This window comes from Adiantum capillus-veneris, chromosome 18 (assembly GCF_014529385.1).
Source record: "Adiantum capillus-veneris isolate H3 chromosome 18, ASM1452938v2, whole genome shotgun sequence".
Taxonomy (NCBI): domain Eukaryota; kingdom Viridiplantae; phylum Streptophyta; class Polypodiopsida; order Polypodiales; family Pteridaceae; genus Adiantum; species Adiantum capillus-veneris.
The window spans coordinates 127,818,119-128,106,476 of NC_140948.1; the positions used below are offsets into that span (position 1 = coordinate 127,818,119).

At 41.1% G+C, this 288,358-nt stretch overlaps 2 protein-coding genes across 2 annotated transcripts; one reads left to right on the forward strand and one right to left on the reverse strand.

Annotated features, from left to right (window-relative positions):
• Window positions 1–81,621: 81,621 nt before the first annotated feature.
• Window positions 81,622–84,298, reverse strand: LOC147436384 (uncharacterized). The gene is made up of 3 exons (XM_086488154.1): window positions 84,079–84,298; window positions 82,411–82,486; window positions 81,622–82,251 (listed from the first exon to the last, which is right to left on the reverse strand). Exons 1-3 carry the CDS (start codon window positions 84,092–84,094, stop codon window positions 82,092–82,094), a joined length of 252 nt encoding a protein of 83 aa, XP_086344280.1. The 5' UTR covers window positions 84,095–84,298; the 3' UTR covers window positions 81,622–82,091.
• Window positions 84,299–233,698: 149,400 nt separating this feature from the next.
• On the forward strand, window positions 233,699–234,870 carry LOC147436385 (uncharacterized). The gene is made up of 2 exons (XM_086488156.1): window positions 233,699–233,932; window positions 234,433–234,870. The coding sequence occupies exons 1-2, from the start codon at window positions 233,756–233,758 to the stop codon at window positions 234,727–234,729; spliced, it is 474 nt and encodes a 157-aa protein (XP_086344282.1). The 5' UTR covers window positions 233,699–233,755; the 3' UTR covers window positions 234,730–234,870.
• Window positions 234,871–288,358: the final 53,488 nt, after the last annotated feature.

Genomic DNA, 288,358 nt, shown 5'->3' on the forward strand with positions numbered 1-288,358 from the left:
ACCGTCGCAGCGGTTACAACATACAGTGGGAAATTTGTGGATGTATGACTTTGTGGGAAGTCTATGTACTATCAGATTTACTGCAGCCTTTGTTGAGGGTCGAGTGAGGTTTTATTGAGCTGGAGGATTCTCGAATGTTGAGATCCTTTCAGTGATACAGGTCTTGGAGCAATCCCTCGAGCACCATTAGATAGGCAGCTAGGATGTATTGACTGTGAGTTAGATAGTTGGGATTGCATCTTTGCTTTACTGCCGTTGAGGCATTGTCGCAGTCTATGCTTACAGGACAGTGACAGGACAGTCAGAGACAGTACAGGTGCAGGACAGGTTTACCCGCAGCTTACAATGTTAGAGAGACAATGTTTTTTGAGCTGTTTTTTGGTCTGATTTTGCGTACACCAGAGCCATTTTACAAAGGAGACTCTGTCGAAATTTATGCAGAATCTGAAGCTTTTTTGGTTCATTTGACAGGTTGATATTGGTTCAGAGGTCAGTTTACAGGGGAAACTCTGACGAATTTTTCCCAGGAAGGTAAACCACTGTGAAGCGTAGCTATGGCTGGATCACAGGACACTGCTCTTTACAATATCAAGAAGCTGGATGGAACCAATTTCCCATTGTGGAAGAAGCAGATTTGGCACGTGTTGGTACAAAAGAAGCAGATAAAACCTATAAAGCTCAAAGGGATAAAACCAGAAGATATCGACGAAGATGAATGGAGTGAAATGGATGAATTGGCACTGTCTACCATTATGCTGACTTTGGCAGAAAGCGTTTACTTCAATGTAGCAGACGAGATGTTGGCTTATCAAGCATGGTTAAAACTGAGTGAGCTTTATGAGAAGCAGAGTGCAGCTTCACAGGTATATTGGCTTAAGAAGCTTGTTGACTTGAAGATGAAAGAAGAGACACCTATGTCCAATCATATGAATGAATTCAACACAATCTATAGTCAGTTGTCAGCTCAAGGTGTCAAGTTTGATGAACCTGTTAGAGCTATGTTCCTATTGATCACATTGCCGGAAAGTTGGGACACTTTTCGCACAGCTTTGAGTAATTCTGCACCTCCAGATGGTTTGAGCATACTGAAGAAACCAATAGAAAGACAATGGACAAAGGCAAAGGAACAACCTTACTTGTCAGGGGAAGGACCAAAGAAAAGTACAAAGGTGGAAAGAGGAATCAGTCTCGTAGCAAGTCCCGCAGTGCTAAAGGCAAGAGTGACATAGAATGCTACCATTGTGGCAAGAAGGGTCACATGAAAAGAGACTGCAGAGAATGGAAAGCAGAAAAAGGCAAAGAGAAAGCTGAAGACCATGGTGAGAAGAACAAGTCCTCAGTGAAGATTCAAGAAATAAATGTGACAAACACTGTTGCAGAGGATGACAGTCTAGTGTCAGGAGACATCTACTTCTTGAAGAATACAATGGACTCAGCTCTTCCTACAGCATCTGATGGAAATGCACTGAGTGACTAGATTATAGACTCAGGGGCATCACTTCATGTGTCTCCAAACAAGGAGTGGTTTACCTCTTATGTGACCACTAAAGATCATGTTCGGCTAGGCAATGGGCAGACATGTGAGATCTTAGGTGTTGGAGATGTTCAATTGAAGTTTTAGAATGGCTCTTCTTTCACGTTGAAGAATGTGAGACATGTTCCCGCAATTACAAAGAGCTTGATCAGCACAGGTTTACTTGATGATGCTAGATACGTTACCACTTTTGGAGAGAACATGTGGAAGATATCCAAGGGTTCTATGACAGTAGCACATGGAGTAAAGTCTCGAGGACTTTACATGATTTATGTATCAAATGTCTCGAAAAATGTAATCAATGTAACCGAGCAGCTGAACGTTTCTTTGTGGCATAGCAGGTTAGGACATATGTCCAAGAAGGGAATGGAAATCTTGTCTCGTTCTGGTTATTTGCCTGGCTTTTCATTTAATGATTTTGAATTCTGTGAACCTTGTCTGTATGGTAAGCAAACACAATAGCCACATAAGCATAGAAGCAGTAGAAGAGATACACAGTTGGCACTTGTTCATAGTGATTTGTGTGGACGCCTAACCTATCTATAGGGGGAGCTTCTTACTTTATGACATTTATAGATGATTACTCAAGGAAATTATGGGTTTACTTTCTCAAGCACAATGATGAAGCGTTTAGTGTTTTCAAAACGTTTGTGACACTTGTGGAGAATCAGAGTGGCAAGAAGCTTAAATGCTTACGCACTGACAATGGTGGAGAGTATGTTTCAAAGGCCTTTCAGGACTTTTGTGAGTCAAAAGGTATAAAACGTGAACTTACTGCTCCTTACAATCCTCCTCAAAATGGTGTTGCTGAGAGGATGAATAGGACCATAGAAGAGAAGGTCAGAAGTATGTTGTCTAATGCACAGCTGCCAAATGGGTTTTGGGTTGAAGCTGTATCAATAGCTGTTCATCTTGTAAATAGATCTCCTAGCAAGGTTTTGCAGAAGGATTCAGTGCCAGAGATGGTATGGTCAGGCAAGGTGCCCTCATACAAGCATCTCAAAGTCTTTGGCTGTGAGTTATATACTCACGTTCCAAAGGAATTTAGGAACAAACTTGAGCCAAAGAGTAGAAAGTGCATCTTTCTAGGCTATGGTAATTCTGGTGAGATGGGGTACAGACTTTGGGATCCCGAATCCAGAAAGGTTGTCCGCAGCAATGATGTTCACTTTAATGAATCCAAATATCATTCTAAACCAGAGAGGGTTGAGGAGATTAGAAGAGTTGTCTTCCAAGAAGATGGACCTGCACGTGCAAGACAAAATGTCAGGGCTCAAGAGGAGCAAGGACAGGATAGAGTGGAACCACAGGTTGTGGCTGAGCCTGAGCCACCTATTGTGCGTAGATCTGGACGTATCACGCGACCTCCTGATAGGTTTTTTCCAGCCATGAACTATGTCATGTTAACTGATTGCAATGAGCCTTCATGTTACAAGGAAGCAATGCAAATGAAGGACTCCGGGAATTGGCAATTGGCCATGCAGTCAGAGATGACAGCTCTACATAAAAACAAGACATGGAAGCTAGTTAAATTACCACAGGGCAAAAAGACTCTACCTTGTAAATGGGTTTACAGGTATAAGATCACCGCTCATGATAGTCAGCCAAAGTACAAAGCAAGGCTTGTTGCCAAGGGCTTTAAGCAAGAACAAGGAATTGACTTTGATGAAGTCTTCTCTCCGGTGGTCAAGATGACTACATTGAGATGCTTTCTTGCATTGGTTGCCATATTAGATTTGGTGTTGCACCAAATGGATGTCAAGACAGCATTCTTGCATGGTGATTTAGATGTGGAAATTTACATGCAGCAGCCAGAAGGGTTTGTTGAGAAAGGCAAGGAAGATTGGGTATGCCAGTTGTTAAAGAGTCTTTATGGCTTAAAACAATCACCGAGGGCATGGTACCATAAATTCCACAAGTTTATGCTTTCTCAAGGCTACAAACGTAGTGAGTTCGATCACTGTTTATATACAAAGAAGGCTAAGGATGGCAGTTGGTTGATCCTTATTTTGTATGTGGATGACATGTTGATTGCTGGCAATCACTTGAAGAAATTTCAGCTTTGAAGTCAAAGATGGCAAAATCATTTGACATGAAAGACATGGGTGAGGCAAGTCATATACTTGGTATGCGCATTAAGAGAGACAGATCAAGGAAGTTGATTTGGTTATCTCAAACAGTGTATATTGACAAGGTTTTGCAACGTTTCAATATGGAGAAGGGAAAGGCATTGAGTGTTCCATTGCCACCATATGTGAAACTTAGAAAACAAGATTGTCCTGTGTCTGAGGAAGAACAGGCTGAAATGTATAAGATTCCATATGCGTCTGCAGTGGGTAGTTTGATGTATGCAATGATTGTTACTCGCCCAGACATTGCCTTTGCAGTGGAAGTAGTAAGTCGATACATGTCAAACCCAGGCAAGAAACATTGGGAGGCAGTGAAAGTAATATTGAGATACCTGAAAGCTACAAAGAGTATGCATATATGCTATGGGAGTCAGGAGCTAAGTGTAAAGGGTTTTAGAGACTCAGATTATGCAGGTGACTTAGACAACCGAAGGTCTACGTCAGGGTATGTCTTTACATTGGCTGGTGGAGCAGTATCATGGCGTTCTAGATTACAAGATTGTGTTACTCAATCTACTACAGAGGCTGAATATGTTGCAGCATCAGAGGCATGCAAAGAATCAATTTGGCTTAATCGACTAGTAACAGATTTGGGAATCAAAGAAGAGATGCCTGTGTTATATTGTGATATTCAAAGTGCTATACAATTGGCTCGCAATCCAGTTTATCACTCAAAGACAAAGCATGTGGATGTGAAGTATCATTTCATCAGGGAAATGCTCAAGGATAAGCAACTTCAGCTTGTCAAAGTTCACACCACAGAAAATCCTGCTGATCTACTTACAAAAGGACTTCCCTCAGAGAGCTTTGCGCATTTTCGCAAGCAGATAGGTGTAGGGTAGTACATCACTTCTCTACATCTCTTGTATATTAGCTTGTATAGTAGCTTCTCTCACACTTAAAGTACCACATTGGACTTTAAGTGGGAGGTTGTTGGGGTATAAAGCCCAATGTGGTCGCCCAGGTAAGTGGGCGGGCCGCCAGGTATGTACACATATTCTTTTGTAAAAACCTAATAAGAACTCACTATGCTCTACACATTACAGTAGAGCGAGTTCACCATATCGTCGTGCTCTTCTTCTCGCACTCTCTCTCGCGTCGCACTTCCGCTCGTACTCCTTCATAAACCCGGCTTAGTATTCTGCAACTTGACACTTTCAATTATGTATGGGACATCTAATGTCATTCCTGCAAGACTACAGTGTCAACTTGAGGCTACTCCTATTGAAAATATCTTTCTTTAGATGATCAAGATTGATATCCTTCATATGACCATATCGACAACCCCCAAACTTAAATGTGCCATTGATTATCTATTGCTCATATGTCTGATGAAACTCTGCAAGGAAATGTGATGCAGAAGCCAAAAACTCTTGGAATGAGAAGGCAAGGTTGAAAATAGGCTTGAATTCTTGCTCCTACTGATGAAGCCTAATTCTATAGAGAAATGGTACAACTTGTCTTTGGGTGCCTCGTTAGAGCAAGGTAGCTCCTCCTCTATCTCGATCTGAAAGGGATCCAGTTGTGGAGAGAGATAAGAAAACTTGGATTGCTGGTTAGGGTGAAGGTAGGAAGGCACTAGCTAACACTAGAAAGTACGAAGGAGGGACTGACGGGCCTCCTACATAGACTCCTAGGAACTCTACCAGGTCATTTTAGCCACCCTTATGATTGCATTAGTAACCGTGCAATGAATGAAGCACAAAGACCGGGGCAAGCTCAACCATCCCTACGACACACGTCCTCATTGGGTGAGTGTCGTGGCTATATAAAGCACCTGACTTCACACTCTAGAACTTGCTCACATCTACACAACACATGTATGGAGGACAAGAAGGGAGGAAAGGTGAAGATTTTCCAAAAGATGATGGCGGAAATTCTGGAGGTCGAGAAAACGCTAACTGAGGGAAAAGATCTTCGAAAGGAGCTTAAGAAGAAAAATAAAGGAAACCAAAAGGCAAAGGCTGACGAAAATAGCACTGCAAACATTGAGGAAAAGAAACCACCAACAATAAAGGAGGAAGAAGAATAATAAAAATGGATAGACAAGGTAGTGCATCGATCACCTCTTAGCCTTGTTTAATGGAGTCCTTGAAGATAATGCAAATGTCTTCATATCTTGTTCCTTTTTCTCTGCCTCTTTGTTTATTTTTTTGGTTACTAATTAGGAAGGAAGATCTTTTATCAAAATGTGTCGCACCACAATGCGAGTGGGAGGTTTAAGTCACACAGCTTTTGACATGCTCGCACTGTGCAACGATTTAAAAATGTTGCACCATACTGCGATCGGAAGCTCTCTGCACAATATGGGTGGTCTCTATCATGTTGTGATGCAAAATCCAAATGTCTTGCCACAACACGATAGGGAGGCACGTCCACGATATAAGTGGTCTCTATCGCATTGTAATGCAACATCCAAATGTCGTGCCACAACACCATAGGGAGACATGTCCATGATATGGGTGGTCCCTATGGTCTTGTGGTGCAACATTCAAATATCGTACCACAATGCAAAAGGGAGTATTTGCACAATATGGCGCGACACTCTTTATCACGTTGTGGTGTGCCATCAAGAGTGTCGCACCACAACGGGATAAGGTGGTCTGGTTGCAGTACACTCCCCCTTCTCACTTTGTGCCGTGACATTTTTCCTTGTTGTGACACAACATGAGGAGGGGGTTTGTTTGATCAACGCCCATCCCATATTGCATTGTGTCGCGACAACCACATAGTCAACTTGGTACCCCAGTCAACATGTAGTATACCATGTGTCCTTCATGCGGTGATGCACTCTTCCCAATGATGATGAGCGACTCAATTAATTCTAAGTTGAAGACTACTTTTATCTTGCCATGGGAATGTTTTTCCTACCACAGGATGCCATTCGGGTTGGTGATTGCCTAAGCTACCTTTCAAGATTGGATGAATAGGGTGTTCGAGCCATATTTTGGCAGATTCAATAGGGTTTCTCTGAATGATATATATAGGTTACTATAGATCTATGTTGGAGCACTTGCCAAAGCTACAGCTATGTGGCTTGATAAAGAAGGTGGTCAATTAAACCCCAAGAAATGCAAGCTAGCACAATCTCGAGCATGGTAGTTATTGTGACATGTGGTGTCGCAAAATGTAGTAGAATCTGATCCAAAGAAGGTCAAGGATCTAGTTTTGATGGATCCTCCATCAAGTGATCAAGATTTGGCCTCTTTTGTGCATAAGCTAAAGTATTTTTTAGGGATTTTTTTGATGTTGTCATAGTATGTGTACAAAAGTGGGCTCAACGGGTTCATGGATTTCAATGGGATGAGGAAGCACAGAAAGATTTTGATAGGGTGAAAGAAATCTTGTGTCAATTGTCGATGGTGTGTTGTCCTCTCAATCAAGAGGATGGATTTTACATTGCCGCGATAGTGGATACTATGGCTATTGGAACAATGTTTCTGTAGAAGGTAGAAAGAAGCTATAAGCCTATCTACTGCAAGAGCAATGTGATAGTTCTTGGGGAGGTGACCTACACCAAAGTGGAGCATTAGGTGATGTCATTAGTTTCTGCATGCAAGAATTTCTAGGTCAAAACTAGCTCTAAGTACTAGGGGGGTGAGGTGCGGTCATAGTGCATCACTTATGCATGGTTATACATTGTCAAGATTTCCTTTTGATATCATGATTAGTTGTTGGTTGGACTTATTTTATGCAAAAAAAGTTCATGTCTTAAGGGCCATGTGTGTGGGCTCAGTTTGATTTAGTGGTTGGATACCTCGAACTCCAAGTGTGGGACTCGGTTCAGTATGTAATATGGTTTATGGTCAAGGGATGATATCCCTCATGGATTATGGTTATGATATTGATTGTGGAAGCCAATCTGGCTCTTGGATCCTTTTTTGGGTTATGGTCGTGCTGCCAAAAATTTTGCAGCCATGTTATGTGTTGAAGTGGTTTTGAAAAGATTGGATGTACATCACCGTTAGTTGGGTGGAGTTCTCACCCATGTGATGTGACTGGGTTATGGTTTATGGTTTGGATTGGAACGTGAAGTGGTTTTGTTGGTTTATAGTGTACATGTAAGGGGAGAGATCCTTTACAATCTGACTGCTTGGAAAAGATTGTCTGTGCATATGGAAGATGCTATTGTGATTAGACTCATGTGCTATGTTTCTCATGGGAGTGTCACTACAAAACTAGGATTACCTACATCACTTAGCCTTAGAAAAAAGGGTCAATGACCTGGGTAATTGCTGGATCGAGGGTATTTTCTACATCTTCTTGTTTTTGTTAGGCTCATCTACACGATTGATGCGTTGGGAGTTGAGAGACCTACATGACTAATGCATTGGGGATCTTGCCATGGATTTGTCTAAACACCTAATGTTGGGCATCAAAGAGGTGTTGCGCCTAAATTGGTATGGTTTGTGTTGATATCCTACCACCTAATAGTATTTGACATCCTTTCAGAGCCCGGGTTCATGGAGGGAGGAAAAACGGCCTCAACCTTTGTCTGGTTTAGGTAGGCTAGAGGTATTTTGGCTCTCTCTTGAAAAAGTGAAATTATCTCTATTCATAGTAGAGAGAAAGTGGCTGGGTAGACCGATCGATCCTCACTCAAGGTTTGGTGCTCTACTAGTCATTTTATATTTTTGATGTTATGGTATACCCGGATTTTTTTGTTGCATTAATACATGATGGTTGATTTTTTCATTTCAATTCGGCATTCAAAGATTCTCTTTTGTCATTCCTTTGTGTCTCTATGCAGTCTATTTCACCGTCCACTATTTCCTTTCTCTTTAATCCCAGAATGCAATGTACATATATATTCACCCTCCACAATTTTTATTTATTTTTTGAGTATGCTTTCATTCATATCAACCATTCAAATGTAGCACTAGTTGCCAGGTACCTCTAGATGCAATCCAATCATGGTCTAAACTCCATGCTAGGTTGGGCGTTGAGAACTCCTCCCCTATGCAAACACTTCTGCAACTCTGTTGTATATTGAAATCATGTATTGAAATTTGTATAAGAGCATAAATAGTATAGTTTGTACAGAGACCCCTGGGGAGGGGTACCTCTCACTATACCATTGAACTAGTTTCCCCTTATGTTTTATTATCTCTTTTATGTAGTGTAGTCTTCTTAGCTTGTATCTAGTGAAGAAGAAGGTGAAACCTCCATCTCTATATATGTGAGTGTGTTTGCAAGAGTTCAAGTTGTCTCCTTCTCTATCTTTTCAGAATATTTGAAAGCAAGAATCTTGATTTAGCAAAACAGAATTACTTTGCTAATGAACACAAACTCTATGAAATAGTGTCTGCCTTGAAGACATAGCGTCATTATTTGTATGGAGATCAATTTGAGATTGTGTTTGACCATGAAAGCATAAAATGGTTTACACAAGAAACTAACTTGAAGGGTCGAAAGGCTAGGTGGGTTGAGATTCTTTAGGAGTATGATGATCGTAAAGGACAATATTGTAAAGGACGATACAAAATGGTGGTTGATGCTCTTGGTCGTATGCTTGAGAGAAACTCTCTTTTGTTCACAAAACTTTGCAATCAGTTTTTGGATTCTTTGAAGGGAAAGTATGAGCATGAAGCTGCATACTCCAAAGTGTGGAGCCATGTAAAAATGAGAGATTCTTCTCACTCCAATGCTGATAGTGTATCGTTAACCTCCACACCCAATACACCTCTGTTGAGTGATCAACTGCAAAGATGGAAGAAATTTCATCGACAATGGGTACCTACTCCACAAGGGGAGAGTTTGTGTACAAACGCAGACAGTTGGTGCCAGGTTCTATATGAATGTCACGATAGTCCAAGTGCCGGGAACCCAGGCATTAAAAATGCTTATGCTCTTGTACAATGACAATTTTACTGGCCAAGTTTACACGGCTATGTCCAAGACTATGTCTTACATTGCTAGAAATGTCAAGTTATTAAAGTAGAGTGGATGAAGGCAGAAGGTCTCTTACATCCATTAGAGATTCCTAATGGTAAATGGAAAAGTATCTCTATGGATTTTATTGTGGGTTTACCAACCACTGTACGAGGTCATGACTTGGTATGGGTGATCGTAACCGGTTGACTAAACTATGCAAGTTTATTCCAACCAAGCCAACAATTAAGACTCTAAAGTAAGCTAAATAATTAGTAGACAATCTCTACAGACTGTATGGATTTCTAAGTAGCATTGTGAGTGATCAAAATCGCAAGTTGAAATCTCATTTTTGGAGGATTGTATTTAAACGATTGGATACACAAATCAAACTAAGTAAAACAAATCATCTTGAAATGGATGGTCAGACTGAAAGTATCTATCAAGTGCTAGAGGATATGCTACAAGCATATGTTAGCAAGAAGCTATCATATTGGTAAGAGTATATCCCTATTATTGAGTTTGTTTATAACAATGCTAAGCATATAACAATTAGATTTAATCCTTTCATGTTAATGTACGATTTTCAACCTAGATCACGATGGGGTTGGCAACTGAAAAACTCCACCAGATCAATGATTTCATCCAAGACCATATAGACATGTTGAAACTCGCTTGTCAAAATGTCTGACAAGTGTAGGATTGGTATAAGAAGTACGTTGATGATAAATGTCAGCAAGTTACCTTCATGGAAGGGGAAGAGGTATTTTTGTGTGTGCCAAAGCATTCAAAAATTATGAAGATTGGGCCAACAGCTAAATTATCTTTGAGATATTGTGTGCCTTTCAAAATACTCAAGAGAGTTGATGATCAAACCTACAAACTCTCGCTACTTCTAGACTCTCGTATTCATCCAGTGTTTCATGTATGTCATTTACATAAACGCTTATATGGGGATATCAATGCCATTGATCAATAGATTTTGGTTGATTTCTTCAAACCTCCTACCCAGCCACATGAGCTTGAAAACATCTTAGATTATCATCATGTCACCATGTACATAAACAAGAATTAGTCAAATGGAAAGATCGACCTAAAGAAGGTGCCACTTGGAAAAACATTAGTGTTCTCACGAAGAAGTTTCCCACTTTTATTTTTGAGGACAAAAACGCTTCTCGGGGGGGGACTAATGTAATGCCAAGGGCAAACCCAGGGAGTCACGGACTCAAGCCAAGGGCCAGCTATTACTACTACATATAGGGGTTCTAAATATGGTAGGCCAAGGGCCTATATAATGGGTGGTAGGGTGGTGAATCCATGGGTCTTTATACACACAACCAAGTCTCTCACTACCAAAAAACTACTAAACCATTGATGACATGGTGTGTGACATAGAAAGCAGTATCACCATTTGTAATCACTGTGGAGAAAGTGTGCTATTCATAGACATATCTACAAGAGGTATACTCAAGGCAAGTGTGACATCACCGTCATTGGCATATGCTGCTCGGGATACTACCTCTATAATATGTGTCAAAGCCACATCTGTATTTCTCATACATCTATGCCGCTACTACATGCATCTAAAGCAAGAACGTTGAACGTACTCTGTGTTACCACAATGCCAACAACTCAAGTGTCGACATGAATGAGACCATTGTCTCATATGAGTCATTGTTGTAGACCCAAAACTATCACACATATCAACTATCATAAGTAAATGTCAAAGTGGGAGATCAACTCAATCACTACACAATATTCATAACTATGATCAATGTATAATGTGAAACATGTAGCTCAAAATAGCTCTATCAAAGAAACATGTAGAACCAATAATGTGTGACTACTTGTAATGTGTAAGCAATAGACTCAAGAATATATATGTCGATAAAAAGTGTATAGCCTGTAATCTATAGTCATAATGAGTATACTCTAAAACTAGGCCACTATCACCAAAATGGAATACACAAGAGCTATGGATGTACAACATGTACAAGGGCAGTGTGCATAAATCAGTGCCAAAGAGAATTGCACCAAACCTAAACTAAAAGGAGCTCCCTACTACATGTATAGATTGCTCTCAAAATAGCTCACTAACATCGTAGTGCTCAAGCGCATCAATTTGTAAAATCTCTCATAGTAGTGTAACCACACTATGCTCTACAATCGTCACACTGATGCAAGTCACAACTACTAAAAGTACATGAAACCTGTAGAACAAGTGGGAGAACAACTCAACCATTGCCAAAGCTCAAATCTACCTACCTAACTTGTAGCCACTACGAGCTAAACACTCTCACAAGGAGATGCCAAAAGAACTATGTCAAAGCAACCTCTGAGTGCCAATATGCAGTCAAAGCGTGACTGCAAACCATGCGCTGTCGTGCTATGACACGTACATAGTGGGAACGAATGCTACAAGGTCTATCTTACAAATTTTTAGATACATAAGTATATTTTCTATAATGTACATATGCATATCTAAATATAATAATAAGATTTCTATCTTATCCTATTATTTATCTCAAAGTTAACATATTCGTACTTTACCATCAAAAAGTACTAAGGGAAAAGAGTCAATAGCTTTGCCTCTTTAACTTGGGACATAAAATTTGGTTCTTTCTTTCTACTATCTCATTATTATCTCATACCTTAGCTAGATCCTATATCTAGGGTAGCTTTCAATATATATATATATTCTCTTTATATTTCTTTTTATTATAGGAAAAAATCAAATCCTAGTGGGACACTAGCTTGCATGATCATTTTCAAAGATAACCCTATTTTAATGCATTATTGAAAGCATAATTACAAAACTTTGTCAAGGAGCAATGTCATGCTTTCATATTGCATGAGGTGTCCATTCGAATCAAATGAAAGTGTACGCTAAGGCGACCACAAGAAGACTTTTTCTGCCAAAATTGTACCCTATTTTTATGATTTGTTTACACAAGGTTCCAATCCAAATTGGAACAATTATATAAAATGGGAGTCATAGATTATGAGTGAATGTTTTGCTCCTATTTTAACTTTTTTTTTTTGGAGCCATGGTTGAGGTGATATGATAAAAATACTAGACCCCAGTCTGTCCACCTCATGCAAGGACAACTCATTTCAAATTTTTCCACTTTCTGTTCACATTGGCCTTTCTCTTTTTGTGTAAATCCTTGGGGTTTCCCTTCACCTATAAAAAGGGGACCTCTTCTTTCTTGTAAACTATTCAATCCAATCATGAGATGAATTCATGAGGGAGTGAGAGTAGTAATGCCTAGTTGTACTTATCCATAAACATAAGTCTAAGCCTACACTTAGTCCTAGAGGAAGACTAGCCAAAGTTGTGATCTATCTTTGGAAGATAAGCTCTAATCAAAGAAATACTTGAACTTGGTGAATCAATCAAGGCTTGAAGTCTTCCCTCTTCTTTTCTCTCCATAAAAAATGGTGAATAACTTCTGAATGGTTTGTCAAGTAAGATGTGTTCTACTTTGATATTTTGTTGATTTCTTGTTGTTTTCCTTTTCATCTCTAATCCAACATATATCTCTAATTGCATCTCCCTCTCTAACCAAACCTATCTCTCTCACTTTTAGAAATTCATTCTCTCTACAAATTCTAGGTTCTCCTTGCTACAGATACATCTCTCCCCGAAGTATCCTTATTGTCTACTACGGACAAGAATAGGGCTTGGGAGGGAAACTTATATTCTCTTGACTTCTCTCATATCTACAAATATTACATACTATCCTAAATGAATAATCCAAATGATGTAAATTTTTATCGCTTTCACTCTGTGCGATATATTGGAATTAACGTATGGATTAGCCATAAAATACACTTTCAACAACACATAGTGTTTCTTTTTGGCCCAGAAAGTCTCAATGAAATACTTCTCATCATACTACCCCTTATAGACTATAAAATTTCTTTTGACGTAAGTGTAGTTATCGTGCTATGAGCCAAGAGGATTTGTACACACAATTAATCCCAATCACTAGAAAAAAAAATTATGGTAAGCACAAAACTATAATTCTAAAGAACAATTCATAGCCAGTTTGGTCGACAAAGATTGAACGCCATTTACTCATCTATTAACCCTTTCATATCACCCATGATACGATATGACCATAGCCTTGATGTTTTCATCTTTGTGTTGTTTTGATATTCTCTTTTATGTTCTTTCTTTGTGTGTGTGAGTGCAAGAGAGGAAAAGTGGGGCTTCTTTGATTGTTGCAATTCTTTCAAGACCCCAGACATCATGGCATCTATGTTTTAACTCCTTCATATAGTTTTTGGAGTTCTCTCACAAACTCTCACAGTCAAAAACTCGGTGCTTTCCTAGAAAGACCGCAAATTTCTCAACATATTTTTGGTGAACCCGACGCGAATCTGCCAAGGTGAGAGTTTTTGGGTATCCATGGGTGATCATGTTGAGCAAGAGTGTATGCATTTTGACCCAGCAACAATTGAAATGTTTCAAGCATTTGCAATGTTCATGCAACAACAACATGCCATTGAAAGAAGGGAGATTTCAGCAACCAAAGCTATACAAATGATCGTCAATAGAATGGATCAGTTCAATGGAAAAGATGTAACCAAGTATGTGCACGAGTATGTGAAGGAGATGGAGTTGCATCGCGTATCAGAAGGTGAGATGATTTAATTTTTTGAGCTAGTTGTTGCTCCAGAAATTAGGAAACATGTTAGGGGAATAAAAGATAGGCATGGGAGAAATTGGGAAGACCTCAAAGTAGCTTTAAAAGAGGAATATTTCATGGAGGACTCTGAGAGAGTGACCAAAGGACATTCTTAGAATGGGTAGTCAAGCCAAAGCAAGGACTATCATAACAGAGCTACTTAGGGAATTTGAGCGGCGTTATGCACAACTCATCGGGACAGAAAGAACCACACTAGATGTAGAGAAGACAGATCTTTTCTTACAAGCTACAGGTAAAGAGTTTCAAGAAAATTTGGAGCTTCTTCTTGAAGATAAAGATGTTGAGCAAGGACTAAAGACCGCCGACTAGAATGAAGTTGAAGGTGTTGTTGTCTCATTGTTTGCCAAATGACAAAGAAGAAGGGACAAGATGGTGGTAAACACTACAAGTTCTTCCACCTCAACTTCTGACAAAATGGTAAAGCCTACTTTTATAGCTCCTAAGTTCGATAAGTCCATGCTAAATGAGCTTGTGAAGGGAATGCGTGACTTGAAGGTGAAGCTTGCAAAGATTGAATAAAAAGGCCAAGCATTAGGGCCAATTTCTAGGCAAAGACAAAAACCCTAAGAAGGTTTTGTTAATAGATATATTTGGTGTGATAGTACAGACCATGTAAGAAGGGATTGTGATGATTTTAGTGATGCTTTGACAAAAGATGTTGTCCTTTTTAAGGATGGTAAAATACACTTAAGAGAGACAGGTGTCCCCTTGATGACTAACTTTGGGAGGGGGGAATGCAAAGCAACTAACCATGCCACCTCTTCTGTTGAGGCAGCTGCTTATGGAGTAAAAATTGAGCATCTTAGTGATGAAGAGGTGAATGACCATCATGGTCAACTTTGGCCAAATGTCATGTAGTTAGCTAAAAATAAAAAGCTTACAAAAGAGATTCTACATGAAGTAGGTGATTGCATACGTCTAGAAACAGGATGGAATGATCCAGTGGACTCATTGCCAATGCATGCCTACATTACAAAATACCAACAAAATGAGGCTATTGTAGAAGAGAAGCACAGACGTGAGAATGCTGATGAAGTACCATCAAAAAGAGCTTCTATAAGTGAGGAAGAAGCGACTCAATGCCTTTCCAAACACCCGCGACACAAGGAGCATCTCCACCTGAAGTACTCATGGAGGAGTCTACAACAGGAAAGAAGAAAGAGCCAACAAAAGGTAAGACAAAAGGCCTAACTTACAAACTACAATCTGATATTGAGGTTGCTACAAATTTAAAGAAAGTCTTGGAGGAAAGGATTTTGAATAGCAAGATTGGTTTTACTCTTGGAGAAGTTCATGGCATTGCAAAGTGTTAATTCCATGAGGAGATCATTGACATCATCAAGAGAAAGAGGAAAACTCTTGCTGAAATTTCTCGTCCACAGGTTGAAGCGAAAACCTTGAAGACACAAGGGATGCAATTTTGAGAAATAAGGAGGATGATGGAGGTGTGGTAGGATGCTACCAATCTAGTGAGAGAGTGAAGCAAGTGCATTTCTCAAATGATGATGAAGAAGTTGAAGCTATTCCTAGGAGCTACTATTCACGAGGTCACTGGGCAAGGGCTACTACAAAAACTTTGGTCAAGGTAGGTGTTCTTGAGGAGCCATTTTTTGACTTGATTGACCATGGTTCAGAAATAAACATAATGTCAAAGAGTATCTACAATAAGCTCAAATGGCTGATGGACACAGATCATGGTTGGATGGTAAAAGTGGCAAACAATTCATCCGGTGAATTGTATGCAGCATGTCCAGGTGTGAAGGTGACAATAGGTGATGTAAAGATTTTCAAAACTTCTTTGTGCAACATACATCTTTATATCATCTCCCCTTGGACAACCCTACATTGTGGGAGTTCGAATGGAAACAAAGGTAATGGATGATGGTTCAGCATATGCTAAGATACACAACAAAGATGGTAAATGAGTTGTCCAATTTCTCACACTTTGTGTAAACCATGAAAGAAATCGTGACAGCCTCAGAGAACATCCTCTACCATTGGTGAGCAAAGAGTTTCATGATCATAGGGAAATGATGGGCTTTGGCCAAGTACCATTGAAAAGCGGGATTGCAGTAGTACAGAAAGAAAAAGGGTCTTGCACGATCCAAAAATAGGTGAAACTTTCTCAACAGGCTCCTTGGTAATAAGGAATGGATCATTATGTTTTACAAAACTTGAAGATTTTAAGAGATGTGAGAGGAAATATGTACATAATATACAAATAGGCATGAAAAAGAGTGGGTTGCTAGAGCCTACTAAAAATGTTTTGGGTTTGTGTGAACAAGTTTCTTTTGTATATACTATGGGTGAGCTTGATGCTATATTGGATTCTAGTTTGCATTTTGAAAATGAAGTTGTGGAAGTTTGCTCTATGGAAATGTTCTAGTAATAGAAGACTTTAAAGAAAACCAAACAGTTGGCCGAGAAGTCCATGTTGAAACTAAATATAAGAGTGTATCAAAGAAGGTGAAACTAGTAGCTTCACCCTTACCACCCAACAACAGGGAAAATATTGAGCAAGCTTCTTTGCAACCAAGTTTAAGGAATCTGAAAAAGATCGGGCATACCTTCACAAAGGAGTGTTTTCAAGAGTTGCAGATTGGTTGCGAGGAGTTTCTAACACACAAGGAGACAAAGTGCTTCAAAAAATTGATTTCAAAGTATGGTAAGGCTTTTGCATTTGAGCCACATAAAATAGGATGTGTTGATCCTTCTATTGTAGCTCCCATGGTAATTTTCACAATACCTCATGTGCCTTGGAATCTGTGGCCTATACCGGTTCCAAAGGCTCATTTGCCAAAGTTAGTAGAGCTACTAAATGAAAAAATCAAAATGGGAATCTTGGAGCCTTCTTCTGCTCCATACTCAAACAAGTGGTTCACAGTTTCAAAGAAGCATGGTGCTCTGCGCTTCATCCAAGATATGCAACCAGTGAACAAGGTGACAATTAGAAATGTAGATACAAGATCAATCGTGGATGACTTTGTAGAGGTGTTTGCAGGGAGGCCAATCTAATAAATGGGGAATCTCTACTCAGGGTATGATCAATTTCAGCTTGCAATTGAAAGCATAGACTTGACAACCATGAGGATACCCTTGGGTTTGGTAAATATGTGTACCTTGCCACAAGGAGCAACCAACTCGGTTGCACATATGATGAATGGAATGAATAAGGTTTTATGTGACTTTATTCCTAAAATCAAAATGCGTTTCATTGATGATTTTCCTATCAAAGGATGTGAATAAAGTGAGAAAGATGAAGCTTTGGATCTCAAGGGATGTCATAGGTTTGTGGTAAATCACATAAATGATTGTGATAAAATTTTGTCTAGGTTGGAAGATCTTACATTGTCAGGGAAAAATTCTATGTTTGGTGTCAATGAAGTGCTCATTGTGGGGCACATGAGCGGGCCATATGGTAGGAAACCTTGTCTAAAAAAGGTAGATGCCATCCAAAGAATGGAAGAAAAATGCATTAGCATCACTAAGGTTAGAAGGTTTCTGGGAGCATGTCTCTTTTGTGTTATTTGGATTTCACATTATGCACATGTATATGATCCTCTTTATCAACTGCTTAGAAAGAATCAGAAGTTTAAATGGACAAAAGCACATGTAAAAGCCATGAAAAAACTAAATGGGTTGCTCCAGTCAGCACCAACTTTGAGAAAGGTCGACTATGAGTGTCAAAGTTCAGTAATTGTGACAGTAAACACGAGTCCTACACAAATTGGATGGGCAATAGGGCAAGATGATGAAGAAGGACACAGGTACGTGGTGAGTTTGGAGCAAAGGTACTAAGTGCTTGCCAAAGAAACTATCAACAGATAAAGAGAGAATTATGGGATATGGTTACAACCTTGAAAAAAAGGAAAGAATACCTAATTGGTGCATGTGTGGTGGTAGAAACAGATTATCTACCACTTCTTGGGATGATTACAAGCTGCTCAACGCTAGACATTGCTATGTTGCGGTGGATTACCCACATTAAGTCCTTAAATCCGGAGTTTAAGCACATTGCAGGTAAATACAATACAATGGAAGATATGCTATCAAGGGTAAGGTATGAAGATGAGTCACAGATGATTGATGAGGGAGATGATGTGGGCACAAAGTTCTATTCTATCTCTCATGTCTAAGGTAACAATGTATGCATGACTAATCCACTTGAATTGTACTTGAAAGAGCTTTTTGAAGGTGATTGGCGTCTTATTGAAAGCTACTTGAGTACTCTAGAAAAACAGGACGATTGGTCTGAACAAGAATTCAAGAGGATACGCAGGAAATCATATGGGTACTTTCTAAGAGATGGTTACTTATGGAAGCATCCTAAACAAAAGGGTGCTACACCATAAAGGGATAAATTATATGTAAAAAAGAGACTCAAGTAAAGCTCATGCAAGAGTTTCATGAGAGTCTATGGGCTGGACACAGAGGTGTGTGGGCAACCTTCTCAAAGTTGAAAGAAAAAATACTGGTCGAAGGGTATTTATAAAGATGTATCTCAATTTGTAAAGTCATGTGTAATTTGTCAAATGTATTCAAATGTTTGGCATCATGATGGATTGTACCCTACATATCCACTAGCCATGCACTATAAATGGATTGTGGATCTAGTCATAATGCCTTTAGGACTCTGGAAGTTGAGATACTTGGTTCTTTCACGAGAGGACCTAACTAACCAGGTTGAAGGAAGAGAATTAAGAGCTAAAACCACAGAAGCTGTGTGCAAATTCCTTCTTGATGAGGTGATTTGTTGCTATGGTTGTGTGGGAAAGATCACTGCAGATGGAGGTGAGTTGGATGCTGAGGAAGCAAGGGAGTTGTTTTTCAGATTAGGAATCAATCTTTCTCTTACTACAACTTACAACCCTGAAGGCAATGGAAAGAGTGAAAGAGGGCATCCTCCTATCATCAAATCTTTGGCCAAGGCTTGCGAAGGAAGAGTTGGTGAGTGGCCAAAATTGTTACGATACTCTTTATAGGTTGATCATACACCACATAGCTTAGTAACAGGCTAAATTCCTGTGGAGCTAATGTATGGTCAAAAGCCAGTAATGCCGATTGAAGGTACAATTCCCACATGGAATTTACTGCCTTGGCAAGAGGGGCTTAGCAGGGACGGTCTCCTTGCATTGCGTATAAGGCAACTAGACAAAAGACCTAGAGACATTGAGGCTGCAAAAGAACAACTCAAAAATGCAAGGTTGAAAAACAAAGACTACTTTGATAAGCGACATTAGCTCAGGAGCAAAGCAATTGACAAAGGTGACTGGGTTTTACTCTATGATAGTAGCCTTGATAACCAGCACACAGTCATGCGTAAGTTTTCAAAAGATGGTTTGGACCATATGTTGTAAAGCATGTGCATGAAAATGCTACTTATAGCTTGTCTGAACTAGATGGTATAGAAGTAAAGATTCCCATTGCAGGAAAAAAGATCAAAATGTTTAAGAGAAGAGGTGACAATGATCCAGAAGATGTTGATGAGGAGGAAGAGCAAAACACAGGTGAAGATGAAGCTTTGGAATCATCTAGCAAAGAAGAAAGCAAGGAAGATGTACAAGAGGGCTGATCTTACAACAAAGAGAAAATGTGGCACAAAACGGAGGATGTGCAAATTTAGAGCGGTGGATGTCGTGTTGTGACATGTACATAGTGGAAATGAATGCTACAAGGTCTATCTTGCAAATTTTTAGATACATAAGTATATTTCCTATAACTTACATATGCATATCTAAGTATAGTAAAAAGCTTTCTATCTCATCCTATTATTTATCTCCAGGATAACATATTCTTACTTTACCATCAAAAAGTACTAAGGGAAAATCGTCAATAGCTCCGCCTCTTTAAGTTGGGGCAAAAAGCATTGGTTCTTTCTTTTTACTATCTCATTATTATCTCACATCCTATCTAGATCCTATATGTAGGTTAGCTTTCAATATGTATATATTCTATATATTTTTCTTATATTTATTTTTAATAGCTACTACTAGGAAGGAATCAAATCCTAGTGGGACACTAGCTTGCATGATTCTCAAAGATAACCCTATTTTAATGCATTATTGTAAGCATCATTACAAAACTTTGTCAAAGATAAATATCATGCTTTCATATTGCATGAGGTGTCCATTGGAATCAAATGAAAGTCTAGGCTAAGAGGACCACAAGAAGACTTTTGCTACCAAAATTGTACCCTATTTTGATTATTTTTTTACACAAGGTTTCAATTCTAATTGGAAAAAGTAAATAAAGTGGGAGTCATAGCTTATGAGCTGAATTTTCTACGTCTATTTTTACTTTTTTATTTGGCCACGGTTGAGGAGATATGATCAAAATACTCGACCCCATTCTGCCCACATCATGCAGGGACAACTCATTTCAAACTTTTCTAGTTTCTGTTCACACTGGCTCTTCTCTTCTTATGTAAACCCTTGGGGGTTCCCTTCACCTATAAAAGGGGACCTATTCTTCCTTGAAAACTATTCAATCCATTCATGAAATAAATTTTATGAGGGAGTGAGAGTAGTAATGTCTAATTGTACTTATCCATAAACATAAACCTAAGCCTGCACTTACTCCTAGAGGAAGACTAGTCAAACTTGTAAGCTACCCTTGGAAGATAAACTCTAATCAAAGAAGGACTTGAACTTGGTGAATCAATCAAGGCTTGAAGTCTTCCCTCTTCTTCTCTCTCCATAAAAAATGGTAAATAACTCCCAAATGGTTTGTCAAGTAAGATGTGTTCTACTTTGATATTTTGTTGATTTCTTGTTGTTTTCTTTTTCATCTCTAATCCAATATATATCTCTAATTTTATCTCCCTGTCTAACCAAAACTCTATCTCTCACTCTTAGAAATTCATTCTCTCTATAAATTCTAGGTTCTCCTTGCTATAGGTACATCTCTCCCCGAAGTATCCTTATTGCGTATACGAACAAGAATAGGGCTTGGGAGGGAAACTTATCTTCTCTTCACTTATGCCATATTTACATTTTTCACATACTATCCTGGATGAATAATCCAAATGATGTCAATTTCTATCGTTTTCACTCTGTGCGATCTATTAGAATTAACGTATGGATTACCCATAAAATACACTTTCAACAACGTATAGTGTTTCTCTTTGGTTCAGAAAGGCTCAAGGAAATACTTCTTTCACCGAATCCCATCATACTACCCCTTATAGACTATAACTTTTCTGACGTAAGTGTAGTTATCTTGCTTTGAACCAAGAGGATTTGTACACACAATTAATCCCAATCACTAGACAAAACATATATATTATGGTAAGCATAAAACTACAATTTTAAAGAACAATTCGTAGCCTGTTTGGTCGGCAAAGATTAAACGTCATTAACTCATTTGATAACCCTTTCATATTACCCATGATACGATATGACCATAGCCTTGATGTTTCCATCTTTGTCTCGGGGGGTTCACTATGTGTAAAACTACCATATCACGTGCGTTCAAGACATGTTTGTAAAACCCCTTATCTGTGAATTTTGTTAGGAATATAATGTACCCTTTTCTTTTGAAATCTGTAAGTTTTTTTCAAATTTGAAAAAATAATGCCCTGTTGTATATTAATTCTGTAAGTTTCAAGAACTTTAATTACCCTTCTGTTCAACTCACGTGATAGGTTACATTTTTATTAGGTGACCGCCCCCGGATCTTTGTGTTGTTTTGATATTCTCTTTTGTGTTCTTTCTTTGTGTATGTGAGTGCAAGAGACAAAGAGTGGGGCTTCTTTGATTGCAATTCCTTCAAGACTCTAGACTTCTTGGCATCTATGGTTTAACTCTGTCATATAGTTTTTGGAGTTCTCTCACAAACTCTCAAAGCCAAAAGCCCTATGCTTTCCTGGCAAGACCGCAAATTTCTTGAAGTGTGTGAACACACAAAATTATGAAAAAAAATTGTTAGAGTTTTGCTAGTATTTTGTCTATCTGACCATAGTAACCATACATGCCATAAACATGCTTAAAAACATGAGGAAATCTTGCACAAAACCTGCACTCAAGCATACATGAGCTTTAGCAAAGTCTCAACTCTTTGGACCTAGAAAACAGTCCTGCAATCAAAAGAAAAAAGTGCATCATCCACACTTTAAAAACAAGGAATTTTTTAGCAAGAACTTGGACGAAAACCAGTCAAAATATGACACAAATTGATGCACATACATAGCTGAACATCAGCCCACATATGTCCCTACAAAACAAAAAATATTATCTCCAAAAAGTAGGCATCATGTGCATCCACATGGCAATACAAAAGAGCATCAAATCATGCACCAAATGAGCACCAAATGAACATCAAATGAGCATCCCCAAAATAGCTGAAGAATCAGCTCATAATTGAGCCAAATTGCCTACAAAACTCTTTGAAAACTTTCACACTACTCTCTCCTAAATTGACTCAATGACACGAGTCAATGCACATAACCTGTGAGGTAGCCAATCAGCCAATGTTCTCAATGTATGCACAAGACAGAAACCCAGCTGAATCTTAGCTCTCTAGAGGTAGCCAATCAGTCTTAAAAGCACTATAAATCACCACAATATGCATATATGGTATGCATATTAACTTGCAACTTCTCGAACATCCTACAAGTCGATCAGCCAATATCTTTCAAATTGTCAAGAATTTGCAAAAACTTTCTGATGGAAAGTTATAGATCACCAAAAAACGGCTAGAAAGTAATGGGAATGGGCATGAAACAAGCTATTTTTATAGATCAAAACAGATCTATGAAAATTTGTAGCTATATCCCCTAGATGTGCAACCGATCTGCCAAACGTACAACAACATCAGCACAGCATTTGACAAAACTTTCAACTAGAAAGTTGTACAACAAGACGTTTCTAGTAAGGACCATGAGAACCAAGCTGAAAAATGTCTTTCTACTTCTTAGTCGAATCTCTTGCTACAAAATAGTGCTAAAAATTTTACAGCTTCGTCGCATTCTCTACCACAGTGTCGTCGTGCTCTCCTCTATCACCATGCCCTTTGATACCAAATATGAGTGCACAAATGCGGTGTGTGTGAGGGGGGGGGGGGGGGAGAGAGAGAGAGAGAGAGAGAGAGAGAGAGAGAGAGAGAGAGAGAGAGAGAGAACACATGATGTGGCATCTCACCACAATGTTTGTGTGAGAGCCCGTTATTCTTCTATCTAGTAAAGAATATGGTGTGTACAAGTAATGGGCAGTCAGATGCCTCTGATGTGTCCAACCAGAGTAAGAGGCACATCGCCTTTATCCCAACAATTATAATGGATAGTCATCATTGGTGCACCTTGTTGGATACACATATCTTTGATAGTGATACTACAAGTAGAAAACACTGACTTGGTTCTACCTATTGAAGTGATGGCACATTTATCCAAGCAACTCACTCACTATTGGTTTATATTATACCATTGTACTAGTTTCCCCTTATATTGTATAAAAAAAACCTCTTTCATGATGTGTATTCTTTTAAGCTTGTATTTAGTGAAGAAGAACGTGAAGAAGGTTTTGCCTCCAACTCATACATGTGTGTGTGTTTGCAAGAATTCAATTTCTCTCCTTCTTTATCTTTTAACACTACATATGTCATCATGAGCTACATGGAGGGTCTTAAAGCTACATCTCAAGTGAATGCCCAAATTAATCCCCTTATTTTATTTTTAGTAGATAGTTGACATGATTATGGACAATAGGATAATTTGCTAAGGGGGTACATAAGACTCCTAAGTTAGCATATAAGAGGCACCTATGCCCCCATTTATAACAATCTAATTCATTGGCACGTTGGTAGGTTCATCAAACTCTCTCTCTCTCTCTCTCTCTCTCTCTCTCTCTCTCTCTCTCTATATATATATATATATATATATATATATATATATATGTGTGTGTGTGTGTGTGTGTGTGTGTGTGTGTGTGTGTGTGAGTGTGATTCATTATCTCCCTGGCTCTATGCTTTTGCAGCATCGTGTTTGGCAACCTATTGCATGCTATACATACCCATACAAAGTGATGCGCACGAGAGAACGTGTTGGGAGAAGAGGGGGAGATCGACCGCTTAAACTATTCAACACAAGCTTCCAAGCAATCACCATCAACCTGTCCACCTCTTCTTCCAATTTCCAAGCACACACACTCACACCTAGACTATGAGACACACACACACAGTAAACATAAAATTGACATAGACATGATTGTAAGAGAGTGTAAGAGATGTGTAAGAGATGGAGACTAGATTAGAGAGTACACAGCAAATAACCATAGCATAAGAGAGTAGAGAAGAGAATCTGCAAGAGAAAGGCCTAAATCTAGCCCCAAACTCCACGGCACCTCTCTTGTGGAGTTGGTATTTAATATATTACTTTGAGTTTAAGGTGCCAAAAATTGAGGGCCCTCTTTTACAACCACTTTGCTTTTGCAAATGAGTGAAGCTCATTAGTTCTTGCATGACCCATAAGGGGAGTTCCCACTACAACTATTTACAGAGCCATAGTGGCTTATTGAAATGATGTTCTAAGATACTGTGCAAATATAAAATGGCCAAGAGTAATTGCCGTCGCCTCTTCATCAACTCCCCGCATTCCACTCTACAAAATCATCATCAACTCAATTAGTAAAATAAATAGACATCACATAATTAACCAGTACGCCCAGCTATCCCAATTGCAGCTAACCACTACAACAGGAGGGTGCCCAGTCTCGTAACATCCCTCCCACCAGGGATAGCAACTGTCCTCAGTTGCTCAATAGAGAAATCAACTGGACCGTGAGTGGTGGAAAGTGTGGAGAAGATCGGGAAAGTTGCGAAAAAACTTTTCAGGCATCCATTTGGCATCCTCTCTAGGGTGTCCTTTGAAAGTCAAAAGGTAACGGTTATAAACCATTCCAGTGCGTGTAGTGGTGGTTTCATGGTCAACTTTTTTATCAGGGATGAGTTGCTCTTCTTGGTCTACAAGTGAAGGTGGGTCTTCATAAATGTGGTGTGTAGGTAGGGGTCCTCGGAATGGGCGTAAAAGACTAATGTGAAAGGCATTGTGAATGTGCCAATGTACAGGTAGTTCTAAACGAAAAGAAACATCATTAATGACAGCTGAAATTTTGAAGGGTCCATAAAAACGAGGAGCAAGCTTAACAAAGACATTAGTATCGACACTTTTGATCCTTCTCTTTTCGATGCGAAGTAATACATGATCACCTTCTTTGAATTGGTGTGCCTTGCGGTGCTTGTTAGCATGCTTGGTGTAAAGTTCTTGTGAGTGTTTAATGGCAGAATGCACACTTGCATAAATAGCATGAAAGTCAGTAGTGAAATCATCAGCGGCAGGCACAACATTAGAAAGGCGTGAGGCAGGAGTAGGAAGTGAGTGACCATAGACAATTTCAAATGGAGACTTACCCATGGCAGTGTGAGTGGTGTTGTTGTAGGCAAATTGCAAAATATGAAGGTAATCATCCCATTTCTTAGGTTGAGAAGAAACATAAGCCTTTAACAAGTCAATAATAGTGCGGTTGGTGACTTCGGTTTGACCATTAGATTCAGAATGAAATGCAGAAGTGAAGTCAAGTGTAGTGCCAAGATTTTCAAACACAGTAGTCCAAAAAGCACTACAAAATTTTGAATCTTGATAAGAAATAATCATTTTAGGCAAACCATGATGTTGGAAAACAGTCTTAAGAAACAAAAGTGCAGCTTGATGTGCTATGAGTGTTTTCTTACACGGAACAAAGTACGCTTGTTTAGAGAAACGATCAATAATAGTCCATATCATGTCATGTTTGTGCGTTGTGAGTGGGAAACCAGTAACAAAATCCATTGAAATATGTTCCCAAGGTCTTTCAGGAATGAGGAGAGGGTGTAAAAGTCCCAATTTCTTACCTGTAGCTGCTTTGATATTTTGACAAATCAAACAAGTTGAAACATACTGTTTAACATCCATTCTCATAGTAGGCCAATAGAAATCACGACATAAATTTTGAAAAGTTGCAGAAAATCCTCTATGTCCAGCATAAGGTGGTTTGTGCAATTCTTCAATAATTAATGTACGGAAAGGTTTAGTCACACACAATTTTTGTTTGAAATAAAGTCATCATCATGTGCATAAGTGTCAGGCATAGTGTCAAATGAAGTTCCCGTAATGGTTGATAGATGATTAAGTGAGGGTCTTCTACTCAAAGCATCAGCTACAACGTTTTCTTTACCAGGTTGGTATTGAATGTTGGGCTGAAAGCTTTGAATAAAAGCGGCCCACTTAATATGTCTATCATCTATTAAGGGCTGAGAAAGTAAATATTTGATACTTTGTTGATCAGTTTTAATGATCAAGTCAGTACCCATTACATAGTGTTTCCAAATTTTCAATGCATGTACCACAGCAGTTAACTCTTTATCATAAGTACTGAACTTTGTTTCAGACAGTTTGAATTTATGACTTTCGAAAGCAATGGGATGGTTATCTTGCATAAGGACTGCATCGATACCTTTACCACTAGCATCAGTGACTACCACAAAGAACGGTCGTTCAAAATCAGGCAATTGCAATACAGGTGCATTAGTCAAAGCATGTTTAAGTGCATTAAATGAGCTTTCTTGCAAATCAGTCCATTCATAAGGCGTGTTTTTCTTCAACAAGAGAGTCAAATAATGTGCTTTGTAAGCAAAATTACGAACAAATTTCCTGTAATAGCTGCAAAGACCAATAAAAGATCGTAGCTCATGCAAGTTTTTGGGTCTAGGCCAGGATTGAATGGCTTCAATTTTCTTTGGATCGACATGAATTCCTTTACCCGATACAATATGTCCCAAGTATTCAATTTCAGATTGGAAAAATGAACTCTTTTCAGGATTCAAATACAAGTGATTTTGTGCAAGCAAATCAAATACACGTGTTAAATGTTGCTTATTGTCTTCTTCAGATTTACTGAATACCAAAATGTCATCAAAAAATACAATCACAAAATCTTGATGGTCAATGAAAATTCGATTCATCATGCGTGTGAAAGTAGCTGGTGCATTTGTCAAACCAAATGGCATGACAAGAAATTCATAGTGTCCAGTTTGTGTTCTGAAAGCAGTTTTGTAGACATCATGTTCAAACATTTTGACTTGGTGATATCCTGATTTAAGGTCAATTTTGCTAAAGATGTTTGCCCCTTTCAGTTTGTCTAGTAGATCATCCACTCTAGGAATAGGAAACCTATTCTTAATGGTGATCTTGTTTAAAGCCCTGTAGTCGATACACATACGAAAGGTTCCATTTTTCTTCTTGACAAGAAGTACTGGAGCTCCGTATGGTGAACTACTAGGTCGGATTAGGCCTCGGTCAAGTAAATCAATTATTTGAGTTTGTATTTCCCTGTGTGCGGTAGGATTTACACGATAAGGTGCTCTACAAGGAGGTTCACTACCCGGTATGATGTCAATTTTGTGGTCTTCTGGGCGTGATGGTGGAATTCCAGGTGGTAGATCATGCATGAAACGGTCTTTAAATTGTGAGAGAAATTCATCGTGTGTGGAATTATGTGAAGTTTTAGTTTCAGCAGAAATTTGATTTACCAATACTAGATATGTTTTTCCCAGTTTTCGAATTGCTCGTTTGGCTTGAGTGTGAGAGAGAAGTGGAAATTTTTGTTGTGCTAGTGTTGCTTGGATGGAGAAAGTTTTATTATTATGAGTGAGAGACATTGTACGTGTTTTATAATTAATCAAAGGGTCAAATTCGTGACGAAATGGCATTCCCAAAATCATATCAAGTCCATGCAATGGTGCTACCAAAAATGTATGTGCTTGTGTGAATTCACCAATGCAAACTTCAACAGTGACTTGAGTTTTACAATTAAAACGTTGATTATTAAAAACAGTTTTGACCTTATGAGGTGATGAAATTTCAGAGAGTGATAGTTGCTGTGCCAATCGTGTGGAAATGAAATCATGGCTACTACCATCATCTAGCAGAATGGTGACATTTTCGCCCTTAACAATGCCTTGCACTTTAAACAAAGTGCGAGGAGATATAGGAGTACCTGAGGATGGGTTGTCATCGTTATCATAACCAGGATCATATCCCTCACCGTAGTTAACTTCCACTTCATTGTCATCGGGTGTAGCATCTTCGATGAGGTTAAGAGTAGCTCCGTTGGGGCGGTTGTTGTTGAAGGGTTTCTGATTTGAATTCCTGTTGACTCCATTTGAATGGCCATTGGATTGACCATTGCCCTTAGCATGACCATTTGGGCACTTATCTACATAGTGACCAAACTGAAAGCATTTAAAACACTTCACCTTTTTGTTACCATTAGAAGTTGGAGGAGAACGCTGGTTGAAAGGATGTTGGTTGCCTCGTTGCTGAGTGTTGTTGTGGTTGTTGCTCGTATGAAGTTGAGCAGTGGTAGGAGGATTGTCAAATCTTCGTCTTTTGAAAAAAGTACGGCTTTGGTGTTTACTTCTGTCAAAGTTAGGTGAAAAAGGAGGTCTCTTGTTGCGGTTAGTGTTAGCAGGTTGATCAGTGTGAGAGGAATGTCCACCTTTCTTCTTTTCTGCGTTGAGAGCCAAGTTAATGGCCTTTGACAGAGAATCTGGTTCGAACATATCTACCTCAGCACAAATTTGTAGTGCCAAGCCTGATATGTACTTTCGCTTCAATTTCCTGCGACTGACATGTTCAATAGCTTGCAATTGAATTAGACAATTCCAAAAACGGTCAGTGTAACCCTGTACATCTTCATTTCTACCCTGTCGAATTAAATCCCATTGACGTCGTGCTTTAGCTTTGTACTGTGTGGGCAAAAATTGGGGTAAAAACACTTTTTTAAATGCATTCCATGTGCGTGGTCTTCTTCCATGTTGTTTGGTGGCGTTCCACCACAATGTAGCGCTGCTAGTGAGATGGTTTGATGCACATTTTACCATTTCACGCTCGGGAAAGTCTTCATCATGAAAATAGTCATCTAGTTGACTAACCCACGCTAGAATCGTGCTAGCATCTTTAGTGCCATCAAAATCCTTGAAAGTGAAGGCTTTTCTGCTAATTTTGTTTTTCTTAGGTGCCGGTGCAGATTCGGTGCGTGCAGAATGAAATAATTTATCTTCAAGTTCTTGCCTTCGCATTCGTTCATATATGAGTGATTGTTGCAGATTTTGAAGTTGCTCCGTAATCGTGGGTGCCTGAGGAAGGTGTGCCATGATTGCGTGGTTTTTTTTTTCCTTTTTTTTTAAAAAAAAAAATTTATATAAATGGTAATGCTTAAAAAGACTATTTGGTGATATTCATAGATGCAATATGCGTAATAAAGAGTAAAATAAATAACAAAAATGTAATGTACTTAGCTGAGAAATAGCGGTGGCGTCCAGTCTAGAATGGCGATGCGCCAGGAAATTGCTAGAGAAGTGGACGGTCCGACGGTGCGTCACCGAGCCAGTTGAATTTTGTAGCGCCCGATCTCCCTTACCCCAAAATGATAATATAACTGACAATTTTACGGTATGGTTACCGCTCGATCCATGCCCTGTGTTGTAGCGAAGAATTGCTAATGATGCACGGCCTTTGTGGCTTCCAATTTATCACGGCCTGCTTCAATCTCTCGATGTGAGTCCTGGGAGACGGTGAAATGAAAGCGACCAAAAATCGGCCGTAGGTTGTGACGAGTGGGTCATATCACGTGCGGTTGGTATTCCAAGCGAAAAATAATTTGTAAATGAAAATCTTCAGCTTCTGCTGGCTTCTTTGACTATTCGGCGGCCGATCGGTGGGGGGGGGGGGGGGGTATGACCACCCTCCTTAAGCTATATAGGAGTTTAAGTTATAAGGAAAGAAGGGCTTAATGGCCTGCCGGTTAAATCAAAAAGGAAACTTGGGGTTGTCACTACTTTTTAAAAAGTAGTGTGAAGTTGAATGCATGGGAAATTGAAGAGGCAGTGAGCTCACAGAGAGGGAGGTTGCGCTTAGAGAAAGAAATGGTGATGGTGACCTAAGAGGGCATTTTCGGCCCGAGTGCAAGAAAGCAAAAATACTCAGACGACTAGGGCGCTCAGTTTGATGGTAATCCCGAGTATTTTCGAGGTGGTCGACAAAGAAGCTCTTCGACGGCAAAGGTTGCTTCCCGTGCAGACTCGAATAAAGGCAGATTTCAAGAGTGGTGTTAAGAGCAAGTTTTTGGGCTAAACTCTTTTGTCTATTCTCTTGCGTGCTTGTCGACTTGCTTCTTCTTCCGCTTTCCCTTCTTTGAAATCCTCACAATTTCGTCGTAGCTTACGAATTCGATGACGTTGAAAAAGACATATCCGACCTTGATCGCCAAATTCTTTTTTTGAAACCAAGACTCTTCCGAATCTTCAAGCTCTTCGATTTTCTTCAACTCTTGCTCCCTTTCTTGCCTTAACCATCCGCACGATTTGTTGCCGATTCACCGCTGATTAGCGACCGAGCAAATTTGAACGATTAAGCTTTGAATTTCCACGAATCCTTGAGTCTTTGTATTGCAGATTTGATCAATTGCAATTCGAAGATTGTCAATTTGAGGGATTCCGTCTTGAGATTGAAATCGGGTACCAATTTTTCCTCGAACTTGATGCTCTGATACCACTGTTGGGAGAAGAGGGGGAGATCGACCGCTTAAACTATTCAACACAAGCTTCCAAGCAATCACCATCAACCTGTCCACCTCTTCTTCCAATTTCCAAGCACACACACTCACACCTAGACTATGAGACACACACACACACACTAAACATAAAATTGACATAGACATGATTGTAAGAGAGTGTAAGAGATGGAGACTAGATTAAAGAGTACACAGCAAATAACCATAGCATAAGAGAGTAGAGAAGAGAATCTGCAAGAGAAAGACCTAAATCTAGCCCCAAACTCCATGGCACCTCTCTTGTGGAGTTGGTATTTAATATATTACTTTGAGTTTAAGGTGCCAAAAATTGAGGCCCCTCTTTTACAACCACTTTACTTTTGCAAATGAGTGAAGCTCATTAGTTCTTGCATGACCCATAAGGGGAGTTCCCACTACAACTATTTACAGAGCCATAGTGGCTTATTGAAATGATGTTCTAAGATACTGTGCAAATATAAAATGGCCAAGAGTAATTGCCGTCGCCTCTTCATCAACTCCCCGCATTCCACTCTACAAAATCATCATCAACTCAATTAGTAAAATAAATAGATAGCACATAATTAACCATTATGCCCAGCTATCCCAATTGCAGCTAACCACTACAACAGGAGGGTGCCCAGTCTCGTAACAGAACGAGAGAGAGAGAGAGAGAGAGAGAGAGAGAGAGAGAGAGAGAGATGGGGGGGGGTGTGAAGCCATCACTCCCAATTATGCAGGCACTCGTCCAGTTTTGATGTTTCGAAACCAAGTTTTTTTCAAAGACCTTTTGAATTTAAATATACCAACATTCCAAAGTCTAGACAACTGAAGATATAAATTTTTGTTTTTGGAAATACTACTTGATATCTTCCCTTCATCAATATTCAAAAGTAATTGTCAATCCTCCTCACTATCTCACACGGGCATGGGCAATGGCCCACACCCATTTCGACGATCGGGTGCGATTTCAGTCGATTTAAATATTTGGGACGCGTCCCGGAGATGTCACCTAAGAAAAATGTAACCTATCACGTGAGTTCAACAAAAGGGTATTTAAAGTTCTTGAAACTTACAGAAATATATATACAAAGAGCATTATTTATTCAAATTTGAAAAAAACTTACAGATTTTAAAAGAAAATGGTACATTATATCCCTAACAAAATTCACAGATAAGGGGTTTTACAAACATGTCTTGAACGCACGTGACATGGTGGTTTTACACATAGTGAACTCCCCTGAAGGGCGCGTCGCAACATCGGATGGCCCACGAAGCCCCCGCTCCGAGAAATAAGCGTGGACAATTGATTCCCTCTTGTACATGCCCATGCGAGATAGTGATGAGGAGTGTCCATGGACACCAGCTATTGATCCACCATTCAGTGTTTTCACCTTGGTGGTCTTGATGTAGCTGGCAAACATAGAATTCAATAAGATGTATACCTAAGAAGATGTATTTCTTGATTGATCTCTATGAGATTATATAAGTACAAAACATTGTGATTAAAGAAGAGTTGGGCCTAGGTCTCAGTGTCTTGGTTGAGCTTCAAAAGTTTTAGAAACTTCATGTAACTTTGATGTTGCATGCAATCACTCTCCCCCATAACAACTTTACCCACCATATTTGTTGGTTACTTCTCTTCACGATGGTTGTAACTTGTTGTGTAGCAAGTCGTTTTGGCCTGTTTGTTTGCAGGCGTTAATAGTATATTTTATCTCACTCAGTTTATTGCATCTCTCTCTCTCTCTCCCTACAAAAACGTAATGATTAGTGCTCGGGAAGGAACCTGTGCTTAGTGTAATCTCGCCTCCTCTGAATATACCTTTGAAATTTCCATGTGTAGGGTTTTTGAGTGCCTTCACTGCCTTGGCGGCGTGGGAGTCCCTAGGGAAGCCTCAACTCTCAAGGACCGAGGTTCACGACTCGACCCACCCACGAGTCACAAGTCACGCTCTGGGGCCCTCAAGCGAGGGGAGGCAGCCTGCAGGTGCATGTGTAGAGCTGGCGAGCCTAGCAAGAAGTGCAAAACCGTTGCGCACTGAGCTGCCAGGCTAGCGGCCTGCTACTGTTGCTGGAGCGTGCTTTGGTCACTTTTTGTACGAGAGAGAGGACAGGCAGTGCCAGCTTCCACATCAACGCGCCGCGAGGCAATGCTCTCTTCGAGTCTGCGGGCCTCAGGTCCAGCTGCGCAGATGGCCCTGCGCCGACATGCACGCGCCGCATCAGGCCACACAAGTACGCGCTTTTGTTCTCGAGGGGACACACACTGAAAACGGCGGCAGTGCGGCACGCTGAGGCAAGGACCCCCTTTGCCCCCATGTCCCCAACTCCAACATCTTGGGCATGGCCAGTGCCAAGTGGCCACGCAAAAGACCACTCATCACTCTAGAGTCTAGAATCTACCTATAGTGTATATACCTTTACAAAAAATAATTAAAATCATTGTCAGTGGTCACCCACTATTTAATTATATAATAGTAACTTGAATTTTGGTTATTCATCTCCATCACCGCTTGGCCTCCCCAAATTCCACGGATATGTTGTGCGAAAAGTCTTGTAAATTATCGTCCCTCCCTTGCTGTTGTGTAATCACAATGCCATTATCACATGACTCCATTGCGAAAGTCTTAACCTTACTAATCACTAGTACAGCCGGCCGCCTTTGGCGGTCTCTCTCCCTCTTTATCGTGTGCAAAGGGGCTTGTTTTTGTTTTGGACTTTAGGCTTCAGGTTGCAGATTGCGACACGTGTAAAGGGCTCCCCCTTCGGCCATATTATGTTAGTAGATTGTAGCTATGTACCATTTTGTTCAATGTGGCCCTTTGTGGAGTGTCGGATTTGAGATTTTAGAGTAAGTTTGGGGCAAACTCGGGTCAGTCAGGATTGTCTTGCACCTTGCACATCAAATCCACATCCTGCCCGTGCAATGCACTCGCTCTAACCACCATGCTTGCATGCATTCATTGAAAAAAATGCTATTTTAATGCATTACATTGTAAGTGCAGAGCGATTTGTAAATTCGGGACCCGATCGCACGGATGTGCCAAAAAGTGCAGAGGCTTTGTACGTGGGTGAGAAAAAAACGTGCATAAGTTTCATCAAGGGTCACTAAAAAATATGCAAGACAGAATGTGAGTTCAATCACATAAAGGTGACATAAAGGTTAATTGTTTCTTGTAAACTTATAGGAATATACATACATAAAGAGATTTTTATTTGAAGTAGTGAAAAACTTTAACATAAGGGATACTTTTATTTTAAAAAACATTACATTGAAGGAGTTTTTAAAATTGAAAAATCTAAAGTTAAAGGGCTTTTTAAAATATCTCGTGAGCATACATGATATAAAGGGTTTACATGTAGTGATCCCCCTAAGGCATGTCGCTTCATATGCTATGTGCTGACATGGCTCATGAACGTCGTCTATCTCAGTGCTCTCCTACATATGAAAGAGCACATTCACACAAGTGGAGGATAAGTCTTGCCTCATGACATAAGAAAACACTACTAAGTCGGGTATATCTCTAGCCATTCCAATAGAGTCCCAAAATGCTCTAGCCAGCAAACAAAACTACTCTTGTAAGCTCAACAATATTGGCAAGCATGTGAAACCCTTTCAATGAAGTGGCTATGACCGTGGTCGTGTAAGAGCAAGGCTTGACTACTCTTACGCCAAATAAAGTAATGGTCACATGAGCACGGTCATCCGGCTTCCCCTCACTTCGAACCAAACAATTATAGGCTTTCCCTAAGTCCGCCATGGTTACTCGCAACAATGTTTAGTCAATTATCAACAGGTGTGCAAGTGAATTGTTGTGGGGGTAGACAAATACCTGTGGAGAAAGTGTGGGCCCGGAGCTTGATGGGAATGGTGGGGCCCAACATATGTTCAAGAGAGAGAAGAAATTGTACGCTTTGGATGAGCCAAATGCTCACAACAATAGCTCACATAACTGTGCCAGCAAATGTCGACATCATTAGAGGTTATTGTATTGATAGCATTGAATAACCATATCTAAATTGGCATAGTTGCAAACCCTCATAGTGCAACTATGCCTAATGAGCCATTGAGTCACATGATTACAATAGAAGCATAGTAATTAGAGAGAGGAATTGATATCCAGGCCTTGTGTGATCGTTCCCTATCTAAACCTACAACCTTGGAACTAAACCTATTGTGGCATAATTGCAAAGCTACTCACAGGACTAAAGGATTGGCCAATGCTTCAAGAGATGCTAACTTCCTCATATATCCTTGCTACTAAGAACTCCAAACCAACTTGAGAAGTGGTTTGTGTAGTAGTGAAAACACTATACATGCCCTACAATACAACTTTGCCATACTTTGTCGTTGTACAAGCCAACAGGTTGTCGATGTTAGAAATACTCTCGAACATCATATCATAATTTTTTGGTTGACTAATTTTCAAGAAAATTGTTCCCAAACTCATATACTAACCATTAAAAAAAAAAATCTTTTAAAGTACTCATTTGAGCTTGAATTGCACTAATCATAGAAGGTTACAAACAACCCTGGCATATCCTTTGCACAGGGTTCTCCAAAAAAAAAACATCATAGGAGACACATCTTCACGAATACTCTTTCTTGAGTAGCTTGCAATTCTTATTCCTTCTACAAAGAAGTTTCAACCACCACGTTTCCAAAACAAAGCTTGTGTCCAAAGACTAACACTTCTTTTGAAAGAGAAGCACATTTTTGGATTGCCAAATTGCTCTCAATAGTGTAGCTCTTACTATGCATATGTTAGCCAAAAGATCCTTATTGTCAATGCGTCTAAAGCCCATAGCAAGGTTGTGTCTAAAGAAGGGAGTTTCCAAATGTGTGTACGCCCACCTGCAGATTAATGTTCCCGTAAAGACTTTGATTTCAAGACATCCCTAGAACAGGTGTGTGAGGGTGTCATTCCAGTGCTTTTTTGGATAGATTGAGCAACCTTCTTTCATTCCGTTGCTTGATGAATCTTGTCTAGCATGTCTACAGCTAGCAGTAAATGATATCTCTTTAATCTATAACCATTGATCCATTTAGGCATTTCCTCTCCCTTTAATGTTGCAAGTTTTATGGCTCCATTAGATGATATGTTGCTGATCACAAATGGGCCATTACCTTGCCTTTTCAATTTCTTGGAGTACTGCTTCATGTTTTTGGCTACTCATAGTGTGGGATACAAGAATTATATCGGCAATATGGCATTAATCCAAAACACCAAATTGCAAGGTGTTGTCCCCAATTTTGTTTTGTATGCTACACGATATGACCAAAGAGTTGAATGTAGCTTTTGATCCCAGTCTGCTCTTGCGACTCATCTACAATTTTGGTGAGCATTATGCAAAGAACTTTGTTTGTGCTCTCTGCTTGTCCATTTGCTTGAGTGTGATAGGGTGTTGATTTTGAATAAAGCACCATGAATTATCTCAACAGGAATTCAATCATGTTGTTTATGGAGTGAGTCCCTCGATTGCTCACTATCTCAGTCGGTAGCTTGTATCTAGTAAGATGTTTCCATATAAAAATTGTGTTGTCGTTCGTGCATCATTTCGTTGTGTTGCTTCGGCTTCAATCCACTTCCTTAGAGAATCTGTGGCCACTATGATATATTAAGCATGTGGTCTATAGGCAAGTGGTGAGATAGGCTCGACAAAGTCTATTCCCCACTTGGAAAAAGCCCTTGCTCCCATGATAGGTCATAATGCATTTCATCATGTTTTATAGGTACTTTGGTGCGTTGGCAATCATCATATCATTTTACATATTGTTTTGCATCCATCAACATGGTAGGCCACCAAACTTTTGCAAAGAAGTATTGCTTTCACCGTTTTGCCTGTAGAAAAATGTTTGCATCCATGTGTGCTTGCTCAAGTATTGGTATGTACTCACTTTTAGGGTTATGACTTCCCCTCTTGTAAAGGTGGTATTCAATCATGTATAAGTTTTGGCCTTTGTTTGAATTGATTTTCGTTTGGATCTACTCAGTCTTCTCCGGCAAGACTCTCTTTTCCAGGTATTCTACAATGTACTTACTCCACTTGAGTGCAATTATTTTTTTGAATAGTGTTGCATGTTCTACAAGTGCCTTATATTGCACAAGAGTTGCACAAACTAACATTGTCACGAACACTCTGCTGCATATGAGACCAGTACACACCACGTCTCATCAATCTTTGAAATATTTGCATTTTTCCATTGTGAATTTTTGTCATTTGTACAAGATCTTGTTTCAAGCACACAATTTTCTTCATTGGCTCTATACAAAGCCTAATTATATCATCATTTTCTTGCTTTAATAGCCTTCTTGCTACTAGCACAAGTGATCTCATTTTCTCAATGACCAATGGTTGTCTTTCAATATGCAAAGAACCAATGGTGAGCAAAGGTATTACATGTTCTCTACACCTCGGCACAATCTCGATATTGAATAGATATGAGTCAAGAAGATCATCATCAACTCCTTGAGGTGCTTCTCCATGAGTCGGTCTAGAAAAAGTGATCCATTTTCTAATGTGTAGTCCCCTTTTTGTACTACTACGGTGAAATCAAACTCAAGAAATATGATAAACCATCAAACAATTTGTCCTATATTGCATGGTTCTCTCACCAAGTATAGTAGTGATTGATGATCCACAGAGAATACAAATTTATTTACGACAAGGTAGTATCTAAAATTTTTCATCCCTCTCTTCTTGTGGTCGTGTAATTTATCTCCGCATTATTAAGTTGTTTGCTAGAGTAACATATGGGAATATCCATATTGTTCTCTTCAGGCTGTGCTTGGATGCATCCAATTGTGTATGCCAATGCATCAATGTGAACATAAAATATCTTATCCCAATCAGACACTTTCAAAATTGGAGAAAAAAATAATATGTGCTTCAATTGTTGAAATGATTTCTTGCACTCTTTAGTCCATTCAAATTTAGTGATAAGAGCATAGAGAGGTTTTTCAATGGCTGCATACATATAGATAAAATTTCTATAGTTTCCACAATGGCCCATAAACACTGACTTGTATCTTTTCAAAATCTATGGAGATGCCATTTTTGGACACGATATATCCTAAAATCTTTACTTGTCGTCTTACATGAAGCGACATTTCACTGTATTCAAGAAAGTACGATAAGTTTTGCACTTCTCAAATATCTTTTTCAGATGCCCTTTATGTTTCTTGCTCAAGAGAGAATGCACACATTTTCTACAACCAAAGTTACGTAAGGGATAGACCATATGGACCTCTAGGGGTGCAACCTTTTCCACCACCATTGAGTTACTAGATAGGACCAAACAATGCAGCACAAGGGGGAGATAGGCCGCAACCTACGTTGGGTCAACAAATGCATCTTTGCCTCAAGAAAATAGAGCTTTTGCTTAATATACATGGCCGGTAGAAGCACTTACGAGCCAAAATATGTTGCCACCAACTTCTTACTATGAAGATCCAGTGGAATCATATGGGGGGGAACTAGAAGGAACTGCATATGCCAATGAGAGTTGCCCTTCTTGGGTAAGCTTAGATGAGGCTCTAGAACGCTCTTACATTTCTCATCCAATAAAAAATCATTATACTATGGATGAAAACATGCTCATGTTTGTAGCAAATCAAAACTAAAAACCTAGAGGATTTTTTCCTAGAAGTGGGCAACCAATGGGGGCACCACCAGCTGCTCAATCAGAAGGTCCTTGTTATGGATGTGGAGGTAGCCATTGGGTACGAGTTTTTCAACACAAGGGAAAGTGAACAAAGATATTTGGATTTTGTGAGGTTTTTAGAGTAAATCGTTTACTTCCTAATTGTCCCAAGAATCCAAAAAACAAGGGAGAAAGAGATGATGCTTGTGATTGGAGTTTTACCATGTCCTAGTGGATCTAAAACCAAACCAATAGTTCCTGTCAATGTGGTGACCAGTGCTCGAGCTCAGGAAGATACAAGAAACATGCCGATGGAGGACAAGCCAAAAGTTAAAGACAAAACTAAATTTGAGGGTTTAACAATCAGGACTTCAAGAAAATCTTGGAAAGAAAAAAGAGACAAAATGAGAGTGAAAAGCTAAGGGAAAAGTCAGCCTTGGAGACAACTACATCAAACAATGAATCAACTCAAGCGAGAACAAGAAAACAAGGAAAAAGTTGAGGGAGCTGAGGCATCAAATACTTTATCATGTGGTTCAATCTTGGTAGATAAAGTACTAGAGTCATTGGACGCCATGTTACATGCCTACAAGGCAAGGCTGAAAAAAACCCAGGTAGAATAGCAAAAATGGTTGACATATCCACATCTAGAAATCGTGACAAAAAGATTGAAAATGTGTAGACGGCTCATAGAGGCAGCTCAAGCCCTATGCAGCCTGAAATACTAAACATTCTCAAATAAGAGGTACCTCAAAAGGAAGACGAAACTAAACACAAGGAAAACAAAACAAGTGAACCAATGAGACCTAAAATTGAAACACCTGTAAGGACTTCCTCCTAGCCCTTACTCTTGATTGACGTATCTAAGCCATTGAATTTTATAAAACAAAAAAAAAGTTTGAGTAAATTTGGGTTAAATCCAAGCACCCCAGTCTACTCACGAGACGCTTTCGATTTACACCATGGGAACATGGAAATAACCAATGCGTGAGAAGTTAGCTTTTCATCTCAACAAAAATAGCCAAAAGAAAAAGATAACAAAAAGAAAAGTAAAGAGAAGATAAGAAATAAAGTAAATAAGTAGCTTGTTGAGTAAGTTTTGAAAAGGAAGATAAGTGATCAAGATAAGTAAAAAGAACTTATCGATAAAAAAGATAACCTATCAAGATAAGTGAAGGCACTTATTTAAAATGTGCATAAAAAGAGGGCTTCTCTTCTCATTTTTTGGAAGTTCAAGTTTGGGAAAGCCATAGCTAAATCTTTTTCATATACACACCTCCTACACACACATCCTATCCAAGAGAAGCCATGGCCAAAACCCTAATCAAGTTTGTCAAAACTTGATCTTCTCCTTCACATTATCCTCTCCCTTTTCTCTCCCCTAATCCTCAAGCTTTCCATAGCTTGAATCCCCTTTGCATCTTGCCATCTCATTCCAAGTAGCCAAATTGGTGATCTTCAAGTAAGGTGAAGAGGGAAAGAGCCGACTACATCAACACTCTTCTTCAATACTCTCCTAAATCGAGGAGAAGACTCTACCCTATACACACTAAGGTAATATTTTCTTGTTCTCTTTATTCTATTGCACTTTCTAGAAAGTGATTTAATTTCATGCTTACTTAAATTTGTGCTTAAGGTCTCACATTTCCATAAACAAGACTTTTGAATTAAGAAGAAGACATAACTTCTTAAGTTGACTTCTTAAGTTTTTCTATTTCAATTCCTTCTAATTATGGCTCATTACTAATCATAATTAATCATGTTGTCAACATCTAACCACGATGTTATTTCAAGTTTCTTAGACAACTAGACTAATATGGCATAGAGAGAGAGTAGAAAGCACTCTCTTTATTTACATAGATAGTATGCAAGAAGAATGGTGATTAATGTCTTTAAATATCCCTTAATCTCTTTCATAAACATTTTATCAATTGCTAACTTACTTTTATTCTCTTACCTGAATTACTCTTATAAAGGTAAATGTCATAAATCAAAGGCAACTAAGTAATGGGATTGTTTTTGGCATTTTCCAAAAGAGGAACTTTAATGCTCTCATGAAAGGCCCACAAGTTTTTCTTGATTTTGCATAAATTATGTGTGTAAAAGTTTTAGTGACACACTTAAGTTAATATCTAATTCTCTCAAGAGGGAGTTGAGTTTTTTGAACAGAAAATCTATCATAACTAAAAGAGTTTTCTTTGAAAGAGGCCTCCATTAGGAAAAATATGGACTCTCCTTGGACCTTTTTGATTAGTGAAGGCTTAAGGGAGAACCAATGAGAAGGCTCTTGGGATATCACCTAGAGGGGGAGGAATGGTAGAGGTGCAGCCTAATTGTCTCCCTCTTCAATGCTTGGTTCTTATAGAGAGGTGGGAGGTAGGTGGGGGGGGGGGGGGGGGGGGGGGGTAAATAGGAGGAGAGAGGTGTCATAAAAGAGGGAGGGACCCCCAAAAAAAAAAACGCGCATGCTTAAAAACCCAAAAAAATGAAAATTTTTCAAAAGTTCCAAAGTTGACCCATTTGCGTCCAAAACTGCCCCAGAATATAAACTAACTTAAAAAAGTCAATTTTCCCCCCCAAAATCCACTTTTCTCTCTCTCCCTCATTACTTTTCTCTCCCACACTCTCCCTCTTCTCCCTCCTCCCATTCTCTCTCTACAGTCAAGGCAGCCATAGCCAAAAGCTTTCCACCACTCTCTTCCTCTCTCTCCATAGCTCCCCCTTCTCTCACACCTCCATCAACCCTCTACAGTCCCACACTCCATAGCCCACAGCTCCACTCACTACAAGAGGCTATTCATATTAGCGACGCTCACACAACGACGCTCAAAAAAATAAATTCTCGGCGTCGCTATGAGCGTCGCAAATTTACAAGTAAATTTGCGACGCTCATAGCGACGCCGGCTAGGCTAAAAAAAATAACAGAGAGCGCCCAAAAACTCAGATCTCAGATCTGAGTTTTTCGGCGCCCTCAAGCAAGGAGCAGGTAACGCTCTCTCTCTCTCTTTCTCTCTCTCTCTATCTCTCTTTCTTCTCCACACACACACACACACACGGGGAGAGGAAGGAGAGCCAGGTATGCTCCTTCCCTCTCCTCACTCTCATGTTCCCTTCCCCTCTTTCTCTCTCCCTCTCTCTCTCTCACACACACACACACACACACACACATAGTGTTTTTGAGAGAGAGAGAGAGAGAGAGAGAGAAAGAGTATAAACATAAACAAAAACGCACACACACATACATAAACAAAGAATGCACACTCACATTGAGAGAGGAAAAGAGAGAGAGAGCATGCATAAACAAAAAACGCACACATTGAGAGAGGAAAAGAGAGAGAGAACATGCATAAACAAAAAACGCACACATTGAGAGAGGAAAAGAGAGAGAAAACATGCATAAACAAAAAAACGCACACACATTGAGAGAGAAAGAGAGAGAAACTAATTTAACGTCGTAGGAAACTAATTAAAATTAAAAGACCTAAAGATCTAGCCGACGAGGAGTTGAACTCAAGACCTATTATTCAAGAGGGAAATGGCATAACCAATCTATCATACTTGGCATGGGTGATAGAAAGGTTATACCATTTATCTCTTTTTATTGGCACACACATCCACACACGTGCACACACACAAGAAGAAGAGAGTTATAATGTCGTAGGAAACTATCTTAAAAGACGTTAAAGATTAGGTTAGATGTAGACTTACGTTAAATTAGATTTAGGTTTATTTAAATTAAACTAGATTAGATTTAGGTTTATTTTTAGTTAGATTTACGTTTATTTACGCTAGATTTAGATTTACGTTATATTAGATTAGATTTAGGTCTCCATAGACTGCGATGCATGCATGAAGCGGGTGAAGAAAGCCCTCAATGGAATATAGGGTATTGTTGCCTTCACTCATGGTGGGCTCCGTCGATCCAAAAATACTGGTGAAATGTCTTCAGAAGATAGGGAAGAAGGTGGATCTTCAGGGCGGCAAGAGTCACTACATCCCCGACAATGACCATCTAGACAACCTCTAGTCATTCAACAGCAACTTCAAAGTTAGTAACAAGAGCAAGAACGGTCCAAAGGGCCAATTGCTGTCGTCAGATGTGGATGGAGATGAGGCAGCGTCACCGCCGGAAGTTAACTCTCAATCTTTAGTGATGAGAATGCCAACTCTTGCCGAGTTATGTGAAAAATTATGTGTTAAATCAGTTTTAAGGTTCTTATAATCCCTGTTAGTTTAGTTCTTTGTTTTTAATATAACATAATTTACGTTAGATTTAGATTTATGTTATATTAGATTAGACTTAGGTTTATTTAGGTTTACCCACACACACAAACACACACACACACACACACAAGAAGAAGAGAGTTTTAACGTCGTAGGAAACTATCCCAAAAGACGTTAAAGATTAGGTTAGATGTAGACTTACGTTAAATTAGATTTAGGTTTATTTCTAGTTAGATTTACGTTTATTTAGATTTACGCTTATTTACGTTAGATCGAGTCCACGCAAGAATTACTTACAGTTTAGGGTTTAGAGTTAGACGAACAATGAAAAGATCTACTGTGAAAAGATGTTAAGATGATGTGAAGTGCTACAGCGAGAGAAGAGGCAAAGGGGTTTTGTCCACTACATACAACATCATGTAGACGTGGGTCTGTAGATTTCTTGTACCCACAAATATAGGTATTGACCAATAAAGACGAGATTATAACCCGGTGGTTCTAATCTCCGTGCACCTCTAGACCGAGGTGTGCGGGGATTGGACATGACTAGAGAATGTGTGTGAGAGAGAGAGAGAGAGAGAGAGAGAGAGAGAGAGAGAGAGAGAGAGAGATAAGACGAAGAATGCCAATAGAATATTAAATTTGTTGTCCAGGTTATAAGATTTTTATCCTCATTATGAGTAGTGACGAGGATGTAGGACCGTCCAACCGAAACATCTATCTCTCAACGAGGGTCTTATGTCCTTGTAATCAATGCAAGCATGCTGTACGACGGACAAGACATGTTTCTTTGCAGCACGTTCGCGAATTTGGCGAGTTCGATCCATCTATTATAGATCGAGTTGTTGCCAATTATAACTCGTCGGACTCTGACGCTGGCCAACAAGCAGCAATCTTGCAACCCAATAGACATGTTCGCAGGCGCTTTGGTCAAGCAGCATATGTGAGGCCACAAGATGTAGCCTCTGACAGCTCGGGGAATGATCATGCAGAGCACACTCCCAACGAGGCAATGTTTGAGCCCGAGATTGATGAAATGACCGAGACGATCATGGATTCAGAAAGGCTTATCTATGATGATATGAAAAGTGAAGCCGATACGCCATTGTATAATGGAGCACGTATGTCTAGATTGAAAGCACTCCTGGTTCTTCTCAACATGCAGGCAAAGTTTGGATGGAGTGACACTAGCGTCACAGCGCTTTTCAGGTGATCTATTACAATTAGTTTACTTTAATAAAACTCTAAATGTATAATGATCTGATAGATTTTTACACGACTGTATCGTATTTTTATGTTGGTAGATTGTTTAAAGAGAACATACTACCAGCTGACAATGTGATGCCAGATTCCCGAGATGAAGCAAGAAAGATTTTGCGAAACTTGGGGATGGATTACAATTCTATCCACGCTTGTCCTAATGACTGCATTCTTTTCAGAGGGGAATATATAGACATGGAGAAGTGTCCGAAATGTGATTCCGAAAGATATCGAGTAGATCTCCACGGGACAAAAATTCCACAAAAGGTTTTGCGACATTTTCCTCTGCTTCCTCGCATCAAGCATTTCTTCGAATGTAAGTCCATGGCCGCCCTAGCATCATGGCATGAGGAGAATAAATCTTTGGATGGTGTGCTACGAATTCCTGCAGATTGCGCAGCCTGGAAACATATAGATGGAACATGGTCGGATTTTTCCAGGGAAGCTCAAAATTTGCGCTTAGGCCTGGCTATGGATGGCGTAAATCCATTTGGTCAAAGATCAACATCTTACAGTGTATGGCCCGTTGTCATCGTCAACTACAACATTCCCCCATGGTTGACTACGAAGAAGGGGCACCTATGGCTAAGCTTGATTGTGCCAGGGCGATATAAAGTGGAGAATATGGATGTGTATCTTCGTCCACTATTGGAAGAGCTACAACAATTGTGGATTGGCATAGAGGTGGTGGATATGAGCCGACACACAGGACGATGGAATGCTTTGATCAGAGGCATTCTAATGTGGACCATGCATGACTATCCCGGGCTAATAGAATGCTCAGGTGATCTATTGACACTCCTCACTCAGACATGTATCAGAGTCCCTAGTGTACATTGGAGAGTGGCTAGACGGATTTGATAAAGCCCGGGACACGCTATGGCAAACCATAGATGATGAGCGCATATCTGGGATTGTCATGTGCAATCTTGGTGTTGAGAAGAAGATGACGGAAGATCTAGAGGCTAAAATCAACCGATTTTGCATGCTTCACAATCCAGTGATGCAAAGGTGGATTTCCCAATATGAGGATGCAAAGCAAGAGCGACAAAGGGCACGAATCGAGTGGAGACGGGGAAGACGACCACCGATGCACTATCCAACGGGTCTGGAGAGCCTACCAACATTCATGAGCTTAAGATGGTTGCACAACCAATTGAAAATCGCACAACAATGCGGTGACGAAGTGACTGAGGAAGAGTGGGAGTAATCTCGGGGTTGCGCGACCAAGGTAAGTTTGCAATGTACGACTAGCTAGTGACTTTATTTCTAAACGTTTGAACGGCCACTCATAATCTTTGTTCGTTGTAGTATAAGTCATACACAGTAGCATGGTGTAAAGGTCGAAATTTTAGGGTGGAACGGATCGACAAAAAGTGTTTTACTCAAGATTGTGCAATCATGGCAAAATTTGAACAGTCTAGTCGACGACGTTCACTTGATGCAGATCCTGTGGTGGCGGAACTCACTTACTTCAGCACGCTACAAGAGATTTTGAGGATCGATTACAGAGGATTTTTTGTCGACTTGTTCGACGTGCAATGGTTCAAGATAATCATGGAGGGTCGCAACGCTACTGTGCGTAGAGGAGAGTCTGGTTTTCTTGAGGTGGATTCTACTAAGAAATGGACTGACCTAAGAGACACTTTCGTACTACCCGAGCATTGTGAACAAGTAAGTAAAATAGTTAACATCCCCCTTTTACAAGTTATGTGCTTGAAAGCTCTCATGTAGGTTATGTGGCTCTGGCAGGTAATATTTCATCCTTCAAAGTCTACATCAAACTGGTGGTACGTCATAGAAGTAGCCACTCGTAGTGCAAGGACGTATGAAGGCTACCATGTGCCGTCCATGCCGACTACTCTCCCAATGGTCGCTACAACATTTTTACTCTCCGTTCACTCTCCAAGGCGTTGTGTTTAATAACACTTGCCCAAACGGCCAACCTTGTAGTGCTTGTAAAGAAAGATTTTGCAATATCCACTTTCGGTGTAAACTTTCGCGGGCGCCTTAGTGCTCATGTCGGCATGAACCAAGTTGTAGGGGTTAATGACACCCAAGAAATCACAACCACTTTACTTAACAGGGAGCCACCCCAAAAGGCCAAGCGCCAGAAAATTGTAATTAGAAAGATCCTAAAGCAAAAGCCGGATATCATGTAAAGCATTGATTTCTTTAATGAAACTACTTTTTGCTATCTATGACTCTCTTTCTTGCAAGGTTTTGAATTTCTTATATGTTGGGATTCCATTGTGTATGAGAAGCACCATAATTTTTGCTATGACTACTAAAGGGTTTGGCAGGCATTAAAATTTTAAAAATGTATACTTTGTTATTTCTAGGCTTCCAAAGTTATGTATGTGCCTAGTAAAGGGCTTGGAAGTGCCTAAACAATGCTGCCACAAGGGCGCGCATTAGGACTTTCCATCAGCAGATGAAGTGTGCAAATGCGCGCCCTTGTGGCAGATGAATTTGGACACATCTAAGAGCATACCCAAGTACAAAACAGAGTTTCAAGGCATTAATACCCAGTTGCAAAAGAGAAACACATGGATACCCAGGTAACCTAAAGCCCATCTTGCCCCAGATACCTAAAGATGTATTAACAAACCACAAAACTGTGGCAATATCTAAACCCTTCTTGGAGAATAGGAGCATATCCAGTTACAAAATAGAGTGAGAAGACAATAATACCCAGCTGCAAAACAAGAAGACATGGATACCCAGGTAACCTTAAGCCCATCTTGCCGCAGATACCTAAAGTTGTATTAACAAACCACAAGAGTAAACTTTGTGGCAATATCTAAGCCCTTTCTGGAGTTTAGGACTGACATGGACTAAGGGGGGATGAATTCCAGCAGCATCTATGCTAATTGAAGCATTGAAGCAAACAAAACATACTTATTGCTTCTCAAAATTTTATGGAAACCACTGGAGAGTGTCAGCAAAGCACTAGGAGAGGCTGCCACAAGGGCGCGCATTATGTCCATCCATAGGCCTCTGGAAGCCCCAAATGCGCGCCCTTGTGGCAGCCAACTTGGGGGCATTCCAAGTCATTTTGAACACTTTGTAGATGTTTTTTCCATGCAATAGTGAGTCACATAGCATGGATACATCAGGAAGTGCATGCCCCACTTAGCCAAGGTGCTAAATGTAGGCAATTTTTCACAATAACAAGCTAATGGCTACATACATACAATAGAAGGTAGACAAAACTTGAACCACTGCTACATTGCATGGTGCAGAATTAAAACAATACATTGCGCACTGGGGTATACAATAAAAGACGCTTATATTCAAATTCTTCCCAATACAATGCACAGAGTGGGATATAGAATCAAAAGACGCTTGTATTCAAATTCTTCCCAATCTTGGAGTTTCGTAAATACAAAAAGGTTGATGCCTAATTACAAGCTACTCCTCATGGCGCAAACGGCGAGCAAGCTGCATATCCTTGGGCATAATGGTTACACGCTTTGCATGGATGGCACAGAGGTTAAAATCCTCGAATATGCCAGTTAAATATTGCTCTGTTGCCTCTTGGACTGCCTCTACGGCCACGGCGCCCATCCGAAACTGAGTGTTGTACAATTGCAAAACCTCCCTGCATAGCCTTGCAAAAGGGGCCCTCCGAATCAAGAGCTCGGTGCTCTTTTGATAGTGTCGAATCTCCGCAAAAGCACGGCTGCGCTTTCGTACCTTCTGAGGTCGACGTGGAGGTGCATTTTTGGCATGAGTCGGGGCAGCTTGCTTCCTCTTCTCGTAGATAATGCTCTTTCTCTTTTTTTTCTGCACAGGCACTTCCAACACATCATAATCGGATTCCACCCACTCTCCATTTGATTCGTGCTCTTCACTATCGACCGGATGTGATGGTGTAGGTCCACTTACTTTAGGAAGTGTCTTACCCCCAATAGACATGTGAGCCTGATAAGTTTGTATTTGGACGCCAACCCATGGGGAATCTTCATCCATTTGTGTCTCTTCGGAGCCTTCTGACGGCTGCTTTTGGTTGTTTGTTTCTTTGCCCTGGTTGCTCTCATCCTCCCTGTTGCCATCAGAATCGTTGGAGTCCGATGAATAGACAACAAGACGATGCTTCCGTCTCTCTTTTGTTGCTGTAGAGGACTGGCCATGCTGATTTGAAGCTCCAGCTTCTTCTATGTGGATTTCACCTTGAGCTTGTGAAGTTCCAGCTTCTGTTGCTGTACCTTTGAGTCGTTGACCATCCGGCCCCTCTGGATATGCAATCCTAGCCGTTTGTTTTGTTCGTGCCATGGTTGCACCTAGTAGGAAAGATGACAAAATGAGCCCCTTCAACCTTTAAATAGGTTTTTTTGAGATTTGGGCCCTTTCACACTATGCGGCCAATTGAGTGAAACTCAAATAAAGCAATTGAATTGAACAACTAAACCAGGATCATGTGAACGGCTGACGCGACGCACAAACACTGCCTTTTCGATATTTAGTTGCACGCCAAGCTTCATGGCCGAGAGACGCTCGCGAGCGTTTCCACTTCTCGGATGCTGCAGTACGGGAAGCGTTGCGTAACTGCTTTGCTAACATCGATTCTCTTGCTTTCTCAATAGTACGAGTTCTCCCAAAGGTGTGCCTAAAAAACCAATTAAACATCTCTTGGAGGTAGTTGGAGTGTGAACTACCACCAGCATGCCGAGTATTCTTGAAGTAGACTCCTTTTGCTTGATAGTGGGACTTCTCCATGCCTTGTGTACTCCATATATCAAGCGAACCATAGCGGTCCATGAAGTATGCACCATGCGCATAGAGAATGTGCTAAAACAACGAAAAAGGAGATAAGCGAATGGAAAAGTTACATTTTCAAACATTGCATATGTATTAAGTCCGTTAAAACAAACCATGTAGTGTGTAATCTTGCTTTCAGACCATCCGTCCTTAGCGGCCTTTGTGAATTCATAAAGCACCTTCTTGAACTCCTCTCGCTGCTCAACGGTGGTGCTTGAAAGATTCATCAATTGCACAACCTTTTGAAAGGATGACCATACTAGCTTGCGTTGGTTAGCAACCTCCACATTGGGATCTTTGTCCGTCGTGCATGAACACAAATCTTTCCACAATTCCCACCGCTTCTCACTTGCTAGATCGACACTTGCCTTGGATACCTGCATTGGAGACTTTGACATCTTCTTGAAAAATCGACGTGCTTTGGCTCCATTCATGGAAACCTTCTGTGCCACCTCATATGTCTTCTCCCTACAAGTCTCTGCTACAATGTTCACCCTTGATCGGTGACATCCAATCTCATTAAGGAGCGTCTCCACCCCCTGCATGGAGTCTTTTGACCGTTGAAGGGGCTTCATTGTGAAAGCATAATCAATGTGATGCTTTAAGATCCTATCAAATATTCGCATAAACGCATGCAATGTGCAAAAGTGAACATTGTTGAGGGAGAAGGGAATTATGGGGTTCCACCCAGGATCTTTGCTATCCCTATTGGGCACCTGCAGCATATCACATGAAAGAACCCAACTTTGCCACTCCCTATTTATATGGTCATCATTATCATCGTCCTGACCTTCCACTTGAGTTGCTCGACTTGTCTTGTGCCCTTTCGTACAGAATGGACAGGGAAGTAAAGAATTTGCACCTTGTTTGCATCCAAGCATGCACTTTATGGTCTTTAGATCACCACCTAAATGCCATTCAACATCAAACTCCCCACGTCCTGGAACCATGAGCTTCTCACCGTTTGTTTGAGCTTTAATGACCTCTGTGACCCATGGGATTCTACTGAAAATCCATGCAAGGACTTCATGTGTCTCTTTCGGAACTTCAATTGCACCAAGCCACCATATATCCTTCTCTGATTGCACACTAAAAGAGGGCTTTGTCGCTTCACTCGAACTGCAAGATTGCTTGGCATAAGCTAGGGCTTCATTCATAAGCGTGATGCTCATTCTCTCCAACTTTCTCCCTTTAACAATTACACACTCATCCAACTTCAGCACGAACACAAGCTTGCCTTCAAGAATTGCCAACAACATAAAGCCTCAGAATGCATGTTATGACACATCATAGAGCATGTAGGCAACTCTAAACTAACCTGCATCACTCAAATTGTAGAAAACAGCCATGGACTGCTGCAATCGTATCAAGTCCACAAAGATATTGTTGAATTTGGTGTAAACAAACCCTTAGGTCCACAACACACTGTTAGAAACAGCACCGCTTCCCTTCCCGCGGCCCTTCCTTCCTTGTGATTTGCTACGGAGCGGCTGAAGAGGCATCGTGTCTTCAATATACAAGTAGTCCCCTAATCGGTGAACAACATCTTCATTTGACACCTTCTTGGAAATCTTCACTCTGTGAGGAAGTGGGAATAGGTTTTCCGTGACTCCTCGACTTCTTAATGCATCTTTTAACACTTGATGTATTGCTTGATAGCCCTTGGTACTAATCCCAACAGCATCACAAATATCCTGAACATCTAGATCAGTGACAATATTAGAAAAATCTCTAAGAACTCTCTTAGTGATTGCATCTTTCAAGTGTTTTGCCTCTGGAGCATCAAGCATCCCAATAAAATCCTCTTTGTTGAAACAAGAACGAAGTAAAGTAGCCCTAGCTGACGCATTCTCGCCGCCGCACGTTTCTTGGACGAAGTTCCTATTGCCCAAAACAACAATGATGAGCCGTATTAAACTTAAACAACATGAGGGATAGAACATGTTACCTCATAGCTGTCACCCTTCGTTTTCTTGCACCTCCACGTGGTGCAAGATTCTGAATTTCGGACAACTCTCGTTTCCTCACCCTACCTCCCATGGCAGTACTCTTCATGTGTGAAAGAGTATCCTCAAGCTTTTTAATTACATTTTCCTTGGTTGTGATGGTGCTCTTTGCCTCCTCAAGCGCACTAGTAGCTGTTTGCATCTGAGCTTAAAGATTGTGGAAACTCCCATTGAGCAACTGCCAATGACGCAAGTAGATCTCGGACCGCGCAATCTCGTGTTTGTTGAGTCTCTTGCAGTAGCCCAACAAACCTTGCTCTCCATTTCCAACGTATTGCAACAGTGATGGAATGTTTGTAAAAGACGGATGAAAATTGAGAGAAGGATCCTTTGGATACAAGCATCCGTCTGTCCAGATATCCACATTCTTCTCCCCTTGAGCGCGGCGTTCGTTGGCTGAAGGTAATGTACCCAAGCATGTTTTCTTTGTCGGAACACACTCTTGAGGTAGACGTAGGAAAAGCCCTGGAGACCTACCGCATGAAGAGCTTGCTGGGACATTGGTCACGTCTCAAGAGGCATTGTAGGATGGAGAGATGGAGCTTGAAGGATGGAGAGATAGAGCTTGTAGGATGGAGAGATGGAGCTTGAAGGATGGAGAGATAGAGCTTGTAGGATGGAGGAGCTTGAAGGATGGAGAGATGGGTGCGTAGGTGCAGCAGCAGGTGCAGGTGCAAGGGGGATGGGTGTAGGAGAGGAGCTTAGATTACGAGAGAGAGTTTTCAATTTTGGGGGGAATTTTCTAAAAGTTTGGAGGGAGTCAAAAAATATTGAATTTTGAGTAATTTAACTTAAAAAACTTTTTTTTATTATGTGTATATGTTGGGGGTACTTTTTAGGGGGGAATAGAGTTTTTTTGAAAGTTTTTGAAAAAAGTCATTTTTTTGACCTCTTTGACCCACGGATTTGCTTAGGTGGCATGGGAGAGTTAAGAGGCCACTTACAAGTTGGCCAAAAAGGTAGAGAGAGAAGACCCCCTACTTTTCAAATGGTTTACCCCCACCTTCCCTACTTTTTAAATGGTTACCCCCCCCTTCCCCCTACCTTTTTAGGGGTCAAAGGTGGAGGAGACCCTACCAAAATAGCCCCATTCAAAGCCTTTGTCTCCCTTAATCTTGGCAGGCTTCCTTTAAATTAGGGATTCTTACAAGGCCCATGGAGAGTCCATTTTTTCCTAATGCTCTTGTTATTGGAAGACCCAAGTCTTTAACCCTCTCCTAGATACAAGATTAATCCTCTCTATGGTAACAAGGTATGCCCAAATCCCATCTCAAAGAAGGATTTGTTAACCATTCATACTCAATTGCATGAGCATTTTCACTACACTAGCATATCCACTCTTAGCAACTTTGAATTTTATTATACTATCCTTCATTGAATGGTTTTACTCTTACACAATCAAGCATTGACTCTTGCATAATCACTCAAAATAATAAAAGTTTATGATTCCAAGTTGGTGCACTTTAAAGTTCTATGTTTGCAATTCATGGCCCACACTAAACCAAAGATCATCATAACTTGAGCATATGCATTGTTCTTTTCAAGTTTTTAATCATTCAAATTTGTTTTGAAATTGCGATTGGGGGGGGGGGGTAAAGTGGATAGCTTCACGGAAGTGATGATCGTGTTGCTTGAACATAAAACTCCGATCGCTTCCATGGAGATGCCCCATGGATGGCAAGTGATGCAATGGAAAAAAATGGGAATCGTCCAAAATGGGGTTAACTTGAAACTTACGTTGGAGACAAAACCTTAACTCCCAAGAGACTCGTTGTTTTCTTAAGGTCTTGCTTTGAGTAGACATTAAAAGAAAATCAAAACTAAGGGATTATAACTCAAGGAACTCACTCTAACTTTTAACTAGGATTAAAATTTTTATTGAGAAGATTTGACGTGGATAGCCCTAGTATAACATAGAAGTTTTAAGTGTGAAACTTGTCTTACATGTTTGCAAAAAGATTGGTTCAGCTGTTTACCTGTGGGATGCAATGGGGGATGGGTCTTTCTGGATAGGACTGATAATTGTCGGTCTATATTTTGAGCTCGGACTCATTCAACGCCCTGGAGCTGGGATTGGATGGGAGTGTGTCCCGATTGGGTGGTGAGACCCGGGAATGCGTCTAAAAATCGGCATAATCAGGGTAGGCCTGATGCCAATGGAAAAAGGAGGAAGTAAAAAGGGATTCCAAGAAGAAATGAGATAAGGGAGAAAGATGTGATTTAATTAAGGAATTCTTTCAATTGTTTAGTAAAAGTGAACCTTGGAAAGGCTAGGAACCTAAATGGGCTATCCCGCAATTGTCCTCATCAGACAAATCTTTGCTCTGCTTCTCAGAATATTTATTTGAAAGCAACTCAAGATATATTAATTGTAAGCCTTTCCCAAATAATTTAAAGAAAAATAAGAATTATAAGCTGTGTAAAGGAGCAGCCTCCACACATGGCGGAGGAGACATGATACCCAAGTCGTGGGATGAGGATAGGGATATGCCTGGAGAAGTATATATGATTTCTTGAAAGATAACTAGATATGTCATAAAAACTAATATCTAATACTCCCAAATGATTTTCTCATGTTAAATTGATCATTTAATATGGGGAAGTACCAGGGGAGTAAAAGTAGAATATTGCTAAGGCTGCCAGACCAGTCTCTATCAGGGATCCAAAGGGGGACAATCTACAAAAGAGAAATGTGCTTCAATGGGGCTTAAAAGACCTAAGGTTCAACCCCATTAAGACTTCCATGGGCTAAAGTTCCTTAAGTTTAATTGTATTCTCCAAAGGCCAAAGTAGGGGAAATATTGGATGGTCATGGGAAGACTCAAAAGTCTTCCGACATCCCTAGGAAGGAGGGGGTAAGCCCTTATTGTAGGGGATGAGAGAGAAGCACACACACACACACACACACACACACACACTCCAAGGCTCCCCCTTTACACAAAAGGAATACTAGACACATGTCAGGCTCCTAGGCCAGTTTCTCCCAATCTCCCCTCAAATCCTATTGGATGGCCATAACAGTGGACCAATGAGAATTAGGATAGAGTAAATTTAGTCTAATCACCAATAGAATTTAAGCTCCCTAGAAGACTATTGGACAGTCTACCAAGGGGTCCAATGAGCATTCAACAGCCCAATGGCTTGCCTGATTCCTATTGGCTAGAAGACTAAGAGGTCCATGAGAGTTTAGTTGAATTATTTAATTATCTAAAGCTCTCACGATAAGGGAAATGGGGACACTTGTCAAAAGTCTATCAACTATGCGTCATGATTTGTGATTGGCTAAGCTTCACAGGAACCAATGGGAGGCTAGCATCAGCATTTAGCAAGAGGGGCCGACCAAGATGAGAGAGAGGGCTCCATTTTAGTCGAACACATTTCCACACACACACACACATACACATTTACACTATCCTATCTTATTGTAGTATTAGCGAGAACCACAATTAAATTGTCAATCCATGGGACGAAGCTGCCTTGACTAGTGCAGAGAGGCTACAAGAGGGTATCAATCTCTCGGAAAACAACTAACAACTCGCATCGAACTCAAGCTACACTTAAGTGACTGAAATAAAAAAAAGCCAATCGCTCATCGGCAAACAAATCACATCCGTTGCAGCATCAAATGACATCCAAACGTAACAAAACTTCTAGGACATGTTTATAAGACCTATGCACACATGCTTATGGTCTCAGACCCTACTTTAGGTCAAGTGTCAAAATCGCGATTATTAATAGCAGTGGATTTTTGACCTAGTCGTTTTCGACCCAGAATGTATCTAAATGCTTAGCAATGATGCCCCAATACCCCACCTATGCTTAGTTTTTATTTTGAAGTACAATTTCTAGTTATGATGAAATTAGGCCACGGGTCGGCGACGCCAAAAGCTACAAATTACTGTGATGTACTTACGTCAATGCATAGAGCTCTTACTTATGGTTTCAATGCCACAAACGCGACTGCAATGTGACAACCGGGGAGGGAGTAGGAAGCGTGAGAAGGAGAGGAGTGAGCGTCGTTAGCTCCCACTGTCTATTTTATTATCCAAAACTTAAAAATAACTTATAAAAAATTGGCTTTTATACCTTAGCCAAGGTTTTTGGTGGTCAAAACTAATAATCCGGGAGTTCTGCCAAAGATGGGTAATGATAGGTTGATACAATCTGGAAGCTTGTAGCCCCGGCTCATCAATTACAAGGTTTATCCAAAAAAATAGGAGTTAGAGTATTCAAATTATGAAAATAATAAGTGCTTTTACAATGAGAACTCCAAAAAATGGTATTCGTGGTATCTATGTTAGCTTGCTGCTAACATCCCCCCCCCTCCTCGCCTGTGTCATTCCTTGACACAACTTTATGGCCTGAAGTACTCTTCGGGTTGACGGCTGGCGAGACGGTCTTTAAGCACATTGAGTGCCTTTTGGTATCTGATTTTTCACTCTTTATTAGGCACTTGCAAAAATTGCATGGTTACTTTGTTCTTCAGCTCTACTGTTGAGTAGCCTACAAACCTTGATGTCAGGTTGCTGATCACTGGCCCAAATATTCTCATTCGCCAAGTGAAGAAACGTGTTTAAAATGCTTTCTTGAACGCCATCATATTGTGAGAAGGTAGAAACATACACCTAGAGTAGACGCCATAGAGGACTTTTTCGGAAGGTTGGCCACTGGAATCATAGCACAACCCTTTGTTACCCTCAAGGAATGACATCCAAGGGGCACTTGCTTGCTTTGGCTCATTGAACCCTTCGGTGCATGTGAGCAGCATTCGGTAGATTTTGTATAGCATAGCACATGACAAATCTGGTAGACTTTTAAAGAATGACTGGCACTCTTATGGGTTTTCACCCTGTATTCTTCAGTCGGCTGTCCCTTTTTTGGAGTAGGAAATCTGGGATAATTCAGCCAAGTTGGATGCTTCTTTAGTAGTGCCTCATGTGCTATCGAGGTCCTTACTCTTGGTACAGGATAGAAGGTAGGATCCTTTTGCAAGACCGTAGGTGCTCTTGTGAATAGAATCAAGGACCTTGGATTCTTGTTCAGCCAGCTCAACCTCCACTTTGGGTGGTCTTGATCTGCGCCCTCAACTTTCATGTCAATGTAAAGCCTTTCTTTTACTTGCAGCAACTCCACTTTAATCAGAGGATAGGGCAGGGATTGTTGGTGCCATTGCGCATTTATTTGATTGGGAGTGAGTTTTGTGACATTGACGGAATGAAGTACTCTCAACTCCTAATCGATTGTTGCCTTCCACTTCTCATCTACCTCTTGTGTAATTTTTTCCTTTAGTGCATCTTCTTTAGCCTTTGACAGCTGGACCATTGTCACTATGTCTTCTTCGGTAATTAGTATTTGAAACTCCTCCTCGCCACTTAGCTCTACTGCTGGTTGGGTCTCCATGTCAACAAATGAGACTGAGGGGATTTTTTATTTGAGGTTTCTATGAGGTGCCTGCCTCTTCTTGCATTTCCGGTCTTCCCTCTCTCAATAGCTGGTTGACTCTTTTGAGTTCATCTATTTCCGTTAGTAGCTCGTCTTCTCTTTGGACCCACATCAAGGCTAGGTCTCTGCACTGAGACTGCTCTAATTTCAGCTCCGGCTCAAGGTATTTATTTTTCTTTTCTAACGCCTTGTAGACCTCGTTTGTTTCCTTGATCGAGGCGATGGCTGGATTTTCTTGTATTTGCCGCAAGAATTTTGCTTGATTATTGATTCTTTGTTCTAAGTACTGTAAGGAAGCATTGGCTACATATAACTGTACCTTGATCTTTTGAGCTGATAGGGTTGTAGTTAGAAGTTCATTTGTAACTTTCATCAGCTGATCATCCTTTTCTTTGCATGCATCTGAAATTTTTGTGAGCAACTCACCCAGTTCCTCCATTTCTTTCTGTTACTTATCTCTTGCGAGCTGAAGTTGTTCAGCTTCCGCTCTCAACTCCTGCACTTGCCTCTGTAGATCGGTGATGACATTGAGTCTGTCGTCTAGCTCCCCTTGGAGTGTGTCAATCACCATCTCTAACTCTTTGGCCCGTGTGCTATGGCCAAGTGCTGCTAAGCGAAGTCGTTCTGCCATCTCCTGCATTTGCTTAGCATACTCATTTACTTGGAGGATGACTTCATCATTCGATTGTCAATCTTCACGTTGTGTTAGTTGTCTTGATGTTTCTACAGATTCTTTTACCTCTGGCTACGTCATGGCTGCTGGTTGTTGTTGTTGCCCTTGTGGTTGCTGATCTTTTTTCGTTGAGGTAGAGGGTGGTGCCTCGGCCTTCTCTTTTGTTTTGAGTTAGAGGGTGTTTCCTTGGCCTCTTGTTCTCTTTTTGTACTCAAACTTTGCGGTGTCCTCTTCTGGTGCAGGACTAGCTGCTTTTTCTATCTCTGGATCTTTCTCTATTTTTTGCTCTTGAGTAGATATATGTCATAATAATCAATATCTAATTCTCCTAAATGATTTTCTCATATTAAACTGATCATTTAATGTGGGGAAGTGCCAAGGGAGAAAAAGCTAGAATATTGGTTAAGTTAGCAGACCGGCCACAGTAGGGATCCAAAGGGGGGGCCATCTGCAAAAGAGCCATGTGAAACAACGGGCTAAAAAGACCCTAAGGTTCAGCCCATTAAGACTTCCAAAATGCTAAGGTTCCAAAATTCAAAGGTTGTGTCCAAAGGTCAACCTTAGGGAAAATTGGATGCTTAGTGTGTGTGCCCAAAAAGTCTTTCTGCATCCCTACATGGGAGGGGGCGAGCCCCAAAGCTAGGGGATGAGAGAGAAAACCACACACACACACACACAGGCTCCCTTTACACAAAGGGAATGAGGGACACATGTCAGCTCCCTAGGCCAGATGCCCACAAGGTGTGCCCAATTCCTATTGGAAGACCCTTGAAGTGGACCAATGAGAATTAAGCTAGAGTAAATCTAGTTTAATGAATTTAAAAACATTTAATAAAAGAAACCAATAAGAATTAAGTGTCCTAGAAGACTATTGGGCAGTCTCCCAAGGGGTCCAATGAGCATTCAGAAGCCCCATGGCTTGCCTGATTCCTATTGGCCAGGAGGCAAAGGGGTCCAATGAGAGTTTAGTTTAATTATTTAATTATCTAAAGCTCTCACAAAAGGGGAAAGGGGGACACATGTCAGAAGGCTATCACTTATGCTGCTTAATTCCTATTGGCTTGACCTGGGGAGGTCCAATGAGGAAAAAGCCAGCCTAACTTAGCAGCTAGGGCTCGCCCAAGAGAGAGGGGGGCTGATTTTTGCTTGGCATTCACTCTCACACTCTCACACTTGACCATGTGTGAAGGAAAAACACTCTATCTCCTCCCAAGCTTTAATGGAGAGCTCATCACCTACTCCAAGCTTGTGAGATAGAAGCCTACATCAACACTCTCTTGGCATGTGGATGCAAATCCAACCAAGAGCCAAGCTTCAATGCATGCTCATCTTCTCTACCAAGCTAATTACTAAGCTAAGCTATGCTAATATGAGTGATTATGTGAGGAGATGTACTTCTTTCTCGTAAGATACTTCTTTTTCCTCTCAATCTACTCTCATACCCTGCTAGCTCTCACCATCTTCGAAGGTGTGTGAGGTCTTGGGTCTGAGAACGGGGATAATTCAAGTTGTGTTTGATTAAGTGTTTTGCTTGGTGTATGAAGCTTCCATCTTCATTGCACTAGCTAGTCTTGAAGGAACACAAAGAATTGTATTGTACAATGTCTCTCTTGATGGGAGAAACCATAATACAAAGCCTTTTGGAGGGGGGACCGGCTCCATGCAAATCCGGTCCTCAACTGTTGTCAATAGTTTAATTGCTCTCTCTTTTGAAAGTATTGTCGATGCTATCTAACTAGGTGTTATGCTTTTTGTTGCTCTCTCCACCCAAGCACTCTTGTAATTCTCATTAGGAATCTATTCTAATGAAATGCCCACTATGTTCATGCTAATTTCCGCTACAAATAAGATTTTAGGCCATTAAATGTTACATTGGTATCAGAGCTCAAGGTTTCTCTTTTCTTGCTCAAGAAGGGAGGTCCTCAAGCTAGCTACAAATGGTTGGTATTATTAATTGCCTGTGAGTAAGTAGAATAGGGATTTTTCAGCCTTGCAGTGCGCCTGCCTTTGTGCAGTTAACGGGGCATCACCGTCGAGAGCTATGGTCTTAATAGTGGAGTCCTACGGGGCTTGCCTACGGCTTAACCACTATTGAGCTATTAGAAGCTTGACAGGAGCCGGTGCTGTTTTGGTGTCGAAAGACCCTCTCTTCTATTCCTTGCAATTAATGGTATTCGAGCCGCGGGTACAGTAGCTTGAGTGCTTTTTCTAAAGGGGTAAAGAGGAGTAGCAACTAGGGCTTGAAGTGCCAAAGTACACCTAAAAAGTTTACACCTAAAAATTGTTAGAATGGCTGACAATATTAAAGAGAGTGAAATTAATGTTGATAACTTTGATTTTGCTCATGAGCAAGCTACTAATGATGCTTCAATGCTTGTTAATTATCTTGTTTCTAGGCTTCAACAAGCCATGGGCAATCCATCTCTCCAAAGTGAAGTGCAACGGCAGCTCCGTGCTCACGGGATTCTCCAAGCTCATCACCATGACGAGAGAACACCTAGGAAGCCTCCTTGTGAGACTACCAAAAGAGGTCTCTCTCCGATTCGGGAAGAAGAAGAGAATCCATATGAAGGGCTCAAGAACTTACTTCTTGATGATGCATCTCCTTCCCAAAGGAGAACTCAAGAGCCTCCACCGAAGGAACGAGAAAGAAGCGAGTCTCCCGCCACCTCGGCGGAGATGGCTCCACGAAGACGGCGGGCTAAACGCTCTCCATCACCACCAAAGCGGAGAAGACCATCACACTCTTCTCCACGCCATAATTCAAAGAGGGATGATAAAAAGCAAGAGAAGAAAAAGGCGAGAAAGAGGACACCCTCTTCTCCATCTTCTTTATCCTCTTCCTCTTATGAAAGCTATGGTGAAGACGACAAAGATCAAGACAAGAAAAAGGCGAGAAAGAGGTCACCCTCTTCTCCACCTTCTTCAAATTCTTCATCTTCTGAAGAAAGTGATGGTGCAACTTTTGAACCATCAAAAAGAAGAGGCCATAGGAAATCCTATGCCGCATGGAAGAGGTCGTCCAAGCTGAAGAAATTCAAAGAGGGAGGGAAGAGCATCTCTTTCCTTACCTATGATGGCACCTTCGGTGCTACAGACAAAGTTTTGGCCTTTATCCAGCAACTCGATGCGGCGTTTGGAGATGAGGGCTTCACGGAGTCCTCTAAGCTACGCCATGTAGCTATGCACTTTCAAAAGTCCGCCAGACAATGGTGGTCTAGCCTACGAGCCAACGGTGAAGCTCCACGAACATGGAAGGCTTTAAGAGCTTCCATTATGAAGCAGTTTTTGGCCACCGATGCCAAAGACAAAGTACTCACCGAATGGCGAAGCTTAAAGCTCTCTCCCAATGAATCCATCCACAAATATGTAGACAAGTTTTGGGACCTACAACTCAAAGCCACTGTCTTCAAAAAGTTGGATTTTGGAGAGCAAAAGCAACAATTTTGTGCGGGCTTAACCGAAGAAATGGCGGAGTATGTCAACTCCCAAAGGCCACGTACCATATCGGCGGTAATACACCATACTATGGTGGCCTCGCGAATCAATTTCCAAACGGGGGGTAAAAGAAATAATAAGCCCCCGGAAAACAAAGGTTCCAATGAGCCTAAGGGGAAGGACAATGTCCAAAAGTCTCCTAAGGGCAATTCCAACAAAGCTAAAGAGAAGGGAGTTTACAAAGGAAAGAATAAACTCTCTCCTGAAGAGCTTGAGCGTTATCGTAAAGATAACCGGTGTTTCAAGTGCGGCGAACAAGGGCATGCGTACCGCGCTTGTCCCCAAAAGAACAACCGCCAAGATCCTCCTAGAGCTTCTTTGGTTGAAATCCAAGAGGAGGAGATTCACCAAACTCACCACAAAGGATCTCCTCTATGCCATGCTTGGGGAAAGGTAAGAGAACATGATGCTTTTATTCTCTTTGACCCTGGTTCTACTCACAATTTCATATCTATGGAGTTAGCCACCAAGCTAGGCATACAATCCTACGAGATGGGAGATATCCTACCCGCAGACAGTGCCTTCAAGGGGCAAGAAGCTTCAGTCACTCCCTTAATCGGGAAATTGAGGCTTCATGTCCAAGGCTATGTGGACAAAGAGGATTTCTTTATCTCTCCTCTCAAGCATGAGGATGTAATCCTAGGGGCACCATGGTTTGACCGTTTGGCTGCCCATGTTAAATTTCCTGAAAGGAGAATCTCCTTTAAGTTCAGGGAAAAGGACATGTATATAGATGCTAGGGAGATGGGTAACACCATCCCCATTGTACATACACCAGCTTTCAACAAGTCAATAAAGAGCTCTATTTCCGTGTACATGATTTTTGTTAAAGATTCTCAAAATGAACCTAATGCTTTAGCAAAAGAAAATAAAAGCAACCAAAAGGAATTAGAGTTATCCAATTTTCTCAAGGGGTTTCAAGATGTCTTTATTGACGACATCCCTTGTGAGCTACCTCCTAAACGAGGTAATGACGACCATGCAATTGAACTTCTTCCAGGAAGTTCACCGCCTAACAAACCTCCTTATAGAGTTTCTCAAGCTCAACAAGAGGAGATTATGCGGCAAGTGCATGAGTTAATTGAGAAGGGCATGGTTAGGCCTAGCTCATCTCCATTTTGCTCACCTGTGCTATTAGTGCAAAAGAAAGACGGCACATATCGTATGTGTGTCGACTATAGAGCACTAAATAGGATCACTATCAAGAATAGGTTTCCCGTTCCACGGGTAGAAGACCTATTTGATAAGCTACAAGGATCGACCTACTTCAGTAGGATTGACCTAAAAAGTGGCTATCATCAAATAAGGATAGTTGATCAAGACATTGTAAAGACCGCATTTCGTACTACATTTGGTCTTTACAAATATATTGTCATGCCTTTTGGCTTGACTAATGCACCAGCCACATTTAACCGCTTGATGGAGAAGCTGTTCAGACCTCATCGAACCTTCACTGGAGTGTTCTTTGATGATATTATCATCTACTCTAATTCATTAGAGGAACATAAGCAACACCTCCAGGTAATATTTCAAGTTTTAAGAGAGAATAAACTTTATGTTAATCGAAAGAAAAGTGAATTTTTCTTGCAAGAGATTCAATATTTAGGTCATATTATCTCTCAAGATGGAATCCAAATGGATCCATCCAAGTTAGAGGTAATAAAAGGATGGCCTAAACCAAGGAATCTTCATGAACTAAGAAGCTTTATAGGTATGTGTGCATACTATAGACGCTTCATAGAAAAGTTCTCACAAATTGCGGTACCATTACATGACCTAACAAAGAAAAATGTTAGGTATACGTGGTCTGCTAAGGAGAACAATGCTTTCGAAAAGCTTAAAGAAAAGCTTATCTCTCAACCTGTGCTTACACTACCGGATCTCTCAAAACCATTTGAGGTCCAATGTGATGCTTGTGGTGATTGCCTTGGGGCTGTTTTGCTCCAAGAAGGGCACGCCATAGGCTATGAGAGTCGAAGACTCGACCCTGTTGAGCAAGCTCTAGGCATATACGAAAAAGAACTCCTTGCAGTTCTACATGCCTTAGACTCATGGAAGCACTATTTATTGGGGACTCCTTTTATTCTGCGAACGGATCACCAAAGTCTTAAGTACTTCATGACGCAGACCAAGCTCTCCGACAAACAAATGAGGTGGGAAAATTTCCTTTCGCAATTTCATTTTCATATTGCTCACATTGCTGGCAAGCATAATCAAGTAGCCGATGCACTCTCAAGACGACCGAGAGTGAATGCGGTTTCCATAGCAACTCACAATGATCTATCTTTAATGATAGATGAGTATGCTATTGATCCCGATTTTAGAGATGTGATTTCAGCCCTTGCCTTAGGGAAGAAAGAAGAACCATTTACTTTACAAGATGGCTATCTTCTCTATGGCAATAGACTCTGCGTTACTAACTCACTACGTGAGAAAGTAATGTATGAATCTCATGCTCCCCCATATGCGGGGCATAGAGGGATTCAGTCTACCCTAAAGGGAATTGAAACATATTTCTATTGGCCTACCATGAAAGTGAACATACATGAGTATGTTTCCAAATGTGTGGTATGTCAAAAGACAAAATTTGATAGAGGGAAGCAACTTGGATTTACAGCTGAGTGATTTTTTCAACTTTATGCAAATATGGCATTGGAGGCTTGAAGTATATACCAAACATACTCTGAGTCAAATATGGGCTCATTTGGATGCATAGGGTGAAAATGGTACCAGATTTTGGCTTTAGGTCTCTAAAACAGTAGATATAAAGGAAATTTGAGATTTTGAGCTCCAAATTGGTTCAAAATTGGCTACTGGGTTTAACACATCATGTACTTTGGATGTGTGATGGCAAAATAGCAAAATTCTCCCATTTTAGCATGAAAGTAAGTAATCGCAATTATTAATTTTCTACCAAAATGAATATTTTTTTGTACAACTTGGTTCTAGGCATTGTATAGACCTTGTGTATGTGATATGAGGTGATTTGGATTAAAAAAAAGTGGTCCATAAGTCAGAATTTGGCTTGCAAAGACTTCCTTGCATTTTTTTGGTAATTTTTCAAGTTATATGCGATCATTTTGGCTCATACTTGATTTTTGGTATGTAATAGGTGTGTACAAATGATAGGTGAGGTGATGATACAATTTCCAAGAAAAAATAGTGCAAAAGTAAATAATCACGATTATTTACAATAGTTACATTTTTGTTGCGAAACTTAAAAATTTTGACCTAACACCTTCTATACACCTAAACCAAGTCCTAAATTGAATTTGGTAAAGTTTAGTCTTGTCGGCACCCCTTTGTGCTTTGTCGAATCTGAAATCTCTGATTTCTGTGACTACACTGCCTATTGAGTTGGTTAGTCACTTGTTAGGCTTTGGACTTGTCCGCAACATAGTTGTGAAGCAACTCATCCAATTTTGGCTCATTTGGAGTCAGTTTGACCTCGTATGTCGAATTTGATGCTTTGTAGCCTTCGAGCTGTTTTCTACTTTTCGAGGGCTTTGCTTGATTGATTTCACAAAACCAATCATATACATCATTTTATATAAACCTCGTAGGCAAGTTGTCTATGGAGTCAGAACCAGATTCTGGCATCTGCCAAAAACCTAGCTTTTCTACTGGGAGCCCCCTCGACCCCTGTCGAATGGTCAACTGACGATATAGAAAAGTTTTATTATGTTAGGGCATGCTATAGTTCAAATCTCATCCGATTTGGTTGAGCTGATAGGCCCCGCTATGGTTAATTTTTGGTCGCAGGTCTTCGTGCACTGCTCGGATTCTAGGGTTTTTTCTAGGGGTTTAGACTAGCTACCGGCTGCACAAAATGGATTATTAATGAGTAAATAACTTATCCCTCATGTCTCTGTGAGATGGCGCTAAAAATGGGCAACTGCAGACTCCAGAAAGTATGCACAAAAGAGGTCGAAAAGCTCTCTCTGCAAAGGTGACAAGTGGAAATAAGGTGGTTTTAGCCTACCTGGGATATCTATACCCGGACTTCCCGAATCATTTTTCCCCAGATTCCCCCGCTAGTCCTACTAGGCCATAAAATCTATGTTAGAATCAAAAATTTCCCAGATCGAATTCATGTAGCTCATTCTGCAAGAATTTTGCAAAAGTAGGTCTGGCCGCCTAATTTAGGCTTCCCGCTTCCATCTTCCAAGTTCATTGAAATTTTTTGTGCTTGTCCGCCTTGTCATTTTGATCACCACCGTGTCTTCCGTTTTTCCATCTGAGCTCTTTTGCTATTTATTATTAATTTTTTACCTGTTTATTGAAAAAATCAAAGAAAATAACAAAATGCACTAAAAAAGCAAAGTGAAAATCCAATAATTAAGAAAATACATTGAAAACATAGCTTTATTGTTTTTTGTTAGATTTCTCCATTTTTAAGTCTCATTATCAAGAAAAATTATGAAAAATAACCAAAAAGGACTATTTTTTGATGACTTTCTGATAATATATATATTATTTACACTCATCGGGAATATATTATCAGTCAATTTTCCCTTGATGATTAATTATAAGGGCATTATTAGGTAATTTGGCAAGAAATCACACATTAATATCGAACTTTTCCCTCCCTCTTCAAACATTGCCCTTAATTACTTAGTGCCCTTCCACCTCTCCTAGATGGCATACTCCAAGACAACTGTGTGCATGGGTTGAACAATCGTGTCTTATGCATATCCATGGTTGTCTCTACCATGCTTTGAAGATCAACGCAGTCTAAACCAATATGTTGTTCAAGAGCTGGGTCTTGAGTAATCAACTCAAGGGTTTCTGATGTCGAGGCTTTCTGATGCTGTCTTCCGAAGAGAAAATCTTGTAGCCTGTGTCCTCTCTGTTTGATTGTACCATCAGCATTCTTCAGCATGCTAATTGCCTGAGCTGTTGATAGCACTTTTGACTGTTGTCAAGCTTTTTCTCGCCATTGGTAGGTTGGTGTGCTTGGTGTGGAATGGTGTGGTGGAGTCTTCTGAGACGTAACTCTCCATTGCTTGGTTGGTTTTATTGTCTGTGGAGAAGATATGTGCTCCTTTTTCTGCCAAATCCATTTCAAGTTAGGTTCCTTGCTCGGAGAAGCTCGTCTCTATGTTTTGACCCTTGGAACCTTCTTTGGTTTTTTCGGTGATGTTTTGGGCACTTTTGGTACCCAAATTTGTCTCGACTCCTTGCATGCTATTTGTAGCATTTTCTTGTCGAGAGGATGGAGAAGATTGATTGCTTTGTGGTTTGTTCTGATGATTACTCCCTTTCCATTCCTCCTTGCTTGGTGCAATTGGAACAATGAGTTGCCCGCCTTTAGGTGATAGCCTGAGCTGATTTGTATCCCAATCTGGTACTGCCTTGTATGTCTGCACCCAGGCAATTCCAAGAATCATCCTCTCATTCATGTGTTCATTTGGTAAGCATACAAACTGATGAGGACATGAACATCCATGTACTATCACGTTCAAGTTAACCACCCCCAATGTTGGTGTTGGGTTCTTGTTGCATCCTTCTATTGTCGCTATTCCTACTATCAATGCTTGACTTGTTGCTTTCTTGTACGTGGAATAACTGACTGCATTTACTCTAGCTCTTGTGTCCACCAAAGCATTTGTGTTATGATTTTTGAGCTGTACTTTGATGCGCAGATCCATTCCGTCTAACCATTCATCATCTTTTGAAACTGCATCTTTAGGCAATTACCATTGTCGGTCATCTATTTTCAGAGTGTTGATGGGAATCCGTATGTGTTGATTCTTGAGAGCAGCTTTCCGTTTGAGTACCCAAAGCCGAGCTTCCTCTTGGGCTTCATCAATGACCTGTTGTCGTTTAATCCTCCTTTGCTTGGCTGCATGCATTCTTTTTAGCAATTCATTGGTTAGCGGCAAATCGTATTTTTTTATACGGCATCCACTAATCCAATTAGCCATTGGTTCACCATCTAGGGTGGATAGCTTAACTGGTCCTCTTGAAGATACATCTTCAATGATAAACGGTCCGTTTTCCTTTTTCTTAAACTTGGGAATGTGTTGCTTAAGGGAATAGACTAAAACTAAGTCCCCTTTCTTGAAGATTTTTGTCATTAGGTGGGGATCAAAAACTATTTTTGTTTCCGCTTTTGTGCATAGATGTGAGCGGCGACAGTTAGCCTTTGCTCATCTAGCTTTCCTAAGTCTTCTAGTCTTTCTGACAATTCATGTCCAATCAACTCAAGATCCTTAGCTACCCGATTGAGCAGGTAACGGATTTCCATACTCAGTATGAAGGATTTGGATTGACCCTAGAAGGACCACCTTGATCTGGTTCCAACCATTAAACAACCGGGATTTTTCCAACATAGAACAACTTCTACGAGAATTTGCAGAGGAATTCTCAAAGAGAGGGATTAAGCATAATGGGTCTCCCAAATCTATGCAATTAAACAAAAGGGGAAAGAAAAAGTGAAGGAAGCCTCGCTTTGGTTCATGCAGCACATTGAAAGATATCCTAATGCTCCATGAAGGCTTAAACCCCCTTGACTGTTCTTGGTCTAGGCAAATCAGCAATGATATTAATTTCTTCAATATCAGTAGCTATGCCCTTTTTAGACACTATATGTCCAAGAATTTTTCATTGTCTACCCATGAATGTGCACTTTTCAGATTTAGGTAAATCCTATAAAGTCTACATTTTGCAAATACCTTTTTGAGGTGTTCAAAATGATCAGCTCGGATTGATAAATGTACGTATAGATCATCCATATACACTTCCAAGAATTTCCTCAGATATTCTTTAAAATCATGGCTCATCAATCTTTGAAAGGTGGCTGGAGCATTAGTTAACACAAAGGGCATAACCCGATAGGCAAAAATACCCCATTCCGTTACAAAAAAAGTTTTGTGTTGATCTTTTGGGTCAACCAAAAGCTGATTGTATCCCAAAAAGCCATCAAAGAAACTGTAACATTAGGCAAAATTTGGACTCACAAAGGGGCCCTTTAAGGAGTTTGACTTTATCTCTCTACCAAAACAGATGCATGGATAAATTTTTGCAAACAAACTCCAAATTTGGTGGAGGTTTGACAGTTAGAATGTCCTCTTCAAGCTCTATCTACTGACATATAGCACGCCATGAGATTCCTCATATTTTAGAAGATTCTTTTTTTTATTCACTTAGATTCTTAAAATATGAGGAATCTCATGGCGTGCTATATATTAGTAGATAGAGCTTGAAGAGGACATTCTAACTATCAAACCTCCGCCAACTTTGGAGTTTGTTTGCAAAAATTTATCCATGCGTCCGTTTTGGTAGAGAGAGGTGAAGTCAAACTCCTTAAAGGGCCCCTTTGTGAGTCCAAATTTTGCCTAATTCTTCTTTTCCTACAACTCGTTCTAACATGCTTAGTGATTGGAAGAGGAAAGTTGTCTCTAATGGTAGTTGCATTCATTTTTTTGAGATTGACACACACTAGTAATTTTCCATTCTTCTTGGGTACTACCACAATTTGAGACACCCATTCTGTGTGTTCAATTTCATAAATGAATTCAACTTTCTTTAGTTTCTCAATCTCTTCTTTGATTTTCTTGGCAAAGGTTTTATTATATGTGTATGGCCTTTGTCTACTTGGTTTCGCATCATCTCTCATGGGTATAGTATGTTCACAAATTTCTGGATCAACACCCTTTAGATCCTTGTAAGACCAAGCAAAGATATCTCGATATTATTTTACAAAGCTTAGCAGAAGCTCATCTTCTTCCTCTGTTAGGTCATTTGCAATGTAGACAAGTTCTTCCCCTGGTTCAACGAAGTCTATCTTTTTCCCGTTCTCGGGCCCTTCGTAGGACTCTCCCTGTTTTTGCAATCCCTGTTCGACTATGATTTTTCGATCTTGGAGAGTATAATTTTTGTAATGGGATGGAACACTCATTACATCCTTACCATCCTCTTTCGTGGTTTCCTTTTCGGTCGTATATGGATGAAAGCATGTTAACCTGTCGCGCTTTTTGTGCTAGTTAGCAGTTTCAAGTTAGCACATCTTCAAAAAGTTGGGCGTCCAGTAAATTTTTTACAAATAATATCAAAATTTGTCGGAGGTTGTACATTTGGATTCCTTGTTTCAAGTGCTTTCTATTGATATATCGTATGTCATAGATCTTGGAGATGTAGCTCAAGTTATTGTACTAGTTAGCATATGTCAAAATTGTGCTAGTTAGCTTGTCCGGGACATGAAAAAGCATGACAGGTTAACATGCTTTCACCCATATATCTCCTTTAGAGCTTTTTTCAACTCTTTATATTTCTTTTTCCGCTCAACTCGTGTCATGGTTGGCTCCTTGTCCTGTTCTTTTGGCTTTGTTTGAGTATCCTTCCTTGTTTTTCTTGATGTTTTTGACATTTTTGGATTTTTTGTTTGAAGGATATCTGCTAGTGATTTTGTCCTTGACAAAATCATGTGCATCTATCTGCATCAGGAATTGTGTTCTACTAGAGACTGATGACATAGGTCTTGTTTTCACGTTTCTGGTGTTTCTTTTTCATCTATACCATTTTTTTCTTCTAGGTTTCTAGTTAGGAAAGTCAAAAAAGTTTTTCTCCTCTCCTTTCAAGAGCATATTAGCTCTCATATGTTCTTTTTCCGACCCTGAATCTTCTGAGGTAGTTGAGTGTTCATCTAACTCATTTTTTGCATCGTAGTAGAGGTATGAAAAGACTTGTTGAGCTTTCATCAAGTCCTTGGGTTCCTCACTTTCATCTTCAATGTTGAGGGTTGAAATCATTTGGATGGGAATTATATCATAGCCGTCCTCATTGCAAAATTGAGTAGGCATTGACGCACTCACACATACATCCATTGTCGCTAAAATTTGAGTCCACTCAAAGGGCTCAAACAAATGCTCTGGAAAGGATTCAGGTAGATAGGTTTCATCCGTGCAATCCCTTTCTAAGATACATTCTTCGCGTTTTAAGCTCCTGTTTTTTGAAGCTCCTTGCATCCAAATAGGAGTGTCTTTTTTTAACCAAGATGGAAGCTCAGTGTCAGCCGAAGAGATTGAATCAAACTCTTGTATGGGTGATTTCATGACATCTCTATAAGTGTGATCTTTTAGATTTACCCTTGTTATAGATCCCACTTGCTTCAAGTACAGATAATTGTTTCCCCAATCTTGGATAAGCTTTACCTGTCGCATGAAAGGTCTTCCCAATATGATTTCAAAATTGAGTTTTTTCTCGAAGTCTACTATGGCAAAAGTGTGTTGATATTCAATCCCACAGAAATTGACTATCACTTTTTCAAGCAACCCTAATGGTCTTTCAATGTGCCCGTTAGCCAATTTCAATTTCATTCGAGTTTGTTTAATGGCTGGTTGTCCCCAGGATTCCCATACTGCTTTTGTGGCTATGGCTATGCCTGCCCCACTATCCAGTATTGCCATGGTTTCAATGTCATTATATTTCACTGGAAGGGTGGTGCTTCCTTCTTCCCCTTCGTAGTATTCTCCGACTTTATTCATTGGAATGGATCGAATCTCTTTGTTGTCCATTTCATTTTTTAATTTTTCCAATTTTTTTGAGATTAGCCCAGTTATCCCCACCTTCTCTAGGATTTTCTGTAGATCATTCCATAAACATGGTCTAAGTTTTAACAGTTCTCCCAAAGTAAGAATGCATTGGATGGGTGTAGACATGATTGAATGAATGTTGTCTACTTCTAGGGTCTGTTCAGCTCTTTTTACTTGAGTGGTCTTACACACTATGGATTCATCTTCGTTATCTCCCAAGTAAGAGGGTAATGCTTTTAAGGTCAATGGTTTTGACATTCCTAAAGCTTCAGTTCTGCAATCCCCATACAAGAATTATACATCCATGTCCATATCAGGAGGTAGGTTGTCTAACCAAACTTCCTCTATAGGAGCTGACTTTAGAGTTAGGCTCCCATCATTGATCTCTCTAACTTATTCCCATAAGTGTCCTGGCTAGTCTTCCTCCACAAATGGAATTTCTTCTAAGGCATCTTCGTTGTCCGGCACAATAAGTTCTGGTTCTTTCGTTTCAAGGTGGGGTTCTACCACCACTTCGGATTTTTCTTTAGTCTCTCTTACCACAAGCTCTTCAGGTTTTGCGATACTTTCAAGCTTGGGTCTTTGTTTTTCCAGCATTTCTTGCGTGATTCTTACCAAATTTTGATAAGCTTCAAGCTGAGCTGCTTCCATGTCTAGAGAAGGATAGTTTTTCCATTTGTTTTCCATGTTTTGGCCTGCTTTAAGTCCCTCTTGATAAGCTTCCAAGGCTGCATTAATAGGCTCAAAAATTTTATCAACCAAAATTGATCCTCTAGATTCCACGGTTGTTTCTTTGATTTTGCTTCCAGTTTCTTTCACCTTTTCCTGAAATAGCTTTTTTGCTTTCTCCTTGATTTCAGCCCGTTGATTTTGTTTTCTCAATTCATACCTTTTGCTTCTAGTTCTTTTGATCCTTTGAGAGGAAATTTTTGTATTTTCCGAATCATCAGAGGAGTTGTGTTTCTTTTTATTAGCTTGGGCTCTAGTGATTACCTTGATTGGAACAATCGGTTCACTCTCATATGAGCTACTAGATATCGTTTGGACTACGTTTACTACTGTTTTACCCTTGTTTAAAGGATTTTTAGGACAATCTTCCGGAAAGTGTCCTCCCTTTTTGCAACATTGTATGCAATAAGCTTCAACTGGCTTGAGGTTTTTGTCAAGCTCTGGGCATCCATTTTTCTAATGATCATCTGCACCATAGTTATGACAGTTTCATATTCTTGGCTTAATCATGGGTATTACCATGGGAGGTCTGACACCTTGATTAGCCACATAATACATTGGTGCGAGCTCTGGTGGAGCATAAGTCACAGGCTCCTCCATTGGTGGTGGATGTGAATTATTACCAATCTCACTCTACCATTACTGTAGATGGACTAGGCTAAGCATAGGGTGTAACCGGCATAAGTGTTTGTTCCTCTATGACTCCTTCGAATGCATGTACTTTATAGGCACTGCATTGTCCTGGATATGGAGGTTATTGACCCAACATGAGTTGAGGTCTTTCGATACCCATTGGTGGTCTTTGAGCTTGGACCATATTAGGCTGATATCTGTACATGGGTTGTCCTTGTGGCCTCATAGGCACGTACTGAACATTCCCATCATACTTTGGTCGCAAGAAGCACTCGTGGGTCTCATGGTTGGTCCATTTATCCTCGATTGCACACCATTTTGTGGCCTAATTGGTTGTCCCTGTTGAGGTATCCCTTATCCTGGTTCCTCATAGATGCTTTTTGCATGTTTTTCATCCTTTTGAGCATATCTTCTATGGCTAAAAGCAGTGTTGCAGCAGTCGTTCCCACTTGTGCTGGTTTAGTGGATGTTGTTTTCTCACTTTGGTTATCCTTAGGGACATCTTCTTTGTGGAAATATCACAATTGTCTCCTAAGTCAATAGCATCTAACACACACTCTTCTAGGGTTGTATGCTTCTTGCTATAGAGTATAGCATGAATTTCTTTGTTTAGCAGTCCCTTTAGAAACAAATATACGAGTCGTTCTTCTATAGGTATCTCTAGCCCTGGGCATCTGGCAATGTATTATTTCATTCGAGTTGCACAATCCCTAACAGACTCACCATGTTTCTGTTTAAAGCTGTAGATTTGAGCTATCGTATTATGTTTGATCTCCGTTTTGAGAACAAGCAGCTACAAATCCTTAAGCTAATGTGTTCAAGTCCATGATTGACCTTGGTGAAATGTTTTGGAACCATGTCAATGCTTTTCCTTCTAATGTCATTCCAAACCCCTCGAATTGAGTATGGAAATCTAATATACGCTCTGCTCTTAGCACTTGCTTAAAGCTTGCTAAGTGGTTGTATGGATCCCCTGATCCACTGTATTTCTGACCCATTTCTGAAAATCAGCTAGTTTGACGTGTCTATTTGGTTAACCTCCCGGTCTTCTGGCAGTTGGTCCTGTTCCGAGTCCTTCAAACTAGTCTGTTGGAAATAGTGACTCATATAGCTCTGGACTGGCCTTAGTGTCACCCGGTTTTCTTCGTGATGAGGTGGTTTCTGGTTTCTTAACATTACTCTCAGATAATCCCTCACAGTGTTCATCTCTTAGAATTGTTTATGGTCCTTGTCCCAATATCCAATCCTTATGAAATACCCTTGGTATTTGGTTTGTTCTACCTCCTCAAGAGTCATCATAACAAAGTTGTTGTTAAAATAATCCCTAAACAGGTAGGTTAGTAGGTCTGTTGATCCCTTATCTATGATCTTGAAGATATGGATGATCTTCATGGCTGTTAGTTGTCGTGGTTTGGCATGCAAATTCCACAGAAGATCTTTTACGTTTCTATCCTTCCAACAAGACTTTGAACCTAGGATTATGTGTACTAAGTCGTTTCAAAGGCTTCAAATCTACTTGATCGTATCCCTCAAATTCTAAAGTTGGTGGTCCTTATTTTTTTGACATATCTGGGATTATGGTGTTTACTTCTAACCCCCATTTGTCTATCACGTCAGGGTTTTCAACTTGTAAATAGTGAGTTCTGTTTTTGTCCATGTACATTTTTTCTTGATTGTTTTCCCTAATCTCTTCTTCAAACTCAATACCATGGTCATCAATGTGAATAGCATACTCTTCGTTAGGATCCAAGTAAACCTGAGCTCCATGGTGATTAGTTTTATAAAATGAGATTATATGCTTATAGCGCATTGTCATTCCGGTTTTTGAGTGAGTCGAGTAAGAAGACATTTCAGATGTTGAATCTGAGAAAGTGTCTCAGACTTCTTCAAGAATAGTGTGCAAGCAATTGCCTTGATTCACGCTTTCTTTGGTAGATACTCTATTGAAGGTTTCTCCGAGTATGCCCTGATTTCCTAGTACACTACTAGATCTAAGGTTCATATAGACTCATGAAGCCCTGGATAGGGTACTTACCTTTGGATTGACCCGTTGTCAATTTCCACTTGATTTGATTGCAACTTTTTGTCAAGCTACCGATTCCTTTTTTGCAACTTGATTCCTGTATAAATTTGATAAAGTTAGCTATTCTTTCACAAAGACTGTATAATTTTTGCTAACTATTGTGATTGGTCTATGTGTATCACTTCAAATCAAGCTATGGGAGTTAGCAAATGACTTTCAGATTCGACTTTGGCAAAAAAACAAAGGATTAACTTGCAACTTGGAAACTGAGTGAACATGTACCAATTTGGATCTGATTGAACCCAAAATTGCATGGTGGCTTTGTATTATGCTGGTTTAACACTATACAAGTTCAAAAGTCAAAACTGGTTTCCTTGTGTAGCAGTATTAAATAATCGCAATTATTAATTTTTGCCAGTTATTTGCACTTTTTGGCTTGGTTTGCCAAGTATACAACCTGTTAAAGTCCCTGGACAAGTTTCAACAAGTTTGGACAAAATCTGTTTAAGTTTATTAACTATTTTGTGTTCGGAGACTTTGATTTCAAAAATATGGCTTAACTCCTCTCACTTTTATGATCCAAATTTCACCAAAATTGATCTGTGGGGTCTACTTGATATACTTGACCTTGTGGTATACTCAAATTTGCAAGATTTCCAAGTTTTGAAGCAGATGTAAATAATCGTGATTATTTACTCTAGCTATATTTTTGCAAATTTTTGTCCCAACTTTGACACAGATCTGTTAAGCACTTCAACTTAAGGTCCCTAGCCAAGTTTGAACAAATTTGAACAAGTTTTGGTCAAATGGTCATCAATTTTTTATCCGCATACTAACTTTGCAAATTTGGTCACAATTTTCAATCCAATGATCCAAATCTTACCAAATTTGGTTTGTGGGCTCATTACAACATGGTAAAGCTAGTGGTACGCCAACTTGGTCAAAAACGTTAAAAAAATGGCGCAGATGTAAATAATCACGATTATTTACTTCTAGCAACTTTTTGCATCTTTTTGGTCAACTGAGCATGTACACATGTTTATCACATCAATATAGGCCTATGAATCAAATTTCAACAAGTTTGGACAAATTTTTTCGCAATTTACACTCAAGATTCAGAAAGTCAGTACAAACTTTATTTTTGACCCAGTTTTTGCAAGTTTGGTGATCCAAATCTTTTATGCCTTTACAAAAGTTGTTTGTACACATGCAATGAGTCAATGTATAAATTTTGGTCAAATCTGAGCTGAAAGTTAATAATCACGATTATTAACTTCAAGCTTGAAATGAACCAATTTTTGCACTTTCTTCAAGGACAGTCCTTTTATGAGTTATTTCAAGCCTATTTAAAACTTAATTTGGCCTAAAATATCAAGAAAAAGTAAATAATCTGAGTTTTGGCCAACACTTGAAATTTTTATTTCAAAGTGTCCTTGAGCTTATCCACTAGTTCAGACAACTTCAAGCTTACTCTACAATCGGATTGAGAGGTTTGGAGTCTTTTCGTGCTATTTCTAGCCATAGACCTGAAATTTTGCAGCTTCCAATAACAACTCACATTGATTCTTTCAGAGAGAGCAATGTTCTAAACTCCACCTCGGATCCTACTTACCCTACACCTAGGTTCTCATGCAATGGGGTTGTGGAAAGTATCCACAAACACTCATTTTGTTGTCTTTTACGATTTTTTGAACATTGATCTTAAGACTTTTCTTGTCTATCAATCATCCTCAAAATCTTAATCTATTTTTACAATCCTACAATCCTAAAGGCACTCAGCAAGTGCGTTTACCTCCAAGCTACCTCTACATAGCAAAAGAAGACAATCTTAGGCTATGCGGTTTCTTAAAGAAAGTTTTTAACTCTAGGTAATCCTAGAGAAAGTTAAAGGATAACTTCACAAGACGCTCGTGTTTTTCCATAGTTTAGGTCTCTTCGATCCCCCGCAGCGACGCCAAATGTGGCACGCATGTCTAACCTCACTATCCTATCTTATTGCAGTATTAGCGAGAACCACGATTAAATAGTCAATCCATGGGACGAAGCTGACTCGACTAGTGCATAGAGGCTACAAGAGGGTGTCAATATCTCGAAAAACAACTAACAACTTGCATCTACCTCAAGCTACACTCAAGTGACTGAAATCATTAAAAGCCAATCGATCATCGGCAAACAAATCACATCCGTTGCAGCATCAAATGACATCCAAACATAATGAAACTTCTTGGACATTTTCAAAAGACCTAAGCACACATGCTTATGGTCTCAAACCCCACTTTAGGTCAAGTGCCAAAATCGCGAAACAGTGGATTTTTTACCTAGTCGTTTTCGACCCAGAATGCATCTAAATGCTTAGCAATGATGCCCCAATACCCGTCTATGCTTAGTTTTTTATTTTGACTCGTTAATGAGTAGAGCTCTTACCTGCGGTTGCAATGCAACAAACATGACTGCAATGTGACAATTGGGGAGGGAGTAGGAAGCGCAAGAAGGAGAGGAGTGAGCCCCTTTAGCTCACGCTGTGTATTTCATTATCCAAAACTTAATAATAACTTACAAAAATTGGCTTTTATACCTTAGCCAAGGTTTCTGGTGGTCAAAACTAATAATCTGGGAGTTCTACCAAAGATGAGTAATAACAGGTTGATACAATCTAGAAGCTTGTAGCCCCGGCTCATCAATTACAAGGTTTATCTGAAAAATAAGAGTTACAATATTTCCAATTTATCAAAATAATAAGTGTTTTTACAATGCGAACTCCACAAAATGGTATTCGTGGTATTTGTATTAGCTTATTGCTAACACACACACAACTCATGTGTGCAAGAAGAACTCCATCGCCTTCTCCAAGCATTGAGAAGTAGAGGCCTACACCAACAACTCTTGGCTATGGAATGCAAATCGAACCAAGATCCAAGCTTCAGTGGCATGCTCATCTCCTCTACCATGCTAATTACTAAGCTAAGCTATGATATTAGAGTGATTATGTAAGGAGAATACTTCTTTCTTGTAAGATACATCTTCTTCCTCTCAATCTATTCTCATTCCCTGCTAGCTCTCACCATTTTTTGAAGGTGTGTGAGGTCTTGGGACTGAGGCTAGGGACACTAGGTGTGTTTTTCAAGCATAATTTGTGTATGAAGCTTCCATCTTCATTACACCAACTAGTTTTATGAACACAAAGATTGTATTATACAAAAGTCTCCTTTGATGGGAAGAAGCTATAATACAAATCCTTTATGGAGGGGGGACCCGCTCCATGTAAATCTGGTCCTCAACTGTTTTCAATTGTTCTATTTCTCTCTCTTTTCAAGTATTGTCAATGCCAAATTAGCTAGGTGTAAATTGCTATGTTGCTTTCTCAAATTAAGTACTCTCTCTATGCTCATTTGGAACTTGTTCTTAATGAAATGCTCACTATGTTATCAATTTCTTCTACACACAAGTTACTAGTGCAGTAAATATTACATTGGTATCAAAGCTACTGGTTTCTCTTTTCTTGCTGCAGAAGATAGGTCCTCAAGCTTTCTACAAATGGTTGGTATTATTAATTGCAAACGAGTAAGTAGAATAGGGACTTTTCATCCTTGAAGCATGCCTGCTTTATGCACTTAATGGGGATATCGTTAAGAGCTATGGTCTTAATAATGGAGTCCTACGGGGCTTGCCTATGGCTTAACCATTATTGATCTTGGAAGCTTGACAGGAACCAATGTTGTCTTGGCTTTGTTGAACCCTCTCTTCTATTCCTTGCAATTAATAATATTCGAGCCACGGGTATAGATGCTTGAGTGCTTATCTTTGAAGGTAAAGAGGAGTAGAAACTAGGGCTTGAAGTGTCAACGTACAAGTAGAAATTTACACCTAAAATTTGCTAGTATGGCTGACAAGGAAAAGAAGATTGAAATGAATGTTGATAGCTTTAATTTTGCTAATGAAAGAACAACTAATGATGCCCCTATGCTTGTAAACTATTTTGTTTCTAGGCTTCAACAACCTCTGGGAATCCATCTCTCCAAGGTGAAGTGCTATAGCAATTGCACACCCATGGTATTCTCCAAACATCCCACCAAGCAGAGAGAGTACCTAGGAAGCATCCTTGTGAGACTTCCAAAAGAGGACTCTCTCCGATAAGGGAAGAAGAGGAGGATCTATACAAAGGGCTCAAAAATTTACTACTTGATGACGCATCTCCCTCTCAAAGGAGACCCCAAGTTTCAACGGTAAATCCCCCACCAAGAAAATGACAAAGAAGTGAGTATACTTCCACCTTGGTGGAGATGGCTCCACGAAGACGATGGGAAAACACTCTCCAACACCCCCTAAACGGAGAAGACCATTGCATACTTCTCTATACGATAATTCAAAGAGGGAAGAGAGCAAACAAGAGAAGAAAAAGGTAAGAAAGAGGTCACCCTCTTCTCCATCTTCCTCTTCTAAAGAAAGTGATGGTGCAGACAAGGAGGAACAAGGGAAGAAAAAGGCAAGAAAGAGGTCACCCTCTTCTCCATCCTCCTCATACTCTTCCTCTTCTGAAGAAAGTGATGGTGCAGCTCTCAAACCACCTAAAAGAAGAGGCCATATGAAATCCTATACCACCTAGAAGAGATCGTCCAAGCTCAAAAAGTTCAAAGAGGGAGGAAATAACATCTCTTTCCTTACCTACGATGGCACCTTTGGTGCTGCTAACAAAGTATTGGCTCTTATCCAGTAGTTCAATGTTGTGTTTGGAGATGAGGGCTTCACAGAGTCCTCTAAGCTATGTCATGTAGCTATGCATTTTCAAAATTCCTCCAGGCAATGGTGGTCTAGCCTACGAGAAAACGGTGAAGCTCCAGGGACATGGAAAGTTTTAAGAGCTTCCATCATGAAGCAGTTTTTGGCTACCGATGCCAAAGACAAAGTACTCACCAAATGGTGAAGCTTGAAGCTCTCTCCCTACAAATCCATTCACAAATACTTAGATAATTTTTGGTATTTACATCTCAAAGCCACTATCTTCAACAAGATGGATTTTGGAGAGAAAAAACAACAATGTTGTGTAGGTTTAACCGAGGATATGGCAAAGTACGTTAACTCCCAATGGCCACGCACCATATCTGCGGTCATACACCATACCATGGAGGATTCATGAATCAACTTCCAACAAGGGGCTAAGATAAATCTTAAGCCCATGGAAAACAAGGCATGTAACAAGCCTAACGGGAAGGACAATGTCCAACAGTCTCCCAAACAAAATGCTAAGGAGAAGGGTGTTTATAAAGGCAAAAATAAACTCTCTCCTGAAGAGCTAGAGTGTTATTGGAAAGATAACCGTTGTTTCAAGTGCAAGGATCAAGGGCATGCCTATCATACTTTCCCTCACAAGAATACACGTAATGAGCCTCCCAGAGCTACCTTGGTCGAAATTCAAGAAGAGAATGCTCATCACAAAGGATCTCCTCTATGCCATGCTTGGGGAAAGGTAAGAGAACATGATGCTTTAATTCTCTTTGACCCTAGTAGTTCTACTCACAATTTCATATCCACAGAATTGGCCACCAAGCTAGGCATCCAAGCCTATGATATGGGAGATGTCATACCTGCCGATGATTCTTTCAAGGGGCAAGAAACCTTAGTCACTCTCTTAATTGGGAAATTGAGGCTCCATTTCCAAAGCTATGTGGAAAAGGAGGATTTCTTCATCCCTCCTCTCAAGAATGAGCATGTAATCCTAGGGGCACCATGGTTTGATCGCATGGTTGAAAATGTTAAATTCCCTAAAAGGAAAATCCATTTTAGGTTCAGGGAAAAAGATATGTACATAGAGGCTAAGGAGTTGGGTAGTACCATACCCCTTGTACATAAGCAAGCTTTCAATAAGTCAATAAAGAGCTCTGTTTTTGTGTACATGATTTTTGTTAAAATGAACCTAATGCTTTAGCAAAAGAAAATATAACATTAAAGAGGAAGTAGAGTTATCCAACTTCCTCAAGGGGTTACAAGATGTTTTTATTGATGACATCCCTTGTGAACTACCTCCCAAACAAGGCAATGACACGACCATGCAATTGAACTTCTTCCAAGAAGTTCACTGCCTAATAAACCTCCTTATCGAGTTTCTCAAGCTCAACAAGAGGAGTTTATGAGGCAAGTGCATGAGTTAGTTGAGAAAGGCATGGTTAGCCCTAGCTCATCTCCATTTTGTTCACAATGTTATTAGTGATCCACACTTCCCTGCATATGCTATGACACTTTCTTTGTCTTTTCCATAATTGTACCTTCTAATTACCCTTCTGAAGATGAAGATGCACCTGTAGTGGTGGAGAAAGTGAAGCAAGAAAGGAGTGTCGGTTTGGAGCAAAATGGTGTAGCAGTGGAGGGTGAAGATGGTGAAGGTGTGGAGCTTGTTGTGTGTTGTGTAGGCAATGAAGATGTAGAAGGTTCTACAAAAGTGATAAGTCACACAATAGCTTGAGGTAGAGGTGCAAGATTTTAGACCTTTTGCATAGCTATCTTTAAACGCACCACCAATGCTCCATGCTTTTGCTCTCTTGGTTTTAAGACTGTTGTAATTAGCCATGTTTTATTCATGCGTTGGTCTGGACACCCACTCATTACCTGAAAGATTTTGAACTTGATTGATAACTACCCATAGCCGTTAAGGCTATCAAACTTTATTGGTTCTAGTTGTGTTTAGAAGTCACTTAACTTCTCAATTGGTTTAGCTAGTTGCTTGCACACCTCCTAAATTGGCATGATGCGAAACAAGTTGGATGGTTCACTTTCTGATTCAGAATGGTTTTCTGGTTTCAAGGCCATTGACATTTCTCCGAGCTGGCATAGTAGAGTTTGATCTTGGCAACATTGTAAATTCCGGTAACAGTAATCTAGATAAGTCCCTTAATCTTACTGTTCCATTAGAGAATACCCAGTCAACTTCATAAGGTCCATACCAAGATATCTTCAAATTAGGTTTCTTTGGTCCCAATTTTGACTAATATAATAGTATCATATTCCATTTCTAGAACTCCATGACCTTGATTTTATTGTCATGCCAATGTTACCTTCTTTGTTGAACAACCTCCTATTCCAACATGGCTTGTTGTCTGAGTTCATCCAGCTGTAACAACTCATCCAACCTCTATTTCATATTTTGATTGAAATCCATGTCATGTTCTACTGCCACTGGAGTTTGGCATACCATTGATGTGGCTCTTTCTAAACGATCTTTGTGAGAATGGTCTTAATGATCTTGTTGCTACTTTTTGCCTGACCATTGTACCTTGGATAGTACGGCGTTGATTTTTTGTGCTTAATCAGAAGATCTCACTCGGTATCTGAATTGTTTCATTTATGAAATGTGTTCCTTGATTTGACAAAATCTCAATGGGACATCCATATTTGTAATGATTTTCTCATACAAGAAAACAGTTGTTGATATGGCAGTATTATTTGATAAGTCTTTAGCTTTGACACACTTGTTGACATAACAGGGTGGCCCTAATGAGGTATCTGTTGATCTTTCTGGGAACGACCTTCTTAAATGGCCCCATAAAGTCTAACCCCCATTTCATAAATACTCCAAGTGGTTGAACTAGAGTGAGAGGTGTCATGTTAGTTGTTTTTGGGCTTCCCATCATAGTTTTCCACTTAGAGGCCTGCCTGCAATTTTTCCTTATAAGTGATATCAGTAGAAAAATGTCCACCTACATCTCCATTATGAGACTCATTAATGACTTGCATCCGTCCGTGCATAAGCACACACCTTCAAAGTACACCATCACCCATTGAGACAGATATTCATGATCTATCTCAATGGTACACCCATTTACATGAATTGTTTTTGGGACCATCTCTCTCTCTCTCTCTCTCTCTCTCTCTCTCTCTCTCTCTCTCTCTCTCTCTCTCTCTCTCTCTCTCTCTCTCAATTGTGTAAACAAGGCTCATACTAGGTGCCACTATAGATGGAGGCATTTACATTTAGGTGATCAGAGTCTATATGAAGCATCATAGATCCTAGTCTCTAAGCTTGTGCAAGTAACACATGGTGCTTTCAACGACGAATTTGCAATGACTGCACGGTAGCTTTGTCTCTGGCACCACAAACCTTGATTTCAAATTCTTTTGCACTAGTTCGGTACTTTGACACTCTAATGTCTTGAGGACATTATTATGTCTTGTGGCAAGAGAAAATCATCGGATGTTTTTTGCATACATAGTCAACCTTGTACAAGTAAGTGTTGTATCCAAGAAATTGGATAGCAATGAAAACCATCAAATATAATTTTTTTCAGTTAAGAAAGGTAGTTTTCTGAGTTCTCAGAATAGAATTGACCAAAAAATTCCCTTTTTTGAATGCTATACTATGTAGATACAAAAAAATTCATGTAATATAATACAACAAGATTTTAACCCTTTATGGAGACATGTATCCATTCTTCAACATGCATTCAATTGTAGATTCAATTTATGTAGGGATGTCCTTTCTTTGGAAAACTAATGACCCTATGGCGAGCGACGGGGATGTCGAGAGCCATGGTAGGAGCCGATTTTTGAGGGAAAGGACATCAAATGTCCTTTCTCGACCTTCAAGAGTCGGGAGGAGAGGGGCCATCAGAAGCGAGAATCTGCAGGAGTTGCAGTGTGCATTGGCGAGCATCTGCAGGAGTTTAGCAAACAGGTCCACAATCTTATGATTGGTGAGGTGTCAGCACCTCGAGCCATTTCTGACTATTGACTTGCAAGTATCTCATTGGAGCTGCAAGCTGTGGATTGTACGTGCTGACGACTTGTTGCAAATTTGACAATAACATCATTGAATTCTTCTCAGGAAAGTGGTGTTGATGGACGATGGAGACTACATGTCCCACGAATCTCGACCTTTAGCAAAATAACTCCATGGTATGTTTGGCATATCACAAAAAAATAATTCCTAGGGTAGCAAAGATTGTTCATGACTTTCCTACAATCAAGCTCTGAGAATAACCTAAAAAAGGACACCGAAATGTCCAATTATGAAACCAAACTAGTGTTAGTTTGCCAAAATCTTGTTACAATTTTGCAAAACTTGTACGATCAAATTCTTTTTCGCTCCATCAAGCAAGGTATCTTGTAAGATGCTAGGTAATGAAAACGTTGTGACTACCTTGAATCCTTTTGAGAATCTCTCTCACCCCACCGACAAGGCTTCGATCCGTTTGGCATGCTTTCAAATGCGAATTCTAGCCAAAATTAAACAACCAATATTAGTGTAACACCCAATGTCAAGGAAAGTTCCTCTTTCAAGAAAAGTTTGTCTAGATATATTCGAGACGGAATGGAGCCTTTTTGAAGTTGTTCTTTATCGAAAAGGTGCACACTAGAAAGTGTAAATAGCACTTCTTGTGAATGAGTGCTAAAGGCATGTATGGTCTTGCTGTCCTTGTCCTAGGGCCCTCATGTCTCGCCATAAGCCTTAATTTTTTTATTTAAAAAAATTGCAAATCTCACTCACAATATGCGAGAGTTTATAATTTTAAAAAAAAACCATGACATCAACACCCTATTGAAAGCCTTAAGACTAGTTTATGTGCAATAATTAGGCATTATTCTTGGTCCACATCAAGAAAATTCTTCGTGCTCATTGGTATCAAAATATAAAAATATATTCTCTTTTTCACTAGCTTTTGAATAAATTGGTAGAATTCTTCAAAATAGAAAACTCCACGTTGCTTACTTGAGTAGTTTGTTTAAAACACCCACTTGTTTAAAACAAATCATCATAGTAGGTGTGGCTAATCTTTTTTTGAGATGTTTCATTAAGTGAAATATGGAGAGATGCCTTACATAGCTTTGAAGGCGTAAAAGGGTGAGATGGCATATGGAGGAGAGAGATGAAGAGAGAGGGAAAGATCTTTTTTCGATGTGGAAAGGGTGGGCGATCTTTGTCACTATATCATACGGGGACTAGCGCAGCAAAGATGTGGGACCCAAATTTGGGGGCTTGAAGCGGCTTTAATCTCAACCGTCTGATCGCTCAATAAACTAGGGTGAACTAAGGGTGGATAAACTGAGGGTAAACTAGCGGTGGGTAAACTAGGGTCTCATCGTTTGTTGTGCCAACATGGGCAATCACGTGCGCTAGAATGACAATAGATCTTTTGTGTGGCAATTGGGAGGTCTCGAGTTCGACCCATGCCTCGCGAGGTCAATGAACTAGGGGTGATTTAGAGGCACCATTTTTCCCCTAGTCCAACCTAGTTCACCCTGACGATAGGACAACGGAGATCAAAGCCACGTGTCCCACCTCAACTTGGACCCCCAAATCCCCTCTGGCAAGCCTCGTGTAAGACAGTGACGACGGTGGGTAACAGATTGAGGAGAGAGATAAAGAGAGAGAGAGAGAGAGAGAGAGAGAGAGAGAGAGAGAGAGAGAGAGAGGTTGAGTTGTGCGTCAAGACAGGCGTAGTACGAGGCTATAGGGTGGGCATCGTGCAGTGCTCTACAAGTTACAGTTGCAGTTGTGTGCCCGACCAAATGAGCAAGGGGAGGATCAAAGCAGGGGAATGAGCAACATGCACGACAGGGAGGCTGAGAACAATTGGTTTGTGAATGGCCCCTGCATGATGAGAGAATGGGGCTCTAGAGGGGCATTCTCTCTCTATGTGTGTACACATACACACTCTCTTCTTCTTCTCCTCCTCCTTCTCTCTCTATTCGCTTGTGGTCTTGTTGGAGTCGCACCATCTCTTTCTCTATGCATTTCGCTTGTTTATAGGGGAGGCTTGGGTTGGAGCTACATCACCTTCCTCTCTCTCCCTCTTTGTAGACGTACCTTGCGATGGTCTCATGTTGATGCACTATCGTTGCCCCTCGCAATGCCATTACCTTGTAGTGACTCTACCAAGGGTTCCATGCACGGCTTCTACGTGCAACATTTACCTCTCTCATTATGTGTCTTGTGTGCTGCTTGCCAACCTCCACGACCTTAGGACTTGTCATTAAAGTTAAAACAGCAAGGAATCTATAAAACAATTTAATTAGTTTCTTTACAACGTTCCCATGTATACGATGGAATAGAGACCTTTTCTGGGTTTGGGACTTAAAGGTAAACATTAAGAACCATATAAAATACTTTGGCAAACAAGGTATGGCGTACATTCGCCATATGAGAATAACTTGATAATAAAAGGATTCTTTGTGAGAGAAGATTCTTTCTGAGAGAAAACAAGAAAGTGGCACTAATTAATTTAAACATTTTTTATCACAATAAAATATTATGTTTTTTGAAAAAAATGTAACAGTAAACTATTTAAATTATAATATATTTCAGAAACATAAAAAAGTAAATTTTTTGTTTTAGCGAAAGAAAGTTAATTAAATGAAGGGAAAGAAGATCACCAAGATCCCGGACACCTTGTAAACAACAAGGTGAAGACTTCACGATGGCCTCAAGAAGGCAATAATTTTTGGTGTAATAAGTTGAGCGATTATTAGAACACATTTGACATGTTAATGTGGAGAGAGAGAGAGAGAGAGAGAGAGATGCACCTGATTGTCAACACATTTGTAAGGTTCTTTCTTTTGTGTGTGTGTGTCAAATAGCATGTAACATTCCATTATTCTTTATAGTTTATTAAGCAAGCCGTGATGTGAACCATCATCTTTTAAAATTATATGGTGTGAATTTTGTTTAGCTTGTTAAAGGCCTTAGTATCCATATAGGTGAAGGTAATTGATTGACATATGTCCCTTTAAAAGTTGAAGAGAAAGAAAAAAAGTTGAAGAGAAAGAAAGCATTTCCTTTCAAATGCTATTCCCATGAACTGCTTTCATTTTTTTTTTGGCATGCTGAAAAAGACTTTAGAGAACACACACAGCTATGTTTTTTTTGCATTCTATTATTTTAGAATGCTAAAGTAAAGCTTCGCTTTGCATAATTCTAATAAATTATATACACACACATAAATATTAATTAGTTCTTTTTATTTCACCTTTCATTTCACAACTTCACATGGCTTTACATTTCGTGCATTTTATAGCTTGATTCCAGTGAGTGTTAACGTTCAAGAAAGTCTCTTTTATTAAGCTGCTGCTGATCGAGTTTCTTTCTCACAAAGAAGAAAATAAAAAATACTAGCACAAATTTTGATATTTGCAAAATTTTTGGACGACTTTCTGACATATTTTATCGGTTTTTCTTCCGTTTACCATGGTTTGCAGTTAGCTAGTCTCGATTTTCAATCGGCTCAAGACTAAGCTAAGGCAATCCTTTCCCAAACACTGATACCTGTTTGATTCAACCTAACAATTTTATCACTTTCTTATTGTTTTTGAAAGCCGTCGTGACCCTTTCACTTTTTTCTTTTAATTCTCATATGTAAAAAGTCATTTTATTTAAGAACTTCACAAAGGTTCATTTTATTGAATTTGCTAATTTTATTATTATTCTCTGAGCTTACTAAATTTAACTTTTTCTAAAGGTATTAATATATTCTTTTGTTTTAGTTTTTTAATGTATCTTTTTGTTTTATTGTCTTTATTTTATTTCCTTTTCAATTTATTTTGTTTTTTAATGATAACTACTATATGACATGCACATTGCCGCGATCGAAAAGAAGGTGTGCTTCAATTGTACCTATCTTTGATCTCCTTCTCTCCACAATGGGAGTAAATGACTATGATTCTCATTTATCTTTTTTTTTTTTCAAAACTCACAACAATGAGTGGTAATGTATTAAGAAAAACCCAAAAGCATATCCTGCTCACAAACTGAGCCAGGGCACCAAGAAAAGCTTCAAGAAACCATAAAATAGTTCTAAAGAGAGCAAGGCGGTCTTAGAATACTAAAACCTAGTACTCCTGGGATTAGTATTCCGTTCCTCTCTTCAAAACTTAAATGTTGCACTTTCAAGCAAGCTTGTCAGTTAAGCCCACAAGCTTCATGTTAAACCACCAAGGGGCAAGCAACTTGTCATGAATATCTTGCCCTTTTCACTAGCCACCTTGGAGCATAGTTTGGCATTTTCCATCATGGCCTTTGTCATAACAACCCAAGCTTGATTGTGGATGGGTTTCCTAACCTCACTCTTATCTTATTGCAGACATAGCGAGAACCACCAACATAATTGTCAATCCAAGGGATGAAGTTGACTCGACTAGTGCATAGAGGCTACAAGAGAGTGCCAATCCCTTGGAAAACAACAGACAACTTGCATCTAACACAAGCTACACTCAAATGACCTAAGCCATCCAAAGCTAGTCACTTATCGGCAAACAAAACATGACTGTTACAGCATCGAATGACATCCGAATACTACATCTTCTTGGACAAGTACATAAGACCTAAGCACATGCGCTTGCGGTCTGAAGTGCAAAAAATGCGATAATTAACAGCATAGAGATTTTAACCTACTCTTTTCTGACCCTGAATGCATCTAAATGCTTAGCAATGATGCCCCAATACCCCGCCTATGCTTACTTTTTGATTTCATAGCTTAAATTTCTACTTATGATAGACTAGGCCGTGGGTTGGCGATGCCAAAAGCTATGATTTACCATGATATGTTTATGGCAATGCGTAGAGCTCTTACCTGTGCTTGCAACTGGGGTTGCAACAGAGCAGACAGCACTGCAATGTGACAATTGACAAGGGAGATGGAAGCATGAGAAGAAGAGAAGTGAGTGTCGTTAGCTCACGTTGTGTATTTCTTATCCAAAAACTTAGAATGAACTTTATGAAATTGGCTTTTATACCTTAGCCAAGGTTTCTTTGGTCAAAAACTAACCTTTTGGGAGCTGTAACTAAGGATAAATTGATACAATCTAAAAGCTTATAGCTTTGTTTCATAGATTACAATATCCACTTGGCAAATAAGAGTTACAATATTTCCGGTTTATCAAGGAATAAGTGTTTTTACAATAAAGCTCCCAAAAAATGTTACATAGGTTAGCTTGTTGCTAACATTCCCCCCTCCTTGACTGTGTGGTTCCTTGACATAGTTTCATGGACTGAAAGAGTCTTCCGGTTGACGGCTGGTGAGACGGTCTTTAAGTGCTTGAAGCGCTTTTTGATATTTGATGTGTCGTTCTTTATCAAGGACTTGCAAAAACTAAATAATGACTTTATTTTTTAGTTCTATGGCTGAATATCCAACAAACCTTGCTATTAGATTGCTAATTACATGTTCAAAAATCTTTGAACGCCATGTGAAGAATCCTGTGTAAAAAGCGTCTTAGAATGCCAACATATTGCTTGATGGCAAGAACATACATCTGACATAGAAGCCATGAAAGACTTCTTCTGAAGGTTTCCCACTCAAATCATAGCACAAGCATTTGTTACCTTCTAAGGACATCCATGGGGCCCCTGCTTGTTCAGGCTCATGAAAGACTTGGATACATGTGAGCAGCATTCTGCAAATTTTTAAATAGCAGTGCACATGGGAGGTCGGGAAGGCTCTTGAAGAAGTTCATGGCACCCGTTAGGGTTTTCACTATGTATTCCTCAATTGCCGGTCCTTGCTTTGGAGAAGGCAGTTTTGGGTAGTTGAGCCAAGTCGGCCTTTTCTTCTTTAATGTTTTGTGTGCTTTCCATGTCCTTACCCTTGGTACACGACAGAATGTTGAGTCTTTCTGGATCGATGTAGGTGCTCTTGTAAATAAGATGAGATAACTTGAGTTTTTGTTGAGCCAATTTTTTTTTCATTTTGGGGTAGAGAGCATCTAACTCCTCTTCTTGCATATCCTTGTAAAGTCTTTCTTTTACTTGCAATAGCTCCACTTTTGCCAAAGGGTAAGGCAACGACTGTTGATGCCACTGAGAATTGAGTTGATTGGGAGTGGACTGTGTTACATTGACAGAGTGAAGAACCCTCAACTCCCAATCCATAGCCGCTTTCCATTCATCATCCACTTCATAAAGAATTTGCTCTTTAATTGCATCTTCCTCAGCTTTAGAGAGTTGGACCATTGGTATTTGCTCCTCTTCGGTGATTGGTACTTGGACTTCAAAACTCTTTGTCTACCCTTTTGTTGGATGTGTTTCCATTTCTGCAAAGAAGACTGATGGTATCTCTAAGTTTGTCTATTCAAATGTACTTGCCTCCTCCTGCGCTTCTACATTCCCTTCTCTCAGCAACTTATTGTCTCTCTTTAGGTCCTCTATCTCTTTAAGAAACTGATGTTCTCTTTGTACCCGCATTAGGGCAAGATCCCTTCTTTTTGCCTATTCCAACTTCAACTCAAGTTCCAGGTCTTTGTTTCTCTTTTCCAATGTCTTGTAAACTTCATATGTCCCCTTGAGTGAAGCTACGACTGGGTTTTCCTTGATTTTCTTTAGAAAAGCCGTTGGTCATTGATTCTCTACTCTGAGTATTGCAAAGAGACATTTGCTACATTTAATTGTACTTGGAGCTTTTGTACTCACTGAGTAGTGCTCAAAAGTTCAATTGTTACTACAGTCAACTGTTGGTCCTTGCTTTTACATGCATCTGGTAGCTTTGTGGGAAGCTCCCCTAATTCTTCCATCTCTTTTTATTGCTTTTCCTTAACGCTTTGGTGTTGCTTTGCTTCGTTCTTGAGATCTTTGATTTGGACTTGGATATTTTCAATGATTTTCATCGTATCTTCAAGCTCGCCTTGGGAGGCATCAATCACTTGTTCCAACTCTCGAGCTTTAGCAGTGCGGCTAAGAGCTATTGTTCGCATCTTTTACGTCATCATCTGCATTTGCTTTGCATATTCATTAACCTGGATGATAACTTCATCCGTTGTCTCCCATTCTTCACATTCTACCTGAGGCTGTTTATATTTTTCTTGAGATTTTGTAGATGGTTCAACCTCATCTTTGTCTTTTTCCTTGGGCTATTCATGACTGGCTTTCTCCTCTTATTTCTCTTCTCCTTTTGTTTCCTTGCCTTCATTGGATTTTCCAGTTGGTGAAGGACTTGGACTAGGACATGGTTGATCTTCTTGTTTGGTAGCGGGTGAAGGTGGTCTTGGGAACATCTCTCCTTGTTCATGTTGTGGTCTAGTCGGTTGTGTAGCTTTTTTTTGTTGTGTTTGTTGCGCAGTCAACTCCTCTCTCGTTTTTTTGGTGGTGTTGTCAAATTATGTACTTTGGTCCCATAAGGTCAAAGGTGAAATTTGGGCTCATTCTCAAATTGGACATTTTTTGTTGCAAATGGGTTCTAGACATTCTATAGACCCTCTGTGTGAGATATGGGATGCTTTGGATCAAAAAATGTGATAATTAACTCAAAATTTGGACAGAATAGCCTTTAGTGCGTTTTTTGACAAAATCTGAGGTTTTCTTGATCTTTTGGGCTCATATTTGACATGTGACATGAGATAGATGTGTACAAGTGATATGTGAAGCAAAATGATGATTTCCAAGACAATTGTGCACAAAAGTAAATAATTGCAATTATTAACAACAATTGCATTTTTTGCTTGAAAAGATAATTTTTATGACCTACACATCTTCATTACATCTAAAACAAGTCCTAAATTGAGTAAGATTTGGTCGTGTCGGCATCACTTCATGCTCTTGTCAACTCTAAAATCACCAATTTTTGTTACTACTTGGTGTGTAGAGCTGTTTGGTCACCTTTGAAGCCATGGACTTGTCCGCTACATAGTCCTGATGCTGCTCCGTCAGTTTGGTCTCATCTGGAGTCAATTTGACTCCATATATCAAAATTGACGCTTTGTAATCTTTGAGATGTTTCCTGTTGTTAGAGAGCTTGCCTTGAGTTTTCCTTGAAACCATCTAGGTACATTGTGTATAGACCTTGTCTATAAGCTGCCCGTGGAGTCAGAATTCCACTCTGGTGTGTGGCAAAAACCTAGATTATTTACCTGGGGACCCCCTCAACCCCTGCCACATAGTCATCTAATGATATGGAAGTGTTCTACTATCTAGGGACATGCTACAGTTCAAGTCTGTCCAATTCGGTTGAGTTGACATGCTGCTAGGGTTGTTTTTGTGTCGTAGAAATCCATACACAGCTAGGATTCTAGGGTTTTTTCCTGGGCCTAGACTTGCTACCCGATTGTATAGAAACGTTCTTTGATGAGTTTATAACTTACCCTTCATGTCTTGTGTGAAACGGCGCTAATTATGGGCGACTGTGGACTCCAAAAATCGCGAGTGAAGAAGGTAGAGAGCTCTCTTCTCCAAGAGTAACTAGTGGAAATGAGGTGATTTTGGGCTACCTAAGATATCTATACTCGGACTTCCCAAACTACTTTTCCCAGATTCCCTTGTTAGTCCTACTAGGCCGTGAAACCTACGTTAGACTCAAAAATTTTCCTCGATCGGACTCCATTAGCTCATTCTGCAAGAATTTACAAAAATAGGCCGTACTGGCGGTCAAGTTTAGGCCTCTCGCTTCTGTTTGTCGTTTGGATTGAAAATTTTTGTGTCTTTCCATCTTGTTCTTTTGATCATCAGCATATCTTCCATTTCTCCATTTGAGCTCATTTGCTATTTATTATTAATTTTTGACTTGTTTATTGAAAAAATCAAAGAAAATAAAAAATGTATTAAGAAAGCAAATTGAAAAATCAACAATTAAGAAAATCCATTGAAAAATACTATTTTATTACTTTTCAATGGATTACTTTGTTTTTAAGCTCCAATACTAAGAAAAATTAATGAAAATAAGCAAAAAGGCTAATTTTGATGCATTTTTTGATAGTATATACACTATTTACACTCATCGAGGAGATGTTATCAGCTGAAAAAATCCCTTGTTGATGATTTTTAAGAGCATTATTAGGGAATTTTGCAAAAAGCCACACGTTGACATCCAACTTTTTCCTCCCTCTTCAAACATTTCCCTTAATCAATGAAGTTTTCTTCCACCCCTCCTAGATAGAGTACTCCGGAACGACTGTGTGCATGGGTTGAACAATTGTATCTATGCATAGTTGTGGTTAGCTCTATCATGCTTGAAGTTTAATAAAATTCAAACTAGTATGTGGTGCAAGCATTGGGTCTTAAGTAGTTAACTCAAGGGTTTCCGTAGTCAAGGTTTCTTGTTGTCGTTTTCTAAATAACAGATTTTGTAGTTTATGTGCTCTTTGCTTGATTGTACCATCTGGATGCTTTGGCACACTGATTTACTGAGCTGTAGGTATCAATGATGACGGTTGTTGAGATTCAACTCTCCATTGGTATTTTGGTTTTCCGTTGATGAACTGTTGTGGTTGAGTGTTTTGAGATTTAACTTTCCATTGATTCATCGGCTTTATAGTTTGTGGAGAAGATAAATGCTTTCTTGGTTTTCAAACCCATCTAGTGCTAGTTTCTCTACAGAAATATGTTTTTCTCTTATTTGTTAGATGTGAAACTTTTTTAAGTATGGTAGATGAGTTTTTGGGCACCCAAATTTAAGACGGATTGTTTGTCCTTGAGTTTTTCTTTTGGTACCCAAATCTGCTTGACTCCTTGCATGTTGCTTGTAGCATTTGCTTGTCTAGAGGATGACGGAGATTGATTTTTCCCTGGTTCCTTTTGTGGGCGACCTCTTTTTCATTACTCTTTGCTCAATGCAATTGGAACTAAGAGTTGTCCTCCTTTAAGTGATAGCTTGAGTTGATCGGTGTCCCCATCTGGTACTGCCTTGTATGTCCACATCCATGAGATTCCAAGAATCATCGTTTCATTCATATGTTCATCTGGTATGCATACAAATTGATGAGGGCATGAAAATCCATTTACTATCACATTCAAGTTAACCACTACCAATGTTGGTGTTGGGTTTTTGTTGCATCCTTTGATAGCAGATATTCCCGATGCTAAGGACTGATTCATAGCTTTCTTGTAAGTGGAATAAATGACTGCATTCATTCGAGCTCTGGTATCTTCTAATGCATTTGTGCTATGATTGTTCATTTTTATTGTGATGCGAAGGTCAATTCCATCCAACCATTCATCATACTCCATCATTCTGTGATTCCCATAGTCTTTCATCTGGTTCCAAAGTGTTGATGGGAATAGGTGTTTGTTAATTCCTTAAAGCAGCTTTCCTCTTGAGTACTTAAAGTCGAGCTTCCTCTTGAGATTCATCAATAACCTTCTTTCGTTTAATCTCTCTGCTTTGCTGCATGCATTTTCTCTAGTAAATCATTGGTTAGTGGCAAATGGTACTTCTTTAAGCGACATCCACTAATCCAGTTAGCCATTGGTTCACCATCTCTAGTGGACAACTTAACTGCTCCACTTGGAGATACCTCTTCAATGATAAAAGGTCCAGTTCTCTTTTTCTTGAATTTGGGAATGTGTTGCTTAAGGGAACAAACTAAAACTAGGTCCCCTTTTTTGAAGATTTTTGTGACTAGATGTGAATCAAAAAATTATTTTTGCCTCCATTTTTATGCATAGATGTGATCTACAACTGTTAACCTTTGTTCATCAAGCTTTTCTAAATTTTCAAGCCTATCTGACAATTCATGTCCAGTCCACTAGTCAAGATCTTTATCTACCCTTAGTGTCGGCAATAGAAATTCTATCAGTAGATGACATCAAGATCATAAACAAGATTAAAGGGTGTAGCATTTAAAGATGTCTTGAATGAAACTCTATAAGCCCATAGAGAGGCATGTAAATTCATTTCCCAATCAGTTCATTATGAACTAACCACTTTAGTCAATACCGAGCTAAGAATTTTATTTGTGTGCTCAGCTTGTCCTTTCGCTTGAGGATGATATGGAGCGAATTTATTATGGAAGACCATAAATTCATTCAACAGATGTTCAATTTCCTCATTGAGAAAATGAGTTCCCCTATCACTGACAATTTCTATTGGTAGTCCATATCTTGTGAATACATTCTCACACAAGAATGTGGCTGTGGTTTTAGCATCATTCTTCTTGGTTACCTTAGCCTCTGCCCACTTGGTCAAATAGTTCATAGCGAAAATGATATATTGAGCTTGAGTTCTATAAGCAGGTGGTTGTATTGGTCTGACAAAATCTATGCCCCATTTTGAAAAAGCTCTTACCTCCATCATTGGTCTTAAAGACATGCTATCTACCATAGTTGGAATTTTTGCTCACTAGCATGCATCACACCTTCAAACATATGCTTTGGCATCTGCAAAAAGTGTTGGCCACCATATGCCTGCCATTAAAATTTCTCTAGTGGTGGTTTCACTAGGAAAGTGACCTCCCGCTAATCTAGCATGTGCTTGTTCTAGAGTGGGAATATATTCATCTTCATTTTCACAGAGACGCAAATGTTGATCCTTACCTCTCCAATAAAATTGGTTTTCAATAAGAGCAGTCTCTTGCTTTAGTTTCAATAGCTCTTTGGCGTCTATACTCATATCCTCCAAAAATGTTCTGCTTGATAAGTAAGTACCTATATAGTTACCCCACTTAGGACCTAGTGAGATTTGAAATAATGTCACATGAAGTATGGTTGTTGTTTTTTGGCAAGACAATTTAAAAAATTTCTGCTTGATAAGTAAGTAACTATATAGTTACTCCACTTAGGACCTAGTGAAATTTGAAATAATGTCACATGAGGTATGGTTGTTTTTTTTTTACAAGAAAGTTTTTAAAAATGAGTGAATATCACTTCTCATGGTTGGCCAAAATACTCCAAGTATCAAGATCCATTGCATAGTTTGGTCTTCTACAAAGTGAAGTCCTACTATGGTAATGTGTGCTTGATTTAGGTATTGGGTTTTCTCCTTGGGATTAATACACAAAAGAAATACTCCATCTCGATTTCTTTCGTATAGCCTTTCAGCTCGTAATTGATACATAGCCGATTATCCAATCAATCCTGGTGTAATAGGAAGTGGTATTTGAGAACCAACTTGAGTTATGGTCATCAATGAAACCATATTTTCTGACCAACAGGGTATCATTTCCACGGAGAATAGATATGCATCTGGTAGATCATCGTCTATCCCTTTTGGTGGTTCCCCTAAAATAATCCTTGATAAATGATATGCTCTTTGGTGTGTGGTGCCCTTTTTTACAACTAAGTAAAATCAAATTCCAAAAGAATGATGAACCATCTCACTATTCTCCCTGTGTTGCATGGCTTGTTGACCAGATACAATAAAACTAGAACACAAATTTGTTGGCTAATAGGTAATTCCTATACTTTTTTACGGCATAGATCATCCCTAGTCCTTCTCTTTTGGTGGTTGTATAATTCGTCTCTACCACATTCAGCTATCTACTAGCATAAGAAATGGGAAAATCAATTTTTCCGTCTCCTAGTTGAGCTAATATACACCCAATGGCAAAATTGGAAGCATCAACATGTATATGAAATATCTTATTTCAATCCAGTGCTTTCAATATTGTGACTAAAGTGAGAGCTTGTTTAGCTTCATAAAGGATTCTTCACACTCATCAGTCCATACAAAGAGTGTAATCAGACCATCCATGGGTTTTGCGATATAGCATACATATAAACGAATCATTTGTAATATCCACAATGTCTCATGAAGGCCTGAACCCCTTTTACTACTGTCGGTCTAGGAAATTCAGAAATAACATGAATTTTATCCATATCGATCGCTATGCCATTTTTAGACACTATATGTCCAAGAATTTTTACTTGTCTGCCCATAAATATGCACTTTTTAGGATTTAACCAAATCCTATAAAGTCTACAACTTTCGAGTACCTTTTTAAGATGTTCAAAATGATCAGCCCGGATTGATGAATGTACACATAATCATCCGCATATACTTCTAAGAAATTCCTAAGATATTCTTTGAAAGCATGGCTCATCAATCTTTGAAAGGTGGCAGGAGCATTAGTTAGCCCAAAAGGCATAACCCTATAGGCAAACATACCCCATTCAATTGCAAAGGCAATTTTATGATGATCTTTGGGATCAATCGAAAGTTGATTGTACCTTGAAAAGCCGTTTAAAAAGCTGTAAGCTTTTTTTCTTGCAACTCATTCTAAAACATGCTCGGTGATTGAAAGAGGGTAGTTATCTCTAGTGGTGGCTGCATTCACTTTTTTGAGATTGACACACACTCTTAATTTTCCATTTCTCTTGGGTACCACCACAATTGGAGGCACCCAATCTGTGTATTCAATTTCATAAATGAATTTGGCTTCCTTGAGCTTCTCTATCTCTTCTTTGATCTTTTTGGAAAATGTTTCATTATAAGTATATGGCCTTTGTCTACTTGGTTTTGCATCATCTCTCATGGGTATGGTATGTTGACAAATTTTTGGATCAACACCCTTGACATATTTATAAGACCAAGCAAAGATATCTTGGTATAAGTTTCAGTAAGCTTAGAAAAAGCTCTTCTTCTTCTTCAGTCAAGTCGTTTGCAATGTAGGCAGGTATAGGCTCTTCCCCTCATTCAGCTAAATCTATTTTCTTTGCATTTTCAGGTCCTTCATATGACTTCCCTTGCTTTCTTAGTTCCCTTACAGGTTATTCGACTATGATCTTTTGGTCTTGGGGGGTATATTTCTTGTAATGGGATGGAACACTCATTACATCTTTACCCTCTTCCTCAATTGTTTTCATTTCAGTGGTATACGCCTCCTTTAGAGTTTTCTTCAACCCTTGATATTTTCTCTTTCGTTCAACTCGTGTCATGGATGATTCATCATCTTGATGCTTAGGTTTTGATTGAATTTCCTTTCTCATTTTCCTTGATGGTTTTGATGTTCCTTGCTTGTTGGTTGAAGGATATCTACCCATGATTTTGTCTTTGACACAACCATGTGCATCTATCTGCATAAAAAACTATGTTCTGCTAGAAACTGATGGCATAGGTTTAGATTTCATGTTTTTTGTGTCTCTTTTTCTTCTTTACCATTTCTGTCTCCTTGGTTTTTTGTTCGGAAAATCAAAAAACTTTTCCTCTCCTCTTTTTAAAAGTAGTTGTTCTCTCACATGTTCTTTTTCTGACCCAGAATCATCAAATGTAGGTGAATGTTCTTCAAACTCATCAGTAGCATCATAATAGAGGTCTGAAAAGACTTGTTGAGCGTTCAGCAAGTTCTTGGGTTTCTAAAATTCATCTTCAATGTGAATGGTTGGGATCATTTGTATGGGAATTATTTTATAACCATCCCCATTGCAAAATTGAGTAGGCATAGATGTATTCACACATACATCCATTGTTGCCAAAATTTGAGCCCATTCAAATGGCTCAAACAAATGCTCAAGAAAGGGTTCAAGTACATATGCTTCATCTATGAAATCCCTTTCTAAGATACATTCTTCTCGTTTTAAACTCCCACTTTTTGAGGCTCCACACATCCAAATAGGTGTATCTTTGTTTAACCAAAATGGAATCTTTGATTCAGTGGAAGAGATTGATTCAATTCTTGAATGGGTGTTTTCATTACATCTCTATAAGTGTGAATTTTCAAATTAACCCTTGTGATTGATCCCACTTGCTTCAAATATAGGTAATTGTTTCCCCAATATTGAACGAGTTGTACTTGCCGCATGAATGGCTTTCCCAAGATGATTTCATGATTAAGTTTCTTTCCAAAGTCCACTGTCATGAAAGTATATAGATAATCAATTCCACAAGAACTAACTATCACTTTTTCAAGTAGTCCTAGGGATTTTTCTATGTCTTCATCCGCCGATGGTAATTTCTTTCGAGTTTGTCTAACGGCTAGTTTTCCCTATGATTCCCATACTGCTTTTGTGGCTATGGCTATGCCAGCTCCACTATCAGTATTGCCATGGTTTCTACATCATTATATCTCACCAGAAGGGTTGTGTTTCCTTCTTCCACTTCGTAGTATTCTCTGACTTTGATTATAGGGATAGATCTAATCTCCTTGTTATTCAATTCATGTTTCAATTTACCCAAATTTTTTGTGATTAGTCCTGTTATCCCCACCTTCTCTAGAGTTTTATGTAAATCACTCCATAATATGGTCTGATTTTAACAGGTAAGAGTACATTGAATGGGTGTTGACATGATTGAATGGATGTTCTCTACCTATATGGTCTGTTCCACTCTTTTTACCTGAGTGGTTTTGCACACTGTGGACTCATCTTCGTTGTCTCCTAAGTAAGAGGGTAGTGTTTTTAGAGTCAGTGGTTTAGATACTCCTAATGCTTCAGAGCGGAAATCCCCATACAATGATTGTATATCAGTATCCACATCAGGAGATAAAATGTCTCAGACTTCCTCTATAGGAGTTGATTTCAAAGTTATCATCCCATCATTAATCTCTCACTTTTTCCCATAAGTGTCCTGGCCAGTCTTCCTCCACAAACGTAATTCCATCTAAAGCATCTTCATTGTCAGGCACTATGAGTTTTGGCTCTTTAGTTTCAAGGTGGAGTTCTACCACCACTTTGGATTTCTCTTTATTGGTTTCTACCACAAGCTCCTAAGGTTTTGTTATACTCTAAAGCTTGGGTTTTTGTTTTTCCAGCATCTCTTGAGTAACTCTTTCCAAATTTTGATAAGCTTCAAGCTTAGCTGATTCCATATCTGGAAAAGGATAGTTTTTTCATTTGTTTTTCATGTTTTGGTATGCTTTAAGTCTTGCTTTGAAAGCTTCCAAGGCTGCATTGATTGGCTCAAAAAAAATTCTATTATCAAAATTGATCCTCCAGATTTTATTGTGGTTTCCTTGATTTTACTCCCAGTTTCTTTCGCTTTTTCTTGGAATAGTTTCTTGGCTTTTTCCTCAATTTCATCCTTTTGTTTCTGGTTTCCCATCTCATACCTTTGACTTCTTCCTTTCTTGGTCTTTTGAGAGGAATTTTTAGTATTCTATGATTTATTAGAGGAGTTATGTTTCTTTTTCTTAGCTTGGGCTCTAGTGATCACCTTGATTGAAACAATAGGTTCACTTTTCAAAGAGCTACTAGGCATCACTTGGACTATATTCACCATTGATTTTCCTTTGTTTGATGGATTTTTTGGACATTCTTCAGGGAAGTGTCCACCATTTTTGCAACGTCGTGTACAAAAAGCTTTAACTCACTTAATGTTCTTGTCAGGTTCTAGGCAGTCATTTCTCCAATGATCATCTGCCCCACAACTATGGCAGTTTCCAGTCTTTGGCTTGATCATGGCTCTTACCATTGGAGGTCTAACACCTTGATTAGCTACAAAGTACATTGGTGTAAGCTCTAGTGTAGCATAAGTCATAGGTTCTTCCATTGAAGGTGGATGTGAGTTATAACACTCTCCTTCCCATTACTATAGATGGACTAGGCTCAACATAAGGTGTAACAGGCACTAGTGCTTGTTCATCCATGACTCCTTCTGAATGCATATACTTTACAGACACTACATTTTGTCCAGGATATGGAGGTTGACCCAACACTAGTTGTGGTCTTTCCATACCCATCGATAGTCTTTGTGTTGGGGACATATTAGGCTGATATCTGTACATGGGTTGGCCTTGTGGTCCAAAGGCACATATTGAACATTTCCATCGTACTTTGATCGGCAATAGCACTCATTGGTCTCATGGTTGGTCCATTTCTCCTCAATAATATACCATTTTTGTGGCCTAATCGGTTGTCCCTGTTGAGGTATCCCTTACCATGGTCCTCTCATAGGTGCTTTCTGCATATTGTTCATCATCTTGTTCATCCTTTTGAGCATGTCTTCTATGGTTGTAAGTGGTGCTAGAAGAACCGTTACCACTTGTGTTGGTTTCATGGATGCTTTTTTCTCACTTTGAGTATCCTTAGGGACATATTCTTCATTGAAAATATCATAGTTGTCTCCCAAGTCAATAGCATCTGATACACACTCTTCTAGGGTCATATGCTTCTTGCTGTATAGTATAGCATGAAGTTCCTTGTTGAGCAATCCTTCTAGAAACAGTGACAATAATCTTTCTTCTGCTGGTATTTCTAATTCTAGGCATCTTGCAATGTATTGCTTCATCCTAGTTGCACAATCCCGAATAGACTCACCCTTGTTTCTGTTTGAAGCTATAGATTTGTGCTATCGTGTTATGTTTGATCCCAATTTTTGAACATGCAGCTACAAGTCCCTGAGCTAATGTATTTAAATCCATGATTGACCCTGGTGGAATGTTTTGGAACCATGTCAAATCTAAAGTCATTCCAAATCCCTCAAATTGAGCGTGGAAATCAAATATGCGTTCTGCTCTTAGCACTTGCTTGAGTTTGCTAAGTGGTCATATGGATCCCCAAATCCAATGTATTTTCTAACCCATTTTTGAAAATGAGCTGGTGTGACATGTTTGTTTGGTTCAACTCCAACTCTTCTGGCGGTTGGTCATGTCTCCAGTCCTTCAAACCAATCTGTTGGAAATAGTGACTCAGGTAGCCCTGCACTGGCTCTAATGTCACTCAATTTTCTTTGTGATGAGGTAGGTTCCGTTTTTCTAACATTTCTGCCAACAGATCTCTTGCGGAGTTCCTCTCTTGGAATAGGATCAGGTCCTTGCCGCAATATCCAATCTCCTATAGAGTACCCTTGGTATCTAGTCTGTTCTACCTCCTAATGACTCATCATAACAAAGTTACCAATCCCTAAATAGGTAAGATGGTGGCATGAGAGGTCCATAAAAGATCCTTGAAGTTCCTATCCTCCCAACAATAGACTCAATCCTAGGATTATCCGTGCTAAGCCATTTCAAAGGTTTCATATGAACTTGATCTTACACCTCAAATTCTAAAACCGGTGGACCTTCTTTTGCTGCCGTATCCAGAATTATTGTATTCACTTCTAACCCCCATTTTTCTATCACATCAGGGTTTTCAACTTTTACATATTGAGTCTCGTTTTTATCCATATACATTTTTCCTTGTTTGTTTGCTCTGATTTCCTCTTCAAACTCTATATCATGGTCATCAATGCGAATGACATACTCTTCATTAGGATCTAGGTAAACCTGAGCTCCAGGGACATTAATCTTATAAAAGGTGAGTATGTGCTTATATTGCACTGTTGTTCCAGCTCCTGACTGAGTCGAGTAGGAAGACATTTTAGATGTTGAGTCGAAATAAGTGTCCAAAACTTCTTCAAAGATAGTGCCCAACTGATCACCTTGATTCACACTCTCTTCGGTGGATACTTCACTAGCGGTCTCTCCCAATATGCCTTGATTTGCTAGTATAGGACCAAATCTAAGGTTCATATAGACTTGTTAAGCCCTAGATAGAGTACTTACCAGCGGATTGAATTGTTATCCGTTTTTCCACTTGACTTTAATTCAACTCCTATCACACTCCCAATCCTTTGCTTCCAACCTGGTTCCCGTGTCAGTTTTAACCAAGTTAGTTTTTTTCTCTCAAAGACTGTACAATTTTTGCTAACTATTGTGATTGGTCTGTTTATATCACTTTAAACAGAGCTAAGAGAGGCAACAATTGAGATTTTTGGCTTCTACCCTTGCAAAGAGCTAAAGGACTAATCTGCAACCTGGAAACTGACTTAACATGTACTAATCTAGACCCGATGGAACCCAAACTTGACTAGTGCCCTTGTATTATGTTGTTCTAACATTGTACAAGCTTAAAAGTCCAAAATCTTGTCTATGGGGCTCAAAAGTAAATAATCTAATTATTTATTTTTCTCAAAATTTTTTGCTTTTTAGAATATTTTTTCCATATAAACATCTTGTTGTAGTCTCTGGACAAGTTTCACTGAGTTTGAACAAGATTTGTCGAAGTTATCAACTAGAGTCCACAGACTCAGTTTTCAAGAATCTGTCAAGTTAAGTCTCACTTTTGTGATCCAAATTTCACCAGATTTGATATGAGTAGTCTACTTCATATGGTTTACCTTGTGGTATACTCAGTTGTGCAAAAATTCTCAATTCCGAAGCAGATGTAAATAATCGTGATTATTTACTTATGGAAATTTTTAGCAATTTCTTGCCAAAATGTTGATAAAAACACGTAAAGCAACTTAAATTAAGCTCCCTAGCCAAGTTTCACCAAGTTTGAATAAACTCTGCTCAATTTGTCTACAATTTTGTGTCTACAAACTCAATTTACAAAATCGGCCACAATTTTCACTTTATAGGTCCAAATCTTACCAAATTTGACGTAAGTGCTCAATACAACATAATAGAACTTGTGGTATGCTTGGTTGGCCAAAAAAGTTTGAAAATTGGACAAAAGAAAATAATCGTGATTATTTACTTCTGAAAAATTTTAGCATATTTTTTATCATCTGAGCATAGACACATGTAAAACACTTTAAACTAAGCCTTTGAGTCAAGATTCACTAAGTTTGAGTAAGATTTATCAAGTCAAACTCAATAGATTTCAATTTTTATGAAGTTTTTGGTTTGTTTTGTGATCCAAATTCTATGAGCCTTCACAAAAGATGTTTGTATTCATGCATAGAGTCTCTGATATCAACCTTGGTCCATTTTGAGTTAAAATTTAATAATCACGATTATTTACTTTAGCTCAAAATTGAACACTTTTTGCAAATTTTTCAATGGTCAGTCTTTTTGTGACATGCTTTAAGCCTCTGATTCAAGTCAAAACTTAATTTGGCTTAAATTCTCAAGAAAGTATAAATAATCTGAGTTTTTGTAAACTCTTGAAAATTTACCTCAAATGCATCCTTAAGCTTATCCATTGGTTCATACAACTTTTATGAGCATAATCTCTAGCCGGCCTCAATGGTTGACAGTCTTTTGGTGCTGTTTCAAGCCATGGACGTGAAATTCTACAACTTCACATAAACAACTCACAGATGATTCTTTTGGAGTGAGCAATGATTTGAGATCCTACCTTGGATTCTACTTACCCTACTCCTAGGTTCTATTGTAATTGGGTTGTGGAAGGTGTCCACAAACACTTGTTTTCTTTTTTTTTATGGTTTCTTGAGCATTAATCTTAAGACTTGTCTTGTCCATCAATGATTCTCACAATTCTAACATAATCCTACAATCCTACAAGGTACTTAGCAAGTACAATCGATCTACTCCCAAGCTACCTCTACACAGCAAAAGACGATACTCTTAAGCTATGCGATTTTAAAGAGAAATTTTAACTCTAGGTGATCCTAGATGAAGTTGAAGGACAACTACACTAGACGCTCTTGTTTCATAGTTTAGGTCTATTCATCCCGGCAATGGCACCAAATGCTAGTATACCATGAGAGTTCAACAGGAGGGGTTTTTTAATTCAAAAATTATGGGTAGATTTGTATATTTCTGTTGTTCTTTATACTATCCACTCACAATTGTGAGTTTTGAAAAAAAAAAAGGCTAACCTTAAATGTTAGTTCAAATTTAAAATAGTAAATGTGTTAGACAAGGAGACTAGAACCTATGAGTCCACCTACCAACCACCCACTATATAGCATGGTTCCTAGCCCTTTGCCCTAGTTGGACTCCCTTTCCAGACTGCCTAGCCCGGCCTTGCCCTTGTCTAGTCCGGCATTGCCGTTGTCCTGACATTACTCCCCCCTTTAACAAGAGTTTTCGTCTTCGAAAACAAGAGTGGGGAACTTCTTCTTAAGAACACTAATGTTTTCCCAAGTGGCACCTTCCTCAGGTTGATTTTACGCTTGATTAAGGCTTGTTGACGTACATGATGATGCGTACGTAACTCATGATAGTCGAGAACACGTTTAGGTTCATGCGGTAAGATAGGAGGTTCAACGAAATCAACCAAAATCTATTGGTCAATGACATTGTCGTCCCCATGTAACCACTTATGGAAATGGCTTAAATGAAACACCGAACGACTACGAGAATGTGTAGGTAGCAATAATTTGTAGGCACGATCACCTACTCACTTGAGTATTTTGAAAGGCCCACAATATCGGGGAGATAATTTAGGTGTTGGCCCAGTTTTCAGACTTTTTGAATGTTCTGGCACACGTAAAAATACTTCCTCCCCTTCCTCAAAGGTAACTTGCCGACGTTTCTCATCAGCATACTTCTTATACCGATCTTGCGCTTGTCGGACATTCTAACGAGCGAGTTTCAGCATATCCATGTGGTCTTTGAGAAAATCCTTAACATGTTGGGGCTTTTCGGTTGCCAAGCCCACCATAATCGGTGACCTAGGTTGAAACCCATACATGAGCATGAAAGGACTAAATCCAATCGTGACATGCTTAGCACTATTGTAGGCAAACTCAAGAATAGGTAAGTATTCTTCCCAATCTGACTGTTTTTTGCTAACGTATGCTCTTAGCATATCCTCTAGCACTTGATTAACTCGTTCAGTCTGACCATTAGTTTCTGGATGATTGGTTGTACTGAGATTCAGTTGTGTATCCTAACTTTGTGATATGAGAGACATCCACCATTTGTAGGCCTTGCCTTCTAGAGTTAGGCTCATTTGCAGTGCTCTGACTGCGTCCGGAGTACGCCGTAAGGCGTGAATTCCATCCCACTTCCTGAGAAAGATATTCACTGCATCCTTATTGCGGTCTCGGTCTTCTCCCTTAAAAGTCGGTGGTTTGGTGTTTTTCAACAATTCATCCACCTCTTTTGCAGTGAGAGTGTGCAAAGTATTAGCACTTGGACCTTATCCTTGATTAGAAGGGCCTTGCACCTGTGTAGCAACGTGCTCATGCATGTGCGTGTCAACAGGACCCTTGGACTACTGTTGCATTAATTGGATCACTAATGTGGATAATTTAGTGACATTTTCATTTAAAGATTTGAAATTTCCTTCCATAACTGATATGCGTGTCTGAAGTGCACGAAATTCGTAAATGTCGAGCAATTCATAAGTGTCATCACCTGTCGTAGCATCGCTTGCACTCTCCTTGAGAGCATCCGGCCGGAGCCATCATGGACAGGATCATGCGTATTTTGCTCAAAATAAAAAGTCATATTGATATCTGAATCCATGGCCACACAGTGCAGTGAAAGGAATAGTCAGAAAAATACCTGATATTGAGAGCACTGTAAAGTTTAATTAGCCTTGCTAATTCCGTCCAAGTTGATATTATCCAAGTCAAAATCGATCCAAAATGTCAGCCGTGTAGGAAAATCCTTAATCCCGTTGTAGCCGACTCAGGTATAGGTAGAATTGCTTTTGAAGTAATCAATTTTGAGAAATAGTGTCACTTTGAACTCCCCTCGAGATGCTTTATTAAATCTCTGATTTTCTGCAGATCATACACAGAGAATTTGTGTGGTGTATGTACTTGCCGGCCTTGTCGGGATGCCTAGCTTCGCCGAAGCTTCACAAGAGGGAGGGGAGGGGTACCCCACTGTGGGTACCGTCCCTTAACTTGTGTAAAAAAATGATCGCCACTAACCCAATTGGGTTGGGCGCCCGTCAGGTGTGAAAATTAGCTTGCTCATCGGCTATGGCAGCCCGCAGACAGCGCGAGGGGGAGAGGTTTGCTCACCCCACCTCTTATGATGGTCGAGGCCGCCTGCTCTACAGGCACGTGAAGTGATCCCCGACCTGACGCGATGCCGTAGAGCCCGCAAGGGTGCAATTCGTGCAGTGGATGTACGTTGAGTTGCAAAAATTGCCATATGTACCTTTTGTAGAGCCAATTTAGCTTGTTTTTGGTAGTCCCAACCGTTTCTGAGACTCGGTTTGGAGGCCTTTTCTAAGACTGGGTTGGTTTCTTGTCTGCATAACCTTTTGTGAGGATCGATAGCATGAGGTTTTCTTAAGCTGGGGGATTCTCGAATGTTGAGATCCTTTCGATGATACAGGTTTCTGGAGTATCCCTTTTTTGTGGCCTCACCATAGGACATGTATAGAGAGGGCTAGGTGCATTTGATGCCGTGTTGGCAGTCTTGGATCAGCTTTTGACTTTTTATGCACATTGAGTGGTTGATGCGCATGTCTTATGCTCTAAGAGCAGTACTTTTTATGCATTACTGATCTCTTGTGATAGTTTTGGATTGAGATTCTATTAGATTTTTTGAGAAACTACGGCTGTGCCTTCCCAAAAAGTAACCTTGCTCTTGATACCAATGTTAGACAAGGGGAACTAGAACCTAGGAGTCCCCCTCCCAACCACCAACTGTATAACATGGCTCCTACCCCTTTGCCCTAGTTGGACTCCCTTTCCACACTGCCTAGCCCGGCCTTGCCCTTGTCTAGTCTTGCCTTGCCGTTTACCTGACAAAATGGATCTTTTTATTTCACTTTCATTTCACATCCTGACATGTCTTGAGTTTTCTTGCATTCTATTGTTTTAGAATGTTAAAGTGAAACTTCACCTTGTATAATTCTAGTAAATTATATGGATACACACGCACACAGATACATATATATTAATACTTTCTTTTTATTTCACATTTCATTTCTCAGCCTCACATGGCTTGCCTTTTGTTTGCATCCTATAACTTAATTCTAATCAATGTTCAGGAAACTCTCTTTTATTAAGCGTCCCTCCCCTAAGTTTCCTCCCCACAAAGAAGAAAACCGGAAATACTAGAATAAATTAAAAATTTGCAAGATTTTTGAACTATTTTCTCACATATTTCACCAGTTTTCATTGCCTTTACCATGGTTTGCAACCAGCTAGTCTCGATTTTCAACCGGCTTAACGCTAAGTTGAGACGATCCTTTCTTGAATACTAATTTTACTTAAACGCAACCTGATGATTTTATCACTTTCTAAATGTTTTAGAAAGCCAGCTTCTCACCCACTCGGCATTGTCAACACGAATAATAAACTCTGCATCCAAAAGTTTATCCACTTATTCCTTCAAAGCATTCATTTTCTCTTCACCCAATCTTCTTAACTTCTATCTCATTGGCTTTGCCCCTTCAATTAGCTCAATCTTCACAGGTTCTCCAACAAAACCCCTTATCTCTTGAAAGATTTGGAAACCTGTCCAACATTGTCAAATACTCCCTTGTCTCTTCTTCTAGTAGATGAATACTTAACATATTTTGAGTGAGCTCTTTCTTCATAGATAATTCCTGTTTGGGCTTCATTAGTTCCTCAAGTTGTTCCAAATGGCTTGAAGCACCTGTAACACTTCACCAGCTTCTTCTTCTTCTCATCTAGAAGTAGGAATGACACCTCACCCTCATCACTGGAACCAAAAGTAGTACTGCTTTTTTAATCCGCCGAGTTTTCTTCAATGATGACTTCATATTCATCATCTTCACTCATCTCTTCTAATGCTAAAGGTTGCATGGTAGTCATATCAAACACCTTCTTGCTATACACAGTGATTGTGCCCTTGCCCCAATCCTACACAACACCAAAAACTCTCAACCAAGGTCATCCCAATATAAGAGGAAAAGATCCCAATCCTATTAGCATAACATGAAATTTTACGAAAACTTTAATCACATTAAAATCTCCAGGTTTTTAACTACTCCCAAACACTTAACTTTGGCATGGTTAGCTAGTTGAATCCTGAATCTAGAGCTTCCACTCATAACTAAACCCAATCTCTCATTACATGACTGTGTGATAACAAGTACTTGAGCAACTCTGTCAATGTAGGCCTCTCCCATGCCCACACCTTTGTACCAAGCATCCACCACATGACATATGTCAAGTAATTCTTCCAAAGACAACACTCTAACATGTCCATGCTTTGTCTCTTTCTCAATAGGATTCACTAATGATTTCCACTGCCTTATAAGTTTGGGCACCATATTTATTAATTGTCCAAAAGTACAATCAACTTTCCTCCCAATCAGGTCTTCTTTCAAACTATAAGTTGTTTGGCAAGTCTGCCACTTCAAATCTTCTACGAGGTCTCCTTTTCCTTTTAGCCTTTGCATCTTCACCCTCTTTCTCTTTTACCTTTTTCCTAATAGAACCTACAGCACTACCTTGCCTCTCTCTTTTGCCTAAGGACATCATGTCAACTTCTTTGTTCTCCACACAAATGATTCCCACATGGCCACCACCCCCCTGGAGCTTGGGCTTCTTGGTGAACTTCATGAGCAACTCGATCCCCTCTTATGTGCAATGAAAAATCATTGGCTCTTTTCGATAAGCTCTAAGAAAGAGGGTACATATTACCTCCCATCCTTGGTGGTCAATCACAATGAGTACTAATATGTTGAAGTTCTCCACAATTATAGCATTTAGGGATAAATCTTCTACCACGATACACACCATGTCCACGTCCAAGATTTCCAATAGGTGGTGGAGCTTCATATTGTTGAGGACCCCGACACATGACAACCTTGTAGATTTTCCCCCCGAGATTTGTTCTTGCTTCCCTTTGTGGAGATTGGTCATGTCCTAAGGGTATATCACTTCCCTATACAATACGTGCCAATTCTCGTTCACCGCATCACTCCCAAGGGGGATTGCTACCATGTATGTGTGAACACAATTAGGACTTTTGAGGCATTTTTTCCTTCAATAAGAGATTCTTTCCCTCGTGCATTGTATATATGCCCATCACTCTAGGGCTAACTTGTCTTTCTATTGTGTACAAAGTAGTACATTCGTTGTTGTGTGCCTTGAGCTTCTTCATCTTCTCCAAGCTATGTCCCTACAACCCTAATTCTAGTAGAAAAATCTCCACCAATTGAGTTGATTACTCGATGTTCCAAAGAAATTATCTATGTACGAAAATTATTATCATAAGCATTAGTACTCTAGTTTTTAATTTTAGTTGATGCATCTTTTTTTTTTCAAATCTCGCATTATGTGAGAATAGATTAAAGAAAAAAGATTGCAACTGCACCATGTTCAATCCGCACCCTGCCCAAAAAAATACAAATAGTTCATTGGCTTTTACAAGGAGGCATAATCGACATAGCCAACATCCATAAATAGCGAACAAGCCATAACAAGAGAGGCCAACCCTAAGCAAAGGGAGTCAAAGATCATAGAAAACAAGAAAGCATGCCGATGAAAATGGAGGAGCCCTCTCCCCATCACCAGTAGGATCCACTCAGGGTGCCACCGTATAATCACCGAGTTAATCGCCTCTGCCACAAGAAGACCACATGAATATTGTCGAGCAAAGACCTCCGAGTACGAATACAAGACAAAAAAAGGTAGCACTGGCAGGACTAAAAATTTGCAACAAATGGAAATACCACCAGTTGCCCAAGCAAGCCGCACACATACAAACCATAAGATTTTCCCATCAAAGCAGAACCGGACCAAGAAGGGAGGGGTTGCCACCATGGCACCCCTGCTACCACCAGACGACCGCATGCTCCCATCCTCCACTTCCCCAAGCACACACAACACCTCTGAAGACCCAGCGAGCAAGAATCACTCCTAGAAGAAGGCGGGGCCGCTGCCCAAACCCCTTTAAAAGAAATAGGTAGGGAGCCAAAAGACCTACAAGGCCAAGCAAGAACCAGCAGGAGCCCCTCTCTCAGGACTACCTCCATCTTGTTTGCACAGTAGATGATCTCAACTCGACAGAATCTGATCCGCCACACACGGCACTGCCCCAACCATCCCCTAAACGACCTGCTCAAGGCTCTCCCAACTCACGCAAAGTACGCCAGGAATAGAGCAACGCTAGGGTTTGGATCAACGACTTCTTACGACTTTTGGTTGATGCATCTTTATTTTCAAACAAATTTTTCCACTCATGACTAGAATGTTATGATCATTCTATTGTAGAAGCTCCCCGTATAGACAATGTATTGCAGTCTTCTAGAAGGGATCTCATGCAAGGGTGGCAGCCTTTATCTTTTCCATGGCAACTCTAGTTCTGCTTGGTTTTGTATGCTCCATGCTCCTTGTGATGTATATATGGTCCTGCGGTTCCTCTAGCTTAGACTATGAGAAGAGCAGGTCTTGTAATTTTTTTGATTATTAATTGTATCTCTCTCTCTCTCTCTCTAGTTGGAGAGAGTACCGCAAAAACAAAAAAGAATGTTAGCATCATGGGCAATTGAGGGTCCATTTTCAGCAAAGCAAATAAAAAATGCTCATTTGCATTGGAATTTCATTATTCACATACTGCTACAAAGAGCCCTATCATATTATTTGCATAGGGTTAGCCCGAGAAAGAATATATCAAAAGGGGGCAGACCCCCCTCCCCCCCTCGACTAACCTTACTTGTGTAGCTTGAAGTTTTGGCTCCTATTACAATGGAGAAGATCCATATTGTCAATGTGTTTGGAGCTGGGGAATATTTTTAGGCAAGTATTTTTTGACGAGCGTTTTTTTGGAATTCGGTGATCAGATTCCAAAAAGATTATTTTCCTCTCTTCTCAACTTTATTCTCTCTCTTGATCCTTTGTTGGCCTCTTCCACCCCCCCCCCCCCCCCCCCCCCCCTCTCTCTCTCTCTCTCTCTCTCTCTCTCTCTCTCTCTCTCTCTCTCTCTCGCACGTGCGCACGGGATGGATGCAAGACATAAAGAAGTGGTTTGGGAGATGGGATGCATTTCACTTGCTACATGATGCTTCAATTGACTCCCAAGTGAATGAAGCTTTTCTACAATGTCAATGTATTACGACTTGGGAGAAATCCAGTGGGTCACGATTGATACATTACACCACCCTTATTGCCCCCAACTACAAAACCATGTTCTTTGCTAAAAGAGAAAACAGTACTTACACTTACATGCTTGAGACTATCCCCTTGTCAGCGATATGCACTATCGCAGCCATTTGGCTTAGCTCCCATTCCCTTCAATGCGAGTTTCTCCCAAGCCATGATACATTGGCGTTCTAAGAAGGCCTCATTAACTTGGGAGTCGATCGACGCATTCTTGACCAAGTGACATGCATCCCATCTTCCAAACCATTTCTTGATGTCAAGCATCCACCCCAAACTTAGTAATTTGCTCTTGCATGTCTTTTGGACCTTTTGACTTGCTTCATATGTGATTCTAAGAAGTCGATACAAAGGGCTATGTTGTGTCTTAAGCATGTACTCGACAACCCTTTGCATGCCCAAGACCTCAATGGGAAGTGATTCGGACTCAAGAAGTAAGAGCATCTAGGGTGTTTGTGTCTTGGCTTGGAGAAAGTTAGTGAGAAACACTTTTGGATCGACATTCTCAAACTCTTTCCAAGTAGACTTCCCGATGCTACCACCCCACACCTCCACTCCATAAAGAAGCACCGATGTCATCAATGTGTCAAAGAGGTACTTTTTGAGAGCCCAACACATGATCTCTCCAACATTGCACATGTTCTCAAATGAGTAATAAGCCCTCTTTCCGGCTTCCAAGCGACACATTGTGCAATCCTTCCATTTATGATTGGATGGAACCTCAAGGCCAAGGTACTTGAAGCTATCTACCACTTCAAGTTTCTCGTTGTTGTATGCAATGCATGGATTTTTGCCATTGAGGGTTTGAACCCATTCACGAGATCAGCTGGCTATGTAGGCAAAAGCGTTTCAAGATACTCATAAGCTTTTGTGCATCTTCTAAGGTATGTGCCAAGAGCACTTCAACATAGGCAAAAAGCAAAAGCATGATCACCGCATTTCTGATCTTAACCTCTTCTATGCCTTCTTGTTGCATAAAATCAAGAACCATGCATTCCAACTGATCAATGAGTAGCACAAAGAGGGTTGGGGAAAGTGGGCATCCTTATTTGACACCAATGGTGCTTGCAAATGTTTTTGAAATTCCATCTCCCATACGTAGTCGACATATCACTTTTTGGTAGATGCAAAAGACTTCATTCATAAATTCTCTCAACACTTGAAGGCTTTGCATACGTCTCTAAAGATTTCCTCGCGATACTATGTCAAAATAGAAGAGTGACAAGGTGATCAATAGTGCTATGATGCTTTTGAGAACCTGCTTGGCCAAGCACATGTTTGCCGTTATTTTTAGCCCATTCACTTATCTTCATCTCCATGATACATCCAAATAATTTTGCCATCAAGGAACCAACCATTATAGTGTGCTAGTTGTTCACATTGTTTACATCCCCTCCTTTGTGCAAAAGTTTGATCCAATTTGCACTCCAATCATGAGACATGACATGCTGAAGTGCAAGGCTAAACATATCACGTATCCAGTATCATGTTTTCTTGCTTGTCCATTTAATCATTTCAACCTTGACACCCTGAAGGTCCCCTGCCTTGCGAGTAGGAAGTTTCTCAAGTACGTGGCATACATCTTCAATGGTAAAGAAGGGAGGCATAAACGGAAGGGAGCTACAACACTCCATCTTATCAACATTGGGTTGCTCATAGAGGTTCTTGCAATGTGTAAACATATCCTCAAGAGTCATGTCAACAAAGCTCTCAACACGCTTGCCTTTTAGATTTTGCCAAATGCATGTGCTTTCTCTTGCGCTAAAAGAAGTTGTTTTTTGATTTTCCACCTTCTCCTCTTTTTTCAGCAAGTGCTTTGTATGTGTGTGAACGTCCCAAGTAAACTTCCTCGTCTTTACTTGCATCCAACCTTAGCAAGTGTTTTTGGGTTTGACTACATTCCATATCAAACCATTTCTTCTTGGTGATAGACCTTTTGCAAGACATGTGTTTCACCGAAAAGCATTCCTTTGCACAATAGAAAATTTATTCTTTGAGAACTTTCCACTTGCATTCTAATGTTGGGCTTTGCTGTCATGCTTAACATTTGGTCCACCATATCAACATATATAAGTGCTCGTTTGAAGTCTAGATGTAGGTACGAATGATTCACATCATGATTCGAGGCTACATGCTCGGGTCTTTTACCATAATTAAGGTCAATACATAACATTCTATGATCCGATTCTAGATTCCATTCACCAAGTGTAAAGATTTGTATGTATTCTAGAGTGGCTAAAAAAAACAACATATAGTGAATCACGCTATCACCATTGTGCTTTCTACATGTAAAGTTATTGGTGCCTTGCCATAAAGATACACCACTTGCAATGAGTATTCCGGTACTATTGCACATATAGAAGTGACTTTCCATAGTGATTTAGTTCTTTTGCATCATTAGAACGTCGATTATACATGTATGAGACGTCCATTCATTTTTAGAAATGCGGCATGTTGACTTGTTGTGTGTCGTGTTGTAATGTATTTGTGCAAGCATTCATGTCTCCAAAGACAATGACTTCACCCTGGGCCTTGTACTGAGCAATGTCTTCCTCTAGTTCAACAAAGGGTTGATCTGTATCCATATCCAAGCGAGCATAAAAGTTGGAGTCATAGTGAGGAATGCAGCAACCAGCCACAAACATGACTTGACCATTTGGTGGGATGATTTCAGCCATAAGTAGCGTTTATACTTATCTTCTTTAACAATGGTAACATCTTTCAAACCCTTTTTGATCATACATGCTACGCCTCCTTGGCCTCTACGTTGCTTTGCATTTTTGGCCCACATCAAAGAATGCACATTGTATTTATCAAATTCAACAAGTCGTTGTGTATCATGCTCCCATATTTCGATAAGAAGTATCACACCACAGTCATTAGTAAGCTCATCAATGCCAATTCTCGCATTCCATGGATACCCGTTACAATTTCAAAAGCTTATTCGCAAGCGTGAGTTGGTCTCTTAGATCATGTGTCCCTATTTGTTGGGTGAACTTGCATCCTCCTCAAGTGACTTTTCTTCTTGAGATGACAACTTAACCTTCTTGTTTATTTCCTCATATGCTTTGCGACATACATTTTGTTGCATAAGAGTGCAATCCTCATATACATTACAACCCGTTACTTTGAGGTAGATCCAACTATTGTCAAGGATGATCTTTCTCTTTACATCATCAGCCATGGTACATACAATAGGTCTTTCTCTTGAGTGAGGGACTCCTTGTTTTCCAACTCTATCTGCACCATAATCCATGATTCCATACATGCCAAAGTATGTAGCAAAAAAATATTCAATAGCAACCGCAAGAGATTGGGGTGTTTCCATGCTTTTCTCTTCATTCCACGAATGACGATGTTCTTTGAGCGTTTTTGCCGTTCTTGAAATTCTTGAGTGTCCACATTCTCTACATTCTTTTTTTGGACAATGGCTTGCATGATAGGAAATGTAGAAACCACATTATCCTTACATATATCGGTCCATGATTTGGATGCATTTATCATCTCATATACATCATGTCGTATTGTATCTATTGTTCCCTCTTTCAATACATGATCACTCTCAACTTTGCTCAAGCACTCTTTCAATACATTCATGTCAACAAGAGAGCGCTTACATTCTTGAACTTCATTCTCAAGATGCATCAAACGTGTTTTTTGCATTTCAAGAACCCTCTTGAGGTGCTCATTCTCCACAACAAGAAATCTTAAAGTTCCATTCTTCATTGCAAGTGTGCGTAGCTCTTCACCTTGCTTGTTGACGGTTTCTTGTAATGAGATCAAGTAAGCCATGATCATTGCTTCCGTTGTTGTAGATGATGTGGTTGGATTAGCTTTCAAATTCCTTGGATAATTTGCATCATTATCCATGGCGAGTGTGGATTTTCCACGCTTGCGAGTTTTGTCTGACATTGCCTTCAAGTCGGCAACCAAAATGCAAAATTTTGATAGTTTTTTGAATTCTGAGATGCTATTACAGCAAAGCCTTCCATTGCTCAAAAACCTATGTCTTTACATAAATGCGTAGAGGGATTTGTGCTCTTTGATTGAGGCTATAGATCACCTAAATCCGAGTTTAAATGAAGAAGTTATGATCAAAAGAGTGAACGGTTGTCTACTAGGTCAAAAAACGGCTGAGAGAGAGAGAGAGAGAGAGAGAGAGAGAGAGAGAGAGAGAGAGAGAGAGAGAGAGGCTAGTAAGAGGGAGAGAGGTGGGGGAGTTCCCATGGGGACGGATGAGAAGAGAGAGAGGTTTCCCATGGGGGGATGGGAAGAGAGAGAGAGAGAGAGAGAGAGAGAGAGAGAGAGAGAGGGAGGGGGGTTCACATGGGGGAGGGGGATGGGGGGCGGGGAGGGGGGCGTGGTTCGAGCGGTTGCCATGGTGAGAGGGATGGGAGAAGGAAGAGAGAGAGAGAGAGAGAGAGAGAGAGAGAGAGAGAGAGAGAGAGAGGGAATGTAATTTTTTAAAAATTAATTTTAATTTGGATTTTAAAAATTATTAAATATTTTTAATAACTGCGAAGATTAATATAAAATCTCTTAAATCTTCTAAATACAATTAAATGCTTTCACTCTCATCTTTTCAATCTAGTGCTTATCTTTTCAACTCTACTATTATGTCATGCACTATAGTCTTCCCATCTTTCAAAAGGGATTTTTCCTTTACCAATGGGAAGATTATTTTTGGGATTAAATATCCACAAGACCATGTTGCGCCACAAAGAGTTACTGTTGTGCATGCAATTGTGATGGGATGGAGTGAAGAGTTGACAATGCCAACGGAGAGAGGAAGCAATCACTTGGGAGAGGAGTTTTATGTTGTACACAATTCTCTCTCTACAAAGTTCGTGGTGCTAGTAGAAGATGACATAGTCTCAAATTCGAGTGGCATGGCTGCTCCCTTGGTGGATGTTTCTTACATAGACCTTAGTAGTCCCAGCAAGAAACAACTCTTTGGAGAGCAAGCATTGAAAAACTCTACCGGAGTAAGGAGTACAAATAGTATTTTGTCATTCTTTAATGCAATGACAAAGCCCAACACCTTGACGAAGCTTCTTTCAAAGATAGTGGAAACCAAACAAGTGTCAGAAATACCAAAGGTGTACAATGGTAACATGGTGTTTGAGTTTGCACCGACCTTAGGAAAGGTTCATCCAATAGATGCTATGGAACATAAGTATGATCCACACCATTGGACTAAACCGCAAACCTCAAACATCGCATTTCTTGGAGTGTGTCGCAAAATTTAGTGTGCACGTGCTCAAAAGCGTCTGAATGAAAGTTGTCCCAAATTGGTTAATTTTGGGAAGTCAAACACAACGCATTTCAATGGCAGTATGCTAAAATTACCTTGCATGGGTGAGTTTTGCAACGGACTTGGTGGTAAGCTTACTTGCCACTATTGTGGTCAATCGCCCATTTGTTTGTGTACATGTGATTGCTTCGTATATTATGTCATACCAAGGGATGAAAGCATGAGCAAATTGATGGTACATCAAGGAACTCACCAACATGACATGAGGGATAGGTCGTTGAGAGGGCTCAGTGATAAAACCAAAGAAATTACATTGTGGAACTGGTGAGCAATGTTGGGGTTCAAAAACACAAGAATCTCTCTCAACATACTCTCAATAGAGAATCAAACTTCACTCCATAATCAGAATCATCACAAATCACAGTCAAACAACTTCAGGCAGAGCAAATTCAGAGCCAAGAGAAGAAGATCAGACACGGTAAGAAAACTCCATTGATCAAACTTGAATACATCTCTACTCTTGTGTGTTTGTTACCCACGACTTCTACCATAAAAAGAGTTACAACTGTCTAACTGAATGTTCTTGGCATACATATCCAACTAAGCAAAATCTGACCTAACCATATTCCAACTAAGGCTAATTCCGACCAGCATGACATAATCCAAATGAGCACTATTCTGACAATTCTATTACCCTTTCAACAAGCAAGAATTCCTAAATTTTGTTGAGGCAATGGGTCCCTTAGTGGAGGAAAATTGGTGAGGATGCTTGTTTCTCTTCTTTGTGCATATTATTTCAAAGTAGTTTAACTTTGAAATATAGGTTTTGATAGTTCATGGCTGCTACAAGAAATGGGCCAACAAAGGAGAGCTTTGGTGTGGACTCCTTGCTGTGGCTAAAAAGAGATTGCACATATGATATTTTCTGCAGAAGAAGGTTTTGAAGGAGTATGAGCGAAAGTGCGACGCGAGAGAGAGTGCGAGAAGAAGAGCACGACGATATGGTGAACTCGCTCTACTGTAATGTGTAGAGCATAGTGAGTTCTTATTAGGTTTTTACAAAAGAATATGTGTACATGCCTGGCGGCCCGCCCACTTACCTGGGCGACCACATTGGGCTTTATACCCCAACAACCTCCCACTTGAAGTCCAATGTGGTACTTTAAGTGTGAGAGAAGCTACTATGCTAATATACAAGAGATGTAGAGAAGTGATGTACTACCCTACACCTAACTGCTTGCGAAAATGCGCAAAGCTCTCTGAGGGAAGTCCTTTTGTAAGTAGATCAGCAGGATTTTCTGTGGTGTGAACTTTGACAAGCTGAAGTTTCTTATCCTCGAGCATTTCCCTGATGAAATGATACTTCACATCCACATGCTTTGTCTTTGAGTGATAAACTGGATTGCGAGCCAATTGTATAGCACTTTGACTATCACAATATAACACAGGCATCTCTTCTTTGATTCCCAAATCTATTACTAGTCGATTAAGCCAAATTGATTCTTTGCATGCCTCTGATGTTGCAACATATTCAGCCTCTGTAGTAGATTGAGTAACACAATCTTGTAATCTAGAACGCCATGATACTGCTCCACCAGCCAATGTAAAGACATACCCTAACGTAGACCTTCGGTTGTCTAAGTCACCTGCATAATCTGAGTCTGTAAAACCCTTTATACTTAGCTCCTGAATCCCATAGCATATACGCATACTCTTTGTAGCTTTCAGGTATCTCAATATTCCTTTCACTGCCTCCCAATGTTTCTTGCCTGGGTTTGACATGTATCGACTTACTACTCCCACTGCAAATGCAATTTCTGGGCGAGTAGCAATCATTGCATACATCAAACTACCCACTGCAGATGCATATGGAATCTTATCCATTTCAGCCTGTTCTTCCTTAGACACAGGACAATCTTGTTTGCTAAGTTTCACATATGGTGGCAATGGAACACTCAATGCCTTTCCCTTCTCCGTATTGAAACATTGAAAAACCTTGTCAATATACTCTGTTTGAGATAACCAAATCAACTTCTTTGATCTGTCTCTTTCAATGCGCATACCAAGTATATGACTTGCCTCACCCATGTCTTTCATGTCAAATGATTTTGCCATCTTTGACTTCAAAGCTGAAATTTCCTCCAAGTGCTTGCCAGCAATCTACATGTTATCCACATACAAAATAAGGATCAGCCAACTGCCATCCTTAGCCTTCTTTGTATATAGACAGTGATCGAACTCACTACATTTGTAGCCTTGAGAAAGCATAAACTTGTGGAACTTATGGTACCATGCCCTCGGTGATTGTTTTAAGCCATAAAGACTCTTTAACAACTGGCATACCAAATCTTCCTTGCCTTTCTCAACAAACCCTTCTGGCTACTGCATGTAAATTTCCACATCTAAATCACCATGCAAGAACACTGTCTTGACATCCATTTGGTGCAACACCAAATCTAATATGGCAACCAATGCAAGAAAGCATCTCGATGTAGTCATCTTGACCACTGGAGAGAAGACTTCATCAAAGTCAATGCCTTGTTCTTGCTTAAAGCCCTTGGCAACAAGCCTTGCTTTGTACTTTGGTTGACTATCATGAGCGGTGATCTTATACCTGTAAACCCATTTACAAGGTAGATCCTTTTTGCCCTGTGGTAATTTAACTAGCTTCCATGTCTGGTTTTTATGCAGAGCTGTCATCTCTGACTGCATGGCCAATTGCCAATTCTTGGAGTCCTTCATTTGCACTGCTTCCTTGTAACATGAAGGCTCATTGCAATCAGTCAACATGACATAGTTCATAGATGGAACAAACCTATCAGGAGGTCGCGTGATATGTCCAGATCTACGCACAATAGGTGGCTCAGGCTCAGCCACAACCTGTGGTTCCACTCTATCCTGTCCTTGCTCCTCTTGAGCCCTGACATTTTGTCTTGCACGTGCAGGTCCATCTTCTTTGAAGACAACTCTTCTAATCTCCTCAACCCTCTCTGGTTTAGAATGATATTTGGCTTCATTGCCAAAGACTCTGAGATGCTTGTATGAGGGCATTTTTCTTGACCATACCATCTCTTTCACTGAATCCTTCTGCAAAACCTTGCTAGGAGATCTATTTATGAGATGAACAGCTGTTGATACAGCTTCAGCCCAAAACCCATTTGGCAGTTGTGCATTAGACAACATACTTATGACCTTCTCTTGTATGGTCCTATTCATCCTCTCAACAACACCATTTTGAGGAGGATTGTAAGGAGCAATAAGTTCACGTTTTATACCTTTTGACTCACAAAAGTCCTGAAAGGCCTTTGAAACATACTCTCCACCATTCTCAGTGCGTAAGCATTTAAGCTTCTTGCCACTCTGATTCTCCACAAGTGTCACAAACGTTTTGAAAACACTAAACGCTTCATCCTTGTTCTTGAGAAAGTAAACCCATACTTTCCTCGAGTAATCATTTATAAATGTCATAAAGTAAGAAGCTCCCCCTAGAGATAGGTTAGGCATAGGTCCACACAAATCACTATGAACAAGTGCCAACTGTGTATCTCTTCTACTGCTTCTATGCTTATGTGGCTGCTATGTTTGCTTACCATACAGACAATGTTCACAGAATTCAAAATCATTAAATGACAAGCCAGGCAAATAACCAGAACGAGACAAGATTTCCATTCCCTTCTTTGACATATGTCCTAACCGGCTATGCCACAAAGAAACGTTCGGCTGCTCGGTTACATTGATTACATTTTTAGAGACATTTGATACATAAATCATGTAAAGTCCTCCAGACTTTACTCCATGTGCTACTGTCATAGAACCCTTGGATATCTTCCACATGTTCTGTCCAAAAGTGGTGACGTAGCCAGCATCATCAAGTAAACCTGTGCTGATCAAGCTCTTTGTAATTGCGGGAACATGTCTCACATTCTTCAGCGTGAAAGAAGAGCCATTCTAAAACTTCAATTGAACATCTCCAACACCTAAGATCTCACATGTCTGCCCATTGCCTAGCCGAACATGATCTTTAGTGGTCACATAAGAGGTAAACCACTCCTTGTTTGGAGACACATGAAGTGATGCCCCTGAGTCTATAATCCAGTCACTCAGTGCATTTCCATCAGATGCTGTAAGAAGAGCTGAGTCCATTGTATTCTTCAAGAAGTAGATGTCTCCTGACACTAGACTGTCATCCTCTGCAACAGTGTTTGTCACATTTATTTCTTGAATCTTCAGTGAGGACTTGTTCTTCTCACCATGGTCTTTAGCTTTCTCTTTGCCTTTTTCTGCTTTCCATTCTCTGCAGTCTCTTTTCATGTGACCCTTCTTGCCACAATGGTAGCATTCTATGTCACTCTTGCCTTTAGCACTGCGGGACTTGCTACGAGACTGATTCCTCTTTCCACCTTTGTACTTTTCTTTGGTCCTTCCCCTGACAACTAAGGCTGTTCCTTTGCCTTTGTCCATTGTCTTTCTATTGGTTTCTTCAGTAAGCAGACTTCCTTCTACACCTGCTATGTTCAAACCATCCGGAGGTGCAGAATTACTCAAAGCTGTGCAAAAAGTGTCCCAATTTCTCGGCAATGTGATCAACAAGAACATAGCTCTAACAGGTTCATCAAACGTGACACCTTGAGCTGACAACTGACTATAGATTGTGTTGAATTCATTCAGATGATTGGACATAGGTGTCCCTTCTTTCATCTTCAAGTCAACAAACTTCTTAAGCCAGTATACCTGTGAAGCTGCACTCTGCTTCTCATAAAGATCACTCAGCTTTAACCATGCTTGATAAGCCGACATCTCGTCTGCTACATTGAAGTAAATGCTTTCTGCCAAAGTCAGCATAATGGTAGAAAGTGCCAATTCATCCATTGCGCTCCATTCATCTTCGTCCATATCTTCTAGTTTTATCCCCTTGAGATTTATAGGTTTTATCTGCTTCTTTTGTACCAACACGTGCCAAATCTGCTTCTTCCACAATGGGAAATTGGTTCCATCCAGCTTCTTGATATTGTAAAGAGCAGTGTCCTGTGATCCAGCCATAGCTACGCTTCACAGTAGTTTACTTTCCTGAGAAAAATTCGGCAGAGTTTCCCCTGTAAACTGACCTCTGAACCATTATCAACCTGATGAACTAGTGGATGTCGCCTACAGTTTGTGTGTAGATGCGCCCGTGTCGTATGTGACACGCCTCCAAGAACTGTGAGCCGTCCTTCGATGTGTAGACAGCCACAAATCAACACTCTGGGAGTGCCGATATCCTCAGCACGTGCAGTCGTAGGCCGAAAACCCCAAATTTGCAGAGTCCGATGTGCACCCGCTGAGACCACGTAGTCGAAAATGGCATGCGTAGAACTCTGTCGAAGCCGAACGGTGGCCGAGATGACCTTAGAATGAAATTCTGAGAACACCAAGTCCTTCGGACTTGCCCATAGGATTTGGGGCCGTGTCTTTGCCTGTCGAATCTCACTCCAATCTGAGTAGGTGACTCTGGCTACCTGCAAATGCTGCCCCGAGCCTCGATCTGAGCTTTGATACCAGTTGAAGGAGTACGAGCGAAAGTGCGACGCGAGAGAGAGTGCGAGAAGAAGAGCACGACGATATGGTGAACTCGCTCTACTGCAATGTGTAGAGCATAGCGAGTTCTTATTAGGTTTTTACAAAAGAATATGTGTACATACCTGGCGGCCCGCCCACTTACCTGGGCGACCACATTGGGCTTTATACCCCAACAGGTTTCTTGGGCAAGGAGCAGAAGGGGAGGGGTGCTTTGTGTTCAAAATATCTACGGTTGGTCTTGCATCTGGATTAACACTATATTAGGAAATTTGGGAAATTCCCAATTCCCACTTTCAAAACAAGCTTAATATTTGACCACATGGCCAATTCTTGGCTAAAGATTTGATACCATAACTCACAAGAGCTTTTCAAGCACTACCTTGTGGAGGGCTTTGGCCTTAAAAAATGGTTTGAGATTTGTCCATATGGCCATATCAAATGCAACAAAGTGGACCTGGACATCTTTGGTACACTTGGGTGCAGTTTGATCACACTCACCGAGTGGCAGATTGGGTCACCATGGCATACCACATTTATGATCCAAGGTTTTTTCTTTTAGGAACATGTTTTGAATTTTTGCATATCTTAAGAAACAACCAACAACATGTTCACTAATGTGCATGCCTTGTGTTGTAGCATGCAAGATCTATTGCAACTTGTTAGAAGAAAAATGAAGACATGGAAGCACAAATTCTTTTCTGGCAGTGCATAAATGAAGTTATGGAGGGTCATGGATGTGATAGAGAAGATTTCTATGGATTTCGGGGCGGAAAAAACTCAAGCCAACTGGAATTCAATTCGCACCGTGTTCAATGGTGGTAAAGATAATGTTCTACAACATCGAGAGAGATCTTGGCTTTTCATTGGAAACAAAGCATGGTGGCACACACCAGAAAGTACATTGTCTCTTCATCTCAACAAACTCACAAAGACATGTGCAAAAAGGGACATTTAGCACCCTCTAAAGAGGCTGCTATAGCAAAGTCTTATCTCCTTCGACAACGGTGGAAAAATGGAAACTGCATGGATAAAAACATCCCTACAATGGACTCTTGGTTGAGTTGGTGGGAAGTGCGTATTTCACATTGGGGGAGCATCATGATAGCAATAGAGAGAAGTTCTAATGGGACAAACACTCCAAGAGCCAACTTGGCCGAGCGCAAGCATGGTAGTTGGCTTGCATGTGAAGGGTTCAAAAAAAAATCTCATTATATGACACATGTACTTCATATATGGCAAAGGAAATACTACAAAGCACGAAGGTAGTTTCTAACTCTCAAGGTAAACATATTGGAAAGGGTTCTTCACTAGAGAGACTCAAGGAAAGAGTTTCCTCTAGTCTAGCATAAGTGATAAGAGTAGTCAATGAGGATACATCTGTAACAACCATGTATAAGGCTCATACCCCTCTTGAAGGAGACAAAGAAACCACTTAGCAAAAGTGAGGGCCATCGATTGTGATTGACGTTGAGGATAAATTGACACATAGACTAGAGTACAATGCAAAAACAAGTGGCCGCACAACCCATGGAAGGCCAAGGAAGATCATTTTCACGGAAGATTTAGGGATAGAAGATGGGAGTGAGAATTCCAAAGAGAAGACATCATTTTCACGGAAGATTTAGGGATAGAAGATGGGAGTGAGAATTCCAAAGAGAAGACAAAGTTTTGTGTTTTGGAACAAAAGTTCAATGAAGCTATGTGCGCAATCAAAAGAACCCCTCTCAGCAGTCGTGCGATATTAGCAGTTGTGTTTTGGAACAAAAGTTCAATGAAGCTATGTGCGCAATCAAAAGAACCCCTCTCAGCAGTCGTGTGATATGCAGTGGCACCCCTAGCGGTGGAAAAAGATGTGGAAAAAATATAGTGGCATGTAGTAAATGGACTCCTGCACCTTCCTTTGAGGGGTATAGAAAACATCCAAATGATTTATTCAGACAGTGGTTTTGGTTATGTCCCTGACATGTTATTCATGGCTATGTGGTGGACCATAATATAGAACCAAGGCCACCTCCTCCTTTAACAATTTGGCCAGTTAATCTAGGAACAAATCTCATTGATGAAGAACTTTAGGTATTGCCTGAAGGAGGATTTTAGGTGGAGAAAATTGAAAAAGATCGAGAGAGTGAAACAACAATGCAAACTCCTCCCAGCGGTGGAGGTGATTCCTCTTTCGCATCAATAAAAATAGGTAGTAATGGTTCAATACTAGGAAATGGCATAAGAGTCAAAAATTCGACTTCCATTTTAGAGGAGTTAGCAAAGAAAATTGGTCTCCCTCTTTGTTTCAAGGCTTAGGTAATCGAAGAGGAATGCATTGTAGACAAAGCACATGAGGTCTTCAAGGTTGAGCATCATGTAGTAGATGAGCATGTGGGGGTGTATGAGGTGCACATCAAGGATGAACCCTATTGTACATGCCCTGATTTCATCGACAAGGAGGCCAAGAAAAAATGTTATTGGCTTGCATGCACTTGTACTTTATTTTCTTGAGAGTTCTTGGATTGAGAAAAAATGAGAACATGTTCATACATCAACGCGTGCTAAGCAAAGTACATGTCTACAATGCTCTTAGCCATGAATGCACATATTCAAACTTATAGTAAATCCCCATGATTGTACAATTTTGTGACACAGTTTTTGCCATGGATTGTAGCTCATGAAGTTGATATGGATTGGACCTTTGGCAAAGATGTTTTGGATTATCTTGGATTATAAATATTTTGTCTCTCTTTTTGTTAGCATTTATCTTATTGTAAATTGATTTAGGTGTATATTTCTCCTTGTGTGTGGCATAGAGAGAGAGAGAGAGAGAGAGAGAGAGAGAGAGAGAGAGAGAGAGAGAGAGAGAGAGAGATTGTGCACTAGGGTATGAGTCTGTTGAGGTGTCACATCAGTAAGAAAGTAATGATTATTAAATCCACTCTACTTGGAAAAAATCTATGAGAGAGATAGATAGATAGATAGATTTTATTATCGTCCTCGGAGATCAAATATGACCTATGGGACCAAAGTTACATGTGATGCAAAATGTGTATGACTGATGAGTGACCCTCGATGCTCCAAAATTGTGGTGATGAGAGCCGCAATGGAGAGTCCACATTGTGGCTGGGAGAGGAAAGTGTGTAGGTCTAAGTCGTGGCTGAAAATGTGAGAGAAGCAAGTTTGGAGCACTCTAGTAGTGTGTGGTACTCAAACTCTCAAAATTGCACTGAGCATAATGTGCATAGTCGATTTGACTCTTCTCCATTGCCCAAATGCCGTCTCTCGCATGGAAGGGAATGTGAGCTAGGCCGGATGGTTGCGATAGTGCATATCACCGACAAGGGGATAGGCTCAAGCATGTAGTGTGAGTCCGGTCACCTCTTTCAGCAAAGAACATGGTTTTGTAGTTGGGGGCAATATGAGTGGTGTAATGTATGAAGCGTGACCCATCGGATTTTTTCCAAGACGTAATACATTGGCATTGTAGAAAAGCTTCATTCACTTGTTGAAGCATCATGTAGCAAGCGTAATGTGTCCCATCTCCCAAACAACTTCTTTATGTCTTGCATCCATCCGGTGCTTAAGATCTTGCTTTTATGCGTCTTTTGAACTTTTCTGCTTGCTTCCATGCAATATAGGAAGTCAATGTGAGGGGAAGTTTGACGCATTTTTATCATGTACTCCACAAACCTTTCCATGCCCATAACCTCAATTGGAAGAGATCCCGACTTAGAAAGTAGGAGCATATATGGTGTTGTGTCAAGTTTGTAAGAAAACACTTTTAGACATTCTCAAACTCTTTCCAAGTAGACTTTGAGATGCTCCTGACCCACAATTCAACTCCATAGAGAAGAATCGGTGTCACCAATGCATCCAAAAGGTACTTCTTGAGAACCCAACACTTGATGTTTCCCACATTACACATGTTCTCAAATGCATCATATGCTCTCTTTCTCGCTTCCAAATGACGCATAGCACATTCACGCCACTTGTGATTGGACGGAACCTCAAGGACAAGGTACTTAAAGCTCTCAACAAATTCATGTTTCTCATTGTTGTACACAATGTATGGCTTCTCCTTATGGTTGGTTTTCACAAGCATAACCTTTGTTTTGGACTCATTCACAATCATCCCACTATGCAAGTAAAATTTCTCAAGGACAACCATAAGCTTTTGTGCATCTTCTAAAGTGTGTGCTAGAAGCACTACATCAACCGCATACAACAAAAGCATGATTACCGCATTGCAAATAGTGACCTCTTCAATACCTTCTTCTTGCATAAAGTCAAGTACCATTTGTTCCAATTGATCAATGCATAGACCAAAGAGAGTTGGTGACAACGGACATCCTTGTTTAATAGTGCTTACAAATTTTTTTGAAATTCCTCTTCCCATGCGCAATTGACACGTCACCTTTCCATTCACTTGGAACTTGGAGTTCTTCCATCCTTACCCACAAATTGTTACGTGGAATCATATCAAAGGATTTCTTAAAGTCCTCAAAACAACAATAAAATCGCTTGCCTTTCAACCAAATTTCCTCCATGAGAACACGAAGAGTGACAAGATGATCAATGGTGATATGGCATCGATAAAAACCTGCTTGTCCTTTTGTACGCTTATCATTCTCTTCATCCCAATCACTCAATTTCATCTCCATTATGCACCCAAACAACTTTTCCATAAGAGACCCCATCATTATAGTCTGGTAGTTGTATACATTCTTTACATCCCCTCCTTTATGCAAAGGCTTAACCCAATTAGTACTCCAATCATAAGGCATACCATGTTGAAGTGCAAGGTTGAACATATCACATATCCACTCATGGGTAAAATCTCATCTCCATTTGATCATCTCTGGCTTGATACCTTGAAGATCTCTCGCTTTGCGAGTGGCCAACTTTTTCAAGCCCACCGCATACATCCTCAATAGTAGAAAAAATAGGACATGCATTTGGTTGCTCATATAATTGCCTACAATGTATGTACATATCCACAAAACTCAAGTTACCAAAATTCTCAACCCGCTTACCCCTCAAGTTTCTCCAAAATCTTCCACATGTACATGCCTTTTCTTGGACCTAAAAAAGTTGTTGCTTTACTTTCCAGCTTCTTCTCTTCTTTTGAATCACAATGCCTTGCATGTATGCAAACAACTTTAATAGTTTTCTTTGCCAATAGTTGCATCAAGCTTTATCAAGGACTTTCGAGCACCTTGACATTATTTATCAAACCACCTTTTGTGTGATCTATCTTTGTTGATACCATAGAGATTCTTTATGGCAAAGCATTCTTCGGCACAAGAACAAATAACTTTCTTGAAAGCTTCCCATTTAATTTCTAATGGTGCGTCATATTGAAATGTTGTCATCCATAAATTTTTCTCAACCATTTTCAATCATGCGTCATATTGAAGTGTTGTCATCCATAACTTTTTCTCAACCATTTCAATGTACATTGGTGCCCGTTCGAAATCCATACATGGTGATAACTTCTCTTCCCTTTAGTTGAGATTATCATGCTTAGTTGCTTCTCCACATGCAAGGTCAATACGTAAGGTCCGATGGTCTAGTTTTGACGTCCATTGGCCAAACATAAAACTCTTTATGCAATACATGATGGCTTCAGAGAGTAGCATATAGTCCATCACACTATCCCCATTATGTTTTCTATATGTAAATCCATTGGCTCCACTCCACAAAGATACACCATTGGCAATGATCATACCCATGCTATTACACTTGTGTAAAAGTAACTTTCCATAGTGATCCGGCTCTTTTCCATCCATTGAAGTACGATCATACAAGTGAACTTCCTCCAACTCCCTTGAAGTGTATGACATATCAAATTGTTGAGTATCATGTGGCAATGTTTTTGTGCAAGCATTCATATCCTCAGATACAATAACATCACCTTCAACTTTGAAATCAGTAATGTCCTCTTCTAAATCAAAAAATGGTTGATCTCTATACATGCAAGCATAAAAGGGGGAATCATTATGAGGAATGTAGCAACCAACTACAAAAATGGGTGCTCTTTTTGGTGTCATAATTTTCAGCCATACATAAAGTTTGTACTTGTCATCTTTCACAATTGATACAAAGTCTTTCAATACTTTCTTAGCCATACATGCTACCCCTCCTTTTCCTCTTTGTTTCTTGAGATTCTTTGACCACATCAATGAATGTACATTGTAATCCTCCAAAACATCAATCCTTTGTGTATCATGCTCCCAAATTTCAACAAGAAGTACAACATCAGCTTTTCTTGTTTGTTCATCAATGCAACCCCCACATTCTATGGGTATCCATTGCAACTCCAAAAGTATATTTTCAATTGTAGCTCAATCTCATAGGTCGTGCATCCCTATTTGCTCGAGGAACTTGCCTCCCCTTGGGCACATTTTCTTCGTGAGAGATCTCCTTATTTTTCTTATTCTTTTCCTCATATGCCTTGCAATGCATATTTTGTTGAGAGATCTCCTTGTTTTTCTTATTCTTTTCCTCATATTCCTTGTGACACATATTTTATTGCTTAATAGTGCGATCTTCAAATATAAAACATTTTGTATCCCTCAAATAGATACAGCTATTATCAAGGATAATCTTTTATTTGGTCTCATCCGGCATGGTGCATACAATTGGCCGTTCTCTCGAGCGAGGAGCTCCTTGCTTACCTAGTCTATGTGCTCCATAGACCATAAATTTGGACATGCCAAAGTGGGTTTTGAAGATTTCGATGACAATGGCAAGAGAAGGAGGCATCTCTAACTTCTCTTCGAGAATTCCACGAATAACAATTTTCTTGGAATGTCGCTCCTGTTCCTTCAACTCATCTACATTCACATTCTCAACATTCTTTGTTTGAGCCATAGCTTGCATGAGTGAGGAATTGGAAACCACATTGTTACCACATACATCAGCCCGAGACTTGTTTGTGCATACATTTTTCATGTCGTATATATCTCGGCTCATGGTGTCAAATTTCTCCTCTTTCAATACATGGGCATGCTCGACTTTGCTCATATGCTCCTTCAAAGTATTCAATTCCGCAAGAGAGCATTTACATTCCTTGAATTCATCTTCAAGTTGCATCAAATAAGTTGTTTGCATCTCAAGTGTCCTCTTCAGATTATCATTCTCAACCACAAGTACCCTTAGCGTGCCATTCTCTATTGCAAGTGCCTGTAAGTCTTTGCCTTGTTTTTTTATGGTCTCTTGCAATGATACCAAGTATGCCATGCCATGATCATAGTTTTCGATGTCGTTGGTTGAGTGGTTGTGTTTCTATCTCCACACTTAAGAGATTTGGGATCATTTTCCACAATGGTTATGGACTTTATTGAAGAAGAAGAACCCTTGTGAGTGTCAGAAGACATTGTATATAAAATAAGTTATGAGATTCAACTTTCTTGAACATGTTCACTAGAGAGAGAGAGAGAGAGAGAGAGAGAGAGAGAGAGAGAGAGAGAGAGAGAGAGAGAGAGAGAGAGAGAGTGGTAGGGGTAGAGGGAAGAGAGAGAGAGAGAGAGAGAGAGAGAGAGAGAGAGAGAGAGACCGACAAAGGATCAACAGAGAGAAACAAAGAGCAAAAGCAATGGTGATGACGATGTGGGATCGAGGTGTGTTTGCCAAGGGAAAAAATTAGAGAGAGAGAGAGAGAGAGAGAGAGAGAGAGAGAGAGAGAGAGAGAGAGAGAGAGAGAGAGAGAGAGAGAGAGAGATTTTATTATCGTCCTCGAAGGTCAAATATGACATATGGGACCAAAATTACATGTGATGTAGTATGTGTATGGCTGATGCGTGACTCTTGATATTCCAAATATTGTGGTAATGAGAGTCACAATGGAGAGCCCACACTGTGATTGGGAGAGGAAAGTGTGTAGGTCTAAGTCATGGCTGAAAATGTGAGAGAAGAAAAATTGGATGTGACCAAAAGTTGAGCACTCTAGTAGTGTGTGGTACTCAGACTCTTGAAATTGCACTCAACATAATGTGCACATTCGATTTGACTCTTCTCCATAGTCCCAACGCCCTGTTATCGCTTCATCCATTACACCACAGACATTGCCCCAAACTACAAATCTCTCTTCTTCTCCAAACGAGGTAACTGAACCCATCCCTACATCCTTGAGTGCATCCCGTCGAGTGCGATCCGCACCCTTGCCTCCATTCGTCTTAGCTCCCATTCTCTATGCTGCGAGAAAGGACGTTGGGGCACTGGCGAGGAGTCTCATCAACTTTGCACCTTATGCCCTTGTCAAGTGCGAGAGAGTGAGTACCATAGTGACTACTTGAGTGCTCAACTTTTGACCACATTAGGTCCTCTTTTCCCCATATATTCAGCCATGAGCTCTCCCTACATACCTTCCTCTCCCAACCACGATGTGGACTCTCTATTGCAATGCTCATTTCAACCGTTTTTGAGTGTCGAGAGTGACTTGTGACCTCCACTCACACCACGTGATATGTTCATTTGGTCCCATAGGTTATATTTGACCTTTGAGGATGATAATAGAACTATCTATATATCTATTTATCTCTCTCTCTCTCTCTCTCTCTCTCTCTCTCTCTCTCTCTTTCTATAATATTAATGCACTAGTAACTTGTGTATAGTGAAAATTGATAAGATAGTGAGCATTTCATTAATAACAAGTTCCTAATGAGCATAGAGAGAGTACTTAATTTGAGAAAACAATATAGAAATTTACATGTAGCTAATTTGGCATTGACAATACTTGAAAAAAAAGAGAAATAGAATAATTGACAATAGTTGAGGACTAGGTTTACATGGAGCCGGTCCACCCTCCATAAAGGCTTTGTATTATAGATTCTCCCATCAAAGGAGACTTTTGTACAATACAATCTTTGTGTTCCTTGATAAAACTAGTTGGTGTAATGAAGATGGAAGCTTCATACACCAAATTATGCTTAAAAACACACCTAGTGTCCCTAGCCTCAGTCCCAAGACCTCACACACCTTCAAAATGATGAGAGCTAGTAGGGAACGAGGATAGATTGAGAGGAAGAAGGTGTATCTTAGGAGAAAGAAGTATTATCCTCACATAATCACTCTAATAGCATATCTTAGCTTAGTAATTAGCATGGTAGAGGAGATGAGCATGACATTGAAGTTTGGCTCTTGGTTGGATTTGCATTCCATAGCCAAGAGTTGTTGGTGTAGGCCTCTACTTCTCAATGCTTGGAGAAGGAGATGGAGTTCTTCTTGCACACATGAGTTGTGTGTGTGTGTGTGTGGCAATGTGCTAGACTAAAATGCAGCCCTCTCTCTCATCTTAGTTGATCCCTCTTGCTAAATTCTCATGATGGCCTCCAATTGGCTTCTGTAAAGCTTAGCCAATCACAAGTTAGGATCATAGTTGATAGCCTTTTGACAAAATGTCCCCCTTTCCCTTTTTGTGAGTGCTTTAGGTAATTAAATAATTCAACTAAACTCTCATTGGACCTCTTAGTCGTCTGGCCAATAGGAATCAGGCAGGTTATTGGGCTGTTGAATGCTCATTGAACCCCTTAGTAGACTGTCCAATAGTCTTCTAGGGAGCTTAAATTCTATTGGTTCTTTTATCAAGAATTTTTAAATTGACTAGACTAAATTTACTCTAGCCTAATTCTAATTGGTCTACCTGTATGGCCATCCAAGGAGTCTGACATGTGTCCAATATTCCCTTTGTGTAAAGGGGGATCCTTGGAGTGTGTGGGTGTGTTTCTCTCTCATCCCCTACAATAAGGGCTCACCACCTTCTTCCTAGGGATGTGAGAAAACTTTTGAGTGTTCCCATGACCATCCAATATTCCCCCTACTTTGGCCTTTGGAGAATACAATTAAATTTAGGAACTTTAGCCTATGTAAGTCTTAATGGGGTTGAACCTTAGGTTAAGCCCCATTGAAGCACATTGCTCTTTTATAGATTGTCCCCCCTTTGGATCCCTATTTTCACTCCTTTCGATCCCTGACAGAGACCGGTCTGGCAGCCTTACCAAGATTCTAGCTTTTACTCCCCTAGTACTTCCTCATATTAAATGATTAACTTAACATGAGAAAATCATTTGGGAGCATTAGATATTAGTTTTTATGACATTACCTCTATGTTGAAATCATAGTCCTCCTTGACTATGAGGTAGAGAAGATAAAGCCTAGTCATTAGTTCTTTTGCTAGCGGGTAGAGGATCACTATTTTATCGTATGACACTATTCCAGAATGGATGACTAGTCCATTTGGTGCTTGAGAGCCTTAGCTACCGCAATAATGTCTGCACATTAGTCCGTATCAATCTTCCATAGTACAGTGACAAGCTCTACTTGGTGTTTGGGAGACGTCGTCTCCACAAACATGACCCTAAGCATGCATAGCATCTATGTACATATCTTTTTGCATGAACCTAAAGTAGATTTGCCTTTCAGGGAATTTAACATTGTCAGCCATGCAATCAAACCATAGTGCCCCTAGGATTACATCCTCATGCTTGCAAGGAGAGATGAAGAAATCCTCCCTGTCCACATAGCTTTGGACATGGAGCCTCAATTTCCCAATTAAGGGAGTGACTGAGGCTTCTTGCCCCTTGAAAGCACCATCGACAGGTAGGACATCTCCCATCTCATAGGCTTGGATGCCTAGCTTGGCGACCAACTCTGTAATTATGAAATTGTGAGTAGAACCAAGGTCAAGAGATTTAAATCATCATGTTCTCTTGTCTTTCCCCAAACATGGCATAGAGGAGATCCTTTGTGATGAGCATCCTCTTCTTGAATTTCGACCAAGGTAGCTCTAGGAGGCTCATTACATGTATTCTTATGGGGGCAAGCACGATAGGCATGCCCTTGCACCCCACACTTGAAACAACGGTTATCTTTCATATAACTCTCTAGCTCTTTAGGAGAGTTTGTCTTTTGCCTTTATAAACTCCATTCTCCTTAGCTTTGTTGTTTTTGGCGTTTCCTTTGGGAGACTTTCGGACGTTGTCCTTCCCCTTAGGCTCGTTACACTCCTTGTTTTCCATGGGCTTAAGATTTCTCTTAGCCCCTTGTTGGAAGTTGATTCTTGAAGCCACCATGGTATGGTGTATGATCGCAAATATGGTGTGTGTCCTTTGGGAGTTAACATACTCCACCATATCCTCGGTTAAACCCACACAAAATTTTTGTTTTTTCTCTCCAAAAGTTATCTTTTTGAAGACAGTGGCTTTGAGATGTAAATCCTAAAACTTGTTTATATATTTCTGAATGAATTCATAGAGAGAGAGCTTCAAGATTCACCATTTGGTGAGTACTTTGTCTTTGGCATAGATAACGAAAAACTACTTCATGATGGAAGCTCTTAAAGCTTTCCATGTTTGTGGAGCTTTACCGTTTGCTTGTAGGCTAGAACACCATTGCCTAGCAGACTTTTGAAAATGCCTAGCTACATGACGTAGCTTAGAGGACTCCGTGAAGCCCTCATCTCCAAACGCGGCATTGAATTGCTGAATAATGGCCAAGACTTTGTCCGTAGCACCAAAGGTGCCATCGTAGGTAAAAAAAGAGATGTTCTTTCCTCCCTCTTTGAACTTTTTGAGCTTGGACGACCTCTTCCAGGTGACATAGGAATGGCCTCTTCTTTTAGGTGGTTCAAGAGATGCACCATCACTTTCTTCAAAAGAGGAAGAATATGAGGAGGATGGTGAAGAGGGTGACCTCTTTCTCGCCTTGTTCCTCCTTATCTGCACCATCACTTTCTTCAGAAGAGGAAGAGGATGAGGAAGATGGAGAAGAGGGTGACCTCTTTCTCGCCATTTTCTTCTCTTGTTTTCTCTCTTCCCTCTTTGAATTATGGTGTAGAGAAGTATGCAATGGTCTTCTCCATTTAGGGGGTGTTGGAGAGAATGTTTCCCACCGTCTTCGTGGAGCTATCTCTGCCTAGGTGGCAAGAGACTCACTTCTTTCTTGTTCTTCTGGTGGGGGCTCTACCGCTGAAACTTGGGTTTTCCTTTCAAACGGAGATGAGTCATCAAGTAGTTAATTTTTGAGCCCTTCGCACCGATCCTCCCCTTCTTCCCTTATCAAAGAGAGTCCTCTTTTGGAAGTCTAACAAGGAGGCTTCCTCGGTAATCCCTCTTCTTGGTGGGGAGTTTGGAGAATACCATGGGTACGCAATTGTTGTAGCACTTCACCTTGAAGGGATGGATTGCCTAGGGCTTGTTGAAGCTTAGAAACAAGATAGTTTACAAGCATCAGCACCACACAAATTCTCTGTGTATGATCTGAAGGAAATCAGAGATTTAATAAAGCATCTCAAGGGGAGTTCAAAATGACGTTATTTCTCAAAATTGATTACTTCAAAAGCAATTCTACCTATACTCGACTCGACTACAACGAGATTAAGGATTTCCCTACACGGCTGACATTTTGGATCGATTTTGACTTGGATAATATCAACTTCGACGAGATTAGCAAGGCTAATTAAACTTTGCACTGCTCTCAATATCAGGTATTTTTCTGACTATTCCTTTCACTATACTGTGTGGCCATGGATTCAGATATCAATATGACTTTTGATTTTGAGCAAAATACGCCTGATCCTGTCCATGATGGCTCCGGCCGGATGCTCTCAAGGAGAGTGCCCGCGATCCTACGACAGGTGATGAAACTTATGAACTGCTCGACATTTACGAATTTCGTGCACTTCAGACACGCATATCAGTTATGGAAGGAAATTTCAAATCTTTAAATGAAAATGTCACTAAATTATCCACATTAGTGATCCAATTAATGCAACACTAGTCCAAGGGTCCTGCTGACACGCACATGCATGAGCACGTTGCTACACAGGTGCAAGGCCCTTCTAATCAAGGACAAGGTCCAACTGCTATACTTTGCACACTCTCACTCGAAAAGAGGTGGATGAATCGTTGAAAAACACCAAACCACCGACTTTTAAGGGAGAAGACCGAGACCGCAATAAGGATGCAATGAATATCTTTCTCAGGAAGTGGGATGGAATTCACGCCTTACGGGGTACTCCGGAAGCAGTCAGAGCACTGCAAATGAGCCTAACTCTGGAAGGCAAGGACTACAAATGGTGGATGTCTCTCAAGGAGAAGAATATCATATCACAAAGTTAGGGTACACAACTGAATCTCAGTACAACCAATCATCCAGAAACTAATGGTCAGACTGAACGAGTTAATCAAGTGCTAGAGGATATGCTAAGAGCATACGTCAGCAAAAAACAGTCAGACTGGGAAGAATACTTACCTATTCTTGAGTTTGCCTACAATAGTGCTAAGCATGTCACGATTGGATTTAGTCCTTTCATGCTCATGTATGGGTTTCAACCTAGGTCACCTGTTATGGTGGGCTTGGCAACCGAAAAGCCCCAACAGGTTAAGGATTTTCTGCAAGACCACATGGATATGCTGAAACTCGCTCATCAGAATGTCCGACAAGTGCAGGATCGGTATAAGAAGTATGCTGATGAGAAACGTCGGCAAGTTACCTTCGAGGAAGGGGAGGAAGTATTTTTACGTGTGCCACAACATTCAAAAATTCTGAAAACTGGACCAACACCTAAATTATCTCCCCGATATTGTGGGCCTTTCAAAATACTCAAGTGAGTAGGTGATCGTGCCTACAAATTATTGCTACCTACACATTCTCGTAGTCGTCCGGTGTTTCATGTAAGCATTTACATAAGCGGTTACATGGGGACGACAATGTCATTGACCAATAGATTTTGGTTGATTTCGTTGAACCTCCTACCTTACCGCATGAACCTAAACGTGTTCTCGACTATCATGAGTTACGTACGCATCATCATGTACGTCAACAAGCCTTAATCAAGTGGAAAGATCAACCTGAGGAAGGTGCCACTTGGGAAAACATTGGTGTTCTTAAGAAGAAGTTCCCCACTCTTGTTTTCGAGGACGAAAACTCTTCTTAAAGGGGGGAGTAATGTTAGGACAACGGCAAGGCCGGACTAGACAAGGGCAAGGCCGGGCTAGGCAGTGTGGAAAGGGAGTCCAACTAGGGCAAAGGGTTAGGAACCATGCTATATAGTGGGTGGTTGGGAGCTGGACTCCTAGGTTCTAGTCCCCTTGTCTAACACATTTACTATTTTAAATTTGAACTAACATTTAAGGTTAGCCTTTTTTTTCTTTTGCAAAACTCACAATTGTGAGTGGATAGTATTAAGAACAACAAAAATATACAAATCTACCCAGAATTTTTGAATTAAAAAACCCCTCCTGTTGAACTCTCATGGTATACTTACATACATAGAGGTGGACCCCCCGAGCATTTGGTGCCATTTTCGGGATGAATAGACCTAAACTAGGAAAACAAGAGCGTCTAGTGTAGTTGTCCTTCAACTTCATCTAGGATCACTTAGAGTTAAAATTTCTCTTTAAAATCGGATAGCTTAAGAGTATCGTCTTTTGCTGTGTAGAGGTAGCTTGGGAGTAGATCGATTGTACTTGCTAAGTACCTTGTAGGATTGTAGGATTACGTTAGGATTGTGAGAATCATTGATGGACAAGACAAGTCTTAAGATTAATGCTCAAGAAACCATAAAAAAATAAGAAAACAAGTGTTTGTGGACACCTTCCACAACCCAATTACAACAGAACCTAGGAGTAGGGTAAGTAGAGTCCAAGGTAGGATCTCAAATCATTGCTCACTCCAAAAGAATCATCTGTGAGTTGTTTATGTGAAGCTGTAGAATTTCACATCTATGGCTTGAAACAACACCAAAAGACTGTCAACCATTGAAGCAGGCTGGAGATTATGCTCATAAAAGTTGTATGAACCAATGGATAAGCTTAAGGATGCATTTGAGGTAAATTTTCAAGAGTTTACAAAAACTCAGATTATTTACATTTTCTTGAGAATTTAAGCCAAATTAAGTTTTGACTTGAATCAGAGGCTTAAAGCATGTCACAAAAAGATTGACCATTGAAAACACTACAAAAAAAACTGGTGTTATCGACGCATATATCGACACTGCCCGTCGCTATGCGCGTCCCTATACGCGTCGCTGTGAAACCAGTCGCTATTAGCGACGCGGATAGCGACGGGCATAGCGACGCATATAGCGACGACCATAGCAGAAATTTTTTTCTTGGGCAGAGGGCAGGTAGCCTGGCCTGTGCCCAGTTAAAAGATGGACACAGCCACAGCTAGACTTCCTGCCCTATGCCCAAGAAAGCGAGCAGCACCAAAATATCAACCATGCTCCCGCGTGCAGAAATTTCGGCACAGTTCCCTTTGTTTTTACATAAACTTTTCAAAAAAAACCATATCATGTATACGCCTCCTACATGCTGTCCATGTAGGATCTCACATGAGATTTAAGGCCAATGAAAGATAACCGTACCAACTGAAAATCATAGCCATAACTTAAAAGCATAACCATAACGAACCATAACCATAACTTAAAAGCATAACCATAACTTAAAACCATAACCGGCTATAACCACTTTGATCAAAACCATAATGCAGATAACCATAACCATAAACAAAATTAACAATAACCATAAGCATAACCAGAAAGAGAAACAATAACTGTCTATACAATGACAATGACAATAATCATAACCATAAGGGAAACAATAACTGTCTGAACACTAACTGTTTGTACAAAAAAGAGACACAGAAGCGTGTCCGTGTCTCACAAAGCATATAGATGAAATCTGGTCCACTAATGACTAGGCGTCGCAACTTGCACATAGGACAACTCACAAAATTAGTATTGATATTACTTCACATATACTGACTTAATTAAATCAACTCACACATATTAACGTCTCACCTCAAGCGATCAGCGAGATTGTAAGGCCTCCCAGTCTACAGGCTCTCATGAAGCTTCAAGATCATTCAGTACTTCATAGATACCTCTGCGATATCCATCTGACTCCTCCTCGCGTGATGGAGCTCGATGCATCGCAAGATTCTGCGTTTATACAAAAATCAAATTAATAAGAATACATGATTCATCACGTTTTAAAAAACGCCATAGTTAAGATTGGATTAGAAACTCACAAACTCATAGCGAAAGGTGTCGAAGCCTCCGCTGCCAAGATGAGATGTCTCCCTAGTCATCTGTCGTACCTGCGCGGCCTCACGTTGCTGTCTGAACCGCGTGGCCGCTGTCCACTCATCCTCCCTGATCTGCAGCCACGTCTTGTGTGGAATGCCCGAAGGCTTCGGCCAGCCGATCCTGAAAGCCTTCCGAGCTGCATCTCGTCGATGTTTGATGGTGTCCCGTGCAACACCCTTGATCCACCGTGCCGAAACAACGGAAGAACCCGGAGCAGGCTGGTACTCTCTCAGGATGGTCTCCACTATGTAAGTGACTTTTTCCTTGTCTTGATGATCCCAAGACGTCAGAATGCCGGTCGAAAACTGCAGCTCCACGAGCTAGCGAATCTGCTGTCGCATCTCAGTCTCGACTCTATCCATGTCAACAGAACCATCTTCCCGTACAGTATAGAGCTTGGAGGCACTAGGATCGTGTGCCCCCCAAGGTGTCCGAGGTGTGCCAAGAGGTGTGTCGAGAGGTGTGCCTGGGTAAGATGGGGGTCGTGAGCGAGGAGGGGTCGAAGCATCTGTGGACCCTCCTCCACAGCAACCACCACCTCCACCTGACGATCACCGAGATCGGCGAGTGCGCCTGTGCTGCGGAGATGAGGACGTACCCGCCTCTGCCCCACCCCTAGGTGTCGAAGCGGCCATGATGGGAGAAGAAGGCGTCGTACCCATAGGCGTCCTGAACCCTGTAGGCGTCCCTCCCCTAGGCGTCGGACCCTCGGGTGTGAAGCCCGGAGGCGTAGTACCCGTGCCTCTGGCTACCCAGTATTGAGAAGCCTCTGCCATCTGAGCAGGCGTCATCCGTGTAACGAAGCCCATGAATGCATCTGCACTCATGGAAGCGGGATCTGGAATCTCGTTTGCCATACTAAAGTCCTGCTCAAATAAAGTAAAATGAAGCGTGAGAACACAGTTGTTTAAATTAACTTTAAGATTAATTTTAAATGAAAGTCTTCACACAAACACTTACAGGTCTAGGCCTCGACGAGTGAGACATCATCGATAAGATCTTGCACCGTATCATCGTCTATCTCTAATTGCAAACATAACTCTGCCCCAACTCGTTCTGGCAGATTGTCTTCATCCATTGCATCTTCATCTACAAGTGTCAGTTCTGGCTCGTCTGCATCATCCCTCGTATATCTGTCAGCTTCCTCTGCCATACCTTCGTCCATCTCATCTAATGTCACAGTAGTATGGACGTCGTCTGTCTGACTTTCCTCCAGGAGATCTTGCCCTTCAAATACTTGTTTATTTCTTGGAGCAACCTGAACCACAAACCACCATTGTCGCTCTCGAGGGTCTGGTACAAAGACCACTTGCTCGCAATGTTCGGGGAGAGCAAATGTGTCGCTCGCATCTGTCCAAATCTTTGTAGAATCTATTTGCACAAGTTTGTTTCCATCTCTGCGTACCGTTGCATTGCGACCAGAAGTAATCACCTTGAACCACTTCACATCCAACAAAAACATCTCAAACCGCCTGAAGCTTACTTTCAGGATATCTAACACCAGACCACAGTAATCCAGGTTGCTAGTGCTCTCATTCGTGTCTCTAGCACTGGCCCTGCTCTTTTGCATGAAACTAACCATTACCCCACTGTCAAACGTGTTTCTTCTGTTGTCAATTTTTTGTGTTCTGAAATGCTTTCCATGCAACCACAGTGCCATGCATGTATGATACTTCCAGTCACATCCCATAGCCAGCTCTTCCTCTTCTAGAGATATGGGTTCTCCGATTTGTCGAGCTGCTCTCACTGTCTTGTCCAACCATGCCATTGTAGGGAATTCAGGTAGAGGAGTAAGATAGTATGGCAAGGGTAAGCCTCTAGTCGTTCGACTTCGCCTCAAATCAGTGTCGCTCTAGATTGCGTCTCTCTTTCTCTTCTTCGTACCTTTCAAGCCATTTTTGCATCGGTGCTGAATTTAGTATACAGAACTTCATGATCTTTTCTCGCATGGCCAGGTTCATTTTCTTCGACACCCCTTGCCCTTGCGGCTCCTCTCCCACCAGTCTTGCATCCTCCTCATCGCTCCACAGTCGAGGCATTTCTGGGTCAGAAACGGATAGAAATTCGGTCGTCAATACAAGAGACTCTTGCACCAGCCATCCTTCTACCATGCTCCCCTCTGGACGCGCTTTTTGGCGAACAAAACCCTTAAGTGTTTTCATGAACCGCTCTAGAAAGAACATCCAACGGCTGTGGACTGTACCTGCCACTGCAACCTCATCTACTACATGGACGAGCAAGTGCATTTGGATAGTTAGGCAGCTCGTGGGTAGATACTTCTCAATCATCCAAACTGCCTTAATGGAGTTAGCCCTTGCGACTGCAATAGATTCCTCCCGTATCTCCTTGGAAGAGATCCACCGCACTAGCTCTGAAATCTTGTATATGCAGGTCCGCACTTCCTCCGTTAAACTACCTCGCATTCTCTAGTCTTGCCCAATCTCCGTACACCTCGGTCCAAAGGTGTACGGAGATCAGGACCACCGGGTCAAAATCTCGTCTTTATTGGTCAAATCCTATATGGGTAGACACATACGTGCACTCCCAGGTGTACATGGCAATGCATGTAGCAGACAAAACCCCTTTGCCTCTTTTAGTTCCATAGTTTCTTCTCTGTCTACGAACCCACCTGCCTCCATTCCGAGGTAGCCTGTCAGAGAAAGCTTTCCAATGCCGCACTTGATGAAAGCACAAGCCATGGAAGTTCTCAGCCCAATGAAAGTTTTCTACCTGATTGTAAACCGGACGGGGCCTCCATGTCCAAGCCAGAAGATAATGTGGAGATGGATGAGCAACTTGAGAAAGATTTAGAAGCCTTGCATGGTTCTTGCTCAAAAAAGCGATCTCGATCTCTCTTTCCCTCTCGATCTCACTCTCTCTATCTCTCTTTCTCTCTCTCTCTCGATCTCGCTCTTGCAATCTCTCTTTCTCTCTCTATTTCCTTATTTTCCTATCTCTCTCTCTATCTCGCTCTCTCTCTCTCTCTCTCTCTCTCTCTCTCTCTATATATATATATATATATATAGAGAGAGAGAGAGAGAGATAGGAAATAGAGAGATAGAGAAAGAGTATATAGATATATAACTCTCTTTCTCTATCTCTCTATTTCCTATCTCTCTCTCTCTCTCTCTCTCTACTTACCTCTCTCTCTCTCTCTCTCTCTCTCTCTCTCTCTCTCTCTCTCTCTCTCTCTCTCTCTCTCTCTCTCTACTTCCCTATCTCTCTACTGATCGAACGAGCGACAGAGCTAGGGAGATCTAGACGTCCACGACTGCGGAGGACTACACAACATCGACAGAGGCTGCATCAGAGGATCTAGCTAGGTCACTTTGGCTCAACATGCATAACGCCCGGTCAGACTACTGACACTGGAGGAGATTGATGAGATCCTCCAGCCACAGCTGCTGGATCTCCTATGATCTACCTATCCCAGCTAGCTGGTTTAACCGTTTAGTCCATACCCAGCAGTTTAGGATTCCATAATATTTTATTTTGTCATCTTCTTACTCTGACTTTGTATCAGATCTATCACATTGTAACTTTCTTGTCTCATGTCTCATAGGTCACTTTGGCCTTTCAAAGACGTTAATATAACATTTCATTTCATTTCTCTCTTTAATTATTTTTCTTTAATTTTAATTTCCTAAGCATACATTAATTCTCTCTATCTCTCTCTCTCTCTCTCTCTCTCTCTCTCTTTGATTACGTACACACACACACACATTTCTCTCTCTCTCTCTCTCTCTCTCTCTCCTACACACACACCTACCTCTCTCTCTCTCTCTCTCTCTCTCTCTCTCTCTATTTCCTACACACACACACCTCTCTCTCTCTCTCTCTCTCTCTCTCTACCGCTCTCTCTCTCTCTCTCTCTCTTTCCTACACACACACACACACCGCTCTCTCTCTCTCTCTCTCTCTCTCTCTCTTTCCTACACACACACACACCGCTCTCTCTCTCTCTCTCTCTCTCTCTCTCTCTCTCTCTCTCTCTCTCTCTTTCCTACACACACACACACACCGCTCTCTCTCTCTCTCTCTCTCTCTCTCTCTCTCTCTCTCTCTCTCTCTCTTTCCTACACACACACACACACATGATGTAGAGAGAGAGAGAGAGGGGTTTGGGGGGGGCATAATACCTACGCAACAGGTGGAGGCCAAGATTTGAGCAGAGCGTAGGCGAAAATGGTCCCTGCTGCTCGCGGGTTTCGCTTTTTTCCCCCATTTTTTTTTGCATCGCTATACGCGTCGCTATAGGCGTCGATATACGCGTGGGAATTAAAGCCTTTCCACGCGTATATCGACATACATTTAGATGTGTATATCGACGTGTATAGCGATGCCCGCTAATTTCGTCGATATACACGCGTCGATATCTCCATGTTGTGTTGTAGTGAAAATTTGCAAAAAGTGTTCAATTTTGAGCTAAAGTAAATAATCATGATTATTAAATTTTAACTCAAAATGGACCAAGGTTGATATCAGAGACTCTATGCATGAATACAAACATCTTTTGTGAAGGCGCATAGAATTTGGATCACAAAACAAACCAAAAACTTCATAAAACTTGAAATCTATTGAGTTTGACTTGATAAATCTTACTCAAACTTAGTGAATCTTGACTCAAAGGCTTAGTTTAAAGTGTTTTACATGTGTGTATGCTCATATGATAAAAAATATGCTAAAATTTTCCAGAAGTAAATAATCACGATTATTTCAATTTTCGAACTTTTTTGGCCAGCCAAGCATACCACAAGTTCTATTATGTTGTATTGAGCACTCACGTCAAATTTAGTAAGATTTGGACCTATAAAGTGAAAATTGTGGCCGATTTTGTAAATTGAGTTTGTAGACACAAAATTGTAGACAAATTGAGCAGAGTTTATTCAAACATGGTGAAACTTGGCTAGGGAGCTTAATTTAAGTTGCTTTACGTGTTTTTATCAACATTTTGGTAAGAAATTGCTAAAAATTTCTATAAGTAAATAATCACGATTATTTACATCTGCTTCGGAATTGAGAATTTTTGCACAATTGAGTATACCACAAGGTAAAGCATATGGAGTAGACTACTCATATCAAATCTGGTGAAATTTGGATCACAAAAGTGAGACTTAAGACAGATTCTTGAAAACTGAGTCTGGGATACTAGTTGATAACTTGGGCAAATCTTGTTCAAACTGAGTGAAACTTGTCCAGAGACTACAACAAGATGTTTCTATGGAAAAAATATTCTAATAAGCAAGAAATTTTGAGAAAAATAAATAATTAGATTATTTACTTTTGAGCCCTAGAGAGAAGATTTTGGACTTTTAAGCTTGTACAATGTTAGAATAACATAATACAAGGGCACTAGTCAAGTTTGGGTTCCATTGGGTCTAGATTAGTACATGTTAAGTCAGTTTCCAGGTTGCAGATTAGTCCTTTAGCTCTTTGCAAGGGTAGAAGCCAAAAATCTCAATTGTTGACTCTCTTAGCTTTGATTAAAGTGATATAAACAGACCAATCACAATAGTTAGCAAAAAGTGTACAGTCTTTGAGAGAAAAAAACTAACTTGGTTAAAACTGACACGGGAACCAGGCTACAAGCAAAGGATTGGGAGTGTGATAGGAGTTGAATTAAAGTCAAGTGGAAAAACGGATGACAATTTAATCCGCCGGTAAGTACTCTATCTAGGGCTTAACAAGTTGGGGTCTGAGTTTTGCATGTTGGGGTCAAGGAGGCATGGAGCTCACCCCCTGTGAGGAGCACGACAAGACCAAAGGCATGGGCAACATCCCTTGAGAGGGGAAACCTCCAAGAGGCGAATTGCATGAATTGCACCCTTGCGGGCTCTACGGCATCACGTCAGGGTGGGGAGCACTTCACGTGCCTGAGCAGGCGGCCTCGACCATCATAAGAGGTGGGGTGAGCAAACCTCTCCCCCTCGCGCTGTCTGCGGGCTGCCATAGCCGATGAGCAAGCTAATTTTCACACCTCACGGGTGCCCAACCCAATTGGGTTAGGGGCCATCAATTTTTTACACAAGCTAAGGGACGGTACCCATAGTGGGGTACCCCTCCCCTCCCTCTTGTGAAGCTTTGGCGAAGCTAGGCATCCCGACAAGGCCGGCAAGTACATTATTAAGAGAAATATGAACCTTGCATGGGCCTTGTAAGGAATCCTAATTTTTAGGAATTAGGGCTAATGTTGTGTGGGGTTTAGGGGGCAAGGGCATTGAAGAAGGTAGTTTTGAGTAGGCTTTTCTAGCCTTTTTTTTAGACAAATGTAGGATGTGGACCTAAAGGGTGACTCTCTCTCTCTAGCTTTTTTTAAAGTGAAGGAAGCATAGGGGTCTGTCCACATCAGCAAAAACGTGGGTCACAAAGAGACAAAGTTTGACTTTTTTTAAAAAAAAATCATTTTTTGACCCATTTTTTAACCCACAAGCTTAGAAAATCCATTTTTTCAAAACTCTTTTCCCCCAAAAAGTAATAAACATTCTGTTCTCTCCTCCTCCTCCCTCCTCTCTCTCTCTCCCTCTCCTCTCCCTTCTTGTACCTACCTTCCTCCTCCTCTCCAATCTCTCTCTCTTCCCCCTCCCTCCTTCTCTCCTCCCATCTTCCTCAACCTCTCTACCCTTCCCCCTCAATATTTTCATCATTTGCTTCCTCACGCAATAGCTTCCATGGTGCTCACGGACATCACAAATGGTTTGCTTCCACCACCACGTACTCCGCACACCAAAAGCATACATATTCGCTTACCCACGGCATTTGCACTGAAGACCACTAGTGAAGGTGATCAAAGGTCATCACAGGAACGTCGCACCGCTTGTGAGACCAATGTTGACATTTGGGTGGATGGACATTTGTACCCTTACGATCCTATAAGCCGCTTCCATCCACCGTTTAATAGCCTTTCCACATTTCTTCAATTTCTTGGGAGGGGAGAAGCAGGCTTGTTAGGCTATTGCAAGCGGCTGTGTATGGGTGCAGGTGCTTCTTTGCATATGTGGATGCACGAATGTCAAGCTCTTCACCTCAAGACGACGGCATTACAAGAGAGTGTTGCCTCTTCGGAGAGGGTAGTTAAAAGTCTTGAACAACAAATGCAAGAAAAGGAGTCCCACATCCAGAAGCTTACCAACACCATCACATACTTGAAAGAAACACCCCTTGGTGCAAGGGAACGCAAACGCCCGTATTCATCCATTGAAACTCTTGCACATTTCGGAGGAGCACGCAAACGACGAGTTACAGCCACAAGGTGATTTGGTCTTTACTTGCATGATGCATTCTTACTTCACACTATTTTCTAACATTTATGTTTATTTGTTGCTAGAAACTTCATCCAGGAGGCATGCGGTGGAACAAGCCAAGATGATCGAGTCAACCTTTTCACTAGTTGTCTCAATACCCAAGACGTGATTTCTATCTTACAATCACCTGGAGGTAAGCACATTAAGGATGCAGTCACCAAGGACCTTATGCGTAAATTAAGAAATGTGGTTAGTGATGATGACGTTCAACAAGCTTGTGATGAGGCTGGAATCAGCACCAAAGCTTATCAGGCTATTTTCCAACTCCTAAAGGATGCCCTCAAAGAACATGGCATTGTGGAAAACCTATTTCCCGTTCCTTACAAGGTCAAGATCGGAAAGAAGGCCACAAACGAAGATGTGTTCTCCCGCATTGGGACATACCTACACATTGAGGACACAATGCCAACTTCCCTTTATTCTTCGTGCACAACAAAGACAAGGGGAAAAGGTAAGAAACAATCCATAAGACCATCGGAGAAGGGCTTTCCTTACACAATGTGGAACAATATTTTCGTGGATCTTAGAAGGCTTCAAGAAGCCATGCTTAGATTTTATGAGTTACCTGAAGAAGGTGACACACTTTACTTTTTTCTTTGGTATTATTCTTATCATAGACTCTGAAGTTTAAGGTCTTAGCACTATTTATTTTGTAGTGCTTGGCACAAAAGTCGCTTTTGTGCTGAAACTCGATGAGTGTTAAATAGTGAAGGCCGAAGGTTAGAGAGGCTAAGTGTCACTCTAATGAACGAGGCCCTTCTGCAAACCAAGCGAAGGGATTCAGTCGAGCCATCTCCCACCCCATCTTTTAGCGTGCAATCAGAGAAAGACATTTGGTGGTTGGGTGCTATTGAGGTACCCAAAGAGACCAATGGAGTACTTTCATGGATTTTTGAGATAATTCCATGGATCACAGAAGTAATACACTCCCAAATTGCAGGTCAAAAGCTGGAGATTGAGTGTTTTGGTAGTTATGATGTGGAGTGGCACTTAGGTGGGGATTTGAAGACCATAAATTGTTTGCTTGGCTGCACACAAGGGGCTTCTTCTCTCATGCCTTGTCCATTTTGCACTCGAGGGTACAAACCTAATGGACAAAAATCACATAAGAGCACTGCAAAGGCCGGTTCCATGCTTCCATGGCAAGGGCATGGAGAACAAGGGTTAGATTGTCGTGATGTCAGAGATGAAGGTAGAGAATGGGAAGCATCTATTCTGAGATGTCCCATCCACGCTTGGAATCCAATCTTTCGATTTCCTCTATCGAATGTACATTTTTGTACATTACATGCATTCATGCGCATTTTTGATAGGCTATTGAAGCTCCACATTGACTATGTTTTCACAATGAAACCGTTGGAAAAGTCCCAGGAAGCGATCGAAAGAGTGGAGGTACTCTTGAATTCCATTGGCTGTCACGGTGGAAATGTGTCTATCATTGCTGCAAAGAACACAGGGGAGGCCCATGAAATTACTCAACAAGTGTCAATGAGTGGACAAAAATCTAGACACTTTTTGAAGAAAGTTTCCCAAGGAAAGCCAAGTCAATATGATGCTCAAAACAGCTCCAACTAGCAGGCAGGTAACCTTTGGGAGCTTTGGAAGGAGTTATGCAAAGCTACTACCAACAATGATTCAAATGGTGAGCTTGCAAACAAGCGCAAGCAAGTTTGGGCACATTTTGATAAAATGGTCAAGCTTATGGGCCTTAACAGCACAACAGAAGAACAACGCCAATCATTTCAAGAAGCCTTGGCGGATTTTACCAAGGTCTTCACCCTTTCTTGGGGTGAAAATAACATCACACATTACATGGTAAGTCATTTTACATGGTGTATTCATTACAAGGGATTGTTTTTATTTAATAATGTGGATCGTTTACTCATGTGAACATCATATCTTGTTTGCGCATGGTACATTTTTTATGCACAAGTATGGATCGCTTGAAATTTTTAGCACTCAAGGCATGGAGAAGTCCCATTATCGAGCAAGGGGAGTGTACTTCAAAAATACTCGACATGGTGGTGGAATGGTGCAATCCAATTATTTGGAGGAGATGTTCAATTGGTTTTTTCGCACAACATTTGCTCGTAAGCTCACAATGGAGCGTGCACGACAGTCCAAGATTGCTATTGAAGTGTGGAAATGGAGTCGTCAAGAGCATAGCAACAAGTGGCAAATGTCGCAAGGTCCCACCAAGCATGCTGCACGGCAGCGATGCAGAGTGCGACAAGGATCAAAGTGGATACTGCGCGAGTCACTAAACATGAACGCAGGGTCCAACTCTTAGCAACATGTTTATTTAAAAAAGAATACTTTTAAAAAAAAAATTAGTGTGAACAGGGCCCTTTTTAAATGGGCCCTTATAAATATTGCCTGCTCTCATAAACCACTCATTTCTTAAGAACAGGTAAGCTCTTACCAACGAAATGGCGCGCACCAAACAAACCGCGAAAGAGCATCTGCTTGCCAACAAAAACACCCTCCAAGGATGTGAGAAGCCGTCATGGCTTGAAAACGGCCACGAACGCTCATCTGGTAGTGGGCATGGTGGTAGGGCACGAGAGTCATCGAGGACTGTTGAATATCCACCTCCTCAAGATATAACACCTAGAAGGAGAATGAAGCAATGTGCCCAGCGCTGGAGAGAAGAAGAGGGCCAACAAACAACAGTGTCCGATAGGGAGCAGCCGTCGCGCCACCAATCACAAGCAGGACCATCCAGGACTCGGGTGGTCCATACAGACACTGAATCAGAGAGTGAGCCACCATGGCTGCGAGATAAAATACCGCGCATACACCGGGTGGCCGTTGGGGGGAAGACATTGCCTCAAGGCCAGGGAGCTCTCCCCACACGACAAGATCGGCAGCTAAGGGAAGAGGAAGAATCAGAAGAGGCTGCAGAACCAGCCCCTAAGCATGTAAACAGGCGCAAGTCTAAGTTTTTCAAGAAGCCTAAACGCCGCCTGCCAGCAAATGTGCAAGTGCCCCCAAGACAACTGCAGCGGCGCCGAAAAATAGCAAGGGCATTTGCAGAAATCCGCCACTACCAGAAGACGACGGAGCTTTTGATTCGACGCGCCCCCTTTACTCGCACTATGAAGGAGGTGCTTCAAAGCTATGGAAATTAGTATAGAATGCAAGCAATAGCGCTAGAGGCTATTCAAGAAGCTGCAGAGGCCCACATCATTTCGGTGTTGGAAGATACCAACCTATGCGCCATACATGCAAAGCGAGTGACAATACAGCCAAAAGATATACAGCTTGCACGTCGATTGTGATGAGACTTCGAGCATTAGCTGAAGTTACCCCTATTTTTGTATTGCACACCCTTATCTTTGTAATGCTTTGACTTTCCAATGACAATATGATCAACAGTTGTGTCTATTGTGTCTATTATCTTTGTAATGAAATGACTTTGTAATTTCAAGTTCTGTATGTATCAATTTCAGTAAATTTGTGCTTTTTAAGTACCCTTGGGGGTAGATAAGCCTATAAGGGGCAAAAAAAAGCCTGGCCACAAGGGCGCGCAAATGGCCCATCCATCAGTTTTGGATGGGCCATTTGCGCGCCCTTGTGGCAAGGCTTTTTTTTGCCCCTTGTAGGCTTATCTACCCCCAAGGGTACTTAAAAAGCACAAATTTACTAAAACCTATTGGTTTTGCAACATTATTTTACATGGATCCTTGTGGACACCCTTTTTTGGCCATTTCAAGCTTTGAATTCCCTATAGGATATCAAAAAAAAAAACATATTGTGAAACCAAGTGTCTATGCAACATTAATTTGGATGTTTCAAATGTCCAATGTAATTGGACTTTTTGGTGCAGGGGTGTACTAGGTAGAGCTAAAGCAGGTGATAGTGTGCTGGAAACTTCATTTCATAATTGATTTCACCTTTTCTAGTGTCCTTGAGTGTGAACATATGATGGAATTGCCATAAAAAGGGTGCATCTAAATTAATGATGCAAAACCAATTCATTTCAATAAATTTGTGTTTTGTAAGTATCCTAGGGGGTAGATAAGCCTACCAAGGGCCAAAAAAAGCCTGGCCACAAGGGCGCGCAAATGGCCCATCCATAACTGATGGATGGGCCATTTGCGCGCCCTTGTGGCCAGGCTTTTTTTGGCCCTTGGTAGGCTTATCTACCCCCTAGGGAACATAAAATACTTAAACTTACTGAAATTGACTGAAATTACATACAGAACTTGAATTTACAAAGTCACCAATCAAAACAATTTTCATATCACCAATTGAAACAATTTTCAAGATTGACAAATCACATTCAAAAGAATTTGCAAGATAGAGAGACAATTTCAAATATTTTTTATTACTTCCAAAACGATGATTTTACATCATGTATCTGAGGAGTTCATAATTTTTTTTACCATTTCCTGGCGCCTATTTTGCGCGTAAGGCAACTCCCCAGTCAAGAGGGACTGCGCTATGGCCTTTGGGTCAGTTGAGCCAATGGAAGCATGTATCCCTATCTGGGCAAGCACTTTACCACGAAAGCCAGTGCCAAACGCTATGCATACAAGGGATCTACGCACTAGGAACACTTGATGCGCAGTTTGAGCAATGATGCTCAAACACAAAAACTTGCTCAAAGCTTTTAATGACCAAGTCATAAAATGGGCTTGGGGAGTAAATTCATTATGGATAATGGCCACATCTCTAGGGGGGAGTTGTCCTAGGTAATGCGCAAGGGAAGCTTGAGGTCCAAAGCCCGTCCGCTTGCCACCCCTCCTTGCAGAAAAATCATCAACCTCCACGACATCCTGTCATAAACCGATGAAGGTTGAGAAAAAGACAATGAAGGATAAAATAATAACATGAAAATTAGGATACAGTTTACCTCCTGCTCCTTGTCGTCCTCCTCCCTGTTGCCCTTTGCATCCAAGTCAATGCTCCCATGCACCACAAATACGAGCTTTGGATCATCAGATGGGAGGTTGCATAATGGCATAGGCATACTAGCAGCCTCAACCTTGGCTTGCGTGGCTTGGAATTCTTCATCAGCCACGTGAAATTGCTCTGCTGCCAGGACCTCCGCACATACAACTGCAATAGTTCCAGCAGACAGAGTCCCCATCTAGCAAGAGCTTGCTTTCTAGGACATCTGGCGTATTGTCTAAGGGACATTTGGTGCTGCTGCATAGCACGCTCAAGCATTCATCCATGCGCAAGACAAATGCTTTCTCCAAATCATGCAGGAACACATACTCCTCCCCATCCACTAACACTGAGGAGAAGCGGCTGATTTCTACCTCTGGGATAGTCACATCCGTCAGTGGTAGTGGCACTGGAGTGTCACTAGGGCCAACCGCAACTATGGATTTCTCAACCACTTCCTCAAGACCCCTAGGGTACTCGAGCCGGTGTGCCTTTCCTTCCGTTGCTGCAGGGTTCATGGGGATAACCTGGTGCTCCTTGGTGTCCTTGATAAAGGACCCAACCTGAAGGTGTGGTAAGCAGAGCTCCTCCAAATCAGGTTCCTCGCTCACCAAGAAGATAAATGTTGCGAGCCGAGAAAGGTACTCCACCCCCAACTTGCGCTTCTTGAGCGCTGACACCCCTGGGGCTTGCTCGTCCAAGTAATGGCCTGCATCGGTTGCAATTTCTTGGAATCGTTGCAACCGCTTGGAGAATGGGCGATCACCTTTGTGTATATAGCGCAAAAGATCGCAAGGCACCCAGATCCCTACATGTGGGGGGATAGATACAAAATATTTTATGATGTGCTCCTCCATAAACGCAAAAATCTTCGCAAATACATCCATGTGAAGGGCAACTGTGGCATCAAGGTCAGGGAGACAAGTAAAAAAGGTATGGAGGTCCATCTTCCCTTTGTATTTGGTGTCCTCGAGGAAGAGGATGAAGCGTGACAAAGGGGTGGATATGGCTGTAGATGCAGAGGCTGTGGAAGCATCCATGTCTAGCTTGGGGTGTAGATAAAGAGTGGAGGAGCTCAAGAGTTGCAAAAGTGAAAATAGTGAATGAGTTAGGTGGCCCCCCTTTTATAATGGACCCTTTTTTTAAGACATTAAAAAAAGGCACTTTCACCAAAAAATTATTTCTCATCCCAATGCAAAAAGTTATATTCAAAGGCATGATTTGCCGAAGAAAATCACGTTGATTACAGCGGGGATTAGTTTGAAAATTGCAAGAGTTACAAAGTTATAAGATTGATAGCATAGTTCCATCCATCCCCCAGTCCTCCTCGACCTTCAATTTGTCTTCCATTCTCTTCCCAATCTGCGGACATTCATTACAATAAGCATCCAATGATCGACAAACCATGATGTATTGAAAATGTGGTGGAAGGATTCTCACCTTGTGACCTTGTAAACGAAATTGTGCTTGTTGAAGGGCCTCAAAACCCATAATAACCAAATGTTCTCGAACATTACTGAGAGTCCAATGCTTGTTCACTTGGACTGCCTCCAAAGCATCGTTGGGCATCTTCACTGCAATGTCAAAGCTTGCAATAGCGCCATCTACACTCTGTAAGGGAGTCCACACTCCAAGCTTGCACATCCAACGATCATAGTGAAATCGTATGTACAAGGAGGTGCGAGATTTCAAATAGCGCATTCCAATACTTGAAGCTCCAACCTTACAACGGTACCGGTCCCCGTTGTGCATGCCCTCCACAAAACCCCAGTCCTCTTCGAAGAGCCTTCCTAATTTCTCGTAATGCGCATCTTTACATACAAGCATTGTGGTAGTCTCCACAAATCCAAACACTTTAAAAATGTGCACAAAACAATGAATAAGCAAACACCAACTCAAGCCCACAGACCTAGAAGCTTTCGAGTATTTCAAAGATTTTTGGACATCCATTATCATCTTTTTCTTGAAAGATGCTACCGACCACAAATCTGGCACCGGCCACTCCATACTTAATAAGGAAGTTACTTTGATTGGTTCAAGCGTTCCAAACGCTTGTGTAGAAGTAGGGACAATATAGGAGTGAGAATAGAAGAAAATCCTTCTTTGAACCAATTTGGTTGGGCAAAGATGTGGGAACATTATTGCTCCAATATCCGCATGTATAGCATTGAATGTGCCGGAGAGACTATGTAGTGGCTGCTCCTCCACCAGCGTGGATGGAAATATGACTATAAATGCATGACAAGTCTTAAGTATGAATCCATAATAACATTACACTGTTATTTCACACCTAGCTTTGTATTCTCGAAACATGTACTTACAATGTGTTGGAAATCGAGGTGGTTGTTGCAAATGCATGGTTGACATTGAGAAAACATGTTGCACAATGGCTACGGTCCCCTTGTCTTTGCAGTTCTTGAAGCCAAGGAGCTTTCCTTTCCAATGAAGATCCAAGTTTACACGATTCCGCACACGATGAGGGCCAATAGCAGATGGTTGCATGTATACCCAAGCACCTTTGGTGAACTCTTGTGGCACCCACTCATCATCTACACCTCTAGTGTTGTGGCATGCAAGTGCTGTGACCTCATCCTAGGGCCGCCTTTGCGAAGTAGAGTTGGCCATGGTTGAGCAAAGAAAACTAGGAGGAGGAGAAGGACCTTGCTTGTTGCTACAATGTAGGTGGGATAAAATGATATGAGAAGGTGGTTAACCCTTGTCGCAATGGGAGGAGAAGGTGGATAACCCGTGCTTGGTGTGGCAATGGGAGGAGAAGGTGGATAACCTTTGCTTGGTGTGGCAATGGAAGGTGCTAGGGGAGGAGAGAGGATCTTCCTTGCTGCAGCAATGGAGATGGTGTAGAGAGAGAGAGAGTGTGTTGGAGTAGAGGATGAGTGTGATGGTTGCAACCAAGGAGGGGTTGGAAAAGGGGTTCTAGAGAGAGAAAATCACTTTTTGCCTAATAACTACTTTTGGGGGAGCTCTGGATAGCAAAAAAATATTTTTCAAAAGTTTTTTCAAAAATTTGAATTTTAGGGTTTTTTGGGTGCACGTTTTGACTTTTTGAGGTCAAAAAATGCTTTTTTGACCAAAAAATAGTTTTAGGGTTAAGAAGATGAAATTTGAGTTTTGAAAATTTTGAAAATTTTCAAATTTTTGGGAATTTTTCAAAACCGGATAAAAAAGGAGGGAAGTTGGAGGTTCCATATGGCACACCCCCCCCCCCCCCCCCCCCCCCCCACACCTTCTCACTAGGTAAGAGCCCATTTCAGAAGTGTAAAACTACTTTGTCCCTCTACATTTTTGAGGGCATAGAGTGTGTCCACCACCCTCTTCTCATTGGCTGGCCTCTAATTAACCTTAATCCCAAAGGGCCCCTAGAGGGTTCATATTTTTCCTAATGTACACCACACAAATTCTCTGTGTACGATCTGCAGAAAATCAGAGATTTAATAAAGCATCTCAAGGGGAGTTCAAAGTGAAGTTATTTCTCAAAATTGATTACTTCAAAAGCAATTCTACCTATACTCGACTCGGCTACAACGAGATTAAGGATTTCCCTACACGGCTGACATTTTGGATCGATTTTGACTTGGATAATATCAACTTCGACGGGATTAGCAAGGCTAATTAAACTTTCCAGTTCTCTCAATATCAGGTATTTTTCTGACTATTCCTTTCACTGCACTGTGTGGCCATGGATTCAGATATCAATATGACTTTTGATTTTGAGCAAAATACGCCTGATCCTGTCCATGATGGCTCCGGCCGGATGCTCTCAAGGAGAGTGCCCGCAATGCTACGACAGGTGATGACACTTATGAACTGCTCGACATTTACGAATTTCATGCACTTCAGACACGCATATCAGTTATGGAAGGAAATTTCAAATCTTTAAATGAAAATGTCACTAAATTATCCACATTAGTGATCCAATTAATGCAACAGTAGTCCAAGGGTCCTGCTGACACGCACATGCATGAGCACGTTGCTACATAGGTGCAAGGCCCTTCTAATCAAGGACAAGGTCCAACTGCTAATCTTTGCATACTCTCACTGTGCAAAAGAGGTGGATGAATTGTTGAAAAACACCAAACCACCGACTTTTAAGGGAGAAGAACGAGACCGCAATAAGGATGAAGTGAATATCTTTCTCAGGAAGTGGGATGGAATTCACGCCTTACGGCGTACTCCGGACGCAGCCAGAGCACTACAAATGAGCCTAACTCTGGAAGGCAAGGCCTACAAATGGTGGATGTCTCTCAAGGAGAAAAATATCATATCACAAAGTTAGGGTACACAACTGAATCTCAGTACAACCAATCATCCAGAAATAGATGGTCAGACTGAACGAGTTAATCAAGTGCTAGAGGATATGCTAAGAGCATACGTCAGCAAAAAACAGTCAGACTGGGAAGAATACTTACCTATTCTTGAGTTTGCCTACAATAGTGCTAAGCATGTCACGATTGGATTTAGTCCTTTCATGCTCATGTATGGGTTTCAACCTAGGTCACCTGTTATGGTGGGCTTGGCAACCGAAAAGCCCCAACAGGTTAAGGATTTTCTCCAAGACCGCATGGATATGCTGAAACTCGCTCATCAGAATGTCCGACAAGTGCAGGATCGGTATAAGAAGTATGCTGATGAGAAACGTCGGCAAGTTACCTTCGAGGAAGGGGAGGAAGTATTTTTACGTGTGCCACAACATTCAAAAATTCTGAAAACTGGACCAACACCTAAATTATCTCCCCGATATTGTGGGCCTTTCAAAATACTCAAGTGAGTAGGTGATCGTGCCTACAAATTATTGCTACCTACACATTCTCGTAGTCGTCCGGTGTTTCATGTAAGCATTTACATAAGCGGTTACATGGGGACGACAATGTCATTGACCAATAGATTTTGGTTGATTTCGTTGAACCTCCTACCTTACCGCATGAACCTAAACGTGTTCTCGACTATCATGAGTTACATACGCATCATCATGTACGTCAACAAGCCTTAATCAAGTGGAAAGATCAACCTGAGGAAGGTGCCACTTGGGAAAACATTGGTGTTCTTAAGAAGAAGTTCCCCACTCTTGTTTTCGAGGACGAAAACTCTTCTTAAAGGGGGGAGTAATGTTAGGACAACGGCAAGGCCGGACTAGACAAGGGCAAGGCCGGGCTAGGCAGTGTGGAAAGGGAGTCCAACTAGGGCAAAGGGCTAGGAACCATGCTATATAGTGGGTGGTTGGGAGGTGGACTCCTAGGTTCTAGTCCCCTTGTCTAACATATTTACTATTTTAAATTTGAACTAACATTTAAGGTTAGCCTTTTTTTTCTTTTGCAAAACTCACAATTGTGAGTGGATGGTATTCAGAACAACAAAAATATACAAATCTACCCAGAATTTTTGAATTAAAAAACCCCTCCTGTTGAACTCTCATGGTATACTTACATACATAGAGGTGGACCCCCCGAGCATTTGGTGCCATTTCCGGGATGAATAGACCTAAACTAGGAAAACAAGAGCGTATAGTGTAGTTGTCCTTCAACTTCATCTATGATCACCTAGAGTTAAAATTTCTCTTTAAAATCGCATAGCTTAAGAGTATCGTCTTTTGCTGTGTATAGGTACCTTGGGAGTAGATCGATTGTACTTGCTAAGTACCTTGTAGGATTGTAGGATTATGTTAGGATTGTGAGAATCATTGATGGACAAGACAAGTCTTAAGATTAATGCTCAAGAAACCATAAAAAATAAGAAAACAAGTATTTGTGGACACCTTCCACAACCCAATTACAATAGAACCTAGGAGTAGGGTAAGTAGAATCCAAGGTAGGATCTCAAATCATTTCTCACTCCAAAAGAATATCTGTGAGTTGTTTATGTGAAGTTGTAGAATTTCCCGTCTATGGCTTGAAACAGCACCAAAAGACTGTCAACCATTGAAGCCGGCTGGAGATTATGCTCATAAAAGTTGTATGAACCAATGGATAAGCTTAAGGATGCATTTGAGGTAAATATTCAAGAGTTTACAAAAACTCAGATTTTTTATATTGGGGTATGTTTCATTTGGTCTAAATAAAGGTCATAGTTGACCTTTGAGAACGATAATGACATCCCCCACCTCTCTCTCTCTCTCTCTCTCTCTCTCTCTCTCTCTCTCTCTCTCTCTCTCGTGAGCACGTTCGTGCATCTGCACACATTTCAATCGAAATAAATTGTTCTATATTAGAGTCATTCGTGAGTTCTTAAACATTGTGGGAATGTTTTTTGAAAGGTTTGTTGCCTTAAGCTCATCCCAAAGGTGATTTTTAAAACCTCAAAAAAATAATAAAATAATAAAAATTCATTGAGCTTTTAACTAGAAATAAAGTTTATTTTAGTAAAAAATAAAAAGTTAGCAATCCAAGTTAAAGTATGATATATAAAAATAGGGTAGAAAACAGAAAATTTGGTTAATACATCTCGTGTAGAGTTTTACTTACACTTGGAAGTGAGTTAATTAGAGTACTTTTAGTGATTGCTTACCATGTGTTTAAAAAATTCACACTTGGAAGTGATTTCATTTAATTTCAAGTAGTAGTTATTCTTTGTGTAGAGCCATGCTCACACTTAAAAGGAACGTAGGTAAACTTAGTTCATGGTTGCCTACCAAATGTAAAGCAATGTTTACAATGGAGGTGATTTAAATAGGTAGAATAGTAATTTCTTGCCTTGTATAGAGTTTGACTCACATTTGGAAGTGATGTAGACAAGCTAAATAAAAGTTACATGTCCCGTGTAGATCTTGATTCACATTTGAAGGTCATTTCAATAGATTTAAGAGATTGCTTGCCATATTTGTTGCCTCTTATAGGGTAGCACATTGTTTTTGTTGTTATTGAGGGAATATTTGAATTAGAAATACTTGTTAATTTTTTTGAAGCCATTAGTAATACCTTCTAATTGTAATTAGAAATACCTTTTTAATTGTGACCATGGCCAAAAAAAGAAAGATTCATTTGAAGACAACAAGGCAGCTAGTAAGAACACTATGATTGCTCTTTGATCAAGAGTAGTGCTAACACAAACTCCACTAGGTAGATCATGTGAATTGGTTTCATAGCTTGTTTTAGTTGAATCTTGGTTGATGCATCATCTTCTTGATGGCTCATTCTTCCCTCTTGCCCTCTAAAGTCCAAGAGATTCCCTTTCAATCACCGTATTTCTAAGGTTTTTTGTGCTTTTCAACTCAATATCTTTGGGTTGGCCTTTCAATCCCCAAAGTTTTTGTGTTTTTTCACTTGGAATGTCTCAAGATTCCATGCTTTAGAGAGCTAGGCTTTAATTGAAGGCAACACCCCCTAAAATGTTTTCTAGTTTTTCTTCTAGGCATGTGAATCAAGCCTAGGACCCTAGCTTTTCAAAGATCCTTTTGAGCTAAGACATTCCACCACAACGACCTTGGTGCACTTAATCCCATAACTCACATTAAAAAAAGAAACAAGTTCGAGTTACTTCACCTGTTGGCCTCCCTTGCCTTATGCTTGCCCCGACGGCCCCCTATCATCATCCTGCCTATCACATAAAAATAAAACCAAGTTCGTGTTGCTCCACCGGTTGCCCTCCCTTGCCTTGTGCCTTGTGCTTGCCCCGATGGTCCCCTATCATCGTCCTGCCTACCTCACGTTCTGCTACATGGCAAGTCTCCCTATCACAAACCTGTCCTGTCACTTTTGCACCACCTCTCCTTCTCTCCTACACATGCACCACCAACATTGCATTCCCTTTTTTTCTTTCCATTTGTTTCTTAGATTCCCTTAAATAAGTTACCGTACTCACCTATTTCTTAATCATAGCGTGCAATTTTTGGACTACATAAGGAGTCCTTAGTGAAGTGTTGGATTTTTGGTGCATTTGTGAACCATTGGATAAAGCTTGCAGATTAGTGCCACATGGCAAAAAACTTTTGTTTTTAATATTTCTTCTAGGTCTTTGTGAGAGGTTTTGACATTTGTGTACCTCTCTCTTTAAAGAGGACCATTGAATATTGGGTCACACACAATCTTTCTCGTCCTCTTGCACCTTTTTTTGTCCAAGAAGTTCATAGGGGAGTGGTAGAGAAAATATGCAATTCCTCTTTGCACCTCTCACCATCCAATGGTCATCATCACATTAGCTTGGTTTTTTCTCAATTTGCTACAATGCTTTCAAGTAATTTTTCAAACATTATTGTCCAAGAAGGCCATAGGAGAGTGGTAGAGAAAACATGCATTCCTCTTTGCACCTCTCACCATTTAATGGTCACTATCACATTAACTTTGAGTATTGACATTTCAAGACACTTAAAAATATTCACATCATATAATTTTAATAGTTGATTGATTGTTGACATTTCAAGTCATTTTAACTAGGTGAAAGTTTGATATGGCCTACATAAAGGCTATGGAGAGGGATTTTAAGAGGCTTCTTTATGAGAGAAACAAGTGAAAGAGTCATGGTGGCTTTCTAAAACATTTAGAAAGTGATAAAATCATCAGGTTGCGTTTAAGTAAAATTAGTATTCAAGAAAGGATCGTCTTAACTTAGCGTTAAGTCGGTTGAAAATCGAGACTAGCTGGTTGCAAACCATGGTAAAGGCAATGAAAACTGGTGAAATATGTGAGAAAATAGTTCAAAATTCTTGCAAATTTTTAATTTATTCTAGTATTTCCGGTTTTCTTCTTTGTGGGGAGGAAACTCAGGGGAGGGACGCTTAATAAAGAGAGTTTCCTGAACATTGATTAGAATTTAAGTTATAGGATGCAAACAAAAGGCAAGCCATGTGAGGCTGAGAAATGAAATGTGAAATAAAAAGAAAGCATTAATATATATGTGTGTGTGTGTGTGTGTGTGTGTGTGTGTGTGTGTGTGTGTGTGTATCCATATAATTTACTAGAATTATGCAAGGTGAAGTTTCACTTTAACATTCTAAAACAATAGAATGCAAGAAAACTGAAGACATGTCAGGATGTGAAATAAAAGTGAAATAAAAAGATCCATTTTGTCAGGACAACGGCAAGGCCGGACTAGACAAGGGCAAGGCCGGGCTAGGCAGTGTGGAAAGGGAGTTCAACTAGGGCAAAGGGGTAGGAGCCATGCTATATAGTTGGTGGTTGGGAGGGGGACTCCTAGGTTCTAGTTCCCCTTGTCTAACATTGGTATCAAGAGCAAGGTTACTTTTTGGGAAGGCACAGCTGTGGAGGAGGTGAGCCACACAATTCTTGCATGTTGTTTTGCATGTCCGGGTCAAGGAGGCGTGGAGCTCACCCCCCCTGTGAGGAGCACGACAAGACCAAAGGCATGGGCAACATCCCTTGAGAGGGGAAACCGCTGAGAGGCGACCTGCACGAATTGCACCCTTGCGGGATCTACGGCATCGTGTCAGGGTGGGGAGCACTTCACGTAGCAGGCGGCCTCGACCATCATAAGAGGTGGGGTGAGAAAACCTCTCCCCCTCGCGCTGTCTGCGGGCTGCCATAGCCGATGAGCAAGCTAATTTTCACACCTGACGGGCGTCCAACTCAATTGGGTTAGTGGCCATCAATTTTTTACACAAGCTAAGGGACGGTACCCACAGTGGGGTACGCCTCCCCTCCCTCTTGTGAAGCTTCGGCGAAGCTAGGCATCCTGACAAGGCCGGAAAGTACATCATAGGGACATCATTAGTTGCTCTTTCATTAGCAAAATCAAGGCTATCAACATTCATTTCAATCTCTTTTCCCTTGTCAGCCATACTAGAAAATTTTAAGTGTAAATTTTTACTTGTACTTTGGCACTTCAAGCCCTACTTGCTACTCCTCTTTACCTTCAAAGATAAGCACTCAAGCATCTATACCCCTGGCTCAAAAATTATTAATTGCAAGGAATAGACATTAGGTGAAATTTGGTCTCACAAAGGGGCCCTTTAAGCAGTTTGACTTTACCTCTCTACACCAAAACGGGCACATGGATGAATTGTTGCAAACAAACTCCAAAGTTGGCAAAGGTTTGACAGTCAAAATGTCCTCTTCAAGCTCTATCTACTGATATATAGCACGCCATGAGATTCTTCATGTTTTAGAAGATTCTTTTTTTGATTCACTTAGATTTTGTGTAACATTTAATGGCGTAGTAACTTGTGTGTAGCGAAAAATAGCACGAACATAGTGAGCATTTCATTAGAATAGATTCCTAATGAGAATAACAAGAGTGCTTGGGTAGAGAGAGCAACAAAAAGCATAACACCTAGCTAAATACCATGAACAATACTTCAAAAGAGAGAGAAAGCTATTGACAACAGTTGAGGACCGGATTTGCATGGAGCCATTCCCCCCTCCAAAAGGCTTTGTATTATGGTTTCTCCCATCAAGAGAGACATTTTACAATACAATCCTTTGTGCCCCTTCAATACTAGCTAGTGCAATGAAGATGAAAACTTCAAGCACTAAGAAAAAAACTTATAAAACACAACATCAATTCCCTCACGGTCTCAGACCCAAGACCTCACACACCTTTGAAGATGGTGAGAGCTAGTGGGGTATGAGAGTAGATTGAGAGGAAGAAGGAGTAGTCTTACAAGAAAGATGTACATCTCCTCACATAATCACTCATATTAGCATAGCTTAGTTGGAGTAAGTGATAAGATTTCCATTAAAGCTTGAGAAGGAGGGAGAGAGAGTCTTCTTGCTTCGCACATGAGTTTGTGTGAGTGTGTGGATAATGCCTTGAGAAAATCAGCCCCCTCTCTCTCTTGGTCAACCCCTCTTGCTATTTGCTCATGTTGCAACCCTATTGGCCCTTTCCAGGCTTAGCCAATGAGTATTAAGAAGCATACATGATATCATTCTGACATGTGTCCCCCTTTCCCCTTTTGTGAGAGCTTTAGGTAATTAATAAATGCAGCTAAACTCTCATTGGACCCCTTTGTCTCTTGGCCAATAGGAATCAGGCAGGCCATTAGGCTACTGAATGCTCATTGGACCCCTTGGGAGACTGTCCAATAGTCTTCTAGAGACCTTATTTTATTGGTTCTTTTATTAAGTGTTTTTAAATTAATTAAACTACAGTTACTCTAGCTTAATTCTCATTGGTCCACGTCCATGGCCATCCAATAGGATTTGAGTACACCTTGTGGACATCTAGGCTAGGGAGGTGACATGTGTCCCTCATTCCCTTTGTGTAAAGGGAGCTTGTGTGTGTGTGTGTGTGTGTGTGTGTGTGTGTGTGTGTATGTTTTTTTTTTATCTCTCATCCCCTACTTGCAAGGCTCATCCCCTCCTATGTAGGGATTATGACGACTTTTTGGGACACACATAAAGCATCCAATTTCCCTAGTGTTTGACCTTTGGACACAACCTTTGAATTTTGTCTTAATGGGCTGAACCTAAGGGTTTTTTAGGCCCATTGTTGCACCTTCCTCTTTTGCAGATGACCCCCCCTTTGGATCCCTATTTTCCCTTTTTTGGATCCCTACTATGGTAGATCTGCCAGCTTAACCAATATTCTAGCTTTTTCTCCCTTGACACTTCCCGGTATTAAATGATCAGTTTAACCTGAGAAAATCATTTAGGAGAATTAGATATTAGTTATTATGACATTACCTCTCTCTTGAAATCATAGTCGTCCTCGACTATGGGGTAGAGAAGATAAAGCATATTCATTAGTCCTTTTTCTAGCGGGTAGAGGATCCCTATGTTACCCTACGACATCGTTCCAGAATGGATTACTAATCCATTTGGCGCTTGAGAGCCTAAGATGCCGCAAGCATGTCTGCACATTAGTCCTATCAATCTTCCATAGTAGAGTGACAAGCTCTACTTGGTGTTCGGGAGACATCGTCTCCGCAAACTTGATCTAAGCATGCATACTACTTCAGTTTTGTGCACAAGAAAGAAAAACAGAGTCTTATAAGACAACTTTGTTCATTTTTAACACTTGTACATTTGCTTACTCTAGGGAAACATTGTAAGCATTGACAAGGTTTAGGTTATCCTTTAGTTGTATGCCTTGCATCCATCTAACATCTTCAAAAGGATAATTCTTAAACTTAATAAGATATCTTTGGATAGTATTACCACCTCTTAGTACCTTATCTTCATGTCGGAGAATGGACTCGGGCTGCAGCACATCTTCTTGGTCCTCAATCTCTGGTGGGTCTTCAATAGTTGGTTCTTGAGGTGGCTCTCCTTTGTAAGGCTTTAGTAGGCTCACATGGAGAGCATTGTGTATGAGCCAATGGCTGGGCAACTTGATTTGATAGGTCATCTCATTGATTGGCCTAAGAATCTGGAAGGGACCATAGTACCTTTTTGCTAACTTAGCATAGTACTTTTGGCGTCCCGTAGGATTTCTGCCCGTCGTGTGCCTTAATCAAGCCTTGAGAAATTTGAGTAAGACCCAATCATTTTCTTTAAAGGCTTGGGCTCTTCTGTGCTTGTCAGCAGTAGCCTTTTGCCTTTGCCGTGAGATAGAGATATCATCCTTAATATTTTGAAAAGATTCTTGTAGGTCTCAACTATACTCATCTGCAGTGAAGATCTTCCCGTATATCTTAAGTAGCAGGGGACTTTTTGATCTTCCCTCAATTACCTCAAAAGGTGCTCTCCCGTGGAAGTATGTACATTGTTATTATAGGCATAGTCCACTAAGGGTAAGTACTTCTCCCATTGGGATCTTTGATCTACTTCCATTACATACTTCTTTTGTAGATCAAGAATTGTTAGGTTAGCTATTTCACTTTGGCCATCCGTTTGTGGGTGATAGGCCAAAGAGAAGTTTAGCCTTGTCCCTAAATTCTCAAAGAGACCCTTCCAAAAATTACTGGTCATTCTAGGATCAGTATCCGACACTATGAACATTGGCAAGCCATGGTACTTGAATATTTGTGAAATGAAGAGGGTTGCCATTTGATGGGTTTTGATAGTCTTTTTGATAGGTATAAAATGAGGTTGTTTACTGAACCTGTCTACTATCGTCCATATTCCTGTATTCCCATGGATAGACTTGGGCAATCCAAAGATAAAATACATGGATATGCTCTCCCATGGTAAATTAGGGATTGGCAAAGGTTGAAGCAATCTAGGTTGCTTCCCTCTATCAAACTTCATTTTTTGGCATACCACACATTTGGAAACATACTCTTGTATGTTTTCTTTCATGGTAGGCCAATAGAAATATGTTACAATTCCCTTTAGGGTAGACTAAATCCCTCTATACCCCACATAAGGAGGAGCATGATATTCATACATTACTTTCTCACGTAGTGAGTTAGTAACACATAGTCTATTGCGATAGAGAAGATAATCATCTTGTAAGGTAAATGGTTCCTCTTTCTTTCCTGATGCAAGGGCAGAAATCACATCTCTAAAATTGGATCAATAGCATACACATCTATCATAGAAGATAGATAATTGTGAGTTGCTATGGAGACTGCATTCACTCTCGGCCATCTTGAGAGTGCATCGGCTACCTTATTATGCTTTCTAGCAATGTGAGCAATATGAAAATGAAATTGCGAAAGGAAATTTTCCCACCTCATTTGTTTGTTGGAGAGCTTGGTCTGTGTCATGAAGTACTTAAGACTTTGGTGATCCGTTCGCAGAATGAAAGGAGTCCCCAATGAATAGTTCTTCCATGAGTCTAAGGCATGTAGAACTGCAAGGATTTCCTTTTCATATATGCCTAGAGCTTGCTCAACAGGCTGGAGCCTTTGACTTTCATAGGCTATGGTGTGCCCTTCTTGGAGCAAAATAGATCCAAGGCAATCACCACAAGCATCACATTGGACCTCAAATGGCTTTGAGAGATCCCGTAGTGTAAGCACAAGTTGATAGATAAGCTTTTCTTTAAGCTTTTTGAAAGCATTGTTCTCCTTGGTAGACCATGTATACCTACTTTTTTTCTTTGTTAGGTCATGTAATGGTCTTGAAATTTGTGAGAACTTTTTTATGAAGCGTCTATAGTATGCACACATACCTATAAAGCTTCTTAGTTCATGAAGATTCCTTGGTTTAGGCCATCCTTTTATTACCTCTAACTTTGATGAATCCATTTGGATGCCATCTTGAGAGATAATGTGACCTAAATACTGAATCTTTTGCAAGAAAAATTCACTTTTCTTTCGATTAACATAAAGTTTATTCTCTCTTAGAACTTGAAATGTTACCTGGAGGTGTTGCTTGTGTTCGTCTAATGAATTAAAGTAGATTATGATATCATCAAAGAATACTCTATTAAAGGTTTGGTGAGGCTTGGATAGCTTCTCCATCAAGCGGTTGAATGTGGCTAGTGCATTGGTCAAGCCAAAAGGCATGACTATATATTTGTAAAGACCAAACGTGCGAATTGAGGTCTTTACAATGTCTTGATGAACTATCCTTATTTGATGATAGCCACTTTTTAGGTCAATCCTACTAAAGTAGGTGGACCCTTGTAGCTTATCAAATAGGTCTTCTACCCATGGAACAGGAAACCTATTCTTGATAGTGATCCTATTTAGTGCTCTATAGTTGACACGCATACGATATGTGCTGTCTTTCTTTTGCACTAATAGCACAAGAGAAAAAAATGGAGATGAGCTAGGCCTAACCATGCCCTTCTCAACTAACTCATGTACTTGCCGCATAATCTCCTGTTGTTGAGCTTGAGAAGCTCTATAAGGAGGTTTATTAGGCGGTGAACTTTGTAGAAGAAGTTTATTTGCATGGTCATCATTGCCTCGTTTAGGAGGTAGCTCACAAGGGATGTCGTCAATAAAGACATCCCTTCTTAACTAACTCATGTACTTGCTGCATAATCTCCTGTTGTTGAGCTTGAGAAGCTCTATAAGGAGGTTTATTAGGTGTTGAACTTTGTAGAAGAAGTTTATTTGCATGGTCATCATTGCCTCGTTTAGGAGGTAGCTCACAAGGGATGTCTTCAATAAAGACATCTTGAAACCCCTTGAAAAAATTGGATAACCCTAATTCCTTGTCAGTGTGTATATTTTCTTTTGCTAAAACATTCTAGGTTCATTTTGAGAATCTTTAACAAAAATCATGTACATGGAAAAAGAGCTTTTTATTGACTTATTGAAAGCTTGTGTATGTACAATGGGTATGGTGCTACCCATTTACTTGGCATCTATGTACATATCTTTTTCCCTGAACCTAAAGTAGATTCTCCTTTCAGGGAATTTAACATTGGCAGCCATGCGATCAAACCATGGTGCCCCTAAGATTACATCCTCATGCTTGAGAGGAGAGATAAAGAATTCCTCTTTGTCCACATAGCTTTTGACATGGAGCCTCAATTTCTCGATTAAGGGAGTGACTGAAGCTTCTTGCCCCTTGAAAGCACCGTCTGTGGGGGGTAGGACATCTCCCATCTTGTAAGCTTTTATGCCTAGCTCGGTGGCCAACTCTATGGATATGAAATTGTGAGTAGAACGAGGGTCAAAGAGAATAAAAGCATCATGTTCTCTTACCTTTCCCAAGCATGGCATAGAGGAGATCCTTTGTGGTGAGTTTCCTCCTCTTGGATTTTGACCAAGGCAGCTCTAGGAGGCTCATGGCGGGTGTTCTTTTGGGGACAAGCACGGTAAGCATGCCCTTGCTCGCCGCACTTGAAACAACGGTTATCCTTGCGATAACACTCAAGCTCTTCAGGAGAGATCTTGTTTTTACCTCTGTAAACTCCCTTCTCCTTAGCTTTGTTGGAATTGACCTTAGGAGACTTTTGGCCATTGTCCTTTCCCTTAGGCTAATTGGAACCCTTGTTTTTGGTGGTCTTAGAATTTCTTTTAGCCCCTGTTTGGAAATTGATTTGAGAAGCCACCATAGTATGGTGTATAACTGCCGATATAGTGCATGGCCTTTGGGAGTTGACATACTCCGCCATTTCTTCAGTTAAGCCCGCACATAATTGTTGTTTTTGCTCTCCAAAATCCAACTTTTTGAAGACAGTGGCTTTGAGTTGTAAGTCCCAAAACTTTTCTACATATTTGTGAATGGATTTGTAGGGAGAGAGCTACAAGCTTCGCCATTCTGTGAGTACTTTTTCTTTGGCATTGATGGAAGCTCTTAAAGATTTCCATGTTCGTGGAGCTTCATCGTTGGCCCGCAGGCTAGACCACCATTGCCTAGCGGACTTTTGAAAGTGCATATCTACATGGTGTAGCTTAGAGGACTCTGTGAAGCCCTCATCTCCAAACGCCGCATCGAACTGTTGATAAAGGCCAAGACTTTGTCCTTAGCACCAAAGGTGCCATCGTAGGTAAGGAAAGAGATGCTCTTCCCTCCCTCTTTGAACTTCTTGAACCTCTCAAAATAGCCGCTTTTCTAATTTTGGCGTTCGGTCGACTTGACTTGCGCGCCAATATACCTGCGAGAACAAGGTAAAAATGTGATCGCGAAGCGATCCGTAGAGGTCTTCAACTGAACATAACTCCCAAACGGAGCCAAAACAGCCCAAGTCCGTCTCACACAATCTTGTTGCCCTCGCTACGCTCTTCGATGGCTATGTGATGGAAATTTTCCATAGCCTGCTCTGATTTGCTGAAAATCAACCTGCAAAACAGCATTTTCTACAAAAACGATGCAAAAACAACAAATCCAACTTTTTTCTTAATCTTTGGTCCTCAACGAGCATCAAAACATCAAAATCTCTAAAGACTCAAAGAACCAAAGTTGTTCCTTATAACGCAGGCTTCAATCGCTTCATACATCACTTTTTCAAAATCCCACGTTAACACCTTCAAAAATGCCCCAAAAACTGCCTTTCGGATCAAAAAATTTTATTGGACGAAAACAATCCACACATCCTTCTACACAGTGGACTAACTTTAAAACGACCAAAACTTCCTAGAAAACAAAATTTATTACTAAAACACCTCAAAATCAAGTCTTGTTACAATGAAGAATTTGAGGAAGATGGAGAAGAGGGTGACCTCTTTCTTGCCTTGATCTTCTTTGTTTGCACCATCACTTTCATAAGAGGAAGAGGATGAAGAAGATGGAGAAGTATGGTGTGGAGAAGTGTGCGATGGTCTTATCCATTTTGGAGGTGATGGAGAGCGTTTAGCCCGCCGTCTTTGTGGAACCATCTCTATTGAGGTGGCAGGAGACTCACTTCTTTCTCGTTCCTTCGGTGGAGGCTCTTGAATTCTCCTTTGGGAAGGAGATGCATCATCAAGTAGCAAATTTTTGAGCCCTTCGTATGGATGTTCTTCTTCTTCCCGAATCGGAGAGAGGCCTCTATTGTAAGTCTCGCAAGGAGGCTTCCTAGGTGCTCTCTTATCATGGTGGAGAGCTTGGAGAATCCCATGAGCACGAAGCTGCTGTTGCATTTCACTTTGGAGGGATGGATTTCCCATGGCTTGTTGAAGCCTAGAAACAAGGTAGTTAACAAGCATAGGGGCATCATTAGTAGCCTGCTCATTAGCAAAATCAAAGTTATCAACATTAATTAGTAGCCTGCTCATTAGCAAAATCACTCTGTTTACTATTGTCAGGCATTCTAACAAATTTTACGTGTACTTTGGCACTTCAAGCCCTAGTTGAGAGTGGTTGGGTGGAGTGTGAGCAACAAAAATCATAACACCTAGTTAGTTACCATGAACAATACTTCAAAAGAGAGAAAAATTAAGCTATTGACAATAGTTGAGGACGAGATTTGCATGGAGCTGGTCCCCCCTCCAAAATGCTTTGTATTATGGTTTCTCCCATCAAGAGAGGCATTTTACAATACAATTCTTTGTGTTCCTTCAATACTAGCTATTGCAATGAAGATGGAAAATTCAAGCACTAAGCAAAACACTTAACAAACACAACATCAATTCCCTCACGGTCTCAGACCCAAGACCTCACACACCTTCGAAGATGGTGAGAGCTACCGGGGTATGAGACTAGATTGAGAGGAAGAAGGAGTAGTCTTATGAGAAAGATGTACATCTCCTCACGTAATCACTCATATTAGCATAGCTTAGCTTAGTAATTAGCATGCTATAGGAGATGAGCATGAATTGAAGCTTGGCTCTTGGTTGGATTTGCATCACAAAGCCAAGAATTGTTGGTGTAGGTCTCCCTTCTCACAAGCTTGGAGTAGGTGATAAGCTTTCCATTAAAGCTTGAGAAGGAGAGAGAGAGCCCTCTTGCTTCACACATGAGTTTGTGTGAGTGCGTGTGGATAATGCCTTGAGAAAATCAGCCCCCTCTCTCTCTTGGTCGACCCCTCTTGCTATTTGCTCATGCTGCAACCCTATTGGCCCTTTCCAGGCTTAGCCAATGAGGATTAAGAAGCATAAGTGATAACCTTCTGACATGTGTCCCCCTTTCCCCTTTTGTGAGAGCTTTTGGTAATTGATAAATGCAACTAAGCTCTCATTGGACCCCTTTGTCTCTTGGCCAATAGAAATCAGGCAAGCCATTGGGCTGTTGAATGCTCATTGGACCCTTGGGAGACTATCCAATAGTCTTCTAGAGAGCTTAATTCTTATTGGTTCTTTTATTAAGTGTTTTTAAGTTAATTAAACTAGATTTACTCTAGCCTAATTCTCATTGGTCCACCTCCATGGCCATCCAATAGGATTTGAGTACACCTTGTAGGAATCTTGGCTAGGGAGCTGACATGTGTCCCTCATTTCGTTTGTGTAAAGGGAGCTTGTGTGTGTGTGTGTGTGTGTGTGTGTTTCTCTCTCATCCCCTACTTGCATCCAATTTCCCTAGTGTTTGACCTTTGGACACAACCTTTGAATTTTGGAACCTTAGCATTTTGAAAGTCTTAATGGGCTCAACCTTAGGGTCTTTTAAGCCCATTGTTGCACCTTGATCTTTTGCAGATGCCCCCCCTTTTGGATCCCTATTTTCCCTCCTTTGGAACCCTACTATAGACGGCCTGTTGAGGTTGGGAAGCTATGGTGGATGAAGCCGGAGGATAGCCATGGCTTAGAGTAAGGGCGTGCAGAGAAAAATGAGAGAGAGAGAGAGGGAGTCGACACAGAAGCCAGAAAAGAAAAATAACGCTTGTTGTTTTTTTATATTCAATAGTCCTTGTACATGTATAGAGAACTTAAGCCAACCATGCAAAAACTTGAGTTCTAACTGAGTCTCTACTGCATGCCTATAAGAGGTTTTTCCCACGGGCTGACTGACAAGGGCTTGGACCCAACAATCCCCCCCTCAAGCCCAAACTAGACATACCACTCTCATGATACCTCGAGTTTTTTGTGTACTCGTCAACCATGAGTTTTAGGTTTTCTCACAACCAACGATTTCTGGTGTATCCATAACCTGGTGCTATGATAAAACCCCCCTTGAACAGATAGGGTGTAGGTTAAAAAAAAAAGCTACCAAAAATGGAGTTTTTGGTTCACTACCAAACCTTGGGTTTATGGTGTACCCAGTAACCTCATGAGAGTGCAATAAAATGGGTTGAGAACTGATAAAAATTGGGAGGTCTTACCACTTATCTTTGTGGCAGTGTCTATAACCCGTACAATTTATTTTGACTAAACAACATGAAAAGAGTTGATCTAATAAATTTCCTCATCAACAGAATATATTGGAGATTCAGTGTCTCCCTCAACCACATGAATTTGAGTTTTACCCTTTTGAAAGCACTTATTTGACGGATGATTTGTTTTACCACAGTGAACACAAGGATTCTTCTTGAAACGGTCTTTCGTCTGATGATTGTTGCACCCACAAATGGCACAAGATCTGGTTCCATTGAATGGTTGAGATGAAGCTGATGTAGTAGCACATTTAGTGATTGCATATGCATTGGAAGTATCAGAAGAACTGGTGGGGGGTACGGCATTCGAGACTGTATATGCACTGGGAATAATAGTAGAATTGGTACTAGGTACCCTGCGTTCTTCTTCCTGCAATGAATTGATGATACCATCCAAGGAGGGCAGCGGATCTTTCTCTTTTAAAACAGTAACAATCTGATGAAATTTGTCAGTCAAACTTTTTAACAAAATGGCTATGAGATCTTCTTCAGGTACTGAAGCTTCAACATAAACAAGTTGAGTTCTAATACTCTTCAATCTATTGGCTAAAGCTGCAATATTTTCATCTTCACGCATGCGGATGGAATATAATTCCATTTTTAAACTCATTTTTGAATACTTAGCTTTGGCACTGAAAAGCTTCTCTAACTCTATCCAGGCAGCACATGAAGAATCAACATCGTCCAAATAATGAATAAAATCGTCTTCTAAGGAGGTTAGGATAATACCAAAAGCTTGTTCGTCTTTCCTTTATAACTCGGCAGATAATGCCCTTGTAACTGCAGCAGATGTTCCAGATTCGTCGCTGCGAGAGGCTTGACCACGTTCCATAAATTTTTGCGCATCAAATAGCCTTTAACTTTGATCTGCCAAGTGTGGAAGCCGGAGCCATTGAATTATCCACCTTTGAGGCCATATTCGATATGTCAAGGATATCTTGTTCTTGTTTGCTATGCTTGCAAATAACGATCGTCGACCTTGGTTAATAGAATGTTGAATTGCCTTTTGCCAAACCTTCAACACTGCTTGATAGAGTTGGCAGCAACAACTGAATTGCATTCAATAGCCTATTTGCAATATCTTAAATGTGAACACTGAGCATCGAGCATCGAGCACCGAGCGTGAAATCCCTTTTGCGAGCACGGGGGTGTGACATCCCTTTTGCTTAAAGGGTTAATGGACATTGGCCACTTGATTAAAATGTGAAACTGGATAAAAATAAAAAAACTCAAACCGTCATGGCGAGCTCTCTGCAGGCAACAACACCGATTACTATTGGCTTCACAACAGGTGCAAGAGGCCAAATTGGTAGGTGCTACAGTGTCGACAAACGCTTCTCAAGCCAGGGCGTTCATGCTGATGTAGAGCTTGCTCGTTTTGATGCAGGTCGTCACGCTGGTTCCCCCTTCTGCAAGCGGTCGTACCTGCAAGCTTAGTCGAGCCAAGGCAGATGACAAGCTCTGATACCAGCTGTTGAGGTTGGGAAGCTATGGTGGATGAAGCTGGAGGATAGCCATGGCTTAGAGTAAGGGCGTGCAGAGAAAAACGAGAGAGAGAGAGGGAGTCAACACAGAAGCCAGAAAAGAAAAATAACGCTTGTTGTTTTTTTATATTCAATAGTCCTTGTACATATATAGAGAACTTAAGCCAACCATGCAAAAACTTGAGTTCTAACTGAATCTCTATTGCATGCCTATAAGAGGCTTTTCCCACGGGCTGACTGACAAGGGCTTGGACCCAACACGGTCTACCAGCATAACCAATATTCTAGCTTTTTCTCCCCTGGCACTTCCCCATATTAAATGATCAGTTTAACATGAGAAAATCATTTAGGAGAATTAGATATTAGTAATTATGACATTTCGACAAAGTTGTCACATCATAGGTGAATCAAAAAAAGAATCTTATAAACTATGAGGAATCTCATGGCGTGCTGTATATCAGTAGAGATAGAGCTTGAAGAGGATATTCTAACTGTCAAACCTCCGTCAACTTTGGGTCAGTTTGTTTGAAAAATTTTATGTATGCACCCGTTTTGGTAGAGAGAGGTAAAGTCAAACTCCTTAAAGGGCCCCTTTGTGAGTCCAAATTTCACCTAATGAGAGAGGGTTCAATAGAGCCAAGACAACACCGGTTCCTGTCAACCTTCTAGTAGCTCAATAATGGTTAAGCCATAGGCAAGCCCAGTAGGACTCCATTATTAAGACCATAGCTCTCGACAATATACCCCTTAACTGCATAATGCAGGCGTGCTTCAAGCATGAAAAGTCCCTATTCTACTTACTCTTTTGCAATTAATAACACCAACAATTTGTAGCAAGCTTGAGGACCTCTCTTCTTGAGCAAGAAAAGAGAAACCAATAAAGCTCTGACACCAATGTAACATTTAGTGCACTAGTAACTTGTGTGTAGAGGAAATTGATAACATAGCGAGCATTTCATTAAGAACAAGTTCCTAATGAGCATAGAGAGAGTACTTAATTTGAGAAAGAAATATAGCAATTTACATGTAGCTAATTTGGCATTGACAATACTTGAAAAGAGAGAGAAATTTAACAATTGACAACAGTTGAGGACCGGGTTTACATGGAGCCGTTCCCCCCTCCATAAAGGCTTTGTATTATAGCTTCTCCCATCTAAGGAGACTTTTGTACAATACAATCTTTGTGTTCCGTGATAAAACTAGTTGGTGTAATGAAGATGGAAGCTTCATACACCAAATTATTCTTGAAAAACACACCTAGTGTCCCTAGCCTTAGTCCCAAGACCTCACACACCTTAAAAAATGGTGAGAGCTAGCAGGGAATGAGGATAGATTGAGAGGAAGAAGATGTATCTTACGTGAAAGAAGTATTCTCCTCACATAATCACTCTAATAGCATAGCTTAGCTTAGTAATTAGCATGGTAAAGGAGATGAGCATGCCATTGAAGCTTGGCTCTTGGTTGGATTTGCATTCCATAGCCAAGAGTTGTTGGTGTAGGCCTCTACTTTCTCAATGCTTGAAGAAGGGGATGGAGTTCTTCTTGCACACATGAGTTGTGTGTGTGTGTGTGTGTGTGTGTGTGTGTGTGTGTGTGTGTGTGTGGGGCAATGTGTTAGACTAAAATGCAGCCCTCTCTCTCATCTTGCTCAACTTCTCTTGCTAAATGCTCATGCTGGCCTCCCATTGGCTCCTGTAAAGCTTAGACAATCACAAATTAGGAGCATAGTTGATAGCCTTTTGACAAGTGTCCCCCTTTCCCTTTTTGTGAGAGATTTAGGAAATTAAATAATTCAGTTAAACTATCATTGGACCTCTTAGTCTTCTGGCCAATAGGAATCAGGCAAGCCATTGGGCTGTTGAATGCTCATTGGACCCCTTGGTAGACTGTCCAATAGTAGATTCCAGGGAGCTTAAATTCTATTGGTTCGTTTATCAAGAATTTTTAAATTGATTAGACTAAATTTACTAGTCCACCTCTATCGCCATCCTATAGGATTTGAGGGGAGATTGGGAGCAACTGGCCTAGAGCCTGACATGTGTCCAATATTTCCTTTGTGTAAAGGGGAAGCCTTGGAGTGTGTAGGTGTGTTTCTCTCTCATCCCCTACAATAAGTGCCCGCCCCCTCCTTGCTAGGGATGTGAGAAAACTTTTGAGTCTTCCCATGACCATCGATTATTTCCCCTACTTTGGCCTTAGGACAATACAATTTAATTCAGGAACTTTAGCCTATGGAAGTCTTAATGGCATTGAACATTAGGTCTTTTAAGCCCCATCAAAGCACATTGATCTTTTGCCGACTGTCCCCTTTTGGATCCCTATTTTCCCTCCTTTGGATCCTTAACACAGACTGGTATGGCAGCCTTACCATTCTAGCTTTTACTCCCCTGGTACTTCCCCATATTAAATGATCAGTTTAACATGAGAAAATCATTTGGGAGTATTAGATATTAGTTTTTATGACTCTCTCTCTCTCTCTCTCTCTCTCTCTCTCTCTCTCTCTCCCCCCATCCCCCCCCCCCCCCCCCCCCCCCATCTGTCTCCCTCTCACCGGTCATTCCTACACGGGCACTAGCCCATGCTGCGTGGCAATGGGGGCCACACAAGTGAGCGTGGCTGCAGCGCGTGGCAACGTGGGCCAACACACCCGTTCCACATGGCCCGCACATGCCACACAATCCAATTCTCACTGGGCCGCATCCCTATGCTTGCGTGGCCAACGAGTGTGGATGTTGGCATGGCTAGCGAGTGCGCCTGGGCCATTGTCCATATGTCACGCCGCGTGGATTATCATGCCGTCCGTGATGAGTGCCACATAGGCACAACACTTGAGTGGCAGTCCACGTGGACTATGGATCGCTCGTAGTCCACGTGACGTGCCATGTGGAGGACGACCCAAGCGCATACAATGGTCATTCGGGTGTCCACACTAGATGGTGGTGTGGGCTATAGGAGTCCTTCAATCCATGCGGTGGGCGGCCGCTGACACCCCCCCCCCCCCCCCTTTTTCCTATAAAAGGTCCCTTTCTCTTTTTTATTTTTTTGACATTCTCCTTAGCGTTAGTGGTCTCTAGCAAACCTTTTTTTATTTCATTACCTCTTACCCTCTCAAACCTTCTTCTCCCACCATTTCTCATTTCATTTTTCTCAAAATTTCCTTTTCCACCCTCTCTCATTTTATTTCTCTGAAACCTTCTCCCCCCCACTTTCAAACTTTTTCTCTGATTCTCGCCCTTCATCTTTCCCTCGGAATCCATAAACACCCTAATTGACAAATAAAATACCAATTTTAACAAGAAAAGAGTCCAAAGACGTGGACCGCCAAGAAGAAATGACGATTCACACCACTCAAGAAGAAATTTCTCTACACACCACTCAGGAGAGCAGTTTTGTGGTTAGATTGTCCATGTTGATGGCGGTGCAAGTGCCTCCTTCAACAGATGCAGTCCCCTTGATAACGAACCTCGCGAAAAACACGGATAATGATCCTGTTAACGATCTCTTTATACGTGTGATTGATAGACACATCTTATTGTGTTGGATTGATGGACATGTTGTGCCATACAATCACTTATTGTCTCGCATCGCTCTTTGTTGTCTTTTGACTGTGGCTCTTATCTTATTGCAAACATAGCGAGAACCACGATTAAATTGTCAATCCATGGGACAAAGCTGACTTGACTAGTGCATAGAGGCTACAAGAGGTTGTCAATCTCTTGGAAAACAACAAACAACTAGCATCTAAATCAAGCTATACTCAAGTGACAGAAATCACCAAAAGCCAATCGCTCATCGGCAAACAAATCAAATTCGTTACAGCATCAAATGACATCCAAACGTAAGAAAACTTCTAGGACATGATTATAAGACCTAAGCACACATGCTTATGGTCTCAAACCCCACTTTAGGTCAAGTGCAAAAATCGCAATTGTTAACAACAATGGATTTTTGTCCTAGTCGTTTTCGACTCACGATGCATCTGAATGCTTAGCAATGATACCGCAATACCCCGCCTACGCTTAGTTTTTTATTTTGAAATGTAAATTTCTACTTATGATGAAATTAAGTTGCAAGTTGGCAGTGCCAAAAGCTATTAAATATTGTGAAATGCTTACGTCAATGCGTAGAGTTGTTACCTGCGATTGCAATGCAACAGACGCGACTACAATGTGACAATCGGGGAGGGAGTAGGAATCACGAGAAGGAGATAAGTGAGCTTCGTTATCTCACGCTGTGTATTTTATTATCCAAAACTTGAAAATAACTTACAAAAATTGACTTTTATACCTTAGCCAAGGTTTTTGGTGGTCAAACATTAGGCAAAATTTGGACTCACAAAGGGGCCCTTTAAGGAGTTTGAATTTACCTCTCTCTACCAAAACGGGTGCATGGATAAATTTTTGCAAATAAACTCCAAAGTTGGCGGAGTTTTGACAGTTAGAATGTCATCTTCAAGCTCTATCTACTGATATATAGCACGCCATGAGATTCCTCATATTTTAGAAGTTTTTTTTTTTGATTCACTTAGATTCCGACAGAGTTGTCACATCATAGGTGAATCAAAAAAAGAATCTTCTAAAATATGAGGAATCTCATGGCGTGCTATATATCAGTGGATAAAGCTTGAAGAGGACATTCTAACTGTCAAACCTCCGCCAACTTTGAAGTTTATTTGAAAAAATTTATCCATGCGCCTGTTTTGGTAGAGAGAGGTAAAGTCAAACTCCTTAAAGGGCCCCTTTGTGAGTCCAAATTTTGCCTAATGACTAATAATCTGGGAGCTCTAACTAAAGACAAGTTGATACTAGTTGATACAATCTGGAAGCTTGTAGCCCTGGCTCATCAATTACATAGTTTATTCAAAAAATAGGAGTTGCAATATTCTCGCTTCATCAAAAAAAGAAATGTTTTTACAATGAGAGCTCCAAAAAATGGTATCCGAGGTAGCTTGCTACTAACATTTCCCCGCTCCTCGCATGTGTCGTCCCTTGACACAACTTTATGGGCTGAAATAATCTTCGGGTTGACGGCTGGCGAGGCGGTCCTTAAGTGCATGTAAAGCTTTTTCATATCTGATCTTTCGTTCTTTGTTTGGAACCTGCAAAAATTGCATAGTGACTCCATTCTTGAGATCGATGGCGGAGTAGCCTATAAATCTAGATGTTAGGTTGCTGATCACTGGCCCAAAAATCTTCGTTCGCTAAGTGAAGAACCCTGTATAGAACGCTTCCTCAAATGCCAACATATTATGAGATGACAAGAACATGCAGCGGGTAAAGAAGCCATGAAGGACTTCTTCGAAAGGTTGGCCACTGAGGTCGTAGCATAAACCCTTATTGACCTCGAGGAAGGACATCCACAGTGATCCTCGTTTTGCTATGGCTCATGAAAGGCTTTAATGCATGTGAGCAGCAATCGGCAATCTTGTAGAGCATAGCACATGAGAAATCAGGGAGACTTTTGAAGAATGCCATGGTGCCCGTTAGGGTTTTCACCATGTATTCCTCTGTCGACGTTCCCTTCTTTCAAGCTGGCAATCTCAGATAATTCAGCCATGTAGTCCGTTTCTTTGTCATTGTCTCGTGTGCTTGCCACGTCCTTACTCTTGGTACATGACAAAAAGTTGGGTCTTTTTGAAGTGCCACAGGTGCTCTTGTGAACAGAATCAAGTATCTAGGATTCTTGTTCAGCCAGGTCTTTCTCCACTTGGGGTGGACTTCATCTACGCCTTCTGCTTGCATGTCTTTATATAGTCATTCCTTGACCTGTAGTAGCAGCTCGACCTTGATCAAGGGATATAGCAGTGATTGTGGATGCCATTGTGCATTGATCTGGTTGGGAGTGAGTTGAGTAACATTGATAGAATGAATAATTCTCAACTCCCAATCCATTCTGCTTTCCACTGCTCATCCGTCTCCTGAGAAACCTTCTCCTTAAGTGCATCTTCTTTCGCTTTTGACAGTTGGGGACCATTGGCACTTGATCGGCATCTGTTATTGGTACTTGAAATTCTTCTTCTCCACTTAGCCCTTCTGTCAGCTGTGTTTCCATCTCAGTGAAAGAGACTAAGAGAATATCAATGTGGGGTTCTTCGGATGTATCTGTTTCTTCCTGCGTCTCTTGCAATCCATCTCGTAGTAGCTGTTTAACTCTCTTCAGCTTTGCTATCTCCTTGAGAAGCTCTTCTTATCTTTGTACCCGCATTAATGCAAGGTCTCTGTGTTTTGACTGCTCTAGCTTTAGCTCTAGCTCAAGATCTTTATTGTTTTTCTCCAGTGCTTTATACACTTCATCTGTACCTTTGATCGAGGTAATTGCGGGATTTTCTCTTATCTATCGCAAGAAGGTTTCCTGATTTTTTATCCTCTGCTCTGAGTATTGTAATGAAACGTTTGCTACATCTAACTGTACTTGGATCTTTTGAACTGATAGAGTTGTAGTTAAGAGTTCGTTGGTAACTTCTATCAGCTATTCGTCTTTGGTCTTGCAGGCATCTATTAACTTCATAAGAAGTTTGCCTAGCTCTTCCATTTCCTTTTGCTGCTTTTCTCTGGCTAGCTGGTGTTGTTCAGCTTCAGCTTTCAACTCTTGGACTTTTTTTTGCAGATCGGTGATGACATTTAATCTGTCCTCTAGCTCTCCTTGAAGAGCGTCTATCACCATTTCCAACTCTCTAGACTTAGCACTTCAGATAAGTGTTGCTGATCACATTTTTTTGTCATCTCCTTTGCATATTCATTAACTTGGAGAATTACCTCATCATTTTTCTGCCAGTCTTTAGTTTCGTGGAGCTGCCTAGATGATTCAGCAGTCTCTTTGTGTGGCTCCTTGGGTGGGATTGTGGCAATTACTGGTTGAGGCGGGGCTTCTACCTCTCTTTGTGGTTATGTGGTTGCTTCAATTGTTTCACGCTGGGTGGTGCTAGATGGTGTGGCCTCTGTTTCTTGTGCCTTTGGATGCTCAAAACTTGTTGCATCCTTTGGTTTAGGAATTGCTTCTCTTTGCAGTTCTGGTTCTTTTGCTTGAGCTTGCTCGGAAGTAGTTGTTGCATGTTGTGCAGATTCTACTGCTTCTTTTTCTATAGGCTCTTTTTCTTTAGTTTTCTCACCCTCAGTGGATCTAACTGCTGGAGATGGTGGAGGGCTTGGCATGGGGTGGTCATGTTGTTCCGTAGGAGGTGACGATGGTCTGGGAGACAAATCACTTTGTTCGTGCTGTGTCTCTCCTTGTGTTGTTGCCTCTTCTGCTTGCCTCTGTCACTCCAATGCATCTTCCCTTGATTTTGTTTTTGCTTCTTGAGCTTCTTTTTGCTTCAAGGATTTTGCCTCCTGGTACATGCGTTCAAAATCATCCTTGGGATCTTCTATTCCTTCGTGGCAAGATTCTTGGTTCGGGGTCCTTTCATGTCCCTTGGAACCCATCGTGCTTGGTCCTCTCCTCCTGCAGCTTGGCGGCTTCTTTAATAGGTCTCTTTTTTCCATTTGAACCTCGCTTTCTTTTGTTGAGGTTCTTCTTAATGTGCACCCACTGCCTTCTTCTTCATCTCCTCTTGTCTAGCTCTTTTCTCTTCATTGTCTGAGCTTTCGCTGCTATGTACTTCATGCGAGCTTTCTTCAGACTCCTCATCAAATTTGTAAACTCTTTTTGTCGACCTTGTGGTTCTTGGAGATGGCTGTGTTGACACTATCCATGTGTTTTGATTTGGGGTAGGTGGAAAATTGTCTGCCATGCCGATAGCATGGTATGCTCTTCTTGTAAGTACCTCAGGTGCTCCTAGATAGGTTATCTTGCCCTGTTTCTTGGTACCCTTCAGCGTGGATGACACATACTATGTGTCAATGGGTTGCCTGGTTGTTGAATTTAACACTTGTGTAAATGTAGTCGAAATTGCATGATTGGGTGTTGTGTACCTTGGCGGTCTCTTTGCTAGAAAGTGGAAGTGTTGGTGATATAACCGTGCTGGTTCTTCCACTTGCTTCTGAATAAAATCAGTAAAGGTTTCCACAGTGGTTTCCTTGGTGAAGGTACCTACTATCTTTCTTTCTCTAGCTCTCATGGTCATCCCTTCTGTCCGCAATTTAAAATCTTCGGCCACTGTTGGACGGGAGCGACTCACACACCCATGAAGTGCATGCAAACACTACCTAGATCAACATAATGTCAATCGAGGACACAGATGACACGATAGGCACACGGAGGAAATCTCTTTAGCTTGTCAAGCTGAGACCATCCTACACATACAACACTCTGGAAGGCCAACTAAACCACAATCAAGAACCTCACTGCTCTCAACTACACCACCTAGCCACATACACACATACGGAAGGTAACTCACCTAATAATGCCAGATTCATACGAAACTTAAGGAACACCATCCTCTCACTAGGATACACCTGTCCCTAAGCTTCTACACTCAAAACCCTCACTCTAAACCCGTCTGCAGAAAACACGTAGGATGACAGAGCAGAATTTTGAAAGTGCCCGAAACTGAAATTTATGAGTACCTATGCGTAGCTTATGTCGCCACGATTCTACAGACTACTAGCACGCAGAAAATAGACATCGTTTGATACACTTATGGCCACAAATAGCTCGTAGATGCGTCGGCGTGTGCGCTTGGTCTCACGTGGAATGCTTGGCATTGTCGTGTAGCTCTCCTCGAGCCTACAGCAATGGTGCAGTCGGATCTCCAATGTGTTGAGCGAGCCGAGCGTAGCAAGAGGATAAAGCTCACGCTCACTCTCTTTCTCTCTCACACACAGTAGACGGCAGCGCTAAGTTTTGATTATGATTAAAAGTCTTTTTTACAAAATGACCTAGGTACCTTATATACTAAGGCTACCTTAGGTTTAACCAAAAATGGGGTTGAAAGGGTCAAATGGCTTTGTATTTACAATCTGGAAGTGCCATTGCACCCCGGCTTCGGAAACTAGAATAACTACTCATTACAAATGACGTTTATAGCCATAATCCGCAGCATTTCATAACTCGCAAAAGATAAGACTTTGGTACGAAACTTGAGTTATGTTGTGTTGTTGACCCAGCGGTCAACATTCCCCCCTTCCGCGTTCATGTCATCCCTGACATGACCTAATTGTCGATGGTGGCGATGTGGTCTTTGTTGTCGTTTTGTTGTTGGAAAGAAAGTATAGACTATAGCCTTTGCAGTACCTTGTCTTATTCGTCCAATCTGATGTACATAGTCTTCGCATGATTCAGGAAAATCATAATTGATGACGAACTTTATGTCTTTCAAATCCACACTCCGAGCTGCAGCATCTGTTTTTGTCATTATAGGTCTACTGCCAGATCTAAATTCAAAAAGAACCCAATGTCGTTTAACTTGACTCTTATCATCATGGATAGAGAAAGCTCCATCCGTCATTTGCTTTAGCAAATCTGTGAATTCGGAGTATTTGTGATTCTCAGAAACAACTTCTACAATCTGTAGAATTGAGTGATTGGCTTTCTGATCTTGTGAGCCAAAGACAACTTTGTAAGGATTTTGTAGAAATTGTATGGCTAACCCTTAACTTCTTTAGGCCAAGTTGCACTCCAATGCAAAGTCTGTCTGTCAGGCCGAATCCAAGACTTAATTATTCTAATTTGAGGTTCAAAACCTTGCCGAGCATTCGATGCGCATTATCAAGGACAAGCTTTTGAAAGCATGCAATGTGAAAGAAGGAGATAATGGGTGTTTCGAGGAATAAATGTAGCACATGTGACATCAAAAGATGTCTCAATAGCTTCCACCTTTCCAAGAAGGGTTTTCGATGTAGAAGTTTCTCCACTCGTATCTCACTGTGCGCCGTACGTGAGTGTCTTTTGGACCTTCTCCTTCACTTCACCAAACGTAAGTACTTAGACTTCGACTGTTTTGCTCACCTATACCAGCATGAGCGACACAACGTAAATATGCACAACTCTTCCAGCTTGAGCAGTACCTAGAATAGCTAAGACGCTTAGACCACAGAGAATATTACTTGAAGCTTTGGGACTAACACCTCACTCATTTTGTGGCTTAGCTACTGGACTCTGACTTTTATGACTTTTCGGTTGCCTGTTGACACTGCTTTGTGACAAGTTCTTCGGCTGCTGTAGTGGCTGCTGAGACATACTTCATGAAGTTTCATCGTTTCCCTGTACCTTCTTCTCTTTGTAGTGATTAGGCTTCTCGTCAGTCTTTCTTCATGTGGATTATGGAATTTTTTTATTTTTTTCTTAATAATAAACAAAGAAAATCTTTAAAAAAATTAACAAAAGAAAAATCATTCAAATAGAAATCTAAATGCTATGTACACTATACACATGTCCCTAGGGGCTCATATAAGGATTTTGTCCCCATACTCCTGTGTAACACTACTATGAGGGCATATACTCTAAATTTATTCAAAAAATTATCACAATAAAACGCAAAAATTCAATGCATCTCACAAAACATTGCCCTCTAATAGTCATAATGTTAGGTCCGCATTCAAAATGCCTCCCCCCTTCCTATATGGATATTCTTACCCGTTAGTGCAGGCTTTCCTTGTTTTTGTTTTGGTGTTGGATCTTGTGATTTTTCATTAGAGATCTTTGTCTTCTTGATCCATATCTGTTTTTGGCCGATTTGGCTTTTTGGTATCCAGATTTGTCGAGCTTTTTGGCTTTGACTTGTTGTCTTGTTCTTTTGACCTATCATGGTTGTTGCTGAAGGGGTTGGTGATAGTGCTGGCCTGAGTTGATGATAGGGGATGTCGTAAGATTCATCACTATCGCTACTATCCTCAACAATGTTGACTTCTTGTACTTTCCCTTGATTTTTTGGCTGGTAGTGGAAAGTTACTGTCTGTTTGCTCATGGGTGGCAGTTTCTTGGAGGACTTTCCTAGCCCATGATTAGAGCATTGTTAGCTCGTTGCTCTGGTCGTATTCCTCCTAGCCGAGTCTTTTCATCCTTATTAGCAGCCCTGTATGAGGATGCTTGTGGTGGATGTGTCTTCACGGAGGACTTTGGAATCCACTTTTGATGCACTTTATTCGTGTAGCGATGACATTGATTCTTGGGTCGTTGATCTTCTTGAAGCTCGAAGTGTTCTACAGAGTCATAGAACTCGTCGTCTTCTTCATCTTTTGATTCTCCACATTTCTTTGTTTGCTCCTTATTTTGAGAGCTTCTTGATGTCTGGATCTCTTCTTTTTCCTGGATTACACTCACTGCAAAATAAGGAACAACATCATAGCCATTTTCATCACAAAACTTTGTTGTGGGAGCATCCTCCACGGCGCACACGTCCAGAGTAGCCAAGATGTGTTCCCATCCAAAAGGCTCTAACTCTTCTTCAAGAAATGGTTTTGGGATATAGTCCATATCCTCTATAACCCTCTCTAGGATACATTCATCATGTTTCAAGCTACCACATTGTGAAGCTCCACACATCCACAGGTCTTTAGGCTTACCTAACCAAGCTGGAAGTTCTGATCCCGCTACTGTGGCGGAATCAAACTCCTCAACCGGTGTTCTTGTCACATCCCTATAGCTATGGTCACTCAAGTTTATCTTTATTATGGTTTCCATATGTCTCAGGTATATATGGTCATAACCCCAATCTTGGACCATTTTCAATTGTCTCATGAATGGTCTTCCCAGAATGATGTCATAGTTGTTCTTCTTGCCAAAGTCAACAACAACAAAAGTGTGTTCATATTCAATGCCACAAGAAGTAACAAGTACTTTTTCTAGCAGTCCTAGGGGCTTTTCCTTGTGTCCATCTGCAAGCTGCAGGGTCATTCGTGTGGATATCAAGGCAAGTTTTCCCCATTTTTTCAAAACCTCTTTGGTTGCAATGGCCACACCAGCTCCACTGTCAAGGATTGCCATGGTTTTTACACCATTGAATTCCACAGGAAGGGTGGTGTTTCCATCTTCTCCATCGTAATACTCGCCTACCTTGTTTAATGGCACTGGCCTAGTATTTAGTTGAGGCATTTCAAGCTCTTTGATGCCTTCCTCGATTTGAGTCATTGGGGTTTTTACACCAAATTTCTCTAGACATTTACCCACATTAGCCCACATGTTTGGTCTTATTCTGAGCAACTCGGCTAACATTATTGTACAGGTGACTGGGGTAGATCGAATATCTACTAGTGTAAAAGGGGGGACCTTGACCACAAGTTACCTAGTTAAGTTAGTAAAGAAGGATATTTATGTAATGGGCAATCAGTAAACTGTCAGGTAGTGATTAGGATGCATTCAGGGAACTGATGGACTAATCAGAGTTCTGATTGATGTCTGAAACTTTAAAAGGCATGTTTTAAGGGATGCAACTTTTGGCTTGTAACTACCCTCATTTTTGGACGCCTTGTTGGGGCGAAATATTGTTCTGTAACACGGGAATGATGATGAAGATGAAGCAGGATGTTGGTTAATGCCCTGAATGTTTCCTGTGTGTTACGTGTAATTCTGTTTACATTCTGAATGAGTTTGAAAGCATTTTGAACATTGTTATGGAGGTTATCTTCATGTTTCATGGATGTTGTGGGTGAAGAATGTAATTGCAATGCTTTTAGATAACCCCTATAACACTTGGTGATCCTGCAAAACCTTGCATTGAAGCATTGTACCCAAACAGTGTTTCTGCAAGAAGCGCCGTTTAAACCTTGTTCGTGGTGCGCAAATGGGACGTTGAGGCATGTGAGAGAGCAAACAGGGCGACTTGCTGCATCAATTTCAAAATTGGCGGACGTCAGAGGAGGACATTAAGGAGGATGATGCACAAGACAGGGTGAAAAAAATTTATGATGACTTACTGGCTGCAGGTTATTCACATGAAGTTTGCAAGGATACACTAAATTTAAAGAAGCCTGACCCAACAGATTTGCCACCATCAGGCTCCAAATCAGTGAAAAAGGTGCTTAGGATCAGAAAGAGAAAAGTTGCAGAAATGGCTTCAGAAGGAGATCAGGAACCAGTTGGACAATAGTCAGAGGGGTTTCAAACTGCTGAGAGTAATTTTGAGGACATTCCTTATGCAAGTTGCTTGGAATCTGTGAATCTGATTGGAGATTATGTTGGACAGCAGAAAATTAACTCTAATCTTTTGATTAGTGATAATCAAAAGTTGAAGCAAGAAGTTGCATATTTGAAGTTTGAGATGAAAAATAAAACAGTGTCTGATCAGGAGGTGGATGCAATCAAGGCAAAGTTGAGATCCACAGAGTCTGACTTGGAGTGTGCTCTCAAGCAAGTGAACTTCTACAGTGAACAGGTTCATAGAAGGGAGAGCAGTGCAAGGATATATTGTTGGAATTAGGGTTGCAGAGAAACACACACAGCTTGGAGAAGACGAAGGAAGCTCAAGGCACACAATAGAGAGTGTGTTACTTAGTGTGCAATGGAAAGATAGATAGCCCTAGAGTGATGGGCGTATATACAATGCACGGGGGAAAAAACCTCCTAAAGAGGGAAAAAATGCCCCGGCGGTCCTAGTGTGTTCACACACATCACTACCACATGTATATGGTAACAAATCCCCCCTGGAGTGATGCGGTGAACGAGAGCTGGCACATGAGTAAAGGGAAGTGCCATGCCCTGAGGACAGGATCAGTCCACAAAGGGGAGTAAGACCAAAGCTTTGCGGAAAGCTTCAAGCTTCTCACGAGACAATGCCTTTGTGAAAAGATCTGCAAGGTTGTCCTGTGCTGGCACATAAGCCAAGCTGATCTCTCCTGCTGAGAGCCTCTCCCTGACATAGTGGTAATGCACCTCAATGTGCTTTGTGCGAGCATGAAAAAATGGGTTCCTCGCAACTGCCAATGCGCTCTGACTGTCAGTGTAGATAGTGTTGGCAGTGTCCTGTCCAACACCCAAGTCAGCCATAAGGCGTCTGAGCCATACACACTCAACCGTAGCTGTGAAGACTGCCCTGTACTCAGCCTCACAACTCGAAGTGGCCACAATAGGTTGCTTCTTGCTCAACCATGATATACATGAACTGCCAAGCATGAAACAAAAACCACTTGTGGACACTCGCGTGTCAAAACAACCAGCCCAATCTGAGTCCGAAAAAGCATGTAAGTCTGGCGGCAATGATCCCCCCTTGGGATAAAACAAGCCAAGATGTAAAGTGCCACTAAGGTAGCGAAAAATCCTCTTGACAGCCTGCCAATGCTTAGACCCTGGGCTATGCATAAATCTGCTGACCTACGAGACTGCAAACTGAATATCTGGCCTCGTGTTGCATACATAAATGAGGCAGCCAACGGCAGTTTGGTAAAGAGTGACATCAGCAGGATCTCCAGCATCATGTAGACTCAACTTCAAACCTGTTTCCATGGGAGTGGCAATAGGTTTGCAATCCTCAAGTCCAAACTTACATAGCAATGTCTCTATGTAACTTTTCTGACACAAGGCAATACCACCATCACACTGCTTAAACTGTATACCCAAGTAATGATGCAACAGCCCCAAATCTTTCATCTTGAAAGTAGCATTCAAATCAGCCTTAAATTTAGCAATATGTCTCTCATTTGGTCCAGTGATCAGCAAATCATCAACATAAAGAACCACAATGAGAAATACATCATCCTCACGCTTTACATACAATGTGCTTTCTGTTGGACTGTTACGAAAGCCTCGTTTAACCAAATGAGTGTCAGCTTTCTCATACCAAGCACGAGGAGATTTCTTCAACCCATACAAATCCTTCTTACATTTGCACACTTTGTCCTCTTGTCCTTTTATGACAAAACCGCAAGGCTGCGTTACATAAACTTCCTCAAATATGTCACCATTCAAGAAAGCAGTAACAATGTCTGATTGATGTACATCCCAACCAAAATGAGCTGCCAATGCACATAGAAAATGCACAGTAGTCATACGACAAGTGGGAGCAAAAGTCTCTTCATAATCTATGCCTTTTTGTTGTGCATAACCCTTTGCAACAAGTCGAGCCTTATGGCGATCGATCTCACCATCCGGCTTGCGTTTCAACTTGTAAACCCACTTCGTACCAATGGCCTTTTTGCCAGGAGGCAAATCACATAAAGTCCATGTGTCATTCTCTATAAGTGCATCATATTCTGATTTCATGGCAGCAATCCAATTTTCTGAATTATGTGCTTCATCAAAAGACAGAGGCTCCTCAACATCATGTAAACTAGACACAGCCAAAGCATAACAATCTGATGCATAAGATGCATGGCGAGAGCCTGAACGAGTACGACTAGATAAAGGTGCATCCAATTTACTGTCACGCAAAGTGTGCACCAGCCATTTTGGCATACCTCTAGCCTGCTCATTTTCAGCCCTTTCCTCATCAAGTACATCATGTACATCTGTATCAGTAATAGGCTGTTCTAAAACATTTTCAGAAACCCCCATAGGCTATACATTTGCCTCATTGGAACTTACATTCGTATTTCCACCACTGAAAAGAGGCAACAAAGTGTCATAAATGTCCTGTGAGCTTACATTATTGTCTCTAGTACATGACAGTAAGGGCTGAACAGAGTCTTCCACAAACACTACATCCCGTGAAACCAGAATACGTTTTGTTTGCGGATGATACAACCTGTAACCTTTGCTTTCAGCACTATAACCAACAAAAATACATTTGACAGCCTTATCATCCAATTTTCTGCGCTGCACTTGTGGCACCAAAGCATATGCCAAACAGCCAAAAACACGCATGTGCTCAATAGAAGGTTTTCTATCATGCCATGCTTCATATGGAGTAATAGACTGCAAAGCTTTCATAGGACACCTGTTAAGTACATAAGTGGCACACATGATGGCCTCAAGCCAAAAAGAATGCGGCAAAGCTTGACTTTTGACCATACATCGTGCCATTTCCGTTAGTGACCTGTTTTTCCTCTCAGCAACACCATTTTGCTGAGGTGTATAAAGCACTGTACATTGGTGTTTTATCCCACGACTAGCCAGAAATGCATTAAATTCATGAGACATATACTTCCCCCCTCGATCGGAACGGAAGGTGCCCATAGTACATTTTGAGACATTTTCAGCCATAGCCAAAAATTGTTTGAAGCACATAAAAACTTCGGACTTCGCTTTAAGCGGAAATACCCATGCATGCCTGGAGTAATCATCAATGAAAGTCACGAAGTACAGGTAATTGCCCAAGGACGGAGTTTGCATGGGCCCACAAACATCACTATGCACAAGCGGCAACCTGCATGTGGCCCTAACTGAACCATCCTTTGGAAACTTAGAACGCTGCATTTTACCCAGAATACAGCCTTCACAAACATGTTTGACAGGTGCTTCAAGAGGCGGCAAAGAAGCAACCATATCAGATTTCTGCAAATGCAGCAAACTGACAAAATTCAGATGACCAAAACGTGCATGCCAAAGTTTTGCATCTGAAATAGCCCTTGAATCTGCAACAGAATTTGCAAAATTTTGTCCACACTTGTCATACAAAGTGAGCTTATACAGCCCACGGCACAAAAGCCCAGATGCAACAATTTCATCACCAAAACTGAGATCATGAACTGTACATCTGTCATCCACAAATTTGACTACAAGTCCAAGTCTAGCAAGTGCGGATACAGACAAGAGATTCTTCTTGATTCCAGGTACATAAAGTGCATCAACAAGTGTGAAGGAACTGCCATTAGCAACAGTGAGCACAATCTTTCCAACTCCCTGAACTGGATAAGAGGCATTGTTGGCACAAGTGACTGAATTCCCATGAGGGACAGACTCGAGAGAGGTAAACAATTCACGATGTGAGGTAATGTGCTTTGTAGCACCACTGTCGAAATACCACACATGTGAATCTGCAGCAACTGACAAGCATGCATCATGGACAGCAGGATTGTAAGTGCACTCTGCGCTAAAAGCCCATTCTGCATCAACATCAGCATCACAATCTCCTTTCACAGAAGACTCAACGATGGCTGCATTTGTAGTGGAACCAGCATTTGCAGTGGAACCACCCTCTTTCTTCTTAGCCTCTTTGGCCTTCAACTTAGGACACGACTTGATCAAGTGATCATTGGCTTTACAATAATGGCAACGCATCTTCTTTTTGCCCTTATCACCAGAATTGCCAGACAAAGTGCTGCCACCAGAAGCATTAGGAACAGAATTTTTGCCACTCGCAGCAGAACCATAAGAAGTGGCTGCATTACTGTTACCACCCTTTCTTTGAGAAGCAATAAAAGCCTGTTCAACTGCACGCTGCCTAGTCCTGTTTTTTCTAGAAAGTGACTCTTGCAACAGCAATGTGCATAATGCATCAAACTTGACAACTTCAGGATTTCCTTGGGTCATCAGTCTCCAAGTACTAGCAAAAGTCTGGTAGGAATCTGGTAAGGCATCAAGAACAGTCTGCACAAGGGAACTGTCCGAAATGACTTCACCTGCAGAAATGAGTTTCTCATTGATATCCTTGACACTAGCAAGGAAAGTGTCCATATCATCTTCCTCATGCATAATCTTCGACTCTAGCTCTTTACGCAGCAAAGCAATTTTAGCCTCATTGCGGCTTGCATAAAGACCTGCTAGAATATCCCAAGCATTTTTTGCAGATTTTGCTGAACGGATGTGAGGAATAATGGTGCGCTTCACAGACAACGCAATCAATGCATGAGCCTGCTCATCCTTAACATCCCAACGAGCTTGTTCTGCCGTAGGCAAAACAACTCTAACAGCTGCAATCCTTGCAGCAAGACCTGCAACATCCTCAACATCGCTTACATCTTCAGAACCAGGACGTACATCAATGCCCTGCACAATGTTCCAGACACCTTTTGACACAAGAACATGTTGCATCATATAAGCCCACATAGGGTAGTTGTCCCCATCCAACCTATCCTCAGCAGCAAACATCTTGAACACATCTGTGTTGTTGTTGTCAGCCATGGTAAATGCTGCACCTGATGTGAAAACTGCCCGAAAATAGGAGAAATGGAGCGGGAACAACTTGTGCTATATAGCACAAACCGTAGAAGACTATAAGGCACCTGTTATGCAGAAAACGGCACTGACAGAAAATCTGCACAAAATGACGAAATAGCCTGTGCAGTACTGCCCGTAGTGGAAACGGAGGCCGAAATGAGCCCAAATCAAAATTCTAAGCAGACCTATCTCTTTGAGCTCTCCCAAAATATTTATCGACCTGCGAACGCTCGCCAAAGCTCACTAAAATCGGAGAAAGTGAGCAAGCGTGTGCTGGAGCAGCTGGCGACTAAGCCCGGGAGGACGTGACCTGCTCTGATACCAATTGTTGGAATTAGGGTTGCAGAGAAACACACACATCTTGGAGAAGACGAAGGAAGCTCAAGGCACACAATAGAGAGTGTGTTACTTAGTGTGCAATGGAAAGATAGATAGCCCTAGAGTGATGGGCGTATATACAATGCACGGGGGAAAAAACCTCCTAAAGAGGGAAAAAATGCCCCGGCGGTCCTAGTGTGTTCACACACATCACTACCACATGTATATGGTAACATATATAAAGAATGGATGATGGAATGGGACAGTATTCCATCAACAACTTGAAGTGTTGCCCACTGTGAATGTGACATTGGAAGCAGAAAATAAAGTTTTACTTGACAGAGTTTCATCATGCAAAGAGGTGGAAAAGAAGATTAAGGAGTGTGCAGAGGATGAGCTGGAAATTGAAGGTTGTTTTATGTCAGGGACAGATGTTGACAACATGAAGATGGAGCCGCAGAAGCATTTGGAACCTATATGGGCTGAAATGAAGGAAAAACTGTTGGAGGTGTCTTCTAAGCCCTATAAAGAGTTTGTTGAAGAGGAAAACAAAGAGGAGTATATGCTACTGCAGACTCAGTATACTAATTTGAAAGAAAAATATAATCTGTTGTTGAAGAAACAGTTGGAAGCTAATCAGAGCACTAAAGATTTCAAAGTGCAAGAGGATAAGGAGGAGCCCTGTGAGGAGATGGAGACAACCCATGACAATAAAAATTTAAATGTTTTGTTTGCAGGGATTGAGCAAACCTGTGTAGAGGAGCTGAAGAGTGTTGAAGATGTTGCTGAGGAAAGTATTCAGAGCCCTGAAGAGGAGACTGAGCCTGACAGTCCAGTCAAGCAGGATTTTCAACCAACAAAACTTAAATTGAGGATCAGGTATCTGAGGAGGGAGTAAATGAAAGTGCTGCTGCAGAGTGTGCTGACAATAAGTTGCAGATTATAGTGAAGGAATCTGAGATGACTACCCAGGAGTTCTTAGCAAACATTGCTAAGAAAAGTGGATGAAGATGCAGTGCAAAGAGTCAAGGGAACTGTGGGTTTAGGTCCTCAAAAAGTAACTTTTTGATGCCATTGGGTGTGCCAGGTGTAAAAGGGGGGACCTTGACCACAAGTTACCTAGTTAAGTTAGTAAAGAAGGATATTTATGTAATGGGCAATCAGTAAACTGTCAGGTAGTGATTAGGATGCATTCAGGGAACTGATGGACTAATCAGAGTTCTGATTGATGTCTGAAACTTTAAAAGGCATGTTTTAAGGGATGCAACTTTTGGCTTGTAACTACCCTCATTTTTGGACGCCTTGTTGGGGAGAAATATTGTTCTGTAACATGGGAATGATGATGAAGATGTGCCCTGAATGTTTCCTGTGTGTTACATGTAATTCTGTTTACATTCTGAATGAGTCTGAAAGCATTTTGAACATTGTTATGGAGGTTATCTTCATGTTTCATGGATATTGTGGGTGAAGAATGTAATTGCAATGCTTTTAGATAACCCCTATAACAACTAGCCCCTTTGAATCGATGGCCTTGTTGGGAGACAGTCTCTTTGATGGGACTGCAACCACATTTGACTTGGTCTCGTACTCTCCCATGTAGGACGGTAGTGTTCTTAGCGAATGGGGTTGACTATCCATAGATTGTACAGATCCTTTGTTGCCCCAACACGATTGCACGTCTAGATTCATTTGAGATCCAGTCTCAAATTCCTCTATTGGTGGTAGAAGCACTCCTCGTTCATCACCAATCTTGTCTACTTGTCTTCTTAGGTCATCGGCTTCATTGGCCTCTCTGACTTGTTTCCACAATTCGTCAAGACCATCTATCTTTTTACAATCCTCACGTATAGCTTGGTCAAATCCCTCGGAAGAGTTATCCGTGGTATTCAGCACTATCCTTGGTTCTAATGCTGGGTCTTTGAGGTTTGGTCTGTGCTCATGACTAGAATCTGGCTCTTTTAGTTCCTGGTTTGGTGGGATTACTTGTGTAGGCATGACACGGATCACATCCTCAGGTTTTGCAACTGGTGGTTCTAGTAAAGCTTGGGTTGTTTGAATCATTTTCTTGCACATTTCAAACCTTTGCTTTTCTAGTTTCGCATAGGGATATGTCATCCACCTGTGTTCTTGGGTTTGGTTGTTTTTTAGCCTCACATCATAGGCTTTCAAGAGGGCATCTAACGTTTCATTAACCTTCTCTGCCAACACAAATCCTCCTGAACTAGCACTTCTCGGTTTCTCATCCATGGATGGTTCTTCTAGAGGTTTAACCATCTGTGTAAGAGAATGTGCCTCCTTTTCCTCATGTTGTTTTATCTTCTCCTCAGCTTTGGTAAGCTTCTCAGCTAGGGATTTTTGCTCTCGTTCCTTCATGCTTTCATCCTAGTCTTTCTAGCTTTCCAACTATTTCGTTTGCTCTTGGTTTTCTGACTAGGTGCATCTATCTTTGGTCCATCATTCGTCTTTGTACTCGTGTCACTTTTCGTGTTCTTTGTCTCTGGATTTTCATCAGCTTTTTTTGAGCTTGTGCTCTCGTAACCACTTGAACTGGTTCAACATTTTCATTTTCTGAGCTACTAGGGAGCTGAACAATCCCTAATACGTTTTTCGTGATTTTCCTGATTTGGTTTGGTTTTTTCGGGCAATCGGGGATCAAGTGAGTGATGCCACACTCAAGACAATAGGCATTTACTTCAGTGATCTCTGTATGATGACATTGTTTGACCAAGTGGTTGTCACGACTTTTGTGACAACGTGTCTCTGGTTGAGGAGATTCTTTTAGCATTTCCTCTTGGCTATAAGCAAGCTTTGACCTAAATAAGCCGCTATTTGCAATGAATCGCAATGTCCTTTCGTCCATTTCATACCTTCTTTCTATCGACTGAATCCCAGGAGGTGGAGGTTGTACCGGCCTCACCACTCCATGTGTTTCTGTCACATTTTGTTGCTCCGAAGGTTAGTACTCACTTTGGTTGCTATACCACATTGTAGCTGGTACTGGCGTTGGTTTATTTGATGCTTTCATCATTGGCATGTATCTCATGTCTACCGGCATTCTAGCACCTGGCAGCGGAGGTTGTTGTCCTAAGACAAGCTGTGGCCTTAAAACTCCTACTGGTCCTGGTGCATTCCGCGTAATGTATCTAGGTGGATTAGGTGCTTCTGTAACAGGTTGTACATACCTCTCCCTAGCATTTTCCATGCTATAATAGCACTCTTCCCCCGTATGGTTCGTCCATTTTCTCTAAATTTCACACCACTTCGGCTCTCCCGAATCATACCTTACAAGAGGAATCAACCTCTTGACCAAGTCGTCGATAAGCTTTTCTTGATCAATAGGTGCCGTTGGCTTGTCAATGGACTCACTTATCTGTGAAACACTGTGCTGAGAGGATGTGTCATCTCCTTGACTCTTTAAGTCCTTTTCTTTGTATGCCTCATAGTTATCCACTAGATAAAGAGCTTCTTTGATCAACTAGTTTAGCGTCATCCTCCTTATCATATGCAGATCCTTCTGAAGGCCCTCATCTCTCATTCCCTGGATAAATATCAGCATCAGTCGTGCTTGTGTAGGTAATTCCGCTCTCGGACAAAGCTTAACATATCTCTTGAGCCATAATGATGCTTTGCGTACTGATTCATTCTCTTTCTGTTTGAATCTATGGATTTGCGAGACCGTGTTGTGAGCAATGCCTTTTGGCAAGAATTCTTCAATAAACTCCTCAAACAGCTCATCTAGGGTCTCAAAATCCCATATTTCCACCGAGTCGAACCATGTAGCTGCATCATCTTCTAGAGTCAATCCAAATCCCGCAAATTGTGTCACAAAATCTGAAACTTCCTCTGCTCTAATCACTCTTCTAAAAGCCGCTAGGTGATCTCTCGGATCTTTATCTCCGGAGTATTTTCTGTTTACCCATTTCTGGACTTGGGATGGTCTAACTCGTCGATTGTCTACAAGTCTAACCAGATATTCTCCCAATCCTTCTCTCGTTATCGCTCTTGAAGGAAATCCTGGTGGCTAGTAACCCAGTGGTATGCTTAGAATTTGGTTTGGATTTCAAAAGTCCCAAATTTTAGTTGTTCTTGCCTTTTGGCTGTCCAAAAACGCTAAAGTTTGTTCAATCTTCCTTTCAATGACCCAAATGAGATGAAATTGATCACATGCACTCAATACAAAATTTAGAACATGCCTATGGAGTCATCCTATGGTTTGGTCTCAAAATTAGGCCTTGGACACAATTTGGATAGGATGTCTGGTAATTCTCGTCTTTTGGCTTTGATCTGTCAAAATTTGGTCAAATTTTCACTTTCCATGTGAAAATAGTGTAACACCTACCTTCTGAACACACTGGTCAACTCAGAATTTCAAAATTTCCACCAGATCACCGTGTAGACATCCTACGCGTAGGATGTCTACTGCTGATTTTTTCAGACTGAAGTGTCCCTGATGCTTCCTTATGCTCTCAGCAAGTGCAAGTATGATTCACAATTGTAAAAACATGCAAAAATCACTCAATTTAAGCCTTTTCTGAAATTTTACGTTTTCTGACTCCGCCTTTTGGCTTTTGGTCAACAAAATAGGGAAAAACACTCAAGTCAATATGTTACTAGGTAAAACCTACCCTCTCAACCCACTGGTGCAGTCAAAATTTTCAAATTTGGTCTCCAGAACTCCCTTGAGACATCCTACGCCTAGGATGTCTATGTTTACAGAATTGCAGGTTTTCTTCACTGAACCCTTGCAAATGCTCTTTTATATGCACAGCATCAGTCAGTCATACAAAAATATCCACAAAAGCTTGTTTAATGCATTTTTACCCTCAAAAGCACACTTTTCCGTGATTTCAAATGCAATCAAGCACTTTAAAAAATAATTCAGTGCTGAATAGCTCTAGATCAGAATCGGATCACTTACCTAAAGCTACTCCTACAAATCATATGGGGTTTTGCATCTATGAGTAGAAAAACGCTTCACTGCCACACACGGACTAGTAAACGCTTTTATCACCTCACAAATCACTCGACCACCAACAACTACTCTAATCCACAGATCCTAACTAAACCTATCTAGTCGCAGACCCTCGGCAAGACACACGCTTCCTGGCTATCCACTTGATCGCGGAATATCCTCTTTCGGATCCACTTAAGAAAAATGCTTTCTTTAGCCGAAACTAAATCAAGCAACCATCACACGAGTGTTAGTAGGAAACCTACTTAGGTCCTTGTGTCCCGGGCAACGGCGCCAATGTTGGACGGGAGCGACTCACACACCCATGAAGTGCATGCAAACACTACCTAGATCAACATAATGTCAATTGAGGACACAGATGACACGATAGGCACACGGAGGAAATCTCTTTAGCTTGTCAAGCTGAGACCATCCTACACATAGAACACTCTGGAAGGCCAACTAAACCACAATCAAGAACCTCACTGCTCTCAACTACACCACCTAGCCACATACACACATACAGAAGGTAACTCACCTAATCATGCCAGATTCATACGAAACTTAAGGAACACCATCCTCTCACTAGGATACACCTGTCCCTAAGCTTCTACACTCAAAACCCTCACCCTAAACCCGTCTGCGAAAAATGCGTAGGATGACAGAGCAGAATTTTGAAAGTGCCCAAAACTGAAATTTATGAGTACCTATGCGTAGCTTATGTTTCCACGATTCTATAGACTACTAGCACGCAAAAAACAGACATCGTTTGATACACTTATGGCCACAAATAGCTCGTAGATGCGTCGGCGTGTGTGCTTCGTCTCGCGTGGAATGCTTGGCATTGTCACATAGCTCTCCTCGAGCCTACAACAATGGTGCAGTCGGATCTCCAATGTGCTGAGCAAGCCGGGCGTAGCGAGAGGATGAAGCTCACGCTCACTCTCTTTCTCTCTCACACACAGCAGACGACAGCGCTCAAGTTTGATTATGATTAAAGTCTTTTTTACAAAATGACCTAGGTACCTTATATACTAAGGCTACCTTAGGTTTAACAAAAAATGGGGTTGAAAGGGTCAAATGGCTTTGTATTTACAATCTGGAAGTGCCATTGCACCCCGGCTTCGGAAACTAGAATAACTACTCATTACAAATGACGTTATAGCCATAATCCGCAGTATTTCATAACTCGCAAAAGATAAGACTTTGGTACGAAACTTGAGTTATGTTGTGTTGTTGACCCAGTGGTCAACAACCCCTATTTATTTCGTAATTACCACTTCTACCTTGTGCCCTTGCTGGTCAGTAATCTGGGCTGTTCCATCTTCCTTGATTGTAGACAAGAGCTCATAAGATTTCTAAAAATCTACACCACATGGATCTTGGTCGTAGAACTCTCTGAGTCCAAGCCTTCTGTTACCTTCTTTTGTTTCAGTCTTTGCTGCGACATCGTAGACCTCTTTTGGCAAAAGCTGTAGTTCTACATGATGTCCTTCTTCACTTTTGAATCTACCCGTGAAAACCGTTGTGTTAATTCTCCTTAAGTTGTTCTTTCGACAGATAGGTTGCTTTGGATGTCTTTACTGAACTAGGGTCCAATTGGTATGGTGGCATCTCTTGCAGCTTCTCTTTTTGGGTTACCCTCTTCTTGGCCTTCTCCGCAGCTTGCATTGCTCCTGATAGGTGCATAGAGTGCCAAAGTTAGGAAATTTGGCAGATTCCACTCTGAAATGTCCTTCAGTCTGAATTGCTGACAAATTGAGTCCAGTTTGCTTCAAATCAATTTTTTAACATGTATAGATTCATAAAACATATAAAGATCAAAATCATGAAGTCCAAGCAAAAATTTGTAACAAAAGTAAATAATCGTGATTATTTGCAGTTGATAAAATTTCAACTTTTTTTTAATTTTGGCATCATGATTTTGGAATATATATCAAATAGATACTTTGAGTGAAATATGGACTCATTTGAGTGCACAGGGTGAGAATGGTGCCAGATTTAGTCTTTTTGTCTTTGAAACAGTAGATATAAAGGAATTTTTGAGATTTTGAGCTCCAAATTTGTTCAAACTTGGTTAGTGGACTTAAGACATCATGTGCCTTGGTCCCATGAAGTCAAAAGTTGCAATTTCTCCCCATCTTGGCCAAAAAGTAAATAATCACGATTATTAACTTTTTCATCAAAATGGACATTTTTTGAAGCAACCTGGTTCTAAGCATGATGTGGACTATGTGTATGAGATTTGAGGTGATTTGGATCAAAAAAATGTGACAGATAACTCAAAAATTGGTTTGAAAGAACTTCTTTGCATTTTTTGGCAATTTTCCAAGTTATCATTGATCAATTTGGCTCATACTTGAGTAGTAGGTGTGCACAAGTGATAGGTGAAGTGATGGTATCATTTTCAAGACAAAATATTACAAAAGTAAGTAATCGTAATTATTTACAGCAATCAACTTTTTCTTGCAAAACTTGAGAATTTTGACCTAAACATATTTTGTACATCTAAAACAAGTCCTAAATTGAATTTGGTAAAGTTTTGTGCTGTCCATCACTTCGTGCTTTGTCGACTCTGAAATCATTGATTTTTGTGACTACATGGCCTGTGGAGTTGATTAGTCACTTTTGGAGGCTATGGACTTGTCCGCTACATAGTCTTGAAGCAACTCATCCAATTTTGGCCCATTTGGAGTCCATTTGACCTCGTATGTCAAATTTGACGCTTTGTAGGCTTCTAGCTATTTTTTGCTTTTTGAGGGCTTGCCTTGATTGATTTTATTAAACCAACCATATGCATTGTGTATAGACCCAGCCTATAAGCTGTCTATGGAGTTAAATACAATTCTGGCATCTGCCAAAAACCTAGCTTTTCTACTTGGGACCCCCCTCGACCCCTGCCAAATGGTCAACTGTTGATATAGAAGTGTAGTATCATCTAGGGGCATGCTACAGTTCAAGTCTTGTCTGATTTGGTTGACCTGACAGGCCGCTATGGTCAATTTTTGGTCGTAGGTCTTCGTGCAATACTCGGATTCTAGGGTTTTTTCTAGGGGTTTGGACTAGCTACCGGATGTAAAGAATGGATCATTGATACATATAGAATTTACCCCTCATGTCTCGTGTGAGACGATGCTGTAAACAGGTGACTATGGACTCCAGAAAATGTGCACGAAGAAGGTCGAAAAGTTCTCTCTCCAAAGGCAACGAGTGGAAATGAGGTGATTTTAGCCTACCATGGGTATCTATACTCGGACTTCCCAAACCATTTTCCCCAAACTCCCCTGTTAGTCCTACTAGGCCATGAAATCTATGTTAGAGTCAAAAATTTCCCCAATCGGATTCCTGTAACTCATTATACAAGAATTTTATAAAAGTAGGTTTGGCAGCCTAATTTAGGCTTCCCGCTTTCGTCTGCCGATTTTTTTATGTCTCTCCGCCTTGTCCTTCTGATCATCAGTGTGTCTTCAGTTTTTCCATCTGAGCTCATTTGCTATTTATTATTAATTTTTGACTTGTTTATTGAAAATCAAAGAAAATAACAAAATGCGCTAAAAAAGCAAAGTGAAAATCCAATAATTAAGAAAATCCATTGAAAAACAAAGCTTTATTATCTTTTGTTGGATTTCTCCATTTTTAAGTCCCCAATATCAAAAAATTAACAAAAAAGACTATTTTTTGATGATTTTCTCATAATATATACACTATTTACACTCATCGGGGAGATATTATCAATTAAATTTTCCCTGTTGATGACTTATAAGGGCATTAATATGTATTTTGCAAAAAATCACATGTCAACATCAAACTTTTACCTCCCTCTTCAAACATTGCCCTTAATTACTTAGTGCCCTTCCACCCCTCCTAGAGGGCGTACTTCGGAACGACTGTGTGCATGGGTTGAACAGTCGTGTCTATGCATATCCTTGGTTGGCTCTACCATGCTTTGAAGATCAATTCAATTAAAATCATTATGTTGTGCAAGAGTTGGGTCTTGAGTAATTAGCTCAAGGGTTTCTGATATCGAGGTTTTCTGATGTTGTCTTCCAAAGAGCTAATTTGTAGCTTGTGTGCTCTTTGCTTGATTGTACCATCAAGATGCTTTAGCATGCTGATTTCCTAAGCTCTTGGTATCACTAGTGACTGTTGTCAAGCTTTTAGCCACCATCTGGAATAGCTTTTTTTCTTTCTCCTCAATTTTGGCCCATTTTTCTATTTTCTCCTCTCATACCTTTTGTTTCTGCTTCTTTTGGTCTTTTGAGAGGAAATTTTTGTGTTCTTCGAATCATCAGAGGAGTAATGTTTCTTTATCTTAGCCTGGGCTCTGGTGATTACCCTGATTGGAACAATCGGTTCGCTCTCAGATGAGCTACTAGGTATCACTTGGACTACGTTCACTGCTGTTTTACCCTTGTTTAAAGTATTTTTAAGACAATCCTCTGGAAAATATCCTCTCTTTTTGCAACATTGTGTGTAATAAGCTTCAATTGGCTTGAGGTTTTTATCAAGCTCTAGGCATTCATTTTTCCAATGATCATCTGCACCACAATTATGATAGTTTCCAGTTCTTGGCTTAATCATGGGTCTTACCATAGGAGATCTAACACCTCGATTAGCCAGATAATATATTGGTGCAAGCTCTGGTGGAGTATAAGTCACGGGTTCTTCCATTGGTGGTGGCTGTTCATCTATGAATCCCTCTGGATGCATGCACTTTACAGGCACTACATTAAGTCCCGGATATGGAGGTTGTTGACCCAACACGGGTTGAGGACTTTCCATACCCCTCGGTGGTCTTTGAGCTGGGGCCATATTAGGTTGATATCTGTACATGGGTTGTCCTTGTGGCCTCATAGGCACGTACTGAATATTTCCATCATACTTTGGTCGATAATAGCACTCATTGTTCTCATGGTTGGTCCATTTACCCTCGATTGCACACCATTTTTGCGGCCTAATTGGTTGTCCCTATTGAGGTATCCCTTGCCATGGTCCCCTCATAGGTGGTTTTTGCATGTTATTCATCATGTCATTCATCCTTTTGAGCATGTCTTCTATGGCTGAAAGTGGTGCTGCAACAGCCGTTCCCACTTGTGCTGGTTTGGTGTGGATGCTGTTTTCTCACTTTGGTTATCCTTAGGAACATCTTCTTCATTGAAAATATCACAATTGTCTCCTAAATCAATGGCATCTGACACACACTCTTCTAGGGTTGTATGCTTCTTGCTATACAGTATAGCATGAAGTTCTTTGTTTAGCAGTCCCTCTAGGAACAATGATACTAGTCTTTCTTCTGCAGGTATCTCTAGCTCTGGGAATCTTGCAATGTATTGTTTCATTCGAGTTGCACAATCCATAACAGACTCACTTTGTTTCTATTTAAAGCTGTAGATTTGAGCTACCGTATTGTGTTTGATCCGCATTTTGGAACAAGCAACTACAAATCCTTGAGCTAATGTGTTTAAGTCCATGATTGACCTTGGTGGAATGTTTTGGGACCATGTCAATGCTTTTCCTCTTAATGTCATTCCAAACCCCTCGAATTGAGTATGGAAATCGAATATACGTTCTGCTCTTAGCACTTGCTTAAAGCTTGCTAAGTGGTCATATGGATACCCAGATCCACTGTATTTTTTGACCCATTTTTGAAAATCAGCTGGTTTAACACGTCTATTTGGTTCAACTCCTGGTCTCCTGGCAGTTGGTCTCATTCCGAGTCCTTCAAACTAGTCTGTTGGAAATAGTGACTCATGTAGCCCTAGATTGGCTTTAGTGTCACCTGGTTTTCTTCGTGATGAGGTGGTTTCTAGTTTCTTAACATTACTCTTAGAAGATCTCTCACGGTGTTCTTCTCTTGGAATAGTTTCTGGTCCTTGGCCCAATATCCAATCCCTTATAGAGTACCCTTGGTATTTTGTTTGTTCCACCTCCTCAAGAGTCATCATAACAAAGTTGTTGTTATAACAACCCCTAAACAGGTAGGTTGGTTGATCTACTGAACCCGTTTCTTTGATCTTGAAGATATATATGATCTTCATGGGTGTTAATTGTCCCGATTTGACATGCAAAGTCCATAAAAGATCTTTGATGTTTCTATCCTCCCAACGATAGACCCCGGTCCTAGGATTATCCGTACTAAGCCGTTTCAAAGGCTTCAAAACTTGATCGTATCCCTCAAATTCTAAAGTTGGTGGTCCTTCTTTAGCTGCCATATCTGAAATTATGGTGTTTACTTCTAACCCCCATTTGTCTATCACGTTAGGGTTTTCGACTTATAAATACTAAGTTTCGTTTCTATTCATGTACATTTTTCCTTGTTTGTTTGTCCTGATTTCCTCCTTGAACTCAATACCATGGTTATCAATGCGAATAGCATACTCTTCGTTAGGATCTAGGTAAACGTGAGCTCCATGGCAATTAATTCTATAAAAAGAGAGTATATGCTTATAGCGCACTGTCATTCCGGTTTCTGAGTGAGTCCAGTAGGAAGACATTTCAGATGTTGAATCTGAAAAAGTGTCCGAGACATCTTCAAGGATAGTGTGCAACGGATTGCCTTGATTCACATTGTCTTTGGTGGATACTCTACTGGAGGTTTCTCGAAATATGCCATGGTTTCCTAGTGAAGCCCTGGATAGAGTACTTACCGTCGGATTGACTTGTCACTTTCTTCCACTTGACTTGATAGCAACTTCTGTCAAGCTACCAATTCCTTGTCTACAACCTGATTCCCGTATCAATTTTGATCAAGTTAGCTATTCTTTCACAAAGACTGTATAGTTTTTGCTAACTATTGAGACTAGTCTATGTGTATCACTTCAATTCAAGTTAATTGAGTGAGCAGTTGAGACTTTCAGATTCTACTTCTGCAAAAATCAAAGGATTAATCTGCTACCTCGAAACTGAGTGAACATGTACCAATTTGGATTCGATTGAACCCAAAATTGCCCGGTGGCCTTGTATAATGTTTGTCTAACACTGTACAAGTTCAAAAGTGAAAATTGGTGCCCATGTATAGCAGTAGTAAATAATCATGATTATTTACTTTTCTTAGTTTTTTGCACTTTTTGGCTTGATTTGTCAAGTATACAACCTGTTAAGGTCCCTGGACAAGTTTCACTAAGTTTGGACAACATCTCTTGAAGTTTAGCAATTGTTTTGTGTCCGCAAACTCTGATTCAAAGAATCTGGCTTAAGTCTCAATTTTGTGATCCAAATTTCACCAAAATTGATTTGTGTGGTATGCTTGATATGCTTGACCTTGTGGTATACTCAAATGTGCAAGATTATCAATTTTTGTAGTAGATGTAAATAATTGTGATTATTTTCTCCAACTATGTTTTTGCAAGTTTTTGTCCCAATCTTGACACAGATCTGTTAAGTATCTCAACTTGAGCGCCCTAGCCAAGTTTCATCAAGTTTGGACAATTTTTGGTCAAATGGTCATCAATTTTATATCTACAGATTGACTTTGCAAATTTGGCCACAATTTCCAATCCAATGATCCAAATCTTACCAGATTTAATTTGTGGGCTTATTACAACATGGTAAAAGGCTAGGGGTATGCTAACTTGGTCAAAAAAGTTGAAAGTTTGGGCAGATGAAAATAATCGTGACTATTTACTTCTGGCAAATTTTGCATCCTTTTTTATCAACTAAGCATGTACACATGTCTATCACGTCAATATAAGCCTATGAATCAAGTTTCATTGAGTTTGAATAAAATTTTCCCCAATTTACACTCAAGTTTTAGAAAGTCAGTACAGACTTTAGTTTTTACCCAGTTTTTTGCAAGTTTGGTGATCCAAATTCTATGTGCCTTTACAAAAGTTGTTTGTACACATGCATAGAGTCATTGGTATCAACCTTGGTCAGTTTTGAGCTGAAAGTAAATAATCACGATTATTTACTTTAGGCCCAAAATAAACACTTTTTTGAACTTTTTCATTGGATAGTCTTTTCATGAGCTATTTCAAGCCTTTGAGTCATGTCAAAACTTAAGTTGGCCTAAAATGTCAACAAAAAGTAAATACTCTGAGTTTTTGCAAACTCTTGAAATTTTTACCTCATTGTGTCCTTGAGCTTACCCACTGGTTCATACAACTTTTAAAGCATCATCCCTAGCCGGATTTAGTGGTTGACAACCTTCTATTGCTATTTCTAGCCGTAAACCTGAAATTCTGTAACTTCACATAAACAACTCACAATTTATTATTTTGGATAGAGCAATGTTATGAGATTCCACCTCAAATTCTACTTACCCTAATCCTAGGTTCTACTGCAGTGGGGTTGTGGAAAGTGTCCACAAACACCGTGTTTTCTTGTTTTTTATGGTTTTTTGAGCCTTGATCTTAAGACTTGTCTCGTCCGTCAATCATTCTCAAAATTCTAATCTAATCCTACAATCATAAAAGGTACTTAGCAAGTACAACCTACTTCCAAGCTACCTCTATGCAGCAAAAGACGACAATCTTAAGCTATACGATTTTAAAAGAAAGTTTTGACTCTATGTGATCCTAGAGGAAGTTAAATGATAACTTCACAAGACGATCGTGTTTTTCCCTAGTTTAGGTCTCTTCAATCCCCGGCAGCGGTGCCAAATGTGGGACAGGCGTCTAACCTCACTCCTATCTTATTGCAAACATAGTGAGAAACACAAATATAATTGTCAATCCATGGGACGAAGCTGACTCAACTAGTTCATAAAGGCTACAAGAGGTTATCGATTTCTTGAAAAACAACAAACAACTCACACCTAACTCAACCTACACTCAAGTGACTGAAATCACCAAAAGCCAATCACTCATCTGCAAACAAATCACATCCGTTATTACAGCATCAAATGACATCCAAACGTAACGAAACTTCTAGACATGATTATATAACCTAAGCAAACATGCTTATGGTCTCAAATCCCAGGTTAGGTCAAGTACAAAAATCGCGATTATTAACAGCTGTGGATTGTTGACCTAGTCGTTTTCGACCCAGAATGCATCTAAATGCTTAGCAATGATGTCCCAATACCCTGCCTATGCTTAGTTTTTAATTTTGAAGTGTAAATTCCTACTTATGATGAAATTAAACCATGGGTCGGCGACGCCAAAAGCTACGAAAAACTGTGAAATGCTTACGTCAATGTGTAGAGCTCTTACTGGGGTTGCAATGCAACAGATGCAATTGCAATGTGACAACCGGGGAGGGAGTAGGAAGCGCAAGAAGGAGAGAAGTGAACGCCGTTAGCTCACGCTATGTATTTCATTATCCAAAACTTGAAAATAACTTACAAAAATTGGCTTTTATACCTTAGCCAAGGTTTTTGGTGGTCAAAACTAATACTTTGGGAACTCCAACTAAAGAGAGGTTGATATAGGTTGATACAATCTGAAAGCTTGTAGCCCTAGCTCATCAATTACAGAGTTTATTAAAAAAATATGAGTTAAAATATTCCCGTCTCATCAAAATAATAAATGTTTTTACAATGAGAGCTCCGAAAAATGGTATCCGAGTTAGCTTGCTGCTAACATTGACCAACCCAACCATTAAAATGAATGATGATTGTGTGTCAAAACTAATAACTCTATAGCTGAGAGAGGTTACCAGTCCATGATGGCTTGTTTCATTGTGTCCGAAGCTTTTCTTGGACAAGATCCTACTCCATTCGATCTGCGTGGTACTTATGGCAGAGAGTAAGTGATGTCAGTCACATTTGATGACCATATTAGAGACATCCTAGTGGTCTTTCATATGGAGGAGAAAATGTTCATTGTATGGGATGGCAACCATCAGCTTCATGCATGGAAAGACTGGGCATTACAAGGGTGTATGATGAATTCTCTATACCAAAGGTTGAGTGCATGATTGTGAAGTGCGACCCTGCGTTGATGGCAGAATTTCTATTCGTGCTCGGCATAATCAATAAGTAAGATTCTTCACACTTCTATTGGTGCACTTGAGTTATTAATTGTTAATATAATGTTACATTATTATAATAGGGTGACAAGAGTCCATGTGTCTCACACCACTGCACACAACATATTTATGATGAAAAAATTAACACTTGCCAACCCACAATCCTTACTAGACAAATTTAATGAAGAAGATAGGGTGAAATCTAAGAGGGCACTTTGTGGGACGACAATGAGCCCTTCAAAATGGATTAGACTACCTATGTCTTTGCTAGCACAACTATTATGGAAGGTAATTCTAAATTTATAATACACATGCATTAGGTAAGTACATGGGGTTTTTCATGGGAATCACTTTGATTTGGCAATTTGTGTTGCAAAAAGAGTTTAATGCCATGTAATGGCTAAACACACAAAATTTGTCAGTCAAGGGGATTAGAGAGTACCACATGCACGAAGATAATTACAAGAAAAGCTATGATTTGGCTATGAAAGAGACCGAGAAAAGCTGTGAAAGAGTACCACATGCACGAAGATAATTACAAGAAAAGCTACATTTTCCATGTACTATCTAACGCTTGCTATATAGGTATTGAACTATACATTTTGATTAGAGGTGCAATACTAAAATTGTGTGTTTTGAATGATGGAGTTGTTCCTCTTGTTATTTGTAGATGGGCACCCTTAGCATAGGTCTTTGCAGTCCATACCCCAAGCATCCCAGCAATGTGTGGGTGGAGTCTGAAAGAGAGCTGAACAATCTCTGTCTCGACGATCGGATAGAGAAGCTCCATTGTAAGAAAACATGGAGAGAGAGTCCTTAGTTTTTGGACTATGTGGATGGCGAATTTCTCAAAGACGAAGCTGAAGCATACATCGGTAAGTAATGTTTTTCTTGTTTAACTAATGTGTTTGGTTTGATATAGTGTCCGCACTTTTTTTGGACTTGCAGCATTGCACAAGAAGGTTTAGGGTAAGGGAAAAAGAGAAAGTGTCACCATCAATCATCCTCCCACCAATGCCATTTTCCCTAGCAGCCTCATGAGAGGAGAGCACCTCTCTCACTTGATACAACATAAAGAGGCTCCCATCCTCCCTTATATACCCCACTCCCCTTCTCACACCTCACAATGTGGGATAAACCCACTGCCACATGGCATCCTCCTCCACTTCCTTCCAACCTCCCAATAAAAAAAACTAGTTCTCAACTCAAGTTTTCAACTAGACCAAGTTCAAAAGAAGTATAACTCACTGCTCTGGCCACCAATCGACATGCCATAAAACACGGCTTTGAGCCCGCAACCTTGACTACTTCCAAGAATTTCCAACTTCAACATTTACAAATTGAACCTCAACATGCTGGCCCAATCATTAGTCGCCACACACACATCTGCGACCTCCTTCGAAGTAAAAACTACCCACTTTAAACGCACATAACATAACTCATGGTGTATGAGTCCGATTGAGAATCTATAAAGCATAGCTAAAAGTTCTCATAAAAAACCATCTTCTAGAAACTCATTCAACCAAAAAAATCCAACAAACAAGCCCGGAAAAATTAAGCCTTTGTACATCTGTTTTACAAGTTCACTTCCAAAATCCAAAGAACTATGCACACATATGTACAAGAGGCTAGTTGGCAAGCTTTCCTGCACCATTTATTGACTTTATGCCCATCCAAACAATGCCTCGCAATGTCAACATTTTAACATAGTGATTTTTAAGCATCATGTGAATGCACGTTATATAGGGGGTTCTTAATAGCATAACACCTAGTTAGATAGGCGTGAACAATCCTTCAAAAAGAGAGAGAAATTAAGCTATTGACAACACTTGAGGACCGGATTTACATGGAGCCGGTCCCCTCTCCAAAAGGCTTTGTATTATAGGTTCCCCCCATCATGGGAGACATTTTAAAATACAATACTTTGTGTTCCTTCAATAACTTGATGGTGCAACGAATATGGAAGCCTCAAGCAACAAGCTTACACTTGAAAACACAAACATCAATTCCCTTACGGTCTCATACCCAAGACCTCACACATCTTTGAATATAGTGAGAGCTATCGAGGTATGAGAGTAGATCGAGAGGAAGAAGGAGTATTATTAGGAGAAAGAAGTATGTCTCCTCACATTATCACTCTTAATAGCTTAGCATAGCTTAGTAATTACCATGGTGGAGATAAGCATGCATTGGAGCTTGGCTCTTGGTTGGATTTGCATCACAAAGCCAAGAGTTATTGGTGTAGGCCTCCCTTCTCACAAGCTTAAAGTAGATGATGAGCTTTCCATTAAAGATTGAGAAGGAGATAGTCTTATTTACTTCACACATGAGCTTGTGTGATTGTGTGTGTGATAATGCCTTGCAAAAATTAACCCCCTCTCTCTCTTGGTCGACCCCTCTTGCTATTTGCTCATGCTGGCATTCTATTGGCCCCTGAAAAGCTAATTAGCCAATAACAATTAAGAAGCATAAGTGATAGCCTTGTGACATGTGTCCCCCTTCCCCTTTTGTGAGAGATTTATGTATTTACATAATTCAATTAATCTCTCATTGGACCCCTTAAGTCTTCTACAGAGATTAATTTCTATTGGTTCTTTTATCAAGTGTTTCTAAATAAATTAACTAAATGTACTCTAGCCTAATTCTCATTGGTCCACCTCTATGGCCACCCAATAGGATTTGAATGCATCTTTGGGCAACTGGGCTAGGAACCTGACATGTGTCCTCTATGCCCTTTGTGTAAAGGGATTTTGGGTGAGTGTGTGTGAGTTTCTCTTTCATCCCCTACAAAAGGGCTCGGCCCCTCATGGATAGGGATGTGGGAAGACTTTTGAGTCTTCCCACAAGCATACTATTCTCCCTAAGGTTTGACCATTGAGGATTTGATTTAATTTTGGAACCTTAGCATTTTGGAAGTCTTAATGGGCTGAACCTTAGGGTCTTTGAAGCCCATTGATGCACATTGCCCTTTGCAAATGGCCCCCCCTTTGGATCCCTATTTTCCCTCCTTTGGATCCCTACTGTGACCGGTCTGCCAGCCTAACCAATATTCTAACTTTTTCTCCCCTGGTACTTCCCCATATTAAATGATCAGTTTAACATGATAAAATCATTTAGGAGAATTAGATATTAGTTATTATGACATTAACTCTCTCTTGAAATCATAGTTGTCCTTGACTATGAGGTAGAGAAGATAAAGCCTAGGCAGTAGTCCTTTTTCTAGCGGGTGGAGGATCCCTATTTTACCCTACGATATCGTTCTAGCATGGATGACTAATCCATTGGGCACTTGAGAGCCTAAGCTACCGCAAGCATATCTACACATTAGTCCTATCAATCTTCCATAGTAGAGTGACAAGCTCTACTTGGTGTTTGGAAGACGTTCTCTCCACAAACTTGATCCTAAGCATGCATACTTCTTAATATTTGTGCACAACAAAGAAAAAGACAGTCTTATAAGACAAAAACTTTGTTCATTTAAACATTTTTACCTTTGCTTACACTAGGGAATTATTGTAAGCATTGACAAGGTTTAGGTTATCCTTTAATTGTATGCCTTGCATCCATCTAGCATCTTCAAAAGGATAGTTCTTAAGCTTAATAAGATACCATAGGATAATCTTACTGCCTCTGAATACCTTGTCTTCATGTCGGAGAATGGACTCGGGCTGCAGCACCTCTTCTTGGTCCTTGATCTCTGGTGGGTCTTCAATAGTTGGTTCTTGAGGTGGATCTCCTTTGTAGAGCTTTAGTAGGCTCACATGGAAAGCATTGTGCATGATCCAATGACTGGGCAACTTGAGTTGATAGGCCATCTTATTGATTGGCGTAAGAATCTGAAAGGGACCATAGTACCTTTTTGCTAGTTTAGCATAGTACTTTTGGTGTTCCGTGGGATTCTTGCCCGTTGTGTTCCTTAGTCAAGCCTTGGGAAACTTAAGCAAGACCCAATCATTTTTTTTAAAGGCTTGAGATCTTCTGTGCTTATCAGTAGTAGCCTTTTGCCTTTGCTGTGAGATAGAGATATCATCCTTAATCTTTTGGAAAGATTCTTGTAGGTCTCGGCTATACTCATCCGCAAAACGAAGATCTTCCCATGTACCTTAAGTAGCAAGGGACTTTTGGATCTTCCCTCAATTACCTCAAAAGGTGCTTTTCCCTTGGAGGTATGTACAGTATTATTGTAGGCATACTCCTTTAAGGGTAAGTACTTCTCCCATTGTAACCTTTAATCTACTTTTGTTACATAGGCTTTTAGTAGATCAAGAATTGTTAGGTTAGCTATTTCACTTTGGCCATCCGTTTGCGGGTGAAAGGCGAAAGAGAAGTTTAGCCTTGTCTCTAAGTTCTCAAAGAGACCCTTCCAAAAGTTATTGGTCATTCTAGGATCTCTATCCGACACTATGGACATCAGCAATCCATGGTACTTGAAGATTTGTGATATGAAGAGGGTTGCCAATTGATGGGCTTTGATAGTCTGACATGTATAAAATGAGCTTGTTTGTTGAACCTGTCTACTATTGTCCATATTCCCGTATTCCCATGGATAGACTTGGGAAATTTAAAGATAAAATCCATGTATATGCTCTCGCAGGGTGAATTAGGGATTGGCAAAGGTTGAAGCAATCCAAGTTGCTTCCCTCTATCAAACTTCATCTTTTGGCATACCACACATTTAGAAACATACTCTTGTATGTTTTCTTTCATGGCAGGCCAATAGAAATACGTTTCTATCCCTTTTAGGGTAGATGGAATCCCTCTATGCCCCACATAAAAAGGAGCCTGAGATTCATACATTACTTTCTCAGGTAGTGCATTAGTAACACATAATCTATTTCCATAGAGAAGATAACCATCTTGTAAGGTAAATGGTTCCTCTTTCTTCCCTAGTGCAAGGGTTGAAATCACATCTCTAAAATCGAGATCAATAGCGTACTCAACTATCATACAAGATAGATCATTGTGAGTTGCTATGGAAACCGCATTCACTCTCGACCGTCTTTAGAGTGCATCGGCTACTTGATTATGCTTGCCAGCAACGTGAGCAATATGCAAATGACTCTTGAAAAAGGAAATTTGCCCACCTCATTTGTTCGTTGGAGAGCTTGGTTTGCGTCATGAAGTACTTAAGGCTTTGGTGATCCATCCGCGAAATGAAAGGAGTCCCCAATAAATAGTGCTTCCACGAGTCTAAAGCAGTAGAACTACGAGGAGTTCCTTTTCATATATGCCTAGTGTTTGCACAATAGGGTCGAGCCTTCAAATTTCATAGGCTATGGCAGGCCCTTCTTGGAGAAAAACGGCCCCAAGGCAATCACCACAAGTGTAATGTCTATTGCCCACATGGGAGCAATAGGCATTACGGGAATGATTACCCGCAACTACATTATATGAACATCAACATATAGAATGACAAGAGAAGGAAGTACACAGTACACAGGCACAGAACACCTCTTGCTTCATTCATGTATATTCCAGACTCAGAGTTACAACAGTAGATGCCATGAATATCATAGAGATTGGTTAAGTTACATCAAAAGACAGGTATGCCCCTCCATATACAACCGCTGCTCCAACGCAAATCGAGAACGGTGCACACACTCCTGTCCCATGATATCCCATGAAGAACTGCCGCTACTGCTGCCACATATCGCATGACTCCTGATCCGCAGTGTCCAAAACTCCGCAGGACCGGCGAATGCCGTAACATCTGGCACGCACGGTGGATTGCGCGAACCCACACTTAGCGCCTCCGGTTGGAAGGTTCCAACGATTGCTCTGCACCCTGCTCTGGTGAAGAGGAAATATCAATATAGCCAAAGCCTCTAAAATCTAACCTAGATAGGTAGTCAACCACCGCATGCTGGGCCCCTGGCCGATGTATGACCTCAAAGTCAAATTCTTGCAGCAAAAGCACCCATCTGGCCAATCTTCCCGTCAAATTCTGTTGCCTTACCACGTATAAAAGAGCCGAATGGTCCACATGGAAGAAAAAACATCGGCCCAATAGATAGTGCCGGTATTTCTTCACTGAATAAATCATCCCTAAACATTCCCTTTCAATTACGGAATAATTTCTTTCTGAGGATGATAATCGTCTACTGGCATAATAGACAGGTCGGAACCATCCTTGACTTTGTTCCTGCATCAGCACACTGCTAATAGCTCGATCCAAAGCATCCACGAACACATGAAAATCCTCACCCCAATTCGGTGTCAGCATAATCGGAGCTTTGGATAGCTGCAGTTTTAATCTCCGAAAAGCCAAATCACATTCCTGTGTCCATTCAAAATCTATAGCATGAGCTGCCTGAGTAATCGGGATTGCCAAATGTGCGACAAACCGCAAATGCCTCCCATTCCATCGGGCTTGACCTAGGAAAATCTGACATTGCTTTTGGGTTCGCGGTGCAGGCGCTTCCATAATTGCGGCAATTTTATCCGAATCCACAGAAATACCATCTTCAGAAATGATATGCCCCAGTAACCTGCCACTGCGGACAACAAATGCACACTTTAAAGGATTCAAACTAAATTTCACCTCTCTGCATTTCATAAAGCATAACCATAATTGTGTCAAATGCTCCAATTGTGCTCCAAAAACACTGAGATCATCCAGAAAAATCCTCATAAAATCCGTCAAATAAGGCCCAAAGATTTGAAACATATCCCTTTGAAAAGTGAAAGGTGCATTCCGCAATCCAAACCACATTACTGTACAAGCAAATACTCCCCATGCGGTAATAAAAGTTGTTTTTGGCTGATCCCGCAATGCCATTCGGATTTGATTATATCCACTAAATCCATCCAAAAAAGTATGCATCTCATGTCCTGCTACATCATCCAAAATGGAATCCAAAAACGGAAGAGGAAAAGGATCTGGAACAGTAGCTGCATTCAATTTTCGGTAATCCACACAAATTCGGATTTGCTTATTTTTATTGGTACGACCACAATTGGAGAAATCCACTCCGGATTATCAATAGGGGTAATAAAACCCACTTCCAACAGGCGATCAATTTCCATCTTAACTTTCTTTGCCACATTCGGATTCATCCTGTATGAGTGCTGCTTCACTAGCACCGCATCCGGTTTCAGATTGATTGTGTGCTGATAAAACTTAGGATCCAATCCCTGCATATCCGCATATTCCCATGCGAAAACATCCTTAAACTCTGTCAGTAACTTGATTAAATCATCTCTAAAACTTGCCTCTAGCTTCTTACTAATGTATATGGGCTGCGACTCCGCTTGCTCCCCAAGAAAAACCTTCTCTAATTCATCTTCCTTAACCCTTGTAATTTTTCCCATTTGCGCCTCAAAAGCTCGTTCTTGCTGAATCATGTCCTCCAATGATTCAGGACTTGGAAGCACCTGTTGTTTCTCCCCTATTCCTCCTGGAGTTCCTGAAACCCCCATCGAATTCCCTTTCGGAATCAGAGAAATATCCGCAAGGTATAGAGAAACCAAATCTGGGTTAGCTTTGAGAAATTGTTCCTCTTCATCCTCTTCTAATCCTTCCACCATATTAACTGTTTCAGCTATCACTGGCCATGCTGCCTGAACTGGTTGTCGGCATGTTCCCAGCATCACACGCACTTTTCTTTTACCCTTCTTTACTGTAAGCATATTTGCTTCCCAATTATGCTTTACCCTCCCTTGTCGTAACCAGGGTCTTCCCAAGATAATGTGATAATCCTGATTATGATCTTCAATATTCAAGACTACTAAGGAAACAGCAAAGGATAAGCCCACCACATCCAAAACAATGCCCCGAAGTAAACCCACTGGTTGCACTCTTCTTTGATCTGCCATGCGGACTACAAAGGGTGCAGGCTCCCAATCACTGAGACCAAAATGCTCACACGCTGCTTGGGTGATAATGTTTACCCTCGCTCCTCCATCCGAGAGTACCTTGTCAATGTATGTGCCATGGTATCGAACTGAAAGCTGCAGAATGCGGGTATCTATGATCCTATTCGTCGGCAACGGGACTGAATCATCATCCTCGCTTTCAACCTTCCCAATGGCGACTTCCCGCAGCTCAGTGGCCGATTGTTGCAGCAATGCATTATGGAAATTCGGGACTAATTTCAGCAATGAACCCAGAGGTACTTGAATTGGTGACATGAGAACCTCTTTCCAAACTGAATTCCACTCCTCTTGTTCTTTAATATCATCCTTATTTCCAACTTTCCCTTCCTTTATTTCCAGACCCACAGTCGATGGCATAGTCGATGTCGATGGTCCTGCTGTCTTCACTGATGGTGCGGATTGTGGCAACCAGGACACAGTCTTATTCCACACTTATTCTTGAACCGTCCAATCCGGAATTTTCACATCGGGAGTTGGAACCACACTTTTACCCGATCGCGTGATTAATGAAACCACTGGGTCATACTCCTCCAGTCCTTCAATCTGAACCATAGCCACACTAGGTTGTTTCCCTGCAGCGCGTTCCTGCTTTTTTCGATTGTATTCCATAGCTTCAGTACACTCAGATAGCCAATGTCCATCCCCCAAACAGAAAAGGCATGTCTTGGGGCGATTAGGATCTCGGCCACCTCTTCCGCGACCTCGTCCTCCCCCTTGACCCCGTCCTCCTGCTTGACCTTGCACAGGCGTCTCTGATGTATGAGCATGATCCATCGCCACAGCAGGCTCTTGTCCCTGGCCTATCTGTGGTTGTTGCTAGGTAGAAGAGTCCCCTCTACTCCGACGACCCCGGCCATTGAAATAACATTCCACTGTATTATGAGTATTGGTCGTGCAAATCGCACACCACTTCTGATTCATTGCACATTCCTGAGCAGCATGGCCCGGATTCCGACATTGGGTACACCATACTTCCTTCAGACTTTTAGCCACTGCAGCCAATTCCGTTGATCCGGATGATATACCTTTACCGTGACGCTGGGATGTGTCTCCTCCGATTCTTTTCCCGAATCGCTGTTGCCTGAGTCCGGGGAATTAGATACTGCGGATTCCGACTCCGAACTATCACTGCCACTGTCCTGTGACTTCCGATGAGATTTCTTCTTGTCTTTCTTCTTTGACTTCTTTGGATATTCCGTATCCTCTAAAGCCTCTCCTGCTACTACAGCCCTAGCAATTACAATATCCAGTGGAGTAGTTACCTTATCCATTGTTGCCATAGCCGTTCTAAGATCCTTATTGAGCCCCCGCAAAAAATAATCATTCAGCACTTCGGCTGCCGGCCTTTGTGCCTAAGGTACCCTCTGCAAAAGCATCCGAAATTTTGCAGCGCAATCCTCCACTGGCAATGACTTCTGCCGGAGCGTTCAAAGCTTCTCCAAATGTTGAGGGACTGCCTTTTCCGTTCGAAACCTTTGTAGAAATGCTATGGATCCGTCGGCATACGTCTGGAAATGGTCATCAGGGTATTCGGACAACCATTTCGCAGCTTTCCCTGAGAGTGTAGATTCAAACACTGATTGTTGATGGAGAGCAATCACCACCCCAGGATGATTCAATCCATAAGCTTTATTGAATTGGCGCAAATGTGCATCAGGGTCTTCACTCGAAAGACCTCGAAACCGACTATACTTAATCTGAGGATGAGCCATCACCCCTTGCCCAACTGTTCCTCCTCCTCTCGGGAAAAGCTGACGAGCACTAGGAGGTGGAGACAGTGGCGGAGATACCCCCGGACTGCTTATCGGAGACGGTGGTGGAGCAACCTGTGTGGGTGAGGGTGAACGTACGACAGGAGGACATGACTGACTGCGTGGAGTACGTCTCGCTCGTCGCAATCGTCTACCACGCACCGGGCTTGGTGATGGAGATACAGATTCCTCAATCTGCGGTGAAGAAAAGACAAATTCATCTGAACCGCCTCTCCTCCGTCATCTTCCTACAATTGGAACCACAGGGTCAGGCGGACCCTGCGACCTAGTGCGCATGCATATTCATCGTAGGCTGTCCATCACGCATCGTGGTCACCAAATGTAATGGCTATTGCCCGCACGGGAGAAATAGGCATTACGGGAATGATTACCCGCAACTACATTATATGAACATCAACATATAGAATGACAAGAGAAGGAAGTACACAGTACACAGGCACAGAACACCTCTTCCTTCATTCATGTATATTCCAGACTCAGAGTTACAACAGTAGATGCCATGAATATCATAGAGATTGGTTAAGTTACATCAAAAGACAGGTATGCCCCTCCATATACAACCGCTGCTCCAACGCAGATCAGGAACTGTGCACACACTCCTTTCCCATGATATCCCGTGAAGAACTACCGCTACTGCCGCCACATATCGCATGACTCCTGATCCACAGTGTCCAGACCTCCGCAGGACCGCATGTGCGGCTAATGCCGTAACAACAAGCGTCACATTGGACCTCAAATGGCTTTGAGATATCCAGCAGTGTAAGCACAGGTTGAGAGGTAAGCTTTCCCACTTTGAACTTTTTGAGCTTGGACGACCTCTTCCATGCGGCATAGGATTTCTTATGGCCTCTTCTTTTTGGTGGTTTGAAAGCTGCACCATCACTTTCTTCAGAACAGGAAGAATTTGAGGAGGATGGAGAAGCGGGTGACCTATTTCTCGCCTTTTTCTTCCCTTGTTCTTCCTTGTCTACACCATCACTTTCTTCATAAGAGGAAGAGGATGCAGAAGATGGAGAAGAGGGTGATCTCTTTGTCACCTTTTTCTTCTCTTGTTTTCTCTTTGTCAATTATGGTGAAGAGAAGTGTGCGATGGTCTTCTCCATTTAGGGGGTGTTGAAGAGCGTTTTGTCCGCCGTCTTCGTGGAGACATCTCCTTCGAGGTGACAGGAGACTCACCTCTTTCTCGTTCTTTTGATGGGGGCTCTACCATTGAAACTTGAGTTCTCCTTTGGGAAGGAGATGCATCATCAAGTAGTAGATTTTTGAGTCCTTCGTATGGATCCTCTTCTTCTTCCCTTATCGAAGAGAGGCCTCTTTTGGAAGTCTCACAAGGAGGCTTCCTAGGTACTCTCTTCTTGGTGGGGAGTTTGGAGAATCCCATGAGCACGTAGCTGTCATTGCACTTCACTTTGGAGGGATGGATTGCTCATGGCTTGTTGAAGCCTAGTAACAAGGTAATTAACAAGCATAGGGGCATCATTAGTAGCCTGTCCATTAGCAAAATCAAAGTTATCAACATTAATTTCATTGTCTTTACTATTGTCAGCCATTCTAAAAATTTTAGGTGTAAAATTTTTAAGTGTACTTTGACACTTCAAGCCCTAGTTGCTACTCCTCTTTACCCCTTTAGAAAAGCACTCAAGATCCTGTACCCGTGGCTTGAATATCATTAATTACAAGGAATAAAAGAGGGTCTTTCACCACCAAAACAGTACCGGCTCCCATCAAGTTTCTAATAGCTCAATAATGGTTAAGCCAAAGGCAAGCCCCGTAGGACTTCACTACTAAGACCATAGCTCTCGACGGTGATGCCCCGTTATGTGCACGAAACAGTCGCACTACAAGGCTGAAAAATCCTTATTCTACTTACTCAATTGCAATTAATAATACCAACCATTTTTAGTTAGCTTGAGGACCTCTCTTCTTGAGAAAGAAAACAGAAACCTTGTGCTCTAATACCAATGTAACATTTAATGGTATGGTAACTTGTGTATAGTGGAAAATAACATGACATAGTGAAGATTTCATTAAGAATAGATTCCTAATGAGCATAGCAGGAGTGCTTGGATGGAGTGCCTAGGTAGATAGGCATGAAAAATACTTCCAAAAGAGTGAGAAATTAAGCTATTGACAACAGTTGAGGACCGGATTTACATGGAGCCGGTCCCCCCTTGCAAAAGGTTGTGTATTATAGGTTTCCCCCATCAAGGGAGACAGTTTACAATACAATACTTTGTGTTCCTTCAATATCTTTCTGGTGCAATGAATATGGAAACCTCAAGCAGCAACCTTACACTTGAAAACACAACATCAATTCCCTCACGGTCTCAAAGAACATCAAACCAGTATGTCTCCTCACATAATCACTCTTAATAGATTAGCATAGCTTAGTATAATTAGCATGGTAGAGGAGATGAGAGCATGCATTGGAGCTAGGCTCATGGTTGGATTTGCATCACAAAGCCAAGAGTTGTTGGTGTAGGCCTCCATTCTCACAAGCTTGGAGTAGATGATGAGCTTTCTCTTAAATCTTGAGAAGGAGATAGTCTTCTTTACTTCACACATGAGCTTGTGTGAGTGTGTGTGATAATGCCTTGCAAAAATCGGTCCCCCTCTCTCTCTTGGTCGACCCCTCTTGCTATTGCTCATGCTGGCATCTTATTGGCCCCTGCAAAGCTTAACCAATGACAATGAAGAAGCATAAGTGATAACCTTGTGATATGTGTCCCCCTTTCCCCTTTTGTGAGATCTTTAGGTATTTAAATAACTCAATTTTTCTCTCATTGGACCCCTTAGTCTCCTAGCCAATAGGAATCAGGCAAGCCATTGGGCTGTTGAATGCTCATTGGACCCTTGAGAGACTGTCCAATAGTCTTCTAGAGAGCTTAATTTCTATTGGTTCTTTTATCAAGTGTTTTTAAATGAATTAAACTAAATTTACTCTAGCCTAATTCTCATTGGTCCACCTCTATGGCCATCCAATAGGATTTGAATGCATCTTGGGGCAACTGGGCTAGGAACCTGACATGTGTCCTCTATGCCCTTTGTGTAAAGCCTGAGAGTGTGTGTGTGAGTTTCTCTCTCATCCCCTACAAAAAGGGCTTGCCCCCTCCTAGATAGGGATGTGGGAAGACTTTTGAGTCCTCCCACAAGCATCCAATTCTCCATAAGGTTTGACCATTGAAGATTTGATTGAATTTTGGAACCTTAGCATTTTGGAAGTCTTAATGGGCTGAACCTTAGGGTCTTTGAAGCCCATTGATGCACATTGCTCTTTTGCAAATGCCCCCCCCTTTGGATCGCTATTTTCCATCCTTTGGATCCCTAGTGTGATCGATCTGCCAGCCTAACCAATTTTCTAGCTTTTTCTCCCATGGTACTTGCCCATGTTAAATGATCAGTTTAACATAAGAAAACCATTTAGGAGAACTAGATATTAGTTATTATGACACTTGAATAGTGTCCTCAAGGTGAGGAGTTCAAGTCCCACTGAGCCTATAGTGGTAGACATAAAGATTGGGAGAAAATGTGGTGTGTGTGGTGCCTCTCAAAACAACTCAATCATTAAAAAACAAAGCATAAAAAATATCATAATAATCAATATCTAATTCTCCTAAATGATTTTCTCATATTAAACTGATCATTTAATGTGGGAAAGTTCCAGGGGAGAAAAAGCTAGAATATTGGTTAAGCTAGCAGACCGGCCACAGTAGGGATCCAAAGGAGGGAAAATAGGGATCCAAAGGGGGGGCCATCTGCAAAAGAGCCATGTGCAACAATGGGCTAAAAATACCCTAAGGTTCAGCCCATTAAGACTTCCAAAATGCTAAGGTTCCAAAATTCAAAGGTTGTGTCCAAAGGGTTAAAGCTTAGGGGGAATTGGATGCTTTGTGTGCTCTCCAAAGTCAATGCATATCCCTACATGGGAGGGGGAGAGCCCTTCTTCTAGGGGATGGGAGAGAAAGTCACACACACACACGCACATCCTCCCTTTAGACAAAGGGAATTAGGGACACATGTCAGCTCCCTAGCCCAGATGCCCACAAGGTGTGCCCAATTCCTATTGGATGACCCTTGAAGTGGACCAATGAGAATTAGGCTAGAGTAAATTTAGTCTAATTAATTTTAAAACACTTAATAAAAAGAACCCATGAAAATTAAGTCTCCTGGATGATTATTGGACAGCCTGAGAAGGGGTCCAATAGGAATTGAGCAGCCCAATGGGCTACTTAATTCCTATTGGTCAGAATGGAGAAAGGTCCAATGGGGATTTGATTTATTTAAATCAATTAATTTTAATTGATTAAGCTCTCACAAAAGGAGAAAGTGGGACACATGTCAGAAGGCTATCACTTATGCTGCTTATTAGCCATTGGCTGAGCTTGGCATTGTCCAATAGGAAGCCTGCAAGAGCAAATAGCAAGGGGGCTCGCCCAAGAGAGAGAGGGGGCTGATTTTTTCAAGGCATTATCACACACACACTCACACAATCTCATGTGTGAAGAAAGAGAAGACTATCTCTTCCCAAGCTTTAATGGAGAGCTCATCACCTACTCCAAGCTTGTGAGATAGAAGCCTACATCAACACACTCTTGGCATGTGGATGCAAATCCAACCAAGAGCCAAGCTTCAATGAATGCTCATCTCCTCTACCAAGCTAATTACTAAGCTAAGCTATGCTAATATGAGTGATTATGTGAGGAGATGTACATCTTTCTCGTAAGATACTCCTTCTTCCTCTCAATCTACTCTCATACCCTGCTAGCTCTCACCATCTTCGAAGGTGTGTGAGGTCTTCGGTCTGAGAACGGGGATAATTCAAGTTGTGTTTGCTAAGTGTTTTGCTTAGTGCATGAAGCTTTCATCTTCATTGCACTAGCTAGTCTTGAAGGAACACAAAGAATTGTATTGTACAATGTCTCTCTTGATGGGAGAAACCATAATACAAAGCCTTTTGGAGGGGGGACTGGCTCCATACAAATCCGGTCCTCAACTGTTGTCATTAGCTTAATTTCTCTCTCTTTTGAAAGTATTGTCGATGCTATCTAACTAGGTGTTATGCTTTTTGTTGCTCTCTCCACCCAAGCACTCTTGTAATTCTCATTAGGAATCTATTCTAATGAAATGCCCACTATGTTCATGCTCATTTCCGCTACACACAAGTTATTAGGCCATTAAATGTTACAAAAAAACTAGGAAATGATAGGCTATGTTTTTTGTAGTCTAGGAATCCTTTGCATTTAGGTGTAAACAGATCACTTGGAATGCCCATAGATCTATTGAGTGCCTTTCTTCACCGAACCCCCTTCTCTTATAAGATGCCTGCACCTATTCTTAGCAAAACCCTAATATGCCTAGGGTGGGACAAGATAATAGGCAACACTGGCTAGCATGCTATTTTTAGGGGTCTCTTAAACATAGCACACTATTTGGGTTAGATAGTGGAAAACTTGAGCCAAAGATTTCAATTGTGTAGACAAAGTTGTATCCTAGTGGTAAAGTGTTTGCTTTGCTCCCCCTTGCTCCATGCTACTTGATTGAAAAGCTTGGAAGCGGCATGGTGAAAGGAAATTTTTCTCACCTAAGACTAAAGATATCGATGAAGAGCTCTGCTCTATGGAGGAGTGGATAGAGCACCTCAAAGGGATTTGGTCCAAAATTGGGTTGTAAGAAAATGGAGGCAAGCAGTTGGAAACATCTAGAAGGCCAAATGTATGAGAGAGACAAATTATTTCTTTTGAGAGTAATTTTTGGTCTTATCCCAACTGAAGATAAAGCCAAAGCTAGGCGTCTATCCGAAGGTTCATGTGTCAAATGCAAGCACCCGATTGAGTCCCTCACGCACCTATTTTGGGGATGTGGAGTAGTCAGAGTTTTCACAAGCTCAATCTGCAAGAGATTCTTCTCACTTTTGGGAACTCCCTTCCTTAGACGCGATCCTGCTATGGGCTCCAAAGGACGTAATTTTTTGGCAAGCATTTTTCGACGGAACATTTTTTTGAAATTCGATGAGTAGATTCCAAAAAGATTCTTTTCCTGTCTTCTCAGCTTTATTCTCCCTCTTGATCCTTCGTCGGCCTCTCTCTCCCTCTCTCTCTTTCTCTCTCTCTCTCTCTCTCTCACTCTCTCTCCCTGTCTTTCAAGTGTGTGTGTGCTTTGCCGATGGCTGTATGTGTGTTACAAAAAAGGGGAAAATGGTTCAACCATTCTACCACCCAAGCTTGGTAGATGGGTTTAAGGTGTTTTTATCTTGAATAACTTGTCTTGGTGTATCTGCTTCCCCCCCCCCCCCTCTCTCTCTCTCTCTCTCTCTCTCTCTCTCTCTCACACCCACACACACACACACACATACACATTGATAAACACTCCTTGATCAAACATTTATCATTTATCTCTCTCTCTCTCTCTCTCTCTCTCTCTCTCTCTCTCTCTCTCTCTCTCTCTCTCTCTCATGTGCAGTCACACAATCAAATAGTATTCTCAAATGCTGTGATATATGTTGGGCAACAAGGTTCACCACCGACATGATAAGTTTCCTTCTATTTTGTCACACTTGTGTGCACTCATACACATGCACACTTGTATACAAACATGGAAAATATACCCATAGCAGAGCACACACACTCTTTTCAAACATCATGAGATACACCATGCAACATGATTAGCCATCAACTAGACAATGAAACATCCATAGAAAATGTTTGCAACAAATCAATTTCAACAATTAGCACTTTATAATAATGAAATTCAATTTTGAACAACATTTAAAGACTACAATAACAAAACCACATAATAATATTAGCAGGGTTTAAAGTACACAACTTAAAACAACAAACACAATAAGATAGATATGGATCAAAACAAAAACAGTACAATATGCTAATATGGTGTTAAAGCCTTATTTCTCTAGCATTAACGAGGAAAGTTGAAATGTAGTTGTCCTCATCTCTAGTGTTGTTGTTGGCTATGTTGTTGTTGTTGGCTCCATTGTCTTGTCCTTGTGCATCAATGTATGTCATCCACACTTCCTCCCAAGCCTCCATATGTTGTTCAAAAGGCTGCACACTCCTGTGGGGTGCAAAAACCATGTTCCCTCCATTGTCTTGTCCTTGCACATCAATGTATGTCATCCACACTTACTGCCAAGCCTCCATATGTCGTTCGAAGGTTGCACACTCCTGTGGGGTGCAAAAACCATGTTCCCTCCAAATCATGTTTGCATTATTGGATAGAGCAACAACTTGCTTGATATCCCCTTTGGTTGGATGTGCATTGAAATCAAGGTCTTGCATGGTGTTGGATATGGATCTTGTGACCTCGTTGACTGCACTTAGAGCGTCCCTGTAGTTGTGTACACTCTTTGTTGTGCATACAACATTCATAGCATATACATTTTTGAGAATGTAATTGGCGTGCACATTGTTGATGGGGTCAACACGGGGGGGGGGGGTTGAACACGTTGATCGCACTGTCCACAATTTCCCCTAGGCATGGTAAATATGTGAATGAGAGAAAACTAAAGGAATAACTTTTGAAAATAGATACTTAACTAGAGAAACTTGCGAACGAATGAATGAATGAAACTTGTGTTCTTTTGACTATTTATAAAGAACCCCAAGAGTCTTTACTTTAAAGGTTGCACCATGTCCTTCGTAACATTGTCACATAAAATATTATGTAGAAACAAAATCTTGCTAAAAGATTAACCACATTCAATTGACTTGCCTTCATAAATTAAACATAGCTACAAAAAAACAAAACATAGTGGAAAACACATAGCACATGGTGCTCATTGAAAATTAAAACATAGTATGACCAACCAGTAAGTTTTGGTGTGCCATTACATAGAGAATAAGTTCATATGGAGTAATCAATACAAATCAGGATTTAGGTTCTTGGTGGCCACAAATCTTGTGGGGTTTGCACTACTGGGGCATGTGCAGTTGGGGGGCCCATGGGTAGTGTGAAAAATAGTGGCCGATAGAGCATTTGACCATGACTTGGACAACCTAGAACTAGAGCTAGAGGTCTACTCGGAAAAGGAACAGATGGCACAACCGACTCTTAGTGACGTCATAAAGGAAATGGGGGTGTCTACAACTGTGTTCTATGTGATACCTCGCCTACATGAAGAGTTGATCCTGGACCAATAGGAAGCCCCTGCTACGATCGAATACATGCCAAAAACAAATTGCGATCCCAATCAACGCTGATGTAATGTCATTGTAGATGCTCTCACTCCATTGCCAAGCCACCATAACCTGCAAGACAATCCAAAACCGCGTCCCCAACCTTTTTGAAGGTACCCAACAACCACCTGTTTACAATAGCACAAACATTAGCAGACATTTCAATGGCACATTAGCAAACTAGTTCAGTGGAAAAAATTGAGCATAAAAATGCCCTCCTCGACTTACTGAGCAAAGAACTCGCTCTTCTCCACTCCATACCAAAATGGTGCTCCGAGGGTATCTAGTGTCCATGGCAAGTCCCATAGTGGCTCTCAGATCATGTCACTCTCAAACTCGATCAAACCCATCATTGTCAGCTACCACATCTCCTGCTTGACGATCATATAGTGGAATCACTAGAAGGTCTTCAATTTTATGTGTGAACATGACCAGCAATAAGGTCTCGACCTGCAATATGGGTACTATTTTTTAAAAAAACACACCAATGTCTACCAACCATGAAATTTGTGGAAAAATGGTTGAGAACTTACTGGATCCATGAAGAAATCTATCACAGCGTATGTGTGTAACACCATCCGAAGAAAAATGGTGTGAAGATGGAAAAAATTGTGCAAGCAAGCCTCCTCAATGATGATTTGGAAGTGGACTCCTCGATAGGCCATGACTACTACACCATCCGAGAGTAAAAACTTTGTAGCTAGGGTGAACACACTAGCAATAAGCTCAACAGAGAATGCATTCCATTAGGGTATGCCACCAATGTCGGCATCAAGTTTGCAATGTGTGGGAAGGTATGCCCACACAAGTTGCACCCCTCCAAGCCCCTTAGGATCCATTATTCCGGAGTGTGAGAGAGACCCAATCAAACGTTGGATCGCTTGAAAGATCTTGCAATACAAAATACCATGCAAAAGAAGATTGAGTGAGTGTTTATCAAGTTCAAATTGAAATTGGATGCCAAAGTGTCATAAACTCACTTTCGTAGATGGTATAGATCAACAAGTAATGCATGATGTACCAGGACTACTCCAACACTTATAATTTCTGCTATTTTTGCATCAGAGTAAGCTGAAATTGTATCAAACACAAAATTTAATCAAATGTTAGGTAACACGATCTTTTTAAATAAAAAATCATTTTTTCATGATGGCATTTCTTACTTAGTGGAAAGGAGGTAAGTGGTTCGAGTGGCTAAACAAAATTGGTTGGCTACCCTCACTTTGCCCAGTGACAATGGATATGGTTCGTGTGGGACCCCGGGATCTCAAAGCCTGGGAAGGACTATATCTTCGTGACACCAAGTGATGTTTGGATTTGCCCTACTCAAAATTTGACACGCCACCTTCATGCTCGCTCCTTTAACTCTGATTCACCTCCAAGAACTTTGAAAAATCATTGATGACTAGTCGTCCTCTCTTCCTACCTTGTTTAGGTCTGTCCACTACAGGCTCATGGGCTTGTGGAGCCTCTTGGACTCCTCTCACATCCGCCAATTCACACTGGAGCTGCCCACGCACGTGGTCTCATAGTCCTGTCCTCAAACATCATTTTTTGAAGGAAAATTTGGACCCCAAGCCACCAACATAGCCCCTTTCATTTCTAAATATGAAGCTCAAAAGGCACCAAATATATGCAAGAAATGGAAACCTTTGATTGTTAGTTTCGATGATGTTGGTAGTGTCTTGTCCAACACGCAAATCAACCATAAGGCATCTGAGCCATACACACTCAATCGTAGCTGTGAAGATTACGCTATACTCAAGTTCACAACTAGAAGTGGCCACAATATGTTTTTTCTTGCTTACCATGATATGCATGAACTGTCAAATATGAAACAAAAACCACGTGGGGACACTTGCGTCTCATAACAACCAGTCAATTTGAGTCTGAAAAAACATGAAAATATGGCAGTAATGATCCCCCTTGGGATAAAGCAACCCAAGATGTAAAATGTCACTCAAGTAGGAAAACATCGTCTTAATAGGATGCCGATGCTTAGACCCTGGGCTATGCATAAATTTGATGATTTGTGAGACTAAAAACTAAATATTTGGCCTCGTGTTGCATACATAAATAAGGCATCCACTGATAAAGAGTGACACCCCAGCATCATGAAGACTTCATTTCAAACCTATTTCCATTAGAGTAGCAATAGGTTTGCACTCCTCCAGGAAAAACTTACATAGTAATGTCTCTATATAGCTTGTTTGACACAAGGCAATACCTCCATCACACTCTTTAAACTACATGCCCAAGTAATTATGTAAACTCTGCAAGTCTTTCATCTTAAAAATAGCATTCAAACTAGCCTTGGATTAAACAATGTGTGTCTCGTTCAAACCAGTACTCAGCAATCATCCACATATAAAACAAAGATGAGAAATACATCACCCTTATGCTTGGCATACAAAAAGCCCCCCCCCCCCCCCCCCCCCCCCCCCCCTCTCTCTCTCTCTCCCCTATGTTATGCACACAGAGATGTTCCTCTTGTGATGAAGAAGAGAAATTTACCTCATTTGGACCCACCACACCCCTGTAGAAAAGCATGAGATGTTTCGATCGTTGTATCATAATGAGTCCCCCCCCCCCCGGCAACCTCTTTAGCACGTTCCCTTGAATGGAGGAGATGTTTAGTAGGTGAGAAGAGACGAGAACGCATACGATCTGTCAAAGGATGCCATAAACTAACGTGGAGGACTCTACTTGTGCCTACACCCTGCACCAAAGTCGTCATGATCACTATATGAGCTCTAAGCGTCTAGCACCGATCGATTTCATGTGTGCAAACACATAGCCAATGTGAGGAGGGTTCGTGGTGCTGTCGGGAAAGCATCATGTGCATGCTACATCTCTCTCTCTCTCTCTCTCTCTCTCTCTCTCTCTCTCTCTCTCTCTCTCTCTCTCTCTCTCTCTCTCTCTCTTTGCACCCCATAGGGTGCATGTGGGCACGAGCCACTAGCTAGTAATGAAAGGGATGTGTGTTGGCCAGCTAAAGAGTAGGTGGTATGAAGCACAATGATTCAACAAGTAGTGAACAAAGAGTAGGAGATAGGTCACCTACGAAGGCAAAGGTAGGAAACTCATCGTAGAGAGAGCCTTGGATGACCGTGAGGAGACGTTTAGTTTGTAACAACCAACCAACCAATACTTAGCCCTAGGAATTGAGTGCCACAACAACATACCAACTTGTATAGACATGGTTGGCTAGTTGCTTTGCCTTCAGTGCTTTCCCATCCACATTTGTGGTGTAAATTTCCAATTGAGAAAGAAAAATCATGATTATTATCTCATCTAGCAAAATTATCAAGGGAGAAATTTGGCCATTGTAGTTATGAATCTCTCTCTCTCTCTCTCTCTCTCTCTCTCTCTCTCTCTCTCTCTCTCTCTCTCTCTCTCTCACAACAGGTCTTGAGTTCAACTCCTCATCGCTAGATCTATAAGGTCTCTGGGATAGTTTCCTACGACGTTAAAACTCTCTTCTTCTTCTCTCTCTCTCTCTCTCTCTCTCTCTCTCTCTCTCTCTCTCTCTCTCTCTGAAAAACTAATACCTAACCAATCCAAATGATTTTATCACATTAAAATAATCACTTAATCTGGGAGAATAAACGGGAACAAGGGTTAGAATATAGACATGTGCTTTCAGATCTATCTCAACACGGGGCCAATGTTAAAGGGCCAAATGAGACATGGTATGTCAAAGAGCAAGGCTAGCCAATGGAGCTTAAAGACCTTAGGGTTAGCTTCATTTAAGACCTCCAAAGGTTAGTATAAAAGTCCTTCGACCTTAGGTAAGCTAGGGATGAGCTTGAGGTGGGAGCCCGACCCAAGCTTAAGGTGCTTGAGGTGCTTGTCGTGCTTGATGACTAAGGTGATTGATGTGCTCGTCGTGTTTGCTGACTAAGGTTCTTGAGGTGCTTGTCATGCTTTCTAACTAAGGTGCTTGAGGTGCTTGTCGTGCTTGCCGACTAGGGATCTTGAGGTGCTTGTGGGAACACAACCCAAGCTTGAGGTGCTTTGTCATGCTTGCTGACTAAGGTGCTTGAGGGTAAGGAGGTCTGCAAAAGTCAACATCAATCCCTACAAGGAGGGGGAGAGCCCTACAAGAGGGGGGATGAGAGAGACCACATACACACTCACACAAGGCATGTTTAGTACAAAGAAAGCAAAAGAAACACTTGTCAAGCTCCTCCTCATGTTGCCCTCATGGAGTGCCTAAAGCATATTGGTTGGCGTCCCAAGGAGTCGAATGATAAATTAGTTGATTTAATTAATTTTTTTCTCATTTATTAAGTCCTCTCTCTCAAAGGGGAAAGGGGGACACTTGTCCCAAGACTAATATGCCTGCTTGGTATGACTCTTGCTTGTGATTGGCTAGGCCTGAGGGGTCCAATGAGCTTTAAGCATGAGCCACAAGGAGGGGTCGACCAAAGCAAGTAGGGGGCATGCTTGAGGGGTATACTCTCCCCCCTCCCCCCCCTGGGGAGGTCACCTAAGAAAAATGTAACCTATCACGTGAGTTCAACAGAAGGGTATTTAAAGTTCTTGTAACTTACAGAAATATATATACAGAAGGGCATTATTTTTTCAAATTTGAAAAAAACTTACAATTTTTTTTAAAAAAATGTACATTATATTCTTAACAAAATTCACAGATATGGGGTTTTACAAACATGTCCTGAACGCACGTGATATGGTAGTTTTACACATAGTGAACCCCCCGAGCTCCCCCCCACCCCCCACACACACAGTCACTATGTATTGTGCAAAGTGTAAGAGCTCCCTCTCCTTCTCTAAGCAAGTAGAGAGGTTGAGAGACTACACCAACACTCTTGGCTATGGAATGAAATCCAACCAAGAGCCATGCTTCAATGCTTAAGCTTTCCATCTTCATTACTATGCTATTACGTATGCTAGCAAGAAGAGTGATGATAAGTGAGGACTAGTTCTTTCTCCTATGAAATGTTTCTTCTTCCTCTTCCCTACCTTCATTCCCTGCTAGTTCTCTCCACCTTCAAAGGTGTTTGAGGTCTTGGGACTGAGGCTTGGGATAGTTAATGCTTTCCATGAAGTTTATGTTATGCTCGTGATGCATGAAGCTTTCCATCTTCATTGCATCACCTAGGTCACAAGGAACACAAAAATTGTGTTGTAACAAGTCTCTCTTGATAGGAGAAAATATAATACAAATGCCTATTGGAGGGGGACCTGCTCCGCGTAAATCCGGTCGTCAACTGCTGTCATGTTCTCTAAATACTCTCTCTTGCAAAAGTATTGTTCATGCCAAGTTAACTAAATAATGTGTTTTGTTTCTACTATCAACTAAGTTCACCCGCTATGCTCTCAAAGTCATTTCCCAAAAGTACTTTCTTTAATTTCCGCTACTCTCAAAGTTAATAGGCCATTTCCATTACACTCTTTCTCTCTCTCTACACATGATTGGATGTGTGGTATGTTCAACCTTGCACTTCAACATGGTATGCCTTGTGATTGGAACACTAATTTGGTCAAGCATTTGCATAAAGGAGGGTATGTAAAGACTGTAAATAACTATCCGACGGTCTCTTATGGAAAAGTTATACAGGTTCATAATGGAGATAAAATTGAGTGATTGGACTGAAAAGAATGACAATCGTGCAAAAGAACAAGCAGGTTTCCATGAACGTCATAGCATCATTGACCATCTTGTCACTCTTCGTACACTACAAGAGGCTATTCATATTAGCGACGCTATAAATAAAAACAAAATCCCGGCGTCGCTATGAGCGTCGCAAATTTACAAGTAAATTTGCGACGCTCATAGCGACGCCGGCTGGGCTAAAAAAAATAACAGAGAGCGCCCAAAAACTCAGATCTCAGATCTAAGTTTTTTGGCGCCCTCAAGCAAGGAGCAGGTAACGCTCTCCCTCTCTCTCTCTCTCTCTCTCTCTCTCTCTCTCTCTCTCTCTCTTTCTTCTCCACACACACACACACACACACACACACACACACACACACACACGAGGAGAGTAAGGAGAGCCAGGTATGCTCCTTCCCTCTCCTCACTCTCATGTTCCCTTCCCCTCTTTCTCTCTCCCTCTCTCTCTCTCTCTCTCTCTCTCTCACACACACACACACACACACACACATAGTGTTTTTGAGAGAGAGAGAGAGAGAGAGAGAGAGAGAGAGAGTACAAACATAAACAAAAATGCACACACACATACATAAACAAAGAATGCACACACACATTGAGAGAGGAAAAGAGAGAGAGAGCATGCATAAACAAAAAACGCACACATTGAGAGAGGAAAAGAGAGAGAGAATATGCATAAACAAAAAACGCACACATTGAGAGAGAAAAAGAGAGAGAAAACATGCATAAACAAAAAAACGCACACACATTGAGAGAGAAAGAGAGAGAAACTAATTTAACGTCGCAGGAAACTAATTAAAATTAAAAGACCTAAAGATCTAGCCGACGAGGAGTTGAACTCAAGACCTATTATTCAAGAGGGAAATGGCATAACCAATCTATCATACTTGGCATGGGTGATAGAAAGGTTATACCATTTATCTCTTTTTATTGGCACACACATCCACACACACGCACACACACAAGAAGAAGAGAGTTATAACGTCGTAGGAAACTATCCTAAAAGACGTTAAAGATTAGGTTAGATGTAGACTTACGTTAAATTAGATTTAGGTTTATTTAAGTTAAATTAGATTAGATTTAGGTTTATTTTTAGTTAGATTTACGTTTATTTACGCTAGATTTAGATTTACGTTATATTAGATTAGATTTAGGTCTCCATAGACTGCGATGCCTGCATGAAGCGGGTGAAGAAAGCCCTCAATGGAATATAGGGTATTGCTGCCTTCACTCATGGTGGGCTCCGTCGATCCAAAAGTACTGGTGAAATGTCTTCAGAAGATAGGGAAGAAGGTGGATCTTCAGGGCGGCAAGAGTCACTACATCCCCGACAATGACCATCTAGACAACCTCTAGTCATTCAACAGCAACTTCAAAGTTAGTAACAAGAGCAAGAACGGTCCAAAGGGCCAATTGCTGTCGCCAGATGTGGATGGAGATGAGGCAGCGTCACCGCCGGAAGTTAACTCTCACATCTTTAGTGATGAGAATGCCAACTCTTGCCGAGTTATGTGAAAAATTATGTGTTAAATCAGTTTTAAGGTTCTTATAATCCCTGTTAGTTTAGTTCTTTGTTTTTAATATAACATAATTTACGTTAGATTTAGATTTATGTTATATTAGATTAGACTTAGGTTTATTTAGGTTTACCCACACACACACACACACACACACACACACACACACAAGAAGAGAGTTTTAACGTCGTAGGAAACTATCCCAAAAGACGTTAAAGATTAGGTTAGATGTAGACTTACGTTAAATTAGATTTAGGTTTATTTTTAGTTAGATTTACGTTTATTTAGATTTACGCTTATTTACGTTAGATCGAGTCCACGCAAGAATTACTTACGGTTTAGGGTTTAGAGTTAGACGAACAGTGAAAAGATCTACTGTGAAAAGATGTTAAGATGCTGTGAAGTGCTACAGCTAGAGAAGAGGCAAAGGGGTTTTGTCCACTACATGCAGTATCATGTAGACATGGGTCTATAGATTTCTTGTACCCACAAATATAGGTATTGACCAATAAAGACGAGATTATAACCCGGTGGTTCTGATCTCCGTGCACCTCTAGACCGAGGTGTGTGGGGATTGGACATGACTAGAGAATGTGAGGTAGAGAGAGAGAGAGAGAGAGAGAGAGAGAGAGAGAGAGAGAGAGAGAGAGAGAGAGATAAGACGAAGAATGCCAATAGAATATTAAATTTGTTGTCCAGGTTATAAGATTTTTATCCTCATTATGAGTAGTGACGAGGATGTGGGACCGTCCAACCGAAACACCTATCTCTCAACGAGGGTCTTATGTCCTTGTAATCAATGCAAGCATGCTGTGCGACGGACAAGACGTGTTTCTTTGCAGCACGTTCGCGAATTTGGCGAGTTCGATCCATCTATTATAGATCGAGTTGTTGCCAATTATAACTCGTCGAACTCTGACGCTGGCCAACAAGCAGCAATCTTGCAACCCAATAGACGTGTTCGCAGGCGCTTTGGTCAAGCAGCATATGTGAGGCCACAAGATGTAGCCTCTGACAGCTCGGGGATGATCATGCAGAGCACATTCCCAACGAGGCAATGTTTGAGCCCGAGATTGATGAAATGATCGAGACGATCATGGATTCAGAAAGGCTTATCTATGATGATATGAAAAGTGAAGCCTATACGCCATTGTATACTGGAGCACGTATGTCTAGATTGAAAGCACTCCTGGTTCTTCTCAACATGCAGGCAAAGTTTGGATGGAGTGACACTAGCGTCACAGTGCTTTTCAGGTGATCTATTACAATTAGTTTACTTTAATAAAACTCTAAATGTATAATGATATGATAGATTTTTACACGACTGTATCGTATTTTTATGTTGTGTAGATTGCTTAAAGAGCACATACTACCAGCTGACAATGTGATGCCAGATTCCCGAGATGAAGCAAGAAAGATTTTGCGAAACTTGGGGATGGATTACAATTCTATCCACGCTTGTCCTAATGACTGCATTCTTTTCAGAGGGGAATACATAGACATGGAGAAGTGTCCGAAATGTGATTCCGAAAGATATCGAGTAGATCTCCACGGGACAAAAATTCCACAAAAGGTTTTGCGACATTTTCCTCTGCTTCCTCGCATCAAGCATTTCTTCGAATGTAAGTCCATGGCCGCCCTAGCATCATGGCATGAGGAGAATAAATCTTCGGATGGTGTGCTACGAATTTCTGCAGATTGCGTAGCCTGGAAACATATAGATGGAACATGGACGGATTGCCTCCAGGGATGAAGAGACTATCTCTATGGTACGAGTTACCATATTGGCCCCGACTCATGATCAATCACTTGCTCGATCCAATGCACATATTCAAGAATGTGGGTAATCTACTATGGGACCATCTGACCGGCAAGAAAGATACTTTGGGAGCCAGAGTTGACCTTAGAAATGTGGATCGTATGGAGAAATATTGGCCGCAAATAGCGCATGATGGATCGATAAAACTCCCTAAAGCACCATGGATTTTCACAGGAGAGTCTGGTTTTCTTGAGGTGGATTCTACTAAGAAATGGACTGACCTAAGAGACACTTTCATACTACCCGAGCATTGTGAACAAGTAAGTATGTAAATAGTTAACATCCCCCTTTTACAAGTTATGTGCTTGAAAGCTCTCATGTAAGTTATGTGGCTCTGGCAAGTAATATTTCATCCTACAAAGTCTACATCAAACTGGTGGTACGTCATAGAGGTAGCCCCTCGTAGTGCAAGGACGTATGAAGGCTACCATGTGCCAATCACAACGGCATCAATGGAGGAGATCAGAGAAGATGCTCAATCAGAAGCCGCTGCGGTGGTGCCAGACGAGCATCAAGATGCTACTACTCTATATGGGGTGCATGCAGAGGAGCTACAAAATGAAACAGAGGATATGTGTTTAAACGGAGAGCTCTATATAGATATAGGAAGTTATGCTGAGTTATGCGAGGATGAGAGAGAGATCTCTTAAAGCCACAAATATTGTATTTGAACAATTTTGCTCCGTGTTGTAAAAGCTCTGGCTCTCTAAGTACCTTCCATGGTGTATAACGCTCTTTTCTACTCGCGCTCACATCTTTTGATTGAAAATTTTGAGTTTTCGACTTGCCTCTTCTATCACTCAATTCATTGCGTCATTGTATTTATATGCGTCATTACGTCATTGTATTTAATGGTCTTTGCGTCATTGTCTACTCTATTCATTCAATATTAAGTTTAAATATTCGTGTGTTTAATGCGGGTATGGATGATGAGGAGTTTCTTTCTTCTTTGTCACCGCAGCAGAGACAGTGGTACGTGGAGCGTCATCGCTCTGGCACATCATCGCGCGTTCCTACTCCATCCGCATCTCCCTCTCTTTCGGAGCATTCGGCACGCTCGGAAGCTTCTGTGTCGACGAGACGATCTTCACACTCGTCTAGACACCGGCGCTCTAGTGGTGGCGGTGGCGGTTGTTGTGGGGATTCCACCGCCGATGCCTCCACACCGCCTCGTGTTCGACGAGGCTCTTTACCCTCCCCTTCTTTGCCCGCCCCCACACCAGCCACAACATCGCCATCTACGCTAGGTTTTGCGCGGCTGACTGTTCATAGCAGCTACACACCTCTACCTACTCCGCCAGGAGCCACCCCACTCGACACTCCTCGCTTCGGGGCCCAGACGCCGGTGGAGACACCTGACGTCCGTACCCCCATCAACACGCCGCTAGAGACCCCTGCCAGGACACCCAGGTTCACGCGTCACCGGCCAGAGGGCTTGCCTTACTTCGTCGACTTCAGCGGCGGCATCATCATGGAAGATGACGGCAAGAAGATGATCTCGCGCATGCGTGGTCTTTGCTCTCAGCTGTTTAGACACTACATACTAAACAAATGGAGTGAAGTACCAAGTGATTTAAAAGCTAGAGTCATCAGCATACTTCATGATGAGTTTCCCGTTCCAACACGGGATCGGCGCTTCAATGAAGACCTGATGAAGATTCGAATGCGCGAATACTGCAAACACAAGCGTTCCGAAGTGCAAAAAGCAATCAAGCATGGGTGGAACAGGCCAGATTGGCTGGCCAAAGAAGATTGGAAGAATGCGAAGAAAGTAGCGCGCGAGAATCCCGACAAGTGGAAGCAACAAAAGGATGCAGCCAGAGCGCGAGTAGAGGCAGGGAGCTCGCACCACTTGGGGAGCGGTGGATGGGCATCATTTGAGGCCGATTTTGTAAGTGTTTTCGCATTGCTCTTTATGTTCGATAGTTTAGGGTTTATGAGTTTTTTAATTCTAACATAATGAAATCTTTGTATGTTTTGATAGTGGTCGATGACAGGACGTGATCCCACACCGTACGAGCGCGAGTACGCAGGCAGGAAGGGCTTAAACGCCCTGATGGACATTCTCAGTTCTCGCGGCGGCATGGTTAGTATTAGGGTTTACTCTTTTCTATTTTTTGTATTGTTTTATAAATGTCGTTATATGTTTATACTTACTGAAAGCTGTCTTATTGTCTTTTTTTGCAGAATCCGACAGATACGCCGCTTGGACGCGATGAGACGTCTGACTAGACGACGTCAGTTTAGCCGTAGCTAGATAGCATTAGTTTAGGGTTTCTCATAGCTTATGTATCATGAGACGGATTTTATACGTCTTTTTGAACCATGTATATTATTACATTTGTCACCGCAGTTCATTTTGCCAATCAATTCTTTATGCCTATGATGTTGTACAATTGTCATTATTACATTTGCCAATCAATTCATTTTGCCTATGATGTGTACAATTGTCAATTTTACGCTTGTCAATTTTGCAAACAATGCGTCTTGTGGGTGACTATTTTGGGTCTATTATCTACCCTTGCACTTTTTTTAAAAAGTGAATCAAGTACAATATGGTTGATGGGTGGCAGGGCATTCAATGCCCTGTCACCAAAAAAAAAATCTCTCGGGCGTCGCTATAACCGTCGCTATTTATGGCTCTGTAGCGTCGCTATGAGCATCGCTATAGACTTCTGTGTAAACGTCGCTATAAACGTCGCTATGAGCGTCGCTATATAGCGACGCATATAGTGACGCTCTCGTAGCGACGCTATTAGCGACGGTTTTAGCGACACCGGGGGTTATAAAAACCCAGTGTATTTCCGTCACTAACAGCGTCACAAGAGCACACAACCTCTTGTAGTGGTATTCTCATGGAGGAAAGTTGGTTGAAAGGCAAGCGATTGTATTGTTGCTTTCTAATATATAACAATTTGCGGAGAAGGATTTAATAACTCTAAGTGCCAAGAAAGTTTATGCTTGCGGTTTCTCGAATCTATGAGAAGATGATATGTCAATTGCATACGGAAAGAGAAATTTTAGATTATTTTGCAAAAACTATAGGGGTAAAGAAGTGGTTTGGGAGATGGGGTGCATTACACTTGCTACATGATGGCTCAATAGACACCCAAATGAACGAAGCTTTTCTACAATACCAATGTATGACGGCTCGGGAGGAATCCCGTGGGACACTCTTCATACATTACACCACCCATATTACCCCCAACTACAAAACCATGTTCTTCGTCGAAAGAGGAATCCGTACTCACCCTTATATGCTTGAGCCTATCTCCTTGTCGGCAATACGCACTATCTCAGCCATTCGGCTTAGCTCCCACTCTCTTCAATGCGAGAGAGGGCACTGGGGCGATGGAGAAGAATCAAATGGACTCTGCACATTATGCTCATTGCAAGTTCGCGAATCTGAGTACCACACACTACTAGAGTGCTCAGATTTTGTTCACATCCAAACTTGCATTTTCAGCCACAACTTAGGCCTACACACTTTCCTCTCCCAGCCATAGTGTGGGTTCTCCATTGCGACTCTCATCACCACAATTCTGGAGCATCAAGAATCACTTATCAGCTCCATACATACTACATCACATGTATCTTTCGTCCCATATGTCATATTTGACCTCCAAGGATGATAATAAAATCTATCTATCTATTTGCACATGTGTGTGAGGAGCTCTTTCAGGCACGAGCAAATCGGGCGGGGATCAATAGTTGGGAGCATGAGAGTTGTCGGACGCACGATTCATTAAATTCAAATCAACCAAATTTAGGTAAAATTTGTAAAGTCGGTCAACACCCCTTGTCTTCGCCTCGGGACTAGGATCGAAAGATCACCCTTGCGAGCCTTGTGCCCTAACCATTGCATGCACACATGCTTCTTGGAATACATGGGAGACACACGTCTGTAAATTCAAGGTGGCATTTTGTAAATTTGGGGCGCAAGATCGTTCGATCTGGGGTGCCAAAGCTACGGCTCGATCTTGGCCACCACCGCCAAACTCGCGCCTGCCCTTGACCCTACCCCTGGGCCCTAAGAGAAAGGGAGAAGGGCCCAGGTGCTAAGTTCTAACTTAAGGTTTATCATGAGGTTAGTTATGGGCGACAAAGCTATGATGATAGCCTTCTACTACTCCTCTAGGTTATTATAAAGGGATCTCGTTGCACTGCTCTTTCGCAGGAGAGAGAGAGAGAGAGAGAGAGAGAGAGATGAAGGATTTAACGCAGACCAGCGAGACGAATGGAGGTACAGGGCATCTACTCCATAGCCGCGCAGCAGCAGCTGGTGATGTGGGTCTCTCCCACCTCACGCAAATGATGGCGGACTTCGCTAGCGCGCGCGATTGGGAGAAGTTTCATAGCCCCAGAAATCTTCTCTTAGCTCTCGTATGAACTCTTCATTGCCTCCTTCCTGTTGGGTCGTGTGTGTGTGTGTGTGTGTGAGAGAGAGAGAGAGAGAGAGAGAGATAGAGAGAGATAATTTGCTTTCTGTATACATGCTTATTATTCCCTGGTTTGTGCGAAACAAGAAGCTCTCTCTGTCTCTGTCTATGTACATGCTTATTATTCCCCGGCTTGTGCGAAACAAGAAGCTCGCTCTCTCGCTCTCTCTCTCTCTCTCTCTCTCTCTCAACACACACACACGTGTGCTCACAGAGATGTCTGGTTGCTCAAAAATTTGGTTAACTTTGGTGATTTGCTGATGGGTCTCTCTCTCTCTCTCTCTCTCTCTCACACACACACACACACCCACGTGCTCACAGAGATGTCTGGTTGCTCAAAAATCTGGTTCTCTCTGGTGATTTGCTGATGGGTCTCTCTCTCTCTGGATGCAATGCTTATTCTCTTTCATAATAAAGAATGTGTGTGTGTGTGTAAATCGTCAGGTTGGAGAGGTGGGCGAGCTCTCGGAGATATTTCAATGGAAAGGAGAGGTACCGAGGGGGCTTCCCGATTGGAGTGTGGAAGAGAAAGAGCACTTGGGAGAGGAACTTTCAGATGTTCTATTGTATCTCGTCCGCCTTGCTGACATTTGCGACGTCAACTTGGGGGAAGCAGTGCTCGGAAAGCTCAAGAAGAATGCAGTAAAGTACCCCATCGAGCGGTGCAAGGGTTCTTCCAACAAGTACACTGTCTACAAGGAAAGTGAGATTGAGAGAAACAGCGAAAACCATGAGGTTTGATCTCTCCTCGACTGGTTTATGGCATCGCATATACACTGGCGTACAACATCCTTTTGCCTGTGAAGTTGGGCATTTTCTGTAAATATGTAATGCTCTTGCTCATCTTCTGATCACATAGTATACAAGGCATCCTTTCCTCCATATAGTATTGTGCCCTCTCGATCATGTTTTCTAAGTTTTGTGGGCACTCAGTTTTTATCACTTAACAGATATTGAGACAATTCACATTTAAGGTGGTCAGAGTGACTAACTGATGGTATTAGTTTCCTCTGTGTATGCATTCAATCATAAATCTCTCTCTCTCTCTCTCTCTCTCTCTCTCTCTCTCTCTCCTCTCTCACTCACACACACACACACACACACACACAAACACACCTGAGGTCAGTTGAACACCCATACATGAAACGTGAACGATAGAGAAACCTGTATAGCCTTGTAGTGTTGAGTGCTTTTGCGGGCGAGGAATAACCAAGGCTGCATTCCGAGCAACATTTTCTTTGGTGAATCAACGCGTTTTTTTCCTAGATGGATGTAAAGAACCCCCCTTGTTGATATATCTTTGTTGAACTACGTATATTTTCAAAATAAAAAACCCCTACTACTGAACTCAGGTGGTATATTAACATGACTAGCACGGCAGCGGTTCGGCTGCTTCTCTCTCTCTCTGTGTGTCGTTGTGTAGCCGAAGTTGCAAGGCCACAACCCGATCAAGAGGTGCAACCACCACGTGTCATTTTGGGGGGGGGGGGGGGGGGGGGGGGGGGATCCTTTTTATAATACGAGTACTGCCGTTGCCTTCCGCGGCCTCTCTCTCTCTCTCTCTTCTGCTCTCCGCTTCATCTCACTTGGCGTTTAGCCTTCATCTCTCTGAGAGAGATAAGTGTAAAGGGCTATGTGCTCAGCCATATTACGTTAGTAGAGTATAGATATAGATTGTACAACCCTTGGTATTAATGATTGTGTATCTCTAAAATTGTAAATAAAAGGTATTTTAATGATCTTAGTGGCGATGTCAAATTGAGAAAAATAGATGTGGGCCTTAAGTGAGAGTTAATGTGATCCTCTCTAGAGTTCTAAGCAACTATAAGGTTGCTAGCGACCCTCCCAAACATAATGCTATGCCATCCTAGGGTGCAAACCTTTTTTTGTTTTTCCAGACTGACAATCGTGTGTGTAATGTGTTAAACATGTCAAAAAAATTTACAAGGCAACCTCAAGCTCTTACTGAGCCTTGAGGAGACATGTTGTACATCAAAGACCTCACCAGTCCTTATTCAAGAAACTTTACTTGCACAGGGTTAAGACAACTAAACACGCCCTCCGTTCCTATGAGTTCTTCTTCTTTCTTATGGTCATATCAAATCCCTACTCTCACAGATAATCTCCTTGAAGCTAGCCACCGAGGTGTCATTCTCAAATATCCGATTGTTCTTGGTCTTCCACATGTGCTTGAAAAAGCAGACCCTGACAGTTTGAGTACAAGCCAAAAGCTCTTGGCTTTTCATTGTTCTACCTCCAAGGAAAAGATCGTTCTTATAGGATTCTATTTTCCACATCCTTTTGACCCACTTGCATAGCTTGCTTGCAAGGCCACAATTAGTCGGGCACTCCTTGAAGAGGTGGGTAAGATCTTCACTCGTTGTTTTGCATCCCAAACACCTATAGGAACCGATTCCACGGAGATGGACTTTGATGCCCGTTGGCAAGGCCCACTACAACACCTGCCACAGAAACAACTTCATTGACAGTGGCCATAGAGGGTTCCAAATGTTATTAGTCACCACAATCCAACTAGCTTCTGGCCATTGTTTGTTGAGCGGTGGGAACCACTCTGCCTTGCTGAGAGCATGGTAAACACTCTTAGTTTGTGGTTTAAAGAATTGTCTTTCGTTAGGCAAGGGCCAAGCTTTCCACTCAAAGTTGGACTCACAGATCGGCATGGTAATGTTGTCCAGCCATTCCACAACTCTGATGACTAGCAGTTTTATCCTAGGGTGCAAACCTTGATAAATCGTTTCATGAATACCAAAAATGAAACTTTCTTTTTTAAGAATTACCTACAACTTTGAAATCACAACACACACCCATCCCCCATAGGTGGAGGAAGCCAGACTCTTAAGGTGAGTCTTCTCGGCCAGATAAAATTGGCCAACCCATCATATGGACTAGGGTGCTAGCCCATTTGTTAGAGCAAGAGCCCCTTGTGTCTAAGGTCTTGGGTTCACCCCCCCTTGACAACTTGTGTGACGTGTAGCGCTTAGGGATTGTTCCTCGAAAACCAAACTTGCTACACATTTGTGTTCTCGACATTATCTAATTTCAAAAGGGTTTCGAACCTTTAACGTATCTAAACCTTCAAAATTCCTAAAGCAAACTATCTCAATTCAAAATGTACATTGAATTCAGACTCTCTCGTGACTCGGGTCATAGGTTCGAATGTGACCACGTGCCTAGACTGATGCTCACGAGTGTGCTTTGTATCATCACACATATTAACTCGAAAATAATACAATTGTCATCAAGCACTAAGTGTGCCGTGAGGGGGCTAGGGTTCGAGCAGAGGTTTGTACACAGAAAAAGAGGCTACCAAACTAGAGATGATCCACCTACCCTCTTGCTTCTACAACATGTATGAGCTTAGTGCTCTGACGCACAATATCATCAATATGTATGAGCTACATCCAATTTATCTTCAAAAACTCGAAGGTTCTTAGACTTACAGACCTGGTTCTGGTAGCAGAATTTGATAATTTGTGTGCACACGAAAATGGCCTGGCTTTAGATTCCACACTCTCCCAAGATCAGGTTATCTGTAGAGAAGATGATATTCCAAGTCCTTCGTACCCATTTGCAAATCCTAGGGGCTAGCCTCCGTGAAGTAGGGCACTTGCCAAACAAATGAAGGGGATCTTGAGGCAATGACCTGCAGCAGCCATAGCGAGTGTCAGAGCCGATCCCTCTAGCACACACCTAAATCCAAGTAGGAATGGATCCCTAAAGCACCTTCCAGATGAATACTTTTATGTATTCATGCCCTTTAATCTCCTAGATGGTATTAACACTCATTTGCCAGTGTTCTTCTGACCAATTTTTCTTCTAGATTTTGTTGAGTGGGTCAAACCAAACCGCTTTGTACACTAGTACATTATAGGCACTCATAAACACTTTGTCTTTCGGCCAATGCCATGCTATCCAATCTATTTCACACACATGTGGAAATGAGGATGTAAGCATTTCCAAGAGTCTATTGATCAGAAGCCTTTTGTATACCCCCAAATTATGTTGCAAAAGCTTCTAGCATCCCAAAGATGAGAAAGTTTAGAAATTCCTTGTTTGCTTACCAACCATGCAACTTCCCTCCAAACTTGGGATCCATAGCGCCCCTTCCAAGTTTGGAGAGCCAGGGGGACCAATTGCGAGAGGAATCCTTGAAGTATCTGAAATTATCCCCCATCCCAGGGTTGAAGCTACTTTGTTACACTTTCATGCTAGTTCCCTTGTGCAACCACCAAGCTTCAGGGATGTCCAAAACGGTGCCAAAATATTGTCCGGCACAGTGGCCTTCTTCCATATGCTCCCTTTTAAGGAAAGCTTTGCGTCATTTATCATATCCCATGCCATGATAGCCCATTCCTATTTTTGGTCCGTCAAAGAGAGAAGAAGTTTGGCACATGAAGCTTTTGCATGCACCATGGGGTCAATAATCCCGATTCTGCCTTGATTCTTAGGCCTTGCTACACATTTCCATCTCCCCCATTGGCAAGGGGTTGTAGTTATGACCAAGATCTTACTCATGCAAGTATAGTAAATTTGCCTAACTCTTATATTGAGGAGGAGCTTTGCATTGGGGTTTGCTGCCTACAAGGACTACATGAGCTAGGAGGAGCTTTGGGAGGCCTGCGGTAGGGCATCGCTATGATGTACGAGTTGATCTGCAGGTTGGCTTGGAAAAAGGTTGGTTGTCTGAGAGGTTGGGTTATCCTCGAGGGGAGGGCCCTACAACCTCTCCTAGCTCCGCTGCATTTTGCAACCTCCAATCGAATATTTTTCCTTATGGGAGAGGTCGTACCTCCCACCCCTTTCTTGGGGGACTCTTGGCGATCGATGCTTGCTCCCTTGGGTTGCCCAGATGCGGAATAGGGGTGGCATCTCGAATATGCATCAAATGGCATCGATGACTCAAGGTGGATGGGGTTTGGCTCCCTTCTCAAAGCCTGTGCGGGCCATGGCTTCCCATTTGCCTGCTCCTTTGGTTCTTTGGTGGTTCGAAGGTTTTGTCTCCTTGGTTTTTTACTAGCTTTTACGGATGTCAAGTTTTTTCCCGATGGTGTTTTTATGATTGGCTCGTTCTTCTACTACTCATGGGGCTTGTCGAAGTCGGTACCAAGGACCTCAACATGGTAGTACCCCTTGAGACAAATGTTGGTGATGGGGACTTTGGACCCGGCCCCTTTCGGATTTATTGCTCTCTATTTGACGCCCTTATCTTGGTGGAGTCCTTTTCGATGATAGAGGTGAAACTTTGATGACTGTGATCTTCTTTGATGCATACATTTTGGTATCATGTTATGTTGGATCGGGGTGGATCCCTTGTTATCCTATTGCTAGATATTGGATCCATGATGCCATGGCTTGTGATGAGCATGGCTTATGATGTAAATTTTTTGGGTTTTTTTATTTATTTATTACCCAATTGTGAGTTTTGCAAAAAAAAAAAGGCAAAATTGTCATAGTTATAAAAGACCTTGCGTAGTTGCATAACATGCATGCGCGACCATGCATACGTCTCAATTCTTTTTAAAGTAATTGATAACTATGCATCATGTGACCACTCCATAATTCTACAAGAACACATGTTTTTATATGGCTTGTTTGTTGTCCAAGTCAAATCAATACTACCGGAGATGGTAGTACATTATTCTCAAGCCAAAACCTAAAAGTATCTAAAAGAATGCACAAGAGAAGAGAAAGTGCAAGGAAATATCTTTTTCGCCTTGCAATTCTTCCGCCTTTCAAGAAAAGGCAACGTGGGCCATGCCAAAGTCTAGGATGTTGCTCCCTTTACCCATGCAAAGACCCCCATGCTAGGAGCATACTCATTAAGTTGAGGCATGGAAACATCATGGTGTCTCCTACATACTCTCACCCCAATGAAATGAGGATACCCACTTCAGAATTTCTTATGATTGTATTTACATAATTGACTTCAGAATTTCTTCTTATCATTGTATTTACATAATTAATTTCAAATTTAAGTACTAGGTCTAAGGATACCTTCAGAGGAGGGGTAATTGTTTTGAGTTGCCCCCTTCCCCCTCCACTAATTAATTTCAAATTTAAGTACTAGGTCTAAGGATACCTTCAGAGGAGGGGTAATTGTTTTGAGTTGCCCCGTTCCCCCTCCACTAATTGCCCTCTCAAAGAGGTGCATTTGGTGTTACCTGCTACCATCATATACATGTGGTAGTGATGTGTGGGACCACACTTAGGACCGCCGGGGCATTTTTTCCTTCACTAAGAGGTTTTTTCCCCATGCATTGCATATACACCCATCTCTCTAGGTCTATTTTATCTTTCTATTGCACCTAAATAATACACTCTCTGTTGTGTGCCTTGAGCTTCTTTCGTCTTTTCCAAGCTATGTGTGTTTTTTTGCAACCCTAATTCCAACAATTGGTATCAGAGCAGGTTGCATCCTCCCGACCTTAGTCGCAAGCAGCTCCAGCACACGCCTACTCACTTTCTTCAATTTTTGTAAGCTTTGACAAGCCTCAGCAGGTTGACAGACAAATACTTTGGGAGTACTCGCAAAGCTTGGTCTGCTCAGATTTCTGATTCACTACATGCAGTAGTGGGTAGGCTATTTTGTCATTTTGTGCAAATTTTTTGTTAGTGTCGTTTTTTGCATAACATGTCCCTTACAGTTTTCTACGGTTTGTGCTATATAGCACGTGTTGTTCCCGCTTTGTTTCTCCTCTTTTCAGGCAATTCTCACATCAGGTGCAACATTTTCCATGGCTGACAACAACACAAATGTATTCAAGATGTTTGCTATTGAGGATGGATTCGATGGGGACAATTACTTTATGTGGGCTTATATGATGCACATATTGTTGTATCAAAAGGCGTTTGGAAAATTGTGCAGGGCATTGATGTACATCCTGGTTCTGAGGATGTAGGCGATGTTGAGTCTATTACAGGTTTTGGTGGAAGGATTTCTTCTGCCAAAGCTATTTTGCCTACAGCTGAGCAAGCTCGTTGGGATGTAAAAGATGCGCAGACTCATGCATTGATTGTGTCATCTGTCAAGCGCACCATTACTCCTCATATTTGTTTAACAAAATTTTCAAAACAAGCTTGGGATAGTCTATGTCATAATAATCAATATCTAATTCTCCTAAATGATTTTCTCATGTTAAACTAATCATTTAATATGGGGAAGTGCCAGGGGAGAAAAAGCTTTTCAAACAAGCTTGGGATAGTCTATGTCATAATAATCAATATCTAATTCTCCTAAATGATTTTCTCATGTTAAACTAATCATTTAATATGGGGAAGTGCCAGGGGAGAAAAAGCTAGAATATTGGTTAAGCTAGCAGACCGGCCACAGTAGGGATCCAAAGGAGGGAAAATAGGGATCCAAAAGGGGGGCCATCTGCGAAAGAGCCATGTGCAACAATGGCCTAAAAAGACCCTAAGGTTCAACCCATTAAGGCTTCCAAAATGCTAAGGTTCCAAAATTCAAAGGTTGTGTCCAAAGGTCAACCATAGGGGAATTGAATGCTTTGTGTGTGTCCAAAAAAGTCTTTACACATCTCTACTTAGGAGGGGGCGAGGCTTGCTTGTAGGGGATGAGAGAGAAAGCCACACACACACACACACACACACACACACAAGCTCCCTTTACACAAAGGGAATGAGGGACACATGTCAGCTCCCTAGCCCAGATGCCCACAAGGTGTACCCAATTTCTATTGGATGGCCTTGGAGGTGGACCAATGAGAATTAGGCTAGAGTAAATCTAGTTTAATTAATTTAAAAACACTTAAAAAAACCCAATGAGAATTAAGTCCTCTAGAAGACTATTGGACAGTCTCCCAAGGGGTCCAATGAGCATTCAACAGCCAATGGCTTGCCTGATTCCTATTGGCCAGGAGGCAAAGGGGTCCAATGAGAGTTTAGTTGAATTATTAAATTACATAAATCTCAGCTACCACCTACTCCCAAGCTTGTGAGAAAGGGAGGCCTACACCAACTACTCTTGGCTTTGTGATGCAAATTCAACCCAGAGCCAAGCTTCAATCCATGCTCATCTCCTCTACCATGCAAATTACTAAGCTAAGCTATGCTAATAAGAGTGATTATGTAATTAGATGTACATCTTTCTCAAGGAATACTCCTTCTTCCTCTTCAATCTACTCTCATATCCCTGCTAGCTCTCAACCATCTATGAAGGTAAAGTGAGGTCTTGGGCTGAGACCGGGGATAATTGATGTTGTGTTTGCTAAGTGTTTTGCTTAGTGCATGAAGCTTTCATCTTCATTGCACTAGCTAGTCTTGAAGAAACACAAAGAATTGTACTGTACAATGTCTCTCTTGATGGGAGAAACCATAATACAAAGCCTTTTGGAGGGGGGACTGGCTCCATGCAAATCCGGTCCTCAACTGTTGTCAATAGCTTAATTTCTCTCTTTTTTGAAAGTATTGTTCATGCTATCTAACTAGGTGTTATGCTTTTTGTTGCTCTCTCCACCCAAGCACTCTTGTAATTCTCATTAGGAATCTATTCTAATGAAATGCCCACTATGTTTATGCTAATTTCCGCTACAAACAAGTTTTTAGGCCATTAAATGTTACATTGGTATCAGAGCACAAGGTTTCTCTTTTCTTGCTCAAGAAGGGAGGTCATCAAGCTAGCTATAAATGGTTGGTATTATTAATTGCCTGTGAGTAAGTAGAATAGGGATTTTTCAACCTTGCAGTGCGCCTGCCTTCGTACAGTTAACGGAGCATTACCGTCAAGAGCTATGGTCTTAATAGTGGAGTCCTACGGGGCTTGCCTACGGCTTAACCACTATTGAGCTTAGAAGCTTGACAGGAGCCGGTGCTGTTTTGGTGTTGAACGACCCTCTCTTCTATTCCTTGCAATTAATGGTATTCGAGCCACGGATACAGTATCTTGAGTGCTTTTTCTAAAGGGGTAAACAGGAGTAGCAACTAGGGCTTGAAATGCCAAAGTACACCTAAAAAGTTTACACCTAAAAGTTGTTAGAATGGCTGACAATAGTAAAGAGAGTGAAATTAATGTTGATAACTTTGATTTTGCTAATGAGCAAGCTACTAATGATGCTCCGATGCTTGTTAACTATCTTGTTTCTAGGATTCAACAAGCCATGGGCAATCCATCTCTCCAAAGTGAAGTGCAACGGCAGCTCCGTGCTCATGGGATTCTCCAAGCTCATCACCATGACGAGAGAACACCTAGGAAGCCTCCTTGTGAGACTTCCAAAAGAGGTCTCTCTCCGATTCGGGAAGAAGAAGAGAATCCATACGAAGGGCTCAAGAATTTACTTCTTGATGATGCATCTCCTTCCCAAAGAAGAACTCAAGAGCCTCCACCGAAGAAACGAGAAAGAAGTGAGTCTCCCGCCACCTCGACAGAGATGGCTCCACGAAGACGGCGGGCTAAACACTCTCCATCACCACCAAAGCGGAGAAGACCATTGCACCCTTCTCCACACCATAATTCAAAGAGGGATGATAAAAAGCAAGAGAAGAAAAAGGCGAGAAAGAGGACACCCTCTTCTCCATCTTCTTCATCCTCTTCCTCTTATGAAAGTGATGGTGAAGACGACGAAGATCAAGACAAGAAAAAGGCGAGAAAGAGGTAACCCTCTTCTCCACCTTCTTGAAATTCTTCACCTTCTAAAGAAAGTGATGGTGCAACCTTTGAACCATCAAAAAGAAGAGGCCATAGGAAATCCTATGCTGCATGGAAGAGGTCGTCCAAGCTGAAGAAGTTCAAAGAGGGAGGGAAGAGCATCTCTTTCCTTACGTATGATGGCACCTTTGGTGCTACGGACAAAGGCTGGGCCTTTATCCAGCAATTTGATGCCGCGTTTGGAGATGAGGGCTTCACGGAGTCCTCTAAGCTATGCCATGTAGCTATGCACTTTCAAAAGTCCGCCAGACAATGGTGGTCTAGCCTACGAGCCAACGGTGAAGCTCCACGAACATGGAAAGCTTTAAGAGCTTCCATTATGAAGCAGTTTTTGGCCACCGATGCCAAAGACAAAGTACTCACCGAATGGCGAAGCTTAAAGCTCTCTCCCTATGAATCCATCCACAAATATGTAGACAAGTTTTGGGACCTACAACTCAAAGCCACTGTTTTCAAAAAGATGGATTTTGGAGAGCAAAAGCAACAATTTTGTGCGGGCTTAACCGAAGAAATGGCGGAGTATGCCAACTCCCAAAGGCCACGTACCAAATCGGCGGTAATACACCATACTATGGTGGCCTCTCGAATCAATTTCCAAACGGGGGCTAAAAGAAATAATAAGCCCACAGAAAACAAAGGTTCCAACGAGCCTAAGGGGAAGGACAATGTCCAAAAGTCTCCTAAGGGCAACTCCAACAAAGCTAAAGAGAAGGGAGTTTACAAAGGTAAATACAAACTCTCTCCTGAAGAGCTTGAGCCTTATCGCAAGGATAACTAGTGTTTCAAGTGTGGCCAACAAGGGCATGCGTACCACACTTGTCCCCAAAAGAACAACCGCCAAGATCCTCATAGAGCTACCTTGGTTGAAATCCAAGAGGAGGAGACTCACCAAACTCACCACAAAGGATCTCCTCTATGCCATGCTTGGGGAAAGGTAAGAGAACATGATGCTTTTATTCTCTTTGACCCTGGTTCTACTCACAATTTTATATCTATAGAGTTGGCCACCAAGCTAGGCATACAAGCCTATGAGATGGGAGATGTCCTACCCACAGACAGTGCTTTCAAGGGGCAAGAAGCTTCAGTCACTCCCTTAATCGGGAAATTGAGGCTTCATGTCCAAAGCTATGTGAACAAAGAGGACTTCTTTATCTCTCCTCTCAAGCATGAGGATGTAATCCTAGGGGCACCATGGTTTGATCGCCTGGCTGCCAATGTTAAATTTCCTAAAAGGAGAATCTCCTTTAAGTTCAGGGAAAAAGACATGTATATAGATGCTAAGGAAATGGGTAACACTATCCCCATTGTACATACACCAGCTTTCAACAAGTCAATAAAGAGCTCTATTTCTGTGTACATGATTTTTGTTAAAGATTCTCAAAATGAACCTAATGCTTTAGCAAAAGAAACTAAAAGGAACCAAAAGGAATTAGAATTATCCAATTTTCTCAAGGGGTTTCAAGATGTTTTTATTGACGACATCCCTTGTGAGCTACCTCCTAAACGAGGTAATGACGACCATGCAATTGAACTTCTTCCAGGAAGTTTAGCGCCTAACAAACCTCCTTATAGAGTTTCTCAAGCTCAACAAGAGGAGATTATGCGGCAAGTGCATGAGTTAGTGAGAAGGGCATGGTTAGGCCTAGCTCATCTCCATTTTGCTCACCTGTGCTATTAGTGCAAAAGAAAGACGGCACATATCGCATGGTTATCGACTATAGAGCACTAAATAGGATCACTATCAAGAATAGGTTTCCCGTTCCACGGGTAGAAGAACTATTTGATAAGCTACAAGGATCAACCTACTTCAGTAGGATTGACCTAAAAAGTGGCTATCATCAAATAAGGATAGTTGATCAAGACATTGTAAAGACCGCATTTCGCACCACATTTGGTCTTTACGAATACATTGTCATGCCTTTTGGCTTGACCATGTTAAGTATGGAGCCTGATTTACCCTTGTAATCTTCTGTGGTAAAAGCGCACATTTGTAAGGCCCCCATTATGAGGAGAAGCCATCGTGCGTGAAGGAAAATCACTCACCGGAAACCAAAATTTTCACGGCCAAAAATTAGACTGTTTTTTCTCTCGCCGAAATATTCCTTTTCGTCGAAATATTATGGCCGGACAGCGGCCAGAAAGTGGTCGGAAAACAACCGTCGGTTGGCCGGTGGCCGGTAGTCAATGTGAGAGTGAAGCAAGGCGGGAGCTCCATTAAGGGTATAATCCCTTTGTAAACTACTTCTTGTTTTGAAGTACTAAATCCATTGAGTGGCTGCTTTCCCGTGGACGTAGCCCGCATTGGGTGAACCACGTATATTGTGTGTACTCTCTCTCTCTCTGTCTACTCTATAATCTTTTGTGTGTGAAATCTATCTCTCTCCATTAAGTAATCTACTCAAATATCTATTTAGCTACGTCTTATTTCCTAACAGACCAATGCACCAGCCAAATTCAACCACTTGATGGAGAAGCTGTTCAAGCCTCATCAAACCTTCACTGGAGTGTTCTTTGATGATATTATCATCTACTCTAATTCATTAGACAAACACAAGCAACATCTCCAGGTAATATTTCAAGTTTTAAGAGAGAATAAACTTTATGTTAATCGAAAGAAAAGTGAATTTTTCTTGCAAGAGATTCAGTATTTAGGCCACATTAACTCTCAAGATGGCATCCAAATGGATCCATCAAAGTTAGAGGTAATAAAAGGATGGCCTAAACCAAAGAATCTTCATGAACTAAGAAGCTTTATAGGTATGTGTGCATACTATAGACGCTTCATAGAAAAGTTCTCACAAATTGCGGGACCATTACATGACCTAACAAAGAAAAGCGTTAGGTACACATGGTCTGCTAAGGAGAACAATGCTTTTGAAAAGCTTATTTCTCAACCCGTGCTTACACTACCGGATCTCTCAAAACCATTTGAGGTCCAATGTGATGCTTATGGTGATTGCCTTGGAGCTGTTTTGCTCCAAGAAGGACATACCATAGGCTATGAAAGTCGAAGGCTCGACTCTGTTAAGCAAGCTTTAGGCATATATGAAAAGGAACTCCATGCAGTTCTACATGCTTTAGACTCATGGAAGCACTATTTATTGGGGACTCCTTTCATTCTGCGAACGGATCACCAAAGTCTTAAGTACTTCATGACGCAGACCAAGCTCTCCGATAAACAAATGAGGTGGGAAAATTTCCTTTCGCAATTTCATTTTCATATTGCTCTCACATTGCTGGCAAGCATAATCAAGTAGCTGATGCACTCTCAAGACGGCCGGAGTGAATGCGGTTTCCATAGCAACTCCACAATGATCTATCTCACTGATAGATGAGTATGCTATTGATCCCGATTTTAGAGATGTGATTTCATCCCTTGCATTAGGGAAGAAAGAAGAACCATTTACTTTACAAGATGGTTATCTTCTCTATGGCAATAGACTATGTGTTACTAACTCACTACATGAGAAAGTAATGTATGAATCTCATGCTCCACCTTATGCGGGGCATAGAGGGATTCAGTCTACCTTAAAAGGAATTGAAACATATTTCGATTGGCCTACCATAAAAATGAACATACAAGAGTAATGTTTCAAATGTGTGGTATGCCAAAACACAAAATTTGATAGAGGGAAGCAACTTGGATTGCTTCAACTTGCCAATCCTATTCACCATGGGAGAGCTATATCACATATTATTATCTTTGGATTGCTCTAAAGTCTATCCATGGGAATACGGGAATATGGACGATAGTAGACAGGTTCAGTAAACAAGCTCATTTTATACCTGTCAAAAAGACTATCAAAGCCCATCAAATGGCAACCCTCTTCATTTCACAAATTTTCAAGTACCATGGCTTGCCAATGTCCATAGTGTCGCATAGAGATCCTATAATGACCAATAATTTCTGGAAGGGTCTCTTTGAGAATTTAGGTACATGGCTAAACTTTTCTTCGTCCTATCACTTGCAAACGGATGGCCAAAGTGAAATAGCTAACCTAACAATTCTCGATCTACTAAAAGCCTATGTAACGGAAGTAGATCAAAGATCCCAATGGGAGAAGTACTTACCCTTAGTGGAGTATGCTTACAATAACATTGTACATACTTCCACGGGAAAAGCACCTTTCAAGGTAATTGAGGGAAGATAAAAAAGTCCCTTGCTACTTAAGGTACATGGGAAGATCTTCGATGCAGATGAGTATAGCCGGGACCTACAAGAATCTTTTCAAAAGATTAAGGATGCTATCTCTATCTCACAGCAAAGACAAAAGGCTGCTGCTGACAAGCACAGAAGAGCCCAAGCCTTTAAAGAAAATGATTGGGTCTTATTAAAGTTTCCCAAGGCTCGATTAAGGCACACGACGGGCAAGAATCCTACGGGACACCAAAAGTACTATGCTAAATTAGCAAAAAGGTACTATGGTCCCTTCCAGATTCTTAGGCCAATCAATGAGATGGCCTATCAACTCAAGTTGCCCAATCATTGGCTCATACACAATGCTTTCCATGTGAGCTTATTAAAGCCTTACAAAGGAGGGCCACCTCAAGAACCAACTAGTGAAGACCCACCGGAGATGGGGGACCAAGAGGAGGTGTTGCAGCCCGAGTCCATTCTCCGACATGAAGACAAGGTACTAAGAGGCGGTAAGATTATTCGATGATATCTTATTAAGTTTAAGAATTATCCTTTTGAAGATGCTAGATGGATGCAAGGCATACAATTAAAGGACAACCTAAACCTTCAATGCCTACAATGCTTCCCAAGAGTAAGCAAATGTACAAAATGTTAAAAAATGAACAAAGTTTTTGTCTTATAAGACTCTCTTTTTCTTTATTGTGCACAAAAATGAAGTAGTATGCATGCTTAGATCAAGTTTGCGGAGACGACGTCTCCCAAACACCAAGTAGAGCTTGTCACTCTACTATGGAATATTGATAGGACTAATGTGCAGACATGCTTGCGGCAGCCTCAGGCTCTCAAGCACCAAATGGACTAGTCATCCATTGTGGAATGATGTCGTAGGGTAACATAGGGATCCTCTACCCACTAAGAAAAGGACTCATGAATATGCTTTATCTTCTCTACACCATAGTCGAGGACAACTATGATTTCAAGAGAGAAGTACTGTCATAATAATCAATAACTAATTCTCCTAAATAATTTTCTCATGTTAAACTGATCATTTAATATGGGGAAGTGCAAGGGAGAAAAAGCTAGAATATTGGTTAAGCTAGCAAACCGGCCACAGTAGGGATCCAAAGGAGGGAGAATAGGGATCCAAAGGGGGGGGGGGCATCTGCAAAAGATCCATGTGCAACAATGGCCTAAAAAGACCCTAAGGTTCAGCCCATTAAGACTTCCAAAATGCTAAGGTTCCAAAATTCAAAGGTTGTGTCCAAAAGTCAACCATAGGGGAATTGGATGCTTTGTGTGTGTCCAAAAATGTCTTTACACATCCCTACTTAGGAGGGGGCGAGGCTTGCTTGTAGGGGATGAGAGAGAAAGCCACACACACACACACAAGCTCCCTATACACAAAGGGAATGAGGGACACATGTCAGCTCCCTAGCCCAGATGCCCACAAGGTGTACCCAATTTCTATTGGATGGCCTTGGAGGTGGACCAATGAGAATTAGGCTAGAATAAATCTAGTTTAATTAATTTAAAAACACTTAATAAAAGAACCAATGAGAATAAGTCCTCTAAGAATTAAGTCCTCTAGAGACTATTGGACAGTCTCCCAAGGGGTCCAATGAGCATTCAGCAGCCCAATGGCTTGCCTGATTCCTATTGGCCAGGAGGCAAAGGGGTCCAATGAGAGTTTAGTTGAATTATTAAATTACCTAAAGCTCTCACAAAAGGGTAAAGGGGGACACATGTCAGAAGGTTATCACTTATGCTGCTTAATTGTCATTGGCTAGCCCTACGGAGGTCCAATGAGAGAATAGCAAGAGCAAATAGCAAGAGGGGTCGCCCAAGAGAGAGAGGGGGCTGATTTTTGCAAGGCATTATCACACACACACTCACACAATCTAATGTGTGAAGTAAAGAAGACTCTCTCTCCTTCTCAAGCTTTAATGGAAAGCTTACCATCTACTCCAAGCTTGTGAGAAGGGAGGCCTACACCAACAACTCTTGGCTTTGTGATGCAAATCCAACCCAGAGCCAAGCTTCAATGCATGCTCATCTCCTCTACCATGCTAATTACTAAGCTAAGATATGCTAATATGAGTGATTATGTGAGGACATGTACATCTTTCTCATAAGAATACTCCTTCTTCCTCTCATTCTACTCTCATACCCTGCTAGCTCTCGCCATCCTTGAAGGTATGTGAGGTCTTGGGTCTGAGACCGGGCTAAGTGTTTTTCTTAATGCATGAAGCTTTCATCTTCATTGCACTAGCTAGTCTTGAAGGAACACAAAGAATTGTATTGTACAATGTCTCTCTTGATGGGAGAAACCGTAATACAAAAGCCTTTTGGAGGGGGACCGGCTCCATGCAAATCCGGTCCTCAAGTGTTGTCAATAGCTTAATTTCTCTCTCTTTTGAAAGTATTGTTCATGCTATCTAACTAGGTGTTATGCTTTTTGTTGCTCTCTCCACCCAAGCACTCTTGTAATTCTCATTAGGAATCTATTCTAATGAAATGCCCACTATCTTCATGCTAATTTCCGCTACACACAAGTTGTTAGGCCATTAAATGTTACATTGGTATCAGAGCACAAGGTTTCTCTTTTCTTGCTCAAGAAGGGAGGTCCTTAAGCTAGCTCTAAATGGTTGGTATTATTAATTGCCTGTGAGTAAGTAGAATAGGGATTTTTCAGCCTTGCAGTGCGCATGCCTTCGTGCAGTTAACGGGGCATCAGCGTCGAGAGCTATGGTCTTAATAGTGGAGTCCTACGGGGCTTGCCTACGGCTTAACCACTATTGAGCTATTAGAAGCTTGATAGGAGCGGTGCTGTTTTGGTGTTGAACGACCCTCTCTTCTATTCCTTGCAATTAATGGTATTCGAGCCACGGGTACAGTAGCTTGAGTGCTTTTTCTAAAGGGGTAAAGAGGAGTAGCCGTTTGTAAGCCAGACGTTGGCTACGCGACTACTGGTTTTCACAAGCTCCTTATGGACAATGGGCAGTAGCAGCAAGTCGACATGAAGATAAGTGCTCCTAAGTGTGCTTGGCCCAGCTCCTCTCCTCAGTTCGAGCTCCCCTGCATATGCCGAGAGAGCCCAATTCACTGAGCTTGAGGGTTCCGGGGGACTCAAAGCTCTTGACATTCGAGAGGGCTCTGGCAGAATGCCTCAACCTGGAGGTAAGGTGAAGCTCTATTTGTTTTACAGATTTACACCTTCGTTAACCTTTGCTTTTGTGGTTGTTAAGTGGTGTATCATTTTCATCTAAGTTGCGTCCATGTGATATTGTGTTATTTCTTTCCATCGAGTGCCATAACAAGTATCTAACACTATGTTAATTTATTTATTTAGTGCCAAGCTTCATCACGACCCAAGTTTGTGCCATGTCTAAGCAACCATGGTGTAGCTCTGCACGGAAACCTTTGTATTAATTAATGAAGATCTTTGTATTAATTCATTCTCAAGTGTGTGTGGTGGTGCATATGTTAAGACATACCACTATTAAGGACTATTTACATCAATGAGAATGTTGTAGTATCTATTCAATACTATGCATGATCTCCAAGTATGGCTACTATGAGTCTCTGTTTTTTCCTTTCATCCAAAGTTGGTTTTTGACATTTTGATTAATTTATGTAAAGAAATAAAGAAGGAGAGAGCTTGACTCTGACAAGTGCTCATGCGAGCATACACCAAGAGAGTACACAATAGAGATGGAGGCTGAAAATTTGCTACTGCTTCTTCACTACTCAGAGTGATAAGATGGGTCTACAAAACATAAGTAGGACTCAAAATGATAAGACTTGTCTACAAAACATAAGTAGGAAATACAACAAAAGTAAGGTGTTATTGATAATCCTTGTGTCTGCTACCTTGTGCTAGTGATTCAAATGCAGGCAATAAGTAAGAATTCATTGAGCTTGATATTGCAATACTCCTCCTCAAGCTCAACACCTCCAGGCAGCGCTCGAAAATATGTGGCTTCGATGCTCCAAGGGAGCGTAGGAAGATATTTGTAAGCTGTTCATTCACTATGCTTCGTCCTTGCATGAAACAATGGTTCCATGCCAGCAACATGTTGCTAAATTTTTTGCAGTAAATGACAACCGGCCTCTGACCTTGTATCGCAATTTGCCCAAGTAACATGTTGTCATGAAGGTGGGCAGCCGTGGGATCGACAATGTCTTGAAGGCTCAATTGAGCACAAGTGCTTTGAGGAGCAACCTTGGCTTGAGAGTAGGAATCAAGAGAGGGATAGCAAATTTTGTGGAGCGGCTTGGGAGTAGCAAAGAAGTTGAATTGCTTGGGAGATTTTGTGTGGCTTGGATGAATTCTGCGGCCCTTGGAGTGCGAGAAGGAGCACAAGTATCCAGATCTTGCAGCTTCAACATGGCCTCCCCTTGCTCGAGTGCCCTCGACCACGACCAAAACCAACAGATGGCTATGGATTGCAGATCGTCCACCATTTAGTTAGCAGCCCATGATTTGAGCCAATTCTCAAGGAATCTGGCAAATTGTTTGGCTTGAGATTGTGAAGCCAAAAGGAAATGGACGAGTTCGCCAGAGGACAGAGGCAAAGGCACGCTTGACAACGATGGTAGTACCGGAACTCAGTTAGTTGCCTCGGTACCCACGAGGTTCGACCACAACTGTTCTAATTGTGACTTGACGCTTTGTTTGGCTCGGGAGTTTGAAGCCAAAGGCAAAAGCAGGAACCCACAGATAGACAAAGACAAAGGCAAGCTCGACAAAGATTATGGTAATAAAGATTTGACATAGGAGATCGGCATGGCACACGTGGCGGCGGCCACAGTGGCCTCGATGTCAGATTTCTAGTGAAAGAGCAGTTTTCGCCACTAGCTTCAGCCAAAGAGAGGCTTGTGAGTGGGAGAGAGGGGCAAACAGTGCTCCATATAATTAATTTGGATCCTTATGTTGGAGTTCAAGTTATCGGTGTTGGAACCCGTAGGTCGGAGTTCAAGTCACATGCATCTGGCAGGAAACCAATCAGACGTAGCGGATGACTGCACCAATCTATTATTGTTGCTTGGATTATGGATAGGATGTGTTTCAAAGTTCATTATTTGGAAAGTATTTTCGGACGTGATGTGCTCAGAGATCACGAATGGGGATTTTTGGACGTAGTTTGGTCTACAATTCAATTTTTCTAAAAGGCAACCGATGCTCAAGATGGCATTCTTCTAAGTTACAAAGTTGAGAGTAGAAAATCCGAGGTGTATTCATTGGAGGGTACAACTACTAGGGTGTCCATGGTAGCTTCTTTATCGACTCGGTCTCACTATTTATGTCCACTATGAGCTGCAGATAGGGTGTTACAGTTTTGGCATCTCAAGTGAACTGCCCAATGTGATCCCATTATTTAGTTTGGCTTTTAGGTATTTATTTTACTTATTTGTCAAAGTGTGGGTAGGGAGATTGCTATATAAGCAACCCTCAACCCCCATTGTATTCACATCATTTATTCATTGCCAAAGTTGGTTGTTTCAGGATACTCTCTGTCTCTCTCGTGCTTTCTCCCCTTGGTCTCTACTCTTCCGCATCGTCGACTTCAGCAGAATGATGGTTCCTTTTATTTCCCTGGAGAGAGAGAGAGAGAGAGAGAGAGAGAGAGAGAGAGAGAGAGAGAGAGAGAGAGAGAGAGAGAGAGAGAGAGAGAGAGAGAGAGAGGAGAATGACTTATGGGGTCCCAACCAACCCTCTCAAGGTCCCCCCACAGTGTTGGCAATGTGGTATTTGCTTTTAATTGCGTAAATGGAATGTGCACATCGCGTGTGAACTCTACTAATTCGAATGGGGAATGTCGCCTTGGTAACTCTTCAAGATGAAGCGCCTCCGGGGATGATTTTGGTGCACCTTTGGATGTGTCTCGATGTGGCATTGCGGATCGCCACCAAGGGGTAGATTTGGGTTAATTTGGGCTCCGGATGTGAGAGGAATCAAGGGCTGAGAGCTGGCTGCAAAAACGCAACCAATCTATTGCATAAAGCATGTCTGAAAACATAGATGATGATGAGGCCGATGATGGACAACAATGGGAGCGCTCGATGCGGCGAGGGAATTGCCGAGGAGAGGCGCAATGGGTTGCCAAAGTACCGGATCGTAACGGGAAATTGCGAGAGCAGATCCAACCCGTTTCCGGTGAGGAAGGGGCTGAAGTTTGAAAACGCTAAGGCTGATTTGCTGGAATTTGCAAGTGCTGGCTGATTCGTTGCTGTGGAGCCAAAAACGTCAAGGTTGATCTGGTCCAAAACGCTAGGGCTGATCTGGGAGCCAAAAACGCCAAGATGCTCTATTGCTAGCGTTAGCTCAGTCTGATGCAAAACGCTCTCTCTCATGCTCCCTTTATAGGCAAAGGTTGCAATTTATAAACTCCTTAGGGTGTAGGTAGAGCAAAACCTTTGTCAAATTCTTAAAAATAAATCCATAAAATGATTTATTAATAAGTTTGAGCGGGATGAAGTTTCTGGGAGAAACTGTTATACATTTGCTCACCCAAGAACTTGATCGACACAGGGAATGGCTTGTTGGATTCCTCTAACCTATATCTATATGCATGTCATGCCAGATGCCCATATAGTGTAATAACATCCTTCAAAACGCGTGTACAAACCATCTACGCAAGAGGGTTCCGAAATTGGAAAACCTAATCTAATGGACTCATCTGGACTGCGAACAAGTTGACAAGATTATCGGTACTAATCCTTCTAGGATTGTAGACACTCTTATCTAGGGATAGCTGCAAACTTGGCTCTGGAAGTCGATAAAGCATGTCCACGTGGCACACACAGCCATGTGCACGTGACATCCCCTCCTGCTTAGGGTGAGGTACTAGTACCTAACTCCATGTAGGCGATAAGATGGTCTCGAATGAATGGCCTTCTTGATGATGTCCTCCACGGCTACTTTTGAGAGAGAGGCTCTCTCCTGGGTGATGTGGAAATGACCAAAAGATATGGATGGTGATGATATATCTACTTGCAACCAATGGACTGCCTCCTGGATCAACGATTCGCTTGTTGGTTACCGGGAGCCTTTGCTCCCCCAACTTGGATGGTGTGAACCAAACTGCAATCTGAATGCATGCTCGTAGAGCGAATGGCTGGATATACAAACGTCGATGCCTACGAAGGTTACCAGCCGGCCTATGTTGTCCCTATGCGGGAAGATTGGTGAGAGCAATGTCGAATGGGAGATGAAGATCGATATCTCCTTTGGAATGCCCGTGAACCACGGCAAGTCCTCTGTATGATGTCACATGAAACTGCCAAATAACTCCTCAAAGATAGAGGCTCCTCTTGGGGCTTTGATTAGATTGCCGTAGGATGGAAGCTCTAGATGAATCCTCATTTCTGCAACGGTGTGAATGTAGGCTCACGATGCCTGCGAACTGCGGTGGTTGCCTTGGATTGGAACCCTTTGGCTTCGGATTGATGGCCATCGATTGCTAAGAAGATGGAGATGGTGTGGACCCGATGTGCTGCCAAAGATGTGTACAGATCAATGACGATGCAATGTCTCTTTTGGAATGATGGAATTCTCCAAGTAGATGCGAAAGATGGTTGTATAAACAATACCAAGACTCCAAAGTTAATAGTCTGATTTGGATGGCGTCTTCTTTTGTCATCATAGGCCGCTAACAAATCTTGATACTCGGTTTGATGTTACGTGCGCGCTCGTTGCTACTATGCTCTCTCGCTGCGCCATCGCCATCGCCACCCAACCCCCCCCCCCCCCCCCCCCCCCCCCCCCCCCCTTGCTGCCCGCTACCCTCCCTCGTGCTGCCCTCAGCCACAACTGCCCCCCGCTCGCCTGTCCCCTTCCGCCTGCCCTCAGCTCCCGTTGCCCCCCATCGCGCTGCCCCTGTCCCAGCCCGTCCGCCCGCCCTCAGCCCCTGCTGCCGCCACACGTCCTCAGCCCCAGCTTTTTCGCCCGTGAGTTTGGGCCCTCCTCCTTGGTTACTCCCTGCAGATTCGGCACTTTCGGCATTTGTTTTAACTCCTTGGAGCAGTGTTGGCGCACCCTTTTGCAGCACCCTCCCGTCGTCCTCTTCTTACGCCACAGCAATAGACACAGATGGAGGCTCCAGCTTCGCCACAGAGGGACTCGCCAGAAGCTCCCTCGCCCGACCCCGCTGAGCCCACCATTCGACTTGCTCTCTCGCTTACAGAGCAAGCGAGCCTTGCCGCCGAGGTAGAGCGATTGCAGGCGACCTCGGTCATCTGCAAGATTCTCGGCACCCGACCTAGCAGAGGAGAGCTGCGAGACCTTCTCCAGGCCTGCCTTCTCACAGAGGTGGGAAAGATTTTGGATGTCCGGATTCTCGGATGGGGTTACTATGAGATCGAGTTTGAGTCCTCCGAGATGGCGTCCAAGGTCATAGCTATGAGTCCACTTGCCATCCGAGCCTCACGTGCCCACTTTCAACAGTGGCGACATGGTTTTGACTCAACTTCGGATGTTCTAGTAGAGGAGGCAGACATTCCCATCTCAGTCTGCTTTCCGGGTTTACGGAAGGAGTACCTACCACTTCTTTCTAGGATCGGTTCCACCATTGGGACTGTCCTGGAGACACCTCGCACGGTAGCATCAGTAGCTGCCAAGGCGGCTGGCATTCCCTCAGTTCGAGTTTTGGTCAAAGATACCCACTGAAACCGGCCTGTACTTTCAAAAAGGGCGGTAGACTTTAGACTTAAACCTTATTTGCTTTCACCCATTTAATTTGTCGCCCACTTTACCTGTACTTTCAAGACACAACAAAAGGGGAAAGGGATATAGGCTGTTAGAATGCACTTGTATGAGAAGACCGACACCACATTGGCCCCTAACTTAGGCGCCCCTTTCGGTATTTCTTTAGTGTTTAAAAGAGGGAATAAACGTTGTTGTTCCCTACAAGCTGCCCCGCACAAACTTGGCTGAATTTCAACTGTTCTGGCCCGATTTCGGCAGCATAACTGTACTAGGACCCTTCACAGTCAGTATTCCCACGCATTGAATGACTTTCCCGACGCATACGGGCACTTTGCAAAACCTGGCGAGAATCTGCAGCACACTGAATTCTCTGTTTTCAGCCGCGAAAATGTGCCAGATCACCTATACAGCTGTCCCCTCGCGTCCCCGAACCTCCTGGGGGTATTAGGGACCATTTAGGGCCAAAACCCTAAACCTGCAAAAATACACAGCAGGCTGTAATTTACTGTTTCGGGCTCCGTTTCGCGTGCCGGTCGCATTCGTAGCAAGTCCTCGAGCTCCCGCACCTGTAGGGCTACTTGCCCTTTGAATCGGACGAGATTTCTGGTGTGAAACCTCTCCGAATTCACTTGTACCTGCGGGGGATTAGCCGCTAGCTAATCCAATACCTGTGCAAGAGGCTCTTGCCTCGGCGATCGTGCATGAACCCACACAATTGTACATTGTTCAAATGAAAAGCCCACTAGAGGGGCATAACATACTGCCATAGGGGAGAGAGAGGGCAGTGCGTAGCGTGCAGGGCATCACTCCTGGCACCGCACTGTACATAGGAGGGAAAGCAAGCACTCCATAGCTCATAACCTGTGATAGAAGCTGAAAACTCAGCCTTTCTTCTCTAAATTCAGCGCCAACTCCTCCTTGCATTGGAAAGTGCACCAGAATGTGCCAATTGGCGCATTTACAAGCATTTTCCCATTTCGGAGTTGCCGCCCAAAAATCTCCCAACCGGTTGCCCAGTTGACTTCACGGCAGAGTAAGAAAATGTTCCCCTTGTCATTCTGGAGGTAATGACGCAAACACATTTTCAGGTATCAAAATAGCAGTTCCCTAAATTTTAGGAGATGCTGCCATTGTATCTTTCTAGGTCATCTGACCCCCTTTGTACACTGTAGCCACACCCAAAACTGAAATGTAGCCTCTGTAGCAAAGGATTCCACTTTGGCTAGTCAACGACCCCACTTTGGCTAACCATAGTCTTTGTCCAACCTTAGTGCTCTCTTGCCCTCAGGCCTGGACTCCCTCTGGATAGTTCCACACTAGCTATGCAATGCAGGGCAGTTAGATTTCCCGAGGGGTGTTTCCAAAAAGTGAAAGTAAATAGATAATAAGAAAGAAATCAACAAAAAGGATAGATAGTAGTCACACGCTGGTGACATACCCCCCTCTTGAAATCTCAAATGTCCTCGTTTGCATCTATGTCGTACATGCTCATAGTCAACACTGATGTATTCCACACCTGTCGACACATGTACGACACATACATGCTCATTGTCAACCCTCGTGTATTCAACACCTTGTCGACACATGTATTGCCTGCGTGTGATCCCTGTCCCAATGACATAGTGGTAGCTTCGCACTCTGCCATTGCTTTGAGTCACTAACTTTCCAATGACAAAATGGTAGACACACATTTTGCCACTGTCTTATAGTACACGTTGGGCCCAGTAACACTTTCGAGCATACCCAAACCAACAGTTTAAGAATGCAGTTACACATGTACCCTTTAATAGAAGCAATTACTGTATCCTTGATAAACTGACAAGAAATACTCACTTCTATAGCACTAACCATACTTTTGGACATTCCATAAGAGCTATTGCCAAACTGAAAATCTGTACAGCTCTAACATTCATGTAATAGGTATTTCATTTGAGCTCACTTTAAATACCATGTACATCATAATAGCCCTACTTTGTCAAAGAGGCTCATGAAGTGGATTGTGGAGCTACAGGAATTCCAATTCTCTTTTCTTGTTGAGGAGTGTACAAGGGCTACATTGGATGATTTGCTTACCCATAAGGAAATCCCTCTTCTTCTTAAGGAGGATGCAGTGAAGAAGCAACACATGGAAGCTCCTGACATAGACAATGCCTATCTATTGTTTTTTGATGGCTCTTACAGGAAAGCGCATGGTGAAGCTTCAGGAGGTGTGGTAATCTATGATCCTCAAGGTTCTTTGGTAACTAAAAGGAGGTTGAAGCTTACCGCACAAAGCAACAATGAAGCTGAGTATGCTACTTTGGAGAAAGGTCTCAACCTTTGCCTTGAGCTTGGCATCTATCGTGTGAGGGTAAGAGGTGATGCTCTTTTGTTGGTTAAGCAATTACTTGGGGTGTGGCAAAGTAAGAATCCAAGGCTGAAAAATATGTGTTTTCAAGTGAAGAATCTGCTTAAGCATTTTGAAGCTTGGAGTTTAAGGCATGTGGATAGGTCTCAAAATGAAGAAGCACATGGTGCAGCGCAAGCTTCAATTGGGCAATTGTATGTGATAAGGGATGATCATCCTCTTTATTTGGGAAGGAAAGCTTTAGAGAGGGAGGAAGATTTTCTACAAACAGGTATGCTTCCATCAGAGTTGGAGAAGCCAAAAAAGTACGCCTTCCTACGTCGTGCCAAAAGGTATGTGCCACTTGGTGATGCCTTGTATATGAAGGGGGATGATCTTGTGATGAGAAAAGTACCTTGGAAAGAGAAAATTTACAAAATTTTAGAGGAGAATCATGAGGGTTCTTGTGGTGGTCACTTTGCTTCAAAGATCACTTTGCACAAAGTCTTGCAGGAGGGTTATGTGTAGCCAAGTGTTCAACGTGATGTTCATCATTGGTGCAAGTCTTGTAAAGAGTGTCAAAGCATGGAAAATAGGGTTCTCAAATCAGAAATTAGAGGCACCACTGTGGCTTATGATGTGTTTGAGAAGTGGGGTATTGATGCAATAGGTTCTCTACCTATGACAGCTAGAGGCAAATGTTACATACTTACTGCTGTTGACTATCTATCCAGGTGGGCCGAAGCCAAAGCTGTTAAGCACATCACGAGTAAAGATGTTTCCTTATTTATATATGAAGATATTTGCTACAAATTTGGCATGCCATTGGAGTTACTTTCTGACAAGGGTCCAGGTTTCAGGGGAGAGTTGGTGGATTATCTATGTGAGAAGCTTCATGTGCATCGCAGGTTTACTACTCCATATTATCCCCAATGCAATGGCATGAATGAAAGGTTTAATGGAGAGCTCATAAAGATGCTTACAAAGATGACAAGAAAAAATGTGAAGACTTGGGATTTAGAGCTACCTTGTGCTCTATGGGCTTACAGGACTTCCATCAAATCAGGTACTGGTTTTTCTCCCTTCCATCTAGTTTTTGGCAAAGAGGCTTTACTTCCTATTGAGGTGGAGATACCAGCCTTGAAGATGATGCTAAAGCTTGAAGAAGAGTCCAATGATGCATTCAAGGAAAGACTTTTATATTTGCAATGTGTACAATTGGATAGGGTGTTAGCTTTTGAGCATTATGAGCCGGTCTTAAAGAAGAATCAAGCAAAGGCAAATGAGAAGGTAAAGGACAAGGACATCAAGAAGGGTGACATGGTGCTTCGTTACAATAGTAAGCTTGATAGCACTTTTCAAAAGAAATTTCAAATCAAGTGGCAAGGTCCTTTCTTGGTCTTAAACAGATTTCCAAATGGCACATATCAGCCATATGGTACCCCACATAAAGCACGTGTGAATGGCTACAGGTTGAAGAGGTATATTGCAAGGTTGATGAGTGTGATTGAGGATGAGCCTTCTTTTGAAGAATTTTCTGATCATGTGGTTAATGATGAAGATGAAGTGAAGACTCCCTCATGTGGTTTACAGGATCTCTTTTGTGTTGCTGATCATGAATGATCTAGCAGGCAAGGGTGTGGCAAACTATGTTGGGCGTATTTCTGACACCCCGTTTTTTGTAAATTTGTACAAACGGACATGACGCCTGATGTCAAAAGGGCGTGTGGGCTTTCTTTTTGTGGGTTTTTTAGCTTGCTTTAGCAAGCACATGTACATGCACTGCAAGTCGCTACTTTAGTGACAACTGTCGTGCCCGTGAGTGAGTTTTTTGAAGTGAGACTTGTATATAACTAAAACTCATGTATAAACTTAAAAAAGTTCAGCCAAACATCAGAAATTTTCAGGTTTTAGCTCATTGTGTCTCCTTGGTGCTCTTGGATGCAGTTTTTTGCCCCGACTAGCTTTCTCTACGTGTAGTCGTGCTAGGACAGATCTCTGTTCGCGTCAATTTTGCTCATGGAGGCATATGGAATCAATTTTGTTCATCTTCAGCTTTCTCGCCATTCATTTTTCAATATTTTTTCCAAGCTTTAAAGTGCCCCAATTGGAGTTGTGCTCTTCAGGTTACGACTAGTTCTCTGCAGGGTTATGGCTATGGTAGCCTAGTGGCAAATTGTGTGTAGACAGATTCGGAGGGCATGTATCTACGAATTGTGGAATTGATGTTGAAGTTATGGGCTTTTGATGTTTGATTGTGAAAGGAGAGGCTCTCGTCTTCATCTGCATTGGTCGGTGTGTGTTGTAAATCCGTGCTTTGATAGGGTTTTGCTCCTATGTGACATAATCTCTTGGGTGGGCGACGGCTAGTAAATTCCCAAGGGTCTACCCCTATTGGACTTGTGGTGTTTCAAAAGGATTTTTCAAAGCTTTTGGTGTCTTGTAGTTCTCTTTCAACGCTCTTGGGTGACATTGCTATAGAGGTGTTTCAGTTTGCTTGTTTCCCAACAACGTGATTGTGCAACGAATGAAAATTGTGATTTTTATGACCCTATTTTCACCCCACCTCACAATCTCATCAAGCACAACTTTGTCTTCCACTGGAAAGCCCAACAATTCAAGGATTGTTTGCTCAAGTTTCCTAGCAATTTCTTTGTACCAGATATTGACATTGCAGAGAATTATTCTTTTAGAATTAATAATGAGATTCAATGCATTACTGGTCTATTCTAATCACAATATTTGTGCACATCACTTATGTAAGAAATGCAGCTGATGATGTTCAAAAGATGCTACACTTTTACATATCAGATGACAGGCATCATGATACACTATTTGTACAACATTGTTTAATTCTTCATGACAAGTGGTTGAAACAACTTGGAGATTGTTTGTAGCACCATTGGGTGTGTTCACATGGTGTTACTTCACAATTCAAAGCCCGTAGACTGTACATTTTTTGGTGAGGTACTATCAGCTGACAAGCTTACACATGATTCATAACTTCTCAGCATCCGTCCATGGAAAAGGAGAGCATGATGGGGCAAGGTAATTCAGTAAGAGAACCTTGACACATGAGAAATTGAAACCAGATGGATAGTCTATGAAGTGTGCGGCTGATGTGGTCATCTTTTTTGAATGCAACTTTTCAGCCTCACAAGTGTAGTACACAGAGTCTTTTGGCTTATTGGTGCGGATGATGTGCAATGCACTCTCCAATGGACTGTGAGTGTGTTGTGGGCTCTCCCTCGTTTCATTGTGTTGATGGGTATTCAAAGGACAATGCATGCATCGTACTCTTTCGAACACTTTCATGCTTTTGTGATCCATGTATGAGTGGGCTACGGAGAAGATAAAAAATAGATTACACATAGAAGAATGGAAATATATTTCCATCAAACCACTACCAAAGTCTGTAATACACAAAGGGATGACAAAGAGGATGAGGAGGAGGATGATGGATATTCAAATTCTATGTTGATGAGCCAAGTTTCTAACCTGCCACTGTATGAAGGACGCCCCGAAATCTTATGTGGAATGTTTTACATTGGCGATAACTTTGCAGTCAAGGAAGTCGGGCTAAAGAGTACTTCTACCTTATCAAATGCACAAAAGTGTTGTACCAAATGATGCGAGCACAAAAGGATAAGTGAAATAACAAGATTGCTAGAGGAGGGAAGGTTGTTGAAGGCTTATACTATGGCCAAGTCAAAGGAAAAGCCTATTGGATCAAACATCTCCAGTCATGATCTACTCACATCTTATAAGGGCCATATGCTTCTTGATGGAGCTTATTGCGAGTCCTTAATCAATTCAAGTTCTCTCTGAGGTATATGAGAACATATACAATAGCATGCCATATGGTGATGACCTAAAACTACCAATACCACCAAAACACCATTGATAGAAAACAGCCATAAACCACCAAAAGGGAAACCAAGATATGTACCAAAAGATACCAGTTAGTATCAAAAGCATTATAAATACACCCAAGAAAAAAATAAACTACCAAAACAACCTTGTTAGGTCCACGCCATAAATTACCAAAGCATGACCAAAAACTACCAAAAGCTTTCTTTCAACAAGGGTTAGAGGTACTAGAAACACAACCAATACCACCATTGCCTTCAAAACTTCCAAAATTACCAAGAATGCCAAAATTATTAAAACAAAAAAACTATCAGACTACTAAACGTCTAAAAGAACATGATAGAAGATACCAAAACAAGAAAGTAGAGCCAAAAAGACCCAAAAAATATCAATATGAACAACAAATACCAAAATGGCATAGAAGAAATTCAAAAAATCTACCTGAAGTTATGAATCAACTTAAAATATGGAGCTATCATACATAGGCAAGAGGACCAAAATCTAGCAAAACTATCAAAGCAAGGTTTACAGATACTAAAAAAATACCAAGAGATTTCACAAATACGACAAACTACTAAAATTTTCAGTATTGCCAGACCTGCCAAAATCTACCAATAATAAGTAAATTAAGTACCATAAACCACCAAATGCATTATAACTACCGATGTAGCAACAAGTAGAAGTTATTAACACTACCAAAAGCTGCCAGAAATACCAAAACCACTTTCTCAAGGCATGGATGTCAAGAATTACTTGTTGTAGATCAACCTCCTTCTCAAGCTTCTTCATGTCCTCAGTATTCTCAAACTCATGAAGCATGTGCCAATTGGCTCCCAAATGAGCCTCCACATTGTTGATTTCCTCATCATTGGAAGGGTTTTTCTACTTTACTTTTGTAAGGTACACTTCATAGTGCTCTATGTCATCTTTTATCCACTTTGCAACATCATTGGAACACTTTGCTCTCAACAAAGTATCCTTGTTCTATTGCAGAGCTGCTGTCAACTCTTTCACACTTTTGGATGTAGTTGTACATGTATGAGTTACTCTCTCAACAATACTTTCTAGGTCTATAACATAGTCAGGTGTCCACATGTGATGATGTGGGGGGGGGGGGGGGGGGGGGTCTACATCTATACATAGATTACTACCACTTTGGATAATGTGGGGCTTCCTAATAGATGACGGGTGCCCCCCATGGGAGGAATCATTTTCCCTTTTCCACATTGAGAACTTTTGCTCCAACCCTCCCAGGGGGGTGGCACACATATTGAATACGCTCTCTCCAAACCTTGCCCATGTGACCTTATGGTGCGTAGGGTCCTTTGTTGCTGCATGGCATTTATCAAAAACAAAGAAGCATGAAAAGTTTGAAGTGATGTCCCCACAAGATGGAGGGGATTGGTATACCTTGAGGAATAGGAACCTACAATTGTCAACCAAACTTGGTTGCACATGATTCAAGTACATCTTTGCATTCTTGTGGTAGTGTTGCTTGAAAATAGTCATCCATTGGTCATCAGGGAGGTCTTCTTCCGTAAGATCCTTTGGAAGCGCACCCTCCATGCTTAGACCATACTCCTCATGAAGCTCTTCGGTTGTATAGCAAAGCTTTGTCAGAAGAGGGTATTCCTCCATTTTGTTTTTTTTGCAATGTGGAAACAAGAAGCTCATTAGACATGCCCTCATTCTACCAAACCAAACATGCTTCCTATATGCCTTTCTTTTAGACACATTTCAGTAATGTAAAACTCAATACAAAGATTTTGAAATTTTGTTTATTACATGGATCACCCTACCAATGCAGAAATTGGTACTATACATTACCAAATTTGATACTGTAAAGTACCAAAGTCGGTACTATAAAGTGCCTCATTTTATATGTTAACCTTCATTGCCCTACAGAGCTTTAAACTTTTGTTTGGCTCATAGCACATATACTTTTATGCATGCAATGCAAAAACAAAAGGCAAAGCTCTCAAGATACCAGACATGCACTTGCATGCAATTTAAGAATAATAAAGATAAGGCTCAAAACCTTAAAACCTTCAAATGACAATAGCTCCTTTCATGAAACAAAATAATCTGCCAGTGACACAACACAATAGTGTACACATGCAAAGGAGGAACACCAACCTCTAGATTTTCTAGATGATTGAGTCTCATCCTTGCCAAAAATCACTCCAGTTAGATAATTTATCTATAGAGAAGTTCCCCTTGCTAGGTCTCTTATTTGGGGTGTTGATGCTTTGAGGATATTTTGTACATGTGAGGGGGAACCTTACATCCAGGGTCCTAGGCTTCTTCCCCTTGTCGGGTGATGTCTAGCCTTCCTTGCAAGTTTCCTCATTGTGGTGATGGTGCACAATCAGAGACCTTGCTAGCTAGTGGTGCAAAAAGACTTTTCTTCTTGCAAAAGAGGTGCAAAGCCTTTGCTCAAAAAGGCTTGACACAAGTGCTATATGTGAGAGAGGTGTGAAGCCACTCACGCGGGGCAAACAATGACATCCTCAATCACACAAATTCAAATGTACAACTCCCATCCATGATTTTCCCACCCATGTTTTCTTTCAAAGGAGTTGTGTTTCAATTTTTAGTACATTCCCTTCTAAAGCAATTAGATTTAGAGGACAAAAAGGTTCCCTCCAAAACAACCTCGACATAAGTAGAAATACCAACTAGGTAGAAACAAAAAAGGTCCTTTTCTTATACCACCAATTCATGCTTTTAGCCCATGACAAGTAGAGGCAAACAAAGGCTCAATAGATAGATAGAGATAGAGACGAGAGGATGACATGGGAGTTGCCCATCCAAATGGGAGAAATCCATTGGTGACGAGGGTAGCTTTGCAAGAACATGGTCCTTGAGCTTGAACAAAATTCTCTCTCTTCTCTCTCTCTCTCTCTCTCTCTCTCTCTCTCTCTCTCTCTCTCTCTCTCTCTCTCTCTGGGTTCTCAAAGTGTTTGACATGAAATGACATGTAGTGTGTACTCGTGATGTCCATACTCATGTTCCTCTTCACCTCTCTACAACTATTTCAGCATTTCATGTCAAGTGTGGGATCTCAATAAGTAGAAGAGAGAGTAATCATTTTCAAAATTTGCAAGTCTAGAGGGGTGGGTTTCAAAAAAAGAGAATGAGTTGCAGTTCCCTTTTCGGTACTATAAAAAGGCCAACATAATGTCTTCGCAGGTATGGTATGTATACAATAAATATTTGAAGGATTTATGTCAAATACATGAAGTACATTTATTTCCCATGATTGCAAGCCATTTATTTATTAAAAAGGTCCTTTTTCATAGTAGTTCATGAATTTGCAAGTAATTATACTATAGTACAATGGCAAAATGAGATAATTTCCAAGTGTCAGCAAGTGCACTCTTCTTCGCTTCAATGAAGGCATTTCATGAGGCTTTTAATACTCTCTCTCTCTCTCTCTCTCTCTCTCTCTCTCTCTCTCTCTCTCTCTCTCTCTCTCTCTCTCTCTCTCTCTCTCTCTCTCTCTCTCTCTCTCTCTCTCTCTCTCTCGTGCGTGACATACTTTGCACTTCCTATAGAACCTCTCACTTATGCATGCAAAGACTTTTTCCAAATAATGCCCACATATCATTATGTGTGACCAATGGGTGTTTTGTCATAATAATCAATATCTAATTCTCCTAAATGATTTTCTCATATTAAACTGATCATTTAATGTGGGGAAGTGCCATGGGAGAAAAAGCTAGAATATTGGTTAAGCTAGCAGACCGGCCACAGTAGGGATCAAAAGGAGGGAAAATAGGGATCCAAAGGGGGGGCCATCTGCAAAAGATCCATGTGCAACAATGGGCTAAAAAGACCCTAAGGTTCAGCCCATTAAGACTTCCAAAATGCTAAGGTTCCAAAATTCAAAGGTTGTGTCCAAAGGTCAACCCTAATGGAAATTGGATGCTTTGTGTGTGTAAAAAAAGTCTTTTCATATCCCTACATGGGAGAAGGCGAGCCCTTCTTCTAGGGGCTGAGAGAGAAAGTCACACACACACACACAGGATCCCTTTACACAAAGGGAATTAGGGACACATGTCAGCTCCCTAGCCCAGATGCCCACAAGGTGTGCCCAATTCCTATTGGATGGCCTTGGAGGTGGACCAATGAGAATTAGGCTAGAGTAAATCTAGTTTAATTAATTTAAAAACACTTAATAAAAGAACCAATGAGAATTAAGTCTCCTAGAAGACTATTGGACAGTCTCCCAAGGGGTCCAATGAGCATTCAGGAGCCCAATGGCTTGCCTGATTCCTATTGGCCAGGAGGCAAAGGGGTCCAATGAGAGTTTAGTTTAATTCTTAAATTACCTAAAGCTTTTACAAAAGGGGAAAGGGGGACACATGTTAGAAGGCTATCATTTATGCTGCTTAACTGTGATAGGCCTGACTTGGGGAGGTCCAATGAGGGCTGAGCAAGAGCAAATAGCAAGAGGGCTCGCCCAAGAGAGAGAGGGGGCTGATTTTTGCAAGGCATTATCACACACACACTCAGAAAATATCATGTGTGAAGAAAGAAAAGACTATCTCTTCCCAAGCTTTAATGGAGAGCTCATCACCTACTCCAAGCTTGTGAGATAGAAGCCTACATCGACACACTCTTGGCTTGTGGATGCAAATCCAACCAAGAGCCAAGCTACAATGCATGATCATCTCCTCTACCAAGCTAATTACTAAGCTAAAGCTATGCTAATATGAGTGATTATGTGAGGAGATGTACATCTTTCTCGTAAGACACTCCTTCTTCCTCTCAATCTACTCTCATACCCTGCTAGCTCTCACCATCTTCGAAGGTGTGTGAGGTCTTGGGTCTGAGAATGGGGATAATTCAATTTGTGTTTACTAAGTGTTTTTCTTAGTGCATAAATCTTTCATCTTCATTGCACTAGCTAGTCTTGAAGGAACACAAAGAATTGTATTGTACAATGTCTCTCTTGATGGGAGAAACCATAATACAAAGCCTTTGGAGGGGGGACCGGCTCCATGCAAATCCGGTCCTCAACTGTTGTCAATAGTTTAATTTCTCTCTCTTTTGAAAGTATTGTTGATGCTATCTAACTAGGTGTTATGCTTTTTGTTGCTCTCTCCACCCAAGCACTCTTGTAATTCTCATTAGTAATCTATTCTAATGAAATGCCCACTATGTTCATGCTAATTTCCACTACACACAAGTTATTAGGCCATTAAATGTTACATTGGTATCAGAGCAGAAGGTTTCTCTTTTCTTGCTCAAGAAGGGAGGTCCTCAAGCTAGCTATAAATGGTTGGTATTATTAATTGCCTGTGAGTAAGTAGAATAGGGATTTTTCAGCCTTGCAGTGCGCCTACCTTTGTGCAGTTAACGGGGCATCACCGTCGAGAGCTATGGTCTTAATAGTGAAGTCCTACGGGGCTTGCCTACGGCTTAACCACTATTGAGCTATTAGAAGCTTGACAGGAGCCAGTGTTGTTTTGGTGTCGAAAGACCCTCTCTTCTATTCCTTGCAATTAATGGTATTCGATCCACGGGTACAGTATCTTGAGTGCTTTTTCTAAAGGGGTAAAGAGGAGTAGCAACTAGGGCTTGAAGTGCCAAAGTACACCTAAAAGTTGTTAGAATGGCTGACAATAGTAAAGAGAGTGAAATTAATGTTGATAACTTTGATTTTGCTCATGAGCAAGCTACTCATGATGCTTCAATGCTTGTTAACTATCTTGTTTCTAGGCTTCAACAAGCCATGGGAAATCCATCTCTCCAAAGTGAAGTGCAACGGCAGCTCCGTGCTCATGGGATTCTCCAAGCTCATCACCATGACGAGAGAACACCTAGGAATCCTCCTTGTGAGACTCCCAAAAGAGGTCTCTCTCCAATTCGGGAAGAAGAAGAGAATCCCTACGAAGGGCTCAAGAATTTACTTCTTGATGATGCATCTCCTTCCCAAAGGAGAACTCAAGAGCCTCCATCGAAGGAATGAGAAAGAAGTGAGTCTCCCGCCACCTCGGCGGAGATGGCTCCACGAAGACGGCGGGCTAAACACTCTCCATCACCACCAAAGCGGAGAAGACCATTGCACCCTTCTCCACACCATAATTCAAAGAGGGATGATAAAAAGCAAGAGAAGAAAAAGGCGAGAAAGAGGACACCCTCTTCTCCATCTTCTTCATCCTCTTCCTCTTATGAAAGTGATGGTGAAGACGACGAACATCAAGACAAGAAAAAGGCGAGAAAGAGGTAACCCTCTTCTCCACCTTCTTCAAATTCTTCACCTTCTGAAGAAAGTGATGGTGCAACCTTTGAACCATCAAAAAGAAGAGGCCATAGGAAATCCTATGCCGCATGGAAGAGGTCGTCCTAGCTAAAGAAATTCAAAGAGGGAGGGAAGAGCATCTCTTTCATTACCTATGACGACACCTTTGGTGCTACGGACAAAGTCTTGGCCTTTATCCAGCAATTTGATACGGCGTTTGGAGATTAGTGCTTCACGGAGTCCTCTAAGCTACGCCATGTAGCTATGCACTTTCAAAAGTCCGCCAGAAAATGGTGGTCTAGCCTACGAGCCAACGATGAAGCTCCACGAACATGGAAAGCTTTAAGAGCTTCCATTATGAAGCAGTTTTTGGGCACCGATGCCAAAGACAAAGTACTCACCGAATGGCGAAGCTTAAAGCTCTCTCCCAATGAATCCATTCACAAATATGTAGACAAGTTTTGGGACCTACAACTAAAAGCCACTGTCTTTAAAAAGTTGGATTTTGGAGAACAAAAGCAACAATTTTGTGCGGGCTTAACCAAAGAAATGGAGGAGTATGTCAACTCCCAAAGGCCACGTACCATATCGGCGGTAATACACCATACTATGGTGGCCTCTTGAATCAATTTACAAACAGGGGCTAAAAGAAATTATAAGCCCCTGGAAAACAAGGGTTCCAATGATCCTAAGGGGAAGGACAATGTCCAAAAGTCTCCTAAGGGCAACTCCAACAAAGCTAAAGAGAAGGGAGTTTACAAAGGTAAGAATAAACTCTCTCCTGAAGATCTTGAGCGTTATCGCAAAGATAACCGGTGTTTCAAGTGCGGCGAACAAGGGCATGCGTACCGCGCTTGTACCCAAAAGAACAACCGCCAAGATCCTCCTAGAGCTTCCTTGGTTGAAATCCAAGAGGAGGAGACTCACCAAACTCATCACAAAGGATCTCCTCTATGCCATGCTTGGGGAAAGGTAAGAGAACATGATGCTTTTATTCTCTTTGACCCTGGTTCTACTCATAATTTTATATCTATAGAGTTGGCCACCAAGCTAGGCATACAATCCTATGAGATAGGAGATGTCCTACCCGCAGATAGTGCCTTCAAGGGGCAAGAAGCTTCAGTCACTCCCTTAATCGAGAAATTGAGGTTTCATGTCCAAGGCTATGTGGACAAAGAGGACTTCTTTATCTCTCCTCTCAAGCATGAGGATGTAATCCTAGGGGAACCATGGTTTGACCGCCTAGCTGCCGTTGTTAAATTTCTTGAAAGGAGAATCTCCTTTAAGTTGAGGGAAAAATACATGTATATAGACGCTAAGGAAATGGGTAACACTATCCCCATTGTACATACACCAACTTTCAACAAGTCAATAAAGAGCTCTATTTATGTGTACATGATTTTTGTTAAAGATTCTCAAAATGAACCTAATGCTTTAGCAAAAGAAAATAAAAGCAACCAAACGGAATTAGAGTTATCCAATTTTCTCAAGGGGTTTCAAGATGTTTTTATTGACGACATCCCTTGTGAGCTACCTCCTAAACGATGTAATGATGACCATGCAATTGAACTTCTTCCAAGAAGTTCACCGCCTAACAAACCTCCTTATAGAGTTTCTCAAGCTCAACAAGAGGAGATTATGCGGCAAGTGCATGAGTTAGTTGAGAAGGGCATGGTTATGCCTAGCTCATCTTTATTTTGCTCACCTGTGCTATTAGTGCAAAAGAAAGATGGCACATATCGCATGTGTGTCGACTATAGAGCACTAAATAGGATCACTATCAAAAATAGGTTCCCCGTTCCACGGGTAGAAGACCTATTTGATAAGCTACAAGGATCAACCTACTTCAGTAGGATTGACCTAAAAAGTGGCTATCGTCAAATAAGGATAGTTGATCAAGACATTATAAAGACCGCATTTCGTACCACATTTGGTCTTTACGAATACATTGTCATGCCTTTTGGCTTGACTAATGCACCATCCACATTCAACCGCTTGATGGAGAAGTTGTTTAGGCCTCATCGAACCTTCACTGGAGTGTTCTTTGATGATATTATCATCTACTCTAATTCATTAGACGAACACAAGCAACACCTCCAGGTAATATTTCAAGTTTTGAGAGAGAATAAACTTTATGTTAATCGAAAGAAAAATGAATTTTTCTTGCAAGAGATTCAGTATTTAGGTCACATTATCTCTCAAGATGGCATCCAAATGGATCCATCAAAGTTAGAGGTAATAAAAGGATGGCCTAAACCAAGGAATCTTCATGAACTAAGAAGCTTTATAGGTATGTGTGCATACCTATAAAAGGATGGCCTAAACCAAGGAATCTTCATGAACTAATTAGAAGCTTTATAAGTATGTGTGCATACTATAGACGCTTCATAGAAAAGTTCTCACAAATTGCGGGACCATTACATGACCTAACAAAGAAAATCGTTAGGTATACAAGGTCTGCTAAGGAGAATAATGCTTTCGAAAAGCTTATCTCTCAACATGTTCTTACACTACCGGCTCTCTCAAAACCATTTGAGGTCCAATGTGATGCTTGTGGTGATTGCCTTGGAGCTGTTTTGCTCCAAGAAGGGCATGCCATAGGCTATGAGAGTCGAAGGCTCGACCCTGTTGAGCAAGCTCTAGGCATATACGAAAAGGAACTCCTTGCAATTCTACATGCCTTAGACTCATGGAAGCACTATTTATTGGGGACTCCTTTCATTCTGCGAACGGATCACCAAAGTCTTAAGTACTTCATGACGCAAACCAAGCTCTCCGACAAACAAATGAGGTGGGCAAATTTCCTTTCGCAATTTCATTTTCATATTGCTCACATTGTTGGCAAGCATAATCAAGTGGCTAATGCACTCTCAAGACGACCGAGAGTGAATGCGGTTTCCATAGCAACTCACAATGATCTATCTTAAATGATAGATGGGTACGCTATTGATCCTGATTTTAGAGATGTGATTTCAGCCCTTGCATTAGGGAAGAAAGAAGAACCATTTACTTTACAAGATGGTTATCTCCTCTATGGCAATAGACTATGCGTTACTAACTCACTACGTGAGAAAGTAATGTATGAATCTCATGCTCCACCTTATGCGGGGCATAGAGGGATTCAATCTACCTTAAAAGGAATTAAAACATATTTCTATTGGCCTACCATGAAAGTGAACATACAAGAGTATGTTTCTAAATGTGTGGTATGCCAAAAGACAAAATTTGATAGAGGGAAGCAACTTGGATTGCTTCAACCCTTGCCAATCCCTAATTCACCATGGGAGAGCATATCCATGGATTTTTTCTTTGGATTGCCTAAGTCTATACATGGGAATACGGGAATATGGACGATAGTAGACAAGTTCAGTAAACAAGCTCATTTTATACCTGTCAAAAAGACCATCAAAGCCCATCAAATGGCAACCCTCTTCATTTCACAAATTTTCAAGTACCATGGCTTGCCAATGTCCATAGTGTCGGATAGAGATCCTAGAATGACCAGTAATTTTTGGAAGGGTCTCTTTGAGAATTTAGGGACAAGGCTAAACTTCTCTTCGGCCTATCATCCACAAACGGATGGCCAAAGTGAAATAGCTAACCTAACCATTCTCGATCTACTAAAAGCCTATGTAACGGAAGTAGATCAAAGATCCCAATGGGAGAAGTACTTACCCTTAGTGGAGTATGCTTACAATAACACTGTACATACTTCCACGGGAAAAGCACCTTTCGAGGTAATTGAGGGAAGATCAAAAAGTCCCTTTCTACTTAAGGTTCATGGGAAGATCTTCTCTGCAGATGAGTATAGCCGAGACCTACAAGAATCTTTTCAAAAGATTAATGATGCTATCTCTATCTCATAGCAAAGGAAAAAGGTTGCTGCTGAAAAGCATAGAAGATCCCAAGCCTTTAAAGAAAATGATTGGGTCTTATTAAAGTTTCCCAAGGCTCGATTAAGGCACACGACGGGCAAGAATCCTACAGGCCACCAAAAGTACTATGCTAAACTAGCAAAAAGGTACTATGGTCCCTTCCAGATTCTTAGGCCAATCAATGAGATGGCCTATCAACTCAAGTTGCCCAATCATTGGCTCATACACAATGCTTTCCATGTGAGCTTATTAAATCCTTACAAAGGAGAGCCACCTCAAGAACCAACTATTGAAGACCCACCGGAGATCGAGGACCAAGAGGAGGTGCTGCAGCCCGAGTCCATTCTCCGACATGAAGACAAGGTATTAAGAGGCGGTAAGACTATCCGACAATATCTTATTAAGTTTAAGAATTATCCTTTTGAAGATGCTAGATGGAAGCAAGGCATACAATTAAAGGATAACCTAAACCTTGTCAATGCTTACAATGCTTCCCAAGAGTAAGAAAATGTACAAAATGTTAAAAATGAACAAAGTATTTTTTGTCTTATAAGACTCTCTTTTTCTTTATTTTGCACAAAAATGAAGTAGTATGCATGCTTAGATCAAGTTTGCGGAGACGACGTCTCCCAAACACCAAGTAGACATTGTCACTCTACTATGGAAGACTGATAGGACTAATGTGCAGACATGCTTGCGGAAGTCTCAGACTCTCAAGCGCCAAATGGACTAGTCATCCATTGTGGAATGATGTCGTAGGGTAACATAGGGATCCTCTACTCGCTAAGAAAAGGACTCATGAATATGCTTTATCTTCTCTACACCATAGTCGAGGACGACTATGATTTCAAGAGAGAGGTAATGTCATAATAATCAATATCTAATTCTCCTAAATGATTTTCTCATATTAAACTAATCATTTAATGTGGGAAAGTGCTAGGGGAGAAAAAGCTAGAATATTGGTTAAGCTAGCAGACCGGCCACAGTAGGGATCCAAAGGAGGGAAAATAGGGATCCAAAGGGGGGGCCATCTGCAAAAGAGCCATGTGCAACAATGGGCTAAAAAGACCCTAAGGTTCAGCCCATTAAGACTTCCAAAATGCTAAGGTTCCAAAATTCAAAGGTTGTGTCCAAAGGTCAACCCTAGGGGAAATTGGATGCTTTGAGTGTGTAAAAAAAGTCTTTTCATATCCCTACATGGGAGGGGGCGAGCCCTTCTTCTAGGGAATGAGAGAGAAAGTCACACACACACACATGCTCCCTTTACACAAAGGGAATTAGGGACACATGTCAGCTCCCTAGCCCAGATGCCCACAAGGTGTGCCCAATTCCTATTGGATGGCCTTGGAGGTGGACCAATGAGAATTAGGCTAGAGTAAATCTAGTTTAATTAATTTAAAAAAACCTAATAAAAGAACCAATGAGAATTAAGTCTCCTAGAAGACTATTGGACAGTCTCCCAAGGGGTCCAATGAGCATTTAGGAGCCCAATGGCTTGCCTGATTCCTATTGGCCAGGAGGCAAAGGGGTCCAATGAGAGTTTAGTTTAATTATTAAATTACCTAAAGCTCTCACAAAAGGGGAAAGGGGCACACATGTCAGAAGGCTATCACTTATGCTGCTTAACTGTGATAGGCCTGACTTGGGGATGTCCAATGAGGGCTGAGCAAGAGCAAATAGCAAGAGGGCTCGCGCAAGAGAGAGAGGGAGCTGATTTTTTCAAGGAATTATCACACACACACTCAGACAATCTCATGTGTGAAGAAAGAAAAGACTATCTCTTCCCAAGCTTTAATGGAGAGCTCATCACCTACTCCAAGCTTGTGAGATAGAAGCCTACATCGACACACTCTTGGCTTGTGGATGCAAATCCAACCAAGATCCAAGCTACAATGCATGCTCATCTCCTCTACCAAGCTAATTACTAAGCTAAAGCTATGCTAATATGAGTGATTATGTGAGGAGATGTACATCTTTCTCGTAAGACACTCCTTCTTCCTCTCAATCTACTCTCATACCCTGCTAGCTCTCACCATCTTTGAAGGTGTGTGAGGTCTTGGGTCTGAGAATGGGGATAATTCAATTTGTGTTTACTAAGTGTTTTGCTTAGTGCATGAAGCTTTCATCTTCATTGCACTAGCTAGTCTTGAAGGAACACAAAGAATTGTATTGTACAATGTCTCTCTTGATGGGAGAAACCATAATACAAATCCTTGTGGAGGGGGGACCGGCTCCATGCAAATCCGGTCCTCAACTGTTGTCAATAGTTTAATTTCTCTCTCTTTTGAAAGTATTGTTGATGCTATCTAACTAGGTGTTATGCTTTTTGTTGCTCTCTCCACCCAAGCACTCTTGTAATTCTCATTAGGAATCTATTCTAATGAAATTCCCACTATGTTCATGCTAATTTCCGCTACACACAAGTTATTAGTACATTAAATGTTACAATTTTCTACACATGTTCTAATTGTATATGAAGCCAAGAGCTAAGTCAAAGAAAACCCAAAAGGAAGCATACAGGTTCTCCACTTGCTTTTCTCATTTTTGGGCTAATCATTCAACTCTCTCACACATCATCCATGATGTAAGAAAAAGGCTGTAGCATATGCCTTTATAAGAGGCACTCTTGTAACCATTTTCTATAGAGCACAATAATCAAGTTCTATTATGCCCTTTTATATCCATAAATGGATCATTAGAATTTTTTCCATAACTGCACAGCTGGTATCAAAGTGTCCATGGCACAATTTCAAAGAAAAATATATAGTAAAAAACATACAACTTGAGAAGCATGCAGCTTGGACGCGATTGACTTGAGTGACAATTGCAAGATTTACAATGAAGAAAGCACTATCAAGGATACACAGAGTGACCGAACCACATGTATTGTGCTAGCACAAGTAGGACCAACTACGGCATCCCTTGTTAATGCCATGGAGGACATGTTTAAGGCATGAATGACATGATGAATAACATGCAAAGGATGCCTATGAGAGGGCCATAACAAGGTCCACCTCAACAACAACATAAAATGGTGTGCCATCAAATGGAAATGGATGAACCACAAAACAAATAAGTGTTTTAATGATCCCAGATATGACAAAAATTTCTAATATGTTCCCATGAGACAACAAGGACAACCCATGTGTCGATATCCGCTAAACATGGCAGCAATTCAGAAACCACCCATGGCTATGGAGACACTCCAACCCATGGTAGGCTAGCAGACACCACTAGGAGGAAACGATGGTATACTAGTCAAGTACATGCTACCAAAAGAGAAAGTGGATGAGCAGACTCTAGTACCAATCATGCCATATAATGAGATAATCTCTACAACAGTGGGAGTAGAGGGCAAGTGTTACAACTCGGTCAACACCCATCACATTGGAACAAGTTTACCAGGCACCATCATCCGATGCAACACTAATCTACTTCATTGCAAACCAGGAAGCTAGACCACCCATGATGAAACCAATGCCTAAGCCAAGAGTCAAGAATTTCCACTGCAAGGCCAATGACCACAGAAAAAATGATTGTCCAGATCCATATAAGAATGTTAGACCAATAGAGGCATATTGTGCAGGGTGTGGTTGCAAGGGAAGACATTTCCCAAAAGGTTGTCCTAGGAATTGAGTAAACAAAGGGAAGGCAACTATAAGCATAGTTCAAGGGGAATCCACAATTCCAATTCAGGTAGTTATTAGGGCACAGGCTAGAGAAAATAGAGAGAAAAATGTGAGTGGGTCCAAAAAAACCCAGCAAACCTTTGAAAACTCCAAAAAAGAGCAACAAAAATGATACAATCTTAGGAGACAAAGCAACGGAGATAGATTAAAGAGAAAGTGTGAAAGAAGATAGAGAATATGACGTAGACACTGTCATCAAAAATTAAAGAATCAAAACCAAGATCGGTAGGATCCGCACTACTGGACAAAATATACAAACCAATCAACATAGCCTTGGAATCTTTCCAAGCGAGATTAAAAGTAGGTCATACATTAGAAACAAAATAGTAAAAACTACCCAATACCTGACATGGAATCCGCTAAACTTAAAGCTTACAAAAATCTAGTGCAAATTACACAGTCTATGCTGGAGAAACAAAAGGCTCAGTTGAAAGTCATAAGGAAGCCAAAAACAATTGAAACCAAATCTAACAAAGGCAAAACAAAAAATGACAGGGAATTGAGAAAAACTCTAGTAGACACTAATGTGTCTGAACTAATAGTTCCAAATAGTGAGAAGGGGCTAGATGGAGTTCCTTTAGTTACTGGCCAAAGCACCTCTAGGAACGAGTTAGGTAAGTGAAGGATGGGGGCTTGACTCTGCAATCAGCTCCTATCAAGGAAGTGTGTCTAGATCAACCACCCATGGAACTAGATGAATCATCATTGTATGGAGATTGGGGATAAGAATGGTGAAGCAAAAGCTCAAGACTGCAGACACTACCTCTATACCTAGGTGAAAATGAACAAAAATCATTGGTGCATAAAATGATAAAATTGAATAGACCCAAGAAAACTTTGGAAGTGGTAAACTTGTAGTCAACTATGTCGCATTTGATCCAATGCACAATCACATTGAGTGAGTTGCTTAAGATACGACCACACCTATGGAAGGATCTGCAATTTACCATGAAAAGATGGGCTTCAAGGAGGTGACCCAAGAAAACTTGGAGGAATTGCAAAATGAGGAGGTACATGCTAAAATTATCAAGTCCATGCCAATGAATAAAGTTGGGGACTACTATGAAGGGAACGAAGGAAACATGACCCTTTTGATGCAGTACAATGACGTAATAATGACCATGGCAGTTTTGGATAGTGGATCAAGCATTGCCATAGCAATGAAATCTGTCTGGGAAGCCTAGAAAAAACCAGCAATAGAAAAACAAACATGAAATTGCAACTAGCACATGGGCATATTGAGAAACCAATGGGCTTACTAGAAAATGTGATAGTCAGTTATTGTGGACTTAATTACCAACACACTTTGCCATTGTGGATTTTGGGAAAAAACTCAATTATGAAATCATCTTGGTAAGACCTTTCATGAGACAAAAATAGTTGATCCAGGATTGGGGGAATGATTACCTTTACCTGAAACAAGTGGGATCAATTACTCGGGTAAATTTGAAGGATCATTCTTACAAGGATCATTTCCCAGTAAAGACCGTGTAAATCTTAGTGAAAACTCAATTGCCATCATGGATACGTAAAGACACTCCAATTTGGATGTGTGGAGCTTCTTAGTGTGGTATTTTAAGGAGAAAAGATTGCATATTAAGCCGAGAGGTAAACGATATTGAATGCGTACTTGAACCGTTTCTTGAACATCTGTTTGAACCATTTGAGTGGATTCAAATTTTGGCTACTATGGACATATGTGTTAACAATCCACACCCACACAGTTTTGTGATGAGGAGGGTTACAACATATTTACTATTCAAATAGTAACCATTGAATTGATTGAGGAGTAGCAGGGTTTCTTTAATCACTATTATGATGCCACCGATTATTTAGAGGAGGATACACTCACAACAAAGGAAACAAATATTGAAAAAGAACATGTGCGAGCCAAATTACCACTCAAGGAAGGAGATTTTTTCTTTTGAGTTTTCAAATCACCATTGTAGATGCCAATAAAGGTATCACAAAACATGAGAAAATAAAATGAAGAAAAAACAATTAACACCAGCGATGGAATACAAAATCCAATTCTTGATGATGATAGATGCATCGGAGTGCATCAAGGACAAAATGGCACGGAGATATCCAACCATAGAAAACATGGATCAATGCACCAAAAGAAAACAAAAATCAAGCAAGCGTGATGAGACTAAGGGGAAAGAACCTCCAATGACTAAAATCAAGCGCAAGGAGAAGTTTAAGGAGTTGAAACAGACCTTAAAGGAGGTGTAGACTACTGAAATGGAATCAGACACCGACCAAACAAGAACAATCAGTGTTCCTTCACACTACAAAAAATATACTTTGCAAGATCAATGAGTAACTATAGATCAACCATAGCAACAGCTAAAAGAACTAGGAATATCCTATGAGGGACTTGAAAACGCCAAACAGATTGACCTTGCAGAGCCGGAATAAGACTCAAAGTCAGCATACATAGCTAAAAATTTGTCTCTTGAGGAGGAATAAATCCTTATTAGGACATTAAAAGAGTATAGGGACATTTTTTCTCGGTCCTACAAAGATCTTAAGGGAGTGGATCCTGAAATATGCTAGCATACTATCACTATGAGGGGTGATGCTAAGCCAAGAAGACAACGACCATACACCTACAATGAGACCTTTGCTAAGAAAATCAAGGAGAAAATTGAGAAACTCAATGAAACCAAGTTCATCTATGAAATAGAACACACTAATTGGGTATCACCTATAGTGGTAGTGCCAAAAAAGAATGGCAAACTCAGAGTGTGTGTGAACCTCAAGAAGATGAATGTAGTTGCGATATGAGATAATTATCCTCTTCCTATCACGGATCATGTTCTAGAACGAGTAGTTGGGAAAGAGGCCCATAGCTTCTTGGATGGATTCTGTAGTTACAATTAGTTAGCCATAGATCCCAAAGATCAACATAAAACATCTTTTGACATGGAATGGGGAAGCTTTTCTTACACGATCATGGCTTTTGGACTAACCAATGCACTAACAACATTCCAGTGGCTAATGAGCCATGATTTTCAAGAATATCTATGAAATTTCCTAGGTGTTTACGTGGATAATCTTTGTGTGCATTCTACAAAAAGAGAGAACCATCGTGTCTTTGAGAAATGCCGTCTATATAGGATTTGTTTAAATCCTGAAAAGTATGTATTTATGGTTAGACAGGGAAAAATTCTTGGACATATTGTATCAAAAAATGGTATTGACATATACATGGAGAAAGTAGCAGTAATTATTGAGAGGTTGAGGCTAACAAATGTCAAGGAAATTTAGGCATTTATGGGGCATTGTGACTATTACAGTAGATTCATCTACATGTATGCAATCATTGCAAAACCTATTTATGGGCTAATCACTCATTTTGAATGGATTGATGAATGCAAGGAGTCATTCTAAAATCTTAAGCAAGCCTTGAAATCAACACCAATATTAAAGACTCTAGATTACAAAAAAAATTTCCACGTACATGTAGATGTTTCCAACTTTGCTATTGGTTACATATTAGCTCTGCATATTAGCTTAGTAGGTGAGGGGATAATGGATTTTCCTATCTCCTATGCCAACAGACAAAGACTAGTGTCCATAGCCCCTATATAGGTGCATGAACAAAAACAAAAACAGTTCTTTGACTCACATTTGTTAGCAAAGGTCTTCAAAAAGGGGGTCTGGTACTAGTATCCTCCCTGAAACAACACATCTCTAAATTGAAAAACAAGGGACATGGTCCTTTTGTCGTTGAGAATGCTTCACCAAGTGGGGCTATAAAACTAGCTTTCATAGATGGGGGAGAGTTTATGGATATTGGATTAGTGGATGCCGTCTTCAAAATACCATCTACCATTAGCTAATGATCTCTTGCAAAGAATGCATGTAGAAAAAGAACGCAAGCTCAAACGACAATAGGTGATTGACATAGCAGAAGAGGAAGCACACATTTGGATTTTGAAGCAAAAAGTGGCAATGCGACCAATCCCTAAAGTTTTACCACTCAATACCCTTCAGGTTCACCATCACTACTTTACACAATCCTTAGTTGACGATGATGTGGTGATAGATGATGAATGGCTAGACTGTTTTAGATATGCGAACAAAATTGAAAGATGAATTCAAAGTCAAAGCACTAGCTGGCATAGGTGCATGACTCAATGATTTCAACTATTCACCAAAGTCAAGGATTGTCATTAAAAATTCACATTCGTATTGGGTTTAATTAATCTCAATATCTTTGTGCATGGATTTCTACGTCCACTTATCTTTATATGCATTCTTGATGAGCATATAAATGAGGATATTGTGCTTAGACTTCCATGGATGAGAACTTATAGATCTGTCCAAGATTGGGATGCTATAGTTTTTGAGCTAACACTCAAAGGTGGCCAGTTAAGAGTACCTTGTTCTCATAGCCATAAAGAGTGAAAAGCTGCTCTCAAGACTCCTATGGTACCAAAAAATAGGAACAACTCAAACCCAATCTCCACTACTCAACACCAAATCCGTCCTCATGATCCCAACGTGCAAGGAACCATGCAATTTTGGGTACCCAAAACCCAACTCACCAACAATCCTAAGCAAATTTGGGTGCCTAAACAACTGCTGAACACTAAGACGAAGTCATCACTTACGCCACCCTATCAACCACAACAACAGACACCAAAGTCATGATGAGCTTGAAATGGATTTGGAAACCTAAGCAAAAATCTAAAGCCAAACCCAAACCAAAGAATGATTCTAAGGAGAAATTCAAGGCAAAGCCACGTGCAGTTAGTATAAATGGGTAACAAATCTTCCACTAGTACCTGCAACACCACCCACAGTGCAAACTTCTTCCAACATAACATCTACAAAATGTGTGCACAACACTATCAAGGAACAAGCACAACTACTACAATATTTTCTCTTTAAGAGAGTTAAACAACAGGATGATTTTTCATCGACAACCCTTGAGTATACCGCTCAAGACCCACCTCCTGTAGAGCACAGTGTTTCCAATTGCATTGACCTTAGGAGCATAATAGGGCCAATCACAACCATGCATATACACGACTTACTTTCCCATGCAGTGCACAAACTGGGCTACACTCTTTTGTCTTGGAGAACCCAGGCAAGGAGGGGGGAGGCATTCTTAATGCAGACTCAAATATATGTAGCATATTAAGAAAAGGGAAATTTTTTGAAGTGCTTGAATGTTAATGTGTGGAATTTTTGTTATTCAAGTGTAATTTTTTTATATAAAAAAACATAATAGGGAATAAGTAACATGATAATCCCTAGAGGTGTGTGTGTAAATATCACAAAAACAAACAATTTTTACTCTTTTTGCGTGTTTTTGGCAAAAAAAAGAGAACAAAATGGAGCAATCCACGAGAATATGGCCAAGTACTAAAACTAGGTGTGTTTTTATACTTTTAGGACTGAGGTTCTATTTTTGGAGCCAGTTTATAATTTTCTTAATTATAAGGTAAAAATACTAAATAAATGCCAAACAAATTCAGATGGAGAAATGGAAGGGACCATGATGATCAAGGAGGAGACATGGATAAATAGGTTAAATCTTGTGTGATTTTGCGTATGGTGGCAGAAAGCCTATTTTAGGCCCACCACGCCTGATTCTGCAAAATCTTTGGAAATGGAGCAATTGAAATCCAAATCAAGCAATTTTCAAGAGGAAAGTATACTAGTAGGACTAACTGGAGGGGTTTGAGAGAAAATGAGCTAGGAAGCCCTGGTATGTATAGTCAAGGTAGGCTAAAAGTAGTCTCATTTTCACTTGCCTACTTTGGGAGAGAGCTCTGACCTTTTTGCGTGCAACTTTTGCAGCTTCTAGCTACCACCACAGTACACCATCTCACACAAGACATGAGGAGTTAGTTCCTAACCTAATAATGAAAGGTTTTAATCATGTCTTTGAGGCCAGGAGGGGACCACAAAAACCGTAGGTTAGCGGAATCTCCTCGAGAAAATTGAGTGTAAAAATGATTGTACCAACTGACTCAGCCCACCAAAAGCTACTAGACTTGATAGGGGGCATAGCAAAGACCAGATGACCACTTGACCAGGGTCGGGGGGGTCTATAGATAATAATCTCAATTTTGGCCCAAGATTGGAACTCAATTGTGACTGTGCAAGGAGCTTCCCCACAAGTAAACTAACCAATGTACTTTAGTGGGACTTAGAGAAATCATCAGCTAATACCTACGATAATAAAAAATGGCTCGGTGGTGCGACAAAGTGTCATTTTTGAACTATGACCACAAAGCAACTACAAAATGGATAAAATTTGACAGAATACATCTAGAGGCCGACTTGTGGGATGTGTCCATATGCCTAGAGTGAAGAGAATGGCCACCAAAAAGTTGAAGAATTAAAAAACCACAAGAGCCAGAGTACCAAGTGCCAAAATGGTGTTAGCAACTCAGTAAAAGGCCAAGCAGGAGCTTACTATTACTTACCAAGGTTATAAGACAAGTGTGGGTCATTAAAAAACTAACTTGGTGAAAATTTACATCATTAGATATTAATTTCGATTAATATCTCAAGGACTCAAACCGGCACCTGCTTGCATTTTTTCACTTTAGTACCCTTCCACATGTTGTGTTTAAACCAAAAACCCATATGATGCACAAAATTCATTTTCTTTATGACTCCAAGATAAAAAAACACACTCACTTTGCACAAAGCCAAAATCTGACATCAAATAACACCCATGTGTCCAAAAGTAGCAAGCCACATTCAGGGCTTGGGGACACAGTGACCAAACACCCCATAACTTCACAAGGCCAAAAAGTCCATCAAGTGTATACCCGGGGAGGTCACCTATTAAAAATGTAACCTATCATGTGAGTTCAACAGAAGGGTATTTGAAGTTCTTGAAACTTACATAAATATATCTATAGAAGGGCATTATTTTTTCAAATTTGAAAAAAACTTACATATTTTAAAACAAAAGGGTACATTATATTCCTAGAAAAATTCATAGATAAGGGGTTTTACAAACAGAAGAATCCCAATCTCCGAGCGAACAAATCCGAGCGAGCACTAAACCGAGCAAACAAATACAAAGACATTGAAAACATTTAGACACATATTTGTTGATGACCAATAGTTTCCAAGGAAAACCCAAAGGATTCATATAGCGAGCAAATCCGAGTGAGCACTAAATCAAGCAAAGACATTGAAAATATTTAGACACATATTTGTTGATGACCAATAGTTTCCAAGGAAATAAATTAGTAGTTTACCATGCCTCTGACGAGGTAAACCCATATGATTTAGAACTATGTTGTCGTATAAGGTAAAGCCAATATATTCAAAACCATGAACTCTCTTACCACGGTTGTTGGTAGTGAATGCAAAGACAGTGTCGACATTCAAACACAGTGCTATTGATGACCTATAATTTTTAAGAAAATATAGTCGAGAGCATACTAAGTAACTGAACTCACACAATTCCCTACAAGGTAAAGCCAAAAGATGCAAAAATTGTCAACTCCTAGGATAGAAGCTGATAGTAAATCCAAATGCCAACAAAAAACGACCACAATATACTAAATACATGGAAAGTTTATGTGTTCGAAGCCTTATATGTTCGACGTATCCCAAAAATTCAAAATTGCAACCTAAAAACTCCTAAGATGGTGATTGATAGTTAATGTAAACGCCCACAAAAAACTACTGCAACGAGCAAATCTGAGTGAGCACTAAATTGAGCAAAGACATTGAAAACATTTAGACACATATTTGTTGATGACCAATAGTTTCCAAGGAAATAAATTAATAGTTTACCGTGCCTCTTACGAGGTAAACCCATATGATTTAGAACTGTGTTGTCGTACAAGGTAAAGCCAATATATTCAAAACCATGAACTCCCTTACCACGATTGTTGGTATTGAATGCAAAAATAGTGTAGACATTTAAACACATTGCTATTGACGACCTATAATTTTTAACAAAATATAGTCGAGAGCATACTAAGGAACTGAACTCACGCAATTCCTTACAAGGCAAAGCCAAAAGATGCGTGAGGCAGGATACTTTCTGCGTCCCCAAAAGCATGGAGCAGCAGTTCCACGTGTGACATCGTCATTCCCTTCATTGATGTATCGTGCACATCTAACACTCTGATTATCAACCATCTCAAAGCAAGTCATCTTTCGACCAGGCTCAGTTCTTCTTATAGCCCAAATTGAGCAGTGAGCGGTCTTTGGGAGCAGATTACTCAGCACTGTTCACAGAAAACCGGCTAAATTTCTCTAAAACTAGTAGATTTTCAAAGCTCTCCTTTTTTCCAACAATAGTTTTTGGTAAACACTGTGGTACTCAGGTTCTTTTCAAAAAAATAAAAACTAGTGCCCAAGAAGTAAATTGTCGTTTGAGCTTGAGGGAGAATGCAAGGGCAATACCTCACCCACTGTGGAGACATAGCATACAGGAAGGGTGAAAGGCGCAGGCCAACTGTCCACAGACAAGAGAGAGAAGGGGTTCATTATTGTTTCCACTTGGAATATTCACTTTAATTAGATGAAATCTTTCTGGCAGACATTTATATTTATAGAACCAAAGGTTTGCAAAAAAAGCTCTGCTGAATACTTTCATTCATAGATAGGTAGGAAAAAGCAACTCTGCTGATTCCTTTCATTTATATAAAGGTAGGAACAGCAACTCATTTACGTCAACCCATTTTTTCTTTAGGAAAGGAAGGTATGTTCAAAGTGGCAAGCAAGGAGCTAGTTGGATATATCGACATGTGAAGCAACAAGGCAAGGTTGGCAACACAATGCACATCAAGTTCATGGGGAGACAAGCTGTGCTTTTTTCTATTGTGAGAAATGCAACACGGATAATTTAGGGCCTCTCTCTCTCTCTCTCTCTCACACACACACACACACACACACACACCCCTCAGATCCATTTTGCAAAATTTGTAATCCCCTCTCACTATGCAGACTAACATGCCCAAATCCCTGCCCACATTTTATATACCATGCTGAGCTATGCAGAATTAGCTTTGAGCACGGGAAACCGGTTACTGTAGGCAGAACATCCCACTTGAGATATGCAAGCCTCTCTCTCTCTCTCTCTCTCTCTCTCTCTCTCTCTCTCTCTCTCTCTCTCTCTCTCTCTCTCTCTCTCTCTCTCTCTCTCTCTCTCTCTCTCTCTCTCTCTCTCTCTCTCTCTCTCTCTCTGTGTGTGTGTGTGTGTGTGGCCATGTGTGTGCATGCAAATCAATCCCTAACCACACGCAGATAAATATTTGACACCCTCCCCTCTCTCTAGATACGCACAGACACTTACTTGAGAAAGCCGACACGAGTGGCGTTGTAGAAGGAGGTGTCTTCAATGGCAGATGTGGCCATCCAGACAGTGCCATTGTAGAGGCGAACGCTGAAGTCGTCTTCTTCATAGAGCTCTTCGTACGCATGGCATTCAATGGACTCGCACATGGAGCTGCTCAAACCCTGCTTGCTCTGCAAGGACCCGTGGGAGCTGCCCACCAGACTCATCATCAGAACTATCGCCATTGCCATTTTCAGAATGCCACAGCTCGTACCCGCCATCTTCTACAACTTCTACGCGAAGAAGAGGAGCCGAGTGAATGTTTTGAGTAATGAGTAATTCCCACTTAGTTCCTACCTTACGAATGGTAAGTGAATGTATCTGCATTGTGAATGGCAGAGCAGTGAGCGCACGTTAACGTGTGCTCTTTGGGAGCAGAGTACTCAGGTCTTTGGGAGCAAAGTACGCAGGCTCAAGTCGGCAGGTCTCGGCAGCGCAGTTCTCGGCAAATCGCGTCAGCGTCAGGACTCAGCAAATCGCGTCAGCGGCTTCAAGTGGAAAGCAAGCCTTTGTATGCTTTGTGTGTGTGTGTGTGTGTGTGTGTGTGTGTGTGTGTGTGTGTGTGTGTGAGAGAGAGAGAGAGAGAGAGAGAGAGAGAGAGAGAGAAGGAGGAAAATAAGGGAGCTGCATTGACGTGAATAGGATTACTCACATGACGTTATTGACATCACAAAACGAACTAATCAAAGGGAGCTGTGTGTGTGTGCTGCTAGGTTGTGGTACTTTGGTGGGATGATGATTGGGTGCAGGTGAGAATTCCCGGCTTGCGTGCGCTTCCTGGCTTACGCAAGTTGGATCTGTCTCTTTGCAACAGACTAGCACTTGATTATTCAGGTTCATTCCCAGTCTCCTTAGAGGAGCTGAGCCTCTGGGCTACTGCTCTGCCAGGGTTTTCGCCCTTGACAGATTTGTTCATATCGGGTTGCTCTGAGCCATTAGAGGAGCTGAGCCTCTGGAATTGCCAGCAAATTTTGGCTACTGCTCTGGTAGGGTTGTCGTCCTTGAGATATTTGCTCATATCGGGTTGCTCTGCAATGACAAAACTAGGTTGAATTTGTAGAGAATGAAAAGCCAAGATTTATAATATGAGAAATATGCTACATGGCACTTGCATTATGTTTGGTACAGGTGCATTATGTGTGTGGATTTGTCAACTTCCTTTGACAAAAGTAGGAATGAAAGTCTGTGAGTCTATATGTTTTAAACCAAGGAGACATCAACAAACCGAGGACGAGGGACTCAAACAGCAAGATCAGAAAGCTTTTCAATTTGTCCAAGGAAGATGAAGGCAAGGAAGAGGCGTAAATTTTCATTGAAGAAAAAGCACATAGCAATGAGGTTTCCGAGTATCGAAATCTACATAAGTATGGGAACATCACGATTGAAGGAGCAATTAGAGTCCATCTTGATAAGAAGAGTTCATCTCGCCTCTCTGTCGCATCAAAGAGTTCATCCTAAGCCAAGCTGGCTGTATGTGCATTCAAATGCGTGAATGTGCACTTGTTTTGTCAAGTGCGATCCCTTGTGTTGGCTTTGGTTGTCTCATCTTTTGAAGATTTTAAAGATTATTTCTATCTGCAGTTTAGAGAGAGAGAGAGAGAGAGATTATTTCTGCCTCACCGTGAGTGTGCGGTCTCTTAAGGCTTTCAAAATATGGTTATGAGTCTGCGTTGCACATGCAGGCGAGAAAGCACCTACGAAGTCTGAGCATCTGTCATCCGAGTATCGACGCAAAGCTTGCATCTACATGCCAACATCACCAAAAAATCGGAGAGGAGCAATGGCGGGACGTAAAGGATGCCCTCCTGTTAGGTACATTTTCTCACCATTTTTTTGATGTCATTATTATACATGTAGAGGTGCCCGTCGATGTGCATGCCTAAAAGCAAATTGTATAAAAAATAATGTATATATTTTTACAAAAACAAGTTGCTTCTAGAACTACCCGTTGACGAGAATGTTTGTAGCTTGCTAAATTTTATTTAGTGTCTAAAGACCTGCATGTTAACGTGAATGCCTAGAGACGATGTTTACATATGAAAAAAAGCTTTCAAATCATCCAAGCTTGCTAAATTTCAGATTAATTAAAATGTCAATTAGTGTCTAAAAACCTGCATGTTAACATGCATGTTTAGAGAAAAGTGATTAATGTTTCAAAAGAGATTATTTTTGTTTTTTATATTCAAAATTAAGAAACCCTCATGTGAGGTGTCCATTGGATTATTATATTTTTTGAAATTTTGTTCCACATTCAAAGGAGGTGCTGTCCAAATATTTTCAAAGATTGATTGTGTATTTTATTGAACGTCAACTTAAAGACCTGCATGTCAACGTGCATGTTTAAACCAATGTTTCTAGAATTTGTTTTTATGCACAAAAGAGGTTCTAGTCATACATGTTACATGTTATCGTGCATCTTTACAAGCAATGTTTGGTTGGAGATACTATAGAGAGGGTACTCGCAATGCATCGTGGAATCTTGTGCATCAACATATGTCT

Coding starts and splice junctions, on each gene's coding strand:
- LOC147436385 (XM_086488156.1), top strand. CDS start 233,756: ATGAAGGATTTAACGCAGACCAGCGAGACGAATGGAGGTACAGGGCAT. Junction 233,933..234,432: donor GAAATCTTCTCTTAGCTCTC/GTATGAACTCTT, acceptor GTAAATCGTCAG/GTTGGAGAGGTGGGCGAGCT.
- LOC147436384 (XM_086488154.1), bottom strand. Junction 82,252..82,410: donor GATTCTCAAAAGGATTCAAG/GTAGTCACAACG, acceptor GTCCTTTTTTAG/GTTATTCTCAGAGCTTGATT.